This window comes from Carassius auratus, chromosome 34 (genome assembly GCF_003368295.1).
Source record: "Carassius auratus strain Wakin chromosome 34, ASM336829v1, whole genome shotgun sequence".
Classification (NCBI taxonomy): domain Eukaryota; kingdom Metazoa; phylum Chordata; class Actinopteri; order Cypriniformes; family Cyprinidae; genus Carassius; species Carassius auratus.
In genome coordinates, this window is record NC_039276.1 from 8,635,261 (window position 1) to 8,881,558 (window position 246,298).

The window sequence follows — 246,298 nt, forward strand, 5'->3', positions numbered from 1 at the left end:
GTTTACTTATTTAGATGACATGAATTCAGCATATATTTACAATAAATATAATTGTTATTATGTGTTGGTGTTTACAGTAATATAGTTATCGTTATACTATATATCGTCATGGTGTGAACAGGCCTTTACGCCAAAACACTCTCACACACACATACAGGGAATATCTGTCTGTCTTGAAATCTATCCCAACATCATACAATTTTAAGTTAATTTAAGGCCTGTAAGGGAACCCATACTAAGGAAGCATTTAAGTTTTTATATTTATTGATTTATGAAATGTTTTCATCCAAATTGACTTTCAAAAGCGAATACTACAAAAACTAAAACTGTTAAAGGCTTGATAGTAACCAAAATCCATTAAAGAAAGCCAACAAAAGATGATATTTTTTTCATCACTATTGCAGATTGGAATCAGTGTGATTCAGATTTTCATCATATTTCATTTTATTAATAGCACTTACTTGTGGCTCTGCCCAGAAAGTCGTATTTTAAGTCACACATTTAATTTTATAGGGCCCTTTTGGGAGGCACAGATCAGACATTTGCTTTTGCTTTCTGTCGACTCACACACTTCTTCTCTGTAAGTGAAAAGTCATTATGCAGACGTGAGATCTGCTGAAGAGCCATCATGGTGATGGTGGATTTAGAGATGAGGACATGATTGCAAGAAGTCAATGAAGAGCTTTAATTGCGAAATGCTACGACTAATTGAAAGAAAAGGAATGATGTAATCCCTCTGAGCATCTTGTAGTCTGATTGTGATTATGTAGAGAGTAACTGTTCGGTCTAGTGTTAAAAACTGCATTCATGGGAATCTCAGAGGTGACTGTGCTCATCACATATGCCCTAAGCCTTATTTTCTTTTCACTTATTTGCTTTTCGTAATCCTTTAACACCCATATATTCTCTCTGGACATTTGCATTGCAAATATTGTTGCCTTTCTACCACATCAGATACCACGGAATCCTCACGAACACTTTAATATTATGATGTATTTGATTTACGCACAGCATGTAGGCATTAGTTCTGTGTAAACATCCAAGAAAAAAAAGACCTATCACAATTCACTATGTAAATATTCCAAGGATGTCTTAGGTTTGCAGTTATATTTTTGAGTGCCAATAAATTGCATCTATGATAATCTATTTGCACAAAACCAAAGCCTAAAGCCTACATGCATACAACACAATATTTTATCAAAAGGGGTACTTAAAAAAAATGGCAATAGCAGTTTACCCTGTAAAAAAGTACAGTAACTGAAATTTGACCCAAGCCACAGTAAATCATTTCTATATCCAGAAGTGGCCAAGAACCAACAGCACTTAAACCATGACCATGTGGAGTGTTTAATTGATCTGTCTCACCACTTCCTCAATAATCCATTTGCATTAAGAGCATTTCTGGTTTACATAAATCAGAGAGCAACACACAGCATGGATGAGCTCTGCTGACAAGTACACTGTTGTTCTTAGCAGAGCCAGGACATTAATGAGTGTGAGTGGACATTAATGAGTATGAGTAGTACATATCTCATGAGATGCTGTAACTGATCTGACAAGCAGTGGCGAGTAAGGAATATTAAGCCCGTTAAAAAAAAAAAAAAGATATCTTTAATAATAATACATTTAATCTTATGGTGAATAAGACAGAATAGGACATATGTTTTATTTCCTATTTAGTTTTATGTATATGCTTAATTTTCTTAAGTTTGACTGTTTTTCCCCCAAAGCATTGCTAAATGCCAATGTTTCCTATGCAAAGGTTTGATTTCAAAAACAGTAGCATAGCTATTAAATCATATCTTATGTTTTCAAATCTGCATTAAACCTCGAACGATCTCAAAGTAAAAAGAGCTGTTAAGTCTGAAATATCATAATTACAGATCACATGCACATGAATGACTAAACTAAGTCATATTGTGAGAAAACGATTTGTTAGATACCATGCATACGTAAATCACTCAGGTTGCATAAATGTGATACAGGTGCAAGTCTCACTGGTAATTACACAATAGCTTTACTGTGGAGCTCAACTGCTAAATATGATTCTGACATGATTTGAAGGCAGCATATGGCTCTGTGAAAATCATACATTTGCTGTGTAGAAGTCTATTATTATTATAATTATTATTTTTTTTTTAAATCACAACAGAATTTTCGTTTAGGCATGGTCCTCAAAATGCTGACAGTATTTTTCTGTCACCAACTGTAGTACATTATTTCCCATTGGATTGTGTAAAAACTCAAAGTTGCCCTGTACTTGGTTAAATCTGGGCTGCTGATTGCAGGAGGGGGAAGATTGTTATCTCACCCTGGGGTAACTAGTGCTTGTGCCTGGGCAGGAGGAGTATGAAGCCATATGGGGAAATAATGATTCTCCACACTCGCTGTTTTGCCCTCTGCAGCCAGCATATAGCATCAATAATAACACCTTATTTCTGTCATGTCAAAACATGAAAGTGTGTCGGGAAGAGATTGATGACTGTCATAAATCAATGTCTGGAAGCGTACGTGCCTGATTTTGTGGAGAATTAATACGCTAACTCTCTCTCTCTCTCTCTCTCACACACACACACACACACACACACACACACACACACACGCATACATTGCACTGCCTCTTTAAGAATGATTGATGCCCTAAAGATAAATGCAATCTTTGTTGAAAATTTCTAGTCTGAAGTTTTCTGTCCTCAGTTTACATTAAAGAAATTATGCTCTTTTTGTAACTTTTAAAAGCCATTTTAATACAAACTGTTTCAGGCAGCCATGGGTCAGTTTCTACAGTTTCCCCTGCTGTTCATAACTAGAAAAAAAAAAAAAAAAAACATGGCAGAATTTTTTTTTTTTAAAGCAAGTCCCCTTAAGCACCATTCATTATAGACATGCAGAGCTTTAGTTCACTGTTATTTAAAAAGAGCAATACCAAACAATGTCAAACATTATGAATCAGTAATGATAATCACACAAACCTGGCTTCATTATACTATGGACATCACTAAAAATAATGATAATTTGTTGATTAATTGATTAAATGCTCTTTAATGATTTGGTTAGTAAAGCTCAGATTGATTCAAACCATCCTTTGGAGCTATTAAAGAACAATTAACATTTAAACTATTGAAATAATTTGTTCAGGAATAAGGCTACACTGGAATTGATTCGTAAAATCGTTCATTCGGGAATGTGCTTTTTAAAAATCTATAGTTCATAAAAGTCAAGACATATTTATTTATGCAGCACTTTTCGCAGTACACATAAATTCAGAGCAGCTTTACAGAAAGTTATGCCTGTAATGTTTTAGTTCTTTACCATAGTGCATGCAAGTGCAAGAGTCAATGGTTCATGATACTGCTATTAATGGTCACGTCACATGTTTTTTTATTCACTTAAATGTGTCCTTTTTGAGGGGAATCTATGTATTGTTAAATGTAATTGACTAAAATGAACCATCTTATAATAGTCATGACTCTGGCTACAAATCAAATCAAATCAAATAAATAAATAAATATGGCTCTTTTGTTTAAGAATTAGACTACACTGGTTCGGTATATGCTTCTTATTAATTCATGAGAGACTTTCATTTGGGAATCACACTACACTGGTTCGCTATATGTTTTTGATTCACTAAAAAGAACTGGATCATAAGAATACGGACATGTTCTCAGTCAGAGAAACCACATTTATTTCAGAAGGATACTATTATTTTTCCATCATTCCTCTGCCGCACTGTTTCTCTTTCATTTTCAATAATGACATGCAAATTGTCAATCTTTCTTAACTAAGGGGTAGTGGAGCAGTCCTATTTGTCTGTATGCATGAGATAAGATAACTACAGTACGTGAATACAGCCACAAGGATAAAAGGTCACCTGTGCCAGAGCCCAGGAGCAGAACCCACAAAGATAAAGGTCACCCAGAGCCAAATGGTGATTCCTTTCACAGGTTGACATCTGAACTCATTTAATTTGCTGAATTCAATCAGCATCCATTCATTATCAATGCAGAACAAAGAAAAGAAACTAATTCAAAAGGCCCAAAAAGGGAAGTTTGATGTTTCGAGACTCCTACAGGCAAAATCAGTGCCTTTGGATTTCAGCGCTGATGTGTTTACAGAATATTTTAACATTAAAAATTGGTCACACTGGGTTTAGCTCTGCTATTTTGACATTAAAGGACCTTTAAAGGGGCTTTTCACAAAATAAATCAAACCCAGTTCCTTTTAAATAAAAAAAAAACATCTCTTTTCTTTTAACTCTGCTATAGTGAAGCTGTCTTCGCTTAAACAGTTCCACAACCTCTCTGCCACTCTCCCCTTTTTCGCATCTTTTTATATCACTCTTGATGAGACAGCCATCAATCAGGGCTGAGCTAGTACTTCAGAACATCAAGGATAGTAAACAATTACCAGCAGCAGTCTGTGACCTGTGAAAGGTTGAGCACAGCAGGGTTTGAGAAGAGAACAGGGAAGGTGCTGGGCCTGCAGCACTGCCCCTGGCATGTCACTGCAATCTTTAGCACAAACTGGCCATAAACCAGACAGTCTGACCTCTATTACAGATTGCCCTCTGCTTATATAACTCTGGAAGCTGGTGCATTGAAAAAAGACTCTTTTATACGTGTTTTGCTTTAATGTTTTTTGTCAAATTTGTGAAGTTGTTAAAACCTGTCATCATAAGAAACTTTTAAATAAATAGTTTCGACAGAACAATACAATTTATGTCATAACTTACTCTTATTTTGTTCCAACTCCATATTCCCTTCAGGGCATCAGGGTAAACGTTAATCGATCATTTTCACAAGACTGTGATGATGCGTTTAACTGTCATCCACATCGTAAATCCTCAAAAATGATCGTATTTTTATAAATGTATGTAGATTTATAACACTATTCTTTGTATTATATCACCTGTGCATCAAATTACAAAAAAACCCCCCAAAAAACAGTTAAAGCTACTGGGAGGGTGGGAGGGTGTTATGAAAGGGAGGGTAAATTTGGCATTGTTCTCTCTTCTGACTTCGGTTATCAGTCTCTCTCAATTGTTTTCCTTTTATTGAAAGTCGTGAAAACACTATCGTGGAGTTTTTCTTTTGGTATTTGAGCAAATGGGAATGCAAAAAAAAATAAATTTGTGGTACTCTCCAATTAACTGCTCTTTAAAGGTCCCATTTTTCGCGCATTTCTGAAGCTTTGATTGTGTTTACAGTGTGCAATATAACATGTGTTCATGTTTCGCGTGTAAAAAAACAGTATTTTTCACCTATCTGTATGCCGCTGTTTTCACTGTCATAAAAACAGGCTGATGTCTTTCTTGTTCTTTAAAGTCCCTCCTTCAGAAATACGTAACGAGTTCTGATTGGTCCAGCGGTTCCTGTGTTGTGATTTGACACCAGCTGAGCGCGTGCTGCCCTCCTGCAAACGCGACTGGGCTAGTTATGAGAAGCAAGTGGGCAAGAGCATGTGCTGGAGATGTATTTATAATCACAGGAGCGTTTTTACTAATGAGATGTGCATGAAAATCGCATTCGTTTTTTTGCAAAGCCCTAACATCTAGTTAAAAAGCTAAACAGCGTTGCCCTTTGTGTAATAAGTTACAGAAACTGTTAAACGCACCAACTTAAATAATAAAATACACTTACCGGTTGTGGTCCATAAACAACGCCTTCTCCAGACAAAGAGGGAACTGCTCCATCTTTCAAGAATAATATTTGTGCGAATCCGGCAAGAAACTGATTGAGATTGAGGAAGTTGTCCTCAGGAAGCTGTCCTCAGCAAAATGTGCTGCACATAGTTTTACATGTGGATTATAATTTTCGGGAACCGAGTTAAACATAAATTGTAACCATTAATCTCCAAGTACAGTGACCCTGGGAAGGCCAAAAAAAGATGATTGGACCCCGAGACGAAATTAACAGCATTTCGACGACTAGCGGCAAACACAAACGCAGCTCTTCCTTCTTCTCCGTCGGAGCACAACAAGACCACGTAGCCCTTTTTGTGTATTCATGTGGGCGGTGGTTAGTCAAAAAACTGTTTTAGTGACGTCATTACTGCAGGAACTAGAGGGATGTAGTCCAAACGGGTCGTTTTTTGTAGGCGTATTCTGTTAAATAAAATATCTCGCTTGGCATTGAACTTTGAGCTTTAGAATTTTACAGATATTATTTATAATCTAACAACAACATTACACACTAACTAAAGTTTAAAACATGGGATCACGAAGAAGGGGACCTTTAAATTTACCCAACTATGACTTCCACTGCTGAGTAACCCGGAAATGTGAAAAAGGTCAATTTTGTGTTTGTTCATGACATACTCGAGAAAGGAGGTCTATAAGAGCTGCAGAAAGCTATCCATGTCTCAACAGCACTTGCTTGTTGCAAGATCTTTCAGATGTAGGCTTATAGGCTGAATCCAAAATGCAGTTTTTTCTCTTCAGCAGAAAGAGAAAACAGTGGCAAAAATGGATGTAGTGTATACATTAAGTGCTCCTAAACTGCATCTTATGGTGATGTCTTGATGGAAAGAGCTTATCTTTACAGCTGATTTTACAGCTGAGATTGAGAGAAATTGATGAGAAATTTAGATAGACAATAAGCTCACTGAAGAAAAGCTGAAACTGAAATGTGTTTTGTAAAGTTCTTTGTTTTATTAGAATGTTATAATATCTAAAATATGATAATCTAATCTAATAATCTACAAAATAATGAAATAGCTTATCTGACATGTCAGCACTGGCATACACTTACATAGTTTAAAATCTGTGTGAACAATATGTAAAAATACAAATGTGCAATATGACTCATTACAAAATATTAATGAATAGAACCCAACTGAACTAATTTTAAAATACTCTAATGGTTGTTTTGGTCTTTTTTGGAGCTGAACAGACATGGATGTCCTATAGAAAATAGCTGCATGAGGATTCTTGTAAATTGTGTTCATTGAAAATATGGAATGACATGAGGGTGAATAAATGATGACAGAATTGTTCATACTTTGGGTTGACTACTCCTTCAACTTTGTTCCCACAAGAAGAAGATGTCTAAATCTCAAATGTAGTTGCTTGACAGTGAGTAGCAAATACACATTTGTATTTACTCTACCCAAATCATCTAAAATCAGTTTGACCACAGATCATAACCTTGGTACTCTCTTTGAATTTCCGTCAAAAAGAATGACATTCTTAGTAAGAAATGCTTACAGCCCTCTCGCCGCATCTTCCAGTGGCTGTTTTTCCATTCCTATGCATCTCTAATTGTTGAAGTTTCAGGCTGATTTGCCTCCAGCTGTGGGCTTATGGGACCTCTGGCCCTTTAAACTCTCTGTGAATGCAGTAAAAAGACATTGCTGAGCGAAAATTAAGAGCATTAGCAATGGAAGAGAAGACTAAGCTGTGACCCTCAACGACATGGACAGAGGGAGACATTTTTAGCATCATCGGTCTATGAGAAGAAATTAGTTTGGGTCTCTGGAAGCATCTTGCTGACACCCTTAATTTAGTAAATCCTTCTTAAGGACATTAATGCTTTTGTATTAAAGATGGCAACATCTGGTTCTGTGTTAATTACACACCACAGGGATCAAAAGATCCTATGGCTGATGATCGTGGCAGTTGAGTAGGACAGGATCACGTTATCCAGGAACATGTGGAGATATGAAGTAAAGGAGATCACTGGACAATCGCTCATGTGCCCTTTTAAAGCAAATCATCAGTACGTAGGCACGAAAGAAGAACAAAAACCATTTCAGAATAAAGGGCTGCCATGCTTGTGTTGATAGCTGTGCGCTATGTTATCTTCAAAACAGCACATGCTGGAGGCTCAAACTTCTCTGAAAAACGAATGTGAAAAAGATAAATACAAATTCATACACATTATTTATGAAGTAATAGCTATTGTAGATAAGACAAAAAGTTTTCTGTGTCCAGTTTTTGCTTATGAAATGTCTAACTATGAAGTTTTCCCCTGGTTAGACTATATTCTTATTGTACTAGGGTTTTTGATAAGTGCTGCTTGTTTTAATAATGAACACTGACCAAAATATGAAAATCTATGGATTTATTTGATCAGAAATACAATAAAATAGTAATAACATTTTATAACTGTATCACTTATATCATTGCTGAAAAGTATAATAATTTCTGTAAATTTCTTTCATAAATAAATCAATCTTACTGACCTCAAGCTTTGAATATACCAGACAACTGCTTTTGACAGATAAGAAATCTTTACAACAATAAAAGTGGTTTAGCTGTGCCTGCACAATAGAGCATACTCGCTGTGCATGTATTGAATATGACCTTAAGAGAGATTAACCGCTTGTTCTGTGGTACGTCGGGGTGAACATTGGATTTCTGTGTTATTTTACAGACAATGCTGGATTTATCTGGCATTTGAACACATGCAGGTTAATTCTGTGGTATTTTAGAATCACAGACCCCTTGTATTCAGTACAAAGAAATAAAGCTGGATTGTTGTTTCTGCCGATATTAAAGCATGTGCATGTGATGCTTTGTCCCTTGGGATGAATGGTGAAGTGAAATATGATCTATAATTATGAACGATGTGATCATGCCAGTACGATAGCCCACCTTCCATTGTAGGAAACAACAAAATGGTGAATCATTATAGAATTACTTTTCTGTAAATGTAGGAGTTTACGCTTTTGGGCAGTGGGAGGAAATACAATCTCAGCAAATCTAACCAGACCAGCTGACAACACCTTCACTATTAATGGTTCATTGATAATGACTGTAGATAGGGCTGAATCTCACTTTTAATTCTGTGGGCATAAAATTGTAGTTCATTCTTCCATCTTCATTTAGGCTTTGGGAAAATTCAAAATACCCATCACGCTAACTGTTTTCTAAGTCTATTTTAATCACAGGGTTAAAAGACTCTAGTTGTTTATCTACCAGCATCAAATCATCCAACGCCCGTATCTCTGTATCTCTCTCTCTCTCTCTCTCTCTCTCCCCCCCCCCACTATTTATTTATTTATTTTTTAGATATAAATGTCAGTCCGTAGCTCAACATTAAATCAAAGAGCACTACTTGCAACTCTGGCTTCAAAAAAACATGAAAAAAGAGTTGGACTTCACAAGGATCCAAAATCAACCTTTCAGGAAATGCAATCTGTTTGGTTTGTGCTAAAATAAACATTAAAACATTTCTAAATCTTTTTTTGAGAAGTAGAGTAAGGTAAAGGCCATATATATATATATACACATATATTCCGTTACACACAATAGTGGCCAGTGCTTGAAATTTCAGAGTGATGTCATTAGGCAATATATTGCTGTAGTGACCTATGTGGCTAATATTGACTAATTTGTGTTCATTTAAATATAATGACTATAATTAAGAATAAATAACAACATGCAATGTGCAGTAGGGATGCATAGGTGTATTACAGACACAGAAAAAAAGGGTTACAATAGAAAAAAATATATATTAAGCATAAAGAGCTAATGTGATGAGTTATATTTACAGCTGAAGATTTAAAAAAATTAACTTTTGTATTAAAGGGGAAATAAACTCAATAGAAAATATATATGTATAAAATATACTGATAAAAAATGTGAATGATAAAATGTCTAAAGTGACAAAATAAATTCTTAGAAAGGTTATGTGTGTTCATGCTGCTTTGCCTTGTGTGCAGTGTGTAAACACATTCATAGATGGCCATATGGCATTGCAAGTTTGCATCACCTCTGATGATGATCTTTAAAATATATATAGTTGCTCATGATTGCTTGGTCACAGTTGATTTGTTACAACGTATGTCACAAAAAGATTTTAGACAAACATTATTGCAGTAATATTATTAATACATATGTTTTATTAATATATTTATCCATGTTTTTGTAAAACAGAGAAAGACACATTGATAATAAAAACAACCACACAGACAAAAATATTATAAAAGAATATTATATATTATATTACATAATTTAATTAAAAAAAAAAAAAAAAATATATATATATATATATATATATATATATATATATATATATATATATATATATATATATATATATATATATATATATATATATAATTTAATACAAATATTTATAATAAAAAAATGGGGGGGGGGGGGTATTGGGACTGTGTAAACTTAACTATGTTCAGTGGCATTAACATTCTTATCTGCATATTTTCTCATTTAAATTTTTGTATTTTACTTTACTGATACATTAATTAATCAATTAATTAATTATGTCTGACAAGCCATCAGATCATTATCATTTTTTTCTCCTAGTTTTCCAGCTCTTTCATGGGCAACCACCAGCTCAGTGACTCACTGACAGTGTCACTGATGTCACACCCCATGTTTCTGTTCAGTTAACAAATGCTAGGATCAATGGATAGACAGTGAATGAGGCTTTAAGAAGGAGCTTTCAGCTTGCTAATGGCTTATTGATGAATGTGTCTCCTCTTTAGTATCAGCTCTGAGGCTCTGTCTCTGAGCATATAGGCCGTTAGGATACAGAGCCACTGACGTCTGACACGCCAGGAATGATTTCAGTGTTTGACAAGTGATGAGGCTTGGAACGATGCAACATGAGATAAGAGAGAAGCTTGCAAATCCTTTAGAAACCACGATGTAGTAACACTCAAGCCAAGAAACAGTAATGCTAGCATATATGTGTATAGTTTATATTGTATTGTTACTGGACAGAAATATATTGTTATGGCTTTTAAATAGGGGGGAAACAAGTAATGCTTCTGGTTACTTTTGTCTCCAAATGTATTTGGTAAGCTAAGCTACATTTAAAATAAACACAGTTGTGTGAATGACATTGATAACAAAATAATCAAAGTGAATGGAATTTATTTTATTTTTTATTGTACCATAATATAGATCAATATGTATATATTTCAAATGTATTTGTATATCTGGTTGTGGGCATTGTTAATATGATTAACTACACAAGTGTGACCTTGACACCAGTTTGTTAAAAGTAATCATTTGGTTTGATATTTTGCAATTTAAACCAAATAATGATTTTATTCCTTCCATATCTAATGTGGCTTAAGCATCCAAATACTTTTTTGGGATCACTTATTGCATGCCTGTCAACCACAGAATGACTGTCGGATTTATTAAGCCTTATGAAATGCTATTCTTAGGAAGACCTGTGGTGTATCCTCAAAATACTGCACAAGCACAAAAAAAGTTATTTTGTTACAATGTTAACATTTCAATCTTACTCAGAAAAACTGGGTTTAACAATTTACAATAAGGTTAATTAGTTAACGTGAATGAACTAAGAATAAGAACTAAGAACAATACTTTTACAGAATTTATTAATCTTAGTTTATGTTAATTCCAACATTTGCTAATGCATTATTAAAATCAAAAGTTGTACTGGTTAACATTAGTTAATGCACTGTGAATTAACATGAAAAATGATTGACTGTATTTTCATGAACCAACATTAACAAAGATATAGTGTAATAAATGTACTGTTCATAGTTTTTTTTCATGTTTGTTAATACATGTTTTTAAAAAATTCTGTTTAGAACCACAGCCTGGAGAACTCTTTTTTTTTTCTGCTAATATATAGTAAGGTACATCTTTTGGCACCTGTTTCTGAATATTGGTTGATCTAAATTATCTAAGCTAGTAGTATAGATATGAAGATAAAGTAGTCGAGTGATGCTAGGAACAGACCTGAAAGATGACCCACAGAGCTACAGAAGCCTACCTTCTGCTGTGCCATGGCAGTACCAGCCCAATCATTATCCCTGATGCTTGGAGCTATCACACTTGGCAAGAAATCCTGGATGCCACTGCCAAGGAAATTCAGGTAAACCCTAACTCAGATTTTCTTTCCTGATATAGAAGATTATCGTTGAGCTGAGAGAGTCTTTCTCCAATGACTATCAACATTTGGAGAAAGGAAACCGGTGTCTTCTGACATTCACCTTAGCTCATGAACTGGACAAATGTAATGGTTTAATCGGAGTGGGAGGTCGATTGAGGTGTTATCAACTGGCCAGAGTTTTGAGATCGCGGCAGGTGTGAAGGACAATAATGTGATAAGAGCTCGCTTAAGTATTGCACATCCTTTGCACCTTAATTTATCTTTTATTTAAAGATGATACTGAATATGTTAGTATTATTGATTAATAGGTGACTTTTTCATTTGGGAAAATGGATCTATTTGTTCTTATAATAAGGTAAGTTTTTTTTTTTTTTTTTTTTTTCTCGGAAAGATTCTCCAGTCTCCTCATTCGTTGCTTCCTGACCGACACCAGGAGTTTATATTGCTGAAAGTTAGAACCAGAACCCAGCAGTCTCCATTCCTCTCCAACATTTAACTGCCATTAGCCATTTAACTGCTCAGAATGTCAACACACTCACAAAAGGTTAATCATTTCTTTCTCAAACGTCTTTAAATTTGAATCATATATTTTTCTGTTTTTAGTTTGACAGAATGTGTGACCAGATCTGGATAAGCTTTGTTAGCCTATGAAGTTCATAAAAATGATCGTGCGACTTAATATTATTGTGTGTTACCCAAAAGCATTGCAACTTAAGTAGTACTTGAAAATCATTGTAGATCTACGAGTGCTCTGGAGTAATTATAAAGACCTAAGTGCATCATAAGAAGACAGATTTATGCGGTCACCTGCAGGACAATTGGCAGATTACACCATTAACTTTATTCAAGTGCTTTATTCATGCACAGCAAAATCCCCAGTGTTAATTTAACACTCTGAGTGTGGACTCATATAAACACTGAAGCAGTGTTAAAAGTAACACTGAAGCAGAGTTGAAGTTAATGAGATAATTAAGAAGTTAATTGAGTTATGATTGACCATTATTGAAGACACCTGATGTTAACAAGCAGAATCACCAAACGAGAAAATCACAATTTGTGTATCACCATTATAGTGGTCAATGTTTGATTTAGCTGGGATCTTGGCTTGTAACTTTTTACTTTTAAAGTATGTTTGTAAATGTTTGTCAAACCAAGAGCAAAAATCATCGCGGTTGATGTTTTAATGTAATCGTTGTTTGACATGATTCACTGAACTCATTTACAGTGTTTTCTCAAAGTAAAACATCCATTATTGATTGTCACAGCTTTGATTCCACAGTGAAAAAATCTGTATTTTCTATACATTTTGTAGGTATCTCTTTCAAGTGATTCTGATTTTTTTTTTTATAATTAAAGAATTTTAATTTTAGGCACACACAGATAACAAGAATCAGCGTATGAATCTCAACAATGGTGACAAACAGCATATTCAGATAAACAGACCAACTCTGAAAATCACAAAACTAGATACTAAAAATGAATATAAAAACAGCAAAAGTAAAATATAGTTAGAATAAAAAGTTAAAAAGACAGTTCAGCTCATAATTTATTCATGCCGCAATGCATGATGGGAGCCATGGATGAGTTTTTATTGGCTACAACATGATTTTTTGGTGGTCACCGTTGTTGTGATGCTCACGCTGATTCCTGATGTCTGTGTGTCTAAACAAAAGATTTCTTTTTTTACGTAGTACTAACTATTAAAAACGTGTCATACTATGTCAGAAATGCTGGGTTGCTTACTTTTTTTTTTCACTTAATTTATGTATGCAGTAAAGAAACCTAAACTCAGGCATTCAGGTCACTCTATAACAAATAGCTCAAACCACAATCAATGGCACACATGATTGCCACTGCTGTGGTCTGTCTGTATGATATAATTCAGTCACCACCGCCAGATAAAATCTAAAGATAATAACTGAAGGGTCAAGATCCCAACTAAAGCAAACACTGAACACTATGATGGTGATACACAAATTGTGATTTTCTCGTTTGGTGATTCTGCTTTTAACATCAGGTGTCTTCAATAATGGTCAATCATAACTCAATTAACTTCTTAATTATCTAATTAACTTCAACTCTGCTTCAGTGTTACTTTTAACACTGCTTTAGTGTTTATATGAGTCCACACTCAAGAGTGTTAAATTAACACTGGGGATTTTGCTGTGTGTGATTATAGTTACATTTTAATTTATAAATGAAATAATTAAAAAGTGCAGAAAACTAAAAAGAAAAAATACACATCTAAATTAAATGACAGAAGTAATACAGGAAACATGCTTTAAAGACTGGGAAAAATAAGGATAAACTAAAAAAAAAAAAACTGTCAATGACTTACCGACGTACAGCCATCTTTGGAAATAAAGTATACACATATACTTATAAGTATTATATTATATTATTCTATTCTATTCTATTCTATTATATTATATTATATTATATTATATTATATTAGCATTTGTTAGCATTAGCTTAGCATTAACATTGTTAACATATAAATAAACGAGTGTGTAGCTTACTTCAATTACAAGCCATTCTACAAACCCAATTCCAAAAAAAGTTGGGACACTATACAAATTGTGAATAAAAACAGAATGCAATGATGAGGAAGTTTGACATTTCAATATTCTATTCAGAATACAACACATATCAAATGTTTAAACTTAGAAAAATGAAAATGTTTAAATTTCATGGCATCAACACATCTCAAAAAAGTTGGGACAAGGCCATGTTTAACACTGTGTGGCATCCCCTCTTCTTTTTAGAACAGTCTGCAAACATCTGGGGACCGCCGAGACAAGTTGCTCAAGTTCAGTGGAATGTGTAGCTCTCATGAAATCCAAAATGAGCCAATATTTCGCATGACATTTCAAAATGTCTCACTTTCAACATTTGATATGTTATCTATATTCTATTGTGAATAAAATATAAGTTAATGAAATTTGTAAATTATTCCATTCCTGTTTACTCAAAATTTGTACAGTGTCCCAAGTTTTTAGGAATCGTGTTTGTATAAGGTGACATTTCAGCACTTGATAAATGGATAGCGACTCCTAAGTAGCACTTACAGCTTGGCTACATGTGACAGTGTTAAGTGCATTTTTGGGAAACGCACGTGAAGCAATAACAAACGTTCACAAAATTACTCTTAGAAAATGCTCTTAAGCTCTAAGATCAATCGTTATCGGGAATCCCGGCCCTGTTCAGTGTAATATACTTCTCTACTCTTCTCAACTAAGTAACAGACATTCTGAAACAATGTCTATAATGTTATATTTATTATAATTATTATTATAATTATAATTATTATTATTATTATTACTTGGGTTTATGCATCATACCCAGTCAGAAAAAAATTATTACACGTTAATGCTAAATTCCATTATTTAATTCAGATGTTTTTCACATCCCACAACACTGGTGATCTGCAGAGAGAAACCGCCACTCAGAATAAACCCATAATAATTAACTTAAAGCATTATAGAGGACTGTGAAGATATTTCCCTGAAACTTGGTCATCTATTCATGTTTTCAGCGAACAACATGACCGACGAATTGGAATCTCAGCAGAGAGACCAATCCACTTTGAGTGTAAACTGAACGAGCCAATGCACATTGACATGCAATTATTCCATCCAGCTGCCTGATCACAGTGTGGGTATAGGAAGCACCAGGTGCACCTCATTCATCCTTTCGCTTTGGAGCCAAGCGGTTGTGCATCAATACTGCACTCTACTTCAGTGATGCAAAGCAGAAAGTGCGGGAGTTACGGCATGGCAGTGGTGGTCACGGTTGCACAGCGAGAACACAATTAACTTTGAGCAGAGTGTGGAGGCCAGCTCCCCTGCATGCTTTAGCACAGAGTGCATTTCTCTAAAATTGCAATACTGGTGATCGCAACTTAAGATGACTTATCACCTGTGTGTTTCTGGGTACAGTCACTATCTGGTGCCTCGGGATGGTCACAATCACTGTCACAAATGTCTGGGTGTTGAGCACGTTGAGCAAGCATTCGTGGATCTTGCATGTTCTATTTGTGGGGACGTGACTGTCTCGGAGTTGCATGAAAGACTCCGTTACGTCAAATGGGGTCCCTCTGCCTCTGTCATGATCCAGTTTTCATCTCTTCAATCGGGCAGCGCTACATCCGGTGAAGTCAGAGGTGATTTTAGGATCACGGTGATGGCTTCTCCAGAGGGAGTTCATCATTCCTCAAGCACTCCACAGTCAGTGGAGCGGCCAGAGGAATGTTTCCTTCGGTTTACCCCCTCAGGACCAGATATCAATTGCTAGATCGGCTGCGTTGCCCCTTTTGGGTGTGACAGCATTGTCTGAGCCAGACCCAGAGATGATGGCTATGTCTTGGGCCCATGCGGAATCCTTGGTGGAGGTCACGCTGGTTCTCAACACCCACTCCGGTGCCATTCTTCCCGGAGGAGCTCAAAAGGACATGAAAGACACCCTTTTACTGCCCGAAACAAATCATGTAGCTCCTCCACTCTCGCAACCCTTGATGGTGGAGCCACTTTGGGGTACACAGGCATTCCCTCGGTGAAACGGTCGGTGGCCATGCAACTGTGTCTCCACAGAGGGCCTGTAAGGATTCGTCAGGCTTAACTGGCAGTGCTTACAGAGCTTGTGGGGAGGAGGCTTCTGTCCTCCAAGCCATGGTGTTACTGCAAGTCCATCAGGCCAAAGGCCTGAAAGACCTGCACGAGGGTTGTCATGACCGTGCAGTTCTACATGAACTGCGTGCTGCGACGGACCTCGCTCTTCGAACGACGATGGTAATCGCACAATCTCTGGGTGATGCGATGTGCATGTTAACACTGTCAAGAGCTTCGCCCAGCAGTTCTCGGTGGCACAGAAGCAGACAAAAGTTATTAAACACATCCTTCACCAAAGGAAACCTTCTGCTTTTATCCCAGGTGCAGTGGGTGGCCCCCTACCGCTGCCCCAGCTCCCATGCAGCAGCCTCCATTATGGAACCGATTGCAGGCAGGATGCCTACCCCATCCAGGCCCCCGCCAAACCTCGCACTAACGGCAAGAGACCCTGAGACGGACGACCTGAAGATGGAGGACACTGCTCATCGGGAGATGCTGACTGCACCACTCCCTCCCCCGGGAGAGGGCCAGATGGAGAATCATTTGAGTTATTTTGTTTTGTTTTTGTTCCCAAACCTTTATAGAAACAATTTCAAGTGGTTTCGAGGGCTGTGAAATGTGCATCAGAGGGTGTGTGTGTGTGTGTGTGTGTGTGTGTGTGTGTGTGTGTGTGTATGTATTTATGTATGTGTGTGTGTTTGTGTGTGTGTGTTTGGTTGCAAGATATTATATATCCAGGCAGATAGAAAGGTAAAACTGTATTACTATATGATATACAAAAGAATTATATTATTAACACTAGCATTAATAATTAAAATTAAATAAATAAAAAAATAATTATATTTAAATAAATTTAAGTTAAATCTGATCTAAATGTACTAATACCCTAATTTGGAAACGTTTAGTAAGTAAGTAAGTAAGTAAATTTTATTTATACAACACATTTAAACATAGCAGGGCTATCCAAAGTGCTGAACAAAGTAAAAACAAATAGAATAAAACACAGAAACAACCAAACAGAAAAAACAGAAACAGCATTCAGGAGATTAAAAATGCCAGGGAATAAAAATATGTTTTCAATTTATATCTAAAAATAGCAATTGAAGGTACAAGGCGGTTTAGAACCATTTTTCTTAAGAGTGTGCTCTCATGTTTTTTTTTTTTTTTTAATTTGTTTTGATACAAGACTAAGATTTTATAAATTTTGGACATGAAGTAAATTTGTATTATATCTATTATTATAATTTATATATGTATTAAACATATTTTTTATTTTATTTGTATATATTTATACTTTTTTATTAAATTTTACATTTATGAAATATTACCATAAGTAATACTGTACAAGTTAAATGAAAATTCATGTAAAAATACATTGATGATTCATAGTATGTAGTGGCTTTGTAACTTTTCCTCTCTCACTGCCTACATCATAAAATGTGACAGCACATTTCTGGGTTGACCTTAAAGGGTTAGACAGAAAGCTCTCTGACTAAATCTAAAATATCTTAAACTGTGTTCCGAAGATGAATGGAGGTCTTACAAGTTTGGAACGACATGAGGGTGAGATCATTAATTCACCAAATCATTTATAGATCACCAAACTAGTCTGTGATATGCAGGAAGCCTCAGTCGCAGCCTTCATTCTCCAGGAGTCATTAATCTCATATCTACACTGTCTGTGTGTTTCAGCATCCTGTTTAAAGCCCCTTTTGAATGCTGAGCATTTGACTGTGACAAACTATTCATTCCACTTATAATCATTAATGATTTTATCTGGAGAGTTACAAAGTGTTGTGTCTGTCAGGGGCAGAGGAGCTTGAAATTGAGAGGTTTTCTCTTCATCATGGAGCTTTTAAGCATAATAAGCATAATAACTTCATTTGAAAAACAACTGTTGAATCTATTACATCCAAATATATATTTGGCTCTGTCCATTTCAGTCAGTCCTTCGGGAATGAAAAAGGCATTCAAAATATGTTCATAGATAATTGGAATTGTTGTCATGGTGTATATTGTTATTTAGAAGGATTGCAAAAAAAAACAAAAACAAAAAGAGCCTCATAAGAATTCATGTGATTTATTTCAGAGATCAACATAAGTGCGTCTTATAAAAGTGGACCATGCAGCCATGAATTAGGAACACATTTTATCTTTTAAGTCACCATTTGAAATTGCTACTTGAAATATTTTCTTTTTTAACATATTCTTTTTTTCATTCTTCTAAATAGATCAGGAAACGTACATGAAACGGAATGACAAGGACCCCAACAAATTAGCTTGAGAGACATTAAATGTTTAGATCTTAAAAACATGGCTATTCAGTTTACTGAACAGAACGTCAACCTTGAAGACATTTTTCAGACATTATCACGTCAAAAGTTCAGACTGAGCTGCAAACCTTGCAGTCTGGGAACTCCATGAATAAGCCTTTGTTATCAAAGTACAAGGTGATTGTTTGCACTCAGTGCCTTTTATTTTTGCTAAAGTCTTTCACTAAGTATTCTAAGAAATTCTAAGTGTTTCATCTTCTGGGACTTGTAGCTGAGCTTGTACTTACAGTAGATCTTGACATTTTCATTGGACTCTACTAACTATATATTTTAGATGGGCCTTCAAAAATCGATTTGGATTAAATTGTTTTGAAACTTTGCTTTGAAAATTTGCGCTCATATAAATGCTACGATTTCCATGTTTGTATGAAATGGCTCATTGCCATAACTCTCTTCCTCTCTGTGTTGAAGCAACAGCTTTTTTGCATGACAGCATGCTTTCCACATCTCCTTAGATAAACACACATCTATAAGCTGACTGTAAACAGAACCATAGCCGTGCTTGACCTCAACATACACTAAGCCTCTCTCCAGAATCTCATCTTCTCTGCAGGGAGCACGCATTATGGCAAGGTGAAATAAAGGTAAATTTCCAAACAATGCAAGATGTCATGTAAATATATGCACTGATGCAATAAGTAAATAATAATAATAATAATAATAATAATAATAATAATAAGAGAAATTATGAAATTGAGAAATGCAATGCAATGCACCATTCCTTGATGGTAGAATCACTTAAAGTTCCACATCATACTTTCTCATTATGAAAGAGGTGTTATATTTTTAAAAATGTGACATTGAGGTGTACCATTCGGTTAATATTTCAATAAACGAGCGTGTATTCCTATTACAATTACTAACCCATTCCAATTTCAGCACTTGACTAACGGACAGCGACTCCTAAGTAGCACTAAAAACACGCGTGCTATTGTTTTAAGTGCATTTTTGGGGGAAACGCACGTGAAACAACACTTTTCTTTGTTTTATTTTCCTAAATCATAACAAGAATTCATATCAAGTTGAAACGCCTGCGTGTGTGTAAGGGCGGGGGGTGGACTACTGATTTTAATGTGGTTTCAGACTTCAGTAGCCCACTGCGCGGCTGCTCAAGAATCAGTACCTATGACTGAACTGATGATGGGCATTGGTTTCTACCTGCCTCGATGCACTGCTGCTGATAGGTTGGGCTGGTTCGGCGCATTTGAAGGAGTACTGCATTGAGGCAGCTGCTTGCAGCTCCTCAACAGATCCCGTCTGTGGCAGACAGGGAGCGAGTGAGTAGTGAGCGAGCTCGTGCGCGCCAGCGACTGACACGCGCGGAGAGGGAGAACCAGCGTCCAGCGTCCAGCGTCCGTTCAACTCACTTCGAGCACTGGCCGTTGTCCATCAGGACCTGCTCAAAATGATTCGGACCGTCCTCTGTTTCCTCGGATTGCTCGTCGGTCGCAGTCAAGGTATGGGCGCGTGATTGTGAGCATGAAAATGAGAAGTGTGAGAAAATAGACTTGCTCTAAGACAAGACTGCACTGAAGGGGTCTATCTGAATGAGGGGGGCGTACGAGGAGTGGGGCGGATTTGTTGTGTGCTGTTTTGCAGTTTGAGCACGTCCCTTTGGAGAAAACATTCCTTTTGATAGATTAAGCTTACCTTTTATTAACAGTGCAAAGTCTCTCTGTTTGCACTTGTTATCTTAGTCTCATGCGAATTCTTGCAAGCGGTTCTCGAGGTGCTCTGGAGGAGATCTAGCGTGTACTAAGATGGATTGTATCTGATAGTAATTTTAGACAAAAAGCAACTTTTTTTCATTTACATAAACACGTGTATCCTAATTTACGTGATAGAAATATAAAAATTAGCTACTGGTTTTGTATGCATTTCTATAATATCCAATATATAGGCTATATAATAGCCTATAGCCTACATAAGTGCATGAAGAAGTACATGAAGCATACACAAACACAGGAGATTTTTATTTATTTATTTATTTATTTATTTATTTTGTTGTTGTTGTTGTTTTAATATGCCTATTAATGATTTACTTAAAAGTGATTCATTTATAGTACATGAAGCAGAGTATTTTCTTGAAATAATCAAAATGAAGGTGGCATTACGGGGAATTTGTGCAGATGTCAATCCTAAACACATCGGTGGATGTATGTAGATCCAGCATCTCAAGTGCGTCTTTGAACTTGAACATCAGCTGCCAAAGTCTTGTGATGTGCTGATATATCGTAGAGACTGTTACTTCTCACGCGACGGCAGGTGGGGGTAGAGCGCTACATATTAACCCATTTAGAAAGAGAAACTACCACAAACAAGCACCATCGATGTGTGCCAGAAATGGAACGAATCTAGTGGGAAATCGTTGGATGGCAGAGCGTTCCTTGGATCTAAATTACGGTTAGTCTTCATCCGATTCCAGAGACCTCCCTTTTGTTTACACAATGCAGGTTGAGTCAAAGCAAGGCTAGCTGATATGCTAGTCAGCCGAAAAAAAAACTACTGTAAATTCCCCGTTGCTCCTACAAAATTACAATTTTATAAGTAACGTTACATTTTCAAAGCTACTAGAGTTTTCACTAAAAACAAAAATGGTCATAAAGTGTCTAGCATTATTTTAGATAGACTGATTTTAAGGTAGTCGGGTAATTGGCTTAAGGGTGATGAAATGCAGGTCCAAATGAACACTTTCAAGCGAAAAGTGTTTACACCAGACTGGTTTACACATAGGGAAATTCGGATTCAAAACAATTTGAATATAGATAAAAACCGAGTTGTGACTTTGGAAAGTTATGTCGATGTGAAACATGGTGTCAAACAATTCTGTTGTGAATGATGATTTTACAAAGTTATTATTATTATTATTTTAAAATTATTTTTAATGCTGAATTTTGATAATACCAAAGCACCACACACCAAGGAAGTTGAACAATAGCAATTCAAAAATGCAATTTGAAGTGACTGTTAAATATATAACCAAAATGCTACAAATCTTAGTTCCATATAGGCTACTTTTAAGGTGCACTTGTGGGCAGAATTTGTGTGTTGTTAAAAGTGGTGATTTCGTTAACGAACCTTTCTCAAATCCAATTTGAAGATCTTGACTGCTTACCTACCTTAATCTACCGAACAATCAAATAGTGCTTTAGTGCATCCTTTGAACTAGCAAGTCTAGCAACTAGTGGTTGGACTTGTTAAAGGAACATCTCATTCATGAATGAAATGGGATATGATGTTCTTGAATGCAATGAATGAACGAATCATCTCATTTGAATATTTGCTGACAGACAGAGGCAGTTTATCAGAATTAAGAACGCTGTAAAAATCAATTATGGCAATATATAATTGAAACTCTATAGGCTGTTATTCTGATGTTGCTTTTATTTAGACTGAAACAAGCATAATGAGGCATGGTTTGCTTGAGAACAACTTTTAAATAAACATTTCCATTAAATCACAGATTCACACACTGTATAGGTGGTAGTCATTCCCATTTTCCCAGTATCCAACTGTATCAGGTGCTGGATCACTTGCTGGGCTCCCACCGATAGTCGTCAGATCTGTTGCTGCTCTTTTGCATAAACTGACTCATGCCACCCCTGTAACTCTCTTTGAAAATTAATAACCTCTGGTTACTGTGTCACTACCAATCACTGTCAGTGTGAGAAACCCTTGAATGATCCAATGACTCATTCATGACATAAAGACATACTGAACTTTTCTCCACCAACCTGCAGAATGGGCCACTGAATGAATCTTTTTTTCAGTCAAAAGATTACCACTGCTAGGTTTGAAGCACTTTTTTTTTTAGCAAGATTGTGTCAGATATGTAAATTTAATTTATTAAGAATTTAAATAAGAATGCATTAGGACTCCATATTAAAAAGCTTTAACATGAGCCAAGTACTTCACAAGTGGTCACAATATGATGTCACTTTTCTAGAATAACCACATCCCACGGAGAAGCCTTTGTTAATTAGTGCCTCTCTTGTTGTCTTTGGCAGGTTTTTTTGTGACTGACAGTTGCAGTGAACCATGGCTTGTTCATCAGTTTATCTTCAGTGAAATCCCTTGATGATATAGGCTTGTTAGAGTGAGCGTGTGATATCAGTTAAACTGTAATTTAGCTTGGTGTAGTTTAGCTCATGAATTACATCACTGTAACACCTGCCGCTTGGATGCTGCACCTCCAGGGCTGTTGCTAAAATCTACGGGACCATTTTTTTTTTTTTTTATAGCTGGCCCCCAACCTCTGATAGTCTCAAAAAAGGCTGTACTGTCTCTTCCCTTTTGCATTTTTTGTATTCAGGATTGTTGGATTGTCTTCTGAGAGGGAGAGCAATTTGCTGTGCTGATATCCATTAGTACGCCAGCTCTTGGCTCTCAGGTCTTTGTTATTGTAGGTTGGCTTAAAGCAGTGTTTGTGTGTATGTGTCTAGCTTCATTGACGCTCCTGGTGATAAATTGCGTGCCGTGCTGATCTCAGTGGACATAGTCCTTCGAGGTGTTAAGTGTTATAATGAATGGATTTCTCCAAATCTCCCAATGAATGCTAACAGTGAAGCATTAATAGACTTATACCCTGGAATTGTACGTAGTGTGTGTGTGTGTGTGTGTGTGTAGTGGTTTGATTAGAATGCCATAACATCCTCTCTGAGGGTATTTCTGTGGGATTTGGTTGTAAATGAGTGCATTGAAAGTGTGTGTGTATCAGCTTTTGCCTAAATGTACAGTAAAACCTGAATTCACCATGGCCTCAAAACTTACTAAATAATGAAAGCTTAATGAAAGCTTAAAAATGCAGATAGTTTTCTGTGAAGGGTATTATTAAGGGATAGAAAACATAATTAGATAAATAAAAAAACAATCAAAGTCAATGAAGGGTCCTTTCAGTGACTTATCCATATGAATCATAGTTAATTTGAGTTGTCAACAAGTTCATGTTAACTTTTCTCATGTAAGTGTGAGAGTGTTCACTGCTTCAAAATATTAACAGCTCTGGGTCTCATGACTAATGTCTCAAATCATACTGTGAGTTTCAGATGTTATTTTGAACTGTCTATTCACTGAAGAACCCTGAAAAAAATGAGCTTGCCCCCAGAATAGTTAGCATCACAACGATAACAATGTTGATAATATTAAGAAATATTTAGCTTTGCCATCACACAAATAAAATACATATTCAAATTGAAAAGTCAGTTGAAATTCTAAATTATTCTTATTTTTACTTTACTTTTGATCAAATTTATCAATCCTTTGTAAGTATAAGAGATAATTCTTTCAACACAATAAAATTCAAATCATTAAAATTATTAAAGACCACAAACTTTTGACAGGTAGTACATATTGTAATGTATAAAAAATAAGTAATTTAAAAGTATTTTATTTTATTAAACATTTTTGTACACTTATTGTTGTCCATTAAGAATACAATGACACAATTAGTGCATTTGGCATCTGGACAAGGAAAGCCTGAATATAAATTAAAAGAGATATAATAGGTCTGCACGATAAATCACATCCAATATTTAATGTGCATCTTTTCAGTAAACCTGGTTCTTTAATCAGCGGTAAATCTCCATCACCTGAACAATGGCTCTGTGTAGTTAATTCTGCTCCATGTGGAAGCGCGCAGGTCAAGGGACACACCAAGCTGACTTCAAAGAACTAACGGCGACGAAAGCCGACGGTGTTGTTGCCTCACGTCAGCAGAGTCGGACCAAAAGCTGCAGTGGAACACACTGCACAGACTACAGCCAGTGTGCATTCTGAGCATGCCTGAGAGGAACAAGCTGTTCATATCTGCAGATATATGTTCATCATACAAAAGAAGAAACCGAAATGCAGATATATGAAATGTAAACAAAGCAGCGAATGCTTACCTTTTTGAACATCAGTAAGGTTAATAACTTTAATAATTTTAACCAGCTCATGTTGTTATGAAAACATTCATGTATTAGAATTAATGGGAAAGATCACTTAACATTTAAACAGCCTTTTGTCTTTACCGCCTTCATTCATATGCTTGTTTTCATCACTTTTTCACAACTCTCTGCACTGACTCTTTCGCTAAACTGAACATCCCCTCATCAGAGCTCTCACTCTTGATGACGTCCCCAACATCAATTCAACCTGTTGAATCGGGCAAACTGCCCACGGTGTGAGCCAAATGAGAGCCGACGGGTGGGTCACAGCAAACAAACTAGCCTGACCATTGCTCGCCATCAGTCCGACTATGGCAGATGGCCGATCTTCGGCTTGGTGTGTCCCGTGCTTTACTGACAAGATGCGTATTAAATATTGCATGCGATTTATCATGCAGCCCAATTTTGGTATAAATTAATTGATCTTGTGATATTTGTACACTGTCAATAACAGAATAGCTATTGGGGATTCCCAAGATATTCCTGTTGTTATTGTAATTAAAGGAATCCTATTTTTTTTGCATTCACTCTTAAAGACAATGAGAGGGTTCTGTGGTATTGTTTATCACCAGCTCTGGGCGTACCTGTAAAATTACAGTATTACTCTTATATCTCCTGTGGTTCAGGGGATTAGATGAAGCAAAAATGCCGCTATTTCTCTGTACATTTTTTCCCGCCATGTTTTCTGTTTTTACACTATGAAACAGAGCTTGGATTGTGCTATAAAATGGCTAAAACACTAAGCTGTTCTTAAAGAACATGCTGGTGTGCGACATCTCTTGGTGTGGAAATTGATCATATTATGCGATTAATTGAGTGAATAGAGTGCCCCACAAGCTCGTATGAAAATGGAATTGGCCCCCGCGGGAGTTCTATATGAAAATCAATTTAAAAAGTATTCAGAGTCAGCATGCCGCTCCATAGTATAGAGTGCAATTTCACTGTTAGTGAAATGATGCTAATATTAATGGGTGTTCTCTCTCTATTGTTCTATAGATAACTACCCGTACTCCAACCTAATAATATTAGTTGTACTTTCATCTCATGCAACTTTCTAGCATGACTATGGTGGTTAAAAACATACAACATGGTGGATCTTTTGCTCTTTTCATTATTTTGATTAATTTTGTTTACTGTATGAATGTTATTTAACACAAACGGACGAGTCAGACCACTAGTTGTTGAAATAAACTCAAACATGCACCTCTTTTTAAACAGTTCTCTTCTGTTTAAACATTCACACAACTAATGAAATATGGTATTTCAGTCCATTTTTTTTTTACAGGAGCAAGATTGCAGCCGTATTGATCTGGTAAGTCAGTGATCATTTGATGATCTAGCTTTATGGTCATGTAGAAGAAATGGATCACTGTTGTGCTTTTATCAATGGTTTCTACATCTGTAACATTGAGTCTGAATCTAAGACCACCAATGCGTTTAAGAAATGGCTTGGTTCTCAGACTTGGAGATAATTGGTTCTAGTGGTCAGATACGAGAGTAAAGAGACTCTGGAGAGCCGTCTGCTTTATTTTTTCCCAGCGGCACAGTGCTGGCAGGAAACACCCTCTTCACAAGTATACACCACATTTAGATTACAGGACAGTAAAGAAATTGAGACTTGAAAAAGTTAGAGAATTAAAAATGAGCATAGGCCATTCAAGGCTGTAAGTCTTAGGTCTCATATCCATATCCTTAACTACTACGAGAGTGTTAAGCTATGTTACAGGTATACCAATTCATACAACCAACAGTCAGCATCATTAGCAGGTTTATGACTAAAGACTGAGGAGAAAATGTTTTTTGAAATGTGTTGATTGATGAGTTGATGTGATCTGTTTTCCATGCTCTTTAAAGTTGACGTGAAAAGGACATTCACCCATTTTCTAAATGCATCTTATTGATTTTTTTGTGAACAATTTATTTAAGTTCGTCTTTTTTAAAACAAAAATTCATGATTCAGCTTTCCATTGAAACATCAGATTTCACCAGATGTCTCCAGTTATTTTGTCCACTTAAACCCGCCCCTTTCTTACAATCATCTTCAAGCTTGCATTCAGTTCTGCCTCTATCCTATTATAAACCGATGTATTGAACTAAGTCCCCACCCTACATTGTGTGTTTTTTTTTCTACAATAATCTGTTTTACTCCGATGTGCATAGCAATATAGAAGAACAGATCTGATACTACTTCTGTTACATTGTGACCAGGGTTGCCAGGTTTTCACAACAAAACCTGCCCAATTGCTTCTCAAAACTAGCCTAACCATGTTAAAGTAGCCCAATTCCGTGGACTTGGCAACACTGATTGTGAGTGACTTAAAGTAAGAACAAATTATAAATGGCTACATTAACCTTGATATAATGGACTTCAGTGGACCCGTTTTAAGGTTAAAAATGTCACAGTTTTACTGCTTTTATGGTGAATGAAAGTCAGAAACGATGATACAAATGGTTAGACATTTGAAATACATTTGGGAAGTTTAGATAACCTGAGGTGTGATGTGAAGTGCTATAATAATAATTTTAATGCTAACTCAAAGCTTTTATGAGTTCATGTTATTTGAGAGACTACATGGAAAAATTTTAGCTTTTTAAAAAGTAATTTATCAAACCGCAGGACCATTTAAAATTAACTAGTCAAGGCAAAAGGTGTTGGAAAATGGTAAAAAGCTCAAAAGAAATGGTGAATCAGTGTGCTGTATTTTTTTCTATAGCGTTTTGTGCAGATATTTAAGCACATTATATATATAAAAAAAAATATATGTATTAAATAAACCTGGCCTACAATGTCTGCTTTGAACCTGTATTATTAGGATTCATTTTCTTCAATAGACTGGCATTGTGGTAAGTGTGTTCAGCAATCAGCTTGCATTATCCCCGTGAAACTCAAAAGCACAGCTTAACCTTTTTAACAGGTGCCAGTCTATCTCCTGGAACAGCGAGTGAGTGAAAGAGAGAGAAAGACCAGCAGATCTTAATGAAAAGGACGTGTGAGTTATGAAAATACATCTCCTGAAAAGTTGTACAATGAGCCCAAGCTACACTGTTCTGGGCTGATATGGCTCCAAACAATGGCAATAATGAGGACCGTTGGGAGGATTTTAACTGCTTCCATATCAACCTGCAAATGCAATCGACCATTACTGCTAAGCATAATACAGCCAGGGTTGCTGTGACTGACGCATATTGTTGGAAAAGCTTGACTCAGATTCAGTCACACTCTATAGGCAACTTCGTATAAAAAATATATTCTTCCCTGAAGTCATTGTGAAATGGAATATGTTTAGCTTCAAACAGAGATATGCCGAGGACATTATCAGGGCTATTTTATCCCTATGCGCCCCTAAACTCTCCATGTAATTAAAACCAGAGTCAGGCCTGTGTGTGCCTTCAGTGCTAATGCAGTTTGACATTGGAAAGTGACCTCCTAAACATATTTGCGTCGCCCTGAATTCAAGAACTGTGGCAGCGACATGTGAGACCAACATCGATAGCTGCTTTTAAGGAGTAAATATGATATGTATTTTCAGAGAGAAGTAAATGAATGATTAAAGGTCTGTTTGGCTGTGCTGCCACAGTACAACCGAAGAACATTTCATCAAAATGATGAAAGTTTTCATGGCTAGCCACTTTCTGTGCAGTGCTGCACACGGAGGATCATTATTTAAAGCACAGATAAGTCACATCATGTGACGTTTGTTGCTTTAAAGATTAATGTAGCCACAGATCCGTGTGTCTGTGGGAATTGGGCTGCTTTTTGTAATGTTAAATGTGTTTCTGAATGCGTTACAGAGAGCTTGACGTTGTTTATCTGATTGGTGATTTTCTGGCAGTGACTTTGATTCTCACTGGCTTCTCAGTGTTTTACTACGGTGCTACTTTAACAGCTTTTGGTAATCGTTTTCACACTATTATTTGTTGTGTGATTTGTGGGAATGCTAAACTTGAGATATGAAATCGTTTTATTGATTAGAAATCTTTGCCTACGGTGTCTTTTTCAAGATACACATGGCTCCTTGGCAGGTTTGGTACACAGCGCTATTGGCTGTAAAAATAGGTGTCATTTGCTACAGTAAATTTTGTTTTTTTTCAATAGAGTCAATAGAGTTAAGTCAAATTTATTTGTTTAGCACTTTTCACAAAACACATGGTTTCTAAGCAGCTTTTTTTTTAAGATTACAATAAAACATTTAAGTAAATGCTATAAAATATGGTCCTGCTTTTGATATAAACTTTTATCAACAGGTTTATTAAAATGTATGCACAATCGCAAATGAATGCTTTTTGAAATTTCCTGAATCCCTTTGTGAGTCAAAAACTCTTGATTTGTTTCTAATTTGGGTCAAATTTCCATTTTTCTTAATTTTGATTAATTGTTGTGGTTCCAGTTTTTGCAGTCTGTGTTTATTGTCATGGCAAAGTTTAAAAAAGTCACATTAGAAGATTTGAACAAATGCAGAGCTAATCTGTCTGATATTTTAATAACAGTAAATTAATTCTCATAGGATGTGACAGCATGGTTTTAAAGACAGCCTTTATATGCTTGTTCAGTGTGTGTGTGTGTGTGTGTGTGTGTGTCATTACAAACTGGAAGTTTAGCACCAGGGATTTTTTCTCATTAACAATGGATCTGGACAGACCTGGTTCATTACGCAGACTGTGTAAAGAGTAAGAGGCTTTTTTCCCCTTCCTATCCATTCTCTTTCGCTTTTCCCTTCTCTTTATCTCCTCAAGTGCAAATGCCTCAACTGAATCAATGCCAGTAGATCCCTCTTTAATTAAATCTACAAAGTGAGCAACAAGATGATATTTGCTGTCTATGATGTAGTAGAATCTCAAAGAGCCAGCTCTACAAAACTTTGCAACAGAGCCTGAGTGGCTTGTGACAGGCACCATGCTGGGTGGAAAACTAGTGTTGTTTACACATTGCCAAGCCTGATGGCTCAATTCAAAGTCAGCTGCAGTAAGTGATTTATGGCATGGTTTTAATCAGCCTGCTGAAAATACAATTAGAAAGGGTTCCCACCGTGTGCAAATGAGCTGTCCCAAAGCCACTCGAGGATGCACACTGTTAATTAGCCGGGTAGGGCACCTGTTAGCACTCTGTGCTGCCATCGTAGAAAAGAAGTGAAGGGTCACACGGCCACAGGGAATGAGGGAAGTGGTTACTTGAGGGTGCAAGAGTGTGGCTGGGTAAAGCACTTGTTAGTGAATTAGACTGGACCGAGGAAGATGGTGACATCTCTGGAATAAAGCGGTCGATGCGGAGAGAAAGGCAACTGGTAGGATCGTTGCTTGAGATATCAGTGCTGGAAGATGTGCAATGGCAGAAATAAATTAGAGCACTCGTGATCTTTAAGAGCAGGAGGGTGCTTGTTAGTGAGCCACAGGAGGCTTTGCTGTGATGATGGATCGAAACAGCATAGAAAGTGCGGGAGCGGTGGTACGGTGAGAAAAGCAGGTGTCAATTGTGCGAGAGCAAGCCTGGTGGAAATTGGAAGGTTGTCAATGGTAAGTTAGTTAGGAGGAGGAAGTGTGAATGAGATGTGCATGGTGTCAGGCTAAGCCGGGAAATGTGTGGTTATCAAGGTTATCAGTTGGTTTTGCTTTAGGAGCTACAATTTACTTTGGACATCAAGTAGAGATCAAACTTTTTTTTTTTTGTCTAAATACACTGAACCAAATTATAAATGCAACACTGTTTTTTTTGCCCCCATTTTTCATGAGCTGAACTCAAAGTTTTTAGACTTTTTTTCAATCTACATACAAGGCCTACTGTATGTCTTTTAAATATTGTTCATAAATCTGTCTAAATCTTTGTTAGTGAGCACTTCTCCTTTGCCGAGGTAATCCATCCACCACACATGTGTGGCATATCAAGATGTTGATTAGAAAGCATGATTATTGTACAGGTGTGCCTTAGGCTGGCCACAATAAAAAGCTAACTCAGATTTAAACAGATTTGTGAACAATATTTGAGTGAAATAATTGCTTTAAATGGGTAGAATGAAAGTATAATATACAGTGTGGATGGATATATTAATTTTGAGATAAACGTGAGAATAGTTTGTCAGTAATGCATAAGGACAATAACAATAAGTAATTTTTCCAGCTAAAGTTAGTCCATTGATGATTCAGGGATGCTATCATCCAGTTCAGCCATCGTCCAATAGTGTCTGTGCAATCAGTCAAGCATCCCCAACTAAGCAAGATAAAGGCAACAGTGACAAGGAATCAAGATAGATAGATAGATAGATAGATAGATAGATAGATAGATAGATAGATAGGCAGTTCATAATAAGAGTGTTGTAATCGAATAGAGCAAGAGCCTTAAGATGTGAGTGTATTTTCACTCAATATGTCTAGAGTTCGTATTTGACTTGGGGCATATTGCAGCAGCTCATCTTGCTGACACAGATACAACACCACCACACAGCCTCTGGGTTTCACCAGACTGAGCAACCGAACGCCATCAAATCCACATCTGCTCAGTCGCACACTCTGAGCCTGCTCCCATATGCTATTCCTCTGTGAGTGTGTGTTTGCGTACGTACGTGTGCTTCTTTACTGCACAGCGGAGATGAATCTTCCCCAATGTTGGGAAAGCTGATGGATTTTTCTTGCCTTCCTCTGCTTCCCCTTGTTTGCTTATTTTCAGAGGTGCAGTCACTCCACCCCTGTAACAGATGAGTGAGTAGTTTCTTACAGTAGTGTGAGAGACATTAAAGGCTAGCTTAACTGTTTTTATTTCTTATCAGAAGTGTGTTCCTTACTCCTGCTTTTGTGTTGGAAACGGTGCTGAACACGGCTCTGAATCTCAAGTACCACTCCTGCTAATTTATTTTCTCTGCGCATTCTTCATGGCTTTCTCATTTGTGTGAAACGTGGTGAGACTGTAATGACATCACCTCTCACATTGACACGTTAGAATCTGACTGTATGGAGTTGTTTTTGAGTGTGGATTTGTGTATGTGCTTGTCAGGTTATGGCCATATTGCAAGTATATTTTGAAATAAAACTCAATTTCTAATTAAAAGAATTGTTCATTCAGTTGTTTTGTCATTTTTCTTTTTCATGCCATTCTGACTGTATATATATATATATGTATATGTAAAAAAAAAAATGATTACTGCTGTTTTCAAACAATGAAAGTGAATGATGCTGTCAGACTCTAGAAATTATAGTCGTCAAGTCATCTATATTTATAAAATGATTTATACAATACAGATTGTGTCAAAGCAGCTTTACAGTGTTAAATAGGAAAATGGTTGCAATCAGTCAAGTGTCGCACTTGACTCCGTCGGTGACAGAAATGGAGAAAAAACCTTGGGAGAAACCAGGGTCGGTCAGTGGCCTGTTCTCCTCTGGCCAGATGGAACCAGCATTACGTGATTTTATTCCAGGCTCAACACAGATCAGATTGTGCAGCGGACTTGTCTGGTTCCTGTGGTCTCTGAGGTGACGAGGTCTTCTCAAGGGATCTATCTCTGGAGCGAATCTAGTTGACAAACTAATGGATTTGTATTTGGTTGCTTTTTTAAATATAGTGATTTTTAAACCAAAAGATGTGAAAGCGTTAAGTACAGCTGCTACAATAATGTCAATAAAGCAAGAAGACAATAACAAACAGTCAATGTTTCAGTTAAAGTCAGTTCATTGAGGGTTCAGAGTCGTCATCGTCCAGTTCAGCTCTCTTCATTGTACAAAATTATACAAAAAAAGCATTATAAGGTATACTACATCGACTCATAAATATGCAAATTAGATTTCAAGGGAAACTTTTTCTGTGAATAGTAAATCTGAAGTCTTTGGTCATTAGTTTGACATGTTCACCACCAGCTGATTAATGACCGTTGCAATCAAATTCTACCTCCGTGCCAGAAGATTTGGCACATGGTCCTGGAATGTGAATTCTCCTACAACAAATATCTAATTGTCTTCTTTTTCAAGACAAACCATGATCGAAATGATTGCTGGACTTATTGTTGTTATGATGCGTCTCCACTGGAGCGGAGCAAAGCGAGCACTTTTAATTCTTTTATATAGAAGTTGAGCTCACGCATGCTCAACTTTCATAGGAATGAACTGAAAACACTCGCTCTTCTTTGTGTCAGTGGAGACGCACCGTTGGCCGCCATTTAATTTTTGTGTGTAATGCAGCTCACCTTCAGAGAACATGTCATGGGCTGATGTTTCTTGCGCCGGTCCGTTTTAATGTGTCTTGACTGTTGTACAGTCTGAAATTAATGACAGCTGAGATCATACAGTGTGTCATTAGGATAATGTTTGTACAGTCTGACAAGCAACAATCCTATAGGACTGTTATAAATGGGTTTAGTTGTACTTGTTTTGTATTTATTTTGGAAGCAGAGTCAAGTCAGCATTGTTCTAATCCGTGATGGTTTATATGAAAGCATTCGGGATGGAGTTGGTACAGATTGCTTGGGAAGTGAGTGCTTTTTTCAGTCCCCATTAGTAAACACTGCTCTCTCTCCTCTGATTAAAGCATTCACTCAAAATTTCAGGGCTCTGGCCTCCAACTGAGATTTCTGTTCATTAATTAAAGCCTTAATGTAATTAATTACCACCCAAATGAGAATTCAGGGCTTGTTTGTTAAAACCGAAATGAGGAAAGATTTCTGGTTGTTTAAAAGCACTTCAGTTGGAAGCCAATGAAGAAGCTGTTTAAAGCTGTGTTTTCTTAAGAGTATACACAACAAAATCTGTGTTGGAACATTTGAGGTTTAAATACTAAAACCTGGTTAGTACCAGGGGTTCTGATGACTCAATTCTGTTTGTTGTGAAATATGAAATATAAGTTCATCCATTCTTTGTGTGGTGGGATTAGACAGAAAAGTCTGTAAGAGGAGGTGTTGTTGAGGTTTCTTTCATTATTGCCAGCATGAAAACAAATGTGATGTTCCTCTGATTTCATCAGAGTTCTTTCCATTCGGTCTCTGTGACAGAGTCGCCGGCTGCCATCGCTGCTCTATTGGGACATTATCCGGCACTGCATGTGCAAATAGATTTGTGCTGCTGTGGAGCACAAAACAGCAAAGACAGGTGGGATGCACCTGTCAATAAACATCTCACTATGCAAAGACATCCATATTCATTTCTCATTACATTTAGTCCCAATGCAATGACAGAGATATACTGTATTAGGTCACACAAATGCTACTCCTAAAAGTAGACCAATTTGTTTTTTACATGTAAAATATCATATAAATTGGGTTCTTTTAAGTGGATCAAACACTTTAAAGTGCAATCCCATTTACTGTTATCTGGCAAATTTTTTAAGTGTTTTTTTGTTGTTTTTTTTTTTTTTTTTTTTATACACTGTTGTTCTGCAAAATACGGTAATTTCAATAGGAATCCAAGTGATCGGGATTTTAAAAAGATTTCCCCATGCATATTTTGCAACAAATTCAAGTTTTGTACATGGACTTACTAAGGAAACAACTGAAAGCTGCTTTGTTTTGAAAGTGACTTCATGTTTGAGTGTTCATACATTGCTACACTATTGACAGTAGATCTTATTTTCCTGTGAAATTTGGCTGACCTTTCGCTAGTGTGACCACACTTTTACAACTAACTGTGAATTAAATCAGTATAGTTACTGACTTGTTCATATAATAAAAGTTAATGATTTTATGTCTTATAAGTATTAATGATTGAAATGTTAAGTTCTTTTTTTTTTGTTTTTTTTTTTGGTTTAGTATTGTTTAGAATACAGTATAATTAAGGTCAATTATTGGACAGCATTTATGTCATACATACATACATACATATATATATATATATATATATATATATATATATATATATATATATATATATATATATATATATATATATACTATTTTTTTTATCATTTTCACATAATGTTCATGGCTCTCAGAATATTTTGTTGTATGAATATCTGAATGTACAATGTGTTAAAAAAACAGCTTAAAAAAACAACAACAAGAAAAAAAAACACCTATACCACTTCCTGAGTCAACAATTCATTCAGTAACGTTAGCCAGTTTTGATTTATTAGCTTTTTAATGTTAGATGATTGCATTATTTTACATATCCAATCTGCTTACATATGTGACCAATTGATTCTGCTTCTTTTTCCTGTGTTTTATTCAGAGATTCATTATAGCACATCCTACCAATTAACAACCGAGAAAAACACAGAAAGCCAGACAATTCCATCAGTGATTGAGAAGCGTTGTCTTGTAAATGACAGAAAATTCTGTCAATGATGGGGAAAGATTTAAAAGTTTGTGCAAATTTCCCTTTTGCACTTTTATTGAAAGCATCTAATAATTTGCAGGTAGAATTAAAATTTTTCCCATTTTATTTCAACCAACTAGAATTGTTAATGGAACCTTAATCATTAGGAGGAATCTAAACCATTACAATTACCATGTGTGTTCATTTTCGATAACAGTTACTTTTGTTAACCAGTCTGCATTGTTTATATCGTGCTACTATGCCAGAGCCCTTTATCTCTTTGTGGTTTATATATAACTGCATCAGTGGATGCTTATTGGATTGGATCTCCTGGGTCTGTTTCGCCCTCATTTTCTAATCTAGGCTCTAAATGTGCTTCTTACTTTGATGACATAATCAATCTATGCATCAAAGCCTAACAACACAAGGCTCTCTTTAAATCCTGCAGATCCGAGACATAGTCTGAATGTTCACCGGAGGCAATAACATCATGTGAAAAACATGACCTGTGAGCTCCTGATCCACATTATTATACTGTGGGGGGGGGTCATTGCACACAATCCAGATTTGTTATGACTGAGACTTCACCTGCTTGTCGACAAATTACGTTCTGTATTTACTTGTTTTTTATATTGATGTGCATGTCATCCTGTGGTTTTTAAGGTTAAGGTTGCAGAATCTCTGGAAGTGGGTTAAATGTGGGTGGCTTCCTGTCAATCAAAACCGTTTATTTTTTTATTTTTTTTGTATGAGTCACAGAGAAATTTTATGCATAATGTCAGGTGGAACTGTGGCAGGAAAATGGTAAACTGAGATTGTTGACAGTTGGACTGCTAGACAGTTTTCTCAGATTAATGCAAACATCTCGCAAACTGGTAATCTAAAGCCCTGTCCACATGAATGTGGTTATGTTTTAAACCGCAGCTTTTTCTGTTCAGTTTGGCCATTCATCCAAATGCAGCACCAGGTCACTTAAAGCATTTTGAAAACGCCTGCCAGGGTGAGGATTTTAAAAACAATGGTTGCAGTGTTATTATGTAGACCGCAAAACCGGAATTTTTGGCTTGGGACGTCGGAGCCTACTGGAAACTTTTTCAGGCTTCTGATTGGCCAACATGGCTTTATGGTTGAGAATATTTTCCGGGGTGACGACACAACACAAGCAGTGCTTGAAAGTCCATTAATCTGTTGATTTGTACTTTATGGTCATTGAAATAAAAGCTTGAAATCTTACTGAAATCTAATTTACATTCCTGATAAATTAATAGTTTAATCTAAATTATTTACTTCTGTGGAACACGCAAAAAACTGAATTAAATATATCTATATATTTTGATATTATAGAAGTTAAATGGATATGGGCTGTTAATTTCCAAGACTAAAAAAGCACTACAATGTTGCATCTGAATGCACATTTGAATATATATACCGTATATTCTGGACTGTGTCGCACTTTGTTCATAGTTTTGCTGGTCCTGCGACTTATAGTCAGGTGCGACTTATTTATCAAAATTAATTTGACATGAACCAAGAGAAATGAACCAAGAGAAAATATTACCGTCTACAGCCGTGAGAGGGCGCCCTCTCGCGGCTGTAGACGGTAATATTTTCTCTTGGTTCTATATAAATGCGACTTATAGTCCAGATCGACTTATGTTTTTTTTTTTTTTCATGACGTATTTTTGGACTGATGCGACTTATACTTAGGTGCGATTTATAGTTTAAAAAATACGGTAGTTGGACAACGCAAGGCAAGATTTTCATCGAATAACACATTCATGATTATTTAAACCTTCAGAGCTGAACTCCAAACTTTCAGATGTGAGAAAACTATTCTTCTGATACTATCCTAGAAGATTATATTAAACATATTTCACCAGGTGCAAATGTCCTCTTCTCGGGTGAGTTTTATGACCATTATCATGGGATATCGAGATAAGTGCCTGTCAGCTGGTGGGAGGACATGATTGCACTCCGGTAGCTGAAATAAACAGATTATTAGGCATTCTTCCGATTTGTAATGAATTATACACACAGCGCCCAGCCAGGCTTAGCTCCCAGGTGTGTATTAATGCTAAAGGCCTACGAATGAGAGCACATTTTCAAACAGAGCTATTCTCCAAGTGCTCATCGTCATGTTCTCGCTGTAGGGGTGCTTCTCAAGCTTTCGCTGCAGGGGACACTGCTATAAATGAGGTTCTCCATCTATCTGGTCTCTCTCTTTCTGCTTGTTGATTTTCTAAGTTAAAGTTCACTATACATAGTGGGACATTATTAGAAACTGATTTAGTTACAGTTTGTTTATTTATAAATTTTATTTTTCTCTCTCTCTTTTTTTTTTTTTAACTCTCGCTCTCTCTCTGTTTTTCTCCCTCACATGAATACTTGAGCTCAACTGCATTCAGATAACTGTCATTCAGACTCTTAGACTAAATATTCCCCTCTCAGCTAGACATGTGATAACTTTCTTCCATCATACTTGTTAAATGAATTTAAACGGTTGTGAGTTTGCATGGTAGTATGGTGGGATCACTTTGAGTAAAGGTGAGGGTAGATGTGTGAGGGTGGTGGTAAGTGATAATTTGCTGAGAAATTGAGAAGGAGGGAAAAGGAAGAATCATGAGATTAGAATCCTAGGAAAATTTTACTGAAATTTTACATATTTAGAAAAAAAATAGATACATTACTGACTCTAAATCCTAGGCTAGAATGCCAAGTTGCTTGGCAACCACAAACAGTTAGATTAATGAACTGTTGAGATAATGGACTATTGGTATTGTGTTTTTCAGTTATTATTATTATTAATGTGCACATTTTTTGATTGAACCTTGGTGTAAATGAGAGCCTGTGCATAGCAAATGCAGATTATGGATTCGTATTTTACCAAGAACATTGCTTTAAAATCATTTAGTGTCTGTACATTTGTTGCATCTGTTGCATTTGATTATCTTTTTTACTAATAGTTTAATGGATATAAAATATGAGTGTTTTAATCATATATTATTATTAAAAAACAAATCATAATAATACTATAAATTATAATAATTATAATTACAGAATAACTGAATTGACCTGCAGCATTTAAATGTAATGTTTTAGTGTTTATTATAAAATGTATGCAATTTTCTAGAATTTCCTGAATATATTGAATTTTAACATTTTAAAAAAATTGCATTTATACATTTAGGTGCTGTAATCCAAAACAAATTAGATTCAAAATACACAATTTTCAGTTCTTGCTTTACCTGTGAATGGACCCCATGTTGGTAGCACAAAGCTCCACCTAAGCTACAAGAAGGAATTTAATCGTTGGTAAATCTCCCCCTCGGAGCTACATACAGTAGTTGCTGTGGTGTACAACAGAAGGCAAATTACCCCTTTATGTTATTCTTCAAACAAGATAATTCTCAGAAGAGACTCTTGCAAAAAGGACAGTTGAGAGTATTTGCGACTATAGAGATATAATAAGGAGCAGTGAAGAGAAAGCTGCACTGTGAATATGAATATGAACTTCTGAGACTGACACTCAGCTGAGTCTGGTGAATCACAGAGCCCTTTAGCAATGAGTTTCTTTGAGTTTCTGGCCCAGATGGCAGTAAGGCCTCGTGACAGAGCAGTCCTTGACTTTTTGTGATATTTTGAGATCTGTAAGGAAAAGCAATAGATGTTTGCACCTTGATCTTTGTTTCACTCCATAAAGGTCCCATCAAAGGCAGAAATGTAGTGTGTGATTGATGTGGCTAATGAGTGTGAAATCGTTCTGTTTTGTTAACACCCATGATCAGCACACATGTCAGTGCGATTATCATCAACATGGCGTCTCACCATGTTACCATGACAATCTGATCAAATGATTAAATCAGCTTCAAAGGCTCCCTCAATTAGACTGACAAATCTTTGGGTCACAGAGTATTCCATAGGTAACAAAGAGAAACCTTACTGGAAGTTGTAACACAGTGTCAGAAATCGTTTGCATTCTACACCCGAACAAAAGATGAAAATCTGGAAAAAGTGAATGAATATTTGCATCCAGTAGTCTGGGAGAAATAATTTGTTAAAGCAGCACAGTTATGTAACTGATATCTAAAAAAAAATTGAACTTTTTGTTTTGCAGAATGGATGCACCCTAAATAATCACATCAGCTGAATAAGAAGCTTGTCAGATACTTAGTTTGTCACAGAATGATTAATCTCCCAGAATTCATTGTGTGGGCAAAGAAAGATCAGGCAACATATAAACCTGCTATATATATTGTTATTGTTTTTAGATGTTCACTACTGTTGTTTGGTGACTGTACAGTTTTTGGAAAATACTTTATAATAAGGTCTACACATGGTTAATTACTGAAAGGTGAAGAAGCACCATTATCTTCCTTGCCAAACTTCAATGACTGTTAAACGTAATTTATTGGACTGCACTGTTTTTAATGTGAATAGATAACAGTTTTATTTGAGAGATGTTTAACTGATGATTATTAAAAAGTATCGCAATGAAGATAGCATTGATTCTGACATGCCATTAAAATGTTAAATAAATAAATTCCATAAATTATTTAACTTTTCTTAATATTAATTATCTGCAGTGTGTAACAGCATTAATTAAAATCAGTTTAATGTAAGTTAATAAAAATACTTTGGTCATTAACTGATGTTAACAGATATTACTTTTGTATTGTCTCAATAGGGTATTAAGTTAACTAGAAATTAAATTCATAGTTATTAATTTATCAGTTCACTTAATAGATTCATCATTTGGAATTGTTAAAATATGAAACTCACTCACTCGCATACACTGACTGGTCCTGCTTGCACAGATGTTCTCCCTGTGTTGAACTCATCCATTCTCCCACCCTCCATATGTCTGTTACCTGCGCTTATAAACCCGTGCCCTCATCTGCACCCCTCAGACAGGTGCCGACCGTACTGCTGCCTAATTACACAGCGAACGAGATGGAGGGATGGGGACAGGAAAACACAGCAGCTGGAGGCTTCCTCCTCACCTGGTTCACTCTTTTGCAAAAGGAGAAGCTATATGAACCAAAACGATTGATAATGTAGTAGCATGGGTTCTTTTCCTCTATCTGTTTGCCACAGCAGGCCTGCTAACAACCTTTACAAATCTAATTTAGTAAGAGCAGGTGTGACACAAGGTGAGCTAGCAGCTAAAAACCATTACAGATGAGTGGAGAGAATGATTCACTGGATATTGTTTAATACTTCACCCCAAAATGAGCTTTTGTTGTCATTTACTCTTCCTCATGCACTCCAGTGCTAATTTATTATCTGTCTGTTGTGAAATAGAAGGATCTATTTTTTTGAGAAATAAATTAATACTTTATTTAGCCAAGATGATTTAAATTACAGATTATTAAATTGACAAAAAGTGACAGTCAAAGGTTTTTATTTCAAATAAATGTTCTGAACTTTCTATACAATAAGATTTGAATAAATTAAAAGAAATAATGAATCCTGGAAAACAGCACGAATGCTTTCAGTATTAGTAATAGTAGTAATAACAGAATATGTTTCTTGAGACTCAAATCAGCATAATGGAATTATTTATAAAGAATCATCTGACACTTACTGGAGTAAATGCTGCTGACAACTCTACATCACAATAATTGTTTTAAAGGGGGGGTGAAATGCTCGTTTTCATTCAATATCCTGTTCATCTTGAGTACCTATAGAGTAGTACTGCATCCTTCATAAAGTCTTTAGTTTTATTATATTCATAAGAGAAAGACACGACCGGCTGGAGGCGTATATTTATGATCCAGAATCAGATCCAGAGGCTGAAATTTAACAAGAGCAGCATCAGCAACGACGTCTCTATGTGGTATGTACTGAAACTGTATATATTTGCTTAGCGGTTTTGGAAAATGACAAAGTTCCACTTTGTCGTCTTTTTTTTTTTTTTTTTTTTTAAGCTGTACATGTGGAAAGTGCAGTTTGGTGACAACATCGCATGTTGTTTACTTGATGTGCTTACACGCCGATAGCTAAGTTAACAACACAGAGATATTTGAAGCAGTTTCAGATGCAGAGATGCGGTTCCAACACACGATCGTGACCCTTTTTCGTTGGGACTGCATTATCCTTAAGAAATAAATGATGTGCAAATCCGGCGTCAAACTGGGCCTTGTTTGTAAAACAAGCATCTTTGAAATGTAGGGAACAAACAAAAACACTTGCACAACTCCGTTGATGCTCTGTAAAAATAAACTCCATCCACTGGTCCCTTAATGCTGTTTTCTTTTGGTAATCTGTGCAGGGTTGTCTTGCCCTGGCAACCAAAAACACACTTCTTTTGTGACATTTCGCGGCGCTCTCGCTCTGATCAGTGATTGTCTGTGCACAGCCTCTCTCTGCTCTGCTATACGGGAGCGCGCTCTTCCGGGAGAAGTGCCCTCAGGACCCATATAAGGAAATTCTGCTCCATCTAACGTCACACAGAGCCATACTCGAAAAAAACTTTCCGAAACTTTCAGTATTTTCGGAACAGAAATACTCCTTCAAATGTACAACTTAATTTTTGAAACTTTGTCCATGTTTAGCATGGGAATCCAACTCTTTAACAGTGTAAAAAACTCAGTATGCATGAAATAGCATTTCACCCCCCCCCCCCCCTTTAAAATATATTAATTAGAAAACATATTTAAAATTGTAATTCTATTTCACAATATAAATGTAGCATTGAGCATAAGAGACCAATTTAAAACTGAAAAAAAAAAAAATTAAGAATCTGACCACAAATCTTTGAATAGTGTTGTTGTTGTTTTAATAATCAGAGCAAAATCAGGGATCATGTATTTTTGTTGTATTTAAATGAGTAGTTTTAATGTTTAAATAATACACAAAAGAACAAGTTTGATACTATTTGTGATGACTTTCATATTATTATTAAATGGCTTTAATTTCAGATGTTATGTTTGATGAAATTATTGGTGGTGGATTTAAATTCTTTAAATGTGCTTTGTATTGTGATTAAAAAATAAATAAATAAACAAATAAATAAAGTATCCTGTATCCAGATTACATCATATCCCGATCTCATTCACTCTCTCTCTTCTCAAGTCACCCTATGCTGGCTTAGCTTAAATATAATATAATATAATATAATATAATATAATATAATATAATATAATATAATATAATATAATATAATATAATATAATATATTTAAAAAAAAAATCAGTAACAATAGTTTGGAGAGGTTCATTGTGTAGAGCAGTGGTATCAATCACAGTCCTGGAGACCCACATCTCTGCACTTATTGCATGTCTCCCTTATTTAACAGATCATCAGTTCATTAGGAGAGACTCTATGAACTCAACTGAGAGATATACAAAATGTGCAGAGCAGTGGGTTCCCAGGGCTAGGATTGAAAACCACTGGTTTAGGGATTGGATTCCAGATATCAATGTTGTTGAACACAAATTCAGTGTCATGAGAACTGTTTATGGATGTTAAGGGTTTGGATGCAGAGTCCTCCAAAGCATCTCCAATTCTGTCATTCTCAATAGGACAGAGGAATGCAGTGGTCTGTTTAATTACTGGGCTCATTGATTCTTTGAACCAGCCTGTGCCTGTTAAATTTAAAGCCTTGCTTCTCCAAACCACACTGCACCCAGCAAAAGAAGAGTTTTACTGCCATCAGAGAATTATAAAATGCAATAAATGCCACGCAGAACTCCAATTTGTATTTTAAACCCAACAGACCCAGCCTCTTCTTTTTCATCTCTAAGGCAGCATGCAGTAAAAACCATAATGCTTCTTGGACTCAGTTAATTGGAGCTAAGTTCCTATTTCACTGCAGAGATTTAAATGCTTCTCTGTTTTCTGGAACTGCTGAAAATGAAGGATGAAAGGCTATGATCATACCTCCCGGCATGAAAGAATGTTTCTGTGAATGCCGTCAGGGAGCATATGCTTGCATGTCACTCCAGAGGAAGGTATAGCCTGAATTGTTAATGTTGCACTTAGCAGGCATTAAAGCAAAGAGTGCTGAACAAAAATGGCATTGCTTATCCTACATTAACCAGTAATTTGTCACTTACCAAAACCACTTTTATAGATGGCTGTGTTTTGATATTAAAGGGGTCATATGATGTTGCTAAAAAGAACATTATTTTGTGTATTTGGTATAATCAAATATGTTTATGCAGTTTAAGGTAAAAAACAAACAAACAAAAAAACACTTATTTTCCACATACTGTACAGACTGACTGACTGATTGATTGATTGATTGATCTTTTCAGTTTGTGCATCTTCACAGTTTGTGCATCACATTTTGTTTGTACAATTGATTTTGTCAACTTGTCTCGATGTAAAGCAGGCTTTTTAGAAAGGCTGTTATTGAAAAATGGGGCAGTATTGACTCGACTGAAGAAATCCCACAAACTGCAAATAATCATTGTTACTTATTTAATGTAGCAAATAAGATGAAAAGACTATTTAAATCTAAGAGATATTGACCGTTTTTGTAGAAAAAAAAGTTTAACTAACATTATAGGTGGACCTCGGAAAAAAAAAAAATCAAATGATTAAAAAGAAAATTACTGTATGGGCTGAATTTTTTAATGGTACTCCATGTAACTTTACTCTAGTGGTTGATAAAACAGAATGTTTTGTGAAAGGACATTGTTACTTCTGTCCGTTTATGGATACAATGAGTCACGGAGGTATTGGGCTACTCTGAAGCCTGGTCTAATAGTCAGAATATCAACTTTAAACAAAAACAGTTAAATAGTGCACCTATTTAACAAGCAAACTATTTTGTTGTGGCTGTGAGACTTCCATTAGAGAGACGAGCAGCAGATTAGTTGGACTTCATTTAGCACTAATGAGAATTATGACCTCGCTTACAGAGCCAGATGTGAGCTCTTGTGCATGTTCCATTTGTGATTTATTGCAACCACAATTCCTATAACCTTCAGTTTGGCCCGTGTTTCGCCGTCATGGTAATCTCCTGTATGAGGGGTTAATTGTTTCCTGCCCTTTACCTGTTAATCTGGTTAGAGTGAGATTACACGCAGTTCTAAAACTATGGATGTGTCAACTTAAATACTCAAGACACTCAAAAAGGCCTCTCTAAACAAATGGGTAATCAAAACACTTAAATGAACCGAAACAAACATGGCATGGATTTTTGGATATTGTTTGTGTAATTTAGCACAGTAGAAGGGTCAAACGGAGGATGGCAGATCCAGAATGAAAACAGATCACAATGCAGAGCAGTTAGTCTTTCTTTCTTTCTTGTGTGATATCTAGTATCAAAATTAGAGACTTTCCCTTCGGTATCAGATCATAAGCGGACAAGGGAGACACATTAGATATGCTTGTTACTACCAGGTGTAAACAGCAATTTGTCTCGGCTGACCACTAGCGATAGGATCACCAGAGATGGATCTTAATATAGCAGTTGTACACCGGGCCAGTGATGTTTTACTGTCTGGGTCAGCTCATCATGTGGTGCTGGAGGTCTGATGAGACAATCTCCGGGGCAGCCTGTGGCTAACCAGTGGCTGTGTGTGGTTCAGCATGCTCCATCTTAGGATTCATCAGCATTGAATTTCTCTCAGGCTCTTGCCATCGTAGAACATCACCCCATTGCAAAGTCTTATTTGTGGAGGATGCTCAGATTGATATTGCGTTTTTTGTTGGTTTTTGAATTCACTCTTCCATCCACTTGCACTGTTTTCTTCTCTGTCTAACCGAACAGCGATTCAACGACTGTAAATTGGCACATTACAATTCACTCATTAAATACTTATATTTCCAGTCATTTCATCTCATGTTAGACATGAGATGACCCATAGAATATTTATATCTATGCGCAAGTTTTTCTTTGTTAGTTCAGAACTACAGCATGATAAAATAATCTTTTTGAAAACATGAATGTGTCGGATTGAATAATATATTGTAAAACAGGACGCTCCACTCGTCATTTTCTATTTTCTGCTCATCACTCTCTCTGTGCTCTCCTCAGTTCAGTCCATTTATGAAATTTGCACTGGAGCTACACTTCTCTTATGCTCGCCAAGGCTGCATTTATTTGATACCATGAACATAAGAAGAACATAAGGGTCTCGGGACTTTTGAGACGTAAAAAAATAGCCAAACTGAAGAATAGATAGCTGCTATTTTTGATGAGGAAAAATGATGCAAAAGATGTGAATACAACGGACATACATGTCCATCTAGCACATTTATTAACGTTTAAAAAAATTAAATTGGGAAAAAAAACATGTTACAGTATGTGTGAAGTGTCACATGAGCCTTTAGAAATCATTGCTAAAAATATATATAATTTTAAACATTGAAAACAGTTTTGCTGTTTAATATTTTTGTGTAAGCATTGATAACGTCTTAAGTTTTTTTTTTTTTTTTTTTCAAAAGAGAAGCATTAATTTGAAATAGAAATATTTTGTGACAACTTAAGAGAAAAAAAGAAGATATATTATTGCCTTATGTTTTACCGTAACGCAATATTGAATCTTTAGTCATCCCCATAATACTCACATTCATCTTCTTATCATTAATTTTCAAAACCCATTTTGTATTTTGATGGCAAAAGCATATGCTTGCTCTGTATGTATCACAAGCTAAATTCTCACTTAATGGGCTGTTAACCTGTTATGCTTGTGATGGAGTGGGATCAGAGCGATCTTGAAGTGAGAATAAACACAGCAATGCGACTTTCACAAAACCGCCAACCATTCCCGGCAAAATCACACAAATCCGCTTCCCCTCACATACTCTGGGGAATAATGGTGACCACAGACGCAAAGGGATCTGTATTCAGCTCACTCCTTCAAAGTGATTGGGAAGCAAGACAAGATCAGACAATCCAAGAATGTTTTACTTCTTGCCCAATACACACATCTCATTAAAATACAACAGCAAAGTCTTTATGTGAGGCTGCAAATGAATATATTTCTCAATCCAATTGCCTTATTTTTCTGCACTGACTGATGTGTTTTCAACTGAAGTCCAGTGCTGCATTTGAAAGAGCGATACATGGGGCTATTGAGGAGCCATCTCTTGGCTGGTAATGGCCGTGAATGGCTTTCATTGTTTTTTAACTTCAGCCATCATTTGTCTGGCGGTTGACAGCCTTTGCAGTGGAAGCTCACTCTGCCAGCCATAATTATGCCCAATCACTGGTAGAGTGATGAACAATGTCAAACACCACTTTTTTTTCTCTCTGTCTGCTTTGTCCCGATAACTTCCTTCTTGGCATTTGAAGTGCCTTTTCGCTTTTGTTCTTTGCTTCGGTCTCTATATTCTTCTGTCTTTGTCGTTTCATTTTTTCCTCCCTCTCTTCATGTTTCTTTTGTGTCGCGTTGCCCTGTTCACGAGCAGCAAAGGGATTACGACCCTGTCTTGATCGCTTGTAACCTGACATAAAGGAAATATTGTAACATATGTCCGCAGGGCTCGAAAGATACTGCTAAGTTTAACCAATGACTTGGGCCAGGGGGCAGTTGACTCACATAGATATGAGGCCGGCACGCTTTAATAATGGCTTTGCCCTTGAGGTTTTACTCGTTTACTGATGGAGGCTTCGTAAATGAAACTCATGGGTGACTGGGCCCTGTTCAAAAGGAGCTGTGTGACATTGACGTGGACACAGAAATTGATGACATTCATTTATGTAGTACATGAAGGACAAAACAGCAGAGATCTTTTTGAAATGGAGCTGGTGTGGTTCAATATGGATGTAGGCAAAAGTTGATGGGCTATATATCGAATAAAATATATTTTTGGCTCTTTGTATATAAAGCTTGGGGTCAGAAATATTTTTTTTTCTTCATGTTTTTGAAAGAAATCTCTTATGCTCAACATGGTTGCCTTTATTTTGTAAAAAAAAATAGTAAAAATGTATATATAATTGGTTAAGCTGATTTTTAAAGCAGCAACAATTACTCCAGTTTTCAGTGTTACATGGTCCTCCAGAAATAATTTTAATATGTGATCAATCACGGAAAGTAGGAACACAAGTCGGTTCTGGGGCATTTTGAGTTATTCACAGATTCTGAAAGTGTAGTCTCCAAGCTTTCCAACGATGTGTAACACATGGAAATCTGATAATATTTGGAGAAGTTGAAGAAATAGCCTCTGAAGATTGTGCAGTTCTCACTGCTGTGAGTGGCAATGGGGCTCATTTACATCTCATTTAGATAAGCCATACCCCCTGCATAGCAACGACAGACACAACGGGAAAAATCGGACCGCATACTATTAATAATAAAGGAGAATGTGCATTGTAAATGTCAGTAATTAATCTTTTTTGACTTTTATAAAAATGATTTAGAGGCTGAAATATGTGAGTTTTATCTTTTTATAAAAAATCTTTAATCTTTCAAATGTGGCCATCATTTTTAATGTTATTATTTTAATCTTTATGTAAAGAAAAATTACATATTGATGCTAATTTTATTTGTTATTTGCTGGTTTTCTACATAAAAACTAGGTGAATTGATTTCATTGTGTAGCATGAGGACTTTTTTAACAGGATTCTGTTATAACCGATGAGCTAGCTAATAACAATAGGTAGATATGGGAAGGTCTATACATGGACTAAACACGAGATAACGTGTGTTCTTAGAATGAACACAAAACAACAAACTTTGATGTTTATCGAAACTCACCCCATAAGAAACAGAAAAGTATTCTTGCAGATTTCGATGCCCAAATGAAAAAAGTCGTTCGGGCACACTTTCTCTTTGTCGGGGTCTTCTTTGTGAATGTTTGTCTCCGAAGTTTGCATTGTGCATCTGTTTGCCTCTAAATGTTACGGATTTTCCCCATTTCTCTGTCTTTATCCCCATCAAATGTTACTATCGATATATACTATCTGAATTTTGATATCACCTAGAGACGGCCAGAGCGCTACATACTAAGTAGCCACGCTTCCCTCGGAGGGTGGGGGCAATAACAAAAGAAACAAAAGCCGGCTTATCCCGTATGGAAATACAGACAGACAATGAAACGCCCCTACTGCGTGCTAGAATCTCCGACAAACAAGCTGATTTCAACCTCAAAATGTACGCTTTTAAATATACCAATGCTACTATCACAAACACGGAGAGGCTTCTTTGTGATATCAACTAACAGATTCTGCAAAAAATTGTGGTTTCCGTGACGGGTCACATATGTGGATTTGATGCTAAAGACATATTGTTGAAAACAGTTGTGTAGCTTAATTTTTGTCGAAACGTTATTACATTTCTTTTTTCAGGATAAATCAAAATGTATTTATTTTTTTATATAAATTGTTTACTTTTTATTAATTGAATTTATTATTAATAAAAGTATTGCTGATCCACTGATCCTAAACATTTGAAAGGTAGTTTATAACATCATTGTCACAATCTCTAGCTGGAGTGCCAATGAAGGCACCCCATTCTGTACCCTTTACCACTCACCCCAGACTCCATTTCCCATAATCCTCTGCCTGGACACATCATCAATTACAATCACCTGTCTTTCACCAGATCACATTTGTTCACAGCTGTCTCACATTAGAAGGACTTTAAGAGTAGCACACACATTCATTGACTTTGCTGGTGATTGAATGTTTGTATTTGTTCCTAGTTTTCTATAAGTTCATTGTTTTTCCAAGATTCCCAGTTTTGCCTTTCTTTAGTGTTTTGACCGTGGACAGTTTCCTTGATTCTGATTGTTTGCTACCTGCCTTTACCTTTGCCTGTTTCATGGATTACTTTTTTGCCATTTCCTTGGATGTGATTGTTTGCTGATGTTTGATCCAAACCACATTTGCTGTGGTTCATTTCCCATACATTTTTACGCAATATTATCCAGCCTTTTTTGTGGTGTCTGTTTACTGACAGGATATAATGGTGCTGTGTTTGCTCAAAAGTAGAATAGATTTTTCCAGGTAATGTACTTTTTATTTGTTTCATGTTAAGCTATTAACAATTACAATTACAATTGAATGCTGTTCTTTTTTCTTCTACTGCTGTAGTCCTTTGTCACAAACACCCATAAGTTTACATCATCCTCAGATATTTATTCAGCTGCTGTTTTAGGCTCAGCATCAGTATCTCCACAGAAAGCAACACAATTTGACTAGCATAATAAAACTGTGATTCATTGCTTTATTTACTTTTAAAATATTATTGAATAATAATAATAATGATGATGATGATTATGATGATGATGAGGATGATAATAATATAATTTTAAGCATGTCTGAAATATATATTAATATATAATAATAATAATATATTAATTAGTTGGGTTTCAGTGGGTAAAATAAAATAAAATTGTAAAAAAAAAAAATGTATGTGTGCCAATTTTTATTCTTTTTTTATTTTTTATTTTTTTGCTCTCTGTTACACAGTGTCAGGAAATGTGTTGGCCTCTGAAGTGATGTGCTTGCTAGTGCAGGCTTTGTGTAAGGCTTATTTTGTAAGAACTAGGTACTTATTTTCCATCTGACATTTTCTTTGTGTAACTTTTTGTGGATTGTAATATTCACCACATTATAACTCTCAAAAATTATAAAATTTCTAAATGTGAAGTTCTGAATATGAATCATATGACATTCTGAATTTACTACTACTCCAGATACTGTACTTAACTTTAAATGAGGATGATTATTTTCTCACTGAAACTGGGATAAATTTCTACATTATTATTATTATTTTTTTTTTTTTTTTGCATTTTTATTGATCTACACAGAGGTCAGGTATCATGTTCTCAACGGGGCGAATGTGAGAAACACAGATCTTTCATCTGATGGATTAAAGAGTTAGTTCACCCAGATAACAAAATTATGTCATTAATAACTTACCCTCATCTTGTTCCAAACCTGTAAGACCTCTGTTTATCTCCGGAACACGGTTTAAGATATTTAAGATTTAGTTCGAGAGCTCTCTGTCCTTCCATTGAAGCTGTGTGTACGGTATACTGTCCATGTCCAGAAAGGTAAGAAAAACATCATCAAAGTAGTCCATGTAACATCAGAGGGTTACCGAGGGATGATGTTTTTCTTACCTTTCTGGACATGAAACCAACCCTGTGATGTGATGTGATGAAGTAGTAAGTGTGAATGTGAAGCAGTGTTGGGGAAGCTGCTTTAATGCTGTAGCTTGCCAAGTTGCTCTTGTTTTTATTAATTTTAATTAACTTTTTAAAAATAGTTATGCTACAACCTGATAACAAAACTACACTGATTTTATTTAGGGGTTTAAGTGTGTAGTATTCTGATCATATGCATTAATTCTTCAATTAGAACATTTGTCTGAAAAAAATAAATAAATAAATAGAATGACAGCATTAAATTAAACTTGATGTTACAGTAATTACTCAGTGAAAACACTGATTTAGATAATTGAGTTGAAAACATAATGAACAGCAGAATTTAACTAAACATTTTGCTTCAGAAAATGCTGGGTTAAAATGAATGTTAATTATTTATCTGATCAATGAATAAATTATTTAAATGAACATGTGAATGAACTGGTTTACAAAAACAAGTCTTTCCAGTGGTGAAACGAAGAATGAACAATACTTCTACAGCAATAATTAATCTTAGTTAATGTTAATTTCAACATTTGCTAATGCATTATTAAATCTAAAAAGTTTAAACTTTAGTTAATGCACTTTGAATTGACATGACCTAACAGTGAACAACTTTATTTTCATTAGCTAACATCAACAAATATTAATATAGACTATAATAAATGTATTATTTGTTCATGTTAGTAAATACATTAGCATTAGCTAATGGAACCTTATTGTGAAGTGTTACCATATTATATTACATTACATTCAATTTTTAATTGAAATTGCACTTGAAAACACTGTAAAGTACTCTTACTTTTAGTTGGTTATAGAGGTGAAGAGGTGTTGTCGCTCATAGAATTGTCCATGCTCCCTTGTGCGCTCAGGAGCATTATGGACACATGAATTCTGCCAAACCCTCATTCCCATCTGTAGCAGATTTACAGCATTCTAGCCCTTGTGCCTTTCTGCGCTGAACTCGAATGCTGCCAGACCCTCTATGTGAGGAGAATGGTGGGTGTGACGGATGGTCGAGCTGACCCTGATTAAAGACCAAATCGACAATTCCCACTGAAGCTCTTCATCATAATCACCAGCAGAAGAGGATAAAGGCCAGGACGAGTTATAGGTGAAGAAGACAAGTCTGTGAATCATCAGTGTTTGTGCCGTCGAGAAGTTGTCAGTGATCCTGACAGGCCTGTGAAATGGCACTTCCATGACCAGACGCAATGGTTCAAGGCCTTGTGTGAAACTCTTGACTGATACATAAATAGCAACCTTGTATCTTTGGAAAATTAATCTTAACTTATCGAAGTACCCAAGCAGAACCATTTTTTTTTTCAGGTATTTGTACTTTATTAGAGTATTTTTTTATTTATTTTAAGAAACATTCTCAAGTGTAATATATCTTTATTTTTACTTTTTACTCCACTCTGATAAGTACTTATTTTTTTTATCTCAAAGGGTTGGTTCATCCAAAAATTCTGTCATCATGTACTCACCCTCATATCATTTCAAAACCTGCATGATTTTTCTTTCTTCTGTGGTACACACACACACAAAAAAAATGAAGTTTTTTTTCAACTACAAAACAGCTTTCAAATATGTTTATATTTTTAATAGTGGATGTGCAACCTTTATGGACTGAACCGAAGAAATGAACTGGAAAAGATTCCACATCAAAAAAAAGTCAGAGCCCCAAAGACACGCCTATTATGAAATCGCCACGGACCAATGGAAGTTCGAAAGGTGTTTACTAGTCAGAAAGAACTTTTCTGGAAAGTTCGCTTTGGTAAGCTGTTTCAAACGGCTGAAGCAAATGCCAAATGAACTTCAGTCTGGCCTGACTTTGTTCAGTGTCGTCACACCAGTAATTCTTCGGTTCCACTTGAATTATATTGGAACCTTTAGAGTATCTGTCCTTAACTCAAATAAATTACTTGCTCCACCTCTACAAATCCCAAAGTTTGACTCACTAGACGGGTTTCCATCCAAAGTTGCAAATTTAACTAATGCGCAAAATGAGTCAAAGATTACAAAATTGTCACTTCCTGATAAACTGGCACTATACATCACTAAGTAGGAGAAGCTACTGAATATAAAAACTTTCCTATAAAATAAATTATATTATGGGAATAAATTAAATTATGGGAACGCAGTCGTTTAACAGTTCTGGGAGGCAACATTCCAGATGCTGGGGGAACAAGATCGGTCCACTTGTTAGTCAGGATTTAACGTCCCATAGCGCAAAGACACATACATTTTTTGATGTGCTTGGAGGAATTTATTCATAAAATGCATTTCCGTCTCTTATTATTCACATTAACCCTTTTTCACACTAGTCAAAAAGCACCACTAGTTAGCGTAAAAACTCAAAATTCAGCGTTTACATCACTCGATTCTGATGCGATACTTTAAAATGCATATAAAAGCAGGGTGATGGAAATCCAGCCACTGTCTTTCAGTCTGAAGGATTTCAAGACGGTTTTGTGAAAGTCTCAAAGATGACTGTTTGCTCTCTTTGTGACAGTTTCCCCCTGTAGTTCACATTCTGCCATGCTGATACTACATGACAGGTGTGATAGCTTTTAGAATACTGTTGCTAAATGATATCTGCTGTATGGGATCCTATTTTCTGGTCCATATTACTTTGGGAGGCAAACCGGTCAAGCACAGTGTGAAGTTTGGTTGTTTCTGCGGAGTGGATGAACTTCGTTTGAACCCCACCGACTGTTTGTGAAGTAAGCAAACAAGAACCAAATTCTGACAGGGACTCGTGTTTGACCACAAAGCTCAGGATACAGAATCCAGTCTGGCTGGAATTTATCAGGGCTCATAAGAATGCCGTTGAGGATTAAGCCAAGATAAGCAGGACACTTATCATCCCCGCTTTAATCCTGGCACTAGAGACTGGATCAGAGGAGCATGAGCAGTAATAAAGATTAATCATCCAATAGAAGAAATCAATAATGCAGTCCAGGTACAAACCAGGGTTAGGGATGCGCACATTGGAAGAAGTGTTTCTATCACTTTTCAGGCAATAAGAAGCCAACAGATTTGAGTGGTAAAGGCACCAATCAGGATTGGCAATGCTCAAACTAATATTTTAATTAGAAGGCTTTATTTAAAATGCTAATGAGAGACTTATCTATATTCAGTGGAAAGAGCTTGTTCAAGGTCACTGGAGAGCACAGGGAATCTGCAATACAGCTATGTAATTAGAGATGCGTCAGAGTTTAAATTGTTGCTCTTTCCGTTGCGTTCAGGAGGAAAAGAGCTCATTACTGTAATTAGCTGTTTTACCGGCATGGTTCTGCTCTCTGCCATGTGACCATACGTTTGCTGAAACCATCAATGTGTTGCTTCACATACTGCAGCTGTTTAGAGCAGGTTAGTTTGGGCCTTAAGGAATATGAATGTTGTATATCCCAAGTGTTTATGTTTATAAATAGATTTTTAATGAATCCGTTTGAGAATTTAGTTACACTGAGGAACTGTATCAGTAGATTGTTCTTTTATGTCATGCTCTTTCAGTGTTTGATGTTTATTATTTGTTTATCACATGCACTATATATTGTGTAAGATTTTCAGTAAGATTTAGCTTTTTTTATTATCTTGGAAATAAACTAATAATTTTATTCTGCAAGGAGGAAAAAGAAAATCAAGGTTTCTTGAAAAGTATATATTATATTCCCCTTTGTCTCACGTTATCTTTGCATGACATCTGTCCTACAGTGAATATATTTGATTAAAAGTTTAAGACCGAGGGTGTTTTTTTTTAAAGTTTGTACAGACTATGAATCTTCTCCTACTCAACTGCATTTACTTCCAAAGCATATAAATCTAATACATGTTTCCCGATTTTAAGCACACAAAGTCATCATTGATCACTGTGAAAATGGACATATGCAAATGTTTTATGGCCCCTTTAATTCTGTAATTGAAAGAACGTTTCAACTAAATGAGTGCCACTCAGAAAGGCTCCCACTCAGGTGAAACACGGATAATGACCCCTAACTGCTTCTTGGACTCTGGCCCAAGTGGGCAAAGAAAACTCCATTTTCATTTTAGGACTTAAATATTAGAGCAGCAGTTCCCTCTTGATTAGCTCATAACTAATCATGTGTGCAACCACATGCTGCTAATTTATGAGCTAACCCACAATGCAAGACTGAAGAGCCTGGCTGGAGAGCTTAACCAGAAAAATTAAAGAGTAAATGTTATTATCAGGCTTGAATTAGGAAACGGTGCAGAAAATGTTGCTGGAGCTAATAGCCTTCTGTTTTAAAGTATACTTTGTTCAGTTCTCTGCAGCTGTGACTAAACGTGTTTTTATTATAATACAGAATGGGATATCATTATATGAAGAAATAATGGAATTATGGTATAAGATGGTAATAATTTAGTAGGACTAAAATATATATGTTTTATGATTCATGCTTAGTTGATTCTCTAGCACGCCAGAAGTCTCTTACAGTTTCTTTCTACACATCAATGTTGAAATGTCATTTGGGAAATGTTTTTGTCAGTGTTTCAACTGTCTAACTGTCATGCAAGTATTATGTTTGGTGTGTTTCTTTTGACTTTTGTTAAAAGTAACTTCAAAGAATAGTTCATCCAAAACTGAAAATTGTCATCATTACCCACCATTATGTTGTTCCAAAAATGTATTACTTTCCTTATTCTAAAGAAAATATGTTGAATAACTCTTTCTGTCCATATAATGAAAGGAAATTGGGTCCAAAACAACATTAGACCCCATTGACTTTCATTGTATGGCCAAACAGCACTGAGACATTCTTCAAAATGTGGTCCCACAATGCATGATTTAACTTTTTACTAAGATATCATAGTTGCCTGCAGTAAACATTTTCACTGAACAAGAACACACTAGTGTTGTGGATGTGGTTAATTATAAGGGTCCTTGGTGATAAACTATTCTAATTTGGCACAATCTGAGATAAAAGTCTTCTTTTGGCATTTCTTTAATTATTCCTAACATTTTTTTTTTTTTTTGTGTATGGTGTATGTTTGTTCTTATTCACTAAGATAAGCTTGAATGGACCACAAGCTGTTACCAGCCACTTTGAGCCACTGGTGGTGTTCAGTGATTATCAGTTGCAGTTTTTCTCCAGACCTCCTTGGGGGGTTTTGACATCTAATTAGCTTTAGCAATGATAGTATAAGATATTAATCAAGAAGGTCTAAAGAAAAACCTGGAGAAAGCGATCTGTTTGCATTCCCATTCTTATCAATTGCAGTTGCACGGCTAGCCTAGGACCCACTGGCAGTATGTGACCTGCATGCTAACGTTTTTGCTCAGTTCTGCCCCAGGGTGTTTTTTTTTTTTTTTTTTTAAGTCACCTCAGCTGTAAATGCCATGTTACTAATCAATCTGGAGCTGCAATAAAAATGATATTGTGACTAACTGTGCTAACTGTCTGCTAACTGTCTGATACCACCTCCAGTAGTGATTTGAGATGTGATGTGAAAGGCTGCAGACAAGAAAAGTCAATTTCATGCTTTTAAAAGCCCAAAATAATCTGTTAAACATCATGTAGACTGTACTGTGTAGTTTGCAATTTAGCAACCTGTGTAGTTTTTCACAAGGCATTTGATTACTATAATTCCGGCTGCAATTTGTCAGTTGCATACAATTTAAAGGGTCATGAATCCCCCTATTATACAACACCGCTTCTCAGCACTGTTTTAAAAAAAGCTTAAAAGATACAATAACACCAAATCCAGCCAGTTTTATTGCACTTTTTTTAAATTAAAAGCATCAAGGATGCCATAAATGCTCACAATTGCATGCATTAAAATGAACAAATATATTATAATGTACAAGATTTGTAAGCTCAATGTACATGACACAAATACACAAATAAGCTACTATGGCTACAATGCAAACATTGTCGCCTTTGAGGTCCAACACAAATGCCTCAAATCTGCCTTAAAATCTCAGAAATTTTAGTCGTGTTTCATGAGCTTTATTAGGCTTGTAGTTAGCAGCCACAGGCTTTCGTTTACACTCCGATCAGTTTTGGCTTGGATATTGATGTTCCAAATAACCTACACATGCAACAGATTTCCGTTTGAAGGCCAATAGCCTCCATCCTGATGCATCCTGAGATATAAAATCCAGAGTGATGACCTTATGGTGGGATTGTGGACACCTAACTCAGCCAACATTAGCAGAAAACAGGGACATCCTTAGACATAAAGGACAACGACTAATCACCCCATAAAACAAAACATCCTCAGTCTACTCAACACTTTAATACTTTATTTGAACGGCTGGTGTCCATAATTGAATTGGCTCTGGTGTATTGGTGGGGCAGAATTTACTGGCTCTGAGCAGTAGTCTGCATGATGGAAGTCAGAGAGGTTACCTTTTATCCTCAAAGATTGCCCATTACGCGGGCTAAGTGGCTTTTTTATGGCCCCCTCTTCACTGTTGCCCAGGTTTGAACTGGATGGAGGACTTAAAGGACTTCTTATGGGCTGGGGGTGTTGTTTAAAGGGGATTACGGGAATGATGGCTCACTTGCTGCACTCTGTCAATGGTATCAGCCCCCCATATCAGATGAGTCTCTCACCTTTTAACGTCTCTTTATCCCAGCTTTGTGCAGAGATAAAACACTGGTTCTTCCATAAGAGGAGGCCTGATTTTGGATCTGTGATGTCCACATTAGGAGGTCAAAGAAGACATTAAAGTCTTCCTGGCAAGCTTGCGCTCTTTGTCTGAGTAGAGATTGGATGGACTCAGTTTTTTATGTTTTTATCCTCAGGTTGTTTGGATGATATGGAGACCGCTATAACCTTCATTTAAAAACTTCACTGAATAAAGCCAGTACCAGTGAGTTAATGCTGAAACTTTTGAGTACTGAACCGACTGCAAAAGCTAGTTAGGTTAATAATAGTGCAGATAACAGGTAATGTAATGGTTTTGTCCCTAATTCCAAAGTGCAACTGAGCACAAATGATTGTAGTTACAGCCACAAGCTGGCAGAATGGCATTGCTTTGTTTTTTTTTTTTTTTTTTTTTTTTTTGCTTTTTTACCACCTGCTGATTTTTCTTTCAGCACCACAGATTGGACACAAGAAGCATTGGTATTTTAATGAATAAAGGGGAGCAGGATTAACACAGAAAATGAATTCAGTCACAAATGAAACTCAGCACATGCTCAGTCAAGCACATATATTCTTGTTTTAGTCTCTTTAGTCCTATATATAATTTATTGGTTTTCCAGTCATTTTCTTCTGCTGTATAATTATCAAATTCTTTGAAATGAAACATCTTTTTCATCTCTAGGTTATCATGAATGGCCGAAACTAACACTTTCACAACTAGCTTCTATACAGGATTTTATCTCGACTGTAAGTGTTAGTGGCATTACTGGTAAAATAAGAGTTGTTGAAATGAATAGAAAGATTATTTCATTGAAGTATCTAATTATAGTTTTGATTTATTAGCTGATTAATATAGCTTAAGGATTCATCTTATTTCAGGTAATTCAATTACTGGGCTCACTGTGGACTTTTTAAGCACGTTATTCTTGATAGATAAAAAAAGAAAATTCTTTATAATATTAAGGTGAAAGGTGTTCAGATTTATTAAAACATATTAAAGCAATTCTAGCATTGCTTAAACGTTTTAAGTTTTGAGATGTGCTTGTCTGAGATAGTGGTTTAATAAAATTTTACCTTTACAATAAAAAAAAAAAACTTTTTTTTTTTTTTTTTACCCCCAGCCACCAGATGGTCTCCAAAATCTAATTTATTACAAGGATTTAATCTTTCTCGTTATAAATGTATTAATGATAGAGTTACATTTCATACACCAGAAGTTGGCAGGTAGTTCATTAGAAGTGATAAATGCCCCCATTCTCCTTTATTTCATTCCCATAACACTGAATATTTTGAGAAACCCAGAGTTTAGAAGGTAAAGCACAAATGGAGTGGAAATTACTTGTTTTTTTCTCAGCTACTCCGGACTGCCGGCAGTTTTTTCATACCAGTCCTCTCTCGCTGCATGTAAGAGCTTCCTTATGCTTCTCATGGTGGAGCATTATGCCAATGCCAGCCACTGCAGCAGCCAGACTAACAGACAAGTTACTGTAAAAATGTCTCTGTTGGCAGACGTTTGAGCCAGGCACTCAACTGAATTTTATAGAGAACCTCTGCCAGTCGGCAGTGCTTCTTACACTGGCAAGACAAATTGCTATTTCCTCTAGCCTCTGCTAAATTAGCCTCTTCAGGATGATCTCCCCATAAACATGTGCCTTCTATGATGAAAGACTACACACTCAGTTGCGAAAATGCATTATCCCTTGTGACATTGGGCCAGAAACTAAAGAAACAACTTTGTGCCGATCTGGTATCAATTTTTCTTGCATCAAAAACACTTTTCATTTAACGTTTCATGACTTTTTCCACCCACTCGCTTATTAAGACATGTTTTCCAGTTGTACTTTACAGTATACATACAATATAGTTTATGAAATATCATTTGTGCTTCTTTTTGTTCACCTTTTTCCGGCTTAGTTTAAAAAATGGCTTTGGACTGGGGAGGAAGTTTTGAGTTATGAAAATTCTTAAGTGTTTCCCTACTACGCAGAGCTCTGGGCTCCTTGATTCTGATTGGTCAGTCATGTCAATTTAATACACTTTACTAGGTCATGTGTCTCTAAGTACTGCAATTTTTTCCCCTAAGATATTACAATTAATTAAATTTCAACTCAGTATTTCACGTCTATTTCTGTAACCCATGAAAAACGAAATCAATTACTCTCAAACAGACATTATAAAAAAATAAAATAAAGCCCTTCAGGATGAACCATCTGCTTCTTTGGATTCAGGATTATATCATTGCCTCATACTATAGTCAAGCAGTTTTATTGCAAAATATTTTTCACCATATGGAACGGCATAAGAATTTCACTTTTTGATGAGCTGCAAATCTTTGTTGTTGTTTTTAATTTTTCAGTGCCATTTAGTTAAGCTCCACTGGACTTGCTGACTTTAGTAAAGACAGAGCCTCTCCGCACCTCGCTGACTCCTAAAACCAGCTACAATCTGGTTGAGAATTAACAGGCAATGTGTAAACTCCTGCTGCCAGTATGCTAATGCTGTAGCAGTATGCACAGTCACAGATCAGCTTTTCCTGAGTGTGTATGCGTAATCTCTTCTCTGCATGTATGGGTATGTGTGAGAGCCTGCTTCCAATTGCGGGTAAAATCACCCTGCACCTATTTAAACAAGGTACCATCTGTTTTACCTTAACACCAACTTAACGTCTTTGTGTGTGTTAATGTACAGAATGTCTGTGTGAGCAGTACCCAAGTGTGTATCCATCTAGATGAATTTGTTATGATTGGATTCCAGCCTACATATTAATTAATCTCAACTAAGTGCATTAGGGAGAATTTTTTGGCACCTTCCCTGCTGTTTCCAAATGTGCATAAACATACGGGATGTGTTTGCTTGTGTGTATTTTTTGCTTGTGTGAGTATGGGTATTAATTAAAGCAGGACATTAGTGGTACTCAATATGGGTTTGGCAGGCCCACTTCAAACCATATTTTAGATATGTTTGAAAGGCTTAATCTTTACAATACTAATCTTTGTACTCATTGTGGTTATTTAGAAAAGAAGTATTAGATAGCTAGATAAATACACTACCAAATGTTTCAGGTTGCAAAGATTCAAAGAAGGCTCTTATGCTCACCAAGGCCCAGTTTGCTTAATAAAAAAAGACACAAAAATATTAATATTTCAAAATATTATTATAATATATATATATATATACATACATACATACATACATACATACATACATACATACATACATACATACATATGTATGTATGTATGTATTTTATCAGTAGCCATTACTCTAGTCTTCAGTCACTCAATCCTTTCAAAATCATTCTGATATGCAAATTTGGTGATCAAGATGCATTTCTTATTATCAATGTTGAAAACTTATTTACTGATTAATATTTTTGAGGAAACAATTTTGCTCATGATTTTTTGTTGTTTATGTTGAATGGAAAGTTAAAAAAAAGCATATTTTTAAAGTGGAAATCTTTTGTAATCTTTCTGTTTTTTTGTTTTTTTTTTTGGTAACATTTGATCAATTAAATGCACCAAAACTTGAGAGTGCTGTATGCTATAAATACAAATGTCAAGCATTAGAGGAAGTCACTTAAACCTGTAATCTTGGCAAATATAGGTTGCAAAAATCTTGAATAAAAGGTAGCCCATAATTGTAGCCAATGTATATTGGAGAAAAACACTGACAACAACGTTTTTTTTTTTTTTTTTAAGATCAAAAAAAAGGGGGGGGGGGATAGAAAGAATAAACATTGCATGTTCATTTTCACATTTCTATCTTTGCTCATATTTACCAAGAGGGACAATAATTCTCACCTCAACTGTATATGAACCAAAATGTAGCCTATATATATTGCAAACCTTATTTTAGAGGACAGAGTAATAAACTTTTGATATAGCAAGTCATGCCTGGAGTTGGCTGAAAATTGCTCTACACTGATGCATTTTTCGCTGAATTAAAACATTTTACATGAAAGTAGAAAGAGCCAAAATTGAAATCTTAATGTGCCAAGCTCACACAGGCATATCCCAAAATACTGCACGGCTGTATTGACAAAATATTGATTTGAGAAAAAATCAATATATAATCAAATCAAATGCAAATATATAAACTGGTGCACACTTTTTCATTGACAGTTTTGGTAATCCATTTCCACCAGCTACTTTGCTGCCAATCATCCCTACCTGAATCCCCACAATCTGGTCTAACTGTGCACTGTAGACAGGAAACAATCCAGGCAATCTCCCTCTCTGCTTGAGAACAAAGTTTGTGTCTCCACTCTTTGCTGGATTGTAATCATATCACGGTGTGGGTAATTGCTATTTCCAGTTAGCTCAAGGGCAGGAAGACAAGCTTGTCATTTCCTTCTCTTTGTTGGCTGCCTGTCACAAGTTTAATAGTTGATCACCTCCCCGAGATTCCCTTATCTGATATTGCAAGTCTCATATGAGCACACTCTCTCCTGCCTGTCTGCTAATGGGCTTCTTAGGTCTCCTAAGGGAGTGCTTAGCTCTCCGTAGCCAGCCACACACTTCTGTGAGTAGGGTCACTATTAATAAAAAGATGTGCTGGGGGAACAGAAAATAATTTGTAGGGATAGTCACTGTTGAAGCCAACTGAGCAGATGGTTTTAAATGTGCAAGGCCACCTTGCTAACCTCAACCTTTTTTTGACGAGAAAAACATATCCTCAGTCCCTGAATAAGGCCCTCGGTGTCAGCAAGGACCTATAAAGCATCTGTCAATGATTCCAGAATCGCCAGTCATGCTACACACCAGGGATCTATCTGCTCAATTCAGAATGTAATTGAAAATGTAAATTGAAATTCTAATGAAATTGCTGAATTTGAGTTCTATTTCATCTCGGTAGCAAACAGAATTAAGAATTGTTCCTGTTTGAATTTGAATACAAGCAGGTAGGATTAAATTGGCTGGTAATTTAGGTGATTGGTAATGATTTTGATATGTTGAGAAGAAAAACTCATGCATGTTCGACACGCGCTCTACAGTAAGTACACTCTGAATAATCACAACAGAATAAGGCTAGGTGCTCAGTCACAGTAGAGAGGCGTTTTACAGGCAGTCTTTAAAGAGACATGAATCGTATACAAGGAGTAGGTACTTTTTTGTGCAAGTAATGACCAAGCGGCAAGGCTGGCTGAAAAAGGGAGTCAATCCCATAGGAAAAAAATAAATAAAATTGTTTAAAGCATGGAACTTTTTTTTTTATTTGGTCTTTATAGCAAATTCTGTGTGTAGTATGAATGTCACATCAAGTGATCTTCCAGCATCAGTTGTGACAATTCACTTCCTTTCAAAAATTCTCTCCCGTGGCCTCATGGGATAGTAAAATGTCCATCAGATGCGCACTTCAGAATCTGAAATGGGAATAGAAGGTCATCCTAGGACTTTTTGCCTACTGTTTTGTGAAGTCAGTCATACTAATGTTCACATACTCTTTTTCGCCTATTATAAAGTAAGGATGTGTGCAGTTTTCAGGCAGTGGGTAAAAAGAGGTACTGCGGCAATGTGCCTTATGCAAAAGAATAAATCAATTTTGAATACTAATTTTCTAAATGTATTCTATTACACCCCAAAAATAAAATCATGAACTTGTAAAAGAGCACAATATGGGTTCTTAGTACAAATTAAAATGTCAAACCTAAATATGGCGTTATTTTTTAGTCAAAAGTTATGAGCGTGTAAGACATGCTCATGAGCACATTATGTTATTTCACACTCGCAAAAATGAACCTTCAGCTGGCATGATAAAAGTACTTGTGCAAAAATTCAACAACCAAGAGGTGTACATGTAGCTGCGAGTGAGCGCCTGGCATACTCTCATAGGTTCTGCTCGCGGAGTGCTGTTTTGCTCGCACAGTGGATTTCTGCTCGCTCAGCTGATTTCTGCTCCCTCGAGTCTACATGACTTTTGACAATTCGGGGGCGGAAACCAAGGAGGGCACTGACCCTCTTACGATTGGTCTTTTTCACACAGGGACATCATTGTACCTTGATTGACAGCTCTCATTACAGGAAGCACGGAGTTGGGTTAAGTTACCACCGAAGAAGAGTGGGAATGAATTAGAATGAGTTTTCTAATATACATAAAATGTCTCTGCACGTATAAAATGCTTTGCAGATCATAGTTAAATCAGTTACCATCAGGAATAAGTTTGATCCATCAGGAATGAGAATGAGGAATGAGTATGCCAGGCGCTCGCTCACAGCTACATGTACACCTCTCGGTTGTCGAGTACTTTTATCATGCCAGCTGAAGGTTCATTTTTGCGCTTGTGAAATAACATAATGTGCTCGTGAGCATGTCTTACACGCTCATAACTTTTGACCAAAAATGAACGCCATACCTAAACGTTGAAATTTATTTAAAAGTTTTAAGAAAAAGAAAGTGACGTGAAATGTGGTGAAGTATGGTGACTCGTACTCGGAATTCTGTCTCTGCATCCAATGTGCGCACACACAGCAGTGAACACACACACACACACACACTGTGAACACACCCGGAGCAGTGGGCAGCCATTTATTGCTGCAGCACCTGGGGAGCATTTGGGGGTTGGGAGCCTTGCTCAAGGGCACCTCAGTCATGGTATTGAAGATGGTAGATACCGCATTCACTCCCCCCACCTACAAGACTTGAACCCGCAGCCTTTGGATTACAAGTCTGACTCTATAACCATTAGGCCACGACTTCCCTTACATCCTTAGAAATTTAAATTTATTTTAAACATTTTATCATATTTATGTATTCCTTTTCAGAATCTATTGTTTTGTTTTGTTTTTAATTGCAGCTGAGTAAATTATTCTTTCTGACACTGGAATTTAAATTGAATTAAATCTCCCTATAAGTGTGGACAATTCAAGATTCAGACTAACCCTATGAATTGGCAGGAAGCCGATTCTTCATTGTTTAATTTTGTACATCACTGCTATACTCCGTCAGTTCCTCACTGCATCATGAAAATGGCTCTTGAACTAGGCCATGCCTGCCCTTATAGACAAGGTACAAGAGGGTGTGTGCCAGCAGATGCTCTACGATGTACTGAAAAAGCGTGCGAGAGCATGTCGACATCCATCCTCTTCTGGGTCGCCCTCATACCTGCCTTACTCTGTGCACTAGGGCCTTGTTGACATTTTCATCTGTGTCGCCTACAATTTATGTACGGTTAGTCTTGTGCCTGGGCACACTCCAGAACCGTGTAAATGCAAGCAGGGAGAAAAAGAACAAATTGCTTTTTTAAATTGCCCGGACAAGTATCCCACTCTTAGCCAATAAAGATAAAGTACATAGCTCAGACCGAGGTGTGTTGCAGCCGGAGTCTGTTTTCCCAGTCACGTAGTGTTTGTAAGGTAACAAATTATTTTCAAACAACAGACTGACATGATAATGACATGAAAGGCTTAAACTGCCTCTCATATTTCTTCATAAGGAAACTATGGTGGCATCATAAATCAAGATCTGTTGTTATGAGGAACTGAGACAGGCAACAGTGTGACTTAATTTACAATAAGCTGTGTTGATGGGAGGATGATGTAGAGAACAAACCTGTGGACCCAGACAGAGCACTGACTCTGTGGGTGGTAACAGTGTCTTGGTCTGTTTATTGAGATTGGACATCGCGGTCTCGTTCATCATTGTTAACGATGTCATCTGATATCAGTCTGCTTCGTCCACAGATTTCTTGTTTTAATAATCCAGTGGGAGACTGTTTCCATCTCAGAACAAATCCTAAATATTTGCAACTTTACATCACAAAATTTTTATTTTATTTCTTGTGATTGCAACTTTGTCTTGCAATGTGACTTGGCTTGAAGGCTTTAAGGCTTGACTTATACTGGTTATTCTTCAATAAAAAACAATAGTTTATTAAGGGGGAAAAAGGAAAAAGAATAATTGATGTGTGTGTGTGTGTGTGTGTGTGTGTGTGTGTGTGTGTGTGTGTACGTGTGTGTGTGTCTGTGTGTGTGTGTGTGTGTGTGTGTGTAGTATTTTAAATAGAGCAAAATTCAATAAAGAGGAAATCCTGTATTCTTCTTGTTATAGGGGTCATACATTTTCTAACACTTAGGAGTGTTATAAGCTGTCCATGCATAGATAATATCCCTAAAGTTGCAAAGACTAAATTCTCAAAACCAAATAGATTTTCTTTATAAAAGTTAAGACTCGTCCATGCCCCCCTAAAACACCTCATGTAAACGCACCCCCACATGTCTACATCATTGTGTGGGATGATTTGCAAAACACCGCCCAAATGTTCATGCAAAGAAAGGTGTAACTTTGATTCTCACTTTAGTATTATTGCAGATCCCGTCATGTCGCTGTGTTTCGTTATGAAAGTGAAACTACTTTGTTTGGCCTTCCAAAAGAGGACACGACTAGAAATCAGTGGTTAAGTTGTATTTGCAACACTGTGCCACAACAGTTCAATCAAAATATTGAGATGTGTGCAGCTGTTTTTTGGGAGAGTAGCTTACAATGTGCACAAATGCTATTTCTATAAAGTGGGGCAATTCCAACTTTTTTTCAAGGTAACTTTCAAGGTTAAAAGGTAACTAAAGGTTTATGTGTATAAAAACATCCATTTTATGTGCAACACATGCCTGAGTTAGTCTATTAGGAATAGGTTTGCATCTTTCAGGTGCACGAAATAGAGGATCTTGTCAGTTTTTGCATGTTTCCTATAATGAGTATTTCATTTAAAGCTTGCTGAAAAGGTGAGTACCTGCAAATTGATTTATCAAGGCTGAAAATAATTTTGGAAATGGGAATCACATGTCTATTCACAAAATATATGGATACAAGACATTATTATTCAGCACATTCATTAAAAACCTTAACACTTAGACATTCTGTAAAGCTAGCCAATCAGATTAGATTTGCAAAGTTAGAAAGCTGCATGTACAATATGCACTTGATGGTTCACCTTCAGTTCCTGGATGTTGCTCGGTTTGTGTAGTTCTCTTCTCTGAACTCTCACTGTGTGGATAAGGCTGTCTTTTCTTATAGAGGTTAGAAATGTGAAAAAGGGTGCAGAAATTTGCTATTGTGCCTTATTGCCTATAATATGCATTATGCAAGTGCAGTTATGTAAGTGACCAATCAAAACCTCCTTTTATAATTAAAAGTACAGTCCATTCAGTTATAATTGTGGACTTGTCCTTGGTGAAACCAGACATTTACATGTGTGCACCAGCTGTAGAGAGCCTATTCCATTTCCACAGCTGGAAACCATAGTTAAACGGCCCCTTATATGTCAGGTTAGAGAGATTAAATGCATGTATTACATGCTTTTGTACGTTTTTGTTTTTATTAGATTTTTTTAATTATTATTATTATTATTATTATTATTATTATTATTATTATTATTATTATTATTATTATTATTATTATTATGTCTAGCAATGGCACCTAAGCAATATAGCATAATTTAACCTGTTATCCTATTGTGCAGGCACAGATTTATATTCATTAGCCTGCTTGTTAGTCCTTTCTCCTTTGTTAACAAAGATCACAAACTAATGGCCCCTGTGTTTGGCTCTCCAGTTATGTCTGATTATAGTGAGGCAAACACATGATAATCCGTATATCAAATAATCAATCAGAAATCCCCGGCACAGTAATAGAATTGACTTCCGTAAATGCGATTGTTGTGTCTTGCTCTTTTGCGTGTCTTGTAGCGGGCGGTGAGCTGTAATTATCTCTGGTGTAAGACTGCTGTCAATCCATATTCGCCAGAGAACAAGCCCGCTTTTCAAGTGTGTGCTAATGAATTATAACATCTATTTGTTTCCTGTGGTGTAAGTCCTCCCCAGAGCTGCTGTTCCACACCTGGCTTTTGCATCACACATTTTTTGATAAACGTACTTCGCCCCTAGACAAGAAAGGAAATGTCTGTCAAGACATGAAATGCTAAATGAACGTGACACTTTCTGTCTTTTCACAGGAATTCAGTTTGTGTTTGATATCCCTGATGAAATTGGCTAGGATGTTTTGTCGGATTTGTACTTCCAAAAAAAAAAAAAAAACTCCCACCTTCCATAATTAAGAACTTATTCTTCATTGTGTTGGTGTTTCTTTTCTAGGCTATTTCACACCCACACGAATGGGAATAAATGCTGAATAATGGTAATATACAGTAACATTTACAGTATGCAGAATGCAAATTTAAAATCACAATGTGATTAAACCATTCCCTTTCTGATCCATGTTCAAATGCCAGATATATATATATATATATATATATATATATATATATAGAGAGAGAGAGAGAGAGAGAGAGAGAATGTAGATATTTGTATTACGTATCTGCCTCAAAGTATAAAAGATAGATGACTATTTCTCTCAAATGCATCTTCATATTCCACATATTCTGCAATATTATTTCTCATAACTATGATTTTATCTCACATTTGCTGCTTTTTTTTACTTAATTGCAATTTTATATCTCACGGTTGCGGATTTATTTGTATTCGTGACTGTTTCTCCCAATTCCATGTTCATATCTTTCAACTGTAACTTTATAGCTCAAAATTAAAATTTTATTTCTCAGAATTGTGACCTTATATTTTAGAGTTGTGACTTTATTTGAATTAGTTGCAGTATTTCTCATATTGTGGTTTTGTGACTATTTCTCACAGTTGATACCTTATTTGACCTAATTGCAATTTTAAACCTCACAATTGTGACCTGATTTTTTCACAATCAAAATTTGGTTTCCCCCACTTGCAATATTATTTCTTATAATTTTGATTAAATTTTCACGATCGCTAGATTATTGGATTTAATTGCAATTTAATACTTGCTAATCGGTGACTTCATCTTGCATTTGGCCGCAGACTGGAAAGGTTGGAAGGTTGGTGGTTCAATCCCCGGCTCCACCTGACCAAGTGTCGAGGTGTCCTTGAGCAAGACACCTAACCCCAGCTGCTCCCGACGAGCTGGATTGCGCCTTGAATGGTTGACACCGCAGTCGGTGTGTGAATGTGTGTGTGAATGGGTGAATATGAGGCAAATTGTAAAGCGCTTTGGATGGCCATGTGGTCTGTTGAAAGCGCTATATAAATGCAGTCCATTTATCTTTTTTTTTTGACTATTTCTCACAGCTGCAACGTATAGCTCTTATTTCTCATAATTCCACAATAAGGATTTAATTTCTTTTTTTTTGTTTTACTCTTACAATAACCTTCTTTGGGAGGATGAAATAGGCTTCCATACTACTGTGACGGCCCAAGTGAATGCCAAACCATCACGGCTAAGTCTCATCATTTTCTGCAATCAGTCCAGAACAGTACAATGTCCTTCATATTTCTAGAAGATTCGATGCATAGTCAGAAACTCTTGACTGTGGTGGCAGGTGTTGTCTGTGCGCTTGTCATTATGGCATATTATCTTCCATCAGCCACACACATCAGTCTTTTTCATTGTTCAGCCATGCCTGGCATTGAGATGAAAGCCACGAAGAATACACTCTTTCATCTGAGCTAACTGGTTTATACATGGTGACTGTTATGTGTGTGCGGTTCAGCGCCGGGTCGGTAGGCAGTTGTCAGAAGTGAACGGGAGGTCATTGTCTGAATGCTTGTGGTCCACCGCTTAAGGGACCTGTCGTGTCTGTTCAGTGTCAAATATTGCTTTCACTCATGTTGTCTCTTTGTTGGACTTAAAGGTGAAGTGTGCAATTTCTGGTCCTCTAGCATCACCAAATGATATTGCAAAATAATGTCTGTTTTCAAACAAGTTTCCCAAACACTACCCCTGTCAGTCCTGCCACAAACTCATGCCAGTAGTTGAGTTAAGGTTGATGTGTATTAGTGTTTTCCAAGCGGCATAGTATTTACAGTGTGCTGTAAACAATTATTATTTTTAAACATAACTACGGTGCGTATATTGTTGGTATCACTATGTTGCATTTCTAGTGCTTTTTTCTCCAATTTCCTAATGTCTTTGAAAAAAGTTATCTGCTAAATGAATAATTGAGCATTTTGTAAATGTAATATATTTTATACGTATGTAATATCCAACTTGACTAAAGCTAACTTATTATTTATAGTCATGCACCGCATTAGTACTTACTTTATTTTGAATTCAACGTAATGTTGCATTTTAGGTTTTGTGAAAAATCACAGAAATTATTTTACAGCATTGAAAGGGGGTGTTACAACTTTTGTCACAAAAACGTTCTGAAATTGTCTTGGACAATTTCCCAGGAGTAACTATAATCGCAGCACCTGTTTTGACTGAAACTGCATTTACTATGGTAATTGCTATTGGAGTGCTGCATTAGCTTTTGTAGTCTTTAAGAATTTCTCTCCTTCCATGTTGCACTTTTCTTTTTCATCACGTTTTGTCCAGCAGTTCAACTGTACAACTTGTATTTCTAGATAGGCAGGCTATCCTTTTTAGTATCGGGGGTGTGTGTGTGTTTGTGCATGTCCTTCACCAGTCAGGCAGAAATATGACAGCCACAACCAGGCTGATAGTTCTTCCAAATCATGGCGTTTGGCTCTGACAGCTCCAATCTCCCCTTGCTTTCCCTCATTCTCTCTTTCCCCACAGAACATGAGAGAATGATCTGGCTGCTCTGTTTCTTATTTAAATGAAAATATTATTACATTATGCCATGTTTCATTTATCTGAAGATGGAGTTGCATAGAAATCCTCTCTCTACCATTGCACTCTCTCTCTCTCTCTCTCTCTCTCTCTGCAACTATAAATGTATTGCATTTTTAGATGGTTCACTTACATGACAAGAATGAGGCCTTGTTAATCCACTTGATTTTGTTTTTCATCTGTCAATCTTTGTAAGGGTGTTTTTTCAACAGCAGGCAATTTTATGCCATGGGTATTGATTTTTATGTTTTGCAACATTTATAAATGTCTTTTTGACACATTTCTTTCTTTCTTTGTTTCTATTTTTTATTGTCCCAGACCCACACTTTAAATGTTAAAATACGAACATCCATCATAAATATATTAGAAATGAATATAATCCCTAATAATGCATGCTAAGTGTTGAAATATATAATACATATGTAAAATGTAATTTCCAGATATAAACCTGCAAATCCGCCAAAAAAAAAATATTGTAAAATATTATTTATTTATTTTGCTATTCTGAGCTTACATCTTACATTTATGGCTTTTATCCCCTCTGAATTCTGAGTTTATATCTCATATTTTAGAATTTATATTCTGCAATTCTAACTTTTTTCTCTCTCTGAATTCTGAGTTTGTCTTGCAATTCTGAGTTGCTGAAAAGGGAAAAAGAAATGAAATGACTTTTTTCTATTTTGTTCATAAACTTTAATGTTCAGATTCTGTAAATATTCAGGAAATTAAATACAAAAATGGTGTACAGTTTTTACTGTAAAGGTTTAAAAAGGTTTTTTTGTTTGTTTGTTTTGTTTGTAAAAGTTCACAAGGCCAAATGTGTGTCACAGTCCTCATACTGTTGAAACAAGGAGGCGAGGGAGAATTTCACAAGGAACTGACTTTATTTACCACATCAAAGGAACAAACACACACACACAGCAGGGGGAATAGATGTTTAAGACAGCACACTAGACATGGAAACACACAGGGCTTAAATCATGGGACTAATCATGGAAACTAATTAGGGAACACCTGGAATCAATAAACATAATTGAACACGAGGGAAAACTGGGTCATGGAAAGCATGTGGAGGAGGAAAACACAGGACTGACATTGTGCCCATATTTGAAGAAAACCCTTTCTATATTTGACAGACAATCAAAACATTTTTGTAACCTTCTGTATAACCTATTTTTACCCGTGTGGGATCACACAGGTGTCTGAAACAGCCATACAGTATGTCTCCTGTCATATCTATAGCAGGATGATAATTAGTTTTCATATCAAACAATATAATTGTGATAAAGATGAGGATGAATTCTTGACCTTGTAGTTTTAAATACTGCTGTCAATTGACGGAGGGAGAGAAAGAGAGTTGAGGGGTCTGAGTAGTAGAAAATGAGCGAGCGTGAGAAAGAGAGCTCCTTCCATAATTACAAAAACACTCATTAGAGTTTTTAATTAGCTTTCTGATTTAAGCGCAGGAATAATTTCTGTTTTATGCTCTCTTCAATCACACGCTCTTAAACTAATGAGCTCTTCCTTGCTTTATTTCATTCCATTTAATGCCTTTGTAATTGTGCACATTTAATAAGGATTCGGAGCAAAGCATTAAATGTGTGCATTACAGAATGTGATCACAGGAACGTGCCACTCAGTTAATCATTAATCAGTTCTCTGGGTTAAACAGCCTCGTACAAATGACGGCCGCTGCTCTGTTAGCATGCAGTGAACATCGCAGCACATGTTAATACTGACCTTGTTTATTACTAACCCTGCTGACGCTGTGGGGTCCAAAAAGCTGGGACCACTTGTGAATATGCTTCTATTTTGCATTTTTATTTAAAAGACATATTATCGCCATAACAGTTTGAGAGAAATGCTGCTTCAATGACAATAGCACTCAAGTTTCATGAACTCCACAAGTCTGTGCATAACCCAATGATAAAATGAAAGAAAGAGATCTGATGATATTTACACACAAAATAAAGTGACACAATTTTGCGTATTTAACTTATTGGCTCTTTATTACTCTATATAAAGCATGTATTATGCATGACCATATTCTACATCCCTAATCCTATACCATACCTAAACTTAACAACTACCAATAAGCAGCAAGTTAGGAGTTTATTGAGGCAAAAGTCATAGTGGCTTGTTAATAGCAAGAATTAGACCTTAAAATTAAGTGTGACCACTTTTTTCTTTTCTTTTTTTTTCAGACTTTTGGGCCCCACTGTACACTCTTTAAAATATAGGATCTTTGTTGTCATTGATTGATGGTTTCAAGAAGAACTTTTAACATTCATGGAGCCTTGACATTTCCGTAAAAGGTATTTAAAGTGAAAAAAAAAAAAAAGTTCTTTAGATTATTAAAATGTTCATCACACTGAGAAACAAATGAACTGAAATGCTCTTATTGGAACTCTAAAAAAAAATAGTTATTCTATAGCATCGCTGAGAAAACTCCTTTATGGAAGCTTTATTTTTTAAGAATATATACTGTATGAATGCTTGTTTGTTTTTGTGCAATTGCGTGCATGTGTTTGTGCATGTAGCATTCATGAAAGCTATAAAAGCATACCTGTAAAGTAGCTCTATCTCAGTTAGCACATCTTAGCTAGTATGTTTGTTGATGTTTGTGTGGTTGGATGTGAGCTGTAATGCATAGTGCAGACTCTGGTCACAAAGGGGTGTCAGGTCCCGCTGTGCACATGTCATTGGAGCTCTGTTTGCTGCTGCAGCTCAAGCAGAACAGGCTGTTAGCTTTGCCCTTCGCCATCTCTGAGAAACACACTCGCAGTATCTGTATCCACAACACACGCAGGGAAGTGTGCAGCATTCAAAACAAGCTCCATCTCAGATTGGAAGGGAATGAATATCACAGCATTCTTTACTGGATGTGATGTCCAAGTCACTTTTTAAGTTGATGTAGTGACTAGTTCTTATTCTCATGCACTTTCAGGTCCCTGCAAAACAGATCAAAAGGAAACAAGGAGCTTTGGTAGATTTGGGTTTTTATATAGACAAATATGAACGTGTGCTGAAGGGCACTTCCTGTAGATAGACTGGGCTTGCTTGCTTGTACTGAATACCAGATAATCCAGTATGACAGCATGAATGCAACATTTCTTTGGAAGAAGGGATCTAAAAAAGGGGGCAATATCAAATAACGTTCAATGGATTTTTAGTTCCCAAAAATTCTTTGAATGGGACTAGTTTTGGGATGTAAATGTGGAGGAAATATTCCAAGTTAAGCTCAGTCAGTGTATGTGGCATAATGTTAACCACCTCAAAAACTAAAATAAAAAATAATAAGTAATCTTTTAATAATAATAATAATAAAGTAATCTTTTCTGTGTGAAGTTATATCTTGTTTTACAACTTTGTTGCCATGACAACATAACTAATACCCTAAAATGACATGAAATTATTATTTCAAGATTTGAAACTTTAATTAATTAATTAATTTAATTGTGTTCCTGTAGCTCAATTGGTAGAGCACTGCATTATGAAGCGCAAGGTTGGGGGTTCGATTACACGGGAACACATGATATGTAAAAATTGATAGTCTGAATGCACTGTACGTCGCTTTGGATAAAAGCGTCTGCTAAATGCATAAATTTATTTTTTAATTAAAATTATACTTGGTTGTCTCAAAATAATGAATGTATGTGCTTTTATAAAATTATAAACTTTACATTTATTTCCATTCAAGACTCCATTTGCTTCATTTTTAAGTGCTTCACTTTTAAATGAAGTCAAATCAAATTTAATTATGAATTCAGATGAATTTTACTTGGTATACTGTGCCCAGTTCAGATAAATGTTCATTATGAAAATGTGTGTCACGAATGTAACTTAGACTTATGATGCACTTATGTTTTTAAGTTTCAAAATGTTGCTAGCTATCTTGTCTTTATCATTAATCGTCGATATACTACACTACTTATGATGAACTTGTGATGAAAATTCTTTTGTTTGAATGACTCTCAATCCTCTCGATTTCAGTTCTCAACTTAACCTCTTAAGCACAAATGCTATTTTGGGGATTTCCGTTTTTCATTTTCCTACCTAATTTTGAATGCCTGCCTATACTAATACTACAGTGTAAGCTCAGAAAGTTTGGTATAATTTCAAAGGAAACCCTTTGAAATTACATAAAACACTGTTGAAATTGATAAAAATGACAATATATGCTGTCTGTGTTATAATAAATAGGGAAAAAAACAAGGCGCTTTTTTATTTTATTTGTGTAAACTGAAGTTTGAAATGTTATAACTCAGGCATTGAAGGGGCTGGCAACTTCAGACAAATGTCTTGTGATTCTTCCAACTGTCTGCTATTAGAGGAAAACAGAAATTTCTTTCTATCCTAATCTATGCAAAATCTTTTGCACACTTGCAGTATGGAATAATGTGATCTCTGTATATTATTTGACAGAAAACACTCAGAAGTTACATAAAAAGCTGCTGTTTGTGACAAATAGTATTATTTATGTTGTTTCACATATGATGAACCATCTCAATACATTGTGCTTTTTTTGTGTGTGGGTTTTCTGAACAGTCTTTGAAAGAAAATAATTCATATTTCACAATAGCAGCATGCATAAAATTATAAAAAATATCTGGTCTATCACAATCTAAAATAGAATCCACAATCTCCAGATTCATATCGTTTCATTTATGTCTATTCTGCATCGTGTAGAGATTGAGAGACCTCGCCGTCTCTTTCATATTTCATATTTTGATTTTTTATCAGCGTGTATTTTGGTTTCGGTTTCTATATAACGTAAACAAGCTCCCCGAAGCTTTTGCGCGAACTTCGGAGCGTCAGCAAACTAATTTATGTTTATTCCCCCAGTACTGTACGGATTACTGTACATTCACTGAGATGCGGTCGAACACTGCACAGTTATGAAAATAAACATATTAGCTTATTGCTAGCGAAGCTTCCAAGCCTCAGAATAAAGAATCAAATGTATGAAAGCGAGTAGCACGCGTATAGGCTTACCAGATGCGCGTCCTGACCTCTCCACGGCGAAGGTGGCCACCCAGAACTTGTTTTATGAATATTATGCATTATAAATCCGTAGCGTCGGCCATTAGTAGTTTTTTCCTCGCGTGTCCTTTGTTTAGAAGCAGCCAAAGACTCAGTTTCCCAGAGACCATTGCGTCTCCACAAGCGGAAAAGAGTGGGCAGTCGCTGTCCAGTTCCAGCACCCCCGCGGTGCTGAATTCACACCTTCGATTGGAGGAACGACTTGTGAATGACAGCCATCATGACAAATAGCGCTTCACAAAAGAGGTCAGACGTCTATACCAGAAGAAAGGCTTTTAGACCCATCAATATGAGTAAGAGATCTTGTCAATCATACAGCTCTTGGAGCGCTTTTGCGCACTTGTACAAAACGCTTTATATCTCAGCAATGGAAGCACGCAGAAACGTAAAAATGGTCTTGTTTGAAAGAAGAGATTCTAATCTAAAAGATTATATCGAGTATATAGGTATGCGTGGCTGTTTGCGGCTGACTGAAGCGGTGCAAAATGTATAAATAATAAGGTGAGAAATTTTACATCGCGATTCTGTTGAAGATCATTCGATCTGTGATTGTCACACAATAAAATGATCTACATCATCAGATTCCTGAGAATGAGAGCTTTCTTGTGATATATGACTTGACTGTTTTGTGAAAAATATTTTAAATACACATTCTTACGAAAACGTATTCGCAATCGTTAGATGGAAATTTATGGGGGGGGGAAATATATTTCTTAGCTTAATTTGACTACTTTATGTATCATAAAACCCCAATTAATGGTATTCTTTGTAAAGAAAACACTCTAAGCTTTCAAATGAACCCATTTTTGGGCAAATGCCATATAAGGAAGGATATGCAAATGAGACACAAACATGTGGCATGCTATTTTCGGACCCGGTACCGGGTCTGCAGAGTTTAAGAAGTGCGCTTTGCATGAATAATGTTTTACATTTAGTCTGACAAATCATTTTTAAATACTGAATACTTTAAGTTACAAATAGAATACACTGGTTGAGTTGCATGTTTTTCGATTTGCTAAAAGGATTTGGTTGATGACAGTCATTTGTTGTGGAATTATTCTGCTACAGGTTTTCCACTTCCTGCTTTCTGCTTCTCAAGAGTGGTTAGAAACCCAGCTTCATGTAGTTCCTTTGTGATAAAAGTTTTTAAAAAGTCACCTCTCCATTAGTACCTTCTTTCACTGAAAGTCTGAAAATGCCTCACGGAGGCACAAACACTGTGATTTTCTGAGGTTGGAGTATTTAAGTTAACAAACACACAAACAGGGGGACAGTTTGGTCTGAGGGAGCCGCACATAATTAGCACTTCCAATCCCAGTTGGCATTGCTTTGATAAAGTTTCACCCTATGTCAGAAAATAATTGGCTCACTCACTGTTTATTTTTCCTCTGCCCCCACTGTGGCATTAATCTCCTTCGAATAAGTGGGTTTGCATTGATGCATTGCTGGGAAGAGGGGTTAGAGTTGTCCCTAGACCGACAGACAGACAGGAAGAAAGTAGACATGCAGGCTGGATGCACTCATACCTGCCATGCTTCCTTCAAGCAGCTCTCTAATGGGAATACCCTGAGACAGGCAAGACAGGAGGGCACAGATAAGTTTGGTTGGATGACAGCCATGCCGACAGAAACACAGCTCTGGATCTGTAATGATAGAAGAGAACATAAAGGAATGAAGGGAAGGAGAGATGGAAGTACAGGAAGGGAGGTTTCAGGACCTTAGTCGTCTTGCAGAATTTACCTTTTAAGCTTTAGGATCACATTTGTTTAAAACTCTGGTGTCTTAGGAATGAAAATGGGCCTGTGATAGAAAGAAGTATATGGTCGGTTCAGTGTACCTTGATGGCAATAGATAAAAGTATAGTTCACCCAAAAACTAAAGTTTACTTTCAAAAAAGTATTTTCAAACCTGTATGACTCTATGACTGTATGGCTTTAGTAAAAATCAGTGAGCGTGTTGAAAATTACAAAAAAAAATTACAAGAATTCCTATCGTGATGGAATTCGATTTCTCAAAGGACTTTGCAAGGTAGATGGAAAAACTGTAGGTAATTAATTTGGTAATGTTTAAAGGTTGTGTAGGAAAAGCACACAGATGTTTTGTCAATTAAAATCATGCAACGTGATCTTATGAGAATACGTGTGTATTTTTACATTAAATGTGGTTCTGTTTTCACGCACATAAAAACGTACAAATTTGACGTATTTATAGCAGTAAAACTTACAAATACTTACGTGTTAGCAGCTAAAAGAACTTAAATAGTCTAACGTAAAGTGTAAATGTGTATGAATTCCCATGTATTAATATGAAAATCGTGGCTTTAATTATTTAGATCTGTTGTATTTATTGTCATATCAATTTATGTTTTTATTGAATTTATTGAAAGCAGTTTACTCATCTACTTATCAGGAAATAACATTTCTGTGCATGCTGCAAACTCATTTCGGGGGATTACATAATGTTCAACGAGAGTACACTTTGAAACATTAAAATGAATACAATTTATGTAATTGTTTAACCATTTTGTAATATTTCGCTGTGCGATTTTCTCCTATCTAATGACTGACAATACAACCATGGATACACAAAAGCACAGCATAAAATTACAAATCATTTTATTTTTTTTGCTGTACTCCATATCTTTAGTATCCAGATGTTTGCAAGGAACATATCCAAATTCAGCCCTTTATCAATCGATCTTCATCTTTATTCTCAGCAACAGCGACCATCACAGACAAAGCCTGTGCTCGTTATGATTCGAATTTGAAAATGGCACCAGTGCGCCACCCTCGAGAAACGTTACGACATGGTTTACGGCACTGATATTGAACGCTCATTGGTTCTCACCTATTTCGTCACAGATTGTAGTGATGGGCATTTTGGCTCTTTTTCGTGAGCAGGCTCGTTTGACTCAGCTCACTGACAAGAACCGGCTCTTTTGGCTCACAAATTGCTCTAAAAAAAAAAAAAAAAAGTTTTGACTATGATAGGTGTGGAAACAATTCTGATTAAATTATTAAATTAAATCATACTCACAATGTCTCACAATTTCTTTAAAAATGCATCGATTTGTTATGAAAAAAGAATACTATTAAACATTTGCATTTAAATTACAAGTGTTTAATGTATAGAAACAACAACATTACAAAACAAATACAATCTGAATCGGAACAACATAGAACCCATATTAAAAAAAAAAAAAAATAACTGAAAGGATTAAATGGTTTCCTCTTTTTTTTGGCATGTTATATAACCAGCATGAACAATCTATATAATTGGTTGACACCTTGTGTATGATTGACAGTAACAGAATGTGAGGCTGAATCAGACAGTCGAAATGAATATGTGTGCCTTTAGGCCTATATCATTTTTTTGTTCTTTGAATTGGTCAATTATTTTAAATAAAATAAAATGGATCCATTATTTCATTATTATATAGATTTAGTTTCTATAGGCTATATATATTTTTTTTTAATGGAGTCGGCTCTTCAGATATGCGAGCCAGCTCCCATCGTTCACCTACAAGAGCCAGCTCTTAACCCGCCTTTCCACTGTTTCCGACGAACGACAAGCGACAGACCGGAAGTCATTCATTTCCAATGGAAAGTAGTGCTGGAAATGCGTGGAGTTCCGATCACATGCGTATGCGGAAATTTCGGATCCGATTTGAGCCTCGGATACACTCAAATATTTGAACTTCTGTGACTAGACCGTATGCGATGTATTCTAATCAAAACAATCAGTGCGAGGTCAGAATTACCAATATTTTGTTAACTTTAACATTATTCTTTAAACACGATTTCTGTAAAATGGTGGTTTAGAATAATTATGGCAGAAATAATTATTTAATAATTATTAAACCATTATTTACATTGATTAGCCACATAAAACCTACTGTTTTTATTTTGGGGGTCAGCCTATTTTTGACGATGCATTCATACATTAATTAAATACATTAAAATTATTAATTTTACCATGGTGAATATGCCAAGGTAACGGTTGCTGCACGACCAGTTTGAAAGTTCTGCACGACTGCCGCTAGAGGGAGAAATGCGACAATCGTGTCCAAATGTCGTGTGCAGTGGAAAGGGGGCTTTAGAGTCGGCTCATCCGCGATCGACCAATCAATAACAGATTGTGGCATGCCGTGTTTCAGTTGGTAGACATTTGAAATCCGCCAGTGCGCCTTCACGGAGAGAAAACAGATTCATAATTTCACGGATTAATAAATTATATTCTGCTCTCTACCCTATAAAAACTATTACCTCCAGAGAAGACTGCGACTGGAACTCATTATCATTTGAACTACTTTTGGTACCACTTTTGATATTTTCGCAAAAAATAAATGATTAACGTTGCGTTTGTTTGTCTGTTATTCATTTATTTATAACAGTAACATTATGTAGTTTTAAGAAATGGTTATGGGTAGGTTTAGGGGTAGGTGTAGGATTAACTTTAGTGGCTCAAAATAACGTTTTAATGTTATATTTTTACTCAAATTGTCATTTTCCTACAAATGTCTGTCCATTATGTTTTATTCTTTTAACATTTTGTATAAAAGGGGTAGGTTTAGGTTCGGTGGGGTTTAGGGATCTTACATTTATCAAAAGAATTATAAAAAGGGAAAATATATGTAAGTATTAAACAAATTAATCAGATATGCTTTGAAAAGAAGTTCATAAGCAAATTTCGATGGATAAATGACTGGGTCAGAGAACACGTTCTATCTGTACGTATTTGAGGTTGATTTTATGTAAATTTAGATACGTATCGAACCTGTAATTACGTCCAGATAATACGTAAATGACGCTGTAAATACGTAAAGGCACATACGTATTGGACATTTTTAATTTACCTCTAAATATGTATGTTTTGATTGTGAGATCAGGCTGAATCATAAGTACATTACTGTTCAAGAGAATATTTTTTTAATGTGAAAGAAATATCTTATGCTTACAAGACTGCATTTATCTGATTCAAAAATAATAAAACAGTTATTTTGGGAAATTCTATTACAATTTGAACCAACTGTTTTCTATTTGAGTATATTTTAAAAATGTAATACACCTACACCTGTGTCATCCACTGGAATGATACTTTCTTTTGAATGCACGTTCAATAATTAGTGGAAGCTAGAGATGTTTTAAATATATTGATATTTTTCTTACACAAACGCATCTGCATTTCAGTAGGCCTTTTTAACCCCCCAGAGCTGTGTGGAGTACTTTTTTATTATGGATGGATGCACATTTGTGCTTCAAAATCTCAACCCCAATTCACTACTATACAAAGCCTGGAAAAAATCCAGGATATATATATATGTTTTAATACATATATATATATATATATATATATATATATATATATATATATATATATATATATATATATATATATATATATATATATATATATCCGATTATATTCATCTAATCATGAGGTCATTTTCATTTTTGTCACAGTCTTTTTAATTCTAGTAAGGGGATCCGCCCTCGCTTCTTAGTCTTCTTAGTCACTTTAAATTTATTTTAATTTTGCAACAGAGCAAACAACAATCAGACTTAAAACTTTAAGAAAATTAAGTTTGGCCTAGTAATTGTAATTTAATAATAATTAAAGTTTGCATTTTTTTCAATGCCTGACTATGATCTTTGTTTATGACTGTTTATCACAAATGACTCAAAAACAGTGAGTAAAACCAGATACAATCAGTCAGTTAAGAATTGTTGTGTGAATGGAGCATTGTTAAAATATAAAGCCACCCAGATAACAAGAGCACTCAAGTCCTATGGTATATAAAAGACAGTTCTTTCAACTCCTCTGTTGAACAATCATTTTCCACTTATAGTGTAACGCAATGAGAAATTGCTTCTATAAATGGATCCATGGTGCTTTTTCGTCTCGTTTTAACTATATCCTGATATGTGGAAGCTGAATAAATGACAAAAGCCCATAGACTAATTTGCTTTGATCTGCATGTTAGACGCTGCTTAAAAGACCTGCAAATAACTGCCATTTTCAGACCCTCATTATCTCAATAAAAAAATAAAATAAAATAAAATTTGCAGGAGTAAAAAAAAAATATATAAATTGCTCAGAGATGTTTTTTTCTTTCCATTTTACTAATTCAGTACAAAAGAACAGATGGTATTCTGATTACATCATCAGCATATTTCAAAATGACATTTAATGCAATTTCAGAGCTGTCTGTATTTACGTTGATGCCTGTCACACATTCCAGGCTGTTACAGACTCATACCATATGCAGTGTGTATGTGTGCTTTGCACAGTGTTGTGTGACTTGATATTTCTCAGTTAATGTTGGCTTTAGGTGTCTCAGAGGTATTCACAGGTGTTTTGAAAATGATAAACACAGTTCATCATCTCAAATGTTCAAAGAAAGCTTCTAAGAGTATATTGAACTGAGGGCGAGAAAGGACTCTTCCTACTTTTTTTATCATCAGCTACATTTTCACAATCCAGAGGAATTTCGCCCATGCTGTTATCTGCGTGTCTTTCAGCCAGGTTTATGAGGAAGCTTTGCTGGGTTTGATAAGGGTCCTCGGGCCATTTTCCCTGGTGGGTGTTTGTTCATCTAGCTCAGTAGGAGAAGTCAGGCATCACCTAGTACAGCCGTTAAACCAAGGAACCAGAAAACATCTCATTATCTCTCTCACTGTGAAGACTTCAGAACTAATATACCTGCTAATCAGCTGCTAATCAAGTCATTTGACCTAATCCAGGTATTCATGTTTGTTTCCCAGTAGGAACGAAAAATGACACAAAAATGCCAGATTACGCACCAATTAGGATATATATATATTTTTTTTTAAACAATGTCTCCACTTTTCTCAAGTAATCTCACATTTCTCCCCATTAGTTTCAGAAGAGATCTCAATAATATCACAATTTCTGCTTTGAAATGGCTACATACCAAAGTCTAAAGACACATCATATTCATATGACTGAACATTTCTCATCAGATTTTTCCAAAACAAATTATCAGAGGTTTAGAGCTGAAGGCTATATTCATTTCTCAACTGGTTGTGTCTGTTTTAAGACATTGTAGGAGACACATGAAGCTGAACATTTTAGGTTGAAACATAACTGAAAACTCCTTTAAAACCTGTTCAAGTAGTGCAGATTTTTTTCCTGTGCTGATGTGGAAAGCGTTTGCTAATCCAAAGTAGACTTGGAAATATAGTAATTGTAATGTAATGTAATGTAATGGGCAAACACTAGTCTGTAATGTAGATTTTGATAATAAATAATGATATAAATTAAAAAATATTCTTAATTTCCAGTTTAGCTGTAGTTATTTGGGTTTATTGTTCACAATATATTTCTTTAGGCTGAATCCTTGTAATCTGATTCCGTCACATTATTATTATTTTATTTTGTTTACATATTGTTAACCATATTACGATTATCTTTTGGTGGCAGGTGGTATTAGGGGGAGGGACATTCTCATTTTAGAGAGTATTTGATTGGACAAGAATCTGCAGAGTGCAAGATGTGTCATCAGTAGAGTTGCTTGGATGAGCAAAACACCGTGCAGACGAGCACAGTTGCTCTCCTCAAAAGAACATGGGATACAATTTGTTGACGACGTAACTTTATGCTTATTTAAAGAACTATGATGTTGCATTTTGATTTTTATATCTGAAATCATGAGATTTATGCATGATTATTCTGAAACACTACGATATGTGATTGTTGTCATATTTCTAAATATACATAAAGGTTTCTTTATCAAACTAAAAATGGATAGAAAACACATTGTTGTGAAATATTTAATAACTACTCTGGGTGTGTTAGTATACATCATATTTATTTAAAGAACATAAAAGCAACAGAATGAAATGAATTGTTACATTTAATTTATTATCAACAATAAGTATGAGTCATGTAACATTCATTTTAATATCACTGGTGTCTGATTTGCTTTTAAAGTCACAACTGTCCATCTTTTCTGTGGTTCTTTCACTATTCCCCTCACTGCAGCCATCTAGTCTTGTCTACTTTTCAAGGCTTGGAACATTTTAAATGAGTTCATCGCTAAAAGTGAACTTTCGCAAACTTTCAGGAGTGCAGTAGCGTATGAATGACCTCAGAGCTAACAGATATGGGCTATAAACCACAAAACTCCACATTTTGATTTGCTTTTTAGTCTCCTGATCTATGTAAGCATAACTTCTAAGCAACAACTTGTCCCTCTGGGATACTATCTGGATTCCAAAATTGTGTTACAAATATAGCCTAAGATATTTTAGATATGTCAAGATTCAGAACATCAAAAGAACCAAATGCTTTACTTTTCGAGGTCTAATCATTACACTGGGCAACAACTACATCATGTTTTATAGGTGAAAGCATTGTAATGGTGTGATGTTACCCCTGATTATGCTCTCTTCCAGGTGTAATCTACTGGTAAGGTTGGCATTGATGTGCCTTTACTGGGCTCAGTTCACTTTAATGAAACGTGTGAGAGACTGATCCAATTAAACCTGTGCTCAGCGTAGCCAACATCAACATATGTCCACTAAATGGTGTTAGAAGAAAACACCCCATCACTGAATTCAGGAGCATCCCAGATCTCTTAGAATAAAATGAAATATAAAATGAAATACATTTTTTATATCATCATTTTTTAAGTCATCATACTATGTCTTGGAATGTAGATTATTTGCTTGATGCTAGCTTTTGATGCGCTTGGGTTTTGGTTTCTTGCAGGTCAGTGAATTTCAAGGAAGAGTCAATATTGTGCAGGCATAGTTTTTCCCCTTGGCTACACAATCTATCTTTGCATGGATTTCCTGGAATATAATCACAGTTTGATGATCTCCCTAGGACCACAGTTGAATCTGAATAAAACAAGGCTGTTTCTAGAATTTAATTCTCCAAAACAAATTCATCCTGTAGAGAGCCAGATGTATTGGCACTATTGATACAAGCAATCACTTCTGTGCACATAAACCTTAATCAAATATTGCAAGTGGATATGACTATTAATCAGTTCAGATCGAAACTCTGGAGCACTGAGAATCAATAAGCCATAGTAGATTTGAGTATTTTCTTCTCAAACCTTTTTTATTTTTTTACATCCTTTATTGTACAAAGAAATCAGTCAGTTAAAAGTAATGCAAATGAATCCTTCCCCATGCTGCCCGACTGAAATTGAACGGTGGAGTGAGAGTGATGTGTACAGTCTTTTCCCACAAGGCAAACTCATTTGGAAATTTCTATTTCACTGACAGCACGGCTTCCTGGCATTTCTTTCTCAAAACAAATCAATGTTGACATTTTCAGCACGCCTCCTGTCCGTTAGCCTTAAGACTGGGAAGCCTTTGAGTGAAGAAAGATATTTGTATTTCCATACTTCACTCCCACTTTCTTAATCCATACTTTAACATTCTCTCTTGACTTGTGATGGCTGCTGTTTGCAGAGCTGGGGAAGGAAACCCCCTGCTGTACTGCTTTGAATCTATTGCTTTTTAAACTTTGCATATCAAGTCTTGTGCATATCTATCCATGCCTCACTGCATATAGCTGAGAAAAACTAAATCAAATTAGACAAGACTGATAACAAGGTGAGAGAAGGCAGGTGCGAGGAACACAGTTACCGGAAGAAATCAGAGATGAGGTGATTTTTGTGTAGCAGGAGGAAGAATTGAGAGTTTAAGGAAGGCTAGAGGAATGTTAACTCTAAAGTTTTATGTGATGTATTCCAAGATAACGTCATCTAGCTGGTGAACATAGATTAAAATAATTAAAAACATTATTAATAATGTGTTGAAATCAGTGATCAATCTGTGATCATGTTTTGCATCATATGTACAGTAGTTATTTATGAATTTATGGAGAAATATTACAGCCGTATAATTTTCATATTGTTGGAAATTTTAGTGAACAAATGTGTAAATAAGGCTTGTGTTTTTAGTAAATATACTACAGTTCACAATTTTAAGGTCAGTCATTGTACTTAAAATTAATACATTTATTCAGCAAGGATGTATTACACTGATCAATAGTTACAGTATAGACTGTTACATTGATACATCTGTTTTAAACGCTGTTTTGAACTTTAGAACTTTCGATTCATTAAAGAATCCTGAAAAACATCAATATTTACATAAAATACTAAAAAGTGTTTTCAGCACTGATAAAAATCGGAAAGGTTCATGAGCATCAAATCAGATGTTTCAAAATCAAAGTGTTTCTTGAGCATAAAATCTAGTTTCTGAAAGATCATGTGACACTGAAGACTTGAGTAATGGATGCTGAAAATTAGGGGTGCTCCGATCCGATCGGCCGATCGTTAATGCGCATCTCGTCAGTAAAGCCGGTTTTCTAATCAGCGGTTAATTCCATCAGGTGCGTGATTTCACATAGAGCAGCTGTTACTACACAGAGCCGTTGTTAACTGAGAAGATGAACCAAAAAACGCTGAAAATGAAGTGGATTTGCGCATATTCTCTATTAACAACGGCTCTGTTTAGTGATAACTTATGTCACAACTTTTCAGAAAAATAAAGACGTGGTTTTAACGGTAATTTATATCCCTACACATGTAACAGTGATACTTGCCTTAGCAAACACCACTAACAATTTAAAAGAAAGAGAACGTGGAAGAAGAAACATTCAACATCAGAAAGCGATTGAGTTTGAAAGGGATTCAAATGAAGCTCATGGCTGGCATTTTTATGTCTACGCACGTTCACACTCATTGAGACCTGGCAAGGGATGTACAGTTTTGTCAGGGACACAATTGAGATTTGCCTTAATCTGACAGACCATTTATCTTAGACTGTGTCTCAGTATGATTGCAATCTTCTCCATTGTTCATCCTCTGCTCTACCTGACTGAACATTGAACTTCTGCCAGATCTTTGAATGCAACGGGTGTCTGTCGTCCCCTGCCGCTTGGATTTGATCTTCTCCTCTGGGCTTGTTCCTTGTTGTTTATCTCCTTATTTTTTCTGTATCTCTCTCCCCTTCCTCCCTCTGCTTCCCCTCCATCAGTGGTTGAGTTGATGATCAAGCACAGAGCAGATGCTCCCTGCCCAAGTGGCCATCTCCTTTGACTACCCATCAGGCTGCTGAAATGCGAAACGCGGCCTCCATGTGTGAAGAGCTCTGAGAATAATACAGTCATTAGCATTCCTGCCTGACCTGCCACAGTCACACACCCTTATGCTCCCGTATCAGGCACACAGAGCACCGATCGCACTTGACGCCAGACATCCAAGAGCCGCCAGTGAACAGTTTCAGGGCGCAGCCTGTAAATTTGTTGAAGAGAGGGAGCAGAAAATAGAGATATGGTGGAAAGTGTGCATGGAGCTTTTGTAGTGGGTGAAGCATTCTTTGCGTTTGATTGGAGATGCTAGGATGGAGAAGACTGAAATAAATGGAAGATTTACGAGCATATTTTAGAGTTCATTCTGCAGTTGTTTTGTGGAAATGGGGTCTATTTTGTTAGAAAGCCTTTTCCATGAATGTCATGGAGGCTCTTGGCTGAGCATTGACATGCTCTGGCTGTTTGGAAGTATCTCCCTACTGCCTGTGTTTGTGAATGAATGCTCCAGAATCAGTTTGTTTTGCTTAATATTAGGTAGGGATCTCAAAAGCCTAGTATTGACACCTTTATTGGTCCCCAAAAAAAAAAAAAAAAAAAACTAAAGTGACTGAAAAAAAAAAGTAATGTAATGATATTAACCAACTAAACTAACCAAAACCATCTTTCCAAACTAGTATGACATTTTTTTTTTCTTTGAACCAGGTCAGAAAAGTTTAGTGTTTTTTTTTCTTTTTTTTTCTTTTTTTCTTGTCATCAAGGCTGCATTTTTTTTTATTAAAAACCTAATACTTTTGTGAAACATTACTGTTTTTAAAATAACTTTTTTTCTAATTCAATATGTAAATGTAAATTTTCAGAAGCCATTACTCCAGTCTTCAGTGTCACATGATAAGATCCTTCAGATATTATACTTAATGTATATCATCAGTGCTGAAAAGAGTTGCTTATTTTTGTGGAAAGCATAATTGTTTAAAAGAATAGCTATATATATATAACTTTTTTTTTTTTTTTTTTTTTGGCTGTTGAAAATGTCAATAAGAATAAAATTCTTCTTCTACAGTATATGTGCATAATATTTATTTTCCTAGAGTTTCCAGGCACTCTAATATAAGACCAGAATATGGCTTTCTTTCCAGTCATTTCACAGTTTATGGTCAAATCAAACTTGTCACCTGCCTGGCAACAGAGAGGCAGACTCAGTCAGACGGAAAATCAAAGGACTGCATTCCAGTGATAGGCATTAAATGGTGATTCTTTTCCCTTTTTAAACATGCTGATGGATGTCTTGTTGATACAGCACATGCAGACTCGCTTTCAGGATGAAAAATGCGATGAAAATCCACAAATGTGAACCCACTGCTTTCATTACAGTGCTTTCCATTCAATTAATGTTCTATTTAAAAATGTGATCCAATTTTATTGTATTTATTATTGTTACTAAATTGTTGTTGTTGTTTGAACATAAGTGTGTGTACACATACCCTATAATGATAAAAATCCCCCCATTGTTTGTTTTTATTTTTTTATATCCCTATTTTAATATCCCCTTTCTCAAATCAGGCTGTCCTGAGATTCCTGTCAGAGTGATGTAGTTCTGCACAGGCCGCTCCCACAATAGTTGATTGACAAGGTCATCTTACCTTAGACCCGCCCAGAGTACGCTGTGAGCTGTCCGCCATTGTGTCGACTCCAGTGCAGGGTAAGACAAGAATGTCTCCTAAGCAATCGAGATGTTTTGTTATTGGATGTAATAATGAACATAGCAGTCGTCATTTACTCCCGACATCTGAGCCACTGAAGAAGTTACACTGAGGATTAACGTTACTTTTGTTCTGAAGGGAATACGCCGATCCCCGATCTGCCTTAATGCGTTTCAGTTTGCGCATATTATTTGCATGATCCAGCTTCATCTACGTACAGAAGTGAGTAAAGGTTTTTTGGTTGTTTTGTTTATTTTATGAGTCTTTGCAAATTGCCTTTCCTAATAATGTGGTAGTTAGACAGTTTCGCTGCTGCTCGTCACCCCACTGAAGAGAGGGGCGGGGTCAGCAGAGCTCATTAGAATTTAAAGCAACATGGACTAGAATAGTGTGCTGAAAACAATCAGATTTTGACAGGGTAAAATGGGTGTTTTTTACACTACCATTGAGAAATTTTAACCAAAGTATGTTAGACTTTTCATTAAGACCCTAAAAAATTATATCATCTTGTGAAAAATGGGCAACTGATGACCCCTTTAAAAATAACATATCATCTTATCTCCCCTTAAAATAATCTTGTATCTCAACTAAAGCTGCTCCCAGCCAAGGGCAAAACTTTATTTCTCAGAACGTACACTTTTGTAACTCAGGCAAATTACGGTATGAATCATTTGGTCTTGGAAGAATTTGCTAGAAGTGATTCATATTGAATATTCACATTGAATTTTGGTATCTTGCCAACTTTATGTACAGTTTGTGATTGTTAGGATAAACTGTAAGTTTACTGGTCTTTTTCTCTGGAGAAACTTCTGGTATGAAGGCAATTCATTCTAGCTTGTGGAAGGGAACCACTATTAATTACATAAATGCATCTTTGCATGCTTTCTAGTGTAAGTAATTTCTCATAGCACCTCGTCTTTGAACAAATGCTCATAAATGTGCTTGGAAAGCATCTCCTCACTTGTGGCAGACGGAGGATTATAAATACTTCCATGACACAGTGAAACTTGCACCTTCTCCTCCAGAGTTGTTACCTTGTTACAGTGGTAACCCACTGTTGTGAATCAGCTCAAAGGGGAAATATTAATATTCAGTCATAACTAGTTATGATTAATTATAAATATTTAAAACCCCTGTAAGTATTTACTTGACCTCTCGGTGTCAACTGTCTGTCAATTCTAAGAACATTACTTTCCTGTTTAAGGAAAATAACTGTCTTACTGGACAGTACTACTCATAACATGTAGCATGAATAAAATCTGCATGATTAGGGACTTCAGTTATGAGCAAACAATGAACAACTTCAAGTGTGACACAAGACTTTATTAACTTCATAAATGCTTACACGCGTGCACATTTGACCTTAGACATTTAGATTTTTTTTTAGTCAAAAATATATGCCCTTTACGTTGCACAAGGCTTAATATCTAGGGAAGATTTTTTTTTATTTTTTTTTTTACCATTGAAATTAATTAACTAGGTGACATTATAATATAAAACCAATACAAAAAATTTCATTTTTGCTCAAAGTGCTGTTTTTTTTTATTTTTCATTACTGTTTTATGTGTTTTATAATAATTTTATTACGTGTTCTGGTTAAACAATTTGTATGTATTTATGTATTGCTAAGATTTGCATATGGTGGTATTCTTAATGACAACTTTCCTTACAATATATACTATTCCTAAAATAAGAAAAGACCATTAACAATGCAGCCGAAAGATACCAAACATGGCATACCTCTGACCTCTGTTAACAATAGTATGCAATTCTAAAATGTTAATTTAAAACAGTTTGTATCAATACATACAGTATGTGAAACACTTTAAGAGTAAACATAATAAAAAGCATTTCTCAAGTAGTTATAGAATTAGGATGGACTGTATAGTAAAAGGGTACATTTGTCTGTTTCAAAGCGAATATAGAGTCTAAAACAATCTTATCTTGATGTGTGTCTTTATTACCATGGTAACAACAGGCCAGTTCTGCCTTTTTTGAGGACATAGTTGCATTTCGGGGGAAGGGTCCATAGACCCTTTTGTTAGATGATGGGGCATTAGATACTATTTGTTAAATATAACAAATAGTTGTTTGTCTGATTGGTCCAAATGCTACACCACTAATGCTACTTGTTGTACTTTCACTGATGAAGCAAAGGATGCGTTTCAGACCCAGAATCTGATTCAGACTAAGCATTCCAATTAGGTCTCAAAACAGCATAAGATTCTGTGGAAGAAATTGCAACATTTTCTTTGCAGAGGCTTTAAAAGGAAGAAGTTTCACTACTTGATACACAACGCTCTGTCTCTCATTATGTCCTCATTTCAATCCCTACTTCACTGAAGTCTTTCCATAGTTTGTCTGCATTGTCTTTTGTAAGTGAGTGAGCCATTCATTCTAAATTAATGAAGACATTAGAGTAGGAGGAAAAGGCTTACTTGAGTATTCATTTGAGCTTGATTTGATTGTTCCCTAATTTCACAGAGACAGAGGAGGGATTCTTCTACAAAGCGAGATTTGATTTCCTACGATAAAATGGCAGTTAAAGTGATTAAAGTCGTATTACAGATTCCGGAGGGAAAAACTGGAGTGCTGGATGAATTACTTGGGCGACTTGAGCAATGCTCTGACTACATTAGGAATCCATTTGCATATTTTGGTATAAAACGCTCCATGTGGGTCCATGTAAAGGCAAGCTAAAACACTGGTGAATGGTGATTATTTTTGAGTTGGTTATTATGAAAGATGTTATATAAGATGTTACACTTGGAATTCATTACAGTACATTACAGAATGTATGAGCAATGGATGCTGGATTAATTAAGAACACATAAAAAACACTGCATATTACCATATTTAGCCTAAGAGGTTAATGTTTGTCTGGTAAGCATGGTTCAGTTCACCCCTGCTGATAGACTTTTTTAAAACAGTAAAGAAAAAAAAAAAAAAAAAAAACTTTTGACAGCTATTCAGAAGTGGCGCAGCATATGCTGATAAAATGCATGCAACATATAAATAAATAAATAAATTATACATGAAATGGTATACTGGGCTGATGGCACCAAATAGAACTTATTTAATTTAGTACAGTACATGTTCCTTTTGGTGCCAACAGCCCAACATGCTGTTCTGTTACCAGGTTAAAAATGTATGTACTGTACAGTTCATTGGATTTGGCTTACACTTGGCTGGCATGAGTGGATGCGGTCAAAGATGGGTCATGGCTCGGGGACAGTTTTAAATCTGTTATATGATTTTACTCAGATTACTACATTTTCTTCAGTGTCTTTTTCACGTTCAGGTCACACTCTCAGATGTGAATGCATTAGATCCAGTCGTTAGAGCATTGCTAACCAACCAAACATTCAATTCTGAATGTGGTGAGCTGTAATTTTTGTCATTGCACACACAATTTAACCAGAAAACAAGGTTTATTCTTGTGCCTCTCCAGTCATGTCCAATGTCTAGTGATCTAGGCTATGGCATCAGCAAGATAACAGTATGCCACATTAATGTTGTATTCAACTAAAGCACGGTCAACGGTGTGCTCACAATGGCTTCAAAATTGTCTTATTTTTTATTATAATTTATATTAATTTGAGCCTTTTGGTTTTTAACTCAGTGTTATATATTGCGAATGGTGTTTTAGCACTGATGCCAGACTAATAGTAGCCATTTGTATGAATAAACCTATCCAAATCAAACACAAAATAATGAAATCAGTATCTTTGTCTATGAGGTGTTTATTTTGTTAGTTTATCTAAAAATAGATATTACTGCATGGGTATGTAATGTGTACTAATTTTCTTGGTTGAATTTCAGTCATAATTGACTATTACCTTACATTTACTGTTACCAGAATGTATAATTACCCGTGCTTTGATAGAAGATTTTGGTCATACGCTATAAAACACCGTTTTAAGTGATAGTTTACCCCAAAATTACAATTCTGTCATAATATAGGCTACTCCCCCTTATTTCATTCCAAACCTGTATGCAACTGACTTCCTTCTGCAGAACACAAACGAAGAATGGAACAGAAAGAATGGAAGTCATTGGGGTCCAAAATAACATTAGACCCCATCATTTTTAAAAGAAAGATTCCAACAGACAGTTTTTGTAGCAATGCCATAGAAGAACCCTTTTTTGGCTTCCCAATAAATTGGCAGTGCGGCCCTTCTTCATGGCCCCAGAGCTTCCAAAGTCGAGTCACCTTGCTCTGCACCAGCCTTTGGCCAATTTCCTTTTCTGTGAAGGACCAGACCGGTTTAGCTTTTTTCATAATTGTCCTGAGGGAGAATTTGATCCTCTGGGGAGGCCAAGCAGAATGGGAACCTCATGTGAAGATAGGAAATTATTAAGTGAGAGTCTGGCTGTGAGGAAGGACCCCTACGAGAGGTTATTATGTATGTGAGTGATGGGGGCAAGCCTGTTCACTCCGACTCAGCCAGTTTCTGAATGCCTGTGTGAAGGCTGGTAACAGGGTCAGTACGTTGAGCCGACTGCTTTTGGGTCCTGTTTGTAGTGCCTGCTTAGAAGAGGTAGGTCCTGAATGTTTTGATGACATATCAACAGAGCGTAGTTTTTTCCCACATCAAAACATCAGCGATGTTATTTTAAGTGCTGCATTTCGAGTGGCCCTCCAAGGGAAGCAGAAATGCTTAGCAATAGCCTTGCTTTCACCATCCTGCCTGTGCAGGTGTTTGGTCTATAGCATAGTGTGGGTGGTTAAGTTGTTATGAAAGGCCAAAGTCCTCCAAAAATCGTTCAGTCAACCGGCTGCCCTCAAAGTGGGTGGTTGAGCCAATGCAAAGAGACAGGCTTATTTCGGAAAACAGACAATATATTTGCAGCTCTGAACTGTTTATAGCCGAGTGCCATGTTGGTGCAGCTGGTGCTGAAAGTGGTCCAGAGTGGATCTAACTGTGTTAGATAGCAGATGATGATTTTTAAGTGCATCTGTGGCACTGCTGACCTGGAGGAGAGAGGTTGAGAGAGATGAGCGCTGGCTTTTGACACTCTCAGGTGGTGGTGAGCTTGGCGTGGGCTGTGGTGATGTGGGGTCCATGTGTGGGTGAGTGAAGGGCTGCCAAGCCCCAGCTGCTAAGTGTGCCCTCAAGGATTACAGAGAGGCGTGAGCAAATGAGAAACGAAGTGTGATTGTGAAATATATTCTAAATGTATGAATTCATAGCATATTTAATGATTTAAGCTGTAATTGTGAGGTTTTGACGGACCTTATAAGGCAGGAGTGGATTAATTTCTGATTCATTCTGAACATTCTGATTAGGGCTTAACCTTCTGGAATTAATTCAAGCTACTTAATGCATTCAAACATTGTTTTGTAGATATATAATATAATAATAATTTATATATATATTATTTTTATAATTACTTAAAGCTCTCTCAGAAATGCAAATGATTTACTCACAGTCATATAATTCCAGATCCGTTTAGTTTTTATTCTGAGAGTGATGAAAATTCCAACTGCAATGTTATTTCCATATCAGAATATTTATTGGCTTGCTCACAAATAGGACTTTTGGCATCTTTTTAGCTATGAACTGAATAAGCTGAAACCCCACCTGTTTGAATTGGAATTATCACACTGAAAGTGTCTAGCATTCACTTTTTCACAACCCATTGAGCTGTTACACTCTGTTAACTCCATCATTAATACATTTTACAGCAAGCTCATTGTATCTCCCCGCCACCCTTTTCTCATTTATCACTAGCCTTCTATCTCTCCTCTTTTTCACACATGGCCACAATGCACTCCCTCATTTGTATTTGAGACCTGATCTCTTTTGATTTATGACTTTATGCATTCAGTTTTCCAGTATACTCTTCTTTTTCCCCCCGCAAGGCTGCATTACTGCAGATTAGAAAATAGAAGAAAGCACATCACTTTCCTCTACTCTAATGTTTCAATTCCCTAAAGCCATTACGTCAAGGTCATGTTCGCCGCTACACCGCCACCAATGATAACTCCGGACTCTGCAGAGTACTTGACAGGTGTACGTGTTGGTGTGTGTATTCCTATCCTCTCCGAGCAGATGGACCACCGTGGGCCACAGCCTGTCGCACAGAGCCGCGTGCGAAGCCGTTCATCCATCAGGCTCTGTACATCTAATCCTCTCCGCTCTTGTGCTGTTAAGATGCTTAAAGCTGGATGGAGGCATGAGCTCTGTGTGTGAGTCTCTCAATCCACAGATATCATGGTGGGGGGTGGGGTGGGGGGGGGGGGCTGCTGGCACTGCATGCTGCTAGTGAAGGGGAATTCATCATTGACTTCATCTCTGTCTGTGCCTTTTGAATGCCGCTGTGGCCTGTCGATCCAGGGGCTCATTTGTGACTCACTTTGGAATATCAGAATAAACAAGCATGTGGTGTAGGGAAGGGGATGAGAGCAGGATTTAATAAAAAGGTGTCTAGCTTAGGGGGACTGGAGGTGGGCCAGGAAGCAGCTGGAAGACTGAGAGCGAGGGAGTGACTCAGAATGTTATGAAACAGAAAGGAAACGGTAATTGTACAGTAAATCAGCAGCTGGAATTGTACTGCAGAGCTTGGTTTTAAGTATATGAAGCTGTTGAAAGTTTGCAAATACATAAGGTGTGTATGTGTTTAATGCAGTCTTGGCGAGACTTCTTTCAGAAACATTAAAAAATTTAACAAACCCAAACATCTGAATAGCAGTGTAGATCAGAGGTGGGTAGTAATAGGTTACCATAAGTGGCTAAGCCATAACATGATTTCATTTACTTGAGTAAATTTTTGGGTGATACTTTTGGAGTGTATTTAAAGTTGGATACTTTTACTCTTACTTAAAGTATTTTTTAGTGAAAAAAAAGCTTTTACTTCGTTTCTGTGGGCGATGCTCCTCTCATTATTTTTCTTAATGCTATAAAAGTTATAATACTTTAGTTTATTTCAAACGCACCGTCTACATTTCTCTGGGCAATAAGTGATACCAATTTGCGAATGATTCATCCTTTTGAGTCAATTTTGTTCAATTTTGAGTCGTCTGAAGCAGTTCACTCAGAGTTGTAATAGAAAGTTTAAGAACACCAAGAGCGTTGAAGAATTGACTCTGGATCTACAGTCAATAGAAAGCAAATCTGCAAAGGCTATTGTTTGCTAGAGATGAGGATCTTTATTAGATGAACGCCGCATGTGCTGTTTACAGTTTAACAGGTATGCTACATTCGATTACAGTGCACGATACCACTATTAAATTACTTGTTTGTTGTACGTGTAACTTTTACATTAAATAAATGTATAATATTTTTAAATTTAATAAGCTGTCATAGAGTATGAAATGAATATACTCCAAACCCACGTTAGCTCTGTTCCAGGATGACTGCCTTCGCCTAGACACAATTAATATTGATATTTTAAATTAAATTAAATTAAATTTATGCATTTAGCAGACACTTTTATCCAAAGCGACTTACAGTGCATTCAGGCTATCAATCTTTACCTATCATGTGTTCCTGGGGAATCGAACCCCCAACCTTGCACTTGAAAACGCAACACTCTACCAGGTGAGCTACAGGAACACTATATTTATACAATATTTACGCTTGCATTAATATACATTTGTTTACATTTAGCAGAACTGATGGAAGAAGATCCGTAAATGTGCATTTGGTTCGTTACGTTCAGATGTTCAGTTATTAGCGGTCATGTGAGGAGTTTTCACTTTTCTCTGTGTCAGAGGTTATTTATGCATATATATTAGCCTACATAATTAATATACTTCAAAATATAATTTAATTCAGTGAAGCAAATCAGAATTTTCATCAGCTGTTACTCCAGTTTTCAGAGTCATGATCCATGAAAAAAATAATTCAAATATATAGATTTATTACCAGTGCTGGAATTGTGTGGGCAAAGCTTTTGCTGTTTAATTTTTTTTTTTTTTTTTTTTTTTTTTTTTTAAACATTATTACATTTTGTTTAGGATTATTTGATGAATAGAAAGCTAAAAAGAACATAATTGATAGTAAATGGACTTATTATAATGATTTCTGAAGGATTATGTGACGCTGAAGACTGGTGTAAAGGCTGATGAATACACACACACACACACACACAATTAAGGACAATAAAAAAATTAAAATAGACTACAGATATTCAGTATTTGACCCAAAGAAACTAATTATTTTAAAATTTTACTTTAAAATTTTACTTTTTACTTTAAATATAAATTAAATATATATATATATATATATATATATATATATATATATATAGTAAGAAGGCAGCATTCAGGTAATTTATTTCTGCTGCTGTAAACACATATTTCTTTAGATTTACAGTATTAGAATTACTTGGCACAAGCCAAAACTGTACACAGTTAATCATAGACATTGTACTGGATAGAAACAACCTCAACCTTTAGTCCTGAACTATGCCAGTGTGAGTGAACGTATCTGCTTGTGGTTCTCTTCATTCCCTGCATGCCTGTACATATATCAGAATGTTGCTTATATTATTTATTCTCTTCTGTGAGAAAGCATCCTCAGCCAAGCACTGCCTGACTGAGTTGTTCCCTTTATCTAAATGACCCTTTAAACTCTCCATGAAGCAATTCAAGCTTTTCATGAGAAACAGATTAAAACTCACTCATGCCCTAAATCAATTTATCAGCAATCGGCTGAGACGGCTAATTGTCCCCCACTGTTTCTACCGAGAACCTCTTCATTTGTTAACAAGTGCATACACCCATCCATCCGCTCACATGTGGATGCGAACTCTGCATCCTGTCTTACTTGCCTGTTGCTCGCTCCACCTCACCAGAAGGACCTGCTGTGTTGTATGTGTATGTGTGTTGTTCTGCGCTGTGTGCCAGTGTCTCTGTCTGTAATCTCAGCGGGTTTCCATGGCTCACTGGGTGATAAATAGAAGTGGTAGATGGATTTACTTTTTTGTCCTTGTCACCAAATCCATCTCTGGTTCTGTTATTCTCCCTATCCTCAACTCAGCAGGCACACAAGTTTCAAATGCCATATGCAGGGTGGATGTGTGTGACGGTTGTCTTGTTTGGTCTAACACTTCGATGCACACTTGCTGGTCGACACAGCTCTCGAAAGCCGATTTTGTGAGCACAGTTTAATCCTAAAGAGCAGAGGAAGCAGATATACTCATATAAATCAATAGATCCTCAAGGCTGTGTGCAACTGAAATGCCAACACTGTTGTTGGGAGTGAGTGTGTGTGGGTAGGTGGGTGTGATCATATATCCATCCACTTCATCATTTGTCAGTCTACAGTTAAGAATGCATTCTGGACACATAAGCACTAAGACAAGACGACAGCCATTGAATTTCCTCACCGTTCAAGGTTGCAAATCACTTATGGGTGTATGAGAACCAGCAAATGTCAAATAAAGCACAACAACGTAGCATTCGAAAGTCGTTAACACACAAGACGGTGTTATGCAATCAATGAACAAGCCAAATAAATACTCGGACCTCATTTTGTCAGCTATTTCACATAATTTTGAGCCTAGTCTTTAGCTGCTATGAGCTGTGATCTTCTGGCATGTCGTATTGATGTGCAATTCTCTAGATAACATTTGTCTACAAACAACTAGACAACAATTTGACAAACAGATCTGTTAAAGTATACCTTATGTGACAGCTATAATATCAGCACTTCTACTCTCTGACACATCTTTCTTCTGGGCAGTTGTGATCTCACTGTAATAACACGATTAATTCAGTTGGCTCTGTTTCTTTGGATGATCAGAAATTTGCTTTTGTTATATGTCTATTTAGGAAGCCTAATTTTTTTAATCTAATTTGGCATCATATTGATTATTTGTCATAGTTATTCAGCAGCATTCTGTTTGGTTTGTGTACTGAGAGACCGTTTAGATCGCTCTTAAAGCTAGTGAGAATTGTGATGATTGAATTCAAGTATTGATTCTGACCTAATTTTTTATAAAAATAAAAATAAAAAATTGGTAGGTATTTTCTGTAAGAAATTAGGGTGCAAAATTGACAATTTACTTTATTTTATTTTTCATGTTGTGTATTTTTGTCAAACAGTCTAGGTTATTGAATTACAGCATCATAAACAAGATCCAGTGAAGTGTCTGAATCAGGACCTGTTGAAAAACCTGAGGAAAGAGTCAGAGTAGCTTTATTGTCATTCCAGCTCTATACAGTTAGTATACACTACAGTGGACCAAGGTGCTACATAGACAAAAAAAAAAAAAAAAAAAACACAGAACTGCAAAGAACTGAACTGGAGATAATTAAATTAAATTAAATTAAATGGGCTAAGTAAAGGTTAAATAAGAACTAAGTCTATTTATATAATTTAAAAAAAAAAAAACACCTAAAACCTATAAAATATTACTGTAAATGTTTAACACAGACTACACAAGAATACATAAAAGAGATATTGAGAGACACATCAACAGATTCATACAGCAACAGAAGGCAAACATAGAATGAATGAGAGCATTTTCATTCTATGATTGACGTGACTCATTAAAAATGATATTTTACAGAAAAAAATATTGTTAACAAGAAGATAGTTTGAAAAAATTTCTCAGTTTTCTTTGCCCATTCAATAAAAGTCTAAGGATTTTATATTGTTCTGGTCCTCTTTATTCAATTGAAATTTTCTCCAGATTATCTCATGAAGAACATTTTAGAGGATAATCTTAAAGGCATACAGGCACAATTGACCCTTCGCTAAGCCACACCTAAAAACCTCCAAAGGCCAATCATGTCTTAGTAACCATAAGTAGGCACGGGAGGTCTGGCAAGCTTTGGAGCGAGGTAAAAATGACGAAGCTTTGTGTGTACGGATTTTGCAAATCTGATACAGTATTCTAAAAGTTTGGACGGGGTGGTGGAATATTTTTTCCCTTCCCAAAACCTAGAACCCAAAGGGAGAAATTCTGGGTGTGGATCAAACAGTGTGTGAGGCACCATTCACAAATAAATGTGAGCAGTAGCCTGGCGTGCTAAATAATATAAACAGGAGAATGTTATCATTGCAAAGTGGTCATGGAAATTCTTATTTTGTGTATTCCACATGATTTATGGATAAGCTGTTGATTTATAATTATTAGATTATTTTTAAATTTCACTTACCCTGCTGTGCATGAAGACAGCTGTCCCTCAATTTGTGTGTTTCTTACTTGAATGGTCAGCGTATGACGTTTAGGCTTTAGCTTCAATTCTGATTAAATTATTCTCTGGTCAGTTGCATATTATGTAGTTGATATATCCCTCGAATGCATACTGCAGTCCGCTTTTTCTTGCTCTCTCAGATATTTCACCTGTTCGCCAAAAATTACTAATTATCTCCTTGGGAATTTCTGACTCCGGTGCATACATACTGTAATAGATGTGCCAGGCGTGAAAGCTTGACAGCAACAGTAACTAAGGAGGATGGGCCTTAGCGAAGGGTCAATTAATGCCAGATGACAGAATTCATCTTTAAGCAAACTATCATTTTAAACTGAAAACAGGTTCTGTGTTGATAGGACCTGGGATTGTTGATTACAAACATCATACTATTATTATTTATTATTACAGTTTAATTTCTTTTCCTTTTTTAATATTTTAAAAGTGATTTATTTCAGCAGCCATTAATCCAGTCTTCAGTGTCAGATGATCGTTCAGAAATCATTCTAATATGCTGATTTCATATTTTTATCAGAGTTGAAAATGGTTGTGCTGTTGATATTGGGGGAAGCTGTGAAAAATGTTGTTTTCAGGATTCTGTGATAAATAGAAAGTTCAAAAGAACAGCATTTATTTGAAAAAGACTGTCCCATTACTGTCAGTTCAATGTGTCTATGCTGAATAGAAGTATTAGTTTAGTAAATAAAATTAAAAAATTAGTCCGATTTTAATTGATTATGATGCAATCCCTTGTAAAGTAACTGCCCAATTAACAGTTTGTTTACGTTACAAAACTAGTTTTTACTCTCATTTGATTTTAGGCTGGTGTTCATTTTGGACCTTGAGCAGAACAAAAGGAAAGGAGGATAGCAGAGCAAACCCATTCACAAATCATAGATCACTTTATTGATTACTCATCATACTCCAGTGTGCTGAGGTTCCAACTTCAAACAGCCCTTTGTTGAAGCAGATGATAACCCAGTACACCCCAAAGGACAAATGAAAGCATATTTTCAAAGATCCCTGAATGCATCGTTGGCCTGAACATTTTAAATAGACCTTGGATATTTGCTGGGAACACACAAAAAATTCTATCAGTTATGCCTGCTTCACGCTTCTTGCTGGATTTTCTGCAATTCACTTTAAACATTAATAGCACCAAATGTCAGGCCTCCCACCCTTCTGTCTTCCTGTGTGTTTGGATTCTCCGCAGTCCCTAATCCTGTTACTGGATTACAAGTTTTATTCCTCTCCATTTCTTCTGTTCCATTTCCCATGCCCCCAAACACTGCAGTGCTTTAGGAGGCCAGTATAAGGATTAGCATAGTATTACTGAGGTGTGAAACCACATAGCTATGGTACCACTGTGTGATGAAACCACAGAGGATCCTTAGAGAAGCAGTAATGTATATTCAGGCAATGTGTTACCTAAAAGCGGATATTCTTGAAGGCATATTCCGGGTTATATATTTGTCTATGTTAGTATTTTATTATACATAGGCTTTACTGTTTTTAATGTGAGTTATTCATCACTTAAAGAAATAGCCTAGTTCACTCAAATTGAATATTTGCTGAAAATGCTCTTACCCTCAGAACATCCAAGATGTAAATGAGTTTGTTTCTTCATCAGAACAGATTTGGCATTGCATCACTTGCTCACCATTGGATCCTCTGCAGTGAATGGGTGCCATCAGAATAAGAGTCCATACAGCTAATAAAAACGTGTGGGATGAAAAGCGGTGTGTTTGTTAGAAACATATCCCTCATTTTAACTTTAAACTGTCACTTCTAAATAAAAATCTATTATCCATAATAACATTCTTTCCAGTGGAAAAACTCCATTCCATTTTCCTCTTACATCTAAATCCATCAACATATTTGTTCAGAACTTTTTGGACTGTTTTCTCTGTTTAAACATAATTTGATCTGTGCAATATTATAAATTAAGGACTTAAGGTTATTTTTAACGAAATAAGGACAGCTTTTCACTTCACAGTTGATGTTAATGGATGGACTGGAGACATGTGGATTACGAGTGGTCATTTTTAACCCATTTATTCCCACACTTTTCCCATCGCATTGGAGGTTACTATTATGCACACAAACCCTTATACAACACTGATAAGAATGCTGAGATAAAATAAAAAAAAATTATTATTATTATTATTATTAGAACTAGCACAAGGTGCTTGAGTCTTGGCTCAAGGTTCAGTCTATTTGTTCATTAATAACACCATCAGTGACTAGTCGACATCAACTCAACATTTATTACATACATGTTGACTTTAAAAAGTCATTCAACCCCTACCTGTGATTTATTTTGATGTTTTTATTTAAACTCTCATTCACTGCAGAGGATCCATTGGTGAGCAACTTATGTAATGCAATTTTTTCCAAAATCTATTTCAATGATGAAACAACCTCATCTACATATTGGATGGCTGTTATTCCTTAAAAAAAGGCTCAGATTGAGAGACTTTGCTGCATTATCAGTGAGACTGAATCAAAAGGAGAGTTTTGACCTTCAAATGACCCTGAACTGAGAGGAAAATGAGAGAATTCATTGCTTAAATGCAAACTCTTTGATCCACATATACCCCCGAAAGCATCTTTTTCTTATACATATTTCTTAAGACTGTCCAAGTGCTTTTTTGTCTTAATGAATACACCAGCTTTAATACTGTGTATGTCATCATATTTAAATTGACTTTCGGATATCGTATGGACAATAACTGAAGTCAATACTGGGGCGTAGCAGGCATTATAACACCTTTAAAGATCTATAACTGCACTTAATTTTTGAGTAGGCAGCATTAGGGGTGGTCTTCTGTAAAGCCATCAACCTCTCTTTACTACTACATTTTCATGCCTGTTAATTTAGTTTCACTATTAAATCGATTTAGAGCTGCAATTATGTTCTATAATTAAAAACAGGCCAGACTTCTGACTATCGGCATAAATTACAATATCATTATTACAGTATCGTCATATTGCAGCTTATTCTGCAACAAAGGTTTTTATAAATTATGGTGCAGTGCTCTGTCCTGCGGACGTTTTCAAAGACATTACACCTGTCTATATCCATCCATCCATCCTCTACCCAACTTCCTACCTGCCTATACCTTCATACAGACTAACTAACTAACTATGTGAAAATGTAAGGCTATAGAAACAGAAAGTGGTTGTCAGATGTTTTAATAAGACTAAACTTAACTGTAATTAGTAGGGATTTCAAAATTCACTGAACTCACAGTTCTGTTTGATGCACGATACTGATTTCACGATTCAAGTTTCTCACAATTATTATTATTATTATTATTATTATTATTATTTTTTTTTTTTTTTTTTTTTTACAAAATTAGATTTAAGACAAATTATAAATGAAAAGGTTATTATTTTATTATTGATTGAACAAAATGCTGCACATTTCTTTGTGGAACATAAATATGTCATATAACAAAACAAACTGAAAATGTAAAACAGATTGCTCTGATTTAAGTTTTGTGAAACTATATTACATAACACATATGCATAAAGCAAAGACAGCAGAAGCTCTGAGTGAGACACAAATTCACTTTTTGACAGCAGGTGGCGCTTATGGAACAGCACCAATACAGCGTTTCCTTGGTTAAAACTGTAAACAAAACAGCACAGCTTTATGAACAGTGCTTTAACATGCATTACACAGAGATGAGATGAAAAGAAAATATAAGTTCCCCTCAGAGATACAGTCATATAACCTCCCACCCCCAAATTTATCGCAGCACGTTTAACATCTCAACCGATTTTAATTGTCACATTTATATACATTTTCAAACAGCTCACAGTGAATCGTTAAATTCCTAGTAATTAACACCCCAAACAGGACATACTGTAAAATATGTTTCTTAGCTTTATTACGGGTTTACAGTGAAAAATAAAATCTCATCCCGTTTGTCCTATTCTTTTTTTATTTTTTTCCACATTTTGTCTGTAGTCACTCTTGTTGGTTGGTCTCATTTTTAGTGCATCTTTCTTTTTGTTTCCTTTTCTCTAATTTGTTTGGTGTAGTGTTCCATTCTGTTCTCTGAAGCCCAACGGAGAGAGACTGATGTTCACTTGTGGATGACGATGTTCACTCATTCTGGCTTAGTGAAGGGAACTGATCTGAGCAGAAGCTAAAAGAAACAATATCGATCTATTTGGCTTGTGGTTATATAAATTATTTGGAGCCATCTAAAGACACAAACCTCCCACACTGCTACCATTGAATGTTACACCAAACTGTGTTGTTTGCACAAGGGAAAAAATGGAAACATAAGTCTGAGTTGCACAACACAAACTTGAGTTTTTCTACTTTCATGGCAAATAAATTGACCTGAGGTTAAACTTGGACTCCAAAATGAAATATTTTCTCTGAATATTGCAGCACTGTTCAGATACAACAGAATTTCTCATGCACTCTCTAGTGCTTTTAGGTGCTGTGGAGAAAATTTAAACTAAGTGACATTTACAGACATTGCTAGAAACATTCAAGTACTTTTTCTTAGATACGACATAATGAACAAAAAAATATATTTTAAAATGAATGGAATTATTTTCTTCTGTGACAGAATTTAAAACTGAGCACATATAACCTTGCAAATCAATGAAAAATACTATCAAATCATCATTATGCTTTTCTTATTTGAATTCACCAATGAACTGATAGTCTTACAGTATATAGCTAACATTATAAAACAACCTTCAAACAGTGGCTGATGTAGGAGTGTGTACAGTCGATATCGGACCTCAACATTGTGTTCATATTGATTCTACCGCTCTGACAGTAGCGAGAGAGGAAAATTCTCTAGATGCAGAATGAGTAAACTTTCAAATGGACTTTGGATTTAAGTGCTATGTTATTTAAGAAAAGGCCTACATGACCGTAGTAATCGTGAGGTTATTTGCATCTTTTCCCTCAATATAAAAGCTGGCAGAATTTGCATGGGTGTTTAAACCGAGGGGAAAATTCTGGAGGGCTTGTCGAGTTAATATCTAGAAGAGAAAACATTTATCTTTCATTAGCCAGAAACGGTGAAACAAACGGTTCTGTTGCATGACCTTTGATTTACTTACATCACAAATCACAATTCTCTCTGACTACATGCAGAATTCCCACAATTCTCCCTGTTGTGTTTCCGTGCTGACTGATTATAGCAGGTGGGTCAGTGGCATCTCCATCTACACGTTTAGATGAATGCACATTATAGAGATGTATCTGCATATTATAGCGATGCATCTTTGTACCATGCAGCCAATCGCATTTATTTTTGTGTATCGTTAGTCAAAGTGATGCAGATTAAAATCCTGCTACTGTGCAAATGAATGATTAAACGCTCATAGCTGTTCAAGTTCCATTTAAAGGACAACAGGGTCTTTTCGTTCAAGCTCATTAGTTGCATTACAGGACACAAGAAGGATTTACAGCTTTCTTCGGCTCCTGCGGAGAAGAAAGTTAATAATGGATCAGGTGATGATGGTCGGCTGGGTTGTGGTTGCAAGTCAGTGGCTGTGTGAGCCTACAGATAGGTGTGCTTTTTCTATTCAGCTCTTTGACCTTCCCACATGAAAGCATCTAATAGCTGATTTACCTCCTGTATTATTTACCGCTAAATGACTGTGCTGCCAAATCGGCTCACAAGGCAATTAAATATTCGCATAGACGCATATCCCCTCCCTTGCTGACCCAGTAGTTTAATTGGGGGTCCATAATCACACTCATTTCCTGTTCTCAGAAATACAATTACACCTGTGGCTCTGCCCTTTTAAACCAGGCCTGATCTCCACACGCTTCACACCGGCTCAGTTTGTCCAATTTATCAGCCACACAAGACAATAGGCTTACACCCTGCTGAACAGACTCACAGCCCGTTAATGATTCTCATGAAAATCATTTGCAGCTGAGATGAAGCTGTAAAAAAAAAATGATTAGGGATTTTTCAAAACGGGAATTTTGGTAGAATTTAGACAATTTTTTAATTTGCCTACAGCTGTGGTTCACAGAGTGTGGGGTAGAGGTATTATAAGAAGGCCAAGGGAGGCAAGCCTATCTCAGGGTGAATTTCCATTTCATGCTGACTCATGTTGTCTGTTATCTAAATGCATCTTATTGAGTAATTCATCCATACATAAGTGTATTTATATTGCTCAATAATCTGAATTCAAAATGTCTTGACTCAGTTTTCCTTTTAAACAACTAGCCTTTGTGGTGCTGCAAACTTAGATCCATCTCCATCCATCCAATAACTGATGGATAGAACCCGTCCCCACCCTACTATTTTCCTATTTTGCAATCTGCTATGAAACTTTTTGTTCATTATTGTTTGTTTTCTGCCTCAGACATGTAAATGTCATTCTTGATATATTCAATATAGGACAGAAGAATGTTTCATGCGTACTGTATTATCATCAAGTATGCACCTGGCTCTGGTTCTCATAGGTGGAGAAGGTCCAAGGGTGCAGGGTGCAGGACCAGGTGGCCTGAACGAGTGACACAGTAATGGATTCATGGCAACGGTGGCGCAGTAAGCACCAGGTGCAGCTCATCACCAGTAGTGCCAGTGTTATTGCATTTCTGCTTCCATCCTCTCAGGCACACATTGCTGTTGTGAAGCTGAACGTGGGCCAGTGGTAGAAAAACCAGAGTGGCTAAATCCCAATTTGCATATAATGCCTCCTATAAAGTTTAAAGAATAGTATAAGTATGTCCCAACTTTTTGAAATGTGTCCATGTTAGTGAATTTGTAGATGTTTAAACAGTACCTAATTATTCTTGGAGTTCTCCTAAAAGCACAAAAAGCATGTTTCCTAGCCATTACAAATGCAAATTGTATGCAACAAAGGAGCCTGTGGTAGATGCACTTATATGACATTTATATTTTCTTATTACTACACACTAAAAAAGTATGTATTTTGCTGCTTCTAGAGGAGTACTTACTTTCAGTACATAGTAAAAGTAGGCAAATTGTGTTTCATGCAATGACTGGAGGGTGCGAAGTTCCTCCGTCACACCAGCCATGTGTGAAATGGCTTTCTTCAGAATCGGCTCCTGGACTTTAGAAGATCTAATGCCCAGAGTCTGATGGCCAGAAGGGGAGAAGAAATAGGAAGATTAGGCAACAGAATGACAGAGAGAAACATCTGTGGTGAGGGAGACTGAGTGGAGGAAGAATTTCGGAGGACAGGTTGGGCATAACTCTGCGTATGGTGAGTGATATAAACTGTCCTGCAGGCAGGATTCTGTGGGCCTGAGGGATGAGAGGAGAGCTTGTGCTCTGATAGGATGTGATAACTACTGTATATCAACCACTACTAGATCAATACTACAGCACTACTGCACATACAAACACCCGGCATGGCCACATACACACCATAAAACATTTAACAGCGGCAACTCCAGCGACTGATCAATCTCTTAGGTCTATTCATGATGTGAGGGATCAATATCATCCAATACCCTAAAAGAATTTACTCTGTGTTTTGAATTGAAATAACCATTTTTATAATAAATAACCAAGTCCATAATCCAATAAGTTTGTTACTCAAACATGCATAATGTATTTTAATGAAAGCTGGTATATGCTGGTTGAAAGTCTCTTCACATCCAGATAGTAATCAATGATGGAACGTTTAGGTTTCAAAAAACATTGGTATGGAAAAGTACTGTCAAGGGTAAGAAAGTAAACTTTGAAGGAATTAATGCTCAAGGGAAAATCCATCTTGCTTTGGTCTAGAACAAGTTTGATTGTTTGCTGAACGTAACTCTGTACTCTTACTCTTAGGCGAACTTTAAACTACAGGCATATGGTCTGGTTCATATTCCATCTTGTTCTGGCCAAGAACGCCCACACAGACAATATAGCGGCTTATTTACTATGTTCCTGGTGCAATTAAAGTTACACCATTACTGCCCACTGAAAGCAGGCGGTAAACAGAAGTTTATTTCAAACTAATGGTTGTGTACATTTTTATAGCGATCATGGCTCCAGGGATCCATGACATGATGGAGAAGAATGTTATAAATTAACATGCGCTTTTTTAACATTTTAATGAGTCAGTTTATGTTCCTAGGTCGTAGTGGTAAAGGCATGATGTATAAACTGTTTTAATTTACTGAATCTCCCACCTAGAATTCATAAACAGCCTGCAAGATGAAAAATTGCACCATGTGAGTTGTACTTTTGAATGTGTTTGTGACATTAGTTGATTTGCATTATCTTTGTGTGGTAAAACAATTTAGTGGGTGTGATAAATTATTAATGAAATATGTGAATATATATTAATGAGTAGTATTGCACTCGTAGCCGTATATCAGCACGGTTGTGATTTGGCCATAGGTATTCACATCGTGCTGATATTCAGCCATATTTCACCGCTAACGGTTTGATACTTACCGCCATAGATTCAAATCTCAGTTTGCCAGTTTAACAACTGTACTGTAAAAAATTGAGTTTACCCCTACAGGTAAACATTTAATTTTAAATGCTAATGTCATCAAAGCAGACCAGTCTGAATGAAAATGGTCTTGATATAGGCACAGAGAGCAAGAAATAGGAAACCCAGCCTAAATGGGAAGTCCTCAGTGCTTAATTGCCTGGAGCAAAAGGCAAAGCAGAGGGAAATTACAGTGTTCTGTTATTGTGGCCCATACGGACAGACATGTAGCTGTCAGAAAGCAGTGAGGTGTGTGTGGCACTACACTGATGGACTGCCTCTCTGACAGCCTAATCTCCATCAACCTGTCTGTCTGCTGTCACACTTCTCCTGGAGCTCTCTCTCTATCTTTCTCTCACACTCTTCTTTCCCACCTTTCCTACTGCTGCTCTGCCTTTTGCCCACAATTCGCATTGCATCACGCTTTTTGTTTTGCTTATGCCATTTTTTTTTCTGTACTTTTTTTTTTAAGTGCTTACCTAATAATACGTTTGAATTTTAGAAAAACTACTGATGTACACTTTTTTCAGGCTTGAGCTCAAATAAACAAATATCACTTAGGGTATGTTTGAATAGTATATTTAAGTCCTTATTCCCCTGTCAAGACGAAGCATTCGGTCTACCACTAAAATTAAATATTGATTTGCATGGTACAAACTACTTTGTTTTTGTTTATACACACTGTACTCTGCTTTACTGACAAGTACACATGAATTGTGTAGAATATTAACTCGGTTAAGAGGAAATATTCATAACTTGATCAACGATTCTCACTGTCATAATAAAAAAAAAAAAATCTGTTTATGCAAAATACATTTGCAGACTGCATGATGGGCTACTTTAATGCCATTAGTTTCAATTTATTTTCACCATTGAGGCAGTGGCTTCAATGATGGAAAAATGAAATGCTTCAGTTCATATTTGTGCATAAAAAGTACATAAAATCTTATGAAAAGCTAGTTGAAAAAAAATGTTTTGCAGCTTGATCTTCAGTGTTATAGTCATGAATTTTTTTTAGGATGCACATTAAACCTCTAGAAGATTTGTGCAAACTGCTGACTTTTATCCAAAACATTTCAGTTGTCCCCCGGTGACAAAGTAGTTCAAAATTGTTGCGTTTTACGGTTCAAATTATGACTTTCAAGTTGGACAAAGGGTTTATATCAGAATAACCACCTGTAAAATTATAAAGAAACTCCTATTACATTCGCATCTTGTCATGTATTAGTGTACGTGGGTAATGTGCATGCTTGGCCTTATCGCTCTTTTCCACTGTGATAAATAGACTGCATTCTGGAACAATAAATAACCACCCTGGAGGGCAAGAATAGCAAGCCAACATGACAATCATTGCATAATTATGTGTCCTGCAGTGTGTTAACATCTTTTTACTTAAGCATATCCTAAATTTCAGTGCTAAGATGCTTCTTGCCTACTTTGCTGATTCTAGTCTGATATTTATATTGATCTTACTAAAGCCAGCAAATTAACTTCAGACTACAACCAATCATGTGGTTAATGACCCATCATACTCTCAGCCAAATTCTATATCACATTGTAAGACATTCATTGATTGATTCATTTTATTGCCAGGTGGCTAAACTTCACTTGCTAGAGAGTTAGCTGGAGTCACAAAATTCCTTCGGAACCAGAATATAAGCAACAGGACTTGGTTTTACAGGACATTTAGCAAGATTCCTTAATCAAACACACCTGATACAGGTCATCAGCTCATTGGAACATACTTCAAGATCTGAAATATGTGTGTCAGACAAAGGAGAAATGCAAAATGTGCAGTGTTGGGGGGGCTTTGGGAACGCTTTTGTATTGCCTTAGATCAGAATTTATCAAACTTGAACTGTGGTACACAGGATTTTCTTCCTTTCTGAATTTGCACAACCAGACAAATGTTTGGTTTATAAACATTTAAATCTAACAAATGCAAATCAGTGTCTGAAATCACTTCATTTGATTACTATAGTTCACTTTCTAAACCGTATGTCTAAGTGAGTGAGATGATGTTTATGAGGTATATGCACTCTGCAGTAACTGCCTTGTCCCACTTACCATTTGAACAGTTCCATCTAAATGCCAGCGTGTGTACCATTTCCTTGAGCCCTAAGAGGCCCTGGGCCATTTTACACTTCATGTACAATGGGAGCTCTCATCATACACATGTTGAGTCATTTCGTCCGGGCTGCTGCATCACAGAGGTCATGTTTCCCATCAGGACGCTCCCTGTGCTCAGTGTCGTGGTGACCCCGGGATTGAAAGGGATTGTGGAGAGGTCATGAAGCAAGTGTGCAGTGTGCGATAATAATCACATTTCTGAGAGGAGCAGCAGGGTCACTGAGCTGCTGTCTAATCAGGGAGATTTTTGGAGTGGGTTTTCTGGTCAAAACTCCCAGTGTGTTCCGCTTTTGAAAAATCCTTTGAGTGTTAAACCTTTTACCCTATCCAGAACAAGCCAGAGTGCTTTGCAGGTAATATGAAGTGCCAGAGTGAGTGAATATGTCCAGATGGGCTGCAGGATCTTAAGAGGGTGTGTAATCTCTTTGGTGTTTTCGCTCTTGGCTCGATTGCTTGGTTTGAACCAGAGTTTGATTCTAACACCCTCCCTCTGCCACTGAAGGTCTTATTTCACATTATTTGGCATGGTATGTTTGCATCATCAATGTAACACTGAGCATTTGCAGCAGATTCTTAATATACTGTATGCAGATAACAAAAATAAAAAATTAGCAAAAACAGGAAACATTGCTTTTTTTTATTTTTATTTTATTTTTTTATTCAGTTTCTTAAGCGGTTTCTGTCACTTTGGTTGTGCTGCCAAACTGTAACAGCATGACATTTACGTCACTAATGGACGAAGAATGTGAGCTGTGCTGCCTGCGGAAAGTAATTTCAGAAGAGACAAGCAACAATAAGAACTGCAGTATACTACAGGCAAATTAAATGCCTGCATCAACAAGACGCCAAATTGCTTTCTTACAAATTGCAAAACATGCTACACAAGCAGTACCCTAGTTACCTGTTGTCAAGCGTACTTGTGTGTGTGGCACAGCCAATCAGTTTTAAGAGTACCTTATTATTTATTGATTATTTATTTATTTATTATTATTTACTGGTACTTTATTAGATGTATAGTATTTGATGATGTTGTTACAATAGTATTTAATTCTGCATGTTCATTTACCCTTTTTACATTTAGATTATTTTTGCTCTCATCTAAGTCTCACTTAAAGTTAAAATTTTAAATTTAATTGTTCTGATCTAGGCAGTGGACCAGCAAGGCACCAAAATGTGGCTGATGAGTTCACCAAGACAGCATTGCTTGGTAACTTAGGCACACTATCATTCCATAATTGCATTCAGAGCACATCATAGATTTCACAGTTTTTAATGAAAACACACAGTGATTGGTTTCAGTGATATATAATGCATAAAGAGTGACAACCATCATTTATTATTTGTGAACACTGAACCTACCCCTAAACCTAACCCTACCCCATATAGTTACCTTGTATTACCAGAACTCTCTTAGATAAATACACTGTAAGTACACTATAAGTACATGTTAGTACACGTACTGTAAAATAAAGTGCAACCTTTGCATCTTTAAGCTATCCAATAGTTATTAAAAGACATACACAATAAGTGATTAAACATGATAGTCAAATGTGTGGGTTACACATAAATCAATGTGGAGTGAAGCGATGGACTGATATTCATTTATAAGTCCTTTTGAGTTAATTTTGGTCCATGTATATGTAGAAAAGACAGTTTCTGTGTCATTATCTGGCAAAGATTTCTGTGGAGACCAGAGGTTCAAATCAGTCTTGTTCTGCTAGGTGGGGGAAGTGTTTAAGGATATGGTGTATAACTCTCATGGGTTTACATGTGATGTCCAGTGTTGCATTTCAATTACGAAAAACACATTTGACAATGTCTTCTCCAAATTGAAATTGTCAATAATTGTTCTAGCGGTGTTAATGTTGAAAGCTGTTCTGTGAAAAAGTTGGTTGGTTGGTTATCTTGATTGGGACTTGAATGTTTTATGACCTCCAGTTGCCTTCCTGAGGAATTTGGCTCATGTTTTAACCACAGTTCTGATCGACTCTTTCATTTGTATGATTCGGGTCATATCCGCTACACCTGGTACATGTTCTTGTCAAGTGCTGTATTAGTAGCAGAGCAGAACATTGATAAAGCTGAATAGAGAGAGTTTTGGACTTTTGTGTCCACTTATATTTGTTTTTTTTAACCAAGACCAAAAAATAATAATGATAAAAAAGAACAGTTGTTGTATTTTTAAATGCCATTTTTGAAAACCAAAATTGAAATTAGAACTGTGCTCACAAAATGTTACCCGAAAAAGTAAAATATTGACTACTGTTCAGATCTTAGTTTATGACTTTTTGAACCTTTAATAAACATGTTAAAAATGCACAAATTAATATTGAAAAATTTTAATTTTTAAAAGTTTTCTTTTGCCAGATTAGAAGTAATGCTTCTCCTGCACATTCAGTTGAGAACCAAAGCCGTCTTTGGAACTGAGATGCAGAGACCTATATAGATATTGCCGAATCCTGTGAGCTTTATCATCATGAAATTAGCTTTTCTTATTTGCTTCTATCTATGATATAATAGCTCAGTATTATCATGGTACAATTTGTACTTAATTAAAATATTTAGAAAAAAAAAAAGAGGTGTGCGTGTCTGTGTGTACATATAAACTATCTGTTAAACTATTTGTGCATATATATAAACTATTTCTGAGGGCCTAATAAATCCATGTAGTCTTCTTTATTAAAGTATAGATAGGATAAACTGAAAGAAAATTGTACTAATTTCTAAGACCCCCTACTGTACGGTAATGAGGAAAAAATAATAGTTTACCATTTAAATAATTTATTATTTAAATGGTAAAGTATGTGTATATGCATATCTTTAACTGAGTGCAACTTAAGCACATAGTATAAAAATAAAGGCTTCCCTTAGGACAGTAAACACTGTTAACAAAACAATAGTGCTAGTGTGGAGACAAAAGTAGCACTGAAGAATGCCGAGTCACTCACACGCTTCTCTCGCTGATAGATTAACTGAAATTGCGTTCAATATATCAAGTGGATTTACAGAAGGCACAGATGATGATTTCCTAAAGAATGGAACAAACTTTATTAAGCTGTTTCCTCTGGACAGAGGTTTTGTTCAGGGATTCAAGCTATAATTGCTGTTTAGAGAGAAAACGAAATGGCTATAGCGACACATCTTTGTACATTTACAGTGATTTATCTGACGAATAGTCTTAGAGAAGTGCTCCAGAGAGAGAAATGCATTGAGGCCACTGCCAGAAGGACAAATGAGAGCTTTCCTTCAATGTGATTAATCTGCATGCACACTCAACAAATCTCCATCAGCCGCGAAATAGGACGTTTATAAAAGGTAGAAACTAGCCACACATGACGAAATATGGAAACATTGATCTCATTTTTGTCACTTTGAGGCGAGTCTGTTTATCATGCAGCATACGACCATATTTATATCATTCGGCTTGTGGATAGTCCCTGCCAACACAAAGGTAACGCTGTAACCTTTCAAATATAAATAATTAAGTCTTCAATAAACAGGTCTGGAGACTTTCCGAATAAAAATGCTCTCATCAAATTCAGGCGCTTCATTAATTATAACTTGATTATTTACACAATGGAGAGGAAATTAACAGAATCCCCTGTGGGACTGAAATAAATATTTAAAGTCCTACCGTACTTGAAAAAGGAAAGAAAGTTAGTCAACGTGAGGATGTCACCTTGAAATTAATTTAATATTTCTTTTAATGAACTTTAGAAATTGTAATTAAATCAGACCGATCTTTTTTCAAAAAGGGTGGAACAGGTTTTAGAGGAGACAAATAACTGATACCACAAAACGTGTCAGAATCAATCCGAGCCCATGATTTTAGCATTCTTAGCATTATGCTATAATGTTTAAATTACAGAAACAAATTCTGTCTCATCCCACATACCTTATTCTAAGTTGAATGCAATGTAGATATCTTCCCCTTAGAGAACTGTTCGTGTTTACAGAACAGGCTGGTGTGGTAGAGGTGTGAAATTTGGGGAATAGATGAGCTGGTTCGATTCTCCTTCTTTCCCCTCCTTCCTTTCACGTTCTTCCGACAGGCTGTGATGTCACAATGGTGGCAGTGAATGGATTTGGCATGTTTAGGCCGCATCAGATTTTTTATTTTTTTTATGCAAATGAATCTTGACACGGGGCGGGGGAGCACAATCGGCATGTAAACTTGGCAAAGGCACGACCAGGCTTATTTCACACTGGGAGACTCAGATTAGCTGCGTATTAATAATCCATTTTTTGGACAGAAATGAATGTGAAGGGAGATAATGGAGGCGAGGCGGAGGTAGAATGTCCCATATTGATATTTGCATCTGAATCTGTTCTTGACATTGAATAGCCGGCATACTGAAAGGAAGCCCATAATAACCCAATCTCAGTGTGAGGAAAACAATTGCACGAGCTAATGAAATGTTAGCTGTACTGCCTTTTCTTTGAGACGTAGCGTTAACCCATTAACTACATTGTTTATGTCACTGGGATTGTTAGGGGACTGAATGAATGTTTCATGACACGATGGACTGGCCTGATCAAACTGTTAAAACTAGTCTAGGGAAAATATGTAAAGTATTAGAGACTCTTAACCAATCATTGTGTGGAAAATATATATATATATATATATATATATATATATATATATATATATATATATTAAGTTCTCTTTCATTCATCTCTTTATCTCTTGCGTTTTCGTTCGTCTGAGTGATGTTTTCATTTTCTTTCTGTAACTGTTGGCTTCTCGCTTGTAGCCATCTTTCAAAAGGTTTATCTTCTTCGTAAAAGTGACCGTGATCATTTTAGATGCAAAATGGTGCCAATAAGCTATTGCAACTTGCATTTTTATGACAACACAGAGTAACATGACAGGAGTCATTTGGGAAATGGGTTTCAGAAGTCTTCTATTCATCATGGGCATCATGTGAAGCTCTACAGCTTTATAGAACTGAACCAGAAGCTTCTTTTTCCTCATGTACTCAAGGTCTTTCCCTGTACTTCAGTATGTGTGTGTGCTTCTAGAAAGGTTAAGCAGTGGCCCTTGAGCACTACTTGTTTGTGTTGTGTGTGTGTGTGTGTGTGTGTGTGTGTGTGTACGAGTACTTGGCTTGAAATTACCTGTAATAGAATGAGAAAGTAATGCATGTCTCTGTTTATCCTGCTTATTGTTCTATAACTACAGTAGCTGTCTAAATAACAAATGCAGGCAGTTGAACACAATACAACTGCACATTCATTACAGTGATGTTCACCACACAGAAGTGCAGTCATTTATAGATTCATGTCAAAGGTTCTGTTTTGAGCCAATACTCACCCTTCTCTCTCAATGTACAGTGGGTATAGAACAGAATCGCCCACCCACATTTCAAAGAATCACATTTTGTTGCTATGAGCCTGAAATGAAGATGGACACAGTTTTTGTTTTAATTAGATGTTGTGTCTTTAGTCAGTACAACTTATTACATCCAACTGAAAGATATAAAACCATGTCAAAAAAAAAAAAACTATCACGGAGTTGGAGAAAGGATCAGCCTCCTCATAAAAATGACTTGTAAACTCAATCAGGTGTAGCTAATCACCTTTTCAATGGTAAGAAACGCCATTTCACTTTCAACTATGATCCGCTGTGGTCATTTTGATTAGCTCAGCAGGAAAAGAGCTTTCCGGGAGCATTTCAGTCTCTTCTATACCAACTATATTTCTTTTTAATAGTTCTTTCATGTCATCGACAAACTCAAGTAAACATACTTATTAACCTGTCTGTTAGCAAAGAAAGCATGTCTTTTTTTCCAGCTCTGGCTGCCGTGGTGATGAGTGTGCAGATAACCCATCTGCTAGGCCTCGCTCTCCAGTCTATCTCTCTCTCTCTCTCTCTCTCTGCCTCACTTGCTCTCAGCTTCTGATTGGTAAAGCTCATTGGAAGTCCATCTGTCCTTCAAAGCCACATCTATCAGAAGTTGAATGGGTTGCTACACAGTTTATGAAACATGTGCACAAGCTGAATTGTTATAGACTGTGGAAAGCTTTGTGTTTTGTATGATGAGGGAAAGAGGAAGTGGCTTGGTTTCCAGTAGCTCTGTCTTAGTCTGGATCGAATACCTTTCACATTGATTTTACTGACACTTTCTGCAGAGTAAAGTGAAGTATTAACTGTGTTTATTCTATTGGCTTTGTTTTGTGTTGTTTGGTTCGTTCTTTACTGCCTGCACTGTTATGTGTATCTTTTAACTTCATATTTTTTTTAAATGTAAAGTGCTTTGAGATGCTACTTTTAAAGGTGCTATATACAGTAAAATAAAGTTTATTATTATTATTATTATTATTATTATCTCTCCTATATACCATTTTTGAAGAAGTCTATTATGTTCATCAAGGCTGCATTTATTTGTTACTGCTCAAAAATACAGAAAAAAAAAAAATTATCTTGCAAAATGTTATTACAATATAAAATAATGGTTAACATTATTCTTAAGAAATCATTCTTATATGATGATTTATTTTTTAGAATTGTCAGTGTTGCAATTATGCAACAGTTTTATTTTTTGGATACTTTTTTCGGGATTCTTTGATTAATTAAGTAAAATAAAAAATAACAAATAAATAAATTTCTAACAGAATAAATCTTTGCTATCACTTCTTATAAATTGAACACATCTTTGCTGAATAAAAATTAACTGACCCCAAACTTTTGAACGGTGGTTTACAGAATATTGTTAGAAAAGATTTCTGTTTTAAATAGATACTCTACATTTTAACTTTTTATTCATCATAAAATCCTAAAAAAAAGTATCACAGGTTCCAAAAAAATATTAACCAGCACAATAGTTTCCAGCACTGATAATAAATCATCATATTAGAATAATTTCTGAAGGACCGTGTGACACCGAAGACAGGGGAAATTATGCTGAAAATTCAGTTTGTATCACAGGAATAAATTAAATTTATTAAATCGTAACAATATTTCACAATATTAATTATTTTCCTGTATTTTTTTATCAAATAAATGCAGCCTTGATGAGTATAAGAATAAGAAAAAATCATTATGATCCAAAATTCTGTGTGTGTGTGTGTGCGCGTATATATATATATATATATATATATATATATATATATATATATATATATATATATATATATATCCCTATACAAATATTATTTCCCTATAGGAATGACATTCAGTATGAATATATAGCTATAAGATCAATATAGCTATAGACTGAGAATAACCCAGTCATTAAGATTTCAGCATGCAAAACATTAAGATCTCTTCTGAAACTCTAGAGACAAACGAGTTTACTTTTCAACTTCAGTTTCACAGCAGACGGGAACAATTATTTTTGAATTATTTTACTTTATTAGATAGAGTTGTAAATGCACTTTCTATCAGACAATTTTTTTAAAAAATTAAATATCATAGCTGTGTTGGAAAAACAACAGAGATATTAAAGTGAACTGATTTGTGAAATGTTTCTTTCTAATGGAGATTATTTATGGCAATCTCAGATGACTTAAAGGAAAGGGTTAAAGATGGGAAAAGTCATGTTGTGCCTTGACTTGAACATCATGTCTAAGTAGTTAGCAGCCAACAGGATGAGTGAGGCTTTGCATTTTAAAAAATTTCAAGACACGTCACACACCAAGTCTGCCATCACTGTTTTGAAATTCTCAGATATGCTGCCATAGCCAGTCATATATTTTTCTGAAACTCAGCCTTGTGTGCCCTCAAGTTTATCCTTCTTTATAGTCAAACTTCACAGAGGGCCCAGTCAAGCACACAGACAACTAAACCTCTTAGTGTCCTCTCAACCAACCGAGCCTGACACCGGCACTGCTGCTGATGCAGTCAAGCATTTGGCCATGCAGTGAATCACTGGCACAGACCTTCATATAGATAGGCACACATTATCATATTTACTGCTTATGGCTGCACTCAGGGAGGCCTCACAAAATCACTGACATTTTGAGACTTAGTTTGAGCAGAACCAGTAAAGAATGCTAGAAAGTAATTAGTGGAGGAACATGCTTTTCATTTGATCCAGGATAATTGATATGACATTTTATTTATTGCCTTGGGTAATTAATGTGGAGAAAGAAAAAGGAACTGGCTAGGGATGTACCAATTACCTGTGAGCTGGGTTGAAAATCGATTCAAATATGTGATGATTCAAATCGGTTGAGATGCCAAACAAATCGCGATCCAATTAGAGTTTATATGAATGTATCTCTGATGGGAACTTACCCCATAAACTTTTTTTCTAAAGAGAGTATTTCTTTTCATCTTGCCTCTGAACAATTAATAAAAAGTAGTGTTCATAAGCGCAGCACTGCTTTGTTTACAGCGGTGACCAAGGAAACACCGTATCATTGCTGTCCATAAGCGCCACCTGCTGTCAGAGAGTGAATCGGAGTCTCTACATATTAAGAGATTTATTTTATTTGTGTAATTAACTTGTTTGATTAGGGGTTCGCTTTGAACTTTTAATTTAGTTTTATTATATTTCAATTACACAAAGAAACGTGCAGCAATAGCCTAATTAAACAACACCTTTTCATTTACTGTATAATGTCTTCAATCTCATTTTGTAAAAAGAATTATAAAAATAACCGAATTCTCAGTTTGAGTCATTACATCCCTAGAATAGGCAAAACAAATGAAAAACTTAATTCTAATATATATATATATATATATATATATATATATATATATATATATATATATATATATATATATATATATATATATATATATATATATATAATTTTAAATAATAAAAATACATAATTAGAATTTTAATAATATATATATATATATATATATATATATATATATATATATATATATATATATATATATATATATATATATATATATTTCATTAGTATAGGTTAACAGATTTTCTGGCTCTATTTAGTTAAACTGTACTAAGTGGGACTACTTTTCTAGGTGGATGAATCTCTTATTTCCAGTGTAATTACTGTCCCTTGTAAACATTCCCATACTATCCCGTGTAAATGTTTTTTCTGTGGTTATTGACATTGTGCCTCAAAATTTGTCGATAAAACTTAACTTGTATTAAACCAGGTACATTCCTTTAAGTAAACACACCCTTAAACCCATACAGTATGTTTAATAGCGTTGTAAATGTTAAATTCTTGCCCATTCAGAGTTCAGTGCCTGGAAACTCTTGTTTAAATCGAGCAATGATAAACGAGTGCCCAGAAACTGTCACTACAAAGTTACACAGTCTCCATCACCACGGGTTCAAACCCTTCAATTACTACTGGATAACAGTGCAAGTAAACCTGCAATTCTGAGAGTGTGGGAAGACTGAGCAGTGTGATGAGGTTACAAGAGTGCAACTGGCCAGATTAAGACGTGGCTGGGTCAGCGCCAAGGTTGCATTCAACTTCTTACCCTTTTGCTGGCCATAACTATGCAGTGAGATCTAGGGCCGTCTTTTAACGATCTAAATGCAAAGTGTAAAGTGCATGGTGCAGGTGCACTCAGGGCGTGTCCAAATACACTTTTGCTATTTTAACAATGGAAAAATGGTTGGCACACTCGGGCACATGGTCTACACGGGTTATCCCTATTCTCTCAATGAGTAATGGGTGTTTTTTGGGCATAATGTGCAATAAACCAATCAGAGTCTCATCTTCCATTCCCTTTAAGAGCCAGTTGCGCTTATGCCATGACGGATTTGCTATTTACACTAATACCCTACTGTATTATTCAGCCAATAATCCAAGCCCTATTGAAGAAAATGAGTGAGGGAATGCAAGAAGCTAGAACATGATCAAAATAAACATTCAGATGCATGTTAGAATATCAGAGGAATTACAGTCCATGGATCTGAAACTGTTGCCTTCAAAAACACTATTATTAAAAATAAACACTAAAAACATATTTTCACTTGACCAATCTCGAAGAATTAATTTTTAAATTTCTCTCTCAGAAATATCGCACTCCTTTGGTGAAATGATTCCTTTAATCCACAGAAAGAGCGGGAGGTTAATTTGCCTTGCTTTTGTGGATTGTAATCAACACCCTTCGTTTGCATCCTTGCGGGGTGTAAAGATCACCAGGAGATTGTCAGGAAATGACAATCTCAGACAGAGAGTGCTTTGTAGGTAAAGAGAAACATCATTCCAGTCAGTAATGTGAGCATATGTGATTTAAACCGTTACATTTAGAGGGGCAGGGATCATTGTCAGCATTCCTTGCTAATGACTACCTAGCCTCTGAATCTACAACGCCTTCAGTCATAGTTTATTAATCTGACCATCAGTTAGTAGGCCTAAAACAATGATGGAAATGATGTGTCATATATCTACATTTATAAATGTTTTTGTTGTGTGTGTGTGTGTGTGTGTATATATATATATGTGTATCTAAATTCAAAATCAGTATTGTTCCTGGTCGGTATTAAAAAGTTACTTTTTTTTCTCCCTTTTTTTCCAAAATCACGACAAGCGCCAGTCTCCCTTTTTTGCAGAATGCGATATATCTGCTCAACCAATCACAGCGCACCATTCCACGCACTCTAGACAGTAATGGCGGTGCTTTGAATACACTCCACATATTAGTTTTACTCCTGTACTTTGTGATCAACAAACAAGGGCTGCACGATAAATCACATGTGATTGTCATCAGCAGATTAACAGTACCGGTAAATTTCCATCACATGCTTTTAGATGGAGCAACATTTAATACTCCGGGCCGTAGATCACTGACAAGCTACACTTTATCGCATTCCTGCCAAACAGGAAATAATTATATAAAATCTGAATATATAAATGTAATAGAAGTAAATCTGAATATATTTTAAATATATTTTGATATTTTTTAAAGTTTCAATAAATAGCAAAAAAAAAAAATAGTACATTTGAAAATATATTTGATTTCATTTATGTAAGTGAGGATGGCAAAATAAAGTAAATTGTGAATTATTCTTCATACAGTGGACTACCAGGTTAAATTGATTAAAAAAAAAAAGGACCAAAAATTATTCAGACACTTTGACCTGACCATGTTTTGCTTAAATGTTATCTGACATCAACAAGATGAATTTATGACAGTTCTTGTCATTTTTTTTTTTTTTTTTTTAATTTTCAAAAAACTATAGTGAATAAACTGTGATGTGTTTATTTTTTTAAGTCACAAAATTCACACCACGGATGATAACTATAAATATGAGATTTTAATAATCATTAAAATGTTATTAGAATTAAAAAGTTCACACCACAGCTATAACAACAACAACACATGAGCAATATTGTTGTTATCACTTTCATAGTGCTTTTTCTTTTCAGTTGAATGCAAAAAAAAGACACATTGACAGTCATTCAGAATCCACCTGGCTTTAAAGAGCTGAGGTATGTGCTTGAGTGCTTATAATAAGCAAAATGTTATTGTACGTTGGTGTGAACTCTAATATAGTTTTCATTAAAGTTATCTTTAAAGTTATTATTCTTTGTGGGAGTCAGCTTTTAGCCTATAGTGGAAAACTGCTCATAAAAAAAAACAACTGATGCAACCTGATTGAGAAGGTTGGTTTTGGAATATCAATCGTCAGTGAGTTCTTATTGTAGATAATGGCCAGGAGAATATTTACAATACATAATGTTCCTCATTTGTGAAGATTTTTACCCGACTAGAACTGCATTTAGCTGCCATTTGCACAAAGCAGTAGAAATACAATACCACAAACTCAATTCTCACTGTTCTTAAAACTGACAGCCCTTTTGACAAGTGTCTTCAGAGGAAGTTTTACACTTTTATTCCCCCCACAGTTTACTCGCACTCTCAGCTGTTCAACTGCAGTGCACTATAGAGGGAGTGTGACTCCAGTGCCTCACGGCAACTGTGACTCATTCCAGAAATATCACTGTTTGTTGCTTAGTTCAAAACCATAAATCACCTCCATGCAGCTCACATACAAAATCAGTACTCTCACACTTTAGTGCCTGTGCAGTTGATGTGTTTCTGCACTCTTACATAGTATAGTGGACCAACAGACTACATGTGGTTTGGTTTTTAGACTGAAACCTGTTAGCTTGGATGTTTGCTATTTCATGCTGCTTCACAACACAGCTGCTTGTTGTGCTTGTGTTTTGTTATTTATTTCATATATATATATATATATATATATATATATATATATATATATATATATATATATATATATATATATATATATATATATATATATATATATATATATTATACATTTAGTCCTAACTGATTTTTGTTGGTTACTTTATTAGTGCTTGTGTGTCCAGCTGCTGCATTACATAAACAATCTGGAAGTACAGTATTTTTCAGTATAGTTGCTGGTGTGTGTTTTTGCGCTGTTGTTACTGTAGTTATTATTAAATAAGTGAAATAAAAAAAGCTATTAATTTTAATTACATGTTTTAATTATATTTTGCATATATTAAAATGTATTATTCCTTAAATTAAATAATCATAAATATTAAGTACAGTAATATTATTTAAATAAAAAATACAATAACAGAGCAACAGCACATGACAGTCACAGCTACACTAAAAATAATTTTGAGGGAAAAAGTGTGTGGACAGCCTTTTCATTTTTTTATTTTAATAAAAATAAAACATTGTTATCAAGAAGACTGATGTAACTTGAGTCTTCATCTCATGTGATTTCATTTTAATTATATTTCTATTCATCACCTAAGTTCTATTAATTTATGTGTGAAACTTTTTTAATTAGCGAAAATGACTGAGTGCACCTTTAAGATGACCATGCTGTACATTAGAGCCACAGGGAACTCTGGGCTTATTGTAGCAGCCCGGACTAGGCACGGCACTGCTGATAAGGCACATTTTCATTACATTCACAATCGATTCAGTTATTATTAAACCTCATTTCATTTGTTCTCTTCCATTTCTCAATACTGGCAGTGCACATCCCATCCCAGCAGAGATCAATGTGTTTTGGGTAGAGAGTATGGTGTCAGAAGGCCAGCACAGGTTAACAGCTTGAATTTCAGCAAGTAAATGCTGGCATCCAAAGAGACTGTAGTTTGACTTGCCAATTGCCTATTCGTTACAAATGTCTGGGTTGTAATAAGTTGATGGTTTCTGTTTTTGAAGTCTAAACGACTCACAGAGAATGTCATTGATTCAGAGATGCACAGAGATGCAGATGGAGATCTCAGAGTAAGGGTTTTGGTATGAATGCTTGATGTCTGTGCAGTTAAATGCCTTGGGAAGCGGCGTTCATTAAACATGACATGTTCTGGTCTATCACATGAGGCTTGTCTTTGGGTTTCATTAGAAATACATGCGCTTTTGCAAATTGGGTACAGTTTTCGTAAAGTCAACACCTGAAACTTTAACCATTATTGAGCATGAATCCATGGAGAAGACTTGCTTTTCATCTTCTCATGAAGTGAGAGCTGTTTTCTTGACTTTTTAAAAACAATAGGCCTACCTATTTCTTTCGGTCTCCATTCTTGTTCGTTCACAGTTTGCTTAATTTCCCCTCGCTGTCCGCTCTTTTTGATTCATGTATGTTTTAGATTTTGCTTTCCATAAACAATCTCCCACAGGCCGTGACACATAATTCAGAGTGATGAAGAGGGACATGGGTTGCCACAGGGAATGAGTCTGTTGTCATTATTAATTACACATTGGTGAGAATAGTTGGTTTCACAGCTCATAATTATTAACCAGGGACACTATGGGGTGTAATTATGCCATAAACATTAGGTCTTATCAACATTACTCTCTCACTGTGCTTTGTATTCCCCTGCCAGGCATTGTATTAATGTTCTGTCACAGCTGGCTTATTTGTGTAGCTTACCTACATGTTTGCATAACATCCAGGGAAAGTTTCGGCAAAACCACAGGGGGTGTGCATCGGTGTTTATGCAGGAGATGTGAGTCTGTGTATGCATTATATTTGCATGAGGCTAACATCATTGCAGGAAATATGTTGCCGTACTCAGACCGTTCATGTCCAGTGGCATGAAGATTAGTTAGCGACTGGCTTGCACAGGATTATTGGAAAAGTAAGCCATCAGTGAGAGCTTCAAAGTTTAGAAATGTTCAGCATTTGGTTTATATTTTAGAATTAAATCTTTTGAATTTGGAATTACAACTTATAACTCAGTGGTGAAGAACTTTATTTTTTAACAATACCGGTTTCAATCATGAAAATGTTTTCTTATTTTATATATATATATATATATATATATATATATATATATATATATATATATATATATATATATATATATATATATATATAAATAAATAAAACAAAGATGCATTAAATTGATTCATGCAAAATATTTATATTTTGCTGTTTTTGAACATCCTATTCATTAAAGGATCCTGAAAAAAATGCATCACAATTTCCATAAATATAGTACGAAGCAAAACTGTTTTTAGCATTATAATAAATGTCTTTAGCCCTAAATCAGCATGTTATAATGATTTCTGTTAACTGCTAAAAATTCAGCTTTGCCATCAGAGTAATACACAAAATTGCATTATAAATAATATAATCCAAAGAAAACAGTAACTTTAAATTATAATAAGATTTCACAATATTATTATTATTTTATGTATTATTGTTTCGATAGATTTGTGATCAAATAAATGCTTTTCAGGTAATCATAAGAGACTTCTTTTGAAAAACACATACAAAAAAATCTTAATGACAAATATCACCAGATCAAAATAACATACAAAATTATTCAAATTAACTCTCCATACAACACGACATAGTATGAACTCATAAGAATTGAACAAGTGAAATTTTAGCAGTTGTAATGATACTGTGAACCACATACAGACCTTGGATTTTTCTCTTTTCTTTGGCAACATTTAATCTGTAAAACTGACATATTGGTCGACTTCTTTTCAAGGTTTTTTCCATTTGGCATATTTGACATTTTGGTTGTTGCTGAAGAATTTTTTGTTATTTTATTTATTTTTTTGTCTCCTCACTTCCACTGACATATGGTCTATTGCAATTGCATTATGCTAATCTATTATGCATCTGGAATACTGAATCTATTTGATCCATGACTTCCAATTTCTCTTCGCCCGCTCACTTTATTAAACCACCACACCTGTTCTAGAGAGGTTTGGAGTGTGTTTCGATTTCCCATGGGCTGTTTCAAAAATAGTTTTTTTTTTTTTCTTGTCTTTTTTTTTTTCAGAACGCTGTGCCTGATGGTGTGAGGAGTTTAAAAAGCTCTCAGTGACTCATTCCTGCTTTGTTTCAGTGCTTGGCTTCCCATGTTTCTGGGCTGAATGATGGGTTGATACAAGTGTCACTGTGTCAGAAGTGAGATCTGCCTGTCTGCTTGATGATTTAGTGCAGTTCGGGCCCTCCACTCAGCCTCGTCCCCTGAGACACTGCGGACTGAGATATGGTAAATAAAAGAGGTGGTGTTGTACCACAGATAACGTTGGTTTTACTGCTAATATCTGTCTCAGGAGGGCGGCTGGAATGGTTAATAAAACAGAATAATGAAACTTTCACAGTACTGTTAGTGGGTCTGATGCTGTCTCTCTTACAGTTTCGATCTTAGTTTGTTATTCATGATCTAAACAACATTTTCTTCTGAGTGCACTGTGCAGTAGCTCCAGTCATATTCATTAAAGACAACATGAACAATTCATGCAGGATGTGGGAGGGTGTGTGTGTGTGTGTGTGTGGTATAATTATAATTTACTGTTATTATTACTACAGTAAGTACAGTCAGTACTTGTTATTATTATCATTAATAATATTTGTCGTCATTGTTATTCATTTACTTATTTTTGGATACTTGTATTTTGTATGTGACATAAGAATTTATTGATCATGAGAATCCGTATTTTTCATTGCATTTACAACACACATACAATACAATACAATACAAGTAATTCAGCTGTTCTCAATTCCAGTCCTTGCACCCCTCTGTTCTGCACATTTTGTATGTTTCTCTTATGGCTTCTGACATTTGTTCTATTCAGACGTAAGTGCCCTCTGAAGTGGACATCACAGGATATTCTGCCATGATTCCAGTTCGATGTGAACGTATATGTTCCATTCAAAGTGCATTGAAGTCTGCGAGATGTGAATTTAAAGGTCCCCTTCTTCGTGATCCCATGTTTTAAACTTTAGTTAGTGTGTAATGTTGTTGTTAGAGTATAAATAATATCTGTAAAATTCTAAAGCTCAAAGTTCAATGCCAAGCGAGATATTTTATTTAACAGAATTCGCCTACAAAAAACGACCCGTTTGGACTACAGCCTTCTAGTTCCTGAAGTAATGACGTCACTAAAACAGTTTTTTGACTAACCTCCGCCCACATGAATACACAAAAAGGGGGACGTGGTCTTGTTGCACTCCGACGAAGAAGAAGAAGGAAGAGCTGCATTGGTGTTTGTCGCTGTGTCGTTGAAACGCTGTTATTTTCATCTGAGTTCAATCATCTTTCTTTGGCCTTCCCAGGGACGTTGTACTTGGAGATTAATGGTTACAATTTATGTTTAACTCGGTTCCCGAAAATTATAATCCACATGTAAAACTATGTGCAGCACATTTTTTCTGAGGACAGCTTGCTGAGGACAACTTCCTCAATCTCAATCAGTTTAATGCCGGATTCGCACAAAGATTATTCTTGAAAGATGGAGCAGTTCCCTCTTTGTCTGGAGAAGGCGTTGTTTATGGACCACAACCGGTAAGTGTATTTTATTATTTAAGTTGGTGTGTTTAACAGTTTCTGTAACTTATTACACAAAGGGCAATGCTGTTTACCTTTGTTAACTAGATGTTTGGGCTGTGCAAAAAAACGAATGCGATTTTCATGCGCATCTCGTCAGTAAAAACACTCCTGTGATTATAAATACATCTCCATCACATGCTCCTTCCCTCTTGCTTCTCATAACTAGCCCAATCGCGTTTCCAGGAATCACAACACCGGAACCGCTGTCCCAATATGAACTCGTTACGTATTTCTGAAGGATGGACTTTATAGAGCAGTATAGTTTTTTTTTTTATGTCAGTGAAAACAGCGGTATACAGATAGGTGAATTGTGTGAAATATACTGTGTTATTTTACATGCGAAACTTGAACGCATGTTATATTGCACACTATAAACACAACCAAAGCTTCAAAAAAGCGTGAAAAACGGGACCTTTAAATTTTATTTACAGGGGTATATGATTTAACAATTATCCATGTGTGAAGACGTTGTTAATATCCATGAATGGATGTTCCAAAGTGAACATTTTCACTACGTAGCTCACTTCTAACGAGCTGATTATCTGAATCAGGTGTGTTAACAAAGAGAGACATGCAAAATATGCAGAGCTGGGGTGTGCGAAGACTGGAATTGAGAACCGCTATTGTAATTGATTTAATGATTTCATCCATTACAGTGAAACATATGAACATATGTAATATGATATTTTTTTTAATATTAAGTAAGCATAATTTACCTAATTAAAAGTACTCTCTTTGAAGTGGCTTTTGTATCACAATTGGCACAAAAGACAAGGACATTGTGGTGGACAGGGCATGGATAATCCACAAGGGGGCAGAAAACATGTATTAAGTGTTTCTAGAAAATTGACTGACTCTGTTGATTGATGATATTAATGATGTAGTGGCCTTCTATTACATTATAGATTCAGCTGTAGGACTTCTGTCACTTGATTATGTACTGTACTTGTTAATGCAATACCCTTAACACTTGTGGTTTTGTTACTGTATACAACACTTTAAGCCTGCATACTTGTACTCTGAATCCTCATTACAAAAACATTATGTAGAAAGCTCTGTTTTTTCTCACCCCATGTGGAGAGAAGGATGGATGTGGCCTTGTGCGTCACACACTGCTGTGCATCAGCGTTCTGGAGCGCTGTCAGAGACCCGCAACCTGCTCTCCTTCACTCTCCTCTCTCTCTATTAGCCTGATGGATTGACCATTTGTCTTGAACGCTGGCCCAAAACCGCACACGCAACTTGCAAGCCAAGCATCCATTTACAGCTTCAAAGTCTATTTAAGGTGGTTAGACTCTTCAGTGATTCAGCACCACACTGGGTTAGATGTGGGGTTAAATGGACATTCTGTTACACTGATGGCTTAACGTCATGTGTCCTGTATGGAGGAGAGGAACGGTATGCTGTATTACTTTGTCAATTATTTCTTTAGCATGATAAGTGACACTTTGACAATAATAGCATCAAATGAGTCTTCAACAGTGTGTTGTTTAAGAGACCATGTTATTGCTATGGAGGTGACGGGGTATTGATGAAGTAACATAAGAACATTGTCTTCCCCACTGCTCCATTTCGCCATGCTCTATTATTGTACTTTTGACCTTATAGTGTGTTTTTCTGTGTGGTTTAAACAAGTCCTGATTCACAATTTACATGGCACACACAGATTTTAGGTGTCCTACTTCTTTTCCAACAGATACAGTATATATTTTGCATTCATCGGAGCCCTGAAATATAAAAAGTAGATAAAATATCTTTATATTGTTTACTTCTGTTCTCTTATATGCGATCTCATTTCGTATGATTTATAATTTCTCTTTGAACGTGTCCTAGATGAATATTTAATGCAGTATAGTTAAACAAAGTGCAATGAGTATGATGTAAATCAAGTCTACGCTTCATTGATATTTTGTTCATTTTCATTTTAATCGGATTCTTCTCTTAACATTTGATTATTTTATGTTTGATTTCGCTATAATTCCACGTGAATTGTTATGGGCCCACAGGCATTGTTAAACCCTATTTTTGAATAGTTTTGCTTAAGTTTTATCCTTGCTTTTTGAGACTAATTTTGTAGATGCGATCTTTTGTGGACATGTTGTGTGACAGTATTTATTGATCTGTAGAGTAGTGTGAATTTTATGCACAAAATTAGTTTTAGGTTTAGAACTTTAAATTTTTGCTGACAGAGTGCGAATGGCTTTTGTCTTTGTGTGAAAAATATTTTTAAAAAGTAACTGTTTTGTCATGAAATGATTTTGTGTGACAATTTTTTCAGTCCAAAAACTGCCTGATTACACTTGGTCATAAACTAAATGAAATATCTACTTTTGTTATTAATACATCTAATATACATCGAATGCAATTTAAAATTGATTGCAACTCTTAAATTTTGGCTTATCTTGTAATTAAGTAAAACTATTCCATATTTGGTGAGGTTTCATCATTATTATATGGTGGTGTTGTCCCTGAAATACCTGTCATTGCTTTAATTTGGTTCCACTACTTGATTTTAAACTGATAACTGCTTCTTTTCTCAACAATTTCAGCACATTGTGCAAATTTAACTGTTTCTTGTATTAAAAATGATGTAATTGAATATTCATACGCTTCTCAGATCTGTTGGATCACAACAAAAGCGGCAGCTGTTGAGTGTGGTCTCTTGACAACCTCGCTACTTCATTACGATTTTCTGGGACGCCAGATCCCTGCATTTCTCACAAAGATGCAGTCTTACACGCATCCTGTTTGATCATGCGGTTTGATTGGCGGCACACTGTGCTTTGTTTGTTTGGTCTTTCCTATTTTCTGCCTAGTTAACTCACAGCTCGGAAAACGGCGCTGTAAAGATTTTGATGAAACCGGTAAAAGCAGAATCGGCAGAGACAGTATTTTATGCACACAGCCACTCAGCTGTCGGCGATGATGAATTGAGGATTATATTAAATCCTCAAGATTATGAGGAAAGAGTGAACAACATCTACTTCAACAGTCTCACTGGTTGGTCCCGTTTAAAAAAAAAAAGAGAGCGAGAGAGAGAGATAGAGAAAGAAGTAACTAAGAAGGAAGCTCCATCAACTATAAATACCACAATATCTCACTGCTCTATAATAAGCTGGGAACAAATCACTGACTGGCGAGCGTTTCCATGGTCTCTGCTGCTGTTGCTGGGCAGGTGTTTTCAGCTGGAGATATTGCACTCAAGCAAACACCTTCCTTCATGGAAAACGATGCAGCCCCCGCAACACAGAGTCAATAAAGTGTCGAAGATGAGTTTGTGTTCTCCATATGGCCCGGGTCACTCCTGTAGCGAGCTGCTCACAGAGGGTAATTATGCCTCTAAGATAACAGTGTATATTCTATTTCATATCATACTCAGATGTTGATACAGCTCTCCTGAGATGAGCTCTGGGATGTCCTCTAAAACTCATAAGGAGGTCCTTTAAGAAACTTATATTTATCTCTCTCTGTCCTTCTGTCTATCCATCCATCCAGCTATCTGTTGTTCTGTTTATCTGTCAGTTGATATATCATACAATCTATCAATCATCCATCCATTATTTTGTCCATCATCTGTTGTGCAATTTGGTTCATGTAGATGTGTTTATTTAATAATTACTACTTTGCTTTACACACTAATAATTTAGTGATCCATCTTTGTCCATCTGTGTTTAGTGATGCATTTTCCTCTGTCTGTCCGTCTGTCTGGAGAGTCAATCTGACTAATATTTATTCCAAATCATAATCTGTTTTGAGACTAGTCACAATATGTTGCCTAATCTTGCTGCAAATACAAGAAAAGCAAACAGTAACTTCTCCTCTCAACATTTGACCTCTTTTCCGTGTGAATGCTATAATCAGATCTTAACACCCCGCTGCTGCTTGAGAGTAATATTGGAGTTCCTTCTGTTATATGGGCCTCAGAAACACTGTGTGCTGCGTAATGGAACTTCTGCCAGTACTGGTTAGAAAATTCTTGTTTCCTTTTCATTTCTTTTTAAGGTCTTACTAAATGTGGATCACTATCTGCACTCAAGTTGGCAGTTGCTACATAGTTGTGCTTCTTTGCTGCATAAAGTGCAGCTCTGCTCAACTTTTCCTGTCCAGTTGCTTTTTCGTTGTGTATAGCTTTCTCTCTGAATGACTTTTTTAAAAGAGAAGTATATCATTTCTGCACTACCAGATGTTTCCACACAGGTTTTTAAAAATACTTCCATATATCACTCTTTGGATGAACAGATTGTCCTGCCTCAAATTCAAACCATTGATTGAGCCAATGATGCAGATTAGAATGAATAAATATTCAGTCATTAATAGAATGTGTAACAATGTAATCTAAATAAAATTTATATGTAAAAAAATGTATATCGATCGGTCATTTTTTTTTTTTTTTTTTACGTCTCCTATGTTAACAAAGGCTGCATTTTTTTTATCTTTAAAATTAAGTAAAAACAGTAATATTGTGAAATGTTATTACAATTTTCTATTTTAATTAGTATTTTAAAATATATTCCTGTGATGGCAAAACTTCAGTCTTCAGGGTCACATGATCCTTCACAAGTCATTCAAAAATGCTGATTGGCTGCTCAAGAAACATTTATAACTATTATCGAGTTTGAAAACAAATGTTCTGCTTGTTAAAACCATGATACTTGTTTTTCTCCAGAATACTTTGATGAATATAACGTTTAAAAGGAACAGCATTTAGTGCTTCCTGGCTGAATAAAAGCATTCATTTATTTCAGAATTCTAAAAAAAAAAAAAAAATCTCACACTAGACTTTTGAACCGTATTGTATTTATTATGTAGCATTTATTACAAATCAGAAGCCGTAGAGTATGACATTATATCCTGTTGGTCATGTTTTAACTGTATTGTCTGAAAAATGATTTTGCATGCTTAAAGCATTAGGTAATTGCAAAAATCAGCTGTGAGCTTTCAAATTTCATTAAAGTCTTAATTGACCGAGGAATAAACACAATAATCAGATTTAAACTGTATCAATCCTTTCCATGATGATGATCTCATCTCTTTTGATGACCCTTCTTTAACCTTTCCCAGGGTTTTGAGTTATACACTCCTCCAACTTGCGACTGCTCATACCGAAATCAAACTAGCAATCAGTGTAGACAAAAACAAACATTTGACGTAACCTGAGCCTGCACCACAGGGCCAGTCTGCGTTCCATCCAATCAGTGTCCAGGATGATTGGCATGCTGCTCAATCCCAGAGAGGTTTCCTTCATCCCCTGCAAGTCCCTGCTCCACAAATCACACGGCGACGGCGTAGGATCTGGTGACTTTGCCATATATCACAACCTGTGTGAGGGCACGCTCAATCAGCGTCATTAACCTCCTCTGCTCAGAGTAGGGCGGTCATTTTAACTGCACTGATTATGCTAATCTGGTGACAGGGGACCACCCTCGGTTGATGTAGTGGCTTATTAATATTTACTGGCAGTGTCCCAGCATGGGGGAGTATATGACATAGCACTGGATCTGTTTGGAGTGCCAACACACTGCCACACTGTGTTTACATCCCTTCCTTTCTGACGTTCTACAAACTGTTCAATTACTGTTACAAAGAGGACAACACTCGCACATTTGGATATTTAGCATTTAGCCACAAGGCAGATCACAGGAGGATGACGTGAGGGGTCTTTTGGTATAAAGACATGGAAGCGAGTTGAAGGGGTTAAAGGAATGTATCGGCTTGACAGGTTTCATTTTTGAGGAGGGCTGAAGCGATAGGCCGGCGGTGGGGTGTGAGAAAGAAGATTGAAGAGTGAAGAGAGAAATGTGTTTATTTGTGTCAGTGCTACACACGCGTGGTGAGCATTCCTCACTGTCTGTTTGGGGCTGACAAATTGCACAGTCCTCTTGGCACAGACTGATTGACAGTATTGAATACTGTGTGAGACATCAACAGTGTGTCTACAGAGGAGCTTAAGTCAATCTGTCTTCAACTCTAGAATAAGGAAACCGGGCAAAGAATTTTGTTATGTGTAGTTTAAAGGAACAGTACGCCCAAAAATGAAAACACTGTCATCATTTACTTACCTTTACTTACCTTACTTGCCTATATAATTTCCAAACACATGCAGTATTTAGGTAGTATTTATTAATATTTTGTTAAAATTTAAAATGAGCTCCCATTAGTTAATGTTAGTTAATGAGTTAAACAAAATTAACTTACACAGAGCAATATATTAGTTTCAGTATTTATTAATTGGTTAATAAATGTTAATAAACTGTTAGTTCATGTCAGCACAGCACTATTAAATAATGTTAATAGATGTAGTTTTGTATTTTAGTTAAATGCATTGTTAGTTAAGTGTTAACAAATGGGACCTTTATGTAAAATGTTACCAAATATTAAGAATTTGCGTTTATTTTTATATTTCCAGCTTTTTTACATCAATTATTTCATTCATTTTTATTTGTTATAAAATGTTGTATATTATTATTATTATTATTTATTTAATTTTTATTTGTATTATTATTATTATTATTTATTTTTTTTATTTTTTTATTTCATTTTTAGTTTTAATAATTTTCTTTCAGTTGGATGACAATGCCGAATTTAAATTCTTTCAAAATAGGAGTTTGGACATTTTTGTTAAGTATATCCTTTAATGTTGAAAAAACGTGGTGAGGGTTTCAAACACGTAATATACGGATTTACAAGCACAACAATTGTTGCACATATTTTTGTTTCCCGTTATGTTCAAATCTTACATGAATATTTTCCATTCTCTCTTTGATTTTACTACTGCACCTTTAAGAATTCTGTGAATTACAGACTAAACTGAGGTAAAATTACTTTTACGACCAACTAACCTCTCCAAATTTCTCTACATGGTGAAATATAGTTCACTTCTCAATCTTTTAGGAAAAAAACAGCCTTTTTGCAAAGCCAGCATCACATTGTGACAAGTTGACAAAATAGTTCATGCTGAAATAGCAGCCACACAAACTGTAAGGTCGGGCTCCAGTTAACAGGGACCTTGGTAAAAGACTTCAGTCAGAAGGGATCCTTTGAGAATGGCTATGAATGGTCTCTTTAAATCATTCTGGGTTTTTTTTTTTTTTTTTTTCTCATGTTTGCCCTTCTGTCAGATTTATGTCACACAAAGAAGAAAGGCAACTCTCATCACACATAAAGAAGTGATGTCTGCATTTAATTAACACAGCAGGACCCAGACAATTAACATTTCCAACTCTGTATTTTACATATGATCTAGTTTTAATCTGAATTCGATACAGAAGGAAAGTTAACATAGCCTGGCATCTCTCAGCAATCTCTCTAGATTGTAAACACATTAAATGCAGAACATTTGTAAAATTATGCCTGAAGTTAATGGCATTGTGGATGGTTAGTATCTTCTTTGTGGGTTCAGTTCAATCAGAGAAGGATTTTACATGTATTCAGAGCTTGATCGGCTTCATTTTGAGCTTCCCTCTTGCATTCAAGCCACTGAGAGACACTGGCCACTTTTTCAGCCTGTAGAGTTGAATTCAACTCGTTCACATCTTCCTTAAGCAGGTCAGCCAGTGTCAAGTCAATTCCGCCATGGTAATAAATTCTCACCAACTAGACAGAGAATCTGATTCAATTCCTGCACAATGAAATCTTAACCTACAAACCCCAGCAGGTTTGTCGAAGAGAAGTTGTTCATGCTCAGTTCTCCTTTGTCTCTATTTATCAGAGTTTCACAAGAGCTTGACCCTTTCCTTTGCTGCTCAAATCCATTTTTGGCGACTTTCAGAGCTGGTTTTGAACATAATTAGATAGCACTTTGGGGAAAACGCTCATCCCTAGATAATTATTTGGGTTTGGTTTGCTCTGAAGGATTAGATTTGAACGGATCCCAAAGGTTCTGACCACATCTAGTCTGTTAAACCACAAACTTTTCTCGGTTCCATGTGTGACATGTAGTGTCTCGGTTATCAGTATCTTACACCTTGGTCATTTCTATTTCCTCTGAGAGAGACGTTAGCAGGAAGAGGGGACAGAGCGTGATCTCTCAGGGAATTCACAGAAAGAGACAGGGTAGAGAGAGAGACCAATGTAGCCAACCTCTCTCTAGCACCTAATTGAGTACTGTGGTAGAATTTGGTCTTATCTCAGGGGAGGAAGATTTGTGCAAATATCCAATACCAGGGTTCTTTAAATCTTGCCCTGGATGGCCAATGCGCTGCAGAGTTTAGCCCCTTCCCTGATCATACTCACCTAAGATCCTGAAGACACTGATTAGCATGCTCAGGAGTGTTGATTAGGTTAGGTTAGGTTAGGTTTGATTAGGGTTAGAGCTAAACACTGCTGGAAAGTGGATCTCGTGGGCCAGATTTGAGGATGGCTGCCCAATACCATCCAGTAGTTCCTTCAGATGAGGTGGACAGGTCCAGACTGCAGAAGGAGAGTTTAAAGAGGAACTACTTAAACAGGGAGGCCTACAGTAAAGAAAGACAATTTTTCAAACCACATATACTTCTATCTACACTGTGTGAAAATAAAATTGAACAACTGAGTCAATGTTGCTGTCAGTTTACAAGTAAATGTATGTTTTTCCCTGTCATTTAGTTAAACTGGTCATGAACTGAGAAATCATATTTCCCTTGATCTTTTGACATAACAGGTGAGTGTACTATAAAAACATCCTGTAGGTTTCTAATCTTTCTCTTTAGTTTAAAAACAGCTTTTATTGAAACCAAGCTCAGAAAACGACTCATTTTGGAATGTGCCATTTTATGATGCAATAGTGTGGCTAAACTCCGCCTCCGCAGGAGAAGATCAGTGCTGCTTCGACATCACTACCTCTTTAGCCCCGCCCACTGATACGTGCTTGTAGTAGGAGGAGAGGAAATGCTAGAGAGACGCAAACACAGGATAACTCCATCAGCAAAACCATAAAGATGACATTACAAATTTACAAGACACTGTAAGTTGTAAAAAAGAGTCTTTGAATTGCCTTCCTTGTAATCCTAACACATCTAGATCTGACGTGAGCGCCAAGCTCTTATTAAATGAGCATGTACTTTATTCAGGCTTTTCCCATGTTACTACTGTACTTGCTGGTAGTTGCCAAAAATACAAAAATCTAGGGCATTCTAAAAACATCTTTCTTCATTTACAGCTGTTCAAAATAAGCCGTGTTTTTTCCATTTATTTTCAATGTACTTTTTTAAGGTCCCCTCTATCTTCCACATCATAGCTCATGTTAATCACTAAAAAGGGTGTGGGTCTACCTTGTAGTACATTAACCCATCAGGTTCAGGTCAGGTTCAGACAGTGTTATTTGTGATTCAGTTTGACCGATTCATGAAGAGAAACCCATTCTAAAGATCCATTCTAAAGATTATCTCCGTAGCAGTGAGGAAGAATAGCTCTACATAGTGGACTGTTAAATGACTGATGTGTGGTTGCTCAGCCCGGGGGCTTTGCACTGCTGCCTGCTTAATTAGCTCTAGCTCACTTTTTCTACACAGGCGTTTTGTTCAGAATGACAAACAGCACAAAATTACAGTAAAGCAGAGTTATGTCTGCACCTCAGGTGACCAATGATTTCAGACTATTTTTTATTGGTCTGGGGTTCCGCGTGAGCAGATATTATTAAGTGGACCCATGCACTCTCCGGCTTTTTAATTATCATTAGAAGTTTGTTGCTCTTGTGTCTCAGTAATTATTAAAAAAAATTTTGGCAGGTATTGATATTTTGGGGCATTACTTATTTTGGCACAGGCTGCATATTTGTGGCTGGCTCTCTCCATTTGCATGTCTAATTGCTTTGGCACCTCATCTCTACAGCTCCCGCTCTCTTCCGTTTTCCATTTCACAGAGCAGCGCTCTACCATCACAACATGCTTGTTGTGTTCAACGGCTTGAAATAGATGTGCTTAATGCCAAAAAGTGTGGATCTTAGCTATTGGTGGTCTGGTTTGTCAATAGTGTCTTTTTTGTTTCCCGTTTCATTATCTCAGCTAGTAAATTGGTGAAAAAACAGTGTTCTCTATTTGTGCTCCAATGACTGTTGATTCGTATCAGTTTAATTAGATTATTTGGCTGACAGACAGTTAGGTTTAATCAGAGAACCGACTCTCATGTGAGTGTGAAGTAATTAATTGCTTTAATTACATTTAGTTCAAGTTCAGGCAGTGAGGGACGTTGTCAAAGATAACCGCATATGCTATCGGAACACAAACTAGGAGATCTCAGCATGAGATAAAACAGACAGGTGAGAGATTGCCAGAATGACCAGAGAGAGAATATATACGCATTTTATTAATAATTGTTGAAAAAGAACATGTATAATTGTTAATAAATTCTTAATAAAAAAATTTATAGAACATTTTTTATGATGGTAGTGCACATAAAAATGTAAATAAAAAAATAATAATAAAGGATTAACAATACAGTAATTAATAATAATCGCGGGTTGCGCGATAAATATTAATCCGATAATTAATGCGCTTCTCGTCAGTAAAGTCAGTTCTCTAATCAGCGGTAAATTCCATCATGTGCGTGATTCACATAGAGCAGCTGTTACTTCACGGAGCTGTTGTTAACTGATAAGATGCGCAAATCCACATTCATTATCTGTGTTTTTTTTTGCGCAGCTAGTCATTTTACAATGGCTCTGTGTAGTAACAGCTGCTCTATGTGAAATCACACACCTGATGGAATTAACCGCTGATTAGAGAACCGGCTTTACTGACGAGATACGCATTAATTATCGGACGATATTTATTCATTGTACAAAACTCTGGGGTCAATACGTTTTTTTCATTTATTTTCTTTTTTATGTGTTTAAACAAAATTATTAATGCTCACAATTTAAGACTGCTTTTATTTTATATAAAAAGACTAATGTGTAATTTTATTACATTTATGTATTTATGTAATTTGTTGTTGTTATGCCAACATTTACCTAAATTTACTCAAAACAGCATTCATTTCAAATGATAATTTATCAATTGAGAAAGTATTTTATCCTTGCTGGATGAAGGTATTTAAAAAATAAATGAATAATATTCTTCTTCTTTTTTTTTTACCAAGAAAAACAATCCTCACCCCAAATAACTTTATTCCAAATAAACTTCATAAAAAAAAAAATAATAATAATCTATCTTTGTCATTTATAGGCTGGTTTGTTTTTCAGGGGATCTGTTAAACATGTGTTTGCTAAATTTACAAGATCAATGTTTATATTCATGAATAATGTATTTTCTTTGACACACTGTGACGCATTTTCTTTGACTGAAATATCTGGAGGTGAATTTTGCTTTAGGAGAAATCAAACACATGGAAATGTGTTCCATGAGTGCGAGTCTGCTTAAGCATAGCGCAGGCAGTTTGCCTAACATCCTCCCTCACCAATGTCTGATGAATGTGAGATACAGATGCTTTGATCGCAGGTGGTAAAGTACTCGACTCAAAGCAGAGATTGTAATAGCATCTTCAAATCATTTCTACACAATATTAATCATTTCATTCATTAGCTCATGACATCAAACATGTGGTATTGTTTGAACTACAATAAGTGAAAAAAAAAAAGATTTTCAAAGTAGTCTTGGGGAGTAATTATTTTCTGGTTTCTACGGGCAGCAGCTCACATAGCCTCAGACTTGTCTCCAGTCAGATGACTAGCTCCAGCCCCACTGTGCTATAATTAATCATTACGCAGATGCCAGTGCTTCCCTGTGAGCCTTCGCAAGTGTGTATGTGTGTCCAGTTTGCTCTTGACTTTTGCATGCCGACATGTGAAAAACCTAAAACAGAACTCGAGTTGGTCATTCTCAAGGAGTTTGTCGGCTTTCTCACACATTCACGCTCCAGCTACTTCATGCATTCGTTTTCTCATTCATATGCAGTCCGCTGCCCTCACCTCTACCTCAGCCACAAATTCACAGACCACTTTTAATGAGGAAACCCAGACATCCCACTGTCCTGTCCATATGATTGGCCCTGTGGGTAGAAGAACATGGTGATATTATCTGGTGCTGAGCTGTTTTAAAGGAACAAATCACCACAATAAAGGCTGATTTATACTTCTGCGTCGGACCTACCTCATATCCTTTACACCGCAGGCTATCAGTTATCAGTAGTCACTTTTCATTAATACTTCTGCATCGTTGTCCGCGTCTACGTGCAGTATACATGCAAACCGCTAGTTTGTAGTGTCCATGGGCATGTTGCCGGTGTAAACTGCACTACCACGACAAAAGCCGAAGAAGAAGCAGGTCGTCAGAGAAGAAAAAAAAAATCAAGTCATTAAATCATTATTTAAAACTACAAAAGGAGACAACAATGGAACAGGAGAAGATGGCATTCTTTCCATCTCCACAAGGACTTGTACCATGGCAGATCAACATTGTTTGCCGTGGACATCTATTGATGTATAATGCTATGTTGTATATAAGCAGACCAATTACAGCGCTTGCAGTCCTCACGCTGTTAGATTTTTGGAGAGGTGCACGTCAGGCTACATCGTAACGGAGTGCGTCTAAGCCTAGGCTACTGCGTAGGTCTGACGCAGAAGTATAAAACAGCCTTTATGTATAACTCACCTTCGTGTCATCCCAAACTCACATGAACATACACACAATATAACGTATTCAGCATGCTCAAGCTGCTTAAGGTACAAAATAACATATTAGTCTCTAGGTAATGCCTTATTTGGAAAGACATGAATATCAAGTTCTATGCAATGGTCAGTCTCTGAATCCAGTATCATGTTCATTTATAAAACAGATTATAATTGAATTATTATTATTATTTTATTTATTAATTATTACTCATTAATCGTATAATTAATCTTTAATGTTTGTGAGTGTGAAATTAAGCACAATTAAGTTAATAATGACGGAAGTATGACTTATTTATGTATTTATTTTTATACATTTTTTTGTCCCCATTAGGAGGACACATTATAAATATTTTTTTGACAATCTAAAATAGCAGAAGGTTTTGTGTAAGGGGTAGGGTAATGGGATAGAAAATACAGTATTTAAAGTGTATATTTTAATTGTATTATTTTAATGAATTATGTTTTGAATTATACAAGCCATATCTGTTATATGGACACTAAAAATGAAATAGATGTACTTCATTTAGTTTTGACCCACATCTGGTTCTATGCAAATTCAGATAATTTTGTTGCAACAGATACAGATTAATATACAGTTATTGCCATTCCTGCACACCATTGGTGGTCACCATTCACTTTCATTGTGAGAAAAAAAGGAGCTTGAACATTCTGTAAGAGTTCATGTTCCACACAGATCTTTAAATTATTCGAATGCATGCTAAAAGAACTTGGACTATGCATACAATTAAATGATGTGACCAGTGGGAGCAGCTCATTCTTACTGGATTCCTCCCCGAAATTGAAATGCAATGCAAGAACAGTCTATATATATATATATATATATATATATATATATATATATATATATATATATATATATATATATAGATCAAAGCTCTGTCTGTCTTGTGTCCTTTTCTTTTCCTCTCTTTTTTGTACCTGGCTAGTCTGATTGAAGTGATTGGGAGGGGGCTTATAGAAGTCTTCCTCTATCCTCTCATCTCTCCCGCTTGCAAAGACGGGGTTTTTTTTTTTTTTGTGCCGCCTGTGGTTTGGTGTGATTTCTATGGCAGGAACACGTGAAGCACTCTTGTTGTACCTGCGGTCCGTGTGCTGAATTTCTTATTGCTACCTCTCTCTCATCTTTCTCTGTCTCTTCTTCTTTGTTTTCCAGGTGTCCTCCAGGTGTCAATCTCGCTAAAAAAGGTGGAGTTGAGCGTTGGAGAGTCCAAGTTTTTCACATGCACAGGTCAGTTTTCCTGCGGCACCACCTCATCACTTCTCTCATGCTGATGTATATGAGAGAGATGCATGAATGCACACAATTTACGTAGTGCTGACTCGAGTAGTCATTTATTTAGGTTGAACAGCTTAAACAACCTCTCCAACTGTAAGCAGTATTGAATACTAAGACTAAGGCTTTCTTCATGACCTGGGCCAGTGTGTAAATGCATGTGTACAGTATGTTTGATTGTTTTATCTTGAACTGACAGCTGTTTTTATATTGGTTGTTTTACAAAAATAGAAAAGGTGTTTTAAAACTTGACTCTAGGGACCTTCAGGGGGCTGTAATGGGTTGTTTCGAGGGAATTTTACCAAATGTATTTTTAAGAGTTGTTCAACATCACCATGCTAACCTATGATCCAAATTATGTTGTGTTTATCACAGTTATTACATTTTATATTATTTGTACAGGCTGTCAAAGCAGAATTAAATCACTGTCAGAGTAATCACATTGACAGTTTGTAATGGTAAAAAAAAAAAAAAGACATACACTACCATTCAAAAGTTTTGGATAAGTAAGATGTTTTTTTTTTTTTTTTTTTTTTTAAGACATACTAGTGTTATAACTTTCACTTGGATATTATAAGTTGCACTGTATAAATACAGCTGGATAAAACAAATACTGTGTCATCTTCATTTCAGATTGCAAAGCAACAAAATTTTTTTTTTTTTTTTTTTTTTTTTTGGGGGGGGGGGTATTTTCTATATCCACTGTATAATGTTACAAATGATTTCTGTTTAAAATACCCAATTCTAAGAATCTAAGAATCCCGATTCATCAAATTATCCTGAAAAAAAAATTAGTTTTCCAAAATATATGGTTAAAAAAATTAAATTTAAATTTTAAAGAAAGGGCAGCACAACTGTTTTCAACATGGATAAGAAAACAATTTACAATGATTTCTAAATGATAATGTGACACTAAAGACTGCTGAAAATTCAGCTTTGCCATCACAGAGATATTGTTATATATTGTTATCAATTGTAATAGCATCTCATAATATTGCTGTTTTTATTTTATTTTATGAGCATTTTTTAATGAGCCTTGTTGATCATAAAAGACATTAAAAAAAATCCCCAAACTTTTGAAAGGTAGTTTACACACACAATCAATGTGTTTCCTCACATAGTGAAAATATGTATAGGATTGTCATGTTTGTGGGTCCTTGCCATTAAAAAATTTGAAACCTTCTTCTCTAGATCGCCAGCTTTGTGTTCATTCCCTTGCTCAAAGGTCCTTATCATTCTAAACCATTCAAGTGTAGTCTGTAAACCACAGGCAAGTTTGTGCTTGGGCAGTGTACTGGAGGAAGGAAACGTGTATGGAGATCCATGTGCACAGGGGAAGATTATGTTGGACAGGTTTTTTGGTGAAGCTGGGTGCTGTTTTTCTTTTCCACATGGCTGAGCTGCTGTAGTCAGGTTACGCTGTCAGGGCTCTGCTGCTGAGCTCTAGGCACTTCCTGACAGCATGCTTTAAACAGGGTGATGCATGCTGACCCCTGCTGGACGGCCTCCGGATTACAGGTGACTTACAGGATTAGCTCACCTGGTATTTACCTCGTGATATGAAGGGTGCACACAAACTCTGCAAACCATCAGGTCAACTAGCTGAGGCAAACCAGCATGCTCTCCTTCAAAAATAGCTTTGGGATGTGCAGGAGAGTGTGAGAGAAACTGTATTGGTTTGATGTAAGTTCTATTTTAGGCTTCAGAGGACAGATTAATTTGGGTGCTGTTTTGGAAGTTATTTGGTCTAGAAGAGTGAATACAGTACACAGTGGTAGATAACTGTAGAAGACTTGTCTTGCACTTTAATCCATTCTATTATATATAATACCAGCCTGTTGTGTTCAGTGCATACTTAACAAGAAAACATATCCAGGCTCTGATATCTGAAATAGATCATTGGATCAGTCTAGTCGTGTTAGCAAATTATTTTATCCATGGAGAAATGGCTTAATGCATTAGTCATATCACAAAGACTTTGATTTAATTAAATATATTACCAGCTGTTTCAGAGAAAAGCGCAGCACTGTTCATTTACACGTGTGCCACGTGTGTTTTTTACTGTAACGTGTGTTTTTTACTGTACAATGGTATAATTTGTGAAACAGTCTTAATATTTTCTTATTTTTGTAATAATAGCAATCATGATATTTTAGTTATGAGTCAAAAACAGTGGAAATGTTAGGTTTAAAACTCAAGTCTTTGCGAAGGGTCAGTTATTCTAGAATGAATCATTCTTCCCAAATATAACTTTTTAAGTAATTTGGGGGAAATTCCTGAATATTTCTATAACAATTTATATTGCAGAAAAAATATTTAGAAAAAACTAAATATTATAAAGTAAGTATTAGTAGTAGTAGTAGTAGTAGTAGTAATAGTACAATTTCATGCAACCTTAAGAGTGACTGACAGTCCTCTTATTACTGGGACAATTGGCTCAAGTGTCTCGCTCAAGGGCATAGTGTTGATAGCTCATGGATCCCCCTCCCTTTGCACAGCTTGAACCTACAGTCTTTTGGCTGCCAGCCCAGATCTTTAACCGTTATGCCAAAACAAAACTCTTTCACTTCCCAAACTTAACTAAACTCCATTCACAAGTGAAGACAAATTAATGTGAATCCAACAACGTTTGTTTTGGTGACTAGTGACGTGCATTAAGCTTTGTCCCTGAGCCCTTCAACCTCTAACATCAGGGTCCAGCGTCTAAGATTATGCCGTCCTGTCCTCTCCTTGAACCCCTTACGTCCCTCAGATCAGCCTCTGCTCCTTCACTGATAACCCCCTGTACGCTCTCAGTGTTTCTGCCTTGGCAGAGCTGCGTCACAGCGCCGGTTGCATCCTCAGGCCAGTCTGTCTGCCTGGAGCTTTAGTCTCCCGATCCCCCGTAGTGCAGCTGAAGGCCCCCGTTGTGTGGCTGATTGATGCTTTGAGCGGAGAAGTGCGGCACCATGCTGATGCTTTTTATGACCTTCCAGCAGAGCAGGATTTACAGTGCCAAGCACCTTGGTACCAAGTGTGGGTTCAGCCAGCCGCTCTCTGCAAGGCAAAACACATGACGGGTTTTGTTTATCTCAGTGTGTGTTTGGGAGACAAAGAGAGTGTGTATGCCACTACCAGAGGCTTAAGAGATATCTTTAAAGGCGAAGTTCTGCACCACCAGCGGCACCAAATGGAATGGCAGTGAAATGTGTCCATTTTTTCCCCTTTAGATCAAAACATACTTTCTATAAAAAAAAAACCAGTGTGTTATAAAAACAATATTTTCAAGTTGTTCTCTAAACTTTTTTTTTTCTGTAGCCTATTGTACTATGACCACATCTGTGTGTCTGTGTGTGTATGTGTGTGTGTGTGTGTGTGTGTGTGTTTATAGTGATTGGGGAGCCTGTGAGTCTGGACTGGTATAACCCGCAGGGGGAGCGGATGGTCCCGTCTCAGCGGGTGGCCCTACACAATGAAGGTGTTCGTTCCAGACTCACCCTCTACAATGCCAAAATAGAAGATGCTGGAATCTACCGATGCCAGGCCAGCGACGCACAGGGACATACACAGGAGGCCACTGTGGTGCTGGAAATCTACCGTGAGTAACAAATACATAAATAACAAATAAATCTGCTCATACCTGCCTTTTATTGTCATCACCGTTCTTATAACTTCATTGATGTAGATGCATTCCAAATGGGATTAGAAATGAAAAGGGGCTTGGAATTAAATATTTCACAAAAAGCCTTTTAATGAATGAATTTGGGTTTCCTTGTACATTAGAACCACATAATTACATTTAGCTTTTTCAACAGTACTTTTAAAATTTTCTTTTTAAAAATAAAGAAGTATGAAAACTAGGATTCGATAAATTGCAAAAATAAACAATCTAAATGCATGCAATAAAATCAAGAACTGTGTTGCATTATCAAAATTTACTTTTGGATGAACAAGCAGGAGCGATACATTTTGTGTATTCTAATTTTGGCCTTTATATGTACATTACAATTTTAAGAGTTGAGTGTCAGAAAATGACACGAGTCAGAACTGAGCTACACTGAACTTCAGTGAATCAATGTTTAGTATACAGCATATTGCTTTTGTTTAGAGACAGAACCAGTTAGAGAATTTTAAGAATTTCTATTCTAAATCATCAGAGATTCAACACTGTGGGGCTCTTCAGCACAAAAAGCAAGCAGCTTTACTCTTCCCTGCTCAACACACAGAATCCACCCAGGGGACACCAGGCTTCCTGGCACGCTTGTGGTCTCTGAGCGGTGGGGATGCTGTCCCTTTCAGCATCCCATCACTGTCAAAGCCCAGTGGTGGGAGACCAGTCAGAGATACTTTAATGATTGTCTTTTTTGCTCTATTTTACAAATAAACAGTGAAAATTACAAGTTGGATTTTCATGTGGAGAATTAAAGTTCTGACATTGAGGTTTGCATTTCAATTCACCTGTTTTCTTTAGATAATAAGTGTTTAAATATCTTGAAATGGGTTGTCATCTTAAGTAAATGTATTTCACGTATTTCCTCTAAAGTTTGTTTGTCTACAGTAACATACATTATTTCAATGCAAAGACAGAAGAAATGTTGTTACCCTCCATCTGTTCTCATTTGTTCTCTTGAGAGATTATATTTGATGCAAACTTTTATCTCAAATGATCATACATTTAAATTTAGATTTATTCAGCATATTACAAGGAGGCATGCTTTTACATGTCACGGCCATAAAAGCAATTCAAGACTACTGTGTATTGATGCGAATTGCAATGGAACAACATCTTGGAACAGCTATTTGGGAATCCATTACATAGCTAAGGACATTATGTGTGTTAGCACAAAAAAAACCCTCCACCATTGGAAATGCTGCCACTGAAATAGCTGTTTTGATTTTCCCTGTGAATAGAGGACATCCAAAAGCTTTCAAAGAGAACCTCACAATGCAAAGGAAATGGACGTGCTCCATCCGAAGATGTTTGACAAATGTGTTGATGTAAAGCTAAATGTAATTCCCCCAACAACGAGACAGCTGCCACCACACGACAGAGAGAGAACCAGCATTACTGAGAGGGGAAAATAGTTATGTTGTGGTCAACTGAATGCTCCTTAGCATGGTGCATAAAAGGAATAATTTTGCTCTTATATTTCTTCTTATATGTTGCACAGAAGAACTTTTTTACACATGAAAGTGAGAAAATAATGATAGAATTGTAATCTTTGAGTAAACCAATCCTTTTGAAAGCACACCTTAATTCATTCCTTTATAAAACTCTTGAATTAATAGGGAAAAGGTGACTAAAAGTAATAAAGAATGAGAGTGAAAACAAGACATGCCAAGCCCAGACAAAGTGAAGAAGAAAGGAAAAGGTGCCAGGCTGAGGAAACTTCTCTCTGGCTTCAAAGACTTAAAGCACAGGGGTAAAACAAGGCTACATGAAATGTTCACTCTTTCTCTTTTTTTCTTTTTTTTATGTATGAGAATTATATTTCTAATCCTCAGTGTGTTTAATTAGTAGATATTGCAAAACTTTCAGAGTTTCTTTCACAAGCTTTCTTCTCTGTGGCTGACTTTGTTCCAGGCTTGGCATTTGCCTATGTTCCATTAGAAGTTGTATTTAGAGCGGTGGGAGCCGTGTGTAAACAGACATGACTCACAGATCAATACACAGAGTCACTTTGCTGATGAGGATGTGCGGCATCATACAGACCTCTGAAGACACATTTTCTTATGCTGCGGTGTAGCAGATGTTTACACCAGCTTCCCACACAAACAAAATGTGGTTTCCTCACTGGGTGGTCTAAGCTAGGATAACAAAGCCCTCATATATATATATATATATTTTTTTCATCTTCATACTTCTTCGATTTTAAGTGTTACAAATTAAATATGTACAACTTTGATCCAACATCCTGAGCAATTAGCAACATATAACTTATTTTTTTGTAATCATTTTTTTGTTTATTTGGTGTAACAGAATATGTTGACATGCTTTAATGTAAAAAAAAAAAAAAAAAAAAAAAACATTATTATTCAAATACTGTACATTACTGTAGGCCCTCTATGCCCCGCCTCCCCACAGTCTGCTCTGATTGGCCAACTGACCCAGTGCATTGTGATTGGCTCAACACTGCAAGAACTCCTCGGAAATGTAATGTCCCTTTCCATAATTGCAAGCTTCATCTTTCAAAATAAATGTAAAGACAGTAAATAATGTCCTTAGTTTTTCTATCAGTTAAAGCCCAAAGAGGAACAGAGTGGTGTGACAGACACAGTGATGAAGCTCGTATGTGTTTGCAGTACACAAGACACGGACGGTTAAGACAGCTGCATTTGAACATTAAATAGCAAATACTTAAACTAATAACAAAACATACTTACAGTAGCTTATTCAGAAGCGCCAGATTGTTGTTGCAAAGTCAGAATTACCCTTCTCTCCTAGGTTCACGAAGCGGTCATCTATAAAATGCATTGCTGTTCTGTTGTAAGTAATCTTAAAGATTCCTAAATTCATCTACTTTCGGAAGAGCAAATAAAGTGCTTTTGCTTTCACATGGATACACACAGCATGTTCCTGACATGGCTGCTTCAACACTAACTGCCGTTACTGAAACCATACCTTCTTTCTTTGCGTGAACATTTGGGTGGGATTACGCAAATATTTCCACAAAGTGATGTAGAGATGTGGGGTATGTTTGAATGAGCCTTAACTTTGATACATATCTCTTTGAATTTGAGACTTTAGTCTTTGCAACTTTACAGATCTTCTCCATGCACAAGAGTTTGTAACACTCCAAAGAGAAAAAAAAAACTGAAATCACATCATATGACCCCTTTAATCAGACAGATTAGTATTTACTTTTGAACGGTGTATATAAGAGTAGCATTTCACAATCATTTTCTCCCCCACGATCCACAGAGAAGCTGACGTTCAGAGATGTGAGGTCTCCTCAGGAGTTTCGACAGGGTGATGTGGCTGAAGTGGTCTGTGATGTCACCAGCTCCCCCGTACCTGTGGTCTCTTGGTTTTACAACAATGTGGAAATCATTGAAGACACTGAGAGTAAGTAATCTGCCATACTGACTATATTGTAAAGCACACCTTTGCAGCTAAATATAAGATACGTATTGTCACTTTAATTGTTGAAAATTATTGTAGAATTCAAGTTGCTCTGGAGATGATTTGAAAAAAAAAAGAGAAAACAACTGTCAAAAAGAAACCAACAAAATAAATAAATAAATACTTAAAGTATTATTATTATAAAGGTTTTAAGACCTTGTTTCACTGCAAGACTTAAAAATGTTATACCTTTCTCAACTTATTTGTGACAAGTGTTAACATGTGAGTTTGTAAAAATTAAAAATAATACTGTTTTTTGTAGATGTGATATCAGCCAGCGATAAATATAGCTCCTCATTATTCATTATCAGGCCATCAAATATTTTGTTTTCCAGAATTTCAGCTCCTACAAAACAACAATTTGCAAGTCCAGAGAGTAACTAAAGCAGATGAAGGAGTGTATCGCTGCGAGGCCAGAGTCGAGGCCAGGGGAGAGATCGACTTCCGGGACATCATCCTGGTGGTTAACGGTGAGTTTGGGAAGCTGTTATGTCCACTGAGATGGATCCAGTAGTCTTTCTTAAGATCTGTCAGTTTAATAAATACATTATCACATTCATAAGTAAATTGTTTTGGTGAACTGTTCCTTTAAACATAGTCATCCCACCCTTATCTTTCAGAAGAAAGCCATGTATATTCCATTTTCTCAAAGACATTAGTCCTGTGCCTTGTAATGGGAAGGAAACGACACAGTGACATCACCACTTCTGCGTGTAATGTTTGCATGCCCATTGTTAATGATAGCAAACATGAACGGGTGTCTGTTTAGTTTACTTCTGATACTTTCCTTGCTGATCTAATCATGGTACTCAATGAAGCATGACCGATAATCCAGCCGACATGACAGCAATACATATCAGAGGCCGACATAAAATAAATGCCACTCTGCGGTGCTGTTCAGAAGCCCATGGTCAGATAAGTGTTAGATAGAGGATACAAAATTAATATGTCTTTGTCCTCTTGGAGATGTTTTGATCTTTTTGTTATCGGTTGAAAAGTCTGGACATTTTAAAATGACTTTGAAATACCCGGGCCATACATACTAAACAGTGTCTCTGTAATGTTGTAGCTTTAATGCATGAGTTAGGCTGCAGAGAGCTTAGCCTGTCTCTTGCCCCCTGTGTAATATGTATGTATATGAATATAGATATGAATAGAAATTAAATGAAAGTGACGGTTCAAGAAACGGAGATGATTTCTTATGCAGACGTTTTCTTGTAATTAGTTTGCATGAATGAGCAGCACTGTAATTTTATTGCATAGCTCATATGAGTTCTCAGTTGTCACAGATATTTCTTCAAAAAATGTAAAATTAATTTGAATAGCATAAAAGAAGAAAAGAAGTCTAGTAAAAACAGTGATATTGAAATATTAATGCAATTTAAAACAACTATTTTCTTTTTTAATGTATTTTAAAATCTTATTTATTTCAAAGCTGAATATTCAGCAGGGATTACTTCAGACTTCAGTGTCGCATGATCCTTCAGAAATCGTTCTGATATGCTGATTTGCTACTTATAATCAATGTTGTGCAGCTTAATATTTAAACAAACAAACAGAAGATTGCATTTATTTTAAATAGATGCCATATAGATCCCATATTTTTTATTTTATAAATATATTTACTGTCACTTTGAAGCAATGTATTGTAGCTGCCTCGGATTAACAATGAAAATATTAATAAGATATCAGTGGTTTTTACTCCAGTTTCTGACTTGTTGGTCTTCATACAGTACTTCAAAATAATTGCTTTATTGTAATTTTTATTTGTAGCTGAATTATTACCCTTTAAAAGTGTTTAGTTCAGGGATTTCTTACTGTGCTCCCGGTGAGCTACCATCCTGCAGACTTCAGTTCCAATCCTGCTCCAACACACCTGTACTACAGTAGCTAATCAAGGTGTTCAGGGCTACTTGATAACAACAGACAGGTGTGTTGGAGCAGGGTTGGAACTGAAGTCTGCAGGATGGTAGCTCATGTACAGGTGCTTCTCAATAAATTAGAATGTTGAGGAAAAGTTACTTTTTTTCAGTAATTCAACTCAAATTGTGAAACTTGTGAATTCAGTGCACACAGACTGAAGTAGTCTAAGTCTTTGGTACTTTTAATTGTGATGATTTTGGATCACATTGAACAAAAACCCACCAATTCACTATCTCAGCAAATAAGAATACTTCATAAAACCAATAAAAACAACACATTTAGTGAATTGTTGGCCTTCTGGGAAGGATGTTAATTTACTGTACATGTACTCAATACTTGGTAGGGGCTCCATTTGCTTTAATTACTGTCTCAATTCAGCGTACCATGGAGGTGATCAGTTTGTGGCCCTGCTGATGTGGTATGGAAGCCCAGGTTTCTTTGACAGTAGCCTTCAGCTCATCTGCATTGTTTGGTCTCTTGTTTCTCATCTTGCTCTTGACAATAGCCCATAAAATCCCTATGGGGTTCAGGTCTGGTGAGTTTGCTGGCCAGTCAAGCACACCAACACCATTGTCATTTATCCAGCTTTTGGTGCTTTTGGCAGTGTGGGTAGCTGCCAAATCCTGCTGGAAAATGAAATCAGCATCTTCAAAAAGCTGGTCAGCAGAAGGGAGCTTGAAGTGCTCCAAGATTTCTTGGTAAACAGGTGCAGTGACTTTGGTTTTCAAAAAACACAATGGGCCAATCAGATGAGTCAGTGAATATATATGTCTGTGTATTGGCACAATAGTTCAATTAATTTGCCAATTTCATTCATCATTATAAGTAGTAATAGGATGAATTGCAAATAGGTAGCCTAATTCTAATACATGTATTGACTATCCATCATTACATTACCAAATACTTAGACTATTTCAGTCTGTGGGCATTGAATTTATTTAATACATGCGTTGCACAATTTGTGTTGAATTATAAATGAATAAATAAATTATATTTTCCTCGACATTCTAATTTATTGAGAAGCACCTGTAGTTGGTTAAGCAAAAGGTAAGTTCAGTCTATGTTAGATGGTTTGATGGCCTGATCTGATGTCTTAATGCCCAACTGTGTAGAGCTATTTCAGTTTGGCATGCTTATCTGGGAATAGGTTAAATTAGATTACTGCCTTTAGAAAATAGGCATCGATTGGCAAGAAAGTCAATGATAATCTTGTTGGAATCATTTTGGTGCATGACAGCCCAGTGCTGTGCGGTGTGTGTGTGTGTGTTCCCTCCATGAATCTTACCACGATTCCACCGTGTGTGTGCACCACATTTAAAGGGATATTTACTGAGAAATTAAACATCTGTAATTATTTACCTAACGTGATGTTGTTCCAAACCCATGACTGACTTTTTACTGCGAAAGAGAAGAGTATTCCTGAAGATTGTTTTGGTTGTTGTTGTTTTTTTCATGCAGTTACAATGAATGTGAAGTTTAACCTTAAAAAAGAATTGCATCCTTATCATCTTAAAAGTTGTCCATAATAATTATATATATATATATATATATATATATATATATATATATATATATATATATATATATATATAGCCTGCAGGAAAAAACAGTTCTTGTGCCTGGCTGTTCTGGTGGTCAGTGCTCTGTAGCGCCGACCAGAAGTCAACAGTTCGAAGAGAGAGTGGGCTAGATGTGAAGGTTCCAAGGTGATTTTCTTAGCCCTTTTCCTCACTCTGGAGATGTAAACATCTTGAGCCACTTTCACACTGCCATTCCGGCAAATACACGGGTAAAGTGTTCCGGCAATTGTTCCCGGGTCGCTAGATTTTGCACTTTCACACTGCCAGTGATTACCCGGGATATGTGCGTGCTTTCACTGTAAAGATCCTGTAACGACACGAGACATCAGGGCGTGACATGTAATGTATGAGTCAAAACCGCTAGGCACGTGATACTTTCACTGAAGCAAGCGAACAATCTTGCCGTCAGCGCGGAAAGTGAGGAACTAACTGATCTCTGCTTCATTACAGTTTGCACATATTTTTTTGTTGCGAACATTGATCTTTCTTCGAAACAGACGGTAAAAGAGTCGCGCGATAACGTGAGTCATCACTTCGACACGGCATTAGATCTGGCTTTTGTTCACACAGCGCTCATCCCGGGTCGAACCCGGCAATGTAACTAGGTCCCCGACCCGGATTCAATGCCGGAATCAATCCCTGGACGTGGTTGCTTTCACACAGAAGGCGACACGGCAATGTTCTGGCAATATGCCGGGTCCGCCGTGCAGTGTGAAAGGGGCTTTGGAGACTTGGTAGAGGCAAACCAATAATCCTCCCAGCGGTCCTGACTGTCCACTGTAGTCTCTTGATGTCTGATTTTGTAGATGAACCAAACCAGACAGTTATGGATGAAAACAGCACAGACTCAATAATAGCAGAGTATAACTGTTTCAACAGCTCCTGTGCCAGGTTGAATCGTGGGGTCCACGATCATCTCCACAGTTTTGAGTGTGTTGAGTCCAGGTTGTTGTGACTGCATCAGACAACCAGCTCTTTAACCTCCTGTCTGTAAGCAGATTGTCTCTGTCCTTGATGAGGCCGATGACTGTAGTGTCATCCGCAAACTTCAGAAGCTAGACAGAGGGTTCTTATGAAGTGCAGTTAATTGTGTAGAGAGAGAAGAGCAGTGGGGAGAGAACACAACCCAGGGACGACAGTGCTGATAGTGATACTGCTGGATGTGAGTTTGCCCAGCTTCACTAGCTGCTGCCTGTCTGTCAGGAAACTGGTGTTCCATGAACAGATTGAGATGGGCACAAAGAACTGTGTGAGTTTGTTTGAGAGGAGGTCATGTATGATGGTATTGAAGGCCAAACTGAAGTCCACAAATAAGATACTTGCGTAATTTGCAAGTCTGTCGAGGTGTTGTAGGATGCAGTGCCAAGTTGACTTTATTTAGCTCCAGAGATCTGTTGAAGAAAGCCCAAGTGCTTTACAGATTAGAAAAAAGAAGTTAGAAATAATAATAGATACTCTACAACAAGACTATCAAATTTAAAATACAACAGTAATAAAATAAAAACTGAACCAATGATTATGGGGTAATGGAAGCAACAGAGAATAGATTTGTCTTTACAGCAGACTTAAAAGCAGAAATTGAGGGAGCTAATCTAAGGTGAAGAGGAAGACTGTTCCAGAGTTTTGGACCTACAGTTGCAAAAGCGTGATCACTTCGTTTTTGTTTAGATCTAGGCACAATGAGCAGACAAAGATCACTGGACCTCAACGTTCTAGAAGGGATGTACAAACAGAGCAGGTTTGTCAGGTAATGAGGGGCCAAATTATTGAGGGTAATCAGTCCAGTGCAGATAAAAATTGGAGTTACCTGTTCACACTTGTGAGACCCAGAGTAGTCTAGCAGCTGTGTTTGCATTAACTGTAGATGGGAGAGGGAAGACTGAGAAACGCCTCACATTCACGCTATCATAACAACTCGTTTAGATTATTGTAATTAGTGAATTACAATAATCTAAACGAGTTGTTATGAAATTGTGAATCACCGTTTGGAAATTACTCTATGATAAGAAGATTGATAAATCAGTCAGTGAGTAGAACTCGAGAACCAGATAAGTGTGAACTGTTTGTTGTTGTTGTTGTTCTTTTGTATCCATTGAAAAGATCTCATTCAAATGAATGATTCATCCATGACTCGTTCTTGATTCTTTGGCACATACATAAATTAATGAGAGAATGGCAATGTTAAATTTTTACATTCTCATACAAATCTATCATTTGACTTATATAGGAATAAAGTTTCCAAATCGTATGGGTCAACATTTTCCTTTTTTGTTTTGCAGAAGACAGAAAGTATTGTGGGTTTGGAACAGCATGATGGTGAACTATCACTTTAAGTATGAAAAGAGTACATTTGTAAGATCAAATTCAGAGAAACGATAAAAACCTCTTCACAAAAGTGTCTGCAGTACCCTGTGTGTGATCTTTGAGCTGCCCACTCACTAAGGCACCATCATTACCACCTGCTCAACTGTAAGACTGCGTCCAAGGTTAGAACTATTTAACCCTGGAGAGCAGACAAAGCTTGCTGTGCTGTTCTGGTTTGAGACTGAACCCCAGCAGTAATGATGATGATGCCCATTAGGACCTCCGCGACTGTCATTTCATCAACAAAAGCACACTTATTTCTGCTTCAAAGTGCCCTTCCAGGAGTAATGCATGCTGTTGATGCACTGAAGACAAATAGCAAATGGCAAAACAATTGTGGCATTAATTTGAACTTGGCTGTCAGCTGTTTGGGTCTACCTAATGAATGACCCATAATCTGCAGGGGGGAAAGCAAATAGTATGTGCGTTTATGATTTCTAATAAAGGATGAGAGGGATGTGTTAATATACTGCCAAGTCAGGCTGAAAGTGACCATGAATAAAACATCCATTTAATCTAATCTTTTTACCCCGGCACACACTCCATTAAATTGTGTTATGTCTCTAAACCAGTCACAACTCAGAATGATGCCTTTTTGCCAGACAGGATGGCTCCATCTATTTCCTAAATCCAAACAAATATAAAAAATGAAATAAAAATGCAAAAGGAAGCAAAAATGCTGTATTTATAAATCGGTGTAGGAAGTTTGCAAAAGAACATGCTGCTTGCTATTATTGAAACTATGTGAACGTCGTTCCCTCTCAGGTGAATTACCTCATTCGGAAGGGAATGGCAGAGTAATTTTTGAATGAGTCGAAATTGGGTTATGTTCAATCTGAAATCACTGTATCACCTTCCAGTTCTCTGCAGAGGCAGAAATATAAAAATTCACACTCAAATCATCGCACAATTCCCATAATAGACTGTGCCAATGAAAATCGCTGTCTGCCTGACCTTGGAGTTCACAAATAGCGCTTTAAAGACTCCTTCAAATGTAAATCAAATGTAAATCTTTCAAATTCGATTTTTTTGGGGGGGATATAAACTGTGAAAAAAAAATGTGTGAGATTGTAAGTGGAAGTTTTTTTGAGGACATCTAGGTTGACCTATTGTGTGACCCCATAGTTTTCTCCATTCACCTTTCACTATATAATTAAGTGGACTGCTCTGGACATATTGATTCAGACACAATGGGTGGCTGATGTATTTATTCATTCTTTTTTTGGCTTGTGAGGGGGCATTTTGAGTGTGTTCACCTTGTTGATGATCTGTATGCACAGGGGATGAAGGTGAGTGAATAAGGAGTTAGTTCTATCAACTGCCCTGTAAAACTCACTACATTACAGGATAATACAGCATTTGGTTGTCATACATTCTAAAACATTTTCAGCATGAGCAGAATTTGTACAGTGAAAGTTAAAAGTTAAATCTTGGATCTCATGAAAACACCATCTGAGCGTTAATTTAGCTCAATGGTTGCCACATGCTGTCAACCACCATTTCCCGGGACGTGAGAACATGTTGATGGCGTTTGAATGGATGTGAATAAGTATTTGTTGAGACATTTGAGAAATAAGATGAAAACTTTCAAGAGACTTCACATTAAAAATGATTTGAAGTTTTTTTGTATTTGTATAATTCAAAAGTCACAGAGACCTTATACAATATTTTTCTTTCTCGAACAGTTCCGCCCATCGTCTCTGTGCCACAGCAGTCTTTTAATGCTACTGCAGACTATGGAGAATCTGTGACCTTCACCTGTCGGGCCTACGGCTCACCTGAACCTGATGTTACTTGGCACAGGTATGTCAAACTCACCATTGCTGAAAACACAGAGTGTCATGTTCAATTTTATGGAAATATACAGATGTCTAAAGCCACTTTATGTGTATATAATGCTTTCACGTGCACTTATAATGCTTTTTATTATTCAGAAAATCATATTTAAATATTATTTATGTTTTATATTTATTTAATTTTAAGTAATAATAAAATAATAAAAAATACAATTAATAAAAAAAATAAAAAATTCCCATCGGAAATCAAAAGTTTTGATGAGTTAAGGTGTTACGCAAAAAATAAGCAGTAGTAATTGAGGAACAGGAAAGATGGTAGTGCAGCCAAAAAGATCTGTGATAAAAGGGAATTTTCACGTTTATTCCATCCTTAATGTGTGGGACTTGAGTGACAGCAGCCCAAAGCGTTGATTACAGGCTCTCAATCATTGTAATTACTTCCGCCTCGGTTGAGAATGAACAAGATGAAAACGATCCCTGCCGAGCATTCTCAAACATTGACCTTTAATGAAGGAGCCTAACCAAACCACTCACTGATACACTGAAACATGACAAAAGCTCCGCCAATTACATTACGTCTGCTGAAACCTGATAGTTTCATTTAATTTTGTATGTGTGCTGCTGCCAAAAAACAAAACAAAAAAAAATGACCGTGGGGGAAGTAAAGTGTATTCTGCCATAAAAAATTGCCATCTTCTTAATGCTGCCTAACCACGTCTTTTGAACAGCGAGGAATGTTGCAGGCATTCACTTATCAAAAATGTAGAAAAATGTCAAATGTTAACATGCCCTATTGACATGAAAGGATTTACTATAAACACAGCTTAAGGTAAATAATTTTACTCTTTTTATTACTATTATTATTATTATTATTATTATTATTATTATTATTATTATTATTATTATTATTATTATTAATGTACTCAATTATTAATTTCCCCTTATCAAGTGACCCAATTTTATTTGTATTTTAAATGCATTTTTAATTACTACACATATAGAGATTTTTTTTACACAACAAAGGTGCTTTAATGGTAAAATTAAAAAGTCATATGTACATTTTTACCCTTTTTAATGTTAAAAGAGGTTGATTAATTAGTCGACTACCATTTCACATTGTGTAATTATATTTTAAATTTGTAAAAGATGGATGGATGGATTGAACAGTCAACGGATGGATGGATGGATGAATGATAGGTAGAACAACAGAATGATTGATGGATGATTGACTGATTGACATTATAATCTGCTCCGTCCTGATTGGCTGCTAGCACCTATACATTTTAGAGTCAATTCCAATAAGGTACAACCAGGAGACTGGAATCACAGACCTGCTGGATTATCATTGTTCCCTTGAGCACTGCACTTGGTTGCAGCAGTGAGACTTGTGTACAATTAGTGTCACTACAGTTAATGTGTTGTCATGTCCTTTGGCTGAGAAACATCTGCTCGATTTCAACAGTTTTGTTGTAAGCAGCTACTGGAATGGCACATCCGTCTGTTTGTCTCTCTGTTGACTCTGTCTGTATTGCCAGAGAGAGCGTGATTTGATTCCTTTCTCCCCATTTCCTGTAGCCACACAGGTCTCTCTGCTTTAAATAGATTTCATTTCCGTTCATTCCTCTCCTAACTTTATGACAGTCTGAAGCTGCGCTGTAATCTTTTCCAAAAATATTTCATTATTCTGTCCCCACGTAGACAGCATACCTCTATGGTATGTATATTGTATGTAACAGAATATTCTCAAATGTTGTATCTCGATCTATTATTAATAACCCATCACCTGGCATTTCTTTCGCTTCCTACATTTGCATTATGTTTCATATTTTTTGATTGGCTGGTCAGGGAGATTTTCTTCTTGCAATAATGAATAATACCACAGAGAATTTAGGCTTTGTTCAACTGATATGTGTTGCATATGTGTGGTTTGTCAGGAAGGGATCGCAGCTCCAGGAATCGGAGCGGTATGTAATGAGAGCGCGAGGAACGACGCTCACAGTTCGAAACATTCAGCAGGACGACGGGGGCTCCTACACCTGCAAAGCCTCTAACAAGGCAGGAGAAGTTGAGCACGAACTGTTTCTCAAGGTTTTTGGTGAGGACACATTTTTTATTGAGTGACGTAACTCTTCTTACTTTGCTGTCTTGTTGAATTATAGTTCAATTTTGAACTGCCCTAACAATTTTATACACTGTTTGAAAATCTCAAGCCACAAACTAATACTGTATGTAATGAAAGGAAAAGGCCAGACATTGCCAGAATTATGTGACATCACACAGAATAAGTTGTTGTGATGGCATGAATAAATCATTCTAATTAAAGCCTTATTGTTGACTGTTACTGCCTATTTTGCACTTGTGTTGTTGTGTTTGTTGCTTCCTTTGAGTTTTGTGTCATGTGGTGATAATTGTAGTTGTGGGTCATTGAGTACGTTTACAGGCAGCAAAAAAGCAAATTATGAAAAATCAGCTCATTATAAAAACCTCGGGAAAAGTGTGTTTACATTTTGAAATTGTCAGGGAACATACAATTAGAGCTATGTAATAAAATTTGCATGCAGAGCGAATCCTGGGTAATGAGCACATTCCTAAAATAAATACAAAAGGAAAATAAATAAGAAAAAAATTGGAACATACACTACTATTTAAATGTTTGAAGTCTGTAAGATTTTTTTCAATATGTTTAAAATAAGTCAAGGCCATATTTATTATGTAAAAACTGTAATATTGTGATTTTTTTTTTTGTTTGTTTGTTTGTTTACATTTCATATAATTGTTTCTATTTTATATATTTCAAAAAGTAGTTTATTCCTCTACCACCTGCAGTTGATTTTGATATTCTAGATCCTAGAACTGCTTGTTCTTGTTTCTGTACCCTGAGCAAAAAAACAGCCACACAACTGCAGGGAGAGCCATCGAGGGGAGCTTCATGGACTACGTGGAGTTGGTGCTGGTATCATGCGGTTCGCCCCTGACCGCTGGACCAGCTGACAACAACACCAGCCCCAATCTGGACCAAGAGCCCAGCCAACCATCACCCCACTGCATGGAGCATCAGCTAGAGCCCACTAAAGATGGATAGCCAAAGCCCGTTGCGACCAACGAGCCACTGCAAGAAAAAGCATTAGAGCGGAGGATCACCCCCTAGCCAGAACCTCACTGATTATCTGACCAGGTGCGAGAGCCGGTAACAATTCACACGATGGTGGATGAAACAGTTAAGAGCAAGGTGGTAGAGGTAAGCCCTGCCCACTGTACCACTGCTGTGAGTGAGCTGAGGCAGGACTCAGGATTTAATAGACTTTTATTCAGTTATCCCCAGTCTTCCATCATCTTCAGAAATTTGTTCCTGTCCTGTTACGGCCAAGGAGGCCATTTATGAACTCCCAGTCTGTCCTGAAACGTCCATGGAGGTCTGTTTTAAACTGTTTGTCTGCCTGGAACTATCTAATTGACCTGCAACAACCATGGAGGTCATTCCCCTGTCAGTGGCACTCTCTGTTATGGGTGTCAGCATTTGATGTGTGGGGACAGTATACCAGAACTCCCAGACTGTCATGAACTCCCAATCAGCCTCCTTCTCTTACCTCCTCTCATGAGCCATCCTCCATCTTCCCTGCTACGGCTGCACAAACGTCAATAATTTGTGTGTCACCAACCTGCCCTGTTTGGATTATAGCCTACCTGTCCGTGAATTATAAAAGCCTCTGTGTTTGCTATCTCGTCTGCCTGTCCGTTCTTTGGCACAGTAGTGTGACATTTTCTTTTAGTTTGGCAAATTTTTATGTATTGTCGGGCTGCATAAAAATAGAGAGTTGAGTATTATCAGCATAACAGTGAAAACTAACACCATGCTCCGTGACGATATCTCCCAAGGTTAACAAGCGTGAAAAACAGAGGTCATAGTACTGAGCCTCGTGGTTCTCCATACTGTACTTGTGATTGATATGATACCTCTTCATACTGCTATGAATTGATGACGGTCAGATAAGTAAGATTTGAAGCATGACAATGCAGTTCCGCTAATGCCAACATGATTTTGTAGTCTACTCAAAAGAATGTTGTGGTCAATAATGTCAAACGCAGTGCTCCAGTAGCACTAATAGTGAAATACAACCACGATCAGATGTTAAGGGCAGGTCATTTGTAACTCTGATGAGAGCTAAATCCTGACTAGAAATCCTCAAAGATTTTTTTTCTTCCTAAGAAAGAATATAGCTGAGAGGATACTGCTTTGTCTAGTATATTTTACAGAAAATGGAGATTTGAGATCAGACCGTAATTAACTAATTCTCTAGGATGAAAATGTGCTTCTTAATGAGAGGCTTAACAGCCAGTTTGAATGATTTGGGGACATATCCTAATGATATTGCAGTGTTTCCCACAGACTTTCACCCTATGAGTGGTGGCACTCCCCCCTGAGGAAATATATAAATAAACCAGAAGATGGGGTTATTGAAAATGCAAATTCATTCTCTGCCAGCAGGAGGCATTTTAGGAGCAGCAGAAATAGCAGTTCCTCAGTAACAGCTGTAATCAAAGCAGCATTTAGCTTATAAATGCAACTTTATCAACCATTATGGGAAAGATTAAATGGAAATGATGTTGAAACTTTTCTAAAGACAGTCAGTTCCCTTCAAAGATACATTCATATATAAACACCCACATTGGTAAAGAAGTTTATTCTTTAGTAAAGTAGTTTATTACTGCTGTGCTGTTGGTAAATGCCTGTACCTGTTGATGCTTTATTTCTCACTAAATTAACCACTGTATTGAATAAATGCCTAGCGATGTGTTTGTTTTTTTCAAAAAGAGATGAAAAAGTAAGCAGATATATGCCATTTTAGTGCTTTTCTATAAGTAGAAGTAGTTTCCCCCCATTCAATACGAAATACCTCTAGTTTTAGTGAAATAAGTTTTTCTTCTTTTAGTGAAAGGGAGCAACCGTATCTAAATTGATAGAAAAGAGAGAATCGTTTGTTTCTGTTACAACATCAAGTTTTTCTGAGCTACTGGAATTTTTTTTTTTTTTTTTTTACAGAAGTTATGGTTCTACTGTATTTGTGTCAAGGAGTTGAGTTTACAGCAACAGCAACATGGAGTATACACAAAACTTGATAATGTAATGATAATGCTCTGCTACAGAATTTTGCCAATGAGTAGGCCCTGTACATGTATTGTACACAATTTTATACAAAAAAAGCGCTCTGAGAAATACTGTCAGGGGAGAGTAGTAAATATCCGTCACCATATGACAAAAATGAGGTCAAGTTGTTTTGACCCTGTGAGCTATCCAGATGTGAAAACTGGCATATGTGTCAACCTTTACCTCCGGGGATGACATAGAACTCATTTCATGAGTTAAAATGCCATGATTACCCATTTATGTGTATGAAACTATTAGGTTTCTGAACCCTGGTTTAGGTTATGGTTGAATTTTAAACTGCAGTAAATAAACCCTTTGGATCTTCCTTATGGATAGTGCAACAAGAACCCTTATGTTTTAAAAGGTGATTGACAGGTACATCCCTGAGCTTCCCTCTCTCCAGTCTGACCATGAGACATGATTTTCATCCATAAACAGATGAGAATGGGTGACACATTCTTTATGGCAAGGAATTTCGATTTTCATGAAGCTGCCAAAATTTTCACCGATCATTCAGATAGCACTTTGTCTGCTCATGTAAATGTATGGAGATTTATTCTGTAGTCATCAGAATCCTTTCCATGTGCAAGCAAATGGTATTCTTCAAAGCAGCTCATTTAAATGAGCCTCCGTTATTGGATGAGAGTTCTGTTTTGCAAAGTGTGGTGGGAATCCGAGTTGTAACTTTCCTTTATGACCCCTGACAGCCAACAGAGACAGGGCTGATGGGAGTTCCACTTAGCTAGGCACGTACAGTATCTTCTGTTACCTGCATGCTCATAAAACTTGTTTTTGGTTTTAATGATTGGCCTCACCAAGGTTCTAGAGCTGGATTATCTCATCACACTTTTTCTCATCACTGTTTTGCCATTTACTGATGTATTTGTGGGTTTTTCCTAGCGGTATTTTGGTAATCTTCTTAAAAAATGATTATTGTTCAAAGCGTATAATGAAACTCTTTGACATTCTATAAATCATGGGATGCATTTGCTGTCTGTTTACAAATGAATGTTAAAGAAGTTTTTAAAAAGTGGATTTTAGGCATCTGTTTGCATGAATGAATGAATCATGTAGTTCCTGAAGAACATCTAAATGCAAATCAGTCTTTATCATTAGGATTATGCTAATTTCCTAGATAGTTGATTCGATCCCTAATGTCAGTATAGCAAGAGAAAGTGATTATGCTCATAAGATTTTTTCTTACTGTTCTACTGTTCTGTTCTTTATTTATTTGCCATTATTGTGCACCCCGTGGGAAAACATTTTTTAAATGTATATTTATCAGGTTAAGCGCTGCAATGGTGTCACCTCGATGCTTGAAGGCTGCCGCTGTTATACATCAGTTACTCTACTAATGAGCATTACTACATAACACAAGCCTTATCACAGATTTATGATGAGAATCTTAAGTATCCCTGTGCCACACAACCCCTGCAGTGTAGTAATGTTTATTTACCAGTGGGAGCCTGTTAGATTCAGATAGCAATAGATGTGTTGCGTTTGTCAATGTGCTGTTTCTTTTCCTAAACTCCACACAGCCAAATGCTGACCTTTTCTGCAATCTTCTGTTGTTTTCTCTTCCAGCTGGGTGCACAATATTTTTGATTGTCAGACCAGAATGATGTTGTTGATGCAAAGTTCAGTCTGATATTTCCTGATTTGTTACCCATGTGCAATTTGTACACCAAAAGAGAACTCTATATTGAGTAGTAGATTATGTCAGAGTGTCATCACTGTAGATGATGTGAAAAATTGTGGTACATTCTATGCCTTTATTCTTGAAATAAAAAGGTTTACATACTTTGCAGCTACTGTATTTCTACTGGGTTGCATCAAGGCTTTCAATGATGAGTATCATGAGATTATTGTCATCTAAGCTTGGTTGTTTTTTCCAGTTCTGTATGTTTCTCTTTTGTCTTTGTCACACTCCTTTGTCCTCTCTTGCAGTCCAGCCCCACATTACTAAGCTAAGGAACGTGACGGCTGTGGAGGGCAGTGCTGCTATGATCTCCTGCAAGGCTGAGGGTGAGCCTTTGCCTGAAATCTCCTGGAGGAGAGCAAGTGATGGGCACAGCTTTTCAGATGGAGATAAGGTACAATATTATTCTTGGAGTAAATATTGTTTTTTATAAAAAAGAAAAAAATCTGTTCAAAAATGCTCACAAAGGCTGCATTTATTTGATAATGTTGTGAAATATTATTAATATTTGAAATAACTATCTATATTTTGATATGCTGTGGGTATTTAAAAGAACCCCCCCCCCAACCCCCACTCTAAAGTTATCACATTTACTTGCTTTGCAGCCTGAAATGAAGACAGACACATGTTAAACTCTTGAGGAAAATCAAAGTCATAGTCAGTGGTAAGAAAGTTGACAATGAGCTAAAGCACACAGCAAAACTGAGCACACAGTGATTGACAGAGAAAAAGGTGAATGTCCTTGCATGGCCTATAGTCAGAGCCCAGACTTAAACCCCACGAATATCCGTGGATTGACTTGTAGGATGCAGTCCTCAAACAGTCACCATCAAATTTAACAGAATTTGAGCAATTCTGTAAAGAAGAGTGGACAAATATTGTCTAACACAGATGAGTCTAAATGTGCAAAGTTAGTTAAGACAGATCCCAACTGACTAAAGGCTGTAATTAATGTTATATCTTTCACTTGTATGTAAATACAGCTGGATAAAATAAAGAATTGTGTCCATCTTCATTTCAGGCTGCAAAACAAAAAAAGGGTGATTATTTTTTATACATAATATATTTGAATGTGATGGCAAAGCTGAATTTTCAGCTGCTGTTACTCCAGATCCTTCAGAAAACATTCTAATATTTCTTAATGTCATCAATGATGAAAACTGTGACGCATCTTTTTCAGAATTATTTAAATAGAAAGTTCAAAAGAACAGCTTTTTTATATACTAACACTATATATATATATATATATATATATATATATATATATATATATATACATTTTTTTTTATAGTGTTACATAAACCATTTCCAAGACCAAAAAGTGAGACTCAGAAACTGCTAGCAAATTTTGGAGATAAAAAAAAAAAAATAAAAATAAAAATTCAGCAAGTAACGCCCTGAATTAAACATTAAATTTTGAGGTGGAAACACTGTAATAGTATTTTTCCTGTAAAATGTACTCTTGTAATCTTTGGTAGATATACAACTTTGTTGTTTGTCAATGTGTTGTTTTTGTAGGTTATTTTAACAACCATTTCCTCTCAGTCAAGTAAACAGTGTAGCATTTTACCAGCACATTAACTGCCAGATATGCGTTACGTTCGGCCTTTGCTCACGCCCACAATCATAGTCATGGACATTAGAAGATATAATAGAGTAGCACACAGAGACACAGCCCTGAGGCACGCTCAGTCTATGTACTGGTTGATGGCTGATGAAGGCTTTCTGTGCTCCAGTAATGCTTTACATTTCCTACCAGAATGCTCTATGCCTGTGCTGAATGGGAATGCGAACAGCAGAATGGCAAATGCGATTGCAGTGGCCAGGCGGGAAAGATGATGGGAACAGAAACTGTCAAAGATCATTAGAATTCAGTGAAAGGTGGGTTGTTGGCATCAACAATAGAGGCAAACGGAGCCTGACTCCAGGGAGGATCTGTGAAAAGACTCCCCATCACAGTTAATCTAGCGAGAGCTGCTCAGATAGCGATTAGAATAGCCTGCATGGCTGGGAAATGAAAGAGGATTCATACAAAGGTGTAGAAGAGCAGCGACGTTTGCCACCACTCAATATGAACAAAATGAGTTTGATTTAAGCTGCTCTTTCGGAGGTGTGGGGATGTGGAGGTAAGGTAGGGGAGTTAGTCTTCTACAATTACACAGGGACTGGGACCGAACCTGTGCTCTGAATTCAAAAGTTGCACACAATTGATCTGGGAGCCTCTTCTCTCCGCTGAACAGTTAAAGTAATAGTTCAAAATGGACACCAATCACTGGAACAAATTGTTGTGTGGAGAGAGTTTTTTTTACGCTTTAGCATGTCAATGGGGGGCCAATTAACAGCCTAGTATGTGACATGACTCACTTTGGAGGTGTCTACATGCAGAAAAAAATAATAATTAAACACTTAAAAAGACATGGTTTTTATATGGTTTCTTGGTTGTTCTTGGTCCATGTTAATTTATGGTCTGGTCTGAGATTGTGTGAACTGGTTTACTTTTTTCCATCAATATGTTTATTTGTCTTTTTAGACAAAACCACCTTTCAGACACAAAATGCAATGTTATCATATATAAAATGTTATATCCATAATGTACTTTGACACAAGTTAACAGAGACTAACCATATCCCAACAAGCAGATCGCTGACTGTAAGATTATTCATGAGCATCGTCCTCTTGATCTTCTGTTAAGTCTGTGCCTTCAGCAAAAAGCATGAAAGGTCTCCAAATACTTTCAAACAATTTTTTTTTTTTCCTTTTAGCAAGTATGTGATGCGTTCCAATGGAAGAGTAGCCAACATCTGCTTAACACACTGTCCAATACTTGGTCGTCTTATGTTTTTCCAGTGCAGTGCAATCAAAATTTTAGCTTTTAATAAACATATATCAATGAACAGCTTCTTGCTTTTTGTATATCCTCTGTGCTTGGGATATAAGCCTAAAATTATAAAAGAAGGTTCCAGAGGATGGTCTTTAGAAATAATATCCTTCACAGTTTGCTTTATTGCAAAATGTCCTGATTTCTCTTCATTCCCAAAAACAATGGAACAATGTACCCTTTTCATCTCCACACTTTGTACATATGTCTGGGATATTTGGATTGTATTGGTTTAATTTAGCAGGAGTAACATAAACACGCATAAGCCACTTGTATTGTAATAATCTCAACCTAGAGTTTATAGTTTGCTTATGAGCTTTACTACAAGACAATTCCCACTCCTATAGAGATACTGTCCATTAATTTGCATATCTTTTTTCCAGGCTTCTAATTTTAAGGTTGAATTATCTGGGGAGTGTGATATCAGCAGTTTATAAAGTTGTGAGATTGTTCCCCTTTTAAAGCTATTTTCACTTATCATTTCTTCTAACTTAGATTTGGATGGTTTCCATAAATTGCTATGTTTTGTTCCTATATAACTTCTAAGTTGGAGATACTTGAAAAAATATTCCCTTTGAATGTTGAATTTGTGTCTAAGTATGTCAAATGACATCATGTTGTCTGAGTCTGTTGGATATAGGTCTTGAATTTTCTCTAATCCATTTAAAGCCCATTGCTTAAACACTGCATCGGCTCTCCCTGGGGAGAAGTTCTGATTTCCCCGAATTGGGATTAGCCGTGATAAAATAACTGGCTCTTTAATATATCTTTTAACATTATACCACACCTTAACCATGATTTTAACTATTGGATTTTTAGTTTTCTTCATCAAATCAGCTTCTATATAAGATAAAAGGTACAAAGGTAACGGCGGGTTCAAAATTTTACTTTCCATTCCTGTCCATTGGGGGGGCGTCAGTTTTGCTAAAATAGTACCCTATATATCTAAGCTGGGCTGCCCAGTAGTACCACACTAAGTTTGTGCACATCAAGCCTCCTTCATGGTAGGGCATATTGAGTAACGACAGTCTTATTCTAGCACGTTTGTTTGACCATATAAAATCAAGAAGCAGTTTCTTAAATGTTTTAAACCAGTCAGCAGGGGCTGGCAAGAGAATATTCTGAAAAACATACAACAGTTTTGGAAGTATATTAATTTTGTAAATATTAATTGGACCAATACGAGACATTGGAAGAAGAATCCATAATCTGTTGACACTATAATTTCGTTATTTATTGATTCATAATTATGCTGAACAATTAAATGTAAATTTGGAAGGATATGTATTCCTAAATAAGTACATTTAGAAACTGATTTAAATTGTGAGACAACTATGGGTGGATTCTCTCTCTCTCTCTCTCCTTTATCTAGCAACAAGATAGATGATTTTGATCTGTTAATTACATATCCTGAAATATGACCAAACTCCACAATTAGTTTTAACAAAGCAGGAATAGATGAATTTAGTTGTGAAAGGAATACAATTACATCATCTGCATGTAACGACAGTCTGTGTTCTATCTGACCAATTGTGATCCCGGTTATGTGGTAGGTGTGACCGTACTGCTATAGCCAAGGGCTCCATTGCTAAAGTGTAGAGCAACAGAGATAACGGACACCCCTGCCGACATCCCCATTTAACTAAAATTGGTATAGACACGTTTTTATTTACTACAATATCTGCAGTTGGATGTAAATATAATAACTGTATCCATTTTCTAATTTTTGGTCCAAATCCAAAGTGTCTTAACACATCAAAAAGATGTGTTGATCCCTGTGGATGATCAATGGAAGGGTTTCCTGTAAATGAGTTGCTAGTAATTTGCTGATTATCTTAAGATCTGAGTTAAGTAGTCTTATTGGCCTCATATTCTCACATTAATCCCTAGATTTCCCCGGCTTAGGTAATAAGATAATTAATGCACTGACCATTAGGGAGGTCACCATTTACAAAAAGCTTCCTGTAACATGTCCAATTTTGGGTTTACCAACTTTCCCTTAATTGTTTTTTAAAAAGCAGATTGGAAACCCATCAGGGCCTTTTTACTTTGACTATTTCGTCTTCACTAATGTCAGTGTAAATGTTGGCCAAGGTCTTCTGCAATAATTGGTATGTTTAAATTGTCTAAGAATTTTTTCATGTGTTTAGATCTGTATGGCCCTGTGAATCATAAAGTTTCTCATAATAATTTCTAAATTCTTTATTTATCTCTATTTGTTTGTGCTTACAATTGTTTAATTTGCCATGCTCAAATCTTACCAGAATTCCCCCCCTGTTCATAAAAAGACTGATTTAACCTTAGTATGTTGGAGGCCGCCCTGTCCGCAGTAGCTTTATTATACTGTGCTTTTATCACTGCTTTGAGAATTCTTATCTGTAAACAACTGCTTCTCCAAATTCTTTATTTTTTCTTCTATTTTTTGTCTTTTCTTGCCTAGTTCTTTAGATTTTGAAGTATAAGAAATTAAATAACCCCTTATACAGGCCTTAAAGGCATCCCATTTGACATGTGCAGTGGTTTGTGTTGTGTTTATACTAAAATATTCATCAATTTTATACCCAACATATTTAACAAAAGATTCATCCTTGAGCCATTTTTGATGTAAGCACCATCTAGGAGGGTCTATCAATAAATCTTTGAGTATATTTTATGTTACATGAAGCATGGTCTGATATTGTAATACTATCATATGAACATTCTCCCATATTAGGCAACAAATCTGCCAAACTCAGAAAGTAAAGTAGTCCAAGCGAGAATATGTATTAAATGTTTTAGAATGCCAAGAGTATGTAATATCGATTGGATTATAATGTCGTCAAATATCTACCATCTGCAACTCCTTCATAAAGTTCTGGATGATTTCTCTACTTTTATGATGAGTCTGGTCATTTCCAGTGGATCAGTCTAGAATTGGATTTAAAACACAGTTCCAGTCTCCATCGAGTTGTCCAAATGACTGGTAAACTATATCCTGAGTCTTCTGAAGCAGTTTGGTGGATTACTGTGACAAAAAATCCAAGATTTAATTGATTCACTGAAAATCTTGACATCGAGCCAATCCTCCATGGTGTTTTCATAATGAAATGGTGACTTGGTAAAAAAAAAAGTAGTGTCTGTTCATAAAAGAATCATTCATTTGAAGCATATCTTTTCAATCAATTGCTCTCTTTGTCCACAAATCATACCGATCCAGTTCTTGAGTTCAAGACCTGTGACTCATTGATCTAGTGTTGATTAAAAAAAAAAAAAAAAAGAATTCCCACACAAAGCTATTGTATGGCTTCCAAGGACTTGAAATACAATGCACAAATCATATGGGCTGCTTTTATGATACTTTAATGATGCTTTTCCATCTTGAAAGCCTTTCATTGAGATCGCATTGAAAGTCATTGTTCAGAATATCTTCTTTTGTGTTCCACAGGTTTGGAATGACATGAGGGCGAGTAAATGATGGCAGAGTTGTAATTTTTTTTGGTGGTGAATTATCCATTTAAGCTGGTGTGACCGATTTCTTTCAGCAGGGAGCATATAGGAAATCGGTCTGGCTGCTGTGATGCATGTGTCAGCGTGAGCTTGGAGATTAGTTACTGACTGAGGGCAATTTTGGTCAGCTTGGATGATGAGCGGGGTGTGGAGACAGGAAGACAGGCCTTAAAATTGTCATCATGCACTGCCTCTCATTAACCACACTACTGCTCACTCTCACTAATCAAAACTGACAACGCCAAACATCCCTCTTCTGCTTATCATGCAGTGAATGCTTCAGAGGGCAATGGGAAATCTGAAGTTTATTTACATCTGAGCAGTGTTGTGGTCTACAAAATAAAGGTCTGTGTGATGTCTTCTTGACTTGTTTGCTTGAGGGTTAAAGAGTGGGTCATGTTTTTTTTTTTTTTTTTTTTTTTGAGTGTCCTAATATTGTGTGCAGGTTTAAATGCTTATAAGGTCGAATAACATTGTACTTTTTTTAGAATATGCATTTAATATTAGCAATAAATGAATAATTTCTCAATGATTTCAAAACGATTAGTTCAAATAAAGTCTGAGCTTAAGGTCTGTAAACTCCTCCTTTCCATAAGCCTACTCTTCTCTGATTGGTCTGTTGTGACCACAGTATGTGAGCGGAGCGGAGAGTGGAGCAGTGTGATTTTTACTGGAGCAAGGAGAGGATCTTTTAAAAGCTGGAGCGTTGTGTTTTTCACTTGCTCCAAGAGTGCTCCTCCGCCGCTCCTTCACGAGTGCAATTCATGAAAACAGCCTATAATGTAATTGCATTTTAAGCAAGAATTCAGCATGATAGATAAGGATCACTCAAATCAGAAAGACTGTGACTGCTATATGGACATGAGCAGTAAGTTATAGTTCTCAAGGATGTTTGATCCTTCTAGATACTGAATATTTTCAGCTGAAAGCATGATTTAAGCAACTAATACAACACTTATTCACAATCATTCGCTCTCTCAATAATGCATTCAAACAAATGAATTCTTACAGTGCTAATTCATCTGTATCCTATTTCGAATGAGTAGAAATCTGTAAGAAATGCATTATTCCGTAGGTAAAATAACTGCCGAAAAAATTTGCACACTAATGTTCCAGTAAGCCACTTTGAAACTTCCTATAATTGTTTTTATTTTATAATATATGTTACCAACAGAAGTTAAACTGTGGTATTCCAAACATACTGAAATACTTTTGACACGAAGCAAAGGCGGAGCTGTTTCAACTGTAACAACTGATAATGTTTCTAATATCAGTGAGCGTGGAGTGGAGCGGCAGCAGGAAATGGTCAGCCCGGAGCGGAGCTGAAGCAGAGTGATTATTAAATGCTCGGAGCACGGAAGAGAAATTGTTGATGCTCCACTCCGCTCACATACTCTGGTTGTGATTGGTCTTTTCATATACAATACATATACTTTAAAGTTTTGATGTTTGATGTTTGGTCTTTTCATTTCATATACAGACGTTAACATCATTATACTTTACCGATTTGAATATTTGTATTATTCCCTGGCCACAGGTTAATACTGTATATGCTTGTGATAATTTATAAGCTAAGAGCTAGGTAGAAAGATCCAGGTAAAGTTTAACTTTAAATTCACAACACCAGAAAATGATTCTTATAATGAAACAAGAATTTATTTGAGCTACTCTATAGATTACACAGTACAACGCTAGTGAAAACACACACACACACACACAACATACAGTTCAAAAGGATGAGAGTTAATGGAGATCTGAGGAGTCCCAAAGTCTAGTAACTTAAGTTATTCATTCTTAGATCACACCAAGAAAATCCCAAAAGCAGATATTTGTCTTATCTTTACTGCTTTAGATCAATTCACACCAGTTTAACTAGAGATAAAGCTTTGTTTGTTTATTTGCGTTTGAGTTGAGAGAAGTTGGAGTTTTGCTCATTATCTCGTCTCCAGCAAAGAGAGAATCACAGAATTGCAGATTGGTAGTTCAGATGACGTCTTTTAGGAAAACCTTCCTGGTTATTGGTTGGTTGACTGGTTATGTAGGAGCTTCAGAAATTAGTGTGAGAGTTTCTTTGTTTGCAAGACTTTGAAGATTCCTGGCAGTCACGAAGTTTCAACGGAGTGTTTGAGTTCTGAAGTCTCGCTCGTGTGATGTTACAGTGTGTGATCACTTTGTAGCGCAGTCATCAAGGCTAAAGACCCAAAGATCGAGAGAGAGAACGAGCAAGCATCTGCTCCGACATTGGGGTTTTGATCTTATTGAATAAGTCACCCCACGACATGATCTTCCAATCAGCTTGTTGTAAGGCTTAGCTGTGCCCCATAGGGTTCCTCTTGTTGCCTAAATTAAAATGATGCTTTAATTTATCACTGGAGAAATATATTTGCAGTTTTCGTTAATATTTCTATAAAGTACCGTAAAGCTGACACTGTTTATACCTAATTTTACTTCACATCAGCATCTTGGGAAAAAAACAAGCTTTCATTTGACACCACATATCAGACACTTTGCATATGCGTTAATAACCTTATCTACTAAACAGTGTTATAAAACATTTATTAAACCCCATTGATTACATGAAACACATGAAGCATATTCAAGACATCAAAAATATTATTTGTGAATATAATTGCCATTTTTATACTTTTAAATGATTGTCTTTTGAACATTGTCCATGCAAGTTCTTTGTTCTTTTGTCTGTAAAAGGAGAAGCATGCCTTTTTTTGGAATGTAGTGAAAGGAGGTGGAAAAGTGGGGGAAAGTCCTGAGGTTAAGAAAGTCATGCTGGGGCGATCCTGTGATTCGTCAAGCCGAGGGGAATGTCAGTGTAAATCTGTCCGTTTGTCTTTATCATTTTTTAAATTTATGTGTTAAATAGTCATGGGTTCCAGAATAGTCTGTTGCTGGAACATTTCCAGATACAGTGTTCTTTGTTCTGTTGTTTATTCGATTTTTAATTATGCTGAGGCCAGTCGCAAGATAACACTGAAGTTCTGTTGCTTAAATGGGTTCAGATGCAGGAGTCAGTTATTTCTGTCTAAGTGCTTGCAGACCCAAACTGTGGTTTTCTAATTCACACTCTTCCTGTGTTTCTTGCAAAGATAAGCCAAGCGGGACAGAAAATATTTGAGACAATTGGGACCACAGCTGACCACAGTTCAGTTTTACGACTCGCACATGGTTGAGAGAGGACACTTTAGGTTGTTCTTAGAATGTGGTGATTCGATATAGTATCTGTGTCTGTTCACTGAGGTCCTACAGAGTTTGGCAAATGGCAGAGCTGAATTTTCAGCATCATTACCACAGTCTTCAGTATAACATGATACTTCAGAAACCATTGTAGCATGCTGAATTGGTTCTCAAAAAACATTTCTTATTATTACCAATAATTGTGCTGCTTAATATCATTTTTAAAATCCCAATACATTATTTTCAGGATTCTTTGATGAATACAATACATTTATTTAATATAAATCTGTTGTAACATTATAAATGTCTTCACTCTCACTTTGGATTAACACATCCTTGCTGAATCTTTCTTTCTTTCAAAAAAAATTTAAAAAAATATATCCCCAAACTTTTGTATAGTTACCATCTTGGATTGATTTTCTCATACCATCCCTTTATCATGTCTTATAGCTTTGTGTTCTTTATTTTTAAGGAGAAATGGGATCCGAAAATGACGCAGTCATAACATGAATATTAGTTCCTGTGGAAGAACTACATTTAATTTTAATGTGTTAAGAAATACCACTGTTAAACACGTACTCCCAAAGCCATGTTCACAAGTTGGACGACAGTGTGGAGAAATTTAGAAATGGTGCTGTACTTATTTAAAATAAGAAACATGTGGGAAAAGTTGATGAAACACTTGAGGTGTGTTAAAAGCCAATCTGCACCCTTCCGTCCCATGAATCCTCTAAAAACTGTTCTCGTTTAGACATGTCCTCAGGAGTCAATTTATACTTAATAATCCTACAACCTTGACTCTGTGATTATCGGGCTTATCTGTTTTTCAAATACATGGAAGCATGTGATGGTTTTTATTTTATTTGTATTTTATTTATTTTTTTCAGAGTCCAGACGGTCGTGTGGAGGTGCGAGGCCGTTATGGTGAATCCATGCTGACTATTGTTGGAGTCAAGCTGTCTGACTGGGGACGTTTCGACTGTGAGGCTCTCAGCAGGATCGGTGGACATCAGAAGAGCATGTTCCTGGATATTGAATGTGAGTGGTCTAAATGTTACGGGAAATTTAATTAAATTGGCCGCACCTTGCAGTAAACTTAATTGGGATTAGAACTTGATCAACAGGAAAAGGAAATTAAAGCTCCCGTTTTTCGCGCATTTTTGAAGCTTTGATTGTGTTTACAGTGTGCAATATAAAATGTGTTCATGTTTCCTGTGTAAAAAAACACAGTATTTTTTACACAATTCACCTATCTGTATACTGTTGTTTTCACTGTCATAAAAACGGGCTGATGACTTCCTTGTTCTATAAAGTCCCTCCTTCAGAAATATGTAACGAGTTCTTATTGTGCCAGCGGTTCCTGTGTTGTGATTCGACAGCAGCTGAGCGCGCGCGGCGCTCCTCAAAACGCGATTGGACTAGCTTTGAGAAGCAAGTGGACAAGAGCATGTGCTGGAGATGTACTTATAATCACAGGAGCATTTTTACTGATGCGCATGAAAATCGTATTCGTTTTTTTGCACAGCCCTAGTTAACAAAGGTAAACAGCATTGCCCTTTGTGTAATAAGTTACAGAAACTGTTAAACGCACCAACTTAAATAATAAAATACACTTACCTGTTGTGGTCCATAAACAACGCCTTCTCCAGACAAAGAGGGAACTGCTCCATCTTTCAAGAATAATCTTTGTGCAAATCCGGCATTAAACTGATTGAGATTGAGGAAGTTGTCCTCAGCAAGCTGTCCTCAGAAAAATGTGCTGCACATAGTTTTACATGTAGATTATAATTTTTCGGAAACCAAGTTAAAAATAAATTTTAACCATTAATCTCCAAGTACAGCGTCCCTGGGAAGCCAAAACAAAGATGATTGAACTCAGATGAAAATAACAGCGTTTCAACGACATGGCGACAAACACAAACGCAGCTCTTCCTCCTTCTTCTTCGTCGGAGCGCAACAAGACCGCGCAACAAGACCACGCCCCCCTTTTTGTGAATTCATGTGGGCGGAGGTTAGTCAAAAAACTGTTTTAGTGACATAATTACTGCAGGAACTAGAGGGCTGTAGTCCAAACGGGTCGTTTTTTGTAGGCGAATTCTGTTAAATAAAATATCTCGCTTGGCATTGAACTTTGAGCTTTAGAATTTTACAGATATTATTTATACTCTAACAACAACATTACACACTAACTAAAGTTTAAAACATGGGATCACGAAGAAGGGGACCTTTAAGGAATTACATTTCATAAATTATCATTAAGCTGAATTAATTAAGCTTATTTATTCACTGAGAGGTTTGTTTGTTCAATTATTATTATTTATATATTTTTTTTGAATAATAACTTTTTTATATGAAATACGTTCAATACTGTCAAAACAGCTTTTAATACACTTCCGTAATATGTGAAATTAAATGTTTCACTGTTGTCTATAAAAATATTTTTCATTATTAATGAATTCATTCATTATAAAAAAAAAAATGAATTGCATACTATTTTTTTACAACAAATAATATTTAATTTTATTCTACTTCCTAAAATTCAAAGTACAGTTCTGTATCCTTAGAACCAGTGGCAGCAGCAGGGTAGATATATGTCTCATTATGAGGTGCAGTGGAACGGACCATCTAGCAAGGTTGCTAATATACCCATTCATTCAGTCTCAATCTGTCACCGATGTGACACTGTAGGCTGCATCAATCTTTTTAATGGAAAAAATGGTTGTGATTGTGTGTGTGCTGTTTCTGTGTGTCTATGTACTGTATGTTTGTGTCTGCCGGTGTGTGTGTACTGTATGTGGGTGTAAGACTGAGAAATCACATATAATGCAGCGTTTCCCAATACCACAGTACTCTCTATCTCACACCCCCTGCCTCATTGCCTCTCTCTAACATCCTGCCAAATGAAATCTTCCACAACCCACTGGATTGTGGGAGTAGAGGGGGTTTGAGTTTATGTGGGTTGCTTTGAAAAATTAGAGGCAATCTGTGAGAAGTGGCCATGCATCAGATTTTGTTTGATTACAAGCTCAATTTACCCATATGAAAGTGAACTCCATGATAAAGTGTATGTGGAAGCTCTTACCTGCATGGTACAGAATTCCATTTAGACTTTGGGCAGCTAATCTTGAATGGGTTTTTGATTGATGACTGTTAGAAGAGCTTGGTGTGCCATTACTGAGCACCCCTTTACTGTTCTTTCACAGATGCACCAAAGTTCCAAACCAACCACACTATATTTTTCTCATGGGAAGGGAACCCGGTCAACATCAGCTGTGATGTTATGTCTAACCCTTCAGCTACAATGCTGTGGAGACGGGAAAAGTTGACCATCCCCAGTGAGGGTGCTGGAAACATGCGTGTACACAGTGCCCCTGGCAGATCGCTCCTCGAGGTACAGTAACCCACCCACTGCTTATTCCAGTTATTACCATTTTTCTCACTCCTATTTTTTTTTTCTCACTCCTTTTTTTTTTTTGTGTTTGCTCAACTAGATTAGAGAGCCAGGAGAGTTAGACATTAATGACATTCAGACCTCAACCCATTGGTTGCATTCAAGTAGTTACAGAATGGGACTAAAATCTTTAAATTATTTGTGTATTTATAATTGAAAATATATTTCTCTAAACAATATTCAATAATGTCATAACATAGCCATGAATTTAATATATTAATTTTATTACAATTTTGTTTAAATTATGACTTCACTACACCATCATAAGATATTCCCCACATTGTTTTATGTAGAAAAATATGGATAGTAATTACAGTTTTAGTACTTGTATGTTTTTTTATTTAAATCTTTTGTATTCCATTTAATTTACTTATAAGGTATTTTATAAAAAAAAAAAATGTGCCATCAAAGCTGCCATGAGATTTGTTTAAAAGGCAAAAACAAAAATCTAAATAAATGATACAAAAAATATAACATTTATATACAAGTATTACAGAAGTAAATAATAAAACTATACTAACTAACTAGATGTATTACAGAACCGTTTTGTACAGTTTTGTCTTGAGCAAAATCTGTGAAAGTCTTTTGCTAATACATACATATGTAGTGAGGTAGTAAGGAGATGTGGAAATTAGTTACTGGTTGCAGAGCAGGGTCATAATTAATAGCTAAAGCTAAGAACAAAACTAAAACCATTACATTTTTATTACTTGAAATTAACATTAACTGATAAAATATATACAAATAAAACTAAAATTTCAGCCACTTTTCTTTAGTTTAAAATATTCATTTTCTTTTAGTTTAAAGTACTAAAATATAAAAAATAAACCTTATTTCAGAATATTGATAAAAACTGTCATGGTATAGCAATGATATGAATTTGTATTATCTGTGGTGGTACAAGCAGATTTGCCCCTTTTTTCTTGTAAACTCTTACTAAGCAATATTAATGTCAAATGAACAACATAACAATAACTGACATTAGATGTGTAAAAAACAAGCACTTGAAACAAGAAAATTGTGTAAGGTCATACTAACACAACTATGGTCCCTAGGTTACCCCAATGTCAGACAGAGATTTTGGCCGTTACAACTGTACAGCCAGAAACAACATTGGGATGCGCTTTCAGGAGTTCATCCTAGCACAGGCCGGTGAGTGTTTACCACAGGTTCATCTAATACACATGATTAATGTGTCTGTCATTATATATAGTGGGTAGAAATAATTACATTTTGTTTATTTGCAGCCTGAAATAAAGATGGGCATGGTTATTGTTTTGTCCAGCTGTATTTAATCTTTGTTATAACTTTAATGGAAGTTATAACATCCAATTGAAAGATATAACACCTCCATGTCAGAAAAATAATAATAATTTAAATAAAACAGAATCACTGAGTTGGAAAAAGTATCACCCCCTCCTAAAAATGACTTGTAAACTTAGGTGTAGCTAATCACCTTCTAAATGGCACACAAAGCCATGTAACATTAAATCTCAAACTGAAGATGCTGTAATAGTCTCGTATGAGCACTTGGCTCTTCTGTGGGACATAATATATGGCCTGAGCATCAGCCAGGTCGAGTCAAATGACTATCACATCCCATCGGTTTTCCCTTGCCTCACCGATCAACTAGGTGACCATTCCGGTGTGTTCTGCACAGCCTGACATCCCCTTGAACTCCTCCCTTCTGCATCATGGTGTCAATATAGAAATTCCTTAGGAGGTCTTCCAACAGTCGTTTAGCGAGTATCTTGAAAAAGACCTTTCTTTCCACACTTAGCAGAGAGGGCCCCGGGGCTGCACTGCCTCACACAGCTCTAATTGTGTTCCTGACTTCTGCCAGTGAGAGCACTTTGGTGTTGAATTAGATGTGGGTTCAGGTGGTGTAATCAGCTCTCTGCAGGGAGGCAGATCTTTTTCCTTCCTTTTGTCTCTGTAAGTTTTGTTGAGGTGTTGGTTAATTACTTCTACTAGACAGATCAGGGTTCCACTTTGCTTCCACCCTAGCAGCTGTTTTGTGAAACCAAAGGGATTCACTATGAAGGCAGTTTGTTTGCTAGCCCTTTCTCTGCCCCTTCTTCTGTGCCACTCAGCACGCTGTACAGAGATGAGGTTCTGCCTCTTGATGGCTCCATCAGGGCCGGTCTTTCCTCCTCCCTCACTTTGCTGAACTGCTATTTTAGAGATTTCAGGTCTTTCCTGGGCAGACTGATCTCGATCTCACAGCAATTCAGTCTTTGGGGTGGTCCTGACTTTTTGATGTTAAGTGCCAAATCGCTCAGGGCCGATGGTAATGATCAAAGTGCAAATCTTCTGGAGTCACTGATGCACCTTCCCCTTTGATCAAACTTTGAGGGCAATGTCTACATCCTCATCAAACTGAGGCGACTCAGCCCCCTTGTTTGCGGTAGGCCATAAGACTCAGTGAAGTTCTGGTGGTCTGCTACAGTAGGTACAGCAGGTGGAGTTTGGAGCTTCTGGACACTTTGGGTTGACTCTGGGTCATGCTCCTCCTCTTTCTCACCAGGTACAGTGATAGGCACTGATTCTGTGCATTGTTTAGCTTGCTTTTTCCTTGTGCACACCATCTTGGTCTGGTCGATCCTCTGACCCCTCAGATGCTTGCAGACAATGCCACAAAAACAGATTGCTTTTGTTGTCAATAATCCATTGCTTGAGTCGTAAGCCAGAAAATTAATCAGACTGTGGGGGTATCTGACATTGGAAATATACACAGGACTATGTGTGAGTCTTCATTGTGTATGTGCTTGTCTTTGTTGTAACCTTATTTATACCTCATACTAGCACACAGGCAAAAGTGGATTCTGTGGCATTAGTTCTCTTTTCTGTCCATTTTAGCATCTTTTTCCATACATCTCACTCATGTCCTACTTTCTCTCTCACTGGCACTTCCTCTCCATGATCTTCTAATATGCTCACTGATTTTATTTCTCCCTGTCTTTCTGCTGCCTCTCGCTGTTTCATATACTATTTATCTCTCCATCAGCGGTCTCGGCTCTCCCGTTCTCAGATACTTGTTATTTATATGGCAGGGCTTGGCAGGGCAAGAAAAAGCAAGCATGAAAGATGACTAAGAATGCCGAAACTATGCCATTCCACCTACTGTAAAGGACGTGCAGGAGAGGTTTAGTCAGGGTAGAACCTGATTTTGTATCAGATTGGCCACAACACAGTTTGTGTCACCTGATGACTATGAGCTATTCTTGGTGCTCCTGTTTTGATAAGGCCTGCACTGTCTATGCTTCTGAAGAAATACTATTCAAACAGATGCCATTCATAAAACCCTGTGTATCCCACACACTTAGTACTTTCATTTTTTAGATTTTGGCCATGAGATACTGTTACACAGATTTTAAGCTGTAGGAATACTCTTTACTTATAATTAAATCACTGTAAATCACTCTGTTTGGGCTTAATTAAATCTCTGTAATTTAATTGGAATTTTATTCACTTTATTTAACTTTCATTCTTCATTTATCATTTATTTTTCATAAGATATTGTAAGTGATTTCTAGCTGACTGTGTTAGTGGTTTTAAATGTCTCATGCTGAGAGAGCTTGAATTGTAAGGCCCTATAAAGAAGCTCTATAACTCTGTTTTCTACCTCACAGAAAAATACACAACCAGATCCTTTGATGCTCTCAGAAACTGTGGCCTCGCCACATAAATAGAGTCGTTTGTTAGTCTCTCTTCCCCTGACGCATAATTTCTCTGTCACAGATGTTCCCTCAAACCCTTACTCTGTTCGGCTGAGCTCTGTGGTACAGCGCGTGGCCACAGTTACCTTTACGAAGCCAGACTCCCATGGCGGTGTACCTATCAGTCACTACCTGGTCAAATACAAAGACATCAGCTCACAGAACTGGAAGGATGTGAAATCACAAGGGACACAGAGTAAGTACAAAGGTTGACCACCACCATTTTTTTATCAATGCATGTGTTAAACCACCAATCAAACTGTAGATGAAGAAATAGCTTCCACTTACAGCTGATTGCCTACTTCAAGGATATGATAAATTGATCAAAACTGCCAAGACAAAATATTTATATTTCAATTCAATTGTTATTTTGAACTTTATATTCATGAAAGAATCCCTTCATGGTTTCCACAGAAATATTAAGCAACAATTTTTTCAACAGACGGTAATAAGATATGTTTCTTGAGCACCAAATTATGACATTATATGTGACATTTAAGACGGGAGTAATGGCTGCTGAAAATTCAGCTTCACCATCTCAGAAAAACATACATTTTAAAATGTATTCTAATAGACAACAGTTATTTTAAATTGTAATAATATTACACAATATTACTAGTTTTACTGTATTTGAAAACGAAGACTTGGTGAGCATTAGAGACCGAAACAAAAATTACTTACTGTCTTTGAAGAGTAAATAAATCAAACACTCAAAATTAGTGTTGCTCACATTTTCAGCACAATTGATTGCTGATAATTTAATGTCTATTTAATGTAAAAAAAAAAAAAAAATTAATGTTTAAAAAAATATATAGTTTTAATTTCTTATTTTCATGAAGAATGTAAACAAATATTTCACCCAAAAATTTAGTACACAAAAATGTATTTTTGAAAAGTATAATTTATACTGTCTTCCATATAAATGAAACTGAAAGGCGTTTGGAAATGCCCTTTTATATTCAGTTGAACCGTGCCACCCCTAATACCCACACACACACACACACAGATACACACACATATGTATGTATGTGTGTGTGTGTGTGTGTGTGTGTGTGTGTATTAGGGGTGGCACGGTTCAACTTTTTCACGGTTCAGTATGTTTCAAGGTTTTAGAGTCACGGTTCCAGTATGGTTTGGTATGTGCTATGTTTATGGACGAACTATACTCTCAAATAAAAATACAAATATTCTCCTTGGGCATTTTGACATAATTTTTGTCTGAATTTGTCCATTTACACACAGTACATTAGAGAGAGCTTATTATTTGCAGTCGTTCTGAGACGAGCGTTTGCGTGCTTTGGATGAGGGCACGCACAAATCTTCTGCCCTTCGAGCTTGCGTCATTTGGCTCTTAAATGTTTAAACTGGCAAAGCTTAAATGAGTTCAGTTTGTGCTGCTCAGGTCTCACCTGTGCGTGCATGCTATCACCACCTTGGTGATGACGGAATAAATGACTGCTCATATTCCAGCATACAGCGCATATATATATATATATATGTATATATGTATGTAGTCCATACAACTTGTGCTCTGCATTGTAAGTGTTCTGCAGTCAAATGGATATCAGTTTGTGACAAGTTTCTCAACTGTATATCTCAAATCAAATGTGGTGCCTTTGATTGCAGTGCCATTTGTTGTTCATTTTAGATCTTAATCAGGAACACGGCAAAAAAAAAAAATTGTTTTTTTTTTTGCTGATTTGTATCAGCTTGATTTTAGGCTTCAGCTTGATTCCTTCAGCCATCATTCTCACTACATTCACACACACACATGCACACACACACAAACCACATTACTAAGAATTGCCCAAACTTTCAGTCAATACTGGCTTCAAGGCTCGAACTACAAGAGTGAGAAAAACTGTGGGAGATCCAGTCCAACCTGAACTTACAGTGCTTAAATGGATTTCTTTTTACCCACAACCCCAAAATGGGCCTGCGGCAACTTTGAGAACACATTAGATGATCAAATAAGCAAATTAGGCTGCTTCAAGGACTCTGAACTAATATACATATTCCTGAAAAGGCCTGTTTGCCAAGAACATGATTGGAGAAAGCAGTCTTTTGAAACCATGTACATGGTTTAGGAGACAAGTTGGGACTTGGTATGTTTGTTCGAATCTTTTCCATCTTCTTCTCTCTTTCTCTCCCACAGCAATAGTGTTGCTCACTAACCTTGAACCCAACACGACCTATGAGGTGAGAGTAGCCGCGGTGAATGGAAAAGGTCAAGGAGAGTTCAGCCGCACCGAGAGCTTTCAAACTCTGCCCATACGTGAGTTCCCTCTGCTTTGACCCTTAGAGGCTGAAGATTTGGACAAGCATCTTTCAGTCATTACGAGTTCAATTATATTATATAAAAATACATTGTGTCTTTTTTATATTATTATTATTATTATTCAGGAGAGCCAAGTCCCCCTTCAGTTCAGGGTCAGCGAGGGGTGGGGAAGGCATACCGACTGGGGCTGGTCAAACAAGATGATGGAGGAATGCCCATCCTGGAATATATTGTCAAATACAAAACAGTAAGTGAGCTACTCTTAAAGCCTCTATTAATCAGGGAAACCTTTCTGTAGCCCTGTATAAATGTTTATGCATAACAATCTCTCTCTTCTGATGCCGTTTTTACCTTGTTTTAGAGGATTCATCAAACCGCCACAGTATTTACATACCATTCAAAAGGCTGAGTAAGAGAAGAAATGAATAAGAAATTAATACTTTTATTAAGCATTGAATTTTTTATGGTCAGAATTATAGTTTTATGCCATAATATAATATATGTTAGTTCATTAAAAATTGTATTTAAGTGTTAGTAAGAATGCTAGCTTTTGATGATATCATCCTCCACCTTCAAATCAGGTGATGCTAGTGAAACTCGGAGTTATTTTAAAAGTTATTTTTTACCTTTAATTACAATTTTAATTACAAGAAGAAAAATATTTATTAATTAAACAGCACTCTGTGTTTAATGTAATTTGTAATTTAAATTGTTGAGTAAAACTTTAGTAGAGGGACCAATTCTCTCTATTAACTAGTAGCTTATTACCATGCCTATTATTAACATATTGGATGTTTATTAGTACTTATAAAGCATTTATTCTACATGATCATGTTCTACATCCGTAATCCTTCCCAATACCTAAATTTAACAACCACCTTAATTAATATTAATAAGCAGCATATTAGGAGTTTGAGGCAAAAGTCGTAATGAATGGGTTGTTAATTCTGAGAATTAAACCTTAATAAAAAGTGTGACCAGTTTTTTAAAGGCAAATGCCACCACAGTTAGAAAAAACTAAACTGCTCTCCAGTTAATTCTAATATAAGTATAAGTGGAAGGCAGAGGATGTTATACGAGTAAACACATAGAGACAAGTTGGCGATGATTTCAGTAATAAGCTTTTTGTTTGAGCCAATGGCCTTTGTTTATGCAGCAGCGCTCACAGCAGTGTGGATAAAAACATGCTTCACTAATTCTTGCACAAAGGTTTTCTGTTTTTTTTTTTTTTTTTTTTTTTATGCGTTTGACTAACTAAACTGTTGAGTCTGTGTATAAAGTATGACGCATTGAAGTGTTCTATGGAACTGGTGTATGGGAAAGATTGAAATGTGGTTATGTGGGGGGATCAGGTTTTGCATACACCTGACAAACACCTCTTGGAACAATCAGTGATGTCCTAAATTGTGAAATAAAGCAAAAAAAAAAAAAAGAAAAGAAAAATGGGTCTCATTTACTAATAATTCAATGGATTATTTCATATTTGTACACACAGAAGAACTCATTAAAAAAAATGATTTTGTTTTTAACCTCGTTCTAATGTTAATGAATTTGGATTATTAAATTGAACAAACAACCACATCTCCAAATGTTCGTCATTTGCATAAAATGTGTCAAAAACAGCTCAATTTAAAGGCTTTCGGCACAACTTTTCTTTAACAGCCTTTCATCACTCTTAAACATATGATGATCTCTAAAGACCATCTACTCTTGTCTGAGAGACGAACAACAAGATACGCTGCCAAGTGTGTTAGTCTCAAAACCAGTTCAAACACAAATACTTGTAACTCTTTCCCCACCAAACACGTAATTTTCTGGGTTTCCGTGTTATATATGTCCTGAATGCGTCTAGAATGTGCCCATCAAAAAACAAACATACGTATACATATGAAAAACATTGCAGTCATCAGCAATAAACAGCATACAAATGAAAACGGCCTTGTTTACAGAGTGAAATGTCAATTCAGAAAGTGGTAAAGGACTGTGCAAGCTTTGGGGGTGTTGATGGAATCTACTGTGTCTCTGCTTTGATCATCTTACTGAATATGATCCACATTTAGCCTAGTATTTGATAAAAACACGATTTCTCTACTTTTTTTTCAAAATGTTCCTTTCAAAAACTCTGTCAGGGAAAGAGTTAATACAGGGCCAGATTACATTAGCCAGCTGTACATGTGCATACATGATTTACTTCATATGATGAAATATGTTTAAGATTAAATATAAATTATTATAGAATTATGAATTATTATCATATTATCATATTATTATCATATTATGCAATTTTATCTTAACGCTTAATTATATATAATATTTAAAATTCTAATCATGTTAAGAATAAATGTAATTTTTATCTTAATACCATGAAGATACCATTTATCTTCGTACATGGTTTCAAGGCCCAGAGTATGTGGGTTTTGTGTGTGTGTGCTTTTAGTTGTTCCGGCAAGGTTTTCATACATTTTAGTACACACGTTTTTGGTGATTTTTCACATGCATTTCACATACACATGCTTAGTGAATGAGACCCATTGTCATTTATATTCTAAACATGCGAAACAAGATTTACAAATGCAGTCTGTTTCCTTTCACTTCTTAAAGAGTGAATTATAAGAAGAAGGGTCTCTCCCTCATTAATCATAAAAATGTCTTCATTATTATTGTTTATTATTATAAGTTAAACACCTACAGACCTCTTACTTAATTCAGAATAAAAAATGTCCATTGATGTGCACTGTGCCTCGATCTCACTCAAATGGCTGTACAAGAAAGAATCAAAAAATAAATTTGACACATCTGTGCATAGGTGGAAATCCCCCATCTGATGGCTGTCCCCACTAAAAATATGATTAAAAACCACTCACAAGTCCGTTGAGAGAGAACAAAGTCAATATTTGGTTAATAGTCCAGTAAGTAAGGCTTTCAATGCTATTTTATTAACTTAAACATCGGATGAAGTGGTTACATTCTTTTTAATACAGATGTTGCCAGTGTATTTTCCAATGAGTCTGTTATATTGGTAATAATAACGTTACCGGACAGGGTTGCCCGGTTGCCAACAAAACACACCCAATTGCTACAAACTAACTATGTTTCGAGGGGGCCCTCCTGTAAAAATGGTATTCCAGGGGCTAAAGATGTTATTTTATGTTACACATATATGTTTCACGTTATTGGGGTCGCTTCAACCCGTGGTGTTTTTTGTTTCTTGTGCATCATTTCACAATGAAAAGGTTTGTGTACAGGTCGTGAGGTAATCGAGTGTTACCACACTAGCATCTTTTCACATTCACAGCAGCTTTCTCTCTTTCTCATACAATCCTTTGTTTGTTTTTCCCCTTATGGACCTCAGCGTTTCCTCATTTGCTTCATCTCTGTTTGTCTCACAGTGTTTGGTGATGGCTTTCCTTCCCCTTCAACTTTAATAGAATCCGCAGGCATATCTTCCTTCTCTTTTATTTGTACTCTTCCCTTTTTTATTTTTTCATCTCTCTCTTTCTCACTCACTCGGTCTCTGATCGCCTGTGCATGTGGTGGTGAGAACAGGGGAAATGGAGATGTCACAGCCTGGGGAGACAGCTCGCCTACGGACTGTCAACATGTGAAAGCCACATTCAACCATTTAGCCTTTAAAGAGCTGAGGCGTTTTGAAAATGTCAAAATATGGAAGCAATGAGTTTTTGAAGGCATCTTGTGTGGGCTTAGTTTCAAATTTTTAGCCAGCAGAACAGCCTTCATACAAACACACACATACACACATTATATTATATTACACACACACTGGTGCTCCGATGCTCTGGAGGCAGGCACATAAAGAGAATAATGGATGCATTGAAGTGTTTCTGCTGTTTAAGTGTGCGGAAAAGTTTGAGGATTAGAGAAAATAATCTCTTTTTTTTTTTTTCTGGCCTTTCTGGCCACTTTCTTGCTTTTTTCTCAACCACAGCCTTCAAAAAATGTCACACAGAAAAGAATGTAGCAAATATTTAAATGATGTTTTATTAACAAGGTTCGGGAGGAGCGTGTCAGATACTTAATCAACACAGGTGGACCATAATCAAGTAACCAATCCCATAGTATAAATATCGCTGACTTACCTCTATCCATCCCTCCTCCTCCCCATCTCCTCACTTAGAGTTCACTTTATAAATAGACGGGGAAGGGGGGGTACTCTAGGTTCGGACCATTCCCGATATTGGAGCCCTTCCCCGGACAGCACGCCAAATATGCATATCATACCTCAGCTAATTATACGTAAGCGGGAACTCGTGAAACAAATGTATGTTCATAAGTAATAGCAAGTTGTCTCATTTATTAATTAAGTACAGTGAGAACTTAATGTTATGTTCCCTAAAGCAAATGTTACTCATATGCTTGTGCAAATTTCATGAAACAGGATAAAGAGGAGCAGTGGATGACCAAGCTGGTTCCAGGTGTGAATGATTTTGTACTGCTGCAACCGCTCCAGTGGAATACACAGTACGAGGTGGAAATCACCGCACGCAACGTCAAAGGCCTGTCTGAACCCACCTTTGTGATGTTCAACATGCCTCAGAAACCCGACATCACAGGTACACGCACTTCCACAAAACACGCAGAGCATTCTATCTCTTTTCCGTACGACAAATTGACTCTGATTACCTCAAGTGCTTCATCACCCACTCACAATATCTAGAGCTGATATTATACATCTCCTATTATAATTACAAGCCTTGCTCCAGTTCAATTCAGCCACCCATGCTTGATAGAGCTTGTGTCTCCCACATCCACAATCAAACGTGCAGGGTAACCCACTGTAGCTGTTTCTCTGTCCTAATCAGGAGTGATTTGTCGGAGGAAGCACCATCTCACTTAGAGAAAAGGGATGAGAAAGAAATTGTCACTACAGAAATAAATTACTTATACACTCATACATCTAACTGCAGTTGGTGCTTCCATTTCACTAAGATCGGCTGAGTGACCATCTGCAGTTTGCAATTGTGGTCTATTTTGAAGTCCTGCTTTTATGAGAAGGCTTTTAATATTTGGATTACTAGGTCCCAGTGGTTACAGTGGAATCATAAACTTTCAAGAATCAATCGGTAGCTCTATGTAATGGGTATCTTTGAATGGTGCAAGCATGAACTGATTGGGAAATACATAGAAAAGACCATTTCAAGAGTGCTTTCTCACTGGTCAATGATTCATACTGTAATTGTGGTTTAATGTAATGATGGTTTATAAATATGCCAATGTGCTGGAAAAACTTGTCATGAAAGATGTCTTTTACAATACATTGTGGTCTTTTTGTGTCATATTGCCAGTGTTGATTCTGATTTTTTTTTTTTTTTTTTTTTCATCTATTTGATAAATGTTTGCAATAGAGGATAAATGTGTAATGTTGTCAATGTCGGCCTTTTGCTTTGAGTGCGTAGGTCTCAGGTTTATATCTGCTCTAATAACAATGTTTGTTTTAATGAACCAAGCAAAATTGCAGCTGTATGTGAGTGAATTTATATTAGGGGATGCAACTGATGAACACAAAAGTGTGGTGGCAAGCTATTTCATAAAGTGGTGGGGACAATGTCCTCACATTGCCATATTCTGTATGACTGCTAGAAAAGGAGACTGACAGACAGAGAGACAGAACTTTTTTTTATCTGTTTAGTATATGTGATCCTGGACCACAAAACCAGCCTTAAGTGTCAATTTATTGAAATTGAGATTTAAACATCATCTGAAAGCTGAATAAATAAGCTTTCCATTGATGTATGGTTTATTATAGGATCGGAAAATATTTGGTTGGGATACAACTATTTGAAAATCTAGAATCTGAGGGTGCAAAAAAATCATAAATTCTTAGCAATGCAAATTACTAATCAAAAATTAAGTTTTGATATATTTATGGTAGTAAGTTTACAAAATATCTTCATGGAACATGATCTTTTTTATATATCCTAATGATTTTTTACATAAAGAAAATCGATAATTTTGACCCATACAATGTATTTTTGGCTATTGCTACAAATAAACCCCAGCGACTTAAGACTGGTTTTGTGGTCCAAGGTCACAAAATGTGTCTTGCAGTTTGCTGCTTGGACAAAAGGCCTGGCCTGAAAAATTTCTTGATGTTGACAGATGGTATTTTAATTTTGTCTGGTCTTGTCCAATTATAAGTTAAATATTCCTAGAGGCAGTGTAACTGCATGCATAGGCATTCATCTGAGTGTGTGCGTGTGCGTGTGTGTGTGTGTGTGTGTGTGTGTGAGCATGAGCATGAGCACTGCTTCTCAACAGCTTGGATTTACCTTGTTAATTTGATGTCATTTGTATATTCTCTCCCAACTCCTCCTCATCTTTTCCTTTTGCCCTCCCTCTCCGCCTTCATCCCTTCATCCCCACTGGCCCACGCTCTTATTTATGATTCTATTGTGCTTCGTCTCGTTGTTTCACTCTAAACAATCCTGCTCTCCAATTCCCACCTAATGAATTATGCAACGCATTCTTGGCCACATCGCAAATCGCTGGGCTTTTTGTTTTGCAATGAACTGTCACTAAACTTCCCTTTCTCTGTGGCTATAATCACCCTACGATCTTTTCAATCAAACAAACCTTTACAATGGACACTGGTTTGGACTGCTCACTCGCTCTTCGCTCATATGTCAATGTTTAATGTTGCATTCACCCGTTTATTTCCTGACCTGCACCAAAATAATCTGTTTATCTCATTTGCACTCTTGTGATCATCATTTCTATTAACCCACCACCGAACCACTTTTCATTCCCTTGCATGACCTTCTGTGTGCGTAACCATCCTGCATTCTGTGCTGGCTCTACACACCTACTGTATCTCTTTCCCTCTTCCTTCCCGTTCCCTCTCTCCTCCATCTCATTGCAGATCAGTGTTGTGATACCCCTTCAACCGGGTTTGGACATCCCCCTGTGCAGCCCATCCATACGGTGAACGTCTTCGGAGCTTCACTGTTGCTGTGCTTGTGTCTGTGTTGACATTGCTCCATCTTCCCTTGCCTGGAATGAGCCCAGAAGACTTAGCCAAGGACTATTTTTAATTTCTATTTTTTTTTTTTTTTTTTGCCCATACCAATGGCTTGCTGACCCTCAGCCGTGCCGGTTCATTGCCTGTCCTGCTGGTGTTGTTGTCCATGCTTGTGAGCCAATTTCTGCTGTTTCACTATCCTGGCTGCCCTCCATGCCAAAACTGGCCTTTTTGTCCATAAAGTTCTTGCACATTATTGTCAACAAAGAAAGAGGAAAAACTGAGTGGCTAATTTGTTCTCTACCTGAAACAATAACAATACGACCCTGAGTTTTATGTTTAATGAGCTCCTTTTTGCTGGTGTTTATAAAAAACAATATAAGCCACCAGTGTGACGGCTTTTCGATCTTCTGTGCATCCACAGGCTCTTTTGTTGCGGTTTATTATGACTATGGGAAATGTCAGCAGTTGCATCGCTTGAGAAAATGCATTTAATGATGTTGCTGATACTCGCACACAGAGATGTACAACGCAGCACTCATTAAATGGAGTCAAGTAGGATTTCAAATTGATATGACTTTTAAACACTGGTATCATAAATCAAACAGGCCGACTTTCTGTTACCCGTAATATGAGAAACATAAAACAAGGTTTCTCCCTCCCAGTGACTGAAAATATGATGCACTTTCATTTTCATTCTCTGGGTACACCTTTGGCAAAGGTGTTGTCATGCTACTTTATTTTATATTCTCAGTATTGACGAGAAAGAACATTAGTAACTGAAATTGTGCACAAAATGTGTGTGGAATGTTGCTGTCATGAAGAAGTAGTACAGCTGAGGCTTACAAGTGTTTTAAATCGTTAAGACATTTAATAAAGCCTGCATTTATTTGATCAAAAATACAACTGAAAAAAACTATATTGTGAAATATTATTTAAAAAATAATAATAATAGAAAAAAATTATTCTGTTTATATATATTTTTTAATGTAATTTGTCGCTGTGGTGGCAAAGCTGAAATTTCTCCAGTTTTCAGATAATCCTTCAGAAAGGATTTTTTTTTTTTAAGATTATTCGCTGATTATAATGTTTTATTTTGCATTTTTGTATGCAAAAATTGTATGCATTAATTTTATTAATTATTTTATTAACAATGTAAAAGTGCACTTTGGCTGAATAAAAGTAAATAAATAAATAAAATAAAAATAAATAAATAAATCATACTGACCTTTGAAAGGTAGTATATGTTAAGCTTATTAAAAAAAAAAGTGAGAATGGACATGCTGCTTCACTTTTCTTGACTTCTGGATTCAGTATTTCTATCTTAATTTGATGAAGTGGTGTGCTGTAGTCTGTTATGTGAAGCTTATTTATTTTCTGTTATCAGAAGAGAAAGTTTTAGATCCATTAAATGTGAAGATAATAACTATAAACTGTGCTTTTATGATGCAGCATGTTTGAAGAATCTATTCAAATTCATGTCAAAAACAGCACAGAAATCCATGTGAAATTTCTCAAATAAACTAGCTTTCTCCGATGCAATAACTACAGTCTCTTAATTCAGATTCCTAACAATCATGTCTTATTCTTGAACCAGGGAACCAGTTAGTGTAGAACATATAAAGACATTTGAGTTTATAGTTTGGTTTATTACAGGTAGTCAAATGCAAAAGCATTGATTTATCTAAATCTTTATCCTGCACATAATGGCTTGAAATATTGACCACTAAAGTAATCAAGGAAAGATAAACATATTGAATATTTCTCTGTCAATGCTGAAGGGTGATTGAGCAGAAATGACAAGGTTCCTAACAATGAAAACAGGAATTAGTGATTGATCATAAGTTTGTAGAGTGTAAGATGTCTGACACTGATCCTCATCATCTCTGTCAGCTGTTTTATTATTATTATTTTCCCTTCAAGGAAAAAAAAAAAAAGCTAATGAGCTTCTAGGGAGAAAAAAAGTTCACAAACATTCATTTTAGTTTAGTTGCAGTCGATCAATACGTTTTGAAGTTCACACCACAGAATCACAATTAGGATTTCATTATATTTTGCGGTTGGACGTTGTAAATTTTGATAATTGTAAATTGTAAAAAATGTGAGCGGTTTTAATACCCTCATGGCATTCCTGCCCTAATTAAGACCATCTCAAATCAATGGAAGTCAAGTCAATGAAGACTATTCATCTTGATCATCTCTATGTGCTGCCCTCTCTATTCTCTCATTACACAGCCATAGATTGTTGCAGTTTATTTATGGACATGTCAAAAACCTCAATATTGTTCTCGGGAAAAAAAAAAGGTCTGAAACCAAGTCCATTAAAGCCCTTATTTCCCACCATGGCTTAGCTTCCTCTAAGATTAGAATGGCTCTTTGTTGATGGTTCCAGTTGGAAAAGATTTCAGCAAATGAAAACTGACCTGTTGTTTTACTGCTGTCCATAACAGTGTGTCTCTGATACAGGGAGAGGAAAAGAATTGCAGAGAAGAAAAAATGTCTTCATTAAAAGATTTATGTTTTGCAGAAGATACAAAGTCATACAGGTTTGGTACCACATGAGGGTGAGAACGCCCCTTTAAAATGCCAGCTATTTATGATATTAATAATGTAAGTAAATGTGATTGTGCTGTCTGAGAATTGAGCATATCAGAATTATGTCAAAATAAAATTAAAGAAAGATGTTTATTGAAACATATACAGAACAACAGTCACCAGCTAAATTATTTCAGATCCTCCATTTGAATATGAAATTCATTTGGAATTATATTGCGTTCGTATGTAGCCAACTAATGAAATGGTTACTATAATGTTAATTTTTGCACTACACATGTCATAGATAATTCTATTAAAAGTTAAGGAAAAGTGATGTCTTACTGGTGCCATTTGACACCCATTTCATTAATTCTAACCTCATGCTGCACAAAGACATCTTTGCTACTGATAATGGCTGTCCTAACGGCAGTCTGTCTATTAATCGTTTAACGGCTAGTGGGTCCCTTCTGCTCGTCAAGCATAGCGTCTTAATGAGAATCAGAGTCTTTAAACCATCATTATGGAGTCATGCTTGGCTTGTGTCCTCCGTGTAGGTAGCGCAGAGGTTGCTGGGCCAGCATAGGGTGAGGAGAGAAGGAGGGGGAGTCTTAAAACTGAAGACCTTTTCCATAATGGCCAAAGCTTTAAATTATCTAAGAACCTGAAGATAAGAAAACCGTCCCATTTCTGAAGTGCTCTTTGGGTTTTATGGGTTGATTAGGCAAAAGGACTAAACTGTCCCTGGTCAGCCCAATGTTTTCACTTAACACAACCCAGAAAGCTATAAAAGTGCTTGCTTAGGTAGGCCGGGTGCACTTTGGCCGATTAGTAGCTTGGTAACCAAAAAAAAAAAAAAAAAACTGATTTTCTTTCATTGCATATCAAATACATTTGACGTATTGTACAAATGTATTTCTAGGCAAATTCACACTGCATTATGTACATGTTTGGTTTGTGTGTGTGTGTGTGTGTGTGTGTGTGTATGCAGACCATTTCACTTTGATTACACTTGAAAAAAAAAAGTAATATAATCAGACTACAAGGGTAATGACTGCAATTTGAGAAAGAGGCATTACTTTCTCTTGTCATAGAACATCAGATGTATTTGCCAGAACATTTACTGGGCTATTTATGATGTAAGGGTATAATTTCCATGTTTTTTTTTACTATAATCCGAAACCCCCTCATAACAGATTTACTCTGGTTTGAGTGAAGTCTTTTTTAAATCCCCTGCCTGTCTCCAGCTTACATCATTTATTGGTGCTGTAAGTGCAGAGGTAAGTGTTGTAATGATTAAACGGTGCAGCTCAAAGGCTGAGGGATATACAGTATTTCAACCTTGAAGAGAGTACTGTTCATTAACGAGGTCTCAAACGCTCCTTTTGCCTGTACTTCACGCTGGAAGTTTTTCCATGTAAAATTGTTCCAAACTAGAAAACCGTGGACCTGTTTAAGCCCTGCTTAGTCATGTATCAGCGTGACACAGCCATTAAGCCCCACACATGATTACAAGCTTCATTAACCTGTCAATCATCTGCTGGGATCCCACCCACAGACCTCCCTTCAGTCCAGACACAATCTATCGAGCTTGAGTTATTGCTTCTAGTTGCTGAGCCTCAATCACCGTTCATACTTAATTAATTGAGTGCGTTGAACTCCGATGCGGATGGATCACGCCCATTTGTGGAACTTCAGGATAAGTGAAATTAACGAGATGCTAAATTGAGCTTCTAATGATGTTATAAATCAACAACAAATCAGCTATAGGAGTGGGGACACATTTCCCAGGGCGAGCACGGCACAAGATGGTGAAAAACAGATGTGTTGGCTGATAAGTCACAGTGGTGGTGGAGGTCATGAAAGTAAGACCAAACTAGGGGCAGCAAATCTGAGGTCTTAGATCTGAGGCCACTTAACATGTATAAACTGATATGCTGTTGCATCATGGTCACATTTTAGTAGATCATGGTGGTCAAATGATGTTACTAATCTGTTTAGATATAGGTTTAAATAAGGACAATTAAAAACATTACAGCATGTTTCTTCAGTAATGGTTTGTTGATAATGTTGTTAAATTTAAATAAATATCTTCACAAATTAACCATAAATACATTCCAAGTTGAGGTGTTATTGTTATTAACAATATGCTGTAATCGTTTTTCTGAATTTATTTATTTGTTTGTTCATTTAATATCTGTTTAAACTTTAATTTTAAAGTTATAGTTTTTTTTTTATTAATTTTGTTGTCATTTTTGAAAATACATAAATATTTTCATTTTTTATCAGTATTTTTGTAATTATTGTATTTATTAGTTTTAGTTATTTAGTTATTGTTGTTGTTGTTTTACATTGTAACTGGTAACCTGCAACTAATGCCTTAAATAACCATTTCTACCTTAGCTTTGTTGGTATAAATGAAGTTACTTTGGTTGATTCAGTGCTGTCTTTTTGTCTTTTTTATTTTTATTTTAGATGTTACCATTTTATTTGTTTCAGTGAAGTACTTCAAGTTAAATGATGCTTAATGATACATTTTTATTATGTAATCATTTATTTTATTTGTTCAATTATTTCAATGTTTTTTTTTTTTCAGGAAACCATTTTAGTTTTTTGCTGACCATAATAACTCTGTGGTGGATGTGATTTTCTAAAATCATTTTGTAAATCCAACACTGAATTCCTCAATGCTCTCTTCTGTTAATTATGTCTCTTTCCTCACTCTGATGCTCTGTCACTGTGTCCAGATCAAACCACAGACTGCTTTTGCTAATGGCAATGCTACATTCAAAAGCATGTGTGATTGATGTGTTTAGAGCAACAGTATTCCTGAGAATGTTCCTTCAAAATGGATGTTTTCTTCTGAATAGTTTCTCAGAAAGCCTTATTTCCTTGTGCAAAGTCTTTACAATTTGAGTTTAAAAATGTCACCAAAGTTGCATCACCTTAAAGTTCTCGATGCAAATTTAAACTACTTGAGCTAGCTACATTTAATGCATTGTTGGTTGAAAATAGTTATGTTTTATTAATGCTTTAATCGATTTATTTACATGCTCTCCTAGTTCGAGCCATTTCAGTTATTTGATTTGATTTATTACTTTATACTACTTAACCGTTTTTTTTTTTTTTTTTAACTGTAAAAATAACCATGATTTCTGGTCAAAATACTACTGTTTCATTATACCTTTCAGTTTGCCCTAAGTGTCCAGTGTTGTGTTTTTGAGGTGCATCATTGATGGTTGTGTGTGCATCCTGTCTCAGCAGATTCGCTGTTCAGCGGCCTGGGCCTGGGCGCAGTGGTTGGGCTGGGGTTAGCCGGCCTGCTGCTGCTGCTCGTGCTAGTGGACGTCAGCTGCTTCTTCCTGCGCCAGTGCGGCCTGCTCATGTGCATCACCCGCAAGCTCTGCAGCAAAAAGACAGCCACAAGCGGCAAGAGCAAAGAGCTAGAGGAGGGTAAAGCTGCCTATCTGTGAGTATCCCTTCTGAATCATTTATGTATTTATTTAGCATACACTTTTAACCAAAATATATATATAGTTCCATAAGCTATATATATATTTATATATATATTTATATATATATATATATAGCTATATATATATATATATATATATATATATATATATATATATATATATATATATATAAGGGGTGGTGTTAGCGCAGTGGATAAGACACACGTCTGTGGTGTGGGAGACCCGGGTTCGAATCCACTGTGAGGCACCAATGTGTCCCTGAGCAAGATGCTTAACCCCTAGTTGCTCCAGAGGAGTGCGACCTCTGAAATATATAGCAATTGTAAGTCGCTTTGGATAAAAGCGTCAGCTAAATGAATAAATGTAAATAAGCAGAATACTTTTTCAAGCAACAAGATAAGTCCTGTGTTACTCACTGAATTGTCATTTATTTTAATAATGGTAATTTATTCAATGACAAATTTAGTTTAAAATTTAATTTAATCCATTCAAATCTACAAAACACTAAACAGTTCTGCATAAACTTTGCCTTATAAATTGCCTGGCTTTAATTCCCATGTAAATATAAGTATTGAAATTCAATATTTATTTATTTAATTATTTTGAAGCTGGCATTTTCATTCAACACTGGAAAAAAAATGGTGCAGAAATAATTTTAATTGAAAAATTGCTAGTAAATTGTTCACAAACAGTTACAAGGAAACATCAAGTGACACAGTTCTTAAATGAGAGCCTCAGTCAGATATCGGTTAGAAAAAATAACGTGTTACTTTTCCACAGAAAGTAATAATGAAACAACATTAGTTTTTATGAGTACCACATTGTAATGCATTACTTTAGTAATGTTAAAGTAACATTACCTTACAATGAAATTAACAAAAAAGTAATGTTACCTTACACTGGCTATAACAATATGTCATCAGTTGACAGCAAAACATAATGCAATACAAAGTCCACAAGTTTGCTGGAAAGAGGTAGGTGAAAGAGCAACAGTTGTAGAGTAGCAGTTAATCAGTATTTATTTAATTGAACATGTGCGTCAAAGAAGTACTTGGTGTACAGTCTTATCAGTTTGTTATGCAATCTGTGGTTTACTGCTTGATGAGTATAGTATGTGTTTTGTCCCGGGTCAGTGTCTTCACGGCTCCTGATATATTTCATCTTTAGACTTTGTCGTGAAAGTTTGCAGTATGGCTGACCTATAGTTACACAGTGCCAGTCTGGGTCATTCCCAGCTGGAAAAAACTCCTGTCAGGTTCACTTGCCTAAAAGTTCAAAGAGATCAAGAGCTGTGAATGTCTTCAGCTCCTATAACAAGCATTGATGTTCTAGCACATTGACTATTATTGGCGTTCATCTTTTATGCACTCTACATTTTCCCAGAAGCCCCAACTTTGATAATGTTATTAGAGTAACGGTGGTCCCAGTGAACAGAAGCTGGATCCTTTCCAGTGGCATCCCATGTGATGAAGACCCACACAGCGGTCTTTTAGATAACGCACAGATGGGACTGAGCATCACAGTGCTCACTATGTGGCCCAAGAGGATCACACACGAAAAACATTTGTAAACCTACTGAAGTCGACCTAACATTTACTTTTTATTTCCATAATAAGATTTTTTTTCTTGAAAGAAATAAATACTTTAATTAATGTTATGAAAATTTCAGAGTATTGCTTTTTTTACTGTCATTTTGGATCAAACAAATGTAATCTCAGTGAGCATAGTAGACTATTTTCAGAAAAAAATCTAAATATGCTTGTGTAGTTCAGTGCTTGGTATAAACCTGAGCCCAAGCCACCTTTTCAGGCATGTCAACAGAACTAAAAGTTCATAAAACCAACCAAACAAACTGACCTGTGTTGACAGATGGGCTGCAAAAAAGAATCCAGTTGTTAATTGAAATGTGTTTTTGTTGACCCTGTCAAACTGATCAATGTGCACCTGCCATTTCTTCTCTTTTTTTCCCCACAGGAAATTGCCACTAAAAGAGGAAAACGGCAAGGAGACGCTGAAACCAGACACAATCGAGATCAAAGTTCACGGTGACAACAGCCTACACATGACACAGGAGGACAGTAAAGCATAATGGAGGCCCTGCTACCCTCTAAAAGAACATACAAAGTGAGCCACCTGGAGACCAATAGCAAGCAAACTAATGAGAACACAAGCAAGAACACGCCAACCAATTGTAAAATCCTTTGTTAGAGACTCGTCGTCGGGGTATCAGAAGAGGCTATGTGATAACTGCTTTGTGAAACATTTTTCGGAGGTTGCCGCTCAGCAGACAGGCTCCTGTTTATTTGTGCTTGTTCATGCTTGTTTGGGGCTTTTTCCTTTTTTTAAGGTTTTGCTGTTGCTTTGAGTCTGATTCTTTGTTATTTGACAAGGTAGGGTTTACGCCATACACTTCATGTTTTCTCTTGCTCTGTCTAATTTCCATTTTCTTTTGGGACCCGGCTGTTGCACTTTTCCATTGTGGTTGCGCAAACATCGCTTTTTAATGCGTCATATCACTTAACATTTTGTGTGGAAGTCTCCCACCTCTTTTAGCGGTCTGTGATTGTTGTTTTGAGTAACTGGTTGGGTAATGTGGGTATTTTTTATTGCCTTTTTGCCACTATATGTCTCGCCCAAATGCAGAGGAATTACTGAATGCTAAGTTAGCAAAGTGAGGATCAGCCACATTTGACCTCAAGCTACATGGTACATGGGTGGTCCCGGTATCGAACGCTGACACATGCCCAAATGTTTGGCTTAAACAATGAATTTGTTGAAGTTTTTATGTGGATGAAAATATGTCCTTGTTTTCAATGCTATTGTTTTATCAGGATCCAAGGCGCATAATATGTGTCGTACTTTCATATCAGGATATTTCAGAAACAAAAAAGAGTGCATTTGCTTTAGAAGCGTGTGAAAGTTTGTAAGTGAGTGCATCTGAGCATGTACATGTTGTCTATGGGGTGTTTGGATGCGTGTAATAGCGAGTATGGAGTGTAGAAAGAGAGAGTGACGTAAAGAAAGTAGAGGTTGCCAAAAGTCTTACATGAACTATAAAGAAAACGTTATAAATACCAATTCAAGTACACTGCTGTAAATATACTTGTTATTTCTTTGGAACACTTCACAAATGGAAAAAAAAAATATGACTCATTCTGTCTTAGTGTGACACATAACCGATAATGAATTATGTTGATCAAATTTGGCTATCTTTCAAAACAATTATTCTGTCCAACTGCCTGAAAGTTATCTAGAGCTAAGATGCCCAGGAAGATGGTTTCAGATGCATCACAAAGGTATAGCTTTAAAAAAAATCCATGCCATTTTGGAATCATTTTAGATAGATAGCTTTGGTGAAATGAGAGATCATGGGTCTGCAGGCAAACAGGAATGGGAATACTGCTTAGACGCAAGCTCATTTTACCAGTCAGATTTGGAGTATTAATTACTGAGAACCATCATCATGTTCAACATGTTCACTTTGGTTTGGGCCAACAAATGTTTCTTAAAAAAATAAAATAAATAAAAAATAAATAAACATTATTTCAGCATTGTATTTAACACCTGGCTCTCCACGTTCAGCGCTATAGAACATTGTAGAATGTTGCCCATTTCTTTTCAGCAATCTAAAAGGAGCACTCCATAAGCCCTCCTGTACTTGTGGAATTCTTGTAATCCAGTGTAATTTTTCTTCTGTAAATAAAAAAGTGTCCCAGTAAAAAAAACTGTATCTATTTTGACTGCTTTTGAAAGAATAGTAATTGTTGAAAGTATTGCACATAATGCAATGAAGTGCAAAATTCAAAATACAGGTAAAACACCTGTATATGTATATATAATATAGGTGTTTTACCTGTATTTTGATTTTTGCACTCCATTGCATTGTGTCTTAGGGTTAGCAAAAATGTTCATTACAAAAATAAAATAAATAAATATAAAAATGAATTCACAGTGTCCTGGCAAAAAAAGAATTATCGTAAAAATGTTTTTTAGAAAACAGTGTTCATTGGAGAGGTAATAATCCCATTGCGACAAGCTCTGCCAAAAAAAAAAAGAAAGAAAAACTCTTTACTTTGTTAATTGTAACTACAGTAATTCATTCATTATCAAGAATATTGCTAAATAACACTTGCATTTAATCTAAAATAATAATATACGATATTTTTGTGTATGATGCAGTGCTACTTTTAGTACTACGTATATACGTACTATTATAGTATTTATTTTGAATTAGGTTTTCTTTTTAGATTTTCTGTTTATTATTTTAGCTGATGTTTTAGTAATTTAGTTTACTTTTGTCAGGTTTTTTATTTTTTCTATCTATGTATTTATTTTAGTACTTCAGCTTAAACATATTTATATTATTGACCAAGGCAACATTTATGATTTTCACATTATTTCAGTTTTATTTTAATTAACAAATTCCCAAATTAGCATGCTTAGCAACATGGGAATCAAATGTTGAATCTCCTATAAACTGTCTATAACTGTCCTATAAAGTGATGTTTGTAAGACGCACTTTATGAGTTGGTGTGTAGAGCATCCAGAAGTCATTTGTGAAGGTCTGTTTCAGTTAGTATATAGCCTTTGTGGGCATTAGACATTGAATATGTGGTGTGGGGAATGAATGTAGTTGAGATGCAATGGTCTTTAAAGCTTCCAGTCCTTGTCCTGGATCCGGTGACCTGTGGAAATCAAGAACCAGAATGGCTGACCACATTTGAAAGAAATCATCCACGTTTCCTTTGGGGTTCCTGCTGTGTGCTGCACCTTGAAGTGTAAGTACTGGACAGCGAGTACAGACTCAGCCGGGCATTAGTGTCCTTAGCCTTGGCTGTCCACTGAACACACATGGTCTGTAATCAGGGTGAACACTGTAGATAATGACTGCCCAACTCTGAACAGTTTTGAAGGTGCAGACTGCACTTTCCATAATGATTCATTCAACCCTCTCAGGCTTTCCTAAATGTGTCTGATATGATGAATGAGCAGATGAAACTAAGTTCAGCCCAGAGCATATTTAAATCTAGCCAACTTTATGCAAGTACATATGTGACGCTTTATGGTTAACCTAAGACAGTTGCTCACCATGATTGTCTTTTTTTTTTTTTTTTTAAGTAGTCCCCAGGTTATGTGAGTCAATTCACTACGTGCACAAACACCCCATTGGGAAATCTGAAAAGGTTACAGGTTCCACCGCAGTCAAGAAATGGTTGTGGCCTTTGGCAAGATGCTACGCACAGCTAAGCGGATAAGAACTAACATTTTATACCATAAAACGATGTGCACCTTTAGATTCAATCATATTTACTGTTGTTCTGTGAATTTTCAGGAGCAGAATCCATAATTTCAATAGGAATCCACGTGATCCGGAATTTCATGTGAGTGCATGCGGATTTGCCAAGTTGACTGAATGAACTCTGTGTGAGCTGTGAATCACTACTGACAACACACAATGGGCCTCAAATGAGTCAAAAAAGGAGGAGGTCATTTGTGTGCATAAATTTGTTAATGTCATCTATTTTTGGCAAATGCTCAATTAGAGAAAACCGTTTCGGTTTGTATAGTATTTCCAGTGCTATGAAAAGTATTTGCACCCAGATTTTATGTATTCTGAATCCCACTCCCTGTTAAAACATGATTTCAGGTTGCATAGTTGACCTTGAATACCACAGAAATGAAAGTTTATAATGACATATAATTATTAAAAGGATACAATAGATTATACTTGGTCTCACTTACATTGTTATCTGGCCTATCACGTTAAAAGTTCTCACAGAAAGCCAGTTAATGGACTAAAACTTATTTTGTCTCAAATGATCCTAACGTTTTTGAAAAGTGAATTAGGAACCATTCCCTAGAATTGTTTCAGTTAATTTCAAGACAATAGTCAGGATATGGCCCTTCTATTCCCTCTGCTCTCAGTAGCAGCCGGGGAATTAGAGCTAGATTACGATGTTTATTTGTACTGTGTTTCTCTTTAGCGGAAACTGTCGTTATTGCTTCTGTTGTCAATGCATTTCAACCACAGACAGCCTTAAGGGAGTTCTTGATAACAGCCTGGAAATAGCGCTGAGTAAATACCATACGGCTACAAATATTCACTCTGCTTTTACTGCTCTTTTAAATAGGTTTTCTGTTGCTCTAATTGTATTCTTTCCTAATGCAATTAGCTTAAAAAGAAACAAATGGATACCTGTACGTAATTATACATTTTATAATTGATTTTTATAACCATTTAAAAAAATTGTCATTTTGAATAAATTATTATTTTAAGCAACAAAGTAGAGCTACAGCACAATGACGACTTTTTATAAAATAAAAAAAAGCACTTTGATCGTCCCGTTTTTGCAGCACCATGACAAAAGGACTTATTACGATCAGTGGGACCCAATGTGAATGACTAAACATAATGACAGATGATAACAATAACGATAAAACCGTTACTGTGTGGAAGCTACTACATCACCTAAATTGTTATTTTTATTATGTATTAGAGGTGATTCAAATATATAAATGATATGATTAAACAATAACCTTTCTTGACCCAGCATTTACTTAATGTATTACTCGCCTACTGACTACATAAATCATATTTATATGGCCAGGTTTTATCCGTTTATGGTTGCAGGGTTTTCTCGGTTTGAAATTGATCCGTTTGGAAAGATTTATGGGCATATTCAACTTGATGTGTCATTCAGAATTGAAAGAGTAACTGATCTTAAAAAACAAGCATGCATGATTTATTTTCCTTACAGTCTTTAAGAAACACCCACAAAGACAAGCTTGCAAGCTCATATTAATAGAAACTTTTGACATAGAATGTCAGACTGGAGAGCCATGCTCTGTGAACAAATCCCTGGCTAAGACTGAAGGCTTTAGATAGCCTTCTGTAATCTGCACACAACCAGAATCATCCTGTGAATCATCAGCCACCATTTTTAGGGCATCCCACTTAAGATAATAAAGCAAGGGCGTGCAACTTCCAGAAGGATTGTGAGTTTAGATCACATTCCCATAAAAGCAGGTATGTGTGCTTGGACTCAAGTAAGCTTGCATGCAAACACACCTGAATATACTCTTAAAGCAGCAAACATGTGAAGCGTTACAGGAAATCCTTGCAGACTTCAGTAAGCAAATTCTGCAGTAAGCCTGCTAGCAGGTGCTCCTCCTTCCTAATCTGCCCACTCTCAGAATCTCCCATGATGCCATGGGTTGCTTGGTGCACCTTCTCACTGAAACTCACATTTCACTGCACTCACATTTCACTGCTGGTTATACAGTATTGTTCAAAATAATAGCAGTACAATGTGACTAACCAGAATAATCAAGGTTTTCAGTATATTTTTTATTGCTACATGGCAAACAAGTTACCAGTAGGTTCAGTAGATTGTCAGAAAACAAACAAGACCCAGCATTCATGATATGCACGCTCTTAAGGCTGTGCAATTGGGCAATTAGTTGAATTAGTTGAAAGGGGTGTGTTCAAAAAAATAGCAGTGTGGCATTCAATCACTGAGGTCATCAATTTTGTGAAGAAACAGGTGTGAATCAGGTGGCCCCTATTTAAGGATGAAGCCAACACTTGTTGAACATGCATTTGAAAGCTGAGGAAAATGGGTCGTTCAAGACATTGTTCAGAAGAACAGCGTACTTTGATTAAAAAGTTGATTAGAGAGGGGAAAATCTATAAAGAGGTGCAAAAAATGATAGGCTGTTCAGCTAAAATGATCTCCAATGCCTTAAAATGGAGAGCAAAACCAGAGAGACGTGGAAGAAAACGGAAGACAACCATCAAAATGGATAGAAGAATAACCAGAATGGCAAAGGCTCAGCCAATGATCACCTCCAGGATGATCAAAGACAGTCTGGAGTTACCTGTAAGTACTGTGACAGTTAGAAGACGTCTGTGTGAAGCTAATCTATTTTCAAGAACCCCCCGCAAAGTCCCTCTGTTAAAAAAAAGGCATGTGCAGAAGAGGTTACAATTTGCCAAAGAACACATCAACTGGCCTAAAGAGAAATGGAGGAACATTTTGTGGACTGATGAGAGTAAAATTGTTCTTTTTGGGTCCAAGGGCCACAGGCAGTTTGTGAGACGACCCCCAAACTCTGAATTCAAGCCACAGTAAACAGTGAAGACAGTGAAGCATGGAGGTGCAAGCATCATGATATGGGCATGTTTCTCCTACTATGGTGTTGGGCCTATTTATCGCATACCAGGGATCATGGATCAGTTTGCATATGTTAAAATACTTGAAGAGGTCATGTTGCCCTATGCTGAAGAGGACATGCCCTTGAAATGGTTGTTTCAACAAGACAATGACCCAAAACACACTAGTAAACGGGCAAAGTCTTGGTTCCAAACCAACAAAATTAATGTTATGGAGTGGCCAGCCCAATCTCCAGACCTTAATCCAATTGAGAACTTGTGGGGTGATATCAAAAATGCTGTTTCTGAAGCAAAACCAAGAAATGTGAATGAATTGTGGAATGTTGTTAAAGAATCATGGAGTGGAATAACAGCTGAGAGGGTGCCACAAGTTGGTTGACCCCATGCCACCCAGATGTCAAGCAGTTTTAAAAAACTGTGGTCATACAACTAAATATTAGTTTAGTGATTCACAGGATTGCTAAATCCCAGAAAAAAAAAATGTTTGTACAAAATAGTTTTGAGTTTGTACAGTCAAAGGTAGACACTGCTATTTTTTTGAACACACTCCTTTCAACTAATTGCCCAATTGCACAGCCTTAAGAGCGTGCATATCATCTTGTTTGTTTTCTGACAATCTACTGAACCTACTGGTAACTTGTTTGCCACGTAGCAATAAAAAATATACTAAAAACCTTGATTATTCTGGTTAGTCACATTGTACTGCTATTATTTTGAACAATACTGTATATGCTATATATAATTTTGTATGTGACGAATAAAAAATCTTGAAATCTTGAATCTCACCTGTGATAAGGCGCACCTGAGGGACATACTGACATAAATGCTTAATAATTAAAGAGATGGAGAGTTGTGTCAAGGGCTCTGTGCAGTTAATGCCTCGCAGACTGTGAGGATGAGCATCTCGGACACCGCCAAAACACATCTCTCTCAAAACAGATGGGACAGGCTCCTCTGATTGTCTCTGTGTTCATCCGTCTCTCTGTCTTTATACGGCTCACACTTTAACCTTCCGATAATCATTAAAACTAATTTTGATAAAATGATACTTTTGTCAGGATTCTGTGATGAATAGAAAGTTCAAAAGAACAGCATTTTTTGAAATAGGAATTTTTAAATAACATTATAAAAGTCTTTACTGTCACTTTAATGTACCCTTGCTGAATATCTTTGAAAATATATTTTTTTGAAAATCATTCAAAAATTCATGGACACAACATTAGGCCCATGGTCTTTGCAGTACAGTTACATTTCCATATTCTAATAATTAAACCTCAAAAAGAATTTGTTTCATTTGAAGAATACCTAAAATACTGTTATCGTCTTCATTGAGATCCTTTAAATGTGAGTAAGTAGCTGGTAATCATAACAATGGGTTATCCTCAGTAATGGAGTGTTTGACTGAAGTAAGCTGTCCCTCAGGAGCGAATGCATTCAGAATCTCAGTGTGGTCATCAACATGAAGGGCAGGAAATAATGAAGCCTTAATGAAAACCTCTGCCTCTATATGAGAACATGCGATTAAATTTATGTCAACACGTGTCCACCTGTTTATTTATGCGATTACCTATTTTGCAATTGTCAGGCAAATCTACTTGTGCCAGGACTGCTTTGGTCAAATCAAAAAGTCTAGTATGGAAAACCAATGAATGGATTTTTTAGAAGCAATTAAAGAAGAAACAATTGGGACTAATGTAGGCCTAATAGAGCAAGCCTCCAGGGTAGATTTTTTTGTTTTTTGTTTTTCATTATGATGCATATGTTACATAACTAATCACAAATGAAGGTTGTCACGTGATTTTTATCTTTCCCCACTGTAATGACAATCCTGAAATACATTGCCACTGAAGGTATTTTTGACAACATATCACTAAACAATATGTACAAAGGCTTGCTTTTGCTCTGATTTGCTCAACAGGAAAAAGTATAACATACAAAAATGTGTTTGCTTCATTTTAATTGGTTGGACATATTTCTACTGGCTTAAATTTATTGAAGCACTTAAAATGTGTTTCACAAGTGCCATTGCTAGAAGAGCATTTGTAAATGTTGTGTGCACTTGGCTTTGCTGAACACTGAGAATTTGCCAGTGGTCCCTTGAATTATTTTGAGAACCAAAGATTATTGAAATGTTGAGTAAACGTTGAATGTCTGAGGGCACTCACACATTCAAATCTCTAGACACCAGATGACACACAAATTGGTGCACTTTAGGGGTTACAAAGGTAGAAACTGAATTTAAAAAAAGAGAAAACAAGCACACTAGAAATGTTAGAACCTGCATCAATGTCAACACAGAAATCCGGTTGCACTGTGACAGAGAAAGAGTAGGTCTGTATGTTTTTTTTTTTTTTTTTTTTTGGTATGAATATGAATGGAGTTAGTCATCCATGCTTTGCTAATGAGACACAGGGAGCAGCCAGAAGACAGAACTAATTAATTATCTGCTATCCTTAATGGATAATAACCTTATGGTGCATATCAGACTTTATAAATATACATGGGAACATGTACATGAACAGAGCACCACCAGACCGGTAAATCAAATGAAAAAACAGAAATATGTACATCAGTTTAAGACCCTGCTGGGCTCTATGAGTGCGATGTCAAGTGTGCATTGCAAATTAATTATATAAGGTAGCATTGCAATACATAATTTTCCTTATTATGGAGTATTTTGGTTCTTGTTTTCCAGTAAGAAAAATAAAATAAAAAAATATCTAAATGGTAGCTATTATGCCACTTTCTAAAATACTTTGTTCTTATTGGTCAATAGTTGTATCCAGTGTTAAGATACTTCACGGTCATCCACGGCAATGCTGTACACTGCCCTTTCAGATAACTAAAACCAGTCACTTATTTTTTCACAGTTTTTCATGTCATTTAATTTACTTTATATAAAAATATGCAAACGCAACGTTTAAACATGTTAGTCCAGAACTTTTATATAGAGTTTCAATATTCTTACCCCAATGGCATTTTTTTTTCTTTTTCAGTTTTTTTTTTTAAACAAATCTAACACAAGTTAGTGAAGGTTTGATTAAGTTTGATTAAACGTTTGAAAAGTTAATTTATTTCAAAAGTTCGTCTGCCCATTCAGTCCTGCTAGATAATGGTAAATCAAGTTGGCTTGCTGTCCTTAAAGGAGGCTTGAACCCAAGGCTCGTCTTGAGCTCAGAGCTAGAACTGAAAGAAATCTAAGAGGAGAAGGGGAGATGGAGGGATGCTGGAGGAATTGATGCTGGGACGGTGCAATGACTGCTGCTTATATACACTTGTAATGATGATTGACAGGACTGAATGAATTGGCTCCTCCTGAACCTATGTTTGGAACATAATTTCAGTCCGCAGTACTTTTGAGTATATTTTGACCTGTTTTAAAATGATATATACAGTTAAAATGATATAAACAGTTAAATTTCTCACTACTAAAGTCTGATTAAAAGTGGAGTTTATTTAGTTCATATACATTTCTTTTCTTTTAAAAGGTGTTTAGACATATCAGCATTGGAGAGAAAGAGATAGAATATTTTTTGCAATGCAGTGATTTCAAAATATTCTGACCTATTTTAAAATGACATTTACAATTCAATTCCTCACTACTGAAGTGTTAAATGGTCATTTCACATTCCAGGCCTAAAGGGTTCTATCACACGGCAATAATAATTCATTGGGTCATTAGTTGCAGGAGCCCCTCAATCACAGCTTTGCCGCTGCTGTCATCATATCCAGCTCTGGACCGTATTTGCTTTAGGTCTAGGGTCCGTGCGGAGGCTAATGGATCCGTGCTGCCATTTCCCACAGGTTTTCCAGAGGTTGTCCTCATTTCTGGGCATCCAGTCATCCCCCGCTATCAGGAATACAACAGCTCATTAGCGTCTCCCTGCTTTTAATGAAGAAATCTGCATATGTTAATTAGATCTGATTGTTGCAGGCGTAGGCTGACTGATGGTATGAGGAAATTGACTGTAATATAGGCTGATATAGTCTGACTCGCAATCATGTTTATGATTATGAAACACATGTTGTCTCCTCCACAAGGCCAGATGCTGGCAGCGTATTGTAACACCGGTTTGTAATAAGCTAGCAGGTGATTTTTATTCTGGTTACTCTTAGTGGCTACACAGATTGCATTTTAGAACCAATAAGGTCTGCTAAATTACATTTGGTCATGACTGCCATATATATGCAAGTTATTGTTATCACTCTTAAGCATAACATTTCTTTGAGATGCATATTTCAGATACAGTTTGATCACGTTTCTATCAAAGTGGTGTGGTAACCTGGTGTAAGAGGTTGCTGGTATGGTTTATGAGTATGGGAGTTGGGCCTATCTTGCGTCTGGTAATTGCTTGGCTGACTCTGTCATTTCCTCGTTCTAAGCAGCACAGTCGATAAATCAAATAAATGAGGCCTTTGGCGAGGTTAGATGTGTTGCACAGTGCAGAGTTCAGTCTTTTCTATTGTCTGAGATTTCTAACAAACACCGTGCCATTGATCTTTTCACAGCACATCAATAACCAACAAAAGGGGAAGAAGTAGTTGTGTTCATACTGCGCAGAAAAGTATACAAAACATTTATTTTTCATTTGTTTCTTTACCGTAAGTGCACTGCAGTTTAGGTGTTTCTCAAAGTTGTTCTGGAAGAGTTAAAGTCTTTTGTGAAGGTTGGTCCAAGAATGCGATAAGAGTGTAATAAAGTTGTTGATAAAGACAGGTTTTTGGACTCACGCTTGTGATTTTCAGTGGAGCATTGGCCGTATGTTCCACTACATTACATGAAAATGGAGATTTCTGACATAAATGGAACATGAAACTGTTAAAGGAGTCCTATTATGCTCTTTTACAAAGTCTTGATTTTGTTTTGGGGGTTTACTAGAACATACTCTCATACTAGGTTGTTCGAAAAACACATGACTTTTCACATATTTTACATTATTACAACATTTCTCTCCCCAGGCATTGAATTGGCCCCTTACCATATAGCCTCCTGTAAGCTCCAGTGTAAATACTGTGTCAAAATCAAACCAATTTGAGCGTGATTTAAACCCGGATGATTGTAACCATTCTAAGCTCGTCTGCTTTGGGAAAGCTAGCGTGTCTCCATGATAACACTCGTTGCGTTCTCTAGTGCAGCTCAACCAGTTCTCATCCCATTCATCAGTATTTGTGATATCACAAATCCCAGTAAATATGCTTTGTAGTCCAAACAAGTCATGTATTGTAGTTTTAAAAAGTGATTTCTATTAAATTAAATATTTCCTTTTGAAGTGGACTTTGAGCTTTGAAACTTTGCAGATCTCTTTTATGCTTAAACTGCAACATTAAATTAACTAAAGTTGAAAAAGTGAAAAAGCATAACAGGGCGGGCGCGGGACTCCAAATATGGACCCATGCAGGACTCTACCCTGTTTCACTTTAGGTGTTTTTGCAAACAGTAACAGGGAATATATATAACTCTAAAACAGACCTAACCACAGGTGACTACTGTCATTTGAACGGTGCTCATGATCCACTCAGAGGTTATCACTGTTATTCTGCTGCTTTCACCGAGTTCCTTTCACATGATGCTTTCTCTATCTACCCCCATCAATTATGCTTTCAGATGCAATTATACTCTCAACCTAAATCATTGCTTTGAATGTCTTCCCAGGGCTAGCAATTCCATGTGGCTTACATGGACATTGAGAGATCTCTCATACATGTGGAAATCATAGCTTCTACTGTAGTCTATTTGTGAAATGTGGTCTTTAGTGAACACTCATCTTAGGCATTTTTTGTTCAGTTCCAGGGACACTCGTGAGCCAGAAATTTGACACTCTAGAGGCCACTTCTGATACATCACCAAGGACCTTGTTGAGACAATAATGTAAGCCTAATTTTACCCTTGAAACCTACTGTACTTATAATTACAATTGATTTAAAAAGATGCAGCTTGCATTTGTGACGACCTGGGTATTCATTGGGGTTTTTTTCCAGTAGAAGACCCATGACTCCCCCTGTAACCTGGTTGCATCCGTGACACCTGTGCCCAATTTCCCTTGCCTCTTTAAGAGAAGCAAGCTCAATGGCAGAGGGCGCGGGTGGCCAACTTGATTGCTTTTCGTTATGATGCTTTTCATTTGATAAGGTTTCTTTTTGCATATTTGTCTTATCTAAATAAAACGTTTCTTTACGAATTGGCTCTCTTATGTCCCAGTTTTTGTTGCGTCCCCTTTTGAGTCACGGGGCGTAACACATTTCATAACATTTCTTTTTGTGCAGTAATGAAGCACTCCTGCTACTGCATGAATCAGCAGACAAAAACATTTTGGAAGTACACCTGTTTCAAAGATTTGATGAGAAGAGCTCAGGGGAACGTAATCAGGTAATTAAATCATAATTTAAACCCAAAATGGGTGGTTAGAAATCTATATGTGCTGTATTAAAAAGTGAATTCTAAATTGCAGTGTCACTGTTAAATTGCATTATAAGCATTGCATTAAATTGATTTCCCAGCTAGAAAAAAAAAAAGAATAAAAAATTGGAAAATAAAAATTTAATAGCAGTTTTGGCCCCTGTATTCCAGCCTAAATTAAACCTTTACCTCAGATTTGCCAATCAGAAACCTTACTAGATGTCAAAGGTTAGATGCCTTGGTGCTCATCAAAAGCAACAAGAAACATCTGCTCCACCTCCATAGTGGGTAGAGATGCCTTTGGGTACCAAATCTTCCATTTTATCTCAGTCTTTGTGAGTGACACAGTCTTGGCACAGCCTCCTCTCTGGCTGCTGTGGGCCATATTTTGGAGGCTGGGTCAGGCATGGGGCAGTCAGTCGTGACAGGCCCACCTGCTCTTGCCTGGGCTGGATGGACGGCACCAGCTGTTTCTGAATGTAGCAAGTCTGGGCAGCCACCTCAATGAAAACCCAGAGCACATCTCAAGCCGTTCCTGCTGACATTCTGCAATTACACACACCCATTAAAAGAGAGGAGGAGAAGAAACAAGGGGTTGCAGGGGAGACAAGGAGAAACAGGAGGCTGCAGTTCCCTTGTGGTCACCCTGACCTCGATCATTATCTAATTTTTAGAGTCATAATTATTCCAGCCTGCTCTTTCCCTTATTTTGTCTGCCCATGTCTTACAAACATCATTGTTGTATCTCTTCATTCATTGTAATATCAAACAGTTTTTTAATACAATTTGTGTAGTAAATCTAATTCCACACTCACAGGAAATGCTTTTTCCTTCAAGTCTGAGGCTTTGAAATAAAAAAAATTCTCTCTTTCCGGTCTCTGGAAGAGTCAGTCAATATTTGGACAGACTGCAACTTTGTGATGTTAGCGCTGAGGGCAATCTTTAGAACAAATCTTATGTGAGTGCTAATTGTTATTAAGGCCATTTAGCTTAATTGATTTTGTGTCTTTTTCATTTACATTTAAATCATAGCATATTTCCCTATGGCTCAATTCAAGAGCATTGTTAATGTGTTGAATGGGAATGTTAATTGGCACCACCAGAAACTCAGGAATATTAATGCGGTATACACACAAATGCAATTTGGTCCAGTTCCGTTTTGAAAGACTGGGCATGCTGTAAGAGGCTGCCCATTATACTCACAAATTACTTCCTGGCCTAGGTTCATATAAGTTTAGCAATAAAGCATGAAGTGGTCACAAAGATTACACAGAAATCTTCAGTTACACAGAACTATATGATCATCAGAACCCAAAATAGTGTTTCCTGATCTTGTGGTTTAGATCATTTAATTTACATTTACTCATTTAGCAGATGCTTTTGTCAAAAGCGACTTACAAATGAGAACAATAGAAGCAATCAAACCAACAAGAGAACAACAACAGAATACAAGTGCCATGACAAGTCTCAGTTAGTAGTACAGAACACATAGCCAGGATTTTTTTTAAGAATATGATAAGTGCTAAGTGAAAAGGTAAGTGCTTTGAGCATTTGACTCCTAACCTTCAGGTTGTGGGTTGGAGTATTGGGCCTGCAATACCATGACTGAGGTGCCCTTGAGCAAGGCACCGAACCCCCAGCTGCTCCCTGGGCACCACAGCACAAATGGCTGCCCACTGCTCTGGGTGTGTGTTTGCAGTGTGTGTGTGTGCACTTTGGATGGGTTAAATGCAGAGCACTTTGTGAGAACTAATGACCCATGATGTTTATGTAGTATTTTTAAAATAGCCTTTTTAGAAAATCTTAACTGGGAACACTTACACCGTGGAACATAATTTGTTTGAGTTAACTGCTTATTATTATTTACAAAAATTCAAAATTAATTTCAGTTAAATTACTGCTTGCTTTTAATTATTCAACAGAAGGTGTTTAAATGTCTTTTGAAAAAGACCATTACTAGTACTATAACGTAGCATTAATTAAATAAGTATGTCAGTTTCCACTGTATGCACAAAAATGAAATGAAAGGTATGGGTATGCTGGCTAACATCTACAAACGATCTACAAAATCTTGCCATTATTTTGTTGCCTTTGTGGTCTAATAAACTATTTTAGGCATTTCATATTTTTCTTTATTGTAATAAATACTTGTCACTGCAAGCATTTGCAGGTTGTGGGAGTAGGCCTAGCTCATGTCTGGTCTCTTCAATAGCCTATTTCAACAGATTAACTTGTAAAATACCTACAAGGCACTTCAACATCATTTATTTATCACTATTTATTTACTTCTTAGTATTTATGTTATATGTTATGTTTTGAAAAATCTGGGGTCTAAAATCTCAATTAGGGCACCAATAGCCTGGGCCGGCCCCAGGTAGTATGAATGAAATTCAGACAAACTACAATTCACCAGCGTCAGTTCCATTGCTTCACTGCCATGAATCCTCTCTCAGGACCTCATGGGATAGTAAACTGTCCATCGAATGCACACCTTAGACACAATCTAGTAGGGAACTCTCTTTTTGACACATTTTTGTTTCACCAACAGCTGTATGCCATATTAGCAAGCCAGTAAAGACAAAAAACGTAATCGGATATTTTCATCAAAAAAGCTCAACTATAATTAATAATCTTCTCTTCCCATTGAAGGGGAATCAACTGTAGGTCCTAATGTTTTTTGTTGCTTTAAAGTTTTTAGGCTGAATAAAACATTTGTACTTGTCATGAAAAAAAATCTGATTTATTTGTCATAGAGGAGTTGTCTTTTGATTTTGCACACTTTGAGTTGGCTGTAGTCATTTGTTGTAGCTTGAAGTGTCAGGTGACTTTGAGGTATTTAGATTTTTGACATTGATTTGTTCTCCTTTAGTGATGCATGATATTGGTGTGCACTTCTCTCAAGTAAACAGAGGGTGAGGGTTTAAGCTAATGGCTGGCTTGAGCTGCGCTTACATTGTGTTTACGGTAATCAAACTGGAGACTTCTTGTACATGTTTAAGGGTGTCTTGAAAATTTAGGGGCATTACAGCTGAAACATTTTATATATAAGAAACAATTTTTTGAATACTTTAGGTTATTTAGGTACTACTTTAGAAAAAGGAAGAGACCCATATTAAGGGAACACAATTCATTGTCAGTTCCCTCACCGCCATCTGAAAACGTCCCTTTAATTCCCCTCTTATGACTGTGTCACTTTAGTGGCAGACCGGTACTGTCTAATGAAATCCTTCCCTTTTTTATGCAGTGTCTGTTATTGACTTGGCTTGTACGAGTGTGTTTAGTTTAACCTTCACAAATTGGTAAGTGGACTGAGAAAGGTTAATTTAGGAATAGCAGAACAGCTAACCATGCATCAGAATTTTCACCTTTAGTGATAATTGCACCAGTAACATTAAGTATTACACACACAAAAAAGAAATATATATATATATATATATATATAATAATAAATGTGTTTAATCTTTTAATTCAGTAATCCAAAATTGTTTTTCTTAGACAATAATTATTAGGCTTGTAGATGAGTGTGTCTAGAGATTCTTCCCTTAAGTGTCACATTTAAATTTGCTTTGTTCTCTGCAGGAGTCTGATGAACTCTTTAAAGGGCAAACCTTTTCTGATTTCTTGCTTCTGTGTTTCTTTAAGCCTAGGGAGCCATGAGCACATACCATCTCAAGTTACCACAGTGACCAGACTTATGGATGAGTGGGTTTCCATGGTGATAGAGCAGAAGACAAACAGCTGGTTACTGTAAGTAAAGTCGGAAATGTTCATTCACCTTGAAGAGACTTAGCAGCAGTTCGAAAGTTAGTGATTTAAAAATGAAACAGCTGTTATTTTACTAATAATTTTCTTTCTTTTTTTCTTTTTTTGTATATAATATTTATTTTGCACTTAGTATCAGTTCTATTGAGCATCATTCTTGGTTACATGTATGTAAGGAACAGTTCCAATAGAATCACCCAGTTCTCTTTTTTTCTCTTTTTGGTCTTTGTTTTTTTTGTTTTTTTTGGCAGCAAATTCATGCAACACACCTCTCATGTCATCACATAACAAAGGCTCTGTTGGATTAGGATGTCAACAGAGTGTGCCGATAAAAGGAATGCACATGGATAAGCCTGCAAGGAAACTATGCCCACGGAATTTACAGGAAGCCCATTCTAACAGCTGTCATTCCAAAAGTTTGAAGCACAGAATCCCAAATGGTTTATAAATGTGGCAAATATATGGAAGAATTATTGTGACATCTGAATGATGTTTTGTCAGCGTCAATACTAGTCAAGAAAATACTCCTGGCAACAGTTATTCATCGCCGCCACAAGACTGCACTGTTAATAAAAGCAGCATGGATTCAGGAAATCAAACCTCTCACGCCCAGTTCTCTCCGTGCTTTGTTAGACAATGTGGTCACTTTCACTCAGATAATGCATCATATTTCAACATTTGTTGATTCACTTTGGCTGGGGATGTTTATGAGCAGCTGTATCCACACCCAGAGAACACACAAATCACTAGAAAGTCACAAGTACTGTAGATTATTGATTTTTGTAGGGGAAAACATTAATTGAACAATACTATAGTTTACAATACAATATTATATTATAGTAAGTTCATTTCAAACAAGGCTACAAATAAGTTGTCCTTCTGAATGATTAATAGTCTCTTCAAATTTAAAATGTATTAAAATGCATGAAATATTTGTAAATCTGTGATTATTTAAATAACTTGAATGTAAGCATCTCAAAGTATGTAAATGCATGATTTTAGGCCAGATGTATAATACAACACTTACTTCTCATGGATCTACAGTATCTCCATCCACTGAGTTGCCATTGATTTGGCAAAGGTTGAAGACCCCTAGTATACAACTTATTACTATTACTGTGGTTCATTTGAACAATAACTGGGTAACAGATCCCATGTTTTGTATGATATATAATACAGGGCTGCAGAAAAATGTTTTATGTTATATTGTGGACCTTCGAAGAAATGGAGGGAAGATTTATGTGGGAAAGTCCATGTCTGCACACTAATATAATAACTGCCAATTTTTATTTTACAAATGCAATGCTTTGACCTCTCAGATCAACATCAGTCAAAATGATGAATACCTGATGAGGACCTGAGAGGTTAAACCATTGCATTTGTAAAATAGATTCTGAGCTTGTGATATCAGTGTTTGGACATCTGTTCCCCACATTTATTTCATCCTTTCTTGCACCTGTACCCAACTTAAGTTGCATTTATTTATATAATATCATTATTTCGCCACATTTGTTTAGCATTTGAAACTTCATTTCAAAGTAACTTACAATCCATTCAATTTCATCAGTATGATTAGTATCTGGGAATCCAATCCATGGCACCGGAGTGGTTAACATCATGCTTTACCAGAATCAAGCAATCTCGCCGAAATCTTTAAATAACAAATGGTGGCATTCCTATTAAAGTTTCTGTTTCATCTCTGGGCTTCCTGCCTTTGTGTGTTTGTGAACGACCTTCCTGCAGCCAAGAAACATATTTCTAAAAAGTATCCCAGGAATTGTTTAGGGAATTGGGCCCATTCAATTGACACGAAACAGGGACAGGTTACAGCTAAGTCATCGCCAACTGCTAAATGTTCGCTGTGTATCTGTTGCTCTGTCATCTTATGTCCTGACAGACATTGAGTGCTCTGGTCTGTGGAGTCTTTTGCACATCTGCCAAAAGGATTTCTATGAGGATGAACACTTCACTAGAATTTGATCTATTTCCTGTTTTATTCTCCAAGCTTTTGTTGACATTTTCTTTGATTTACTTTTATTTTTATTTTTATTTTTTAAGATGAATTGACTTACTGCAGTGTTTTGAGCTTTGATGTTGGAGGGTGAACAGAAATTTTAGCAAAGGGGTAAAAAAACAATTTCGGATTTGAACCAGACTAGAATATTTTCCACTGTGATGACCTACTTTCACTAACACACATGCTGGTATGAGCAATAAGATCACACTTGGCCAGATCTCCATCTGATCCAAACAACAAACAAGTTCCTTTCTGTTTCACTCTGACTGAAAAATGCAATTTTCTAATAAAATTCTCACTCACTTTCTCTTTTCACTTTCTTCTGAAGGCTGAATACTCATTTTGGAGACTCCAAAACATTCCAGCTGGTGGATTGTTAGACCAGTGCAGAGCTGCGAGATCTCACTGGAAAAACAAAAACAAAACAATAAATAAATAAATAAGCAAACCAAGTTTATCGTGTTCTTGGGGAATCTTGCTGCAAAGACAAATGTATTTTCTAGAATTATATAATTTAAACACGAATAATTTAAATGTTTCACACATATAACCATCTACATCAATAAATAAATATCAGTCTGTGGTAAGGGAGGGTTGGGAATGGTAGAAATTTGTAAGGAAAGGGGGCAACAAATAACAATAACAAAAATGATTTATCTATAAATTAAAAAGTAACTTTGCTTACTGTGGCTTAGACACTAAATGTAGCTTTTTGACAATTCATATTATGGTTTTTCATAATTTAATGGGTTATGGAGGTGAAGTACAGTACTAGTGACTTGTATGCATCTGTATTTTGGACAAGTTTGAAAAAAAGCAGCCTAAAACTGCCCATCCTTTTCTGCAACAACAAGCCATTTATAATCTGTGAGCATGTCAACACATTCATGTCTTGTGCCTGTTTTTCTTGGATAATCAGAATCAAGATTACATATCAATGTTTGTGCATCTGCTCTGAAAAATCTTGGCAAGTTTTTTAATTATACCGTGTTATGATATATTGTGCATTGGGTTCAGTTTCTTTTTCTTCTTTTTTCAGGAATCCCCCTGTGAAAATATTCATCTGAAAGGTTACCAAGGTTATCCAGACACATATGGTTTAGTGCTATAAAGGTATAGCAAACGCCTTTTTCTCTAATAATAAAAACTGCATTCAATGTCATTTAAATTTAAGAAATTGCATCATACCGTAAATGTCAATTGTCAATCTACTTAAAAGTGAAGAATAACACCGAAAAATGTAATATTAAAATGTGTGTGGTTGTTGAAAGATGTTTCAGCTTAAAAAAAAAAAAACAGTGCAAAGGGCATGCTTGTTTATATGTCATGACATTGAAGAGTTCCATTTAGGAAGTGAAACGAGAAGTGTGAAAGCTGATAATAATAGATATGAAGCCATGTGTGACAAGTCGAAGACATTTATAGACAAAATTGGGTATTTCCGTTTGCACCTAAACATGAAGGTGAAAGTTCCTCTCAGTAAAGTTAAACGACAGCTTTACCCCAGTCAGTTATGTTATGGTGATGTTTAACACCTACTACACACTTTGACTACACTGGCCTAAAAACAGCAAAGTGAACCAAATACACAGAGTTGGATGCTACTCCCTTACTGTATGTCATTTCCTGATGCATCTCCAAAGTCATGGTGTGTAACCTCCTTGCCCATCACTCTTTGCACTGTCTGCTGCTTATTTTCAACAAGGGCTCCTTTCCCATTTATCATATGTGCTGCTTTTATCCAGTAGTGCCATTGGAGATGGATGAGACTACTTTAACAGTTTACCTCCACCCCAGCTGACAAGAAATATCCTCAAGTCCCTGCCCATTTATTCTAAGGAATAGCCCTTGTTTTAGCATCAGTCCAGTGGTATGCATCACATTGATTACCAATATGTATACGGTATAGAATCTGCCAAATTAGTGTGATGACAGTGTATGTTACGCTTACTGTATATTTAGCATTTTGTCATGGTTAAAGGGATAGTTCATCCCAAAAATTCTCTCATAATTTACTAACCCTCAAGTTGTTCCAAACCTGTTTACATTTCTTCATATTTTGAAGAATTTTTGTAATTAGACAGTTGCTGGTAGCCACTGACTTCCAAAAACATTTGGTTGAGGGTGAGTAAATAATGTCAATTTTCATGTTTGGGTGAACTGACCCTTTAATGCACACAAATTCAAAATATAATCTGGCCTGTGTGTGTGTGTGTGTGTGTGTGTGTGTGTGCCATATATATATATATATATATATATATATATATATATATATATATATATATATATATATTAGTGATGGGTTGTTATAGTATAAAGAGCCGGGAGCTGGCTTGCATATCTGAAGAGCTGACTCTAATTAAAAAAAATATAGCCTATAGAAATTAAATTATTATGTTATAATATTAATGAAATAATGGATGCATTCTATTTTATTTAACATAATTGACTCAAAGAACCAAAGAACTATCAGAAACCACTGCACTTGACCCTAGGTTTAAGAAGTTAGCCTTCAGTGATGCCAGAGCGATTGATGAGGCTCACTCAGCAGCAGGGAGGGACAGCCCCAGCAGTCAGCTGGCTCAGACCCAAGGGCAACAGGAAGCAGAGGGAGCAGAAGCACCAGCAGTAGTGCCACAAAGGGCTTCTATTTGGCTGCTGTTTGATGAGAGAGCAACTGGGAATGCAGCATGAAGAAATCCCTCAGCAGATGCCATTATGGAGGTCTCCATTAATGGAGGTTTCTGAATGCAAATCTCTCATAAAATAAAAAATATGATCAGCATTGTGTGTGTATTCATGCTAGTTATACAAAACACAACTAGTGAGATAGTTCATGCTGGTTATACAACATGCCTAAAAAGAGGAACCAGATTAATCCTTTCAGTTATTTATTTTTCTTCAATATGGGTTCTGTTATGTTGTTCAGATTCCGATTGTATTTGTTTTGTAATGTTGTTGTTTCTATACATTAAAAAGTTGTAATTTAAATGCAAATGTTTAATAGTATTCTTTTTTCATAACAAATCAATTCATTTTTAAAGAAATTAGTGAGACGTTGTGAGTATGAATTCATTTAATAATTTAATTAGAATTGTTTTCACACCTATCATAAAACATTATTGTTTTTTAAAGAGCTGTTTTAAGCCAAACGTGCTGGCTCTTTTCAGTGAGCTGAGTCAAACGAGCCGGCTAATGAAAAAAAAAAGAGCCGAAATGCCCATCACTAACATATATATATATATATATATATATATATATATATATATATATATATATATATATATATATATATTCACACACACACACACTATCAGTTTAAATCTATATTAAAGACCCATCTCTTTAATCTGGTTTACACATAACACACTAACACATTTCTATTATTAAAATCCGTTAAAGGATTTTTAGGCTGCATTAATTAGGAAAACCGGAACCTTGAACACTTCCCATAAAACCAGATGTACTTGCTACATTGTTAGAAGAATGGCAGCTACGCTAATACTGGTCTTTTTCTCTCTTATTCTGAGGTCACCGTCACCAAGACCCATGGGCGTAAGTTTAGGGGGGACGCTAGGTACTAGTCCCTATCAATATTTTGAGATGACCAATTTGTCCCCACCAATATCCTTTGAACTGCTATTTGTATCTTTGCACTGCTATTTGGATCGATTCTAACGGCCACGACGATAGTACAAGAAACGCTGTAATTTGATTGGCGCCGGAGTATCTGACAGGCTACAAGCGCGGGCCGGGACTACTTTTGTGCTTGCACTAGCAGCGAGCTGGTGGTGTGTGTGTGTGTGTGCGCGCGCAAGTTGACGACTGCCAACTGTAAGTTACCAGGGCTGTCTCTGTGCCACATACAAAGGCCAGTAAAAAAAAAATTAAATTCGGTTTTATTCTACTGTGGAAAATAGTATTAACTGGTGATAGTATGTGTTACCTAGGATGATAGAATGCTACGTTTGTAAGTAACTGAATGTCAATCAGCCTGTACCTTAAATTGAAATCTTGCAGTCAACATAAATGTGAGTGTATAAATGTGTATGTTAATAAAACGTTTGGTTGTTCAGCATTACACAGTCTCAGGTTTTTATTTTTATTTTTTGAGAGTGCATTTTTGAGATTATACAGTTATACTAGCTTTTTAGGGACAGTATACAGGATGGTATATCGGGGTCAGGATACAATATAATGAGATGAAGTATATTCATTTCTGTATTGTGATATTCTCGGGGGGGGGGGCGTGTTTCCCAGGGTGTCCCCACCAAAGCTGAGACCAAACCTATGCCCATGCCAAGACCAAAGGAAAAAGATGATCCTTCTGCACAATCTGACTTTCCTGCAGGCTGAAATTGAACTGATCATTTTGTCTGGCAAAAAGAAGAACTGGCCCCCCAACTGAGCCTGGTTTCTCCCAAGGTTTTTTCTCAATTCTGTCACCGATGGAGTTTTGGTTCCTTGTCTCTGTCGCCTCTGGCTTACTTAGTTGGGGACACTTAATTTCCAGCAATATCGTCGAATTAATTGCACAGATACTATTTAAATTGATCTGAGCTGGATGAAGACATCACTGATTTCAATGATGAACTGCCTTTTTGCTTTATAGACACACTATTTTCTTATTTATTGCTGTTCAGTTACTGTCACAATCTGTATTGTTAAAAGAGCTATATAAATAAAGGTGACTTGACTTGACTAAATCCTGACTGGAAATCAGAATCAGAATAATGTTTATTGCCAAGTACTGTATGTATACATGTACGAGGAATTTGTCTGGTTAAATTGGTGCTTGACAAAAACAAAAGTAAAACAAGGATAAATAATAGAACAATAAGATAAGAAATTTTAAAATAAGACAAATAAAAGCTATACAATATAAAATCAGGAGGATAAAAATATAAAATACAAAATAAACAAACATTAACTCTACATTTGTGCAAAATATGTAAAGTGGGTGAGTGCAAATGTTCACAGTTGAAAACCGTACATTCCTGAACATTGTGCAAAAGGTCCATTTTGAACCATATGCTCATCACACTATCCATTTTTCTCATCATTAAACTAGCAAAAGTGGATTCAGACACATCCTAAGTGCACTTGCGCCATGTGCTTTAGACCATGTGCTTAGATTAGTCAAATATGGCCCAAAAACATAAGTCATAAAAAAGCTTTTAGCTTTTCTGGTAAATTTTCTAGAATTGTATTTTTAAAAAGCAGATTTGTGTGTTCTGAAATTTTACAGATGTAAGCTGTAACACAGAAGACCCTTGACCTGGTTTTTGAGTCTGAGTTCTTTTTTAACTTTTTTTAATTAGGTGTGAATTTCTAGTTAATTGGAATACTTGATGCCTTATAACATGAACATTTACATCTCATTTAACCTATAATGTGTTGAATGGATTACCTTTATGATGAGTTTCTTTTTATGGATGCTGTGTACTGCCACCTGCATAAACACTCCTCTTTTCTTTCTTCCATGGAAGAAATAACAGCATAAAACAACAGCATGAGGGTGAGTAAACAAATGTTTTTTTTTTTTTTTTTTTTTTTACTCTGGTCTTTTGGGTCTTTGATAATTATAAACATCCAAGGACCTTTCACCTTTCAAAGCTCAGACATCAGTTTTGAACAATTCCCTTGAACAATCAGACAATGGGTTTCCACTTAAGGCAACTAATGGAGAAGGACATGTTAAAAAGTGTTCTCAGCATCAGCATTCCAAAAGGCTTTCGAGGTTAGGAGAGGTGAGAGTTATTTAGATTGTGAGAGGTTGTATGAGATATAGAGGTATTTAAGGATCGAGGTATGTAGTTAAAACCTGACAGCACAAAGTCCTCTCTGCCCTGAGCGCTCTTAGTAGTGGAGTGACAAAGATGGATGTGGCTTCACTGCAGTGCTAACGTCCTCAGCCTCAGGGCCAGTGCAAAGCAGGAGAACAATCCCATCAACCTCTCCTACAAGAATAGGACTGCCTAAACTGACTTGCATTTGTAAAGTCAAGACCCATACATACTGGCCTTTTAAATGGGTCATGGATTGAGAAATCAAATTTCCCTCGATCTTTTGACATATAAGAGGTCAAAAAACCCTTTATGTTTCGGACATAAAAACCTTCTCATTGGTCTAAAAACAGCTTATATTGCAACCAAGCTGTTAAAGTGACTAGTTTTGATATGTGTCACATTATGACGTCACGGTGCAATGAAAGCCCACCCCTGCAGAAAAAGATCAAATCTTACTTCTACATCACTGCCTCTTTAGCAGTGGAAAACCACAGACATTTGCTTTCCATCTAATCCTAACATTAGAAAAGAGTGGGTCAACTTTATTTTGTAATAAATTTCCAGACTGCGTCAGTAAGAACCTGGTCATTTTGTTTATTTGCTTCACTTCCACCACAGACACAGTTCAATGAAGAATTTTCAGAGAGACTGAAACTAAAAGACTTGTCTTGGATCTCACAGTACTGTTACAACTCACCACACAAGAAACAGTGTTTTTATCATGTGTTGCTATTACTAACAGGTAGTTTGATATGTACCGGACTATTTATGTGATGTCACCTAAAATCACAGCAGCGTCCATCTATAGGTCGTCAAACAAACATGCCGAATTTAACATCATCTACATGAATACTTGAAGTATGAAGCAGCTTAATTTATCCTTTGTAAACTGTAACTGTAATAACTCCAAGTATCTGAACTTATTTGCCACAACCAATGAAATACAAAATGTGTAATACGCACCTTAACAGAACAACACAAGCAGCTTTCTGCAGTCTTCAGCTATTCACTAAGATAATATATTAAGCTAACTTTTTTCACAAATACATAAAGAATAAATATAAATAAAGATAATTTCTTACCACACTGTCGCAGGCTATGTCATTTGAGGTGCAGGTTTGTTGCTTTCTGGTTCAGGAGGGCTGCAATTTCTCAAAATTTACATTTTCAAAACAGTTCCACACTCATAATGATGGGGGTGTTGGAACATATTTTAGTATGCAAAACCATCAATCTTAATAGTAGGTGTTTACTTTGAGTCTGAGTGTTCTGATGAGGGGGCTCAAAAAAGGACAGAAAATGTATTATTACTTCTGTATTATGTTGTTTTTTTATTATTCTTTTTTAAAACATAAGTGAACCTCAAAAAATTTTTTTAAAGGCAGTTCATAACCCCTTTAACCTAAAAGATAAGGAAAAACTAAATTGACAAAATTACAAACTTCATCTCTTTAACCATCATCTCTTTGTGATTTGACCTTTGATATCCTCTCAAAAATTTAAAAGGACTCTTCAGTTTGTTTTAACATTTAATTGCACTTGTAAGTGTAATTATAAATGGCAATCTAAATCATTGTACACTCTCCACCCTTTCCACAGGAGTCATGCACAAAAGATGTGATGCTTAAACCAAAAACACACAATATAACAATTTACTTTTTTTTCAAAACTGTTTTTATAACTTCCAATTCTGGTTTTATATAATTTACTAGGATGTTATAAGTTGCACTGAGTAAGACAAAAAAAAAATCTTCAGTTTAGGCTGATTATTTTAAAGGGTGGTGATTTTTTTTCTATGCCCACTGCATTTATATAATACATAAACAAAGTCAGTCATATTAAAAATATTTTATAGCATGACACCCATATCTGGTAAGATGGATTTTTATGCATAGTTAATAGATTACACCATTCTGCTACTTTGCCCATTATAGATCAACTAACATGATCTATAAATGTGCAAAATGCATTTACTTACTCATATTTGAGAACCAATATTTCATTATATGGTTCTGATAATATAAAAGGTAAAAAAATGATAATAAAAGCATAAGCCTATATCAGTTATAAAATATATTGAGGTCTAGAACCACCACTGGCTAGGGTAACAGCAATAGATTTTTTAAATGACTTAAGAGCTTTTTTTTGTGATGTCTGTGGCAGGAACAATGCTAAATCACACTTCTAAGAAAAAGAGTGCAAAAAAAGGTTTCCAAAAGTATAGTGATCTAGGGATAAAGATCAAAGATTATTGCCACGTTTCCTTCACGATTAAAATACCATTACAAAGCAGTATTCAGCCACAATTCCTCCTTTTCTATGCAGCTGCATTTATCTGCCTTGGCTTCCCACTTTAAGCTCACAATCAGGTAAATTGGTTTCTTATCTGGTATGTGTGTCACTGTGGATTCAAGAGTGCTATTAAATCTAAAATCATGCATGTTGTCGGGGGGATGTCTGAGAGAATTTCAGGTACCCCTTGTCACATATCAATTGGAAAAGGAGCAAAAAGATCCAGAAGAACACGGAAGTCTGGTATTTATTTCAATCCACAAGGGAGAAACAAAAAGAGGAACTTATAAATGTGGTACAAACTGATAAATGACATTTGACAGCGGACAGAGAACTAAAAACAGAGAACACTATTTAAACACTAGACAAGACTAGGGGGAGACGAGACACACTTGGGATCAATCAAAACAGACGGGGAAAATTTGGAAACGAAATCAACACAATGACAGGCAAAGGAAACATGACCAAATTAGGAAAAACGGAACTAAGACCAGGGCAAAACAAGGAAGCTAAAGTCCACACTGATTTGACATCCCCTCCGCAAGGTATGACCTCACACCACAACATCTAAAGGGGAGGGGCGCTCTGGAAGCACATAGGACACACAGAGGACAGTGGGCCTCCACAGCGGCACCTGCACAGGGCACCATGGCTGATCAAGAGACCCAGGGGGATATGGCCAGCCCAGCACTCAACAGATGGATCCCTATCACCAACCCCCCAAAATAAATACTTATGGGGAACTTACAAGGTTGAACCTAGGGCCGGTAGCCGATGGGGGGGGGGGGGGTGACAGGAACGGACCTTGGGCTCAATGGGTAGGATCAGGAACCAACCCTGGGCTCAACCGGGGGGGATCAGGAACCAACCCTGGGCTCAACCGGGGGGGATCAGGTGCCAACCCTGGGCTCAACCGGGGGGGATCAGGAGCCAACCCTGGGCTCAACCGTTGGGGGGGGGGGGGGGGGTTGGGTTGTCGGGAGCAGACCTTGGGCTCAATGGGGGGGGGGGGGCAGTGCTGGGAGGAGATGGATGGTCGGACCATTTGGCTGGGTATGTGGAGGTTCCTGGCAAGGGGTGAGCTGGGGCAGCTGGGTAGTTTTCGTGAGGGACTGAATGAGGAACTTCTTTGACCTCAGAATTAGAACCACTTAAATAAAGGACATGATTTACCCGCTCGATCAGGGAAAAGCTACATGTAGGAAGATCGCAGCTGATGACCTCATCATCCAGCCCCAGCCAAAAACAGACAGAATCAGAACCAAGAGCAGAATCGAACCAGCGCACCTGGTCGGAGAGCTCTAGGAACTCCTCCACATACACCTCCAACTCCCAACCACCCTGCCACAGACGCCACAGTCTGTTTTCAGCCATAGCATTCGTGTTCCGTCCGCTGTTCAGTCACACTTCACTTGGAGAAGGAACAAGAAGATCCAGGAGAACTCAGAAGCTGATATTTAATTCAGTCCACAAGGGAGATACAAAAAGAGGAACTTATAAATGTCATACAAACTGACATTCAACAGCGGACAGAGAACTAAGAACAGAGAACACTATTTAAACACTAGACAAGACTAGGGGTAGACGAGACACACTTGGGATCAATCAAAACATCTGGAATGAAATCAACACAATGACAGGCACAGGAAACTTGACCAAATAAGGAAAACAGGAACTAAGACCAGGGCAAAACAAGGAAACTAAAGTCCACAATACTGACACCCCTTTAAATCATGTCCTACTTTTTGTAACAATATAATATATTTTATTTATTAGTATAAATCAAATATAAATAAATATATATATATATATATATAGGGAGACATTTTCATTTCTTTAGTTTTGTCCTACATGATATGGAAAAATTGTGAGAAAACCCAGAAACTATTCTAGCCAACATCATGTCAGCATGCTTTTAATACACAATTTTTTTCCTTGTATGGATTCCTTGTATAATCTATATTTTGTATAGAAATACTGTTAGAAAACAGAGAAATGATCTGTAGCTACTTATGCAAGGTTATCATATAACTTTGCTCAGTAATTTACAATCTTAGAGGTAATTGAGATATGAGGCAAGATTATATGAATATTTTATACTGTGACGAATACTTAGTATCTTCATCAACTGACAAAATTACATCAATGACAAAAATTAAGTACAACTGGGTGGAACTGAGATTTTTAAAAGTGATTCATCACATGTGCATGCACGTTTGGGTTTATCACTGAAATAAAACTTGTCCGAACAAGAGAGGGCATATTCTGATGCACATGCTAACTTTCTGGTGGAAAAAGAGAATTTGGTTAAACAATTAACAAGTTCACGCTTTTAAGGATTCAGATATCTTGGAGAGATAACAGTTGAAACAAAAGCAATTATGCATTAGATGAAAACAACCGTGGTTAAGCAGTTGCAATGATAGAAATCTCGGTGCACAATTCTCATCACATCTTTTCCATTCCAACTAATTACCCTCTCAACACTAACACATAATTTATGTCTATATAAACCCTTTGTGTTTTTTGCCAAATAACTTATTTCATTCTTTTCTGAGTTAAAACCTCATCTGCCAAACACGGAATCATAAATCAATCACTTGTAGTGATATCCAGGCAGCTCTTTCTGGCACCCTGTGGCACAACACTGGTAGAGACCGGTTGTGTTATAACTATTAGTTATCAGTTGCTTTGAAACCTGCTTATGTAGATAAGGCAGATCTATAGATTTTGGAACAGATACGTTATTTTAAACTGCAAGTTCTTGAATGAATAAAAACAAAATCAATAATATTTAATTGAGAGTTCTATTTTAACACTTTATTGTGATAGACCACTTTAGGCATTCCACTAATTATAAGTATAATGATGTCTTGGGACCATCCAAATAAAGTGTTAGCAGATATTTGTCACGGTTCATGAATGCACCGTCTCCTGCTCGTCTCTTGTTATGTCATGTTGATTGTTTCATGTGGGCAGCTGCAGCTCATTCCACCTAGCCTACTTAATGCCCTGTCTTTCGTCTCTTGTTTGTCAGATCATTGTTTGAGGTCCTCCGTGCTTCATGTCTGTTCTTCCACCTGTTCGACTTCATCGTGTCTTGTTCCATTTTGATCAGCCTTGGATTACCAGTCATCATCTACCCTCCTCCCGGTAAGACTAAGATGGTCAGCGCAGATTCACGACTGTCAAGCACTACTGGACTCAGGGGCTGAAGGTAATTTCATGGACAAAACACTAGCACACAGACTTCACATTCCCCTCAGACCCCTCACGAACCACATCACGGTTCACGTCCTTAATGGACAGAGACTACTGGTCATCTCTCACATCACTTAAGACATCACCCTCATCACATCAGGCAACCACTCAGAAACCATCTCCTTCTACATCCTGGACTCTCCTCTTGCACCCATAGTCCTCGGTCACCCCTGGCTCCTCTTACACAACCCCAAGATAGACTGGCAATTAAATTCCATCCTGACCTGGAGTAACAAATGTCATGAGTCTTGTCTAGTGTCTGCTTGTCCGTCTGTTTCTATGTCTGTGTTTCAGTAGGAGGCAGTGGATTTGTCTAACGTGCCCGCGGAGTACCTGCGCCTTAAGGAAGTGTTCAGTAAGTCTCGTGCTGCTTCTCTCCCTCTGCATCGTCCCTATGACTGTGCCATAGATTTACTGTCAGGTAAATCTCCGCCTAAAGGCAAATTATATTCACTTTCTGTTCCAGAAAGGGAGGCTATGGAGAAATATATTTCTGATTCTCTAGCTTCTAAGTTCATCCACCCTTCCTCCAGCGGGGTGGGGGGGGTCTTTTTTGTGGGGAAGAAAGACGGTTCGCTGGGTCCTTGCATTAATTTCCGGGGACTGAACAACATCACGGTAAAGAATACTTATCCTTTGCCGTTAATGTCTTCAGCCTTCGAGAGGTTGCAGGGAGCGTGGATTTTCACGAAATTGGACTTAGGTAATGCTTATCATTTGGTCCGCATCAGGGAGGGGGATGAATGGTAGACCGCTTTGAACACCCCTAGGGGGCACTTTGAATACTTGGTCATGCATTTTGGGCTCTCCAACTCCCCAGCAGTCTTCAAGGCATTCGTCAACGACGTGCTGCGAGACATGATTGATCAATTCATATATGTCTACCTGAACGGCATATTGATCTTTTCCTCTTCTCTCCAGGAACACGTGCAGCACATTCGATGAGTGCTTCAGAGGTTGCTAGAGTATGGGCTTTTTGTCAAGGCGGAGAAATGCGAGTTTCATGCACAGTCTGTTCCGTTTCTTGGGTATATCGTGTTGACTGAGGGAATACGCATGGATCCCGAGAAGGTTAAGGCTGTGGTAGAGTGGCCAAGTCCAGATTCCCGTAAGGCCCTACAGAGGTTCCTGGGGTTCGCCAACTTCTACCGGCATTTTATTCGCAACTTCAGCCAACTAGCAGCACCTCTGACCACCTTGACGTTCTCCCTCAGACGACAAGGTGCATCCATGCGCGTTTTTTGATTGAGCCTGCCTGGAGATTGAATTCCAGGCAGGCTCGGTGGGCATTTTTTTTTTCGGACGTTTTGACTTTACTCTCTCGTACCACCCGGGTTCCAAAAATATTAAACCCGGTTCTTTGTCACGCATTTTTGACCGTTCCGAACACCCGTCCACTCCGGAGTGCATTTTTCCTGAGACATTAGTGGTCTCCACACTCGACACAGATCAAATCGAAGGTCAAGACAGCCTTAGAAGGGGTAACGCCTCCGCCCCGGGTGCCCACCGAATCGATTATTTGTGCCAGAGGGATTACGGTCCAACGTCATCCAGTGGGGGCATTGCTGTAATGTGGCTTGTCTTCCAGGAGATAACCGTACTAAATTCTTACGTCCTTTTCACACATACTCCGTCTGCGGTGCGTATGTGTTGCGTAATTTTTTACACACCCATGTTAACGGATTCCACTGTTCACACTGCACGCGGTTGCGGTCCGTCAATGCGTTCCAGGAGCAGTGCGTCTGCAGCAGTGCAGTGATCGTTTACGTACTATCTATTTTTGCTGTGCTGCATGCGCTGAATTAAAGTGACAGCGCATTGTTTGCTGTAAACATTAACATGGATTGACACGGAAATGCAGTCATTTCACAATAAATGTATACTAATTAAAGCCTACTGTGTTTCACACGCAACACATGGCTTTTGGCTAGATTTAAAACAAGAAAAAGAGCAATTTTAGAGAAACATGGCAATATTATATATGCACTTTTATAGAGGCAGAAAAACAAAGTTATTTAAGGCCCATTGGATTACTTGTAATAAAGATTTAAATGCAAAAGGCAGGAGAGTCGACTGTTTCTGTCAGTGGTGAGTTTTAATTTTAAATGTTTGTTATATCCTAACAAGAAAAGTAGGCTAATGTTGTGTTTAAATGTGTTGCAGCTTGTTTCGCATGAAATGCATGAGTAATATGTTGTTTATATTTGAATTTAAATATATCTATGAAAGATTGTTACTGTACTGTGATGAAAGAGTATCACAATGATGAAAAAGCTTTTTTTTTAATACATGATTTGATATAAAAATAATGGACAAATGTTGTTTTTGTGGCTCAAACAGCCGCGGATCAGTAGCAGACTGCAAACGCATCCTGTGTGAAAGCACAATGAGTCCGTGCTGCTTCAGCACCACATACGTAATGCACTCGGACTGCAGACGCACTGCAGACAGATTATATGTGAAACAGGCGTTAGTCAAGCAAGGATTCTGGGGGCCACTTATGGCTCGCGACACTCACAGTTTTGTTTTGGCTTGCTCGGTTTGTGCCACTGGTAAGACTTCCAATCGACCCCCCGATGGGTTACTTCAACCGCTGCCGGTCCCTTCGAAACCCTGGTCCCACATCGCACTAGATTTTATTACAAATTTTGGCGTGAGTTCTGTAGATTACTGGGAACGACTGTAAGTCTGTCCTCAGGGTTTCATCCCCAGAGCAATGGTCAAGCCGAGAGAGCCAACCAAGATTTGGAAAGGGTGTTGCGATGTTTGGTTTCCAAGAATCCTTCCCCCGTTAGCCAACAATTGCCAATGGTGGAGTACGCCCACAACACCTTACCAATATCAGCTACGGCCTATCTCCGTTTGAGTGTACTGTAGGTTACCAGCCACCTATTTTTCCCAGTCCAAAGTCGCGGTCCCCTCCGTTCACACCTTAGTCCAGAGGTGTCACTGCACTTGGACTAGAGCCCGTGAGACTCTACTCCAAATGGGGGCGCGCACCAAGGCTAAAGCTGATCGAGAATTCATCCCACCTAGACGGAGGGGGCGCGGATTTCAGTACTTGGTAGACTGGGAGGGTTACGGTCCGGAGGAGAGAAGTTGGGTGCCTGCTAGAGATATCCTGGATCACTCTCTTATTGATTACTACAATCGACAGGTAAGGGAGTCTGGGGACGCCAGAAGGCATCCTTAGGAGGAGGGGTACTGTCACGGTTCATGAATGCACCGTCTCCTGCTCGTCTCTTGTTACGTCATGTTGATTGTTTCATGTGGGTGTTACCGCTGATCATCTTTGCCTCCTGTCCTTAATCGAAGTCCTGACAATATTAAGCAGACAATTTACTTGTACTCTAATGAATGATAGGTGACATGAGCCAAAGTGACTTATAGTTAGTACAATATCTAAAGTGGACTATCAATATAAACTTTTACCTACTATTTAGCCAACATTCCTGAGTATTCTACTATAATAATATATAAGTACTACAATCTTTTCCGGTTTAACCTGAGACGTTAAGAGTAAACTGCTCTCTAAAAAGGTTGGTCAAGCAGGTGACTATAAAATAATTAGCAAAAAAACAAACAAAAATTAGACAGAGAAAAAAAAAAACGGAAGACATTTTTTAAAACTAAAAGGGGATTAAATACTTTTATGATTAGTTAATTATATTATTCTAAAACAATGTCATTTTTGTCCCTTACAGTTTTATCAGATGTTTAGATCAAAAGTTTAACTAAAAAGTGTAAACACAAACAGGCAGTTTATGGGATATCATAACTCATATTTAACTGTAAAATGAGAGAACAACAGGCCTAGGATTGAAAGGAAAGTGATGTGATTTCTATTGGTTGTCTGCCATATGACGGATTATGTTGCTATGGTTCCTTGAACCTGCCTTTTTGTTTGATCCCCAAACACTAGTAATTACATTCCCATCTGTCCTTCCTCACCATCCACCATTCATCATCATTGCAACAATTTCATTAGTTCCCACTGCATTAGGAGCATGCTTGTGTAATTGGACAGAAGGAGAGAGATGTGAGCAGCCCTATTCTCTAAGTGTGTTTGACAGGGTTAATCTCTCAAAACTTGCTGTTTTTTCTCTTTTTTTCCCTCCTTGTCCTGTTGGACTGGAATCTCCTCAGGTGGTTTCTTTCTAGGGCTAGTCATCAGGAAATGGAGCTTCTTATTATTTTTAGTAAAGAGCTGATCCTTGCTCATGTATAGACCTTGTGATGGTTGCTCAGCAGGAGTATTGGCCTCATATCCAACACAAAACTCTGCTGATAGACCATCACAAGGTCTATAGTTACCTTGTGTTTTGACAACCTAAAGCAGGAGCTATGGGGGGGGGGGGGCAGTGACCCCCTAAAGATAGTTTTGACTATGATTTGTAAAGTCAATGATTTGACATTTCAAACCAATTCACACTGTGTAACCTTTTACTCTACAGCTGAAAATGTTGTTGAAGCCCACATTTTACTTTAAATATAGATGGCGACATTGAAATGTATGGTAATTTGTGATTGTATTGTGTTAGTTATAGACCAATAACAGGTTCTGAACATTTGTGAGCAATAACGTTTCACTTTATTCCTGCCCACCATGTTCATCCCAAAACACACTGAAAAATTATTTGAGGGCTAAGCTAAGTTCAGTTGTGGACGGTGGCTCTATATAATCTGGAAATGGGTTTTCTTGTCATTCAATTAAATTGTGAATTCAACTCAGCTTGTAGGATTGGAAACTAACTAAACTGAATACAACACAATAAAATTAGACATGTCCGTGTAACTTGACTGAATACCTTGCATTTAAATACTAGTGCACTGTACATTTGCATGCTAAATATATATATTTAACTTTTATAATTTTACATAACATATGGGGTAACCAGCAAGAACAAAGAAGAAAAAAAAATTGAGAAAAATTCAGTCAGCATGCATTTTCACAATAAAGGCCAATTCTCAGACACAGACCAGCACTGACAGTCAACCGATTACAGTAAGTCACTTCTCAGACATTCCAAGACACAACAAACACACATTTAACATGTTAATGCAAACATTAATTAGTGAAATTAAGTGCCATCCAACACCGCCAGATACCAACAGATGTAACACAATGACAAAACCAGATGAAACATGTCTGTTGCCATTTGTTTGCATCTGTCAGCCTAGTGTGTAACTGTGCTTGGTCCCTAACAAAACAGAAGTATACATCATTAATTTTAAGTAAATTTAAGCAACGTTCAACTACTTTGTGTATTAAGTGTTCTAAAATCATTGTACTAGCAGTATACTTGTAAGGGTATCAATGCAATACTTCTTGGCACTAAATAAGTATCCTTTTAGGTGTAAAAAAAAAAAAGTTAGACAGCTAGCTTACATCCAGATTTCTATCTTGTATAGCAACTAATACTGTGAACTTTCAAAATCCTTCATCACTTAAATTACCACCAAAAATCTGACTTAATCAGCTCTTTTTCCTTAGAGATCATTCTGAGAATTAATACAAATTTAAAACGAGACATAGTTTACCACTGTTACATTCATTGACTTTTTGTTTCCTTATTTGGTCATTTTCCTGTTCTTGTTTGGTTAATTGATTAATCCCCACCTGTCTCCATTCACCTGATTTCTCCCCTCTTGCTTAAATACACTGTCTTTCGAGTTCCTCCTTGTCCGTGATTGAGATAGTATCATATCTTATAGTATGGTTATGTTGGATGTGCCCTTATTCTCCTGCGCTCATTAAAAGAACCCATTTATATATTTTCTTCCTCGTGTGCCTTCATTCACACACCAGCAGCCGTCACAACTACCATGACACTGTTTTTGATATTAAATATTTGCATAGCTATGACAGGAAACACTGGCATCTAACAATGCTTTGGAAGAAAAAAAACAGTTAATCTTAAAAAATACAGAATATATATATATATATATATATATACACAACCAGATAGGAAATAAAACAGTTATCAAATAAGAGTTAGCCTGTCCTCTGAAACATTGGTGTCTCATAAAAAGCAGTCGATCATATCTGTATGTGAGTGAAAATATTCATGTAATCGGTAACATTTTCATAAGTTATTTATACTCAAAATATACTTATAAGTTTTCTTAAAATGAACTTACAGTAGCACCATACTTATAGTTTACTCTAATTGAGTAAACTATTTCACCATGGAAGGACTGTCAATATAATTAGCTAAATGTTCATCTGTTTCTATGTGTAAACTCCCAAAACTCTTCTATATCCCAAAATAGCACTAGGTTTATCTCTCTTTTCTTTCTCATAGCATGCTTTGCATGTGACTGGAAATTCCACGACTGGTTTTACCAGTGCTGTACTAAAAGAAATATATAGTACCAACAGAAATGGATTAAGTAAACAAATGTAAACGGATTGCATGCAATACAATTAAGCTGTGACAAAATGTTTCAGAACAGCGTTGCATTAGCTAATTTTAATTAAGTAAATTGCCTACAGTCTCTTCATTGGGGATTTCATATTCCAGTATCCTCTGGGAATGCACTGAGTTATATATATATATATATGCGTGTTCCAAAATGTTTTTTCAAAATATTGCAACATTTGATTAAAGCCGGTTTCTTAAGAGTTTTTTCTAAAGTTCATTTCTCACTGAACTCCAGACACATCTCCACATTCATTCCTAGACCTACAGTCATTCATTCAGAAAAGGGTGAAGCATGAGAAGGCTAATGTGGAAGTCAAATGATGGCCTAAACTTGTAATAAAAATATATATCACGCAGTCCGGATGCTGTAAACTAGCAAAAAACAATATTAATTTTGTTCATAAATATGTTACACTTTTGTCAGAATTTTATTAATATTATTGTTTTTACATTCACAAGCCAAGACATTCCTCCGAAGTTATTGCTTGTGAGCCGATCTCAGTTCTTAAACCTCAGGTCACACTTCCTATTGTGGACACTTTCACTGCAATACAAGTCTTGTGAGCGTTGTACACAATACTCATACGCAGACCAAGCCACGTGTGTTTCAGCTGACTTTCCATCCTGATTTTAACAATACACAATGGTTTACATAAGAGAATGCTGTCTGTAGGGAAAAATCTATTGATTTATAGCACTAACCCTTTGGGCAATCCGACTGAAATTTACTGAGGTTACAGTAAACTGATATGATGGTTAAATAAGCTTGTCCCAAGGGCCAAGAGATGGCTAATGAAAGCTGATTTAAACATAATAATAATAATAAAATAAAAACATAACATAACATTTAACAAAAAGAACAGAGAGGAATGGTGTAGTTTATGTGATTGAATTATGACATTAAAAAAAAAATAGCTACTGGCGAAAGTTCTCTCAAGTTACTTTTTGATGTCTTAACAAAAGAGTGAAACAGGCTTGCACAAATGAAAACAGGTTTCTGTTGCAACAGAGTATCCGAGGTCACTGTTCAAAACATATTCTGATATGTTGCATTGTCTGCACTTCTGAGTTTAAAACGGACCACGAAAAAGACCCAGAGATACCATGAAGCTGCTCCACAATTTCATCCTTCAGCCAATTAATATTAGAGTAATAATAATTGTAGTTTGAAATGGAAATAACCTACATTTTAGCTCAAATAGATCATACAGAATTGGGTGATGTAATCCAAACATGAAATGACATGTTGAAGGGGTGTGGGAAGGTAACATGATGTTCTGTTAACAGTTCATAGATGTAATTTAAGACCGCTCTTCATTTACATCTATAAAACACCAGGATATTGCCTTTTCATACAAATAACTTCCAGTGCAAGAAATGAGAAAATAGATTATATTTCTATCCAGATCTAGACAGAATGGGACTGCTTAGCATAAAGAAATGCCTCACCCTCACACAAAGTCTTTTGTATTCATATAAAACCTGCTAGAGTGAGCTGTCCAAATGAATTTAACTTCTGAAGGGGAATTAATTCACTTTGAATTAAGTTTTATTTTGTTTAATGAGAAAGTCATTATTTTTTCCACATTTTCAACAAGACTTTTATGGCCTAGGGATGAAATAGAAGAGGCCTAACCTAATAAAATATGAATTAAATTTAATACAAAGCCCAGCCAAGTTTGCATTTTGTCCAATTTTATGTTTTATCCAGTCTCCCATTCAGAAGGCAGGCCACAGACTGCCCATAGTTCATTCACTGACTGTCTAATGCACACAAAACTGGCAGGAATTATCCAAAAACTGCCAGTTCCAGTCTGATTGCCTGCTTTCTACTCACTAAACCAATGCACCAGTTGTCTGGGGTGAACCAGTCCGCTTGGAACAAAGTTGGGTTTACAAGGTACCAGACACTTAAGAGGAAGAACCAATCACTAGGCATCAAAACGTGTCTCATTCCAACCAGCAAATATTTCCATGCACTATATCTATACAAGTGAAAATACAAATTACAACCAATATGAAACTAGAATTGATACCAAAAGTACACCTACGCACACCTACAGACTGCTTTTTGTTCTTTGTTAGTATTAAATAGAGAGTGAGATAATAAAATGATATCTTAAAAACTTACGATTTTCATTACATTTTTCTTTTTCTTTTTTCTTTTTTTTTTATATACTGATAAAAATATATATATAAAAATAAAAATAGAGGGAATAATTTCTGGACTCTAACTTCTGATCAAAATTAAGTGATAAGTGCCCAAAAATGTATACACAGTAATTCATTGAGGGATAGCACCAAACCAGTTTGTGGCTATTTCTCAATCTCAGCGTGTTTCTCATTGTTTTCTTCTGCTGTATTACATTATAATACAATGGTTGTTTATGTAAACCACAATAAACTGAAGGCAATACTTTAAGTTTTAAGTGTGAAGATCATCTCCTCTCTACTAGACTCTTCGCCGCACAGCTAGGAACAGCTCTTCTCCTCTGCTGTTGCAATTTATTTAAATTTATTTGTACTTAGAGTTTTTCCATATCACATTAATAAGCATAATATATTTTTTTATTGTGGTAATGACAGTGGAGACAATGTGTTTAATAGACTTAAAATAGTTATGATACAAAACATAATATGTGGATTTTAGGGTGAAATTGGATCTGGAATTGTTTTTAACAGGTTTATGAGGGTCATACAGTATACAAATCGGTTTAGTCTCACCTTTACTCCAACGTTTCGTGTAACCTGATGCTTTCAACATGCTGTGCCAAGGACACAATCCTTAAGACTTATGTTTCTATGATTTTTTTTCCCCACATAAATCATATTTCCTTGCCAACACCTACAGATCTTTCAATAATGCCAGGCCATTCCAACTAAAGAAAATCAGCACATTGTTTACTAGTACATGCACCAAATACAGTACGTTGCATTTCTCAAAACAAGTGATACTTAGATAGGGTAGCTAGGATATTATCGATGTTGTTATCATGATGTTATCGATTTCAAAACCAGCATTTCTACTAGAGAGCTGATAATTTACCCCCTTTCATGTTCATATAGCATTTAACTGAAGACAGTAGTTTGGAAACAGAACTATAGAAGTGTGCTATTCCCAATGCTGATGTAGTATCTAAGTCTCTTGTGCCTTCGGATAAAAGGTTGTCAAATATGTTAAATATGCATTATGAAAGTGATCATATTTGTTCCTGCTTGTAAGCGTTTTCCATTTTTCTCATTCTTACAGAATTACATACCCAGCATGTATATTACCATTTTACAGCAATGTTGCTGCAATTATCAAAATCTTAAATTTACCATTTTGTTTTGAGATAACTTAAAACACCTGTTGAAACAACACATTATCACTTAAGCTAATTTAGAATTTTAAGTGTGATAACGTTTATTTTACTTACAAGGTATTCAAGGTATTTGTCTTTAAAGAGATGCCAATCAATATTCAGACTGCTTGCTCTTGTAGAAGAGTTTGACACCACATTCTTTGCACTTACCACAAGTATTTGCTGAAAGCAAACTTACAGTTGAATGTTAATAGTGACAGAAGTGACATTGATATATTGTGTACTACACTGACTGGTTTACATGAGCATAGTTCCCATCAGAATGAAACAAATTGTCATACTCTGTCTCTGAAACTGACAATATTTGAGTTGCCGGTGAGTTGAGTATGACACAAGGGCAAGTCTGCTGTGTGCCAGGACACCATGTTCAAATATCCACGTGACAGCTCTGCTAAGGGGTTAATTTAATTTCCTCTTCCAATGTCTCATGCATGAGTGCAGCACTGAGAAGACGCTGAGTAAATATATAAACCTGCTCCATGTTATTTATGGTTGTCTAATGGTTGTTACTTACAGAGGAATGTTGTTTTGATAATTATGTGAGTTCGCCTCTGCTCTTCTGTGTGGATGAATCTGATGGCCTGAGTTGCATCACGGTGCATGCTCATGGGTACAGATGAGCTTGTTAATGCAATTAGTGTTTCACTAGCCACATCAAAGCCCCCACAATAATGAACTTGTTGAAAACAATTGTTTTAAAATGAAGTGCTGCAATTAGTACACTTTTCTCAATGCTTTTTTTTCAAAACTCTTCACTCAGTTCTCCTTTTTACCAACGTTTGGCATGGCACAGCAGTAAATTCCATATCCAGTACTACCCAAACACTTCATATGCCTCAAATCAACTCATTCTTATGTAAACTTCTGTAAATTGGCCTGTAGATGCATATAATTTTAGTGGTGGTTCTGTTTGAGTGAGGAAATAATGAATGTACTTGAATGTAATTTGTGCCTTATCAATGAGAAATGATACACGTATAGCCCAGACTTCTGTTGTGCTCCCTGATTAAAATTTAGAAATAGTGACCAAAGTATTAAAAAATGTACTCCTTTTGATTGTAAAAAAAAAACTGTGACTATAACATGTAGTTAATTAATATTGTTATATTGTTGCTTCAAGCTATTACAACACCTTCCACTGCATATAGAAGCATGAGCTTCTTTCCTTTATTTATGAATATGACGTAAACACACACAGATGAAGTATGCTGTTTCCCAGGAAATCCATCGCGACATCTTTATAATATAATTGTTGGGTCCATCCCAATACCCACATGTCTTGCAGACTTGAACACTTGGGGCAAATATAGCAAATACGTAATGTAGCCTTAATGCACAAGTGGTCAAGTGCAAACACAGCATGTGTGGGTATTGGACAGGCCTGGACTATTATAGACATACTGTACAATAATAATTTAGAGTAAGGCAAAGAATTTGAAAGATGGTTTTATTATGTACCCAATTCGTATATGAATTTTGTTCTGGACTCTGTCATTGGAACTAAAGTGATGCGTTGAACATGTCCTGTTCCTCATCATACAATATTAACCAGTGTCTGTTTAGGGAACATAACTTACACAGTGGGTTGCAGACAGATGATTTTGAAGATCAAAAAAAAGTCCAGATAACATTTTATGAACCTTGATTTTGAAACGATTTTCATTTCAATCACTTCAATCAAGTATGATCTTATTTCTTTGATGAAAAGTGATTTGGCAGTAAATCAAAACACCTAAATCGGAATAGGTATTTTTTCTCATCCAAACACAGTGCCTTGATTTCCACCTTTGCTTCTTTTGAGTGGTGGGTTCAGACAGAGTATTCCAAAGTCTTAGAGAGACCCTTAGAGGCGGACTGAGGAAGAGGAGAAAGAACAGCTCACACAACAATGGAAGCGATACTTAGGACTTTTTGAATACTCTATACAGGGCAGCTGTGGCCTAAAGGTTAGAGAGTTAGACTAGTTACCGGAAGGTCTGGGTGCTGGATATATAGCTGCACACTGCTCTGGGTGTGTGTTCACGGTGTGTTCACTTCTCACTGCTGTGTGTGTGTGTGCACTTGGATGGGTTAAACGCAGAACACCAATTCTGAGTATGGGTAACCATATTTGGCAAATGTCACAGCTTAATATATGTATATGAAACATATGTGTTGTAGCAAACTAAAAGACTAAAAGACGCTGATATTCTGCGTATGTGTCTTAAGTGTTACATGAGATTCTGTGTCTGCATCATTGTTCTGGAGAGTTTGTGCCAGTAAATGTACAGCAAGGGCATTGGCCGTACAGGTATGTAGGGTACAAATAAATATGAAGCTCAAACTTTATCTCTGTTGAATATTTAAACAAGGCCTGTGTTCAAAATAAAACATGCTGCAGTGTTTTGAAAATCTGACTTTTCAGGGTGATCTAACCACACTACATAAGTGCATTGTTTTAAGGCTAGAAAACCTTGTTTTTGGAAGGGTTTCATGCTGTATAAAAAAAAAAGAAAAAAGATACTCCGGAGCATTTTGGTTTCTCAGATTTCCAGATTGCGCAACCCACAGATGTCTTGTTGGCATAAAAATTTAACCCATTGGTTCCATATTTTTCTGCTTGTTAGATTATAAAACATTTCAGCAGTTCTTTCCAGTTCGTTTCAAGAAATAGTGGCATCTTCATTCTATTCCTTCACCATGACTTGGGGGATTCAAGTCCCTGCTCACCTCATACGTATCATGGACATGTAACGTACAATCATGTCATGTGTTTTGCACTTTAAATTGTCACTTTGAATGAAAGTATTTGCTAAATATTTTCATGTGATACTGTCATGTCACAACATGCTGAAAATCTTTATAGATTTGTATTTGCAATTAATTTACAGCAAATTTAAACTTTATACAGAGGAACTGAGTTTTGATGAGTTTGACAGGGTATTTTGCAGTACAGTACTTTTACCTAGTATATGAAGCTTGATCATTTAAAGATCAAGGAAATATGATGCAATTCCTCAGACACTTTAACTTAAGGTACAACAACAATACCTTGGTGCCAAAAAGCTTAGCTTAAAAGTCACTTTAAAATGTTACACAGCTTGTTTCACAGAAACTTCCAAGATCTCAATCTCTCCCACACACATTAACGTTCACCAACCACAAAACAGGTTATGTGAATTTAAATCTGTGCTACTTAGCCTTTCCTATCTGGTTTATTTTCTATTTCAGTTAACTTCCTGGAAACTTGGGTATTATGTAAGCTTGTGAAAGAAGATACATGATCAGCTTCTCATTGTTCACCTCACAACATGAAAAGTTTCATGTTGACAGCACAGGAGTTCATGTGTTTCTGCTCATTTAGGCTTGGAAGTTGCAGTCATAGCCATGAAAACTAACTCTTAGTTTTCCAGAGTAGAATTTGCACTAAGTTATTAGTAAAGCATGAGAAGATAGATGAATAACTTAGGCTGCTTTTGAACATAAAAAAAAAAAAAAAATTGCAACAGCATGGCAATAACTAGGAAGCAAACAGAATATTTTTATCTGAAAACATAATAGGTTTAATTATTAAGTGATTTGGGCAAACATAAAACTCATGGGTGTGTTATATGTGTGTAATTAAAAAGCTTGTTGCATTTCACAGCAGTGTAAAAACAAAATAATAATTACATCATCACATGACAATTTCCAACCATATTTGCTGACATCAGCATGGGACTTTCCAAGGCGACAAAGAGAGGAGGGTGCTTTTCTTTCTTGACTGAATTTTAATTCAGTTGAGAAGTTCTTCACTCCGTTATTGTCTTCTGTAAAGTTGACACAAGATGTTTTTATACAAAGTCTTATAAAAAAACCAAAAGCTCAATCCTCTTGGTATTTCATGGCTTAAAAGAGGCCTAAAGATTGAATGGCTTGTTTTTAAATGATGAGGGTGTCTTATATGTGTTTTGTAATTGTTTCCACATGTCATTCCCTCATTTGAGTTTATCGTTCCTAAAAATAGACTTGGGATCAAAATCTCCCTGTACTTCCTGGTATGCCGCCAAAGTATATACATTAGAAGGAAAGTTCACCTTTGCTTTCGTTACGTTTGGGCACCATTCAGAAATGCAAATCCTGCCTAACATCTCTCTCTCTCTCTCTCTCTCTCTCTCTCTCTCTCTCTCTCTCTCTCTCTTTGGTACACAGAATCAAAAGAAATCATTCAGGTTTGAAATTGCATGTAGGTGAGTAAATTATGAGAGAATTTAGATGAACTATCTCTTTAATCTTACTGTCAACATTGTGTGAAGACATCTTTTCATGAACTTTATCTTAAAGGTAAAAATGTCACCCAAGCTGTTTAACACACATTTTCAACCACCTGGCAGCTACTTCCTCTACTAGAAGCTTTTAATCCAAAACATTCTTTCAGTTAAACACCGAAAATGACAAAAACAGTCATTGCTTTATATTTAGGTTAGGTACTGTATCTTATCGTGACCTTAGTGGACTAATTAGCATAGTCTGAATACACAGGGACAATTCTTGACTTAAAACCAGGTAATGCCTATTGATGTCCAACTATGAACTAGAGTAGGTATAGGCCTATATATTTTATCCTTAATATCCCACAAACACTGCTGCAGCAGAGTAACCAGCAGGTTGTAAAAATTTAGGGAATTATAAAAACATAGTTTTGAATGATCAGTTTATGACAGCAAAATATATCTAAATGTTTTGTAATGCTTATGAATGCCTCACTTAATATCGTATGATACTAGAAGTGTATTTCCTCTGGTCATTGGAGTTTGTGCATTCTAACTTCTTCATTCAATACATGTTAATGTGCCAATTTTTGTAGTACAGTCATATGGAAACTGAAACCAAACCAGTGGAAAGAATCCAAAGATTTGAGACAAGGAACAAGTGTTCGGACTGAATAAAAACCTCAATGTTACGCAACAGCCAGAGCACAAAGCTCTGGTTGGGAAATTTGACTTTAATCCTATGTCAGCAAAATAGTGTTCTACATACCCGGGTTAAGGCGGGAATTAAATAAGACATGTCATTATACTAAAACTTCAGTAACTAAAGAGGCCATACATACAGAAAACAAAAGAAAACTAAACGGTATATGTAAAAGGTTTATTGCCTCAGCAGGTTTGAAGCACTTAACAGAATTCATTTAAAAGTAAATGACATTTAGTACAGTAAAAAAGCAAAAATATCCCATAGGGAGTGCCACATATTTCTTCCACATAAATTAAAATCAGCACAGGCTGTATAATAAATGTAAAGAAGCTTTCACGATGTGTGCTTAGTAAATGATTGCTGTATACATATGAACAATAAAATAAGCTGATTTGAAAAGCCTGTTAAGGATTGAGACCACCAATGTGTCTCAAAAAGGGAGGAAAAAGGCTAAATATAAACTGCACATCCCCTACTATTACATCTGTTCTTCAAAGAATGAATAAAGACAGTTCCTACAAGGAGAATCTTGTTAAGTTATGAAACTGTAATGCCTACAGAATATATATATTCATGGTATATTCACAGTTCAGTGGTATATTTCAAACAGTGTTACAACTGAAGACTGCACATTGATCTGTCTTGAAGCGAGACGGATCGGCACGCACCACTGTGGGATGCCCACATGCAAGCGCATTTGTTTAGGGCTAAGGCCTCGTATTATCCTTTGTTGCTGTGAAGGACCTTGCATTACAACATTGAAGTTAGTCCATTAAACTGTCAAGCAAGAGAACTTCACACAGCACTGGTCTCCACTAGCATTGGACTCTCAACCTGTAAATCAGTGTCCTATAACAAAAAAAAAAGAAAAAGAAAATCACAGTCAGGCTTTTTTTAATATATCATGTACAACGACTAAATATATGTCAAACACAGGACCTTAGAGGGATACTCCACTCCAAAATGAAAATTTTGTCATTAATACCTTGTCGTTCCCATGTCGTTCCAAATCTGTAAAAGCTTTGTTCATCTTCAGAACACATTTTACGATATTATGGATGAAAACCGGGAGGTTTGAGACTGTCCCATAGACTGCCAAATAAAATACACTGTCAAGGTCCAGAAAAGTGTGAAAAGTATCGACAGAATAGTCCAGCTACCGTCAGTGGTTCGACAGTAATGTTATGAAGTGATGAGAATACTTTTTGTACGTGATAAAAACGACAATAATGACTTGTTCAACAATTTGTCTTCTCTGTGTCTCTCTGCCTCACCATAGTGCCATTATGGAGAATATTCACTGAATGCACACTGCATACGCTCTTCTGTGTCAGACATTGTCTTTCAAACTTTTCTGGACCTTGACAGTGAAATTTACTTGGCAGTCAATGGGACAGTCACAAGCCTCCTGGTTTTCATCCAAAATATCTTACATTTTGTTCCCAAGACGAACAAAGCTTTCACAGGTTTGGAATGACATGGGGGTAAGTGATTAATGAAATTTTTTGGGTGAAGTGTCCCTTTAAGCACTAAAGCTGTGCTCTACAAGTATGTGACTGAAGCTGGTGTAGGTTTACTTTTGCCGTGAGGACTATTCAAGGAATTTGGCTGATTCATTTACTTTACAATTACAACGGTTTATTCAAATGGAATTCAATTTCTTTAGTGCACCACGGCAAAACTTTGTCATTAAGGCTACCATATTTTTCGGACTATAAGTCGCACCTGAGTATAAGTCGCATCAGTCCAAAAATACGTCTTGATGAGGAAAAAACATATATAAGTCATACTAGACTATAAGTCGCATTTATTTAGAACCAAGAGAAAATATTACCGTCTACAGCCACGAGAGGGCGCTCTATGTCTTCAGTGTAGACTACAGGAGCAGTGAGCAGCATAGAGCGCCCTCTCGCGGCTCTAGACGGTAATGTTTTCTCTTGGTTCATGTCTAATTAATTTTGATAAATAAGTCACACCTGACTATAAGTAGCAGGACCAGCCAAACTATGAAAGAAGGGTGACTTATAGTCCGGAAAATACGGTAATATTCTTGCAATTAAAAGAAGATTGAGTGCAACAGTCTTGAAGCAGATTTTAAATTCATCTGTTTTTAGCTTAACATGGTTTCTCGAAAAGTTGACGCTATTGCCGTGAGATGCGGAATAAACAGTAAGTGCAATTTTGTGACAGAAGTCTGATTACCGTGTTTGTCCGATGTCGTCTTCTGATCAGTAGAGTTAGAAGCAGACTAGCAGCCAGTATAAGCACTATTGCCAATATGGGAACACTGACAGAGACAGCTGTGACAGAACTGTCTCCAGTAAGGCCTTTTGTTTCAGGGTCGATGTTCATTTCAGACACTGGTAAAAGAGATATGTCATGAGAAATCAATGTCATCAATATCTGTACACTACCACACATTACAGTTTACAGTCCCAAATTGTGACACATTAAAATAATTAAAGAAACACAGGCAGAGTTAAGCTCAGAGCATACATCATTGTTTATACTTTAACATGACTCCAGTGCTGTTTTTCTTCTTTAGCCTCTGATACCATTCAAAGGATTAGCTATTTTATTATAGCTGGTTGCACTGCAGATGACGACAATACTGTTTTTGATACTGACAAAGGCTATTGTCTGTTGGCAATAACTTTCAGTTCTGCTGCAGTGGCAAAGATTTCAACTTCCTTTAGCTAGCATGATTGTTCTGCTTTTTAGTAGATTTTTTCCAACATGTGAGTCTCTTACACGTCATTATCTAAACCAGTCGTAGTAAACTACAGCTAAGCAGACTTGCCCTTTGAAAAGGGAAGCACACTGAAAGTGTACAACAGAAAGAGGCTTGCTGTTTCCTTTCAAGATATTAACTATTAATCTGCTTGGATAAATATATTCATAATTAGATAACTCACCTGTTAGATAAACTGTTGATGTCTTGCTTGACCAGGCGTCACCAACCTTGGCTATGGCATAACAGGTGTACAGTCCTGCGTCTTCTGAAGAGACCTTTATGAGCAGCAGGGAACAGTTTCTCTTCTCCTTGTTTAGGAAGAGTTGCGTCCTGTCTACGTAGGCATCATCTATTTTGCTAATTTCATGTGAATGAAAATTCACTACTCTCAGATCTGTCTGCCAAACCAGTTCTTTAGGGTCATTAGAACAGTTGCATGGTAAAAGAACATCCTGTCCAACAAAGCCCGTCACATTAGATTTCAGCATTTGTCCCACCGCAGAACCATCTACAAAAACAGTTATAGACAAATTCATATACAAAACCTGGAAAGTTCAAAAACATTTCAAGAGGCTATATATATATATATATATATATATATATATATATATATATATATATATAACGATATCAGATATACCAAAAATTATACTATACATAACAGAATGTGACCAGGGCAACAAAAAAAAGTATAACGTATGTAATGTAATAAAGTTATTCATACGTATAAAGACATTTAAAAACACTCACTCATGATCAGCAGAAGTGTCAACAATGCCAAGGTCTTCATTGTCGTCCTGGAGGAAAGAGAAAGTGTTTTTTAAGGCATGTGCTGCTGGAAATTCCCACGTTCTTAAACAAACCAAGGCAGACTAGGCTGAGTGCATAGCTCCATGGGAATAACACAAACATCTGCGCTTTGTCCTGGTAAAACACGCGATTTAATTCGTTAAAAAGAAGAGAGGAAGAAGACGATCTCCTGGCAGCTCAATGCATTGGTGAAATTTATTCGAAGACATCATATTTCCCCCGTTCACATGAGAAAAATTGTCAAACTTTTTTTTTCCACAAAGATTCGTAATCTGATTCTGATTACGAAATCTGTATGATTGAAAACCAGAGCAAACAATCGAAGCAATCGCAGTTTAAGACTAATTCAAACAAAACGCACTTTGAGTAAAGAATCGCTAAGATGCAGATTAATAAAATATGCAGCTAAAATTAATATATCAAATGTGTGTGTGTATACATATATATATATATATATATATATATATATATATATATATATATATATATATATATATATATATATATATATATATATATATACCTATTGATCGGTAAAGAAATTCTATTCAAATTAAGAGCAGTGTCATGCTTACCCTTTGGTTTATAATTCCGCTGCAGAAGAACCACGCGTGTCAGATCGCTTGAGTAAAGTGAAGTGAAATCGATGAATCACTCGTGAAGTTCGTTTCTTTAAGACACGCCTCCTTCATCATCCCACTCATTCACCAAAAAAAAAAAAAAAACCTCGAGGGGTGTGACTGAGTTCGCAGACTATAGGCCTAGTTAGGCTAGTTGTCAGTTACCTGAACGTGACCCACAGCTTTATGGGTATGTTATTGCACCTGGGTCAAGACTAGTTACAACTTGTTTACAGTTTTGAACTGCCATAGGGTACTTGAAGGGGAAAAATCCAGACTGAACAAGATGAGCAGTAATATGAACCATTTACTATGCAATATTGTGTCAGTCCAACAGATGTCGCTACAGGTCCATTCCTAGGCCGTAGCCTATTTACTTTAACTTTTCTACTGTTATTGTCCAGCGAATAATAGTTTATAGATCACGTTGTCAAACTGTATGGAGTACGTTGACAGAAATATGTATCTCGCAGTTTCAGCAATATTTCACAAATTAATATCCATATTAATTCGAGCCGATATTTTAATCTAATATGCATGCATTCAAGTTAAACATTACGCAATATCTGACACCACGTGTTTCCTTGTGTAGCAGCTGAGGGCTACGTGCCATTTCAAAATGTAGCATGGAGAATTGTCATGATTTGTGAACATATGGATTCAGAAGTTTTAGGGTCACTGTAAACAATCTTCACAAATGTAGTAAATAAAGAAGTATAGTGTTGAAATGACATGGGTGTGAGTACATTTCTGAAAAAGACTGACATTTCAGTTTCTAGCAACTACTGTATATGCCATAGAAGTTTCTGAAAGTACAGTTTGTACTTACATGCCTTTAGACAAATGTCAATTGAGATTTGTAATTGAGTATTTATTTGTTCTGTTTTCTTCTTACAGTTTTTCTGAATTACTAAAACATTTCTTGAAAACATCAACATTTTCTCAAAACCTTAAACACAAATCCAAATAATCAAACTAAATTCACAAAACATCAAAATCCAACGATCACTGCAAAACCAAACCAGTACTTCAGATGAGAGAACCTTTACGTTTTCTATGTATAGGAAATACTAAAGCACAAGTTGTACAACTTCAAATTCATACTGTAAATGCTGAACTGATTTGTAGCTAAGTACTTCTTACATGCACTGTAATGCAAATGCAAATGCAGTTGTCTATTATATTTGACCTTTTCCTTTCTAGTGCTTTTCATCTACTTTAATTTTAGATCTCTTTACAGCAGTGTAATAAAAATTATATTTTCTTACTGTAAAGCTCATTGATGAATTTCACTGAATAGCTGTTATATTTGCTGTAACATATGTCTGCTCTAATTATTTTGAATACTGTAATAGACATTAAGCTGTAAAATGATACCTGATTGCCAAAAGAAAGTGTTATGAATTGATTTCATAGTGTGTGAGACTATGTTGTAGTGTGTGTGTGTGTGTGTGTGTGTTTCTGTGGGATTGTGTTCATGCGCGAGGGAAAGGTTGTTTTTTTTTTTCAGCGAGAATTAATAGTTTTGAGTGGAGAGCTTTGACCTGAAAATAGGAAGTATGGGGAATTTAGTGAGAAGTTATGGATTTGTTTTTAGTGTTTAGAGAAAACGAGTCACAATTTCAAGAAATGTGTTTAAGCAATCAAGAAAAACTGTATTTAGCACTTGGGATACTGCAAAAATACTGAAGTCCAACTGTTTAAATATACCTCTCAATGAATAGCATTTTACAGAACAATCAAATTCTGTAAGTTGTATAGTTGTAAAATCAGGGTGAATGAGAGATTCATTCTGTCTCAGCATCATGTTTTGTGCTTGAGTCCGCATCACAAGTAATGTTGTCTTTTTTGCTAGACAAAGAGAAAACCCCTCTGGTGTGACAGATACTGTATAGCCTTGATAACGCTCTCTAAACCTTACTCATTCTCTCCTCATCCTCTGTTTTTACATATACTCTTCCTCCTCTCCTTCACAGATTGTTTCCATCTATTGTTCGTATCATCATTCAGTCACCTGTGCCACTTGTGCACTCTGAACTGGCTCATATTTTGTACAGTTGGTTTGGTCACATCATTAGAAACAAGTGTGAACAATTTTGAATCACTGTGTGTAAACAATGACAACTATAGTTTAGTTGTGTTTAACATTTTGCGGCACAAATACATCACGGTGTGATAATTGTTTAAGTGAATGAGAATGTGTTTAGAATTTAGCAAAAAAAAAGAGTGCATGAGATTTGCAAATAGAGCCTAACTGACTGAACGTGTTTAAGGTTTAACAGAAAGAGTGCATTATATGACAAATTGGTTTAAGCTAGTGGAAATTTGGTTCCGAGATTGTGATTTAGTGTTTTAGCAATTCAGAAAAACTTCGATGTATGTACTTTGTGTTGATCTCTGCCATAGCACAATAAAATATGAATAAGAAAATAGTATAAAGCATTAAAAGCACTTACGTAGCACTCAAAAAAAAATGTGTTTGTGTTTTCACATGCTATGCCTTTTCCTGAATTTGTAATAGAGCTTTTTTTTCACAGTTCAACAAAATTTCAGTCTAAATCGAAATTACACATAATGAAAAACATTCTGCTTATAAGTACTAGGCATAGTTACTCTCACCCGTGTCGAATTTCATCTCAAGCATTCTCTTCACTTCCTTTCAATACACTTTTTAATGTTTATTTCACTTAAGATTTTGGACTATTATTAAGATTATAATATTTTTTCTTTCTA

General features: G+C 36.4%; 1 protein-coding gene and 1 long non-coding RNA gene across 5 annotated transcripts; one reads left to right on the top strand and one right to left on the bottom strand.

Annotated features, from left to right (window-relative positions):
• Positions 1-19,883: 19,883 nt before the first annotated feature.
• On the top strand, positions 19,884-196,695 carry LOC113053076 (neural cell adhesion molecule 2-like). 3 transcript variants are annotated; one of them, XM_026217741.1, is made up of 17 exons: positions 19,884-20,234; positions 139,271-139,345; positions 142,761-142,967; positions 146,292-146,435; positions 146,828-146,962; positions 154,045-154,162; positions 156,090-156,250; positions 161,249-161,394; positions 171,441-171,591; positions 173,757-173,944; positions 175,060-175,156; positions 177,746-177,919; positions 179,879-179,998; positions 180,127-180,248; positions 184,398-184,572; positions 192,771-192,978; positions 194,960-196,695. In XM_026217741.1, the coding sequence occupies exons 1-17, from the start codon at positions 20,183-20,185 to the stop codon at positions 195,072-195,074; spliced, it is 2,388 nt and encodes a 795-aa protein (XP_026073526.1). In that variant the 5' UTR covers positions 19,884-20,182; the 3' UTR covers positions 195,075-196,695. The 3 variants fall into 3 exon arrangements, with proteins under 3 accessions (XP_026073526.1, XP_026073527.1, XP_026073528.1); XM_026217742.1 differs by having other exon boundaries at positions 192,774-192,978; XM_026217743.1 differs by lacking the exons at positions 192,771-192,978; positions 194,960-196,695 and adding an exon at positions 186,879-187,871.
• Positions 196,696-203,510: 6,815 nt separating this feature from the next.
• LOC113053077 (uncharacterized) lies at positions 203,511-219,504 on the bottom strand. Of its 2 annotated transcripts, none has more exons than XR_003277161.1 (3): positions 218,745-219,504; positions 213,638-213,739; positions 203,511-205,008 (listed from the first exon to the last, which is right to left on the bottom strand). It is a non-coding gene; the product is annotated as an uncharacterized LOC113053077 (long non-coding RNA). The 2 variants fall into 2 exon arrangements; XR_003277160.1 differs by having other exon boundaries at positions 203,511-205,952.
• Positions 219,505-246,298: the final 26,794 nt, after the last annotated feature.

Excerpts from the sequence above, each read along its gene's own strand:
- LOC113053076 (XM_026217741.1), top strand. The coding sequence starts at position 20,183 with ATGATTCGGACCGTCCTCTGTTTCCTCGGATTGCTCGTCGGTCGCAGT. Across the intron at positions 171,592-173,756 it reads CATGTTCCTGGATATTGAAT|ATGCACCAAAGTTCCAAACC; the intron begins GTGAGTGGTCTA and ends GTTCTTTCACAG. Across the intron at positions 177,920-179,878 it reads GAAATCACAAGGGACACAGA|CAATAGTGTTGCTCACTAAC; the intron begins GTAAGTACAAAG and ends TCTCTCCCACAG.